The sequence below is a fragment of the Periplaneta americana genome, chromosome 15 (assembly GCF_040183065.1).
Source record: "Periplaneta americana isolate PAMFEO1 chromosome 15, P.americana_PAMFEO1_priV1, whole genome shotgun sequence".
In the NCBI taxonomy this organism is placed as follows: Eukaryota; Metazoa; Arthropoda; class Insecta; order Blattodea; family Blattidae; genus Periplaneta; species Periplaneta americana.
The window spans coordinates 137,543,999-137,814,559 of NC_091131.1; the positions used below are offsets into that span (position 1 = coordinate 137,543,999).

Genomic DNA, 270,561 nt, shown 5'->3' on the forward strand with positions numbered 1-270,561 from the left:
TATGGTCAGCCTCATTTCGCCAAATACCATCTCACTATCATCAATCTCGACACTGAATAACCTCGCAGATGATACAGCGTCGTTAAATAACCCACAAAAAATAATATTGTCAATTCTAATAATAGCCAAGAAATTAAGAAAAAGAAAAATCATTTGTGTATTACAGATTCAAATTTTGTGTGAGAATTAGCATTTTTTGGACAAAAAGAAATGTACCCATTACACAAATGAGTTTGAAATTTTAAACGAAATTTAAAAAAATGGCCACCAAAACATGCAATTGATCGGGCATAAGTGCATGGACACTACTCCAGAGGTTCCTTAAATCATGAACAATTTTTAATGTCGAAAAGTAATCTTTTTACCAGAAATACACATATTCACCTAGTTGTATGACTCATTGAATTTCTTGTAAATAAATTTAGTATTATAAAACAAGAAAATAGGAAATATGTTAACCAATATTTTTAATACATTTTTGCAAGAATCGTCCCTTTTGCGAATTGTAATTGCTATTTTTGGGGGTGGAGGAGGAGGAGGTCCATGGATTTCCTGAAAAATACCTCCCAAAGAATAATTTTATATTTTAAAATAAAACAAAAAATATGAGGAGGATATAATTCTAAATGTATTAACATGCCATTTAGGACTCAAAATTCTGAGTGCATAACAAACTGTGAAGTTAGTTTTTGAATGATAGACTGTCTGGACAATCTTTATGCAAGGCAAGAAATTATACAACTGGTATAAGATTTCTGCTGCTTAGTTATTTTTAATGGTTGCTGTTATAGCCCTTTGGTTAAACTAGAGAAAACTAACGATGTCTGTGTACCCAGAGATTATCACAGGAGACTAAAATGGAATAATAAATGGATTTTTTTAACCTTATTATCCAGTGGCCACATTTTGAGGCTCTATCACAACACCCTGACATACTTTTTAAAGTAAAGATATAAGCCCATATAGATCATGGAAAATGACTAGAAAATGTATTGTACGTATGCGACATTTCTTTAACATTTAAAAGAAATCAAATCTAACTTAAACACTGATAAGGATAGACAGCACCTCTATGATTGAGCTATACCTAATATGTTTCTATCAAAACAGAGTGCTTTTAATAATTTGAGATCGACATGAAAGCCTTTATGTAGAATATGAACTTGTAGTTGTATCGATAAGTATTCCGAGTTTAGTATTAATTCATTCTGAATCTTGCGTACACTACTTTTGACAATTCAATATAAGTAATTGATTAACTAGCGGACTTACTCGTGTTAATTATGTAAGCCGCACAGACTTACATATTAATACGAGTAAGTCCGCTAATTAATCAATTACTTAATATTAATTGCTGAAACCCCCTGCTGGTAAGATGGAATTATTATTTTTGAAACATGACATTTTATTGTACCTTAATAAATCTAAATTCAGGATGGTAATGGCAGGTAATTTTAAAATAAATCTGTTGAATGTAAATTATTTCTCAGTTTATTAGATTCATCTGAATAATAATATTTTGAATACATTTGAAGGCATAAAAAGGATGTCTTAACTTCCTTAGATATAAATATTAATGATTTGTTATTACAAAAGTGAAGTCATCATTCTGGCTATCTCTGATCACTGTGCACTGTCATTAATTTTTTTTTAACAATACATTTAATAGTATAGATAGTTCCTCTGTATATGTACTATCTGTACCTGAATGTATTGTTAAAAGTGATTGAATCATTTTTATCTAATGATATTATGTAGGATGATTATTTCGGGAAATTTTATGGTTTCAATTCTGAGGATATTTTAATATTATTTAATTGCTCTTATATAAATTTTGAATACAGTATGTTTTTCAGCCAATTTTAAAAAGGATAATTTAGCACATTTGGCACATGCCAGAATTACTAAATAAGAGTTCTTGCACTAGCATACTGTTTATGAAGTAACCAGATCTGAAGAAATACATCTATTCTATATAGAGGCGTAGGAATGAATATAGGCCTAAATCTGTTTTAAGAAACTCCAATTTAATATTCCCGCTATAGAAACACCACAAAAGATGTATAACGCAGCATGGAAGCTAAATTAATCTGAACTCTAAACACAAAATCTTAATGTATCCATGTATAAATTAAATGCATAAAAAGAACGAATATTAATAAACTAATTCCACTAGATGTAGTATCGAAATTGAAAGAAGTAACTAGGCTATGAATGGGGTCTTAACAAGTAGCTACAGTATAAATAAAATATACTCTTGATAATAGACACATTGACTTCAGTAATAACTAGGGCTATAAAGATTTTATGGTGGTTTGCGTATCAGGCAAACGTCTGAATAGTCGGCATTGTCTAACTACAGAAATGTAATCAAAAAGCATTCCCCCCTCCCTCCCACCCCATCACAGAGAATTGTTTTTGTTTCCCCCCCCCCCCCAAGTCCTGGTAATATTATCATTAAATTATCCCACATATTTGGAGATGCCTTTCTTTGTTTCTGACATTATTTCTGAGTTTTTCTTTTACACTTCAATAGAGAACTACATATTAATAATCCGTGGCGCCACAGCCCGTGAAGGGCCTAGACCGACCAGCCGACTGCTGGCCTCATGCCCACATGCCGAAGCAGAGGTGGACAATCATCCAACCAGAATGGAGGTATTGTGTGGTTAGCACAATGATCCCCCCCATCCGTTATAGTAGCCTGGCATTCGCAACCGGATTTCGCTACCTATCGTAGCTCCCCAAGTGCATCACGATGCTGGGTGAGCACCGGTCCCATACACTGGTCGAAATTCATGAGAAAATGTATTCCCACATGAGGATTCGAACCAGCGTGCATTCTGTAACGCAAGTCCTAGGCAGATGCCTTAGACCACGATAGAACTACATATTTCGGGGGACAATAAACGTGTCACTTAGTGGAACTCAGTCTTAATGTGTTGGGTATTTTTTCTTTCCTTTCTTTCATACCTTTTGTTTTTTTATTGCAGGTAACGTCATGCTATTGGACATGGATGTTCAACAACTTCGCAACAGATTCTTGTGTGATGTACATTTTGATGAGAGTTCCTTCATGAATGAAACTAAACATCGTCTGATTCACACAGCAGTGCCTGTACATCATAGAACTGTAGACTCCATTCCTTCTGCATCAACATCCACAGTATCCAGAGCAACTACCGAAATTGATGAAAGTCCAAGTCCACCGTCGTCTCCTCCATTGAAGGTTAAAACACCCCAAAAAACCTACAGTACAACTTCAACTCATCCCATGGTAAGAGAAAGGGAACTACCAGTAACATCATATGATTACGATAAGTCCACATCCTCCCCTATCAATATAAATGAGATCATAGAAATGCCTGATAAACAAGTAAAGAGAAATTTAGTCATGTCACCAAATAGTGATACACCTAGAAAGAAAAAATTAAAAATCTCCATAGCAAAGAAGTCACGACTTCTACGATCAAAAACATCATATGTATCAAAATTCAGGCGTACATTGAGAGATTACCAAAACACAAACCACTTGACACACATTTTCAACAGTTTCAGCTTCAATTCAACATACTCCGAAACATTAGCTAGAATGCAATTCAAAACCAAAAGTCGCCAATGGACAACACTTGAAAGAAACTTTTCCTTGATGCTCTTCTACAAGTCTCCAGCAACCTACAAGTTTCTAAGGAAAATAGGCATTGTGTTGCCTGGAGTTTCTACAATTAGAAAGTGGATAGGTTCATCGAAATTCCAGCCAGGTTTTGATCACAATCTTTTCGAAAATCTACAAAAGAAGTTCACCACACAAACCTACCAAGAAAGGGCATGTATTATATCATTTGATGAAATGTCAATAATGAGACGTTTGGAATATTCCAAACACTTGGATCTAGTAGAAGGTTTAGAGGATCAGGGCCATTTGGGAAGAAAACCTATAGCTGCAAATTATGTCCTAGTATTTATGATTCGAGGAATTTATTGCAACTGGAAGTTTCCTGTTTCGTATTTCTCATCACATTCAGGCGTGAAACATGAAAATTTGTATATCCTTATACAAGAACTAATAGCATTATTGGAACAAGGAAATCTGGAACCAAAAATGATTGTCTGTGACCAAGGGTCTAGCAATAGAAGTACTCTAAAAGACTTAAATGTTACATCAGAGAAACCATTTTTATGGTAAATGGGAAAAAAATTTATGCAATTTATGATGCTCCCCATTTATTTAAAAGTTTCCGAAATAATTTGCTAAGTGGGAACTTTAATCTAAATGGCAAAATCATAACATTTCAGGACATAAGAAAAACATATCAGATTGATAAAAAAAATGAAAAGAGTCGAATGTTACTGAAATTGACAGACAGTCATTTGCAACCAGATACTTTCCAGAAAATGAATGTAAAATTGGCAATACAAATTTTTAGTCATTCAGTTGCTTCAGCAGAAAACACAGCCTATTTCATAGAATTAATGAACAATTTGTTTGATACACTCAACAGTAGAATACAATTTTCACCCAATCCCTACAAATGTGCTCTTTCAAAAGAAAATTCTATAGTAAAAGAAACTTTAGAAGAGGCTAGCAACGTGCTCACAATGTTGCAGAAAATAGATTTAAAGACTGGAAAAACTAGCACTCCTCCATGCTTTACTGGGTTAATACACACAATTAATGCAATTTTACAGTTCTCTGAAGAGCAGGAAAATGAGTGTAAATATTTGTTGACAAATAGATTAAATCAAGATGCACTAGAAAACTTGTTTTCCATTTATCGTTAGAAGGGTGGTTATAATCGAAATCCAACAGCAAGACTATTGAGATGTCTTTTCAGAATAAATGTTATAAATTCTTTGATGAAATCAGAAGCATCAAATTGTGAAGCTGATGAGGATAACAATTTAACAATAAGTAATAGTGCTGAATCTACTGGGAACGCCAAAATAAAAAAAAAATAACTGTCCAAAAACTGATAGTGCACCATGTGCTGAAAATACTGAACTATTGGCGCAATCTACAGCCGATTCCCTTAATTCAAGTAGGCCTACATGTGATGACTCTAATTTACCAAGAGGTCAAATGACAACTACATATGAAGAAACATATGTACCTGAAGAAACTATTACATCAGAAGCGTGTTCTGCTGCATATTTTGCTGGATACTTAGCAAATAAATGTACAAAACAATATGAATACCTGTGAGGACTTATTAATTGAACAGACTAAACTGACTGAGAAGAGATATCTGTTAATATTAAATAAAACTTATGGTAACGTTTGTGATGTCAGCACTGGACTCCATGCACCTACTGCTGACTTTCTGCACATTGTTGACAAGTGTTTGAACGTTTTTGAAAAATTCTTTCCAGAAATTTATCATGAAAAGCAACTGAAATCAAAGTTCCTGAAAGAGTTCATGAATGATCTTGAGGTTTCATTATGGCTGCAAGGTGAAACATGCAGGGATCATAGAGTATTTATTCTAGAACAACTGGTTACAAGCAAATTATTTTATAAATGTAAGATGATGTTGAAAGGAAAGTCACTGAACAAACATTCCAAAGTTTCCAAAATAAGAATACTTAAAAACAACTGATTTAAGTTGTAAATATTATTGTAAACAGTAGTCGAAGTGGTAAAAAAGTAGTAAACCCAATTTGAACTTAATTTTTGAGCCAGACATGCAGATGCATATAGCTGTGCTAATATAATAATATGCAGTAGACTATCAATTATCCGCAGTCACTGGGGAGAGGGGGGTGGGTAGATAAACCATGCATAGTTCGCAACTGAGTTGACTGGATGTTTAAGAAGAAATTTGAATTATTTAGTCACTTAACTTACAAATATACTAGGAACTTAAATTGTTTTCATGAATGCTACACTACTTATACTCTTGGTTTCACAAGTAAAGAACCTTCGTTGCAAGGTTGGGTCCAGGAAGCCATAAATCTGACTGACACGCTCCCCCAATTAGTGAAACTGTGGACAAAGATACCACCAGAAGACCGCCGAGAATGCTGTGTTGTGAAATTTCCATTTTTGAAAGACTCCAACCAGTTGCAAAAGAAAATACATTTAAAGAGTCAAGCCAAGAGCAAACGTGGCAACAGCTGAAAGGTTTAGCAAGTTTACTTCCCCTAACTGGCCTGTCAATCACTGTCATCTGTGTAGAAGTGGTGTGAGGCCAGGGTTCTTTACTTGTGGAGCCGAGAGTATGGAGACCAACCCACTTTTATGTCAAGATTTGGGTCGAGAAAATTTCGGGTGAAAGTATGGCCAAATCCATAAGACACATGTCACGGTTTTTTTTTTTTCCACATGGACCTGGGTTGAGAAATACATTGAAAAATTATGAGTCAAATGACTGTAGTATAACTGTTCATTGCTGCAACAAGAAATCGTGTGGTGGCATGACTCTGATGGTAGCAAATTGGACGTAGGTGTAGACAGCGCATAAAGTTCGGGTTCGAATTCCTTTTCGTCATTTTTTTACGTTTTATTTTAGTACACATTCGTAGCTTGCTAAGGTTATAATTATTTTGCAATGCGTTTGAAAATGAATGGTTTGAAGAATAAATTTCCATCTTATTGAGTTCAATTACATTGCATTGATACAAAGTATTTCTTCCAGATGATTCACATTACTACATATTTGTGATTAATTGTAAAAATAGTGTATTGGCACTCTATCTGGTGCGCTATGTTTACAATTAATCAGTGATGTGTAGTAATGTGAATCATCTGAAGAAATACTTTGTGTCAATGCAATATAAAATGGAAATTTATTCTTCAAACCAGTCATTTTCGTACACATTGCAAAATGATGTAACCTTAGGATGCTATGAGTAGCCTATGTGTATTGAAATAAAAACATTACAAAACAAATGACGAAAAGGGATACGAACCCGAACTTCATGCACTGTCTACACTTGAGTCCAACATACTACCACGTGAGCCACGCTGGCACATCATTTTTTGTTGTAGTAATGAATAGTTACACTACAGTTGTTTGACTCTTAACATTCCAATTTTTTTTTCCCTCTTGAACCCAGGCCTATATGGGGAAAAAGCCGTATCTCATATGGATTTGGCCATACTTTCACCCAAAATTTTCCCAACCTGAATCTTGAGATCAAAGTCGGTGGATTTCCTTGATAGTACAGTAAGTGTCAAAATGAACACTTTACTCACAAGTTTATCTTCATCCAATCATGCAACATTCTGATTGAACTGATTTCGGCCTCAGTGGTGCAACTTGTTTTTACATATCGTACAAGTTTTCGCTTTTCAGACATTGTTCGGCACTAACAAAAACCAATCGACAACATGTACCTGTACTATGTAATCATTCACAACCAAATCTCAATTACAATACAAATCTACCTGTTCAAAATCATTATTCTGTAAGGTGCTGTACAGTCAAGATTAAAAATTTGTAGAGTATACAAAAAGGCTGTGGTTAATCCACAAAGCAGATAATTGAGAGTTTAATATTTAAAGCCTTGTTCACATACATTTCCCTCGCTATGACCATCAATTTAAAAGAAATGCATTTATAAATATACAATAAATTAAGAAAATATAGGGTCTTTCATTAGAAAAGCGATTGGATCCTCCAGCTATGCACAGCCTTTGCCTGTTATAATGCAGGCTCTTTCACGGGAACTGGAGTCCAGTCATGTTCCTAACGGAAGACTCTGTATGTTTCATTTCAAATGCACTTGTAGTTAATGAAATGTTATAGTGTCTTGAAATTTAAAATAAGATGAAAGATCTTAAAATATTAATTGAAAATTGTCTTTTGCAGTTCAATGAAGTTATAGATTAGACTTTTTTCACTTAATTTTTTAAAGATTTCACAACATTTCGAGTTCCATGAGTTCTAACTTTGTCTTTAGGTGAAAAAAGGGGGATAAGAAGGGTAACTTACTCGTTGGGGTCATTACAAACAGTTTGACTTTAGCTTACTCGTTGGGGTCATTACAATTTCATTTGTGTATGGGACATTCCACAGTAACTTATGTTACATTCACACATGTTTGTGAACATACTAGGAATATTAAAACACAAAATTAACTTTTTCATACATTCTTTTGACTTATTTATTGCGGTTAGGAATATTCTTCATGGCAGTAATCATTTTGGGTATACAGGAATGTGTTATGACCTATAATAGATTGTCTATATTATCTTTAGATCCTTCTTTTATGGATAAGTTTTACTACTGCTTCCTTTAGTTTAGAGGGAAAGGTAACCTTTTGCATTTAGGATTAATCGACATGAGGGAAGTATAATTAAAATTTGCCTTAAAACCTAATCATTTTTGTACCTAGGAGAGTTAAACCATATTACATTTATACATGGAATTAAAGATGCAACAAGCCATGTTAAATTTGAACATGGAATTAAAGATGCAACGTATAAGAAATTCATTAGGCTACTTCAGCTTTGATTTATTAGTTTAATGGTTAGTAACTTAATATTTCAGTAATTTGTATAACTAACTCAGATTTTCTGGATGTATATTTCCTTTTATCAATGTTATAATCCATAATTTTTCATTTTCTCTTCTCTCAATATATTTTTGCTGAATCACTCCCTAAGACGAGATAACTTAGCTCTTCAAAGGGTGTGATAGAATCTGTAGTCTATATTTTGTGATTTGAATGTTACATTTGTGAAATACGTAAGAAAAAATTGTATAATATAACATATTTAGTAATAAATGTATTTTCTTCATTTTCTATATACATTTTTAACACATATCACTGATTAAGTTTCCAACTTTTTTATCGTGTTAATATTTAGGATTTACCTTGCTAGTAATAAATGTATATTATTATTATTATTATTATTATTATTATTATTATTATTATTGTTGTTGTTGTTGTAATTTCTTAGCACTTTATGTTCTAATCATATGTAACATATTGTACACAGCAATGTGATGTAGCTTAGTCTGTAGTCTATATATTTTATGTTTTGAATGTTATATTTGTAAAATACTTTAAAACAAACCATTGTACACTTTCACATTTTTTAACAATAAATGTATTATATTATTGTTTTTATTAATAAAAGTATTGCAATTTCTTAGCCCTTCCTGTTCCAGTCATTTGTAACAATGGTGTAGCTTGTAGGCATACAATTACTTTCCTGAGAAGTAAATCCAGTCTCTCCCATCTACCTATTCCGTTTCTCTTACCATTAAATATCACTCTTCTCTATAAGAAATCAAAATTCAGGTCGTCCATGCTCTTACTTTAAGGGGGGGGGGGGGTAATAGATACCCATGTTCACCCAATAATGGAATATGAAGTGTTAGGGTGGGATCCTTACAAACCCAAATTGATTCAATAGAAAAGGTCTTAACACAGGGCAGCAAAATATGTCAAAATGGTGAAGATATAGTAAGACTTAGTGTGGGAATTGCTCGACTGAAGGTGACGAAAAACCCAGACTTGGTGCATTGTTCAAGTCACATATGAGACACAAAGCCTGGACCGACATCAATACTAGACTAGTGAAACCTCATACTTAGGGCTGATCATAATATGAAGTTTGAATTCAGAAGATCAAGAAGATACGTGGCAAAATTTCCATTTGTAAACAGCACAGTAGTAAATTGAAACAGCTTGTTTTGCTATTAGATCTATGCAAAAGATAGTAAATATCAATACCTTAAAAACAATATACTTTGCATACTTCCACTCGGTAATGAGTTTTGGAATAATATTCTGGGGAAATTCCACAGATAGTAACAATATATTTCTATTACAAAAAAGAGTAATTAGAATAGTAGGTGCGAAATCTAGGGAGTCGTGTAGGACTATTTAAAAAAAACTACAAATAATGCCCATGGCTTGTCAGTATATATTTTCATTAATAGTCTTCCTCGTATGTAATCGTGAAAACTTTGTAACTAATTCAACAGTTCATAGCATAAATACACGTCAAAAAATGACTTTCATACTCCATCGGCAAGTCTATCGTGCTATCAAAAAGGAGTACGTTATATGGCAGTAAAAATTTTTAATAGCCTCCCTATCGATATAAAAAATGAAACTCAAAACATAAAATTATTTAGGGCCAAATTAAAGAAGTACCTAATTTCTCACATCTTCTATTCTGTAAGTGAATTCATGACATTCAATAACACTTCATGAAATTGATACTAAAACTATGTGTTGTACTAGTAGACTATATTGTAAATCTCGTCTGTATATATTTCATCTAGACTGTGACTATAAATTAAGATTTTATAATAGTATTAAGGTTTTTGACTTGTTCCATATTCTAGCTGTAAGCATGTATGAATACCATGGAATGTTAATAAATACAATACAATACAATACGAACCGACCGGAATGGAACGAACCGGAAATATTCTGTGAGAGACTTATGCTTGTTTTTTAAACGGCAAATGCTCACTTGTCCGAACGGAAGCAACCGGCTGCCAGTCCTGACGGACAGGGTTCTCGCGACACGACCCTAGCGGAAATTTCCGGGACGGCTGATGGCGATCGTCACCTTTCGTATGTCTTCGTTGAAAATTGTGTTGGCTGTTCTCAGTACTTTCCCACTCAACATTGTGCTGGTGCGTTGTTCAGTCAGATTATTCTTAAAATGGATGATGAAAAGTTAATTTTAACAGTGCTAATAACTCTTCTGTGCTGATTGATCTTCGAAATGTGATGTCTTCCTTCATCATTTCAGATGTTAATAACAGATGAAGTTCTAAAATTTTTTCTTCGCTCATACAAAAGTACTGAAAAAAAACATTACTGGATCTTAATACAAAAATGGGAAAAGATGGTGAAATTCATCAAAAACACTTTTTTTTATAATGTTATGACTAGAGCCAGGATTTTATGTAATTACATAATACATAGCTATTTATGTAGCTATAAGGAAAGCTAAAATGTCCGCTAATCATATTAAAGAGATTATTATTCCGAAGTTTTAAATGTTTTTACATATTTGGTACATAATAAATATTTTTGTCATATATTACATATTTTTATATATTTTGAAGGATATTGCATGTTTTGAAAGAATACACATTTTTTCAGCAATTTTCCCTCTACTTAATTTTTAAGTTATGTTTTAAAATTGTTTATAAAGCTTATCCCTTCGTCTTTGGTGTATAAATATAATTTAATAACTAAAAATAATAGGCTAACGTATTGTGTCAAAAAGTGGACATCTGTTTGCAATGTTAATAGTTTTATATCCCTTAAGAAGTAATGGGTCCACACCTGTGAAGTAACGGTTAGCGCGTCTGGCCATGAAACCAGGTGGCCCGGGTTCGATTCCCGGTCGAGCAAATACTGAGTAACTTTCAGTGCTGGAGCCCGAACTCATTTCACCGGCATTATCACCTTCATCTCATTCAGACGCTAAATAACCTAAGATCTTGATAAAGCGTCGTAAAATAACCTATTAGAATAAAGAAAAGAAGTAAAGTGAAAATAGGAACAAATACCAATGCGAAGGGTGGGTCATTGTACTGCTAACGCGGTGAAGGAAAGAGTGAAATTTACCCTGTGGGTATGACTGTTTGATACAAACACCCCCAATCAATTGCTCTAAAAGAAAACAATAGTTTTTTTTTCTGTTTTCTTGAGAAGCTTATTTTGACATCAGGTGATACACGTAGCTAGTCTTGCCTTTCGCACCCAAGTTAAAAGACTGAATTTCAATTGACGATTCCTTTACTACTGTGGTAAAATTGTGCTGTGTAAAGTGGGTGACAAATGCATTGGGTGCTTCATGAAGTCACAATAGAATAGCATTTAAAAATTGGACTTCATGTGAGAAATAAAAAACGTGCTCCATCGAAATGAAACAAGTTCTTCTTACACAAGTGGTGCTGAAACATTCTTCGCCTTCTATCAGTGAATTTAATAAAAAAAATTGTGCATGGCAATGGTTGTTGCAAAGATACCATGGTATGAACGTGAAGTTACAAAGTTCCAAGCATTCCTAAGCAAATACTGCAACTTCAATATTTCGCATGAATCAACACTCCGGAAAAATTATTTGAACACCAGCTACACTGACACAATGGAAACGATTAGAGCTGGACTTGATAGTTCCTACGTATTGGTTGCCATTGACGAGACGATCAATGACGGCAGAAAATATGGAAAAATATTTAATTATATTAATTTCGCCTCCAAACAATAATTAAATAAGGTTGAATCACATGTGCACTTGTAATCTGTTATTAGTGTGCAGAAATACATCTAATAAAGCTTAGATTTTAAATTACATGTTTTTATTTATTACATATTTCTAGACTGGGATGGCAGAACATGATATGTCACTGTTTGGCCATTTTCTATTTTTCAGCTCAGTTGGTAGGTTTCATGAAGATCTATATAGCCTCCTGGCAAAGCATGATATGTCTAGGGTGAATAATTACAGTAATATTAAGTCCAGTCACTTCATGATCTGTGAAATCTTTCAATTTTGTGAGGTGGCAGAATTTCATAAGTGTACATATCAAGTTTGGTCTTAGAATTTTCTAAAGTGGCAAACATTGATATGTTCACATAACATGTTTTGCCATCTGCTATTCCGGAAACTTCCAGTTAAAACGTGTGTATTGGTACTCTCATCAGTGCAAGATAATGATTAACAACGTTTGAAATTTTAATTTGTTATACAGTTCAAATGATGACACTAGTTTATGGCGAAAATCAATAGTCTTATGTGGGTAAAATGTTTGATGTGATATGCATGGTTTGAAATTTCAAAGAAGAGGCTCGTTAATGATACACAAAGCCCTGAACAAGTGTGAAGTAATATAACTAGAGCAGGAATCTTATAGTTGTGTGCTTCCTTCTCATCCTTATGTAGTAGAATTTTAATAATGGATATGAATTAGATGACATAGAGATCACAACAGATATAAAAAAACAAACTATTACGGACTTAAGAGGAAAAATTATGGAAACACAGTCAATGCGGTCAACTGCGATGGAGATTACTTTAAGTAAGCAAGAATATAATTTTATGGATTTGGAAGAAAATACGAAGGAAATCACAGTTCGCAATTAATTACTAATGCATTTGCAGGTAAAGAATTTTACCTATTTGAAGTGTCTTTCATAAATGATGAAAGTGACGAATGTGATTCAATTGCTGATAGTGACTGAAGCCCTGGAAATTCTATATCTAAAAATGGAAGAGAATTTTAATTTACTATCAACATAATGATACACGTGAAAGCTATAATGAGCAAGACATTTCCGATGTAAATCCTCAACCATTGCAGATAATGGATAGTGAGAAATCAGAGACAGATAATAACAACAATAGTACATCCAATAAATTCAACAGGGATTGAATACACTAAGAAACAGAGTATAATATTGACAAGGGAAGATTAAATCAATTTTAGAGGAAATGAAGAAACTCAAAAACAGGTGATAATAACAAAAGAAGATTCAATCAATTCTACAGTAAATGAAGAAACTCAAGGGCAGGATAATGACAAAAGAAGATCCAATAAATTCTATAAGAAAGTAAGAGAATAAAACAAATAAAACATTCAAAGACAGAAGAAGAGAAAATTAAGAAGGAATGTGGGACGGAGTATATTACGAGAAAAGGTGAAATAGTTCCTGCTAAAACTTTTAGACCTCTGGGCGGCCTGGTTGACTCAGTTGGTATAGTGCTGGCCTTCTATGTCCGAGGTTGCGGGTTTGATCCCGGGCCAGGTCGATGGCATTTAAGTGTGTTTAAATGCGACAGGCTCATGTCAGTAGATTTACTGGCATGTAAAAGAACTGCTGCGGGACAAAATTCCAGCACACCGGCGATGCTGATATAACCTCGGTAGTTGCAAGCGTCATTAAATAAAACATAACATTCTCAAGAAAAACAAACTCATCTTCAGAATTATAAAGAAATCTAAAAAATAATTTCAAAACGTAATATTATCCAAAACAAAAGTTAAAGGAAAAATAGAGGACAAAATATTATGCAGCATACATGAAAAATTATTGTAAATTATTCATTGACAAATTCCAGGGGACGAAACAATTCAATTGTTAAAAAAAAAAATGTTTTCACATATTCATGGCCTATAATCTAGAGGTCAGATTAATAATCTTATACACAAGAAGAAGGTTTCTCCATGTGGATTTATTATGTCTGACAGTAGAGGAAAGTATGATCCGAAAACTAAAAACAGAGAAACTACAGTATTACCTTCATAAAATAATTTACTAACATATATCCAAAACACGACAGCCATTATACGCGAAAACGTAGTCAGAAACTATAAAGGGACTTACTGAGCCTCTCTGACCCCTACTCGTATTGGTGAGGATTGCTATGATCCCTACAGATAATTGAAAACTTCACATACTGCAGCTGTACTTGATGGTAAAATATCAGAGGACAGTGACCAGTGAAAACAAACCAGAAATAGTTAAAAACGGTAGGTGATTGTAATTCAACTCCTGCCTTATTCTCTAAACAAAACCATTTTTCTTTAAATTAATAATTAATATAGTTCTGAGTTAATTTCTTGTGCACTCAAAAGAAAACATTTTATTTAATATTACAATTACAGTTGTTTCAATTAATAATAATAATAATAATAATAATAATAATAATAATAATAATAATAATAATAATCTACAAACATCGTGCCTTTCCGCAGAGTTGATGAAGGAAATAGGCCTATACTACATATTTTATGTAAAATTTAAAGTTTTGCCACCTTCTCATTTGTCTCTTTTATTTACATTAAAATAATTGGGCAAAAGATGATATGTTGGAAAATTTCAAATTTCAAAGTGCCTATTGAAAAAAAATATCAAATCCAAATATAAATTCAACATCTCAAGGAAATTATCCATTAAAATACTACTGTCTTAGTTTCCAATATTAATTCCAAATATTTTTAAATTAAACTCAAAAGTTTAAAATTGCTCTCCTGTAAAATTATGAAAAGTGGACATATCGTGTTCTGCCATCCCAGTCTAGATTTATCTATATATTTTGTCATTTTTAGCTACATATTTATGTACATATTTCTCATTTTAATATTACATAAAATCCGGGCTCTAGTTATGCCTCCATAATTTTTTTCTTTTTTTCCTCCTCATCAGCTAAAGACTCAGTAAAATAAAATAATCTTCGGAACTACTATCCCACTCCATGTTTAAACCAGACTGCCTGTCGACTGTACCGGAATATTCCGAGCAGTGAGCGTAAGAGCTTCCGCGGAAGACGGACTGCTGTAGATTTCCGTTCCGGTCAGTTCGTGCCAGTGAGCGTCAACCTTAAGGCGCTTGCCTGTCGATCCAGAGTTGCGCTGGTGTGCGGGTTCGATTCCCGCTTGGGCTGATTATCTGGTTGGGGTTTTCCGAGGTTTTCCCCAATTGTGAGGCAAATGTCATGTAATCTATGGCGAATCCTCGACCTCATCTCGCCAAATATCATTTCACTATCACCAATCCCATCGATGCTAAATAACCTAGTAGTTGATACAACATCATTAAATAATCAATTTTAAAAAAGACTTCAAATAAGCAGAGGAAGTTACGAAAGCTTGTGGTGGCGAAGAATTTAAAGCATCTGTGTTGTTAAAAAAAGGGAAGTACTACAAATGGCAGAAAAAGTGGATAGCTTATATTGATGTATTTGTTACGTGACATTACACAGGAGATATCGCCACATATAGTTGTAAACAACCGTGGATATTTTAAATCTGAAAGTGTACTTCAGTGTAATAAAGTGTTGCTTTGTATAATAAGAACTGTAGGCACAGTGTATACGGTAAATCTCTATATGCATTTGAAAAGATTAGTAAATCAACTTGACAGAAATGTTCGTGTGTCACAATATAATTTGTAATATTTTATTTGTTAATGGCACTGTTATTTTTATTAAAGTATGCGATTTAGCAGTTATATGTACTACACAAATGTCTTAATTGTTTGGAAAACAACTAAATGCATTTATGACATTTGGCACAATAATATGAATATTTTCCATTTTGGTAATAAATTAAGTGGCAAGAAAATGTTCATGTGTCACACCATATAATATTTAATATTTTTTACATTATTAACTATTCCTTTCCATTATGATTTTCTGTTTATATTTTGGAATGCTTACGTTAAAAAACAGTGATGTGTCTCATGAACTCCTAAGTATTTGATTAAATATCCTGTGAAGATCATAGTTATTTCGAAAATGTTACGTGTGTGACTATGGAATGACCCATCAGTATTGTTAGTATTGTTACAAATTACAAAACCTGAAACTGTTAGAATGGGATCAGGAGTAGTGACAAAAAAATGTAATGTTGTAGGCCTACATCAACATGACTATTTTAATCCAGTTTCTAATAGTTTTTAAGGTTTGAAGGCCTTTTGAGGTAGCCTAAACAGTATTGAACATGTGAGGGAAGGGCTATTTCTTGGTAATGGATTAGGCCTGTATATTTTATAATATTATTAACTATATATTGTTAAAGTATCTAGTAAATATCGTAATATGTATATTATATAATACTGTAAACGAGACAATATCACAAGCTGCAAACTAGATTATTCTTGTTTTTGTATAATTATACGAACATGTATGAAATAAACAAGACTACCATTGGTTAGGTTAGGATAGGATTACTTATATATTGTAATCAGGCTATATGCACAAATTTTCCAATATACTACTATCATAACTAAATAGGTAATGTTAACATTAATTTTCATACGTTTTTGTGGTGCAAGTTAAAATGATCCAAAGTAAAGTATAACAAAACTCCGACAACATTATAATTATGAACGTCAAATTCTCTTATTTTATTTATTTTTCAGTGTTTAGTCCCTTATTTCCCATTGTTCTTTGGATTTATCATTAGTGAAATATCAATTAACGGATAAATTATGTTATACACTCAGTTGATAATATAAATAATATTCACGACAAATATATAAAAACAGAAGAGATAACAAATCATATTATTGCCGCCCGATACGGTACCATTACAACATGGTCTACATATTGCTTTGCCTGGCAGAGATTCTGAATTATATTCAATACAAAGGCGTACTTTATCTTATCACTTCGCTTCGCCCACGTGACAACTATAAATAGCTGCCTCGTTCCGAACTTGTCTATGTTCCCAAGTTGCCAAGGTCATATAGGCCAATAATATTTATCCATGGTCATCAGTTGTCGACAGTACATACCGAGATTATCTCGTAAGCAAGAAATAATCGATTTAGAGTTCGTGTCTCGTGATGGTGTTGGTCATTGTGCCATCTGTTGACGATTATTGAACTACATCAAGCCGGCCTCGACTGCAAACCCTAAAGCCTATATAAAAGAGCTATCTGTTAGTATATATGATCTAGGGTATAACTCACACTAATTATTGAGCTCTAACTCGTAGTTTTGTAAGCCACCTCAGTAGGTGACTCCAGTAGCATGTGAGATGACTCAGTATATGATGCTGATGTATGAAATAAGAAGAAAAGAGTATAAAATGTGTAGAGGAAGTAGCGATGAAGATTATAAAACTTTGTATAGGTTCAGTAGGCAAAATGTAGCATGGTTGACGAATAATTTTCTTGGGGAACATTGGGAGAAAATAGGTGGCGCATTGTCGCATGATAAGAAGAGAGTTGGTAAAGACCAAGTTCATTTTAACACATGGGTGAACATGGCAGTCGCCAGATCCTCAGGTTATAAGGGGCCTCAAAATAATAATAATAATAATAATAATAATAATAATAATAATAATAATTATAAGGTCAAATCAAGGATTAATTTTTGTAGCAAAACTTTATCCACTGAACAATAATGGATGATATTGTTTGTTGCTGCCTCTGTCCTCCCTGCTTCGACAATACTGTACTAGTATCTCTGTCACTAGGCATATGACTCAGCTAGACTGCCTCTATGTAGGTTCTACAGAATATAAACCAGGAACTCTAGGCTTAGCAGGTCTGCGACCATTCAGTTCTCTCACATTTTCTTTTTCTCTCATCTTAACAACCATTGCAATTGACGTAACAATGGACCACTCAAATAATTTACATTTCATTAACAGTTTTTATATGGTATATTAAAGCCTGTTATACCAAAGGCTCCAGAGTCATTAATTTATTGTATAAATCGGAGTATTGTTATACAAAATGTTTAATAAAATTTTATTTAAAACTATTAAAACAATAGAATTTCACCCTCAAAAGATTATTGCTACACAACACCGACAGTATTCTTCAGACTTTTGAATGTAAGCGATCATGTCAGTGTGTCTACTAAGTTATTAAATTTTATTTTCTATTTTAACGCTATTTCCTGTTAATTAATCATTAGTAATGAAGTGTTTTGAAAGTGGCTGTGCTAAGCGAAAGAAAGTTAACGAACGAGAAGAAAGTATTAAGAAACTCCGAAGTAAAGTTTGCGTAGATGTTTTTCAGAGATTTGATTTTTCTGAAAATCTGCGTGTGTTGGACAGCTAAGAGATGTGCTGTGAAAATCTTGCAAGTTTTTATAGCAGAAATAATAGAAATATTATTTCTGCAGAGCTGATATCTGAATGTCACCACTTTTCTGCATATCTGAAACTGAATATGAAATCTTTGCAAGAATATGCTGGAGACAATCAGGTTTATAAAGATCATAATATACAATTACTGGTACATGAAAATGAGAATATTTTGTTCAGCATTCATCAATATGCAAATTGCTATGAGAATTTTTCTGGGATTGTGTGTGACCAATGTATCTCGAGACATTCATTTTCCAAGCTAAAATGAATAATGAATTAAGAAATTGCATGGCACAATCATGCTTAAGTAATTTAAGTCTGATGAGTAGTGAGTAAGAAATTTTAGCGGAGAATGATTATGAAGACACAGTTCACGTTTTTACTCCCTCAAAGTGTCGAAAATTTACACTACAGAGACTAATATTTAAGGGAAGAGTGAGTCACCAGTGTAGTTCAGGCGGTAGTGTGTTTGCCTACTGATCTGGAGTGGTGCATGGGCGTGGGTTCGATTCCCGCTTATTGAGTTTTTTCCGAGGTTTTCCCCAACCCTTAGTCTCATCTCATCACCAATTTCATTGATGCTAAATAGCCCAGTAGTTGATACAGCGTCGTCAAATAACAAAGAAAAAAAGGAAAGAGTGTTATATGTCTGAGTGAAGTTCGTTTCTGTATTCAAAATCAAAGAGTCGAGATTTTATTGTTATTATTATTATTCATATTATTATTATTGTTGTTAATATTATAATTTTTTATCGTTTACTCAGGGCCCATACCATTCTTAATTCATCTCTGTATGTACAGTAATAGTGCAGGCTATAATAGCTGAGCCAATTACCGGTAATTCAGGACTAAACATTATAAGAGGAAGCCCTTTACAAGCAATGTAGTAACGTGGATGCTTTGTATAATGTGAGTACACTCATAAAAGTCCCACATATATTCGATGCTTTAAGCTAGGTCATTAGTTTAAAATAACTATCAGTTATATTATGTCATCTGTAAATGCTACACACATATTGATGCAAGCCTCATTTTCCGGTATGAACATATTGACCAATCAGTGGTTGGGGCACAGAAGAATTTTGTGCTATGTCTTTTTGACACACGGAATGTTCTTGTATGGTATAAAGCTTAGTTCAGTTCACTGAAGACTGAAATGTCCTTTCTTGCCATTTTCACATAAAGGTATGTGGCAGCGAACACTTTAGTTATGAACCGTGCCATGGCACATACTCGACTGTTACAAAACTATAAAATGGGTATTTGCCAAGTTACACATTACATTCATGAATCATGAAAGAGATGAGACACGGATCTACATCACTCTCCCCATGGAAGTTTTGACATTTTCCCAAATTAAAGGCCTCGAAATAGGAGCCTTGGATTTCACATATTGCCTTCGGTACATAGGTGAGTTTACTCAGTACCAGCATTTTACATCTTCCAGCATTCTTTGTTCTGTCATGCTTCCCTCCCTCTCTCTCTTTATGTGGTAGTTACTAGGTTACGTCCATTTTCGGCTTTCCCCTTCAAAATTCTGTACAGTTCTTTCAGTGGAACAGCGAAACTCTGAGTGAAACAATGATGAGCAGGCTTGGAGCTCACATATTAGTTTTTCTCAGCACCAGACTCCCTTGCAAGGACGCATTTTCGCGGATCTTTTAATGTTTCTCCTTCCATTTCCTCTCTTAAATTCATTCATTCGTTCGTTACATGCTTTATACCTGGCTTCAAGCATGTGGCATGTGTAGGATTTTAAATCCCTATGTTTATACAAGGCAAGGTCAGTGCAAGGTGTGACCGAGTCTCAATCTTTCACTCAACAAAAGTTTTAATCACATGGAACTTCAGCAGAAGGTTGGGAACAATGCTGTACTCAATCCATTCACTACTATACCTCCGACTCCTGAGTTTACTCACGCTTTTATTCACATCACTCATTTCTGCAAACAGGAATGAACACTTTATTTCACTTCCGGCATTATATCACCAATCACTTCACTTACGTACTGATACTGCATGAAGTCTGAATGAATCAAGCTAACATCTCTGACTGAAGAATATTAAAGTCGAATGCATTGAATCAGCTATCACTTCATAGATAAAGGATTCCCCTTCGAGAGTGCTAGAGAGGACATACAGTCAAGCCCACGACACAATACATTTAAGAAAGAAATTCATTCACATTGTGTTTTCATTAATATGTAGTATGTACCGAGTTTTTGGATTGAATTTAAAAATTAGAACAAAGAAAAAATAACAATTTATGTATTTATAGCTAGATTATTTAAAATATGTATTTACATAAAAATTTTACAATAATATGTATTTTTATGTGAAATAAAATTCATATACAAATTACAGTGTTCCGGTTCGGAATTTTTATCTTAGTTACAGTCTTTTATCCATAAGCAAAAAAATATTTATTTACATAAAAATCCATTCCATACTTATCACAATATGAGGACATGCTTTATTCATTAGGAGCAAGCAATCTAAAATAACTGACATTTTTTTTAAATGCTGGTATGCTAGTGCTTCAGCCACAGATGTGGCATATGTTTTTTTCACTTAAGTGCTTTTTCTTCAGACCCCATAAAACGTATAAATGAAGTTTTACTGTATAAAATATATAGTGTTATTTAAAAATATTCTAAATGAGTGTTATATTATCTAAGTTTTTTGCCTTCTCCTAAGCTTTTTGTATTGCAGATTAAGCAGGAAATTTCATCTCCTTTCACAGAAACTGGGCACATCGAACTTTCTTATGCTTGTCCTTTGTTATCTTATTATCTCAGGCTTTGATTATACCCAACATAATACAGTGCAAGGTACATAATAACTCACAAGGAAACTGTTAATGAACTCATGTCGACATTTTTCCTCAGACTGTACATATATTTAGATCTCTACAACATACAGCCAAATGCAAAAATGAACTGCTCACATTAGCTGTTAAGATTGCGAAATTAAAGCTTGAATGAAAGATTATTAGAAAACTGAGTAGTACCCCAGTTGCTGCATTGTGTTAATTGCACGACCTAAACTCACTTGTCAAGTCACAAGGTAGCAAATCATTGATGGCAATTGAACTACTCTCTCCAAGTATGTGCTGTTGTTTTTTTAGTACTCAGGGTTATCATACGTCCTGATAAAGATGGATTGTCCTGGATTTTTGTATACAAAATGTTGAGTGATTAAAAAAAAATATATGTGAAAAAGTCCTGAATTTAATTTCATAAAACAAATTCACTATTAATTCATTATCAATGTGCTATATTTAGTTCTCCCAGATGGTTTCACATTTCCTGCTATATTAAGTTCTCCCAGATGGTTTCACATGTCCATCATTTAACCGAGAAAGACAAGCACAAAAGATTGTGTGAAATGTGAAAGTAATTATCCTTAAGAAAAAAAATTACCTCTGTTAATATAATAGTTATCCTCTGATTGAGGTGCTGGCTGATATGTATATCTATTATCAGGCAGTACATCTCACTTGATATGTGTCAGAGGAGGAAAGGAACTGGTCACCCTACCCCATTATCTCCTGACCTAGTAGCCTCATAAGTGGTGCCTTCTTGGTATTACTTGTGAGGTTCAGACCTGTCTTTGGACAGTTGACTAAACAACAATGTGTACATAGGGGGAAAGGAATTGGTCACCCTATCCCATTATCTCCTGGCCTAGTTGCCTCATAAGTGGTGTCATGTTGGTATAGTAGGTTCGTTCTATGCATCCCCAGTTAAAGACAAAGGCTACCGCATGCTGAGCAGTTGCCTTTTGAAGTAAGACGTTCCCCCAACCTTTTCTGTCCACTCGGGGGATGGGTATAGTTGACAACCATCGATTTTGGCAGATGACCTCAATGACATTTCCAGTAGGCGAGCCAGTGTTTTGTGAGAACTGCAAGAATGAATTGCGATAAGGCTGTCTGTTTATATGTTCACACTCGCCTCTCGTATCGTCATTATTAATTAATAAACACACCACAGTACAGTCGGATTCATGGGAGTGCCGTATGACTTTCGTTCGCCTCTTGCATTTTCTAAATTGAGAGGAAAAAAGCATTGCATAACCAGAACCAAGAAATTATTGCAAATGTTCATTACTTCATGAAGCGACAGGTGAAAAATAGATATGAGTTGTGTGGAATTGTCTTCATTAATAACAAACATTCATGAAGTACGACAATAAGTTGCGGAAGCGACAGGAATCGACACGTTGGAAAAATAACCGAAGGAATAGGTATGCTTAAATAAGAAAATATGTAATTCGATAATCTACAAGATTCGATCCGATACTGTGGATTGAGTCTCGGCGTAGCTCAGTGGTTAGAGATCCTAGTGCATGTAACTGGGAATCAAAAGTTCGATACCTAGCCCTGGAGCAAATTTTTCTCAATTAATAACTTGTGGCAATTCGATAAACCAAGCAAGAAACCTCATGTTCCAAAAGTCTTAATGGAAGCAGATGGATATGAGAGCTTAATTTAATGATTTAAATCACGCGTAGCATGTGTTTACAAGGAATGACAATAGGTCACGAGAAAAGCCATCGATTCATTTCTTGTGTTTTTTAATCTGAGCCTGATAGTTGTCGAGCTTGATGGATGAATTTTTTATACAGTAATAATTCGTACACCTGTCGCATCTGCCGTTAACCGATTTAAATCTTTATTTATTAAGATGCTCCCATTATCAACTACGTAATGCAAAAAATGTTTAATTTTTTCACTATTTTCTTAGTATGTGTCAGCAATTTCGCTTCTTCTCCAATAACAAACAGGGTCCTTTTTCTTTGTGGCGGTCGCTCTGTCTTTGGCATTGTTTTACCATTTTAAGCTGTTTTTAATTAATATTTTTTACATAAAGCAATAAAGTTTGCAATTACTCCTGGCAAAAGAAAAATATTTCTTGTTTATATATTTATCTGGTAAGAGCAGAATTTCTTAACACACATTGTGAAGAAAACAGAGAAGAAAGCATTTAAAAATATTCAAAATCGAAAAAAATATCGGAGAAACCAATTTTCCCTGCAGAGATAGCAACAATTGAAAAATAGAATTACCATTCACAATACAGACTTAATGGATTCCAAAAAAAAAAAAAAAAAAAATCTAGAAGTATTGCCTGACGACTATACTAAATTCCAGCACAAAATTCATTGAAGATATGTAGAAATTATATTTTTGGATTTTGCTAAATTCATACTATGGAAATGTGTTACATTTACATACCTTTTTAAATGCATATGTTGTGTTTTGTCTGTGTTACTCGATACTTTCTTTTTTTTTTTTAATACAATTCAGAGTACTGAATCTGCCATAGCCTATTGAATTCGCACAAATTTTATTATCAGTAATTTTCGTTTTGAGAACACTTCTGATATCAAATTTAATTTCTCACCCATTTTTGTCCGACTCTACCATTTGGAGGATAAATTCGGACAAAATAATATCATATTCGTATTCTGTGATCCCAAAGATCTCCAGATATCAACTTTCGTCGAGATCGGACGACTTGAGATTTTCATTCCCTTCTGCCTTTTCATTATTCCTTAGATGGTATTTAAAAAATCGGAAAATGTTTAATCAAAATTGTTGAGAGTAACCTTCATTTTAAATGTTACGTCTCTACATCGGCTAGTTCAAAATACTTGAGTGAAATGTTTAAACTGTCATCTCCTTTCTCTCTCCTCTCTGCTCTTTGGGGGATAAAAAATCCTCAAAAGTTATTTGAATGCAGTACATGAAGTTGAATTTTTTTACATTCCTTATACATTTTAGAAACAATTCTGAGAGATGAGATGAACAGTCTAACTCAATTTTATAAAGGAGCCTTTGTTTTAAATTTAAGGACTGAATGGCTGCTGGTTCAAAAAATAAACCAATATATTTTGATCATCATTACCTTCTATTTTACATCCCTTAATGTTCGTATTTCGTAAAACTCCGTCTTATGTTTTGACTAAGGATTAACAAAAACCTACACACAGGGTTTAAGGAGATTTAAAATGATTAGTCAGACCGTTGATTATAGAATAGTTTTTTCTATACACAGTGTGTGTATACAGGGTGTTTAAAAAATACGGGGCATAATTTCAGGTATGTATTTCCCACATGTAGACAATCAATATATATATATATATATATATATATATATATATATATTGTCTTTATACTTTATAGTAACGAGGAAAAGATTATGCAGCGGCAACTGGAATTATCTCGAAAACAGTGTGCCGGGGACTTCTCTTTTTATACGCATGCACACATACTGTATAGATTACTGCAGTTGTATAAAAGTGGTTATATCTGCGTTGTTTTTGGAGATGACTGTCCATCCGAGTCCACTAGGATAATCAGGAATGTATGTTTACTCTTATGTCTCACCCATTCCAGCTGTGACAAAGATAACAACCGATTTTGCAGCCAAGAGAAACTCGCTCTGGAATTCTGATTAATAAAATCCATCTGCCAAAATCGATGGCATTACTATAATCTCTGTTTTTGCTTTCTGAGGCAAACATAAATGTTGCCAATTCTTCCTGAATGCTAATAACTGCAGTCTTTCTTAACATGTTCAAACAATTCACAAGTGTTTTTGTTCACTGTTTGAAAGTCTTCTACAATTTTATTATTATTATTACAATTGTTTTGTGGAGTTTATTGTAAATTACTTCGTTTTTTTTTTACAAGTCCAAGATAGCAATGATAGATGAGCAGCAATGTTAAAGACATAATTAACTTTATGAGGCACAATATATTACCATGCCCAACCCCATACCCATCAAGGCAGTTATGGTGTGGGAAATGCAGTGGAGGAGCTCGCAGCCTCACAGCCTCATGAGTTCCTCTGTACCACTGTGTTCTAAATCCTTTGGAAATGATCTGGCACCAACTAAGGTCTTATGTTAGGAAAAACAATATTACCCTGATTTAAGTATAGTGTGTTAACTTCTGTGTGACGAAGCTGCAACAATCGGATTCAACATGCAGTTAAAACGGAAGAGAATTATATGAAGCACGACAGGGACAGTAACCAAGAGAGATTTCTAATTCATTTAGGAGAGAGTGACGTCGAATAGAGGTAAAAGAAGCAAAATGCTGTCATATTTTATTACATACCGCTTTAGATTTCGCTGCGGATTTAGACACGAAATAGAAATTGACATTATCTTCTTTCGGTGTTACTTTTTATTATTATTATATTATTATTATTATTATTATTGTTATTATTATTATTGATATAAGTATGAAAATATATCAATTTGAAGAAGTTTACAGTACAATGGTTCTATAACGGATCTTTATACACACAGTAACTGAAAATTAACCATTCATTAATTCGTGATTGATTGAATGAAAGTACAATTTGTTGTATAGAAGATTGTGTCATACCCACGTGGCGAAGTCAATGTAAAATGTGACAACTGCACACCTAGAAATTTCCACACGCATCCCTTAATGACTGGGGTGGACCATGCAGCTAAGTTCTTCTAGCAACAAGAGAGACCGACTGGGGATCCTTTGAAAAATCCTATCATATCACTTGTGAAGTTCAGACCTGTCTTCAGACAGTTGACTAAACAATATAATAATAGTATTATTAGTATTAAAAGTAATGTATCCTTAGTTCTAAATTACAAATTTTATTTTGTGAACATCAAAGGGGTGTTCTCAGTAAATAAATAAGAAAAAATATATTCTCGTCTATTTTATCTCTGAACTTCATAAGTGACTGTGTCCCATGGAGGTAAAGATGATGTGTCTAAACATTTAACAACTGCAAAGCATAAACGTGTGGCTGCTGCTCAAGATATTATTGAATACACTAGTGAAGCCAAGGATGTAGCAGCAGCTCAAGGTGTCTTTGTCTATCACATGTATCACATGTCCTACAACTAAGCCATGTGCAGCTTTAAAATGTATTCCAAATTACTTACAGATTGAAATATTGTAGGAATGTTCAAATGCAAAAACAAAAATTCAAGCAATTGTGAACAATATTCTTGCTCCCCATACTTTTGACTGTGTTCTGCTAAGGATGTAGACTCAGCAGATCCATTGATGCTAGCTACAAAAGATACGTACCATAAGATAGTCCCAATTGTTGTTCAGTATTTTGATATGACTGAAGGTACACAAACTAAGTAAACTGAATTTGATGAACTACAAAATGGAACTTCCCTTGCTATTTCCAATTATTTGCTTAAAGCAGTGAAGATTTTTTATGTTAATACCAACTATGATTTTCGTGGTTTCAACAAAGAAGAAGAAAAAATATGTGTTCAATCATTTGAGAACGATTTGGAATGTGATCATTTGATTGGAGTTGGCTGCTAGCTCATATTCTTCTTCTTAAGTCATAATACTCATAACACACTGCATGCTGGGTCTGATAAATTAAATACTGATGTAGAGAGTCCTATACTTAAAGAGTTTCAATCATTTTCCTATTTATTTTGTTAGGGTCAATACACTTAAAGAATTCTCTGATTTTGTGTCAGTTATCAAGATATGCCACACCATTCAAAGAATAAATGAGCTGTGGAAAAAGTCCTATCGCTATTTGAGGCACTGATATCTTATTTTCTGGCAGTTGATAGCAGCCCAAAACTTTTGAAACCATTTTTTTTTAAATCCACTTGCTGTAACCTCTCTATTTTTTTCTGCTGTAGAAGAAGTCGTGCTGCTATTTGAGACACTGATATCTTGTTTTCTGGCAGTTGATAGCAGCACAAAACTTATGAAACATTTTTTCTTTGTTGAAAATCCACTTGCCAAAGCCTCTATAAAAATACAAAACACCACAATTTGAATTTTATTTCAATAAATTTAGATAAAAATAAAACCAATTTAAAATACCACTAAATATCACCTATTCAATTGCTACGGGAATTATATGCAAATTTCTTCACTGCTGGTATCTCCCCTTCCATGCTTCCAACATCATGCAGATCCATTGCGGTAGACATACTGGATATCTAAATGCGTATATTTGTACATAGTGTGTCTGGAAAGAAAAATTTCTTTTAAAAATACTAAATCATAAACATGTAATAATTTGGATGATATCCTCTAGTCGAGAAAAGAGAATAGAATTCCAATGTATACTATGTGTGACAAAATTCACTTTACACCTTCTACTTTAAATAAAAGCAACGAACTACAATAAAAGATGCTTTGAAGATTATACAGATTCTATAAGGGCAATGCAGCAACAATTTTCCATGATCAGTTTAATGTGCAAAATCCTTAACAACTAATAATGGTTCAGTCTTGAACGGAAAACATACTGGTAGACATACAGCTGTGAAAATTTCAGAAAATCAAAGGTAAATATGATGGGAAATTCTGAAGAGTCGAAAACAACCATTACTTGTATGCCAGTGTGCAGCATCTTTGAGGTTATGAGAATAGATGCCTCAGCATTTTACTTAAAAAAAAAAAAAAATAACAAAAGACAACCCATCCTGAGTAAAAAATACGAAAAAAATCCATAACAATGAAGGAAAACGGAATAAAAGGACAGAAAGGATGTAACAGCTGATCTTTCCCAGGTGTAAAAGGGACCGAATGTGTGGTATTGATTATATTAAACTCCTTTCAGTGCATAAGCCAATAAAGTATGACAGCTTCATTTCCTTGCCTCCTGTTTCCTTCAATAGCAATAGTTTAGATGAAATACAGGAATTGTTTACTTACTTTTTCAAACTACAGACGCTACTCAGAGATGTAAGATGAAGAAGCAGTCATAATAGAAATGGAGGAATGAAAATGGCAGAGAAAACCAAAATGCTCATAGAAAACTTGTCCATATTCATAAAAATCACAGAACCTGTCTGGAACTAATCTCTGGTAAGAAGCTGTCAGTTAAAAGATTAAGTGACTACTGTATCATTAAAATAATAAAATAAAATGTAAAGAAATACAAATATAGGCCCTAAACAATATCCACTGATGACTTAGATTGTAAAATAGTGAAACTGTACTGTAGTATACTATACAATGAAAAGAATGCAAGAAAACACAACCTATACAAAAGTATGGTCAGATGATATGATTCAAAGTTATATGGGGTATGGAGATGCCATCAATCGCAAATATTGAAACAGGCTTTCATCATGAACTCTGATATAGTAAGGGGATGATTAGGTCTTGTTCTTGAAAAGAATAAATTTGAGGATCATGATAGATATGCAGATGGGGTACTGTACTCTTAAGACGCGATTCTATAACAAAAACTGCAAGTGTAAGAAGTATGTGAAGAAAAGACTCCTGACATTAAAACTCAGAATATATCATTGTTACAAATCTGGGACAGAGAATACCTTCACTGAGAAATGACTCATAGAAGTTAAGTGTTTAGAGTTAGGCCAAATTGTCTATAGATATTTTTAGCCAAAGTTCTAAGATAAATTAATCAATATTTGCCAAGAACTAAGCATTAGTTAACAACAACATACCATATACATACGAATACTCTGCACCATCGAATAATCTTAACATAATATTTTTTTATTTGGGTGCAGTGTGTTACAATGTTGAATGATAGCATTGATTTCCGGTCATAAAGCTATCACTCACTGATCAACATATAATTCTTATATATACATAGGTAGACCTTCTTAAATTATATGCACAATCAAATAATCTGCGCACTCTAATTTTAGCAGAGAGAAAAAAAATGGCTGTAATTTGTGTTTCAAATAATGCATGCATTCCAGTTTTTCTTTGCTAAATTCCAGAAAAAAATATGCACAGAGTATTCGCATATGAGTCATTCCACGTCAAATCGCACAGCAATAAAACACAACCTTCTCGGAAATGGTCGAATTTTTTTTCATGAATTCCAGACATCAAATAAGGAGACCCGTATTGTTTTATTTTCACAATTATTAATTACACTAGGAAACAACTGTTCTGCGGTAAAAAAGAAAGTTGTTAATTTGTATGGAAACCAATGCCCTGAGTCCGAAAATGATTTCATTTTTTATGTAACACGTCTAGTTTTGTCGCAATTTCAATTTTTCGGTACTTATTGCCACGCAGTATTCATTATACATTAAGCCGAGGTGCCCCCTAGCTGATGGTACTAAATATTTTTGTTCTAATATTTATCTCAGAATGATGTTTCATCATCTCATGCCCTATCACCCCATCCCCTTTCCCACTTTGCCAGGAAATTGTTCTTTACAGAAAACCTTAATATACAGTTCTTAAATCTTGTCAGTTGAGCAGCTGGCTTACTTCTGTGAACACGTGTGAATTTTGTTACAGTGGAGTCCCTAGAATCGTAGTGCAAAAGCGTGATTTTAAAAACTGAATATGACGAGTTCATCAGAATTGCGTAGGAGACAGTGTATACAAAATCCTTAGAAGTTTTTCTATATTTGTGAGTATTATATGTTCGATGGAAAAGTTCGTAAAATAGATTCGTTTGTAAAGAAGCTATATTTTGCTTACTTCAAAGTAAAAGTTGGTGGCATGGATAAATCATGTGCACCTCTAAGTGCCTGTAACAATTGTGTAGGAGGATTGCGTTACTGGTATGCAGGAAAACGGAAAGCAATGCCAATTTCTATACCAATGGTATGGGGTGAGCAGAGGAATCACTATGATGACTGTTATTTTTGTATGTGTAATGTTACTGGTTACAACAAGGAAAACAAGAAATCAATTAAGTATCCAAATCTTCAATCAGCTTTGAGGCCTGTTTGTCATGGGCTTACCTGTACCTACATCACCAGAAAACTTGGATGACAGTGAATCTGAAAGCAGTTCCCCGAATGCAGATACTGAGATGTCTTCTGATCCAGACGAATTTGACAATTCACCAAAAAAATTTACCCAACCCGAGCTGAATGATTTGGTAAGGGAATTAGGACTCACCGAAAAGAAAAGTGAATTACTAGGCTCTAGACTGCATGAGAAGAACATGTTGGCACCTGGAGTTACTTTTTGTGGTACAGGAATCGTGAAAAACTTTTCCGGATATACTGTACACAGGAAGATAGATGGTATATTGTACAGTTGTGAGGAATCTACTAAAACAGTTGGGAGAGGAGGTATATGAGCCCAAAAGTAGCCTTAAGGCAGTATTGCTTCTTAACGGCTATAAATTAGCATCCATACCATTTCCACATTCTACAGTCCTAGTGGAATCATATGAAATATTAAGGTTGGTTCTCGAAAAAATTAAATATCATGAACATGAGTGGTAAATATGCAGTGACCTGAAGGTTGTTGGTTTACTATTGGGACAACAGGGAGGATACACAAAATTTCCATGCTTCCTGTGCAAGTGGATAGCAGGGCCAGGAACAAACATTGGAACATTGTATACTGACCTGAAAGAAAGCAACTAATGCCAGCAGACAAAAATATTAACAATGTAAGTCTCGTTGCTCGTAAGAAAATAAATACTCCCCCTGTTAAATTACATATAAAACTGGGAGTTATGAAGCAGTTTGTCAAGGCACTAAAAAAAATCTTTCTTACTTCCAGTAGTTATGTACTAACTCTTCTTCATTGACACACGCTGAAATCAGGGAGTGAATATTTGATGATCCACAAATTCGAAAGCTGATGATGGACCACAATTTCACCAGTACTTACAATGAAAGAAACAGAAGAAAGTGCATGGAACGCATTCAAAGAAGTTGTGAAGAAATTTCTTGGTAATGTGAACCTAAAGCTTCACTTTCTAATGGACCATGTAGATTACTTTCCTGCAAATTTAGGAGCCCTCAGCGAAGAGCAAGGTGAAAGGTTCCACAAGATCTAAAAGAGGTAGAGCGATGCTATCAGGGAAGTTGAGAAGTAAATATGATTGCTGATTACTGTTGGAGTGTTGAAGAGAATTCTCGAGGACTTCACACACACTAAGATTCAATGGAAAGAGAAAAAGCGAAACCGAGGAAGTCTAACATGGACTACATTCTGAAGGTGAGCTTTCTGCTCTTATAATTTAGTTTAGTAAAATGTTTTGCTTGTATAGTATATAGGCTTAATGTCTCTGTGAATTCTTAACTGTTTATTTTATTGTTATACATCGTAGAAAAAAAAAGATGGACGTGTTAACAAAATAACTATATGATTTCTACGAACATGCTGTAACTTATAATTTTATTTTGTTGCAAAATAACGTTTTGCTGCATTGCCAAAAAATCTGACGTGGTATGGCAAAACAAAATGCATTTTTGAATTCAGCACACCGAAATTAGTAAAAGTTCTATATTTATATTTATACCGCAGAAAAAAAGTTCTCATTTGTTCCCTAGTGTTATTTGTGTAGTTATGACTATTTGAAATTACGCAAATTATGCGCGCACTGTTACATGAACTCACTTGGAACTCTGTGTCTACATATAATTGAGATTTGCAGATTGGCGCATTTAAAAGACTAAATAGAACACTTTTTATTACTTTAGGCCTATCACAAATAAATTAAAAATTTGGCCTATTTTTTTAATCATTTCTTTTTCAAAGCAAAATTACTATATTAAATAGCCAAATTAAAAATCTGAAAAAAAAAAAAAAAAAGACTTGTTCGCTGATGTATTATGTGTAAACTACTGCATTTATAAATGTGGGATTGGCATCCATACATTTGTAACAATTTATTTTCCGGAGGCATGCACGCGCTCGCGATGCCCAGCTAATGAACTGCTTGCAGCCATAGGCTAGAAGTCTGCCCGCAGAATGTTTTACGAAATCCTCCATTGCATCTGATGTCACCATACTAATCATCAAATGATTAATACCTTAAGGAACAGTAAATATCTTATCTAAAGTTATTTTATTATTGTCAGCTCAGCTAAGAGGGGAAGCCCTTCACAGTGCTCTATGTTTATACTGTAATATAGCCAAGTGTTTGATGATAGCAAGGCTGGGTAAGGCAGTAAACTTTATGACAGTAAACAGATGGCAAGAGACAAAATATAGAAGAGAAAAATAATCAGTTAGGGTTTGAATTTCACGGAGTGAAGTGACTTCTATACAACATGAGTGACGGTAAAGATCGCGTAATATATAACAAGTATTTAAATCCATTTACCTTCCTAATCACTCTTGTAAAAAGAAAAGTAGACTAAGACGCGTAAGTCGCGACTTATTGATAAAGCTGAATTTAAAGGAGTCTTTGAATGTGCAAATATGTGATTCGTTCCGTAAAAATCAATCAATTTCCGGATAGGTCATGTGAAATTATATGTGAAGCCAGTAGTTCTTGTGATATTAATAAACATAAATCAAATGAAAGTGCGGAGAGAGAGAAAGTGATTATCCCAGTTCTTTTTCTAGCAGTTCTATGGATACAGTGCTAGAAATCACTAATATTGAGGAATTAAACAAGAGTTTGATGCCAATAGAATCCCCTATCAAGAAAAGAAAGCTACAACAAAAACGATACCCCTGTGAAAAGTTTAAAAAAGTAAAAGGCTCCCTAGCATGTAAAGTTTTTCATGGAGAAGATGCATCGTCATCCCTTCAAAAGTCGGCATATTTTATTTTTGACGGAATGCAAAGAAATGTACAACCTGAAAATTACATAGTTATTGCAGAGTTTTCTGAAAATTATTCATTTGTAATACAAGATTCAATACAAGGTGTGCATTGGAAATATGCCAAGCCACAATACATCCTTTCATAGTATATTTCAAAGGAAATACAGAAATTCGGTACAAAGGTATTGTCATCTCAGAAACTATGAAACATGACACCGATCCCTTTCACTTTTTTCAATCCCAAGGAATCAATTTCTTAAAGCAAGAATCCAACGATATGAAAAAAATCATCTACTTTTCCAATGTATGAAGTTCACAATTAAAAAAAAAAAACTGTAAAAATAATTGCTTACATGAAGACGATTATGGAATTAGTGCTGAATGACACTTCTTTGCAATGTCGCATGGTAAAGGTCCATGTGATGACATTGGAGAAAATGTTAAAAGACTTGCCACGAGAGCCAGCCTATACAAGATCCTATAACAACACCAAAAAAAAAAAAAAAAAAAAAAAAAAAAAAAAAAAAAAAAAAACTGTTTGATTGGTCACAAAAAACATTTCTAACGTGTCATTTATATTTTGTTCATTGAATAAGCACAAAAACCATACTGAAAATTTGCAGGCCAGATACCACATTCTAAAACCAATAACTGGTACATTAAAATTACATTGTTTCATTCTGTTGTCAAAAACTGAAGATTTAGTAAAACAATTTTCTTTCAAGAAAGAAGGTAGGCAAATGAAAATTTAAAGTGTGAATGAAAAGAAACGTTTAAAAAGCATAATGTACAAATATTTGAAGATATCATAATAAATAAATTAGCAGCGTTTCCTCGAGTGACTTGATCCGTACTGGGTGTAATGTTGCAACATTCAGTCAATCATCCAGCGCCGATAAATCTCCCAGCGCACTTCAATGCGTCCCCTCCACTGCTGCTGCACCGACCACTACACATTGTGTCGTAAGTAATTAAATTTCCATTAAACTATTGGAGATCCCATTCTGATTTTTTCTGGAATTATTAAGAATACTTCAGTGCACCTAGTAGGCATTTTTTAAGATTTTTAATAGGGCTATTTCACATTGATATATAACTTTTAAAAATTGAATTAAAAAAAAATATTTGTAATAATTATATAAAATTAGTTAGTCAATATTTAATAAAAGACAGTACTTTAAGCTTTTAAATGTATTTTTCAAAAAATTTTTAACATCAATATCGTCAGAAATATGACGCTTTAAATGTTGCATTGTGCGACATTTTTAACAAATTTTAACATGTAATATTTTAAAAACATGTGGACTTAGGAGGAAATAAAAATACACTTGTTGGTTTATTAGACCCATAGTGTTGGTAAAAAAAATATAAATGCAATCAGAAATATGAAGGTCAAAATTTGTATAATTTTGTGCAATTTGACGTGGAATGACTCATATATAGGTATTTGGATCCAATACAAAAGAACTAAATAACTGATTATAGTAAAATTAACATTACTTCAGACTTCTGACAGCTTGTTACATGCATGGTTTATGGTCGCTAACCATGTGGGTTATGGGTTGTTGTCATGGAAACCAAGGTTAACCTTGTAAGTAACCACTGTGTGATACTCCATGCTCTCTTCACCCTAGCTTGCGAGCAATGCTGCAAATTATCGAACATATCACACTTGACTGACTGACTTCTAGCTGTAGCAGCAAGTTGGTAATGTTGCCATAACAGCAGACTGGTAAGCCACATGGCTAGTGAGCTGTCACAAGTCAAAAGTAACATTAATTCTACTATATAAGGCATTTTTGTGAGGAAACTTGTGGTATTTATTATAAAAAAATTAATCTTAGAAGTTAAAGACAAATTAAACGATTTTTCTACTCCTAAAAGACAAGTGGCTGAGTGATTAGACCTTCGGCCTGTCATGCAGGCAACCCAAGTTCCAGTCTCGGTCAGGTCTGGGATTTTTGTAGTAAGGCCACAGTTGGGGTTTTTCTCGGGGTTCTCCCGTTTTTCCCCAATTAGGCATCTACATCATTCCATCACCATTTCTCCATTTCATCATCATTTCATAGCATTACCCGATCATTGGCTGGTGAAGCACAGAGGGGGTTGGCCTAGGGACGAGGGGGGTTGCCTGCTTGACACCTGGGTACACCGCGAACCTTAGTGTAGTCAGCCGGTGTGGGTTTGGGAATCCACCTAGCTTGAGGGTTAGCGCAACAGGTCGCAGTGCTGGGCCATAATGCCCCCCGCCCTCCCGTAAATTCCATTCCATTCCTAGGAGACTACAGACGTAGCAAAGTTTCTTCGTCTTCTTCTTCTTATTCTTATTATCATTATTATTCTACTTTCTCAATGTATGAAGTTACAGAGAAAGTGATATAATGCTATAAAATATCAATTTCGAGATTTTCACGGAAATACAAGTTTAGAGCATTCCTGAAACTGGAAAAGTTGTTTTCAGCATGCCTGTATACATTATTTTCTCCCTAACTAATAGACAATTTTTTTTACCAGATTTTAATCTTCAATTTATCTAGAAAGTATGTGTATGAAATATAATAATTTTAACCCAACAATAATACGAGGGAAAGGAACTGGCTACCCTACTCCATTATCTCCTGACTTAGTTTTCTCAAGAGTCATGCCTTGTTGGTGTCACTTATGACGTTCAAACCTATCTTCAGACAGTTAACTAAACAATAATAATAATAATAATAATAATAATAATAATAATAATAATAATAATGATAATACTAATAATAATAAAAAAAGATTATTTGAGGCCCCAGTGCCAAAACTGCACAAAATGATTTAATATAAAATGCTCTTAATAGCTTAATGAGAAGAGACTAGAAGCATTTGAAATGTGGATATGGAGAAGGATAAAACATGTGAAATGGACAGACAGAATAAGAAACGAAGCTGTGTTGGAATGAGTGGGTGAAGAAAGAAAGATGTTGAAACTGATCATTAAGAGGAAAAGGAATTGCCTGAGTCACTGGTTGAGAAGAAACTGCCTTCTGAATGATGAACTGGAAGAAACAGTGAAGTGGGAGAAGAGTTTGGGGGCAGAAGCAGATATCAGGTGATAGACGACATTAAGATATATGGATTATATGAAGAGTCCACTGCAAGAATGATGGATGTCACTTTCTTCTCGAAAATGAACCAAGACTGTCAATGCATAGCTTAAGACATATAGAATGTACATACAGAGTTATATGGCATTAACACTGATAGTCATTGTCCAGTAATGATCGGAAAATCAGAGTTAAGCTTTGAGCGCTAAGCATTTCAAACTTTCAATTGCTTCTCCTGCAAAATGTATTCCAAATGACATCCATCATTCTTGCAGCGGACTCTTTATATGCTGAGACTAAGAGGAAAGCAGAAAATAGAAAAGACTGGAGAATGCTGGGTTTGCAGTGAAAGACCTGCCCTTGGGCAGAACACTATGAATGAATGAATGACTGAGTTTTTTATTATTATTACTATTATGATCATCATAATAAAAAATACAATGCTAAAAAAACAGAATATTGTACCTCAGAAAAAATAGATTTACTGTAAATGAACAAATATAATTTACGGATATAATGTACTCTTAAAATATTAAACATTTACAATAAATAATACTAACAGTATATTCTTATAAATAAGAAAAATAGTCTCGCAAATGAGTTTAGAAATAGAAGAGAGGAAAATACATGCATCAATTACTTTACGCTGATGACCACATAGCTGCAAGAGAAGATGGACAGAATGCAAATTACATATGCAACCAATTAGCGACTGAGTATATAGGGATTCAAAATAAAGTCGCAAAAACTGATCACTTGACAAATGATCTTGATGAATTGTGCATAGATGGAAAAAAAATCAACAAGTTTATCTAGGGTTAATATAAGACACAGATGGAACTTCAAATAAGGAAATTGTTAAGAGGATAAGCAATGGCAGGAAAACAATAGGCATGTTGAACTCAAGTTATATGGAACAAAAATATAACAGAACAAAACATCTGATACATTCAATTCTCCAAAACATAATGCCATATAGAACTGAGATATGAATGATGAATAAACTATATGTGGATAGATTATTAGCAATCAAAATTGATCACTGGGACAAGGACAGCCAGAAATATCGACGAAAAATTAGAAATGCTGAATCCAAAGAATGAGATAAGCAGAAAAAAAAAAACTATAACAGATGAAATTAAAAGATGGTACAGCCACGTGAAAAGAATGAAAGACAGCAGATTACCAAAGGTGATGCAGAAATGTAAGATTGAAGGAAGAAACAGGAGAGGAAGACCTGTAAATACAGTGTGTGTGTGTGTGTGTGTGTGTGTGTGTATCCAATGCCCACCCACTTCACTTCCGTGATTCGGGTTCCGCATGCTGCTGATAGATGGCAGAACTGTGACCCATTTTCTAGTTGTACACCACTTTGGCGGGTCACACTGTACATGATGTGTATATTGGAGAGTTATGTCGTGTACTAGGGTGAGTGTATGTATAAGTGTTCATGTAAGTGTAGCGTCTGGAATGAGTGATGATGATGATGAGGAAGGGAGAAGGGGAAACCCGGTGCCTGCAAGTAGCCTACTCCTGTTGAATAGCACCAAGGGGGGCCGCCAGGCTTAACATCCCCATCCGATGGACGAATCACTATCAACAGTGACATACAGTGAAACCTCTATTTTACACTTCCATGTGGACCACTGAAAAAAAAAATATGTAAAATTGAGGAAAGTGTAAAATCAAGGAAAAGTTATAGGATAGTAAGCCTGTACAGACAAAATCGGAAAGAATGCAACAATATCTGTTATATCACTGTAATTACAGACCCTCTTACTTTTTCAACCATCTTAACAGGGATGTTTGTTTAATACGAGGGTGGACCCAAAAGTAACCGGAACCGAACTGTTGCATGCGCATGCTTTGTAGTTACGAGTTGTGCTGTTAAGTGGTGTTAGTTTGGGGTCTCCCGCGACCGTTAGTGAGCTGGCATCAGTCTGAATTAAGTGGTTTGTTTGTGGTGCTGTGTTGTTTACGTTCCTGTTTCAACCGTTTCACGATTAGTGAGATGGCCGACCACAAGGAACAAAGAGTGTGTGTGAAATTTTGTTTTCTGTTAGGGAAAGCTGCAGCTGAGACCGTTGGAATGCTTTGGCAAGCCTTTGACGATGATATTTGGGGAAATCACAGGTCTACGAGTGGTTTTTCCGTTTCAAATCTGGCAACATGTCAACTGAATACATGCCATGCCCCAGGCATCCTTCGACAGGAAGAAATGACGAAAACATTGCCAAAATCAAATGTGCCATTGATGAAGATCGTCGAAAGACCATTGACGAAGTTTCTGAGCAAACGAACCTGTCATGGAGCACGGTCAAGTGAATTTTAACTGAAGATTTGCACATGAGACGGGTGTCTGCAAAATTAGTTCCTCGCTTGCTCACAGATGACCAAAGAGAAAACCGCATGAGAGTTTTCCATGACTTGAAGAGTGAAGTGCAGAAAAATCCAAATTTTCTTAAAAGAATTGTGACTGGGGATGAGTCTTGGTGCTATGGGTACGATCCAGAATCAAAGCAAGCATCGAGCCAGTGTAAAACTCCAAATAATTCATCACGACCCAAGAAAGCACGTCAAGTGCGATCCAATGTGAAAACAATGTTTATTTGTTTTTTTGATGTGAATGACATTATCCACAAAGAGTTCATTCCGCCAGGACAAACAGTGAACCAACATTTCTATTTGAATGTGTTACAAAGATTATGAGAGAGTGTGCGATGAAAACAGCCCGAAATGTGGAGAAATGGGAACTGGTTGCTTCATCACGACAATGCTCCAGCCCACACAGCTCTGACAGTCCGACAGTTTTTGACAAACAACAACATAGTGCTTGTGCCTCCCACCCTACTCACCCGATTTGGCTCCATCGGACTTTTTTTTTTTGTTCCCACAGATGAAGAAATGTCTGAAAGGAAAGCGATTCAGTGATGTGGATGACGTCAAAGAAAACACGTTAACAGCTTTGAACAGTATCCTGCCTCAAGAGTTCCAGCACTGTTTTCAGCAGTGGTAAAAAGTGTTGGGACAAGTGCATTAATGCACATGGACAATACTGTGAAGGGGACTAAAGTACTGTAAAAAAAAAAAAAAAAAAAAACGGTAATTTTTTGGTCCCCCTCATATGTTCCTAATCCTTCAGTCTGTACAGTTCATTTTCCACTTTTTTTGACACATTACAAACATTTCATCACTGACATTACATTTCTGAAAGTATGTTCTTGTTTTTTGCAACACTTGTACAGCATCTAAGAAGTTCATGTTTTCTACATGTACCTCTTCCACACCCATATCTAGGGCACCTTCTTCTTCATCACTGACCGAAGCATCCAGCACCTGGTCAACATCACAAACATTAATACTGTCCCCACAAGCAACATAGTCTTCAAATTACACTCCCATAAGTTGAATGGTCTCCCATTCACGCTTCTCCTTATCATTAAGTGTGAAGCCATTGACATCATCATTGCAGCTATCTTGAACAGCAAAACCACAGTTCCTAAAGCAGTTCTAGACGGTTGAAGTAGTTATGCAAGTCCCTGCAATGTAATGCATTGCTGTAAGGGTGCTTAAACTCAGCTTTGACGCATCTTCAAGCAGTCCCCTATTTATTGCTGGAATGGCCTTCCTTACCACCTCTTCCTGTAATGGCACTTGAATGCTTTGATTACTCCTAGATCCAAATGTTGTAGTGGGCTGGTATATTTGGTGGGAACAATATTACCATAACATTTCTAAGGACAGTGGTTTGTCTTGGGTGTGCAGCACACTGGTCAATGAAGAGAATAATTTTTCTATTCTTAGCACTCATTTGATGATCCAGCTGATGCAGATATTCTTTAAATATTGTATGTATGTATTTTTGTTGAGTTAACAGTGAAGTTATTCTCTTTCTTGCTTCCCAATATTTGAAGGTGATATCTTGAAAATTCTGGAGTGCTGGGCAATGCTTCAGATGTTCCATGTCCATTTCTTCATGTTTAGGTCATAGAGAGCAATGTGGTGTTTGAAATATGCCAATTCTATGGAGATGTTTGTTTGCTTAGACAATCATGTCCAGTAAAGAGCCGAAACATGGCAACAGCAGTTTTACGAGGCAATTCAGGAATTAGGGTTCTCCAAAACTTATTTAAGTTTACAATTTTCAGTCATCAACTTATGATAATTTTCATTAATTTTCCTCTTCATTATTCGTTTTAGTGATTGATAAGAGAACGCAATTGTTGTATTTTGTTTAATTTTTTTTAGCCTTGTTTAGCTAACATATCGGCTTTTTCATTTCCTTGTAGTGTGCTGGAATCCATTGCATAACTATTTTTTTTCCCAAGCTTTTAAATTTGCTCAATCATAGTGTTGTGCCCCGACAGGACAATGACCAACAATCTTTTTAACACTGATTTGATCATGGGATATGGTTAGGAATTATTTATTATATTAATTTATTGAATCAAATATTTGTACTTGCTGGCTATGAACATTACTTATAATCTTTTGTAACCACAATGACAGACCTGATGCACGTCATTGGATTTGCATAGATAGTGCTAGCTGCCTGTATTCTCATAGTGCTAGCCTTGAATTTTCCTATGTCAGTATTTTTGCATGTGAACAGTGTACGGAAAAGTAGGCTACTTGTTCCTCCACGTGAATCTACATTAGCAAACGACTACAGTGTGTGCTTCGAACCCCTGCAAAGGAGGCTTAATAATCATTTTCTTATAAGGAACTCCCAAAAGAAGTAACTGTATGAAATTACACTGGCCAACAAAAAAATTTTTTTTGAATGTTTCCTGCACTTCATGAGTCAATTCTTACTAATTTTGGGTTGAGAAAAACGAATATGACAATGAAAATTTTTTCTTAGCTCTAGTTTCTGTGATACACAATAGGTGGAAGTATTTCAGTTTAACAGATTAAGAGAAAACAATACATTTTAATTGCATGTGCCAACAACATTGAAAGTGCATTTAAATTTTTTAAAATGGTAGTTACATTCTAAGAGTATTTCTGTGAATCTCTTCTTAAAATTGCAAAAAGCACATTCCACGAGGCAAACCAAAAAAATACACCCCATTCTGGGCAGAAAAACCTGAATTTATTGAAACAAGATAGAGATAAAGCAAGAACCAAAGCAGAACATAGCAAAACACAAGAAGATACTCAAGATTGGAGGAAGAAGACTGCCATTCTTAAAAAGGTAATAATAACAGCAAAAAAGAACAGTTTCAATAAATTTATTGAAAATATTAATTACAGAACCGATAGCACTAAACCATATAACTCTCTAAAGAATATTTCCAATACACAGGAAAATACTAGCCAACCTATTATTCATAATAACAAAACACTAACACATAGTAGAGATATAGTAAACGCATTTAATAAACACTACTCAAACTATCACAGATTACATCCCAATACCAAAAAAACTGACAAATTTATCAAAAGAGAATTACATAAAAATAATAAAAACAATATTACTAGTACAAAACCTGAAATATTTCATCAAAATTTTACTTCCAGAGAATTAACTCTAGCTATACAAAATTTAAAAACCAAGAAATCTCCTGGCCCCGACAACATTCATTCCGAATTTTTTAAACATCTGGGGGAAAAAGCCAAGTCTGTACTTTTATCCATTTTCAATTTATCATGGAACACCTCAATTCCTGCAGCTTGGAACAAAGCAATCATTCTACCAATTCACAAAAAAGGGAAACCTGCTCATGATGTTAATAGTTATCGACCAATAGCACTATTAAGCATGATAGCAAAACCATGGAGTTCATGATCTCCAACAGATTAACTTGGTATTTAGAATCCCAAAATCTTTCATCACCAAGACAAGCTGGCTTTCGACAACTACACTCTACCAGTGAACAAGTCATATGCCTCAGCCAAGAAATAAAAGACAGTTTTAACAAGAAAGAAGATACCTTGGCAATATTTATTGACTTGCAGTTAGCATATGACTCTGTTTGGAGAAATAAATTATTACTAAAACTCCAGAAATTAGGTATCTCCAGCAATATGTTCAGATGGATATCAGAATTCCTTAGTCAACGATTCATTGCCACTAAATTCAATAACTCACTTTCTAGTTACAAACATATCGAGGTCTACCTCAGGGCTCTGTCCTCAGCACAACTTTATTCAATATTTATATAAATGACTTACCCTCCCTATTAGAGGAATCAAACATGAAAACAGCATTATTTGCAGATGATATAGTTTTGTGGACTTCCAGATCTTACAGACATAGAGACAAAATTCAAAATTCTGCTCTTAAAGCTCTAAATCAACTACATGAATGGAATACATCAAATCTGATGACACTCAATTTAAGCAAAAGTAACTACCAAATATTTTCACTCGGTAAAAAAGAAAGAGAATTCAATATCCAATACAATGGCCAACACCTTCCTACAACTTATGAATCCAAATATCTTGGAGTTATTTTCGATAGTAAGTTAACATGGAGCAACCATTTGAAATACATTTCTGAAAAAGCTCGTAAAAGATTCTCCCTTCTAAAAAGACTAGCACGAAAGAAATGGGGATGCTCTAGGAATACTTCTCCCTTCTAAAAAGACTAGCAGGAAAGAAATGGGGATGCTCTAGGAATACTTTGAACACTACATACAAAATGTTTATACAGCCAGTGCTGACATACTGCGGAGAAATTTTAATTACTTCACCTTTCATAAACGACATAGAATATGTTCAAAACCAAGCTCTCAGACTCATTACTGGTGGAATCAAAACAACTCCAATAGATTCTATGAGATTCCTCACTCATATTAACAACATCAAAATGACAATAGAAGAAAAAGCACTGATTCAATATGAAAAACTTATCAGATTACCAGGAAACAACTGGCATTCATACAGTCCTCTCTATAGATTGAAAACTCAAAAAAGTTTCATATCCATTGTTCAAGAATTAAAACAGAAAATCAATATCCCGAATTTAAAAGAAAACTTACAAATTAAACCAAGCCCTTTAACTCTATTAAATATAGAATATAATCTAAATTTAACAGAAGAAATACTAAAATCAGAAGTAAACACTGAAATACTGAAACAATTGTCTTTAGAGACAATTAATATTAGGTACCCTCCACAAAACTGGCTTCATTTATACACCGACGGATCCTTGATCTCCAGAGAAAAAGGTGCCAATGCAGGTGTTACGTGCTGTCTCTTCTCACTTTAAAGATCTCTTGGATATGGAACAAGTTTTGATGGAGAAATCATTGCAATAAGGGAAAGTCTCAGGAATCTTCTATGCCACATCAATAAATTTAGGAATGCAGTTATATTGTCAGACTCCAAAGCAGCTATTCTATCAATAGTCTCTAAACACACACCTTCATCTCAAACAGCAGAAATAACTAAAATGCTCTCTCAATTAATATCACTCAATAAAAGAATTGTATTCCAATGGATACCATCCCATTGTGGAATCCTGGGAAACGAGAATGCGGATGCTTTAGCAAAGAAGGGCAGCACTACTACTTACAGACCTGTTACTAAATCTACTTATTACTCTGTGAAAAGATTTATTAAATCTACATACTTAGACTTCAACAAACAAAATTTGATAACACAATCCCAAGGGAAAAAATGGAACTCTCTGCATCAAAATCCACAGTTAATTCCCGATTTACCACGAAAATCATCTGTAGCTGCATTTAGATTGGCAACAGGCCATGATTGTTTGGCCAAACACCTGCATAGAATTGGAATATATCAGTCCCCTAACTGTCCATTGTGCAACTCAAACCAAGAAATGGATTCGGAACACCTCAAAATCTGTGCTTCAGTGGCTGGTCATGATATTATCTTTGAAAAATATTGGAGTGCAAGAGGTCAAATGACTTTATTGTCAAACGCCTGACATTAGAAAACAACAACAACAACAACATTCTAAGAGTTCTAAATTTATGGAAAAATATCTGTTAGATGGTTGGGTCTGAAGAGAATCATGTGTGGCTTCATAAGATCGTCGTCTTTTAGCTTGCCTCTTGTGAGGTCCGGAGCATCCCTACGCAAAGACCAGCAGTAATCTGTAAGCATTCTTTCATTCCAACGGCTCTGGTGTCTTTGTTCCATAACAGAAATATCCTGATGGAATCTTTCTCCGTGTTCATCACTCAAAGCTACACATCTAGGAGGGAAAAAGTCTAGGTGGGAGTGGAGAAAATGGATTTTAAGGGACATGTTGCATCTGAGTTGATGGTACCAACTGAGTGTAGTATCACCTCTTTTGTTGCCTAAAAATCCATGAAAAACTCCCTTGAAGGCTTCCCAAGCTTCCTTTTCTTTCCCCTCCAAAACTTGGTCAAATGCAGGATCCTTTACAAGTTCTCGGATTTGTGGCCCGACAAAAATACCTTCCTTGACTTTGGCATCAATTTAGGAAATTTCTCTCTTACGTACTTAAAGGCCTGTCCTTCTTGGTTCATACCTGTGACAAATTTTTTTTATCAAATCCAGCTTAATATGCAGGGGTGGAAGAAGAACATCTTTTGGGTTCATGAGAGACTCGGCAACGACATTTTTCTCGCTAGGGTTAAGATTTCTTGCAGGCCAGTCTGCTTGAATATAATGTGATTTCCTATCCCTGCTGTCCCCTTTACATAAAAAGCAGCAAATATTTGTGTACCCCAGTTGCATTCCTAAGAGTACAGCAGTGACTTTTAGATCACCACAGATTTTCCACTTGTGTTCATGATATTTGATTGAGTCAAAGAGGGCTGTCATGTTTGCCTAAGTCTCCTTCATGTGAACTCCATGACCAACAGGACTAGAAGGAAGACGGTTTGACTGTTTGTTATTCTTTTCGTTTATTTTATTATACGTTATGTGGTGATTTTAATATATTAAGTATATATAATATAGGTGAATATAGATTTAATATAATTAAAGGGATATTAGGTTTATTAATTATAGCTGTCATAGGTGGTAGTTTTCTTAGTTGAATTATTTTTCCTATTTTATTTATTTTGTGAAGTAATACAGCTTTCAAACTAAGCTTGGAGGAGTCTATGAATAGCCTCCATTCAGTTGGATCATGGTTCAAATTCAAACATTTCGTCAAGCCATTAATGTCGCAGCAAACAAGATTGTTTTTCTTCTCAAAAAAGGGAAGCAGATCCCTGTGAAGTTATCTGTACTGTGAGAACCTGACATCACGTTCGAGAAGATTCCATTGCTGTAGTCTAGACCCTAGAATTTCTGCCTTCTCCTTTGACAGGTCAAGGTCTCTAATGAGATCACTCAATTCCGCTTGACTCAGTCCGTGCGGTTTATCATCTTTTTCCTCAAAATCAGGGTCATGGGATGTGGAAGGCTTGTTGGGTTCTTCTTCTTGTTCCACAATGTCTTCATTTTCTACTTCAAACACACAATTTTCGTGGCATTTTTACAAATTTTACACTTTCAAAACATTTTGAAACCAGAAATTCTGCATTAATTACAGCAGAAACAATATGAAATTCACAGTCATAGCAACAATATCTATGTTTGTAACTTACAAACAGCTGAAGAACATTTGTGTTTTGTTATTTGACAGGTGTGCCAACTCCAAAAACAAAATTTCCCCCAAACTGAAAATGTCTCTAAAAAATGAAATGTCACTTTATCTCCAAAGCAAGAGCTAATATGTCATTTTTATGGCGATTTTTGAATTCAGCAGGTGGAAATACATAAGAATTAGCTATTTTTGAGCCCGAAACATTTTCATTGTTGGGCAGTGTTATTGGTCTAATTAATATTTACGTCACTGACCACGTGACTGTAACTCGTTTAGGACCCTTAAGACGTTCTTTCCATTATAAATTATAATTTATATATCATTGATAGAGATATGATACTTTGTCATACAGTGCAGAAGCTTCGTGTGGAAGAAACAATGTATACAATATTGTTTGGAGGAAAGCTTTCAAACAATATATGTTTTTCTATAAAGAAATTTTCTGTGATAACAGAGGTTTCCTCAACCAACAGATATCTCCTTTCACCAGTTCTCTCGATCTAGCCAGTCTTCATCTGTTTTTTTTTTTTTTTTTTTTTGTATAATCTTCATTTCCTGTGATCATGTGGGTTATGGTTTACCTCTTCTGGTTTCCAAATTTGGGCTTCTCTATTTAACCTATTTTCTCTTCTCATAACATGAATTTGTTCAATCATTTCAACAATTATCATTTGTAACATCCATTTTCTCTCTTATCGTAGTATTTTTTAAATTTTTTTCCTTCTTGCAATTTTTGCCGAAAGCCCTAGATCAGCGGTTCCCAAACTTTTTCAGCCACGGAGCCCTTTTTTGAAGCAAAAGTTTCTCGTGGAGCCCCAAGAAATGTTTACTTTTTAGTTTTATCTGTCTACGTTCTATGAAGCATATTTCACACAATACATAAACGGAAGTATGAATATGAATATACAGGGACATATTTTATTTTTACTGACATTACTGGCTATACCCTTGAATTAAAGGTCTAGAACCGGAAACACCGCTTTCTCCCCTTTCCAAGACTGGAGTTCGATGATACTGGCGTAAAATACAAATCAATTTACTAGGTATAGGAGGGAAGAAAAGTAGTTCATCCATTTATGTAAACTAGGAAATATCGCAATTTTGAGTTTGATAATTTTCATTAGGTTTTTGTTTAATCAAAATGCAGTACAGTACTTAGTATTTTTACTCACGAATTGAGCTATCCATTCGGACGTATTAACAATACAGTGTATATTTTACTGTTACAGCACATTAGTGTACAATATATAGAATGAAGTTAAATTGAAAAATAACCATAATACGGATATTTAAACACATTTTTGAAAATGGTGGCTGTTCATTTTGATACAGGCTTCAGTTCTTTTGTGCATATTATCGCACTATAGACTATTGTACCTAATTTCAATTACAAGTTTCGTCCTTCGTACGAGTAACTCATGTTGAAATAATTCTATACCTACTCTATAAAAGAGTACCTTACGTACTGTCAATTTAATCTTCACTTCTGCCCGATCCGAAAAGATAAAATTACTTAGACATGCTATCTACTCTCTGTTCAAGTGGTTTTGTCGCAGGGTCATAGAAAGCGGGGAAATCACGTGACATTTAATTACTTAACGAGGCCCTTTCATTTAAGTTATTTTAAACAGTTGTATAATATTACGTAGACGTCCAATTTCTAACAGAAATTAATGTTTTCAGAAAAGAACTAAGACAACCCAGCTACTTGACTTTACAGAGGGGCGGACAGAAGCAGGTGGGGGAAACTGGGATGCGACGTAGGCAAATGGACGACAGTACCTGTGTGAAAATATGATTCAATATTGAAAGCTCTTTCGTCACTGGAAAACGCGAACATATTTCTGGAATGTACTATACTCGCTAACTCAGTACTGCATACGCGGTCTTGGTTCTGTGTGAAGAACGGTTGGAAGTTCACTAGTAGAAGGGGTGGAAGTGAAGTACATTAAAAAACTCAGGTACAATAAACACTGAAGTAAAAATAAAATTATGTCCCTGTATATATAGTAAAAATGTACTGGATATAATTTATTTAAATCTACAAAATGATATTAACAAGTAGTTAAGATATTTTAAAAATGTTACAATGTTACATATACACCCAAAGTTAATGTGAAGAATGTGCCTGTTTCTTGCGACAGAGTTTGTCAATGTCCGGTGTCATAGAAGTCAGTTGAAGACGTATATCATCTTCTGTGTCCAAAGAAGTTTGATATTTTGTTTTTGTAGCCGTCTACCTCGAAAAGGTCGTTTCACTGAGGTACATAGTCCCAAAAGGCAGTGAGAAAAATTTAGCTTTTGAACTTAATATCAAAAGATCCTCTCCTAACTTAGCCCAAAATTTGGGAAATGGTTTGCTTTCAAATTATGCCTAACAGTGGCTGTTCGAAACCATGTCTATAAGGACCTCTTGTCTGAAGCAGTGAGGGCTGCTGGTTTTGACATCACTGGAAATGGATCTACAATCTACTCATATTTCTTTAGAATCAATTCCTGAGTGTCCCTTGGAAAGTATGATTTCATATTTTGAAGCAAATTGTCAAGGTGTTCTTTCATTATTGCTATGAATGAGACATTCATTGTTATGTTATTTTCTTCTATAAAGTTTGAAGTCAATGAGAAACGCAAGATCCTTATTGTCGACGCTTTCTATGTAGAACACTATCTTTTATTCAGTGCGACAATCTCGTCATCAGCATCGAATATAGTCTTCTGTTTACCTTGTATGTATGTGCTGAATTCATTTTTTTTAAATGTCTGCCAAGTAACATAATTTGTACAACCATTCCTGATAATTCAAATAATCTGCTAGCAAACTGTTCTGGTAATTCAAAAGTGAAGGAAATTCCGTTCGAAGTTCATGTAATTGGGACAACGCTTTACCGCACGACAACCATCGCACTTCTGTCTGTAATATTACTAACAATGACTTGTATATACTACCCATATCTTTACACAGGATTTTAAGTAGCCTACACTGCGAAGGTCGTGCCTTAACAAAGTTGGACGGCGTTGTCTAGTACCTGCTTTAATAACGCTGGCATTTTTTTCGTTGTGAGGACGTGTTGGTGTAGTACACAGTGTCTACTTGTGCAGTTTTTAAAACTTTCTTGATCCTTGCAATAGCACCAGCAACAGGACCTACCATGGCCTCTGTGCCATCTGTGCACACGTCAATGCAATTGTCCCACGGTATCGAGTTTTCAATGAAGAAGGAAAAAATTCAGTATCGCTTGTAGAGGATGGCAATGGCTGCAGAACAAAATATTTCATGAAAAAAAAAAAAAAAAAAAAAAAAACTGAAAATTCATATCGCACAAACATCATCAACATAGTTAATCGGGCAAAGACCGTGGATTTGTCGAGTTGTAACGAAAATTTCGTTTAACTGATACAAGAAATCATGATATTTTTTACGTCTTTTCATATATTCTGGAATCGATTATGCACAGTATTATTTGATAAGGGCACATTGGAAATCAAGTTTTGCAGTTTCTCGTCCACCATGCACTTCACTACCTTCACTCATAGTGGTTTCATAAGAGTTTCAGCAAGGGTGCGGTTTACCAGCAAGAGCCTGGTCATGACTAACCAAGTACAACGTTTTCAGTGCTTTCTCGTTATTTGTTTTTACACGAGGTGAAATTTTGTCTGAACTGCATGGAGTTCGTCACTTTTTCTTTCGAAGTAGTCTGCAGTTTTATTTGTGAAATTTTGAATTGAGAAATGCCGTCTAAGTTTGGCAGGAAGCATAGAACTATTGGGAAAAACTTTGTTACATATCACACACTGTGGACGTTCATCAGCAAACTCAGTAAATCCCATGTCCAAATATAAATCACAATATTTTCGTTTGTTACTTTCAATACCTCTACACTAGGCATCGTAGACTCTGAGACAGGATCATGTTCAACATATTCCGAACTCAATTCCCAGGAATTCGCACTATCTTCTTTGAAAGTAAGGTTATAGCTGTTGTTATCTCCCTTTGACTGAGCACTGGTTGATGGCTAATGACTCTTAGGTCTTAGGGAGCCTGTCTTAAGCCACAGTTCCGGTTCAACGAAAGTTTAGCTAACACGTCTGCTATCAAATTAACATGCAGATATACAGTAATATATATTTTTGAGGTAACGTAACAATCAATAGATTGTAGATTCCACGTACCAAGAATAACAAATGCTGCCTACCCAGTATATATAAAAAAAAATAAATAAATTTCGAGAATCATTGAGTACTTGGCAAGCAGATCGAGATAGTTCCAGTGATGAGTAGATCTAATATTAATGCTTCCATGTAGCAAGAAGAACGCAAACTACTTTCTCAGAAAGTATTTTTCGCTTGATGGAAGTAGTTTCTCTTTTCCCGCTAGAGACTAGACGGAAGCAGCAATTTTTGTCACCTTCATAATTTCCGCGGACGGAGCCCCTGAGAATCATTCGCGGAGCCTTAAGGGCTCCGTGGAGCACACTTTGGGAACCGCTGCCCTAGATAATCCATCTCTGTAACCATCAAACTGTTTATATGTTTTTGTTAAAGTGTCCAAGCTTCGGCTACATATAATAAAATGCTTTTGACTACTGTGTTATATATTAATATTTAGCTTCTTTTTTTTAAATATTTATACTCCTTAGGATTGGATTAAGTATACTAATTACTTTCTTTGTTTAATAAATGTTATGTTTTATTTAACGACGCTCGCAACTGCAGAGGTTATATCAGTGTCGCTAGATGTACCGGACTTTTTTCCCACAGGAGTTTTTACATGCCAGTAAATCTACTGACATTAGCCTGTCGCATTTAAGCACACTTAAATGCCATCGACCTGGCCAGGATCGAACCCGCAACCTTGGGCATAGGAGGCCAGCACTATACCAACTCGCCAACCAGGTCGACTTTGTTTAATGATGTTCCCTTGTATATCCAAATCAGATGATCAATTTTTTTTAATGCCTGATCCCAGATATTTAAAACTTTACACTGTTCTAATTCTTTTACCATTTATTTCCAGATCATAAGAGGGATTCATGCTTAGATACTCTGTTTTTCCATAATTAACTTTCAGTCGCCATTTTGAATATTTATTCTCTATTATTTATCCAAGTAATTAGTGTCTCCTACATCCGAGGTAACAACTTGAACATCAGCAAATAGTAGATCCTCTTTTAATTTCAATCCCACTGGTTTACAATTTTTGACCATTCATTTAATATTACATCAATATAATACATTGTGGCACCCGTCTGGTGTCAGAAGTGGGATATTGTGGACATAATGGAGAACCTACAGTAGATCCTGCAAGACATCACGGAAATGAAAGCAGACATGAACAAGCACATTAGTGAAGTGAAAGACGACATGAACAAGCACATTAGTGAGGTGAAAAACGACATAAGTGGAGTGAAAAACGACATTAGTGAAGTAAAAGCAGACATGAAAAACGACATCAGTGAAGTAAAAAATGGCGTCACTACACAAATTGGTAGCGTTCTGACGCACATGGATGAAATTGTTACCATCGTGAAAGATGAACTTAGAAGCCGATTTCAACAAACTAAACGAGAATTTCGTAAATGTAAATAAAGCAGTGACCAAACTAAGACAGGACGTAGACCATTTCGACAACAAAATTCGCGCTCTCGAGCGTCGTCAAGAGCATACGAGTTGCTGGACAAGACGAGTGAGGTGCTGGATAAACATGCTGAAGAAAATCGGCACATACTAGCGTTAGTGGATTGCCGGGCTAGAGAACAGAAACAGATAATTGCCGAAGTAGTTCAACAGGCCGTGGAGAAATCGGCAACAGAATTAAGGACCCCATATAGTGGCCCTGTGGAACCATCGCCTTCACCCAGACATTCGAATGTCAAGACACCGAAGTTCGACGGTACAATGTCTTGAGCGATATTCCACCGCCAGTTCGAGGCTATCACAGTACATAATGGGTGGACGCCAGCAGAGAAGACTACCCACACTTCAGGGACAGGCGTCAGAGATACTTCACAGCATTCCAGAAGATAGAACAGCCACAGAAATAATGGAGGCCTTGGAGGGACGTTATGGTGACCAACTTGCGGCAGCATTTAGGACCCAACTGAAAACGAGGGTCCAACAGTCAGGCGAGTCCCTACAGGAATTTGCAATGGCGGTAGAACAGCTGGCTCATAAGGCCCTCAGGGGCCTATCTCCTAGCTTCGTCGCTGGAGAGGCGGCCTACACCTTCGGCAGCGGAGTTCGAGACTCTGAGATCGGACAACAACTACTCCTGGCTGAGCATCGCACCATCAATGAAGCTCTGGCAGTGGCTCTCAGGTTGGAGACGGCCAAGTTGACAGTGAACATCGGATTAGGAGCGTCGTGGCAACCGACATCAAGGAATGCCAACCGAAGTCACCCGAGCGACAGAGATGAGGAGCGCCCACCTACTGGTCCTGTGGCAGACCGGAACACTTGAGGGGCTGCGACCGATCTGGCCACAGGCTGGAGAGAGAGGTGGCCAACGTCGAGGGGAGCCAACAAGTCACCTGAGCGACGGAAACGACGGGTGCCCACTTGCTGGTCCTGCGGCAGACCTGGACACTTGAGGAGGGACTGCGACTGATCTAGCGACAGACGGGAGAGAGAGGTGGCCAACGTTGAGGGACGTCAACTGAAGCCGCCCAAGAGACGGAGACGAGTGCCCACCTGCTGGTCCTGCAGCGAACCTGGACACTTAAGGAGGGATTGCGATCTATCTGGCTAGTGAGGAGAGAGAGAGGGGGCCGATGCTAGGAGGGGCACGTCGGCGCCGTCATCATTGTCCCCTCGGCTAATTCTGAAGCCAGTTAACAGAAGATGTGACGATGGGCTGATTGCTGAAGGATGGATAAGAGCCCATCCATGAAGTATACTGGTGTACACAGAGCGACTCTCACTATCGCCAGGCCAGACGTCGTGTGTGGCCTATCAGGGAGGACGCCGCTGCGCCAATACGAGCTACGTACTGCTTCAGGTGAGAGCTTGCCCATCCAGAGAGAGGTCTTCCTGGATCTGACCTTGGGGAAGAGGAGACTGATGATGTGGGTGTTCGTTGCCAACATCACTGAAGACGTCATTCTGGGTCTCGACGCCATGCAGTTACTCGATGCAATGGTGGATGTCCAGCGCCGTATACTCCATTTTAGTCAGGATGAAGTGTTCCTGATGGATGCCAAAGACCAACCCATGGCCAACGGGCTCTCCTTGGAGGATTAAGTAGAAGACCGAGATGGCGCCCATGCAGTACGAGCAATCGCCACCCAGCTAAGCCCAGGATGGGATGATGCCACCATAAGGAGGGAGCAGTTGGAGGACCCAAACATTGGACCGTCTAGTGGCTTACCAAGGAACTGTCTGGGACGCGTATTTCACATGTGTAATGCGAAATCACAACTATGGGTGGAGTCAAAGTGCATTGTCCAATAGGAGACACGCTGCACATCTAGGCAGTGGCAGCGCTACTCAGCTATGTGAATCTAGTACAGAATATGGCGAGTAAATGTTGTTTACATTCTACTGAAAGTACACATTTTAATGATTCAGCGATTGATAAATTCTTGGCGCAGGAAGAATTAGATTCGTATTTACCATCTGGTATATATAAATACAAAAAATTAGGTCCAGATGTTATTGGTGAAGGTGAATTTAAGTGCTCGTTATGGGTAAATTTGTGTGATGAAAATAGTGTTAACAAATGGTTGGACGAGTTCTCTAATCTAACGAAGACAAACTTAAAAAAAAACTAGAGTTTGTAAAAGCCAAAGTAAATGCCACTGTCATTATCTGGTGATAAAACATATTTTTTGCCAACACAGCTCTCGTCGTAAGATAAGTGTGAATTAAATTGCTGAAAATGATACCAAACCTTTTTTGTCATAATATGTGAGCCATTCTCCATTTAAGCAATTATTTCTATCCAGTCATTTTTTAGAAGAAATTAGACTGCACATTAATTATATTACACTATCAATCAATACAGGAGTATTTCTAATCAAATTGTTCATGTTGTTGGTATATGAACTAGGCCTACATCATTAACTTTCCTGACAACTGTCTTGGTCAATTTATGAAAAATAAAAAATACTGACATAATACAAATATACCATTATTTTCGGTGTTTTACAGCATACGTACACTGTATATTAATCTTATTACACAATGCACTATTTCTAATCAAACTGTTCATGTTGTTGGTATGAACTAGGCCTACATCATTTACTTTCCTGACAAATGTCTTGGTCAGTTTATGAAAAATAAAAAATGCTGACTTAATACAAATTAATACCCATAATTTTCGGTGTTTTACAGCATATGTAGACTGTATATTAATCTTATTACACAATGCACTATTTCTAATCAAACTGTTCATGTTTTGGTATGAACTAGGCCATTATCATTTATTTTCTTGACAACTGTATTGGTCAATTTATGAAAAATAAAAAAATACTGACTTAATACAAATTAATACTGTACTTATAATTCTCGGTGTTTTACAGCATATTTAGACTGTAGGCCTATATTAATCTTATTACACTATGAGTTAATGCAGTATTTCTAATCAAACTGCTCATATTGGTATGAACTAGGCCTATATTATTTATTTTTCTGACAGCTGTCTTGGTTAATTTCTGAAAAAATATTTATTGACCCAATACAAAAGAATGCCCATTATTTTCATATTGTTTGAAATGTAAAGTGTGATTAGTTATTTCATAGTTTATACATGTCAGGACTATCGTTCTTATTTTACTGTTATCAGTACATTATGAGAAGTATCTTATGAATTATGATATAGACAGTTATTTCACTTAATTTCAATTTTGTTGCTGGTATAGATTACAAACTACAGCAACTTTCACACAGGCCTAACTTAATGCAATTAATTTCTGTTCCAAAATGTAGACAATGCATTAAGTAACAACTCATATTACTCGTACAACTCAAATTAAAATGGGCCATTCCATGTCAAATCATCCAGAAATTTACAAAAATGACACCCATCCCCACCGATTTTCTTGAAATCTTGTGAATTGAAGTATTACCTAGATATGTGAACATTCCCAAAATTAAAATGAATTTGGCTGAATAATTCCAGAGCTGGAATTCAAAGAAGTCATGGATGCACATGCTCAGTTTTACAGTATTAAGTGACCTTCTACCAGACATATGGCCGGTTTCACCAAGCTTCTTTAAATCAGCACAAACGACTTGTCAGCAAATGGATCGTTTAATTTTAACGGAATCTTTAAAAGTTGACTGTTTCACCAAGCCTCGTATCTTTAAAATTAACAGGCGTTTACTAACGAGGGGATTTTGTACTTGTATCTTGCATGTTTTGTTTTTCATACTACCATGGCTTCGAAATCGCGAATTTCATTGGTTACATATGATCATGGCTGACTTTGTTTGGCATGAGAAAACAATCATAGGCAAACGGGTAAGAGGCAGTAATTTTAAGAACATCTTCCTAAATACAGTATGTTGTCATACCGCAATTAAAAAAAAAAAAAAAAGACAGCTGCTTCCAAATGTAAATAATAGGAATGTAGAGCAGTTAAATTGTAGCTTCTAAAGGAAATCTGAGAAAATTTAGCGGACTACAAGGTCGACAGTTTAAAAATTGATGCCACAATTAATTCTATACAAAGCATTCTAAGCAGTTATATTAGGCCTAAATTTAGGATGGGAAATCGCCTCTTCCATAAATTGCGTACTACTTTTCCACTGTATTTCATGCAGATTTATTAGTACCCTGTAACAATTTTGCCATGCTTGTGTGGCAGGATTCAGGAGAGGTGTCATTAAATTGGATTTTAAGGGGTATCCATTGTCTCCTAAAAGAAAATCTCTTTACGCCCTTTTCATTTAAAAGGCATCCTCCTTTGGAATGTTGTGCTATCCGTGTAGACCTTAACATTATCTTAAACCGAGAAGAATCTGTTGGAGAGGCGTTAAGTGGGCGATTCCTATCTGTCGTATTCTAACCTATTACAATTTCAATAAACTAGCGCTGAGGTAGTTCTGAGGTAGAAGTGAAAATCGTTGAACTTATAAGGGATTTTTTTGTGGTAATGCAGTTGATCGTATATGCAAGGCATAACAAAAACCTAAACTAATCAAACGTAACCTGTCACAGATTTGTATGTGCAAGGTGTATAAGCAGAGTACGAAGGAAACTACCTCAGCGCTAGTTTAGCCACAATTTTTCTATGCGGAGCGTTACATAGGCCTATAAAATTGTTTGAATATTGAAGGTAAAATAGGATCTTCTATTGCAGAATCTTTTGGCTATATTACTGCCAGGATATACGATTGGATCATGTACACAATCTATGTTGTCTATGACAACATAAAATTTAGCTATAAGCTTATTAGGCCAATAGAAATAATTACTATTGTAATGTTGATAGTACGTCTGATAATTTATTCACATATCTAGACAATACAGCTTTTGATACCCCGTTCATATCATCAATTACTATTTCAAAACTTCCCGCAACGTTATTTTAAAACGAGAAGAATCTGTTGAAGAGGCGTTAAGTGGGTGATTTCTTTCTGTCGTATTCTAACCTATACAGTATACCGGTATTCAGTTTCTTCTAGAATCATTCTTACTACTTATTTCCTTAATGTGTAGCTTTCGTGGAATTCTTTATCACTTAAATCTTCAAAATGATTATTCCGAGTGTTATTACAACATATAAGTTCGTCGTTATGTTGAAGTTCTAAATAAAGAACTTCATCATCGAATAATTACGTCCGCCATGTTGTTGACTTCTTAACGCATCGTTACTGTTTTAACGCGACGAATAGGTCCTAATAAATTAACGATGAATTTAAAGATGCGTTAGCAATAATGATACTTGGTGAAACACAAAAACTGACTAACGTGTCATTAAATTATTTAACGAGACGTTATACTGATAACGAAGGTTGGTGAAACCGGCCGATAAAATGCCATATCTCCCATAGTTTTTGCAATAAAACTTCGATCCTTTTTTGCATACGAAGCAGAAAAGTATGCATTTTTAAATCTATGTGTTATATATTAAATACATTTAATTCCCTGCTCAGGAAATCATTAACTATAATACTTCCAAACAAATTAAATGAATATATATGGATTAACTTGAAACTTTAACAGTATCATTACTAACCTGTGTTTATGTCACATGAAAAAAAATAGGTTGGAGAAATCCTGGAGAGTGTAAATAAATCTCAGTTTTAAAGAAAACATAAATATAGACACTTACCAGTATACCAAGCTTAATGACTATATAAGGTATATTTTATTTGAGACACTGTGGTCAGATGTAAGCAGGAGCCCTTGTAATGCAAAAAGGAAACACTCTACCACAGGAAACAATTGACAAAGTACACAATTTTTATTTAGATGATGAAAACTAAGAATAATGCCTGGGCAAAAAGACAAAATTAGCATCAGCAAAAATATATACGGACGGAAACGTCTGCTTTTAAGCAACTTAGCAGAACTTCACTCTCTTTATAACATTAAATTTCCTCAAAACAAGATAGGCTTTTCTAAATTTGCTACTCTGGCCGAAATAATGTGTACTTGCAGGAACATCAGGGACACATTGTGTGTGTGTGTGTGTGTGTGTGTGCACTATTCATCAAAATGTGAAATTGCTCTTAAATACCATTCCTATTAAAGAAACATCACGATTTAATGAAAGTTATACCTGCAACACAAATAACAGAACCTGTATGCTCCGACTTTGTGACAAATACCCCACAAGTTCTTTGTTTCAAAATCATCTGGAAAGGGAAATTGAAGATTTTGATCCTGATGAGACATTCAATACAGTCAATGGGTGTCAATTGATAGAACAAATCTCATTGTTCAAGAAGAAGTACCCTATAAGAACTTTGTGAATCCCTAATTCAAAAAATTGAGAAGCTTATACCTCTTTCATTTATTTCTCAATCCCAGTCTGATTAATTAAAAATGAGAAAAGAAACCCTTGATGAGGGATCAGTATTAATATTAATGGACTTCAGTGAAAACTACAGTTTTGTTGTTGAGGATGAAGTACAGGGATTCATTGGAACAATGGTAGCTGCACCCTTCACACTGTAGTTGTCTACTGCAAAATTAATCAAGATTTGCAATCAAGAAGTCTGTGCATTATTTCTGACGATCTAGATCATGATGTGGCTCTAGTATATCAAACTCACAAGATTGTACTAGACTTTTTTAAGTCAGAATTTCCTGAAGCTCCTCTAAATCATACTGAATATTTCACAGGCGGATGTGCTGCACAATACAAGAATTGTAAGAATTTTAGAAATATCTGCTACCATGAACAAGATTTCAACATGAAGTGCAATTGGTCTTTCTTCGCAACCAGCCATGATAAATCTCACTGTATAATTTCTCTCTGCTTGCACCAGTGATGCCAGAATGCTATGTGCATCCCAACTGCTATGTTGCATGCATGTGTGATTCCCATTGATATGTGGGTATTGTTAATAGAGTCAACAATGAAGAGAAAGATGCTACAATTAGGTTCATGCATCCTCATGGCCCATCTCCATCCTTCTATTGTCCTAATGAATTTGTGATGTTTCGTTTCCTCACATTTTGTGTGAAGTGGATGTTACTACAGTGACAGGACCAACTTATTCTTTAAGCAAAGAGTTTGTAAATTGGTGGAAGAAAAATGCTGCTTGTATAAGAAAAGAATGAATCATTAAAATATAAGGTTGATGTATTTCGCTGTATAGACAGTTCCTGACAGCACAATTATGGGTATTTGAATATTAAAACAAATTTTAAAAAATTGTTATGGAAAACATTCAACTGTAACTCATAATTTTATTAATTCAACTTACATATGTGGCATAATCACTATTTATATGTTAATTTCTCCTATCTGAAAGAGTGTTTTGTAAGTTGCTTATATGTTTAATTAATTATTACTTGATATTCCAGTCGTCTGAGATAATTTTCTTATGTTTTAGTTCTAAATAAATAAAGGATGTATAGAAATTAAATATTTGCTCTAAAAGTTTATTCCTCTTCTGTATATCAAGATCAGAGGAAATCACAATTCGGAAGGAGAGGGGGGGGGGGGATGAAAGGAAAGGGGTGTCCTATTCATTTCTCCAATTTGGTTTTCTTCCCTGCTGAAATAATACTATTTGTAGATTATGCAATAATTTTTTCATACATATTCAAAGGGAGGCATGTATTCAAAATTGAGATTGAATTTTAGTAAAAAATTGCACAATAAATTTAAAAAACACCTACAATTAATTTTTTTACTTGGTTTGTGCCTTCTTAAACTATTGATATGAAAGAATAATCAGAAAAAAATTATAAGCCTACTATTATTTCTCTAGCAATTATTTTTGTGAATTTGACAATTGGCACCCAAAAAACGCATTCAATCATATTTTCTAAAATTACTTCTAACAGAATAAACAGAAAGTAATAAAAGTTGGCCAGAAATCATGAAATGAACCAACGAATAAGTGCACAAAGTATCAGCTAAAAACTGGATAGGTGGATGTCATGACCTGGATGATTTGACATGGAATGATCCAAATCTGAGTTTAGTAGATCTATTACATGGTAATTATTGTTTTTCCAAATTGAAAATCTAGCAATTTATTTTATTATTTTTTGTGGAATAATTTAGGCCCTACTTGTTTCTTTTACATATGCCGTATCGTTGAAGTTGTTATGGTACCCTTTCAGTAGATATAGGTAAGCCTAGTTGTAGACGACAGAAAGTGCCAGTTGAATTGCTGTCAAACTTAATCATTAAAACAAAAGACAACAGCTTAGTTGCATGTTGCATTTGAACATAAAATATCTGCATTTCATTGTAATGTAAACAACATGTATGGAAAAAATCAATTTTCACTCAAATTTCCCTTCCCCTATTGCTACAAAGCTGAAGAGTGATGATTATATTTATGTAAGACTATGAAATATAAACCTTAAATAATGGTTTTTTTTCTAGGTTGATGGCAGTAAAAAAGATAAGGAATGTGAAGCATCCATATCTATTAGGACAAAAAAACAAAACAAGTTCACAAGACACAGGGATCCACATATTAAAGATGGACTAGCCACAGAAATTCAAATCAACTTCACTCATAGCCATGCACTAAAAAATGCAGAAGCATGGTGTTGGCTTAAACGAACTTCAGAAACAAAGGAGGATTTTCTTCAATACTTTTCAGATGGTAGAAAACATAATATAATTTTATTTATTTATTTTCATATCTGTTACTAAGTTTGTGTTATTCAATTAGCAATTTCATTTTATTATTTAATATTATTTCAGATATGTGTCATGCTGATGCGATGCGCTACCATAAGTCATTAATAATGGCAGATGGTACAGAGACATTAGCTGACAGTAGTAAAAGTCCTCCATCCCACTGGGTGTATGTCCTTCACAACGTTTGGAAAAAGAACCACTTTGGTGAGCTCACTCCAGGACCAGATTTTTTAGGTATTATCTACGATTTTTTTTTTGTATTTTATTTATATGTAGTTAACAAATTTTACACATATACGTGGTGTGTCTAAAAAGTTCAGTGAATGGTGTCATATCTGAATGGCAACTTGGCGCATGTGCTTGCGCATGCGCATGGTTCTTCAGAGACTTGGGGAGAATCAATACACAGCATGCAATGCATGTGACTGGCAGTGTAAATAGACTGCGACCAGTTGAACGTATTCAGTGTGAGAGGAAGTGTCACAGCGCAATGGAGCAATGTGTAAACATCAAGTTCTGCTACAAATTGGGGAAGACTGCAACGGAGACACATGGAATGTTGGTGCAGGTGTACGGGAGGGAAGCCGTGAGCAGAAAATGTGTTTACGAATGGTTTAAACGTTTCCGTGAAGGGAAGGAAACAATTGAGGATGAGCCACGGTCAGGTCGGCCATCGACAAGCAGAACCCCAGAAATGATCGAGAAAGTGCGACAAATGCTGGCACAAGATCGGAGACTGACTCTAAGATTGATTGTGGAGGAATTGGACATTAGCAAGGACACGGTGCACACCATCGTCTGCGATGATTTGGGTAAGCGGAAGATCTGCTCCTGATTTGTGCCGCACAAGCTCACAGACAAGCAGAAAGCAAAATGGATGGAAACTTCTGGTGATTTCATTTCCATGTGTGACCAGGATCCATTGATTCTGAAAACCATCGTCATGGGAGATCATGTGACAGCCGTTCTGCGATCGATTCCACAGGAGGCCTTTGCTGATAGTTTCCAGAAGCTGTATGAACGTTGTCAAAAGTGTGGCGACTATTTTGAAGGGCAATAAAGAAAATTTGTTTGTATCTTTGGTTTGTTTGTTTTCTGATAGCATTCACCGAACTTTTTAGACTAAAAAGTTCGCGACTAAAAAGTTCGGTGAATGCTATCAGAAAACAAACAAAACAAAGATACAAACAAATTTTCTTTATTGCCCTTCAAAATAGTCGCCACCCGCTACAACACACTTTTGACAACGTTCGTACAGCTTCTGGAAACTATCAGCAAAGGCCTCCTGTAGAATCGATCGCAGAATGGCTGTCACACGATCTTTGATGGCATTCACGTCCGCAAAATGTTCACCTTTCATGGCCGCTTTCAAGTGGGGAAACAGGAAGAAGTCCGCAGGAGCCAGATCAGGGGAGTACGGAGGGTGTTCAAGAACAGTTACCATCTTCTGAGCCAGGAATTGGCGTACACGGATTGCACAGCGTGCAGGGGCATTGTCATGGAGCAGCATCCATTTTCCAGTCCTGTGCAACTCTGGCCGAACCCGCCAGATAAGCTGTAGCAATCGGTTCAAAACGGGCTGGTAAAATGCAGCATTAATGGTTTGACCTGCAGGAACAAATTCCTTGTGGATGATGCCGTTGTTGTCGAAGAAGGCGATCAACAGTGTTTTCACCTTGGATTTTTGCAGACGGCTTTTTTTTTTGGCTGCGGGGAAGTCGGTGAACACCATGAAATCGATTGCCGTTTTGATTCTGGATCGAACTGGTGGCACCAGGTCTCATCTCCCATGACGATGGTTTTCAGAATCAATGGATCCTGATCACACATGGAAATGAAATCACCAGACGTTTCCATCCGTTTTGCTTTCAGCTCGTCTGTGAGCTTGTGCGGCACAAATCGGGAGTAGATCTTCTGCTTACCCAAATCATCGCAGACGGTGGTGTGCACCATGTCCTTGCTAATGTCCAATTCCTCCACAATCAATCTTAGATTCAGTCGCCGATCTTGTGCCAGCATTTGTCGCACTTTCTCGATCATTTCTGGGGTTCTGCTTGTCGATGGCCGACCTGACCGTGGCTCATCCTCAATTGTTTCCTTCCCTTCACGGAAACGTTTAAACCATTCGTAAACACATTTTCTGCTCACGGCTTCCCTTCCGTACACCTGCACCAACATTCCATGTGTCTCCGTTGCAGTCTTCCCCAATTTGCAGCAGAACTTGATGTTTACATGTTGCTCCATTGCGCTGTGACACTTCCTCTCACACTGAATACGTTCAACTGGTCGCAGTCTGTTTACACTACCAGTCACATGCATTGCATGCTGTGTATTGATTCTCCCCAAGTCTCTGAAGAACCATGCGCATGCGCAAGCACATGCACCAAGTTGCCTTTCAGATATGACACCATTCACTGAACTTTTTAGACACACCACGTATTTCCAAAACTGTTAAAAGGTACGCTTCTTTTATTACAACTTACTTACAAATGGCTTTTAAGAAACCCGAAGGTTCATTGCCGCCCTCACATAAGCCCGCCAGCGGTCCCTATCCTGTGCAAGATTAATCCAGTCTCTATCATCATACCCCACCTCCCTCAAATCCATTTTAATATTATCCTCCCATCTACGTCTCGGCCTCCCTAAAGGTCTTTTTCCCTCCGGTCTCCCAACTAACACTCTATATGCATTTCTGGATTCGCCCATATGTGCTACATGCCCTGCCCATCTCAAACGTCTGGATTTAATGTTCCTAATTATGTCAGGTGAAGAATACAATGCGTGCAGTTCTGTGTTGTGTAACTTTCTCCATTCTCCTGTAACTTCATCCCGCTTAGCCCCAAATATTTTCCTTAGCACCTTATTCTCAAACACCCTGAACCTATGTTCCTCTCTCAGAGTGAGAGTCCAAGTTTCACAACCATACAGAAGAACCGGTAATATAACTGTTTTATAAATTCTAACTTTCAGATTTTTGGACAGCAGACTGGATGATAAGAGCTTCTCAACCGAATAATAACACGCATTTCCCATATTTATTCTGCGTTTAATTTCCTCCCGAGTGTCATTTATATTTGTTACTGTTGCTCCAAGATATTTGAATTTTTCCACCTCTTCGAAGGATAAATCTCCAATTTTTATATTTCCATTTCGTACAATATTCTGGTCACGAGACATAATCATATACTTTGTCTTTTCGGGATTTACTTCCAAACCGATCGCTCTACTTGCTTCAAGTAAAATTTCCGTGTTTTCCCTAATCGTTTGTGTATTTTCTCCTAACATATTCACGTCATCCGCATAGACAAGAAGCTGATGTAACCCGTTCAATTCCAAACCCTGCCTGTTATCCTGAACTTTCCTAATGGCATATTCTAGAGCGAAGTTAAAAAGTAAAGGTGATAGTGCATCTCCCTGCTTTAGCCCGCAGTGAATTGGAAAAGCATCAGATAGAAACTGACCTATACGGACTCTGCTGTATGTTTCACTGAGACACATTTTAATTAATCGAACTAGTTTCTTGGGAATACCAAATTCAATAAGAATATCATATAATACTTCCCTCTTAACCGAGTCATAAGCCTTTTTGAAATCTATGAATAACTGATGTACTGTACCCTTATACTCCCATTTTTTCTCCATTATCTGTCGAATACAAAAAATCTGATCAATAGTCGATCTATTACGCCGAAAACCGCACTGATGATCCCCAATAATTTCATCTACGTACGGAGTTAATCTTCTCAAAAGAATATTGGACAAAATTTTGTACGACGTCAACAAAAGTGATATTCCTCGAAAGTTACCACAGTTGGTTTTGTCCCCCTTTTTAAAAATAGGTACAATTATGGACTCCTTCCATTGTTCTGGTACAATTTCCTTTTCCCAAATAGCAAGTACAAGTTTATAAATTTCGCTATATAATGCACTCCCACCCTCTTGTATTAATTCTGCTGGAATTTGATCGATACCTGGAGACTTGTACTTTTTCAGATTTTCTATCGCAATTTCGACTTCTGAAGGCGTGGGTTCGGGTATAAATGGCTCAGCAGTTTGTATTTCAATTTCGTCCCGATCATTTCTATTTGGCCTATGTACATTTAGTAGTTGCGCAAAATAGTTTTTCCATCTGTTTAGGATTGATGGAGAGTCTGCAAGCAAGTCACCATTCTCATCCTTGATCACGTTTACCCTTGGCTGATATCCGTTCTTAAATTCCTTTATACCATTATATAAATCTCGAATGTTTTTATTCTTACTATTTGTTTCTACCTCATTCAGTTTTTCCTTCAAGTAACCTCTCTTTTTATTCCTAAGTGTACGACTTGCTTCCCGTCTTTCATTGAAATAATTATCTCTCTTCTCCTCAACTGGATCCTGTAAGAATTTCAATTTTGCCTGTTTCCTTCTTTCTACTACCATGCAACAATCTTCATCAAACCACGGTTTCTTTTTCTTAGTTTCATAATAACCTATGCTCTGCTCAGCTGCAATTTTGATACTATCTCTGATATTTTCCCACACGCTATTAACATCTCATTCTTTCTCAACTTCGTTGGAACTTTCTAAAGTGGCAAACCTATTCGAAATTTCGACCTGATAATTTTGCTTAGCTTCCTCGTCCTTTAATTTCAAAATATTGAATTTAGTAATATTAACTTGTTGCTCTACTCGCTTGGCTACTGACAATCTTTCTCTTAATTCTCCAATCACCAAATAATGGTCAGAATTACAGTCTGCACCCCTGAAAGTTCGAATATCTACTATACTAGTATGTCTCCGTTTATCTATCAAGATGTGATCTATTTGGTTGTGTGTCAATCCATCTGGAGAAGTCCAAGTATATTTATGTATATCCTTATGGGGGAATGTTGTACTTTTGACAATTAAATTTTTCGATGTGGCAAAGTTGACTAATCTAACTCCATTGTCACTACTAATTGCGTGTAGGCTCTCTTTTCCAATAGTTGGTCTAAAAATATCCTCCCGTCCTACTTTAGCATTGAAATCCCCCAATAAAATGTTCATGTGATATCTAGGGAACTGATCAAAATTATGTTCCAATTCCTCATAGAAGCTATTCTTTATATGGTCGTCTTTCTCTTCTGTAGGGGCGTGAGCATTTATAACTATGATGTCGCACCATCTACCCTTAAGTACTAAATATGATAACCTGTCACTGATAAATTCGACCTTTTTTACTGCTGATTTTATTCTTTTATGAACAAAGAATCCTGTTCCGAATTGGTGATTATTGTTTCCTTCCCCATAATACAAGTAATCTCCTATTTGTGATATGCCATTCCTATCTAACCTAACCTCTTGTACTCCTACGAAGTCTATTCTATATCTAGCTAGTTCTTTTGCTACTAATGTTACCCCTCCTGTTCTATAAAGACTAGTTACGTTCCAAGTGCCAAATCTCAAATCCTTATTCCTTTGCTGTGGTCGTGCCAGAGAATCAGTCCTATTCCGAGGCTTATTATAGGGATACGTAACAAGCTGTTTTTTACGGTGATGGGTTGTTAGCCCTTCGCCCAACCCCCAAGCTGGAGGACCACCCCTTATCGGCTGTCCACGACTGCTTATTCAATATATTCGCAGCTACCCTCCATATCTGGAGGCCGTCTCCTCTATCCGCAACCTGAGGACGCGCCATGCCGTGGTGATAGGGACCCACAATACATGGACGCTTCTTTTATAGCTAAGGTAATTTATTTACTTTCAGATTAGCTGAAGAGAAGAAAATTAAACTCCTGAACGAAGGCCACATGATATCAATTGATGTAGATCCATTGTGTTATGCATTGTAACACCAATAATGCAAAGGAATCTAAAATCACTGAACATAAAAGAATCTTTCTTTTTGGATACAAGTGGTTCATGTGATCAGTCAAACAGTGCTTTAACTATTGTGTCTGTGGCCACAAAAGCTGGTGCTGTTCCTGTGGGAGTTTTCATTCATGAAAGTCAATATGAAAATAATTATAAAGTCGGTCTGCAGCACTTGAAAACTTTATGGGATGAAATTACAACTCCATTAATTGAGAACTTTATGACAGATGATAGTTCATCTTTAAAAAACGCTCTCCATTCTGTCTGGCCAGAGGTGACGCAACTGCTCTGTCAATTCCATGTGATGCAAGCTTTGTGGCGGTAGTTGTGGGATAGCAGACACATGATAAAAAAAGATGATAGGAAACCATTAATGTCCCTATTTCGAAAGATAATGTATACCACTGATGAAGCAGAAGCAGAAATTGCTTTTCAGACACTGGTGACTGAAACCAGTAAAAATTACAGTAATTTTGCACAACATGTATCTACTTTTTTTCAAAGGTGCTTTGAGTGGTGTACCTGCTCATCGAATTGGTGTGCATACACGAAATAATGACACCAACAACTATGCAGAAGCTACATTCAGCATTGTTAAAGATATTATGCTAACAATATTGAAAGCATATAATCCTATAGCTCTTCTGGATTATGTTACGGTAGTGTTAGAGAAATATTACAGCTTAAGACTCTTAGATGCTGCATTTGGAAGATTAAAAAAGCCCTATCTGATTTTCCAGAAACATCAAGACAAGGGAAACTCTATTGTTCAGTCTGATCCTGAGACTGTGCAGCAAGTGACACTACATAGTTTTTGTGTAAAATCACTTGAGGATGCAACAAAAACATATTATGTTGAAAGTGACATTGGCACATGTAGTTGTATAGCTGAAAGCAGAGGTGCATTTTGCAAGCACCAAGCAGCAGTGCATATCAAATTTGGTCAGTGTTTCCCAAATTCCCCAGAATTAACTGCGAGTGATAAGTTTTTGCTATACAAGATGGCACTTGGTGCTGCAGGGGAAACAAAGCAGAGCTTCTTCGCTTCAGTGATGGAAGTTGTTGAAGAACCACACACTAGTAGTATCGGTACTGAAAATACTACACCAGATAAAACACAGACCTCCTCTGAAGTTCAGGAAGAAGTTATTTCAATGCAATGTGTCACATCTGTCTATTACACTTCTGAATTCAGTGCTGAGCTTGACCGGATGAAAGAACTACTTAGCAGCAATGCGAGTGATTGAGGGTTGATGAAGGCTAAAAGTAAGTTCTTTCACAGATTTAAGAAAGTTCGAACATAACTTCATGAGCATAGGTATGGCTGTTGATAAGAGGAGAAAAATAAAAGTACAGCCTATCTCAATCTGCAGAAGAAAGGAAGAAGCAACTCGTGGCTGTGGTCATCAAAGATCAGGGCGACCACCTAAGGAGATAAAAATTCGAAGGCAAAAGAGAACCCATTCTCTGGGAATTAATGTAGGTGCCAATCAACCAAATGCAAAAGATCATGGAACAGGGCACTGAGTGTATGGCAATGTTTGTTTATTCCTTTATTGTGTTTTTTGTAAATGTAGTATGATATTTTATTCAATTTGTATTTTATTGTTCCATGTTTGAATTTGTATTTTCCATTTAAATTGCCATGTCTGTTGAAGAAATGCATTTCTCCCCCACTTTATTCTTAATTTTTCTTTAATACGGTATCTAATTCTGAACCTTTATACATTGATATTACTGCTGTTACTGCAGATGATGATGTTAGGCCTAATTCTCAAATATAAGACAAACAATATGATGGAAATAAGTTTGCAATAAATCAACAAGTGTGAGCAGTAGGTCTATTAGATATGTAATAGAAGTATAACATTTTTATTATAACATGTTCTGACAACTTCGCATGCAAAAAAAATCATGGCATTTTATGGCTATTTTAATGTCTTAAGTTTTCATATTTTTTACTGTAGTACAAACTCAAACTGATTATATCACTTATACAACGGAAAGATCGAAAACGTGCAGCTAAACAATTTTTATAAGAAGTTAGTGATAGGACTTGCATTTATAATGTATATACCTATATAAAAAGCATCAAATTTCTCCACCAACGCGGTAAATAATTTGGTGGCTGTTACGGAGCCTTCGGCTGTCAAGCACAGTCCAGCAATCATGGTGACAAAATTTGTTAGGCCTAATCTTGTTTGCGAGGTTTACTTTGTAATTCAAGGTGGTAAAAGGCGATATAATATTTATATATTTAGGCCTATGTTCAGTTTGAGCAGCAGTGAAGGCCAGACGTGTTTTTGTAACGCTCCTAGAGTGTCATAAAAGTGAAAATGGTTAGGAAGCAAACAGGGAACAACAAAAGTGACGCATCGACATCTGAGGAAAAAAAAGTGGCGGACAACCAATTGAAAAATGTTCCTTAAATGCAGGATTTTCCTTGAAGCGAATCCCCTTAAAATTGGAAATTAATTACATTATTCTTATGCGAATGTGGCTGGTACTTAACAGATTATTCCTTAAAAACTGGAACGTTAAAAATGGGGTTTTACTGTATAACACGTAATTCTATTCACACTCAACAAAAGCTTCACAAAATAACACTAATACCAATAATACTAATCCTTGTACACAGGGTATGCTAACATGAATAGAAATCGGGTGTAACTTTGTACACACCTGATACATATATAGTAGTAGTAGTAGTAGTAGTAGTAGTAGTAGTAGTAGTAGTAGTAGTAGTAGTAGTAGTAGTAGTAGTAGTAGTAGTAGTAGTAGTAGTAGTAGTAATAATAATAATAATAATAATAATAATAATAATAATAATAATAATAATACACTATAAAATGAAATGATATAGATTTATTTGCAGCACTTCCATACTCTTTAACAGAAAAGGTATGTCAAGTCTACAATTTGCTGATGGCTCATGATTAGGGGATGGAAGTAATGGAAGTGTATGGTTGTCGAGAATAGCATTCTTGTTGTTACTGTGTGTTGTATACCCCTAATGTAAGAGATAGACCAGGTAGGGAACTCTGGTATTTCCAACTTGCAAAAGGACAGAATATGTAATTTAATGATAGCAATTTTGTAACTCTTACCTTTTCCTGTTTATTTGCACAAATTCTTTGTCTTTCTCCTTCTTCTTCCGAAATATGGTTTTGTAGAAGACAATTATTACTTATTGAATGTCCATTGCAGTTATTATCAGTAATAGTAGATGATACAAAATTGTCATTTTCAGTTGAAATATTCTGACCCTCAATTTTACAAAATCTATCAGTACGTTTAAGCTGACCTCCTTCCTTTTCTTGTTTAGAACACAGTGAATTGTCTCTTTTTTTCTCACTGTCCTCAAGATTGTTTCTTTTTGATACCCATTTTCTTGAAGCAACAATGACTAAACGATGTGAGCTTTCATCCAACCTGTTGGTTTCTTCTTGCTTTGGTCTTTGTATGTCTGATTCATCTTTTATTTCTGTATGGATCACTTCACACATATTCGCTACTGCAAACGAATATTCACTTTTCTTCATTGTAACTTCACCTTCATTTGCCACATCTGACACTAATGAATAATCGCCATTCGCACATTCCTCTTTCTTATCATTTCTCTTCATTTTCCATTCACTATTTATTCGTTTATATTTCTTCTTCTTTTTATGTCCTCTAGTTGCTGTAGCAAAGACAGAGGAATATTCACAATAGTTCTGCTTTTCTTTTTCCTTCTTCTTGTGCTTTTTGGTGACCACATCTGATATTGATGCACAATTGTCATCTACCTTCTTTCTTTTCTTCTCTTTATGATGTTTGGACATGTCACACAAAGAAGGAACATTTTTACTATCACTTTTCAACTTCAACTCCTTTACTTTGTGCCTTGTTAGTCTTTTAATAAGATTTGAAACAGGGTCATCTGTTATTTTCGAGTTCTCCTTTATCAATTTATTAGGTTCAACTGAAGTAGCATCCTGAAACATTTACCAAGAAATATAGTTTGCTTTATGATAAATAGTAATTCTTTTAACAGCCCTTACAAATTAAAAAGTTTAGTATAAAAGAACAATACACACACATTAAAATTAGGAAATGTAAAGTAAAATGGAGAAAAACAGGCATGTGCACCCCTCTCCCTTTTCTACCTATTCCGAAATGAAGATGTAAATTCAGGTTTGAATTCTAGGATTTCTGGTGGACAAAGACTGCAGCTTTTTTCGATGTACTCCTTGATCACAATTTCTCTATAATTTACAATCAGCCTGTAACTGTACTGGGCAATGAATAGATCTGGTAAAAGAAGAATAGAAGATGCAGAAATGCACTTTCTAAGACGAATATCAGGATACAGTTGAAGATATCACAAAATAGTAAGAGAAGGATTGCAAATATTTCATCTAGTTGACAAAATAAACACAAAATTATAACGTTTCAGCATATAGACTGTATGAACTCAGGAAGATTGGCAGATATTAGGATACAGTTTAAGAGATAAGATCTGTAACACTGTAGTAAGAGAGGAATTGAAAATATTCCATTTAGTTGACAAAATAAACACAAAATTACAATAGTCAAAATTACAATAGTGTCAGCATATAAACTAGATGGACTGGCCAAACAAATATTACAATATAAACCTAGATGTACCATTGGTTGTCCTATGGCCAGATGGAAGGGTACACTTTGAGTTGGAACAGGGTTTTTAGCTTAACCTGGTAGAAGAAGTAGTAGTTTACTAGAAAAGTAACCACACAATTCCTACCACCCATGCCAATTTCTGTATCAAGTATAGCACTTGTCATTTCCACAGTGAAAGACGAAATATAATGTAAAAGAAACAAACCCAAATATATTATACAAACATAATGAACAAATAAGCAGCACAGCAAATATAAAATTTTATCATTGAAATTGCTAAAATTAACATCAAATACACTCACTTCTGCAGAGAATCTTCTATCATGGTTACTTTTTTCATTTTCAACAGCATCTCCTGTGTGTCCATATTTTAAATGGTAACTCAGGCCCCAACTCGTATAATATTGCCTAAAAGAGATTAAATAATATATTAAATAAAAGCAAGTACAGAAATATTCACGAGTTTAAAATTTCAGTATATACTCGTAATTGAACACACTGTAGATGAATATACTGCACTTTCAGACAATGCATATTTGTCTAAACAAAATCATATAGCAAATATTCTGTACGTAGAACTTCTAATTAAAATATATGGTTGTAACAAATCCACAACACAGACTGCAAATAAGAATCTCAAGTTGCTGTTTTATACTCCAATAGAACCATCACAACTAACAAAACAATAAATTACAATCACTGATGTATTATTCAAGAAACTCTCAATAGCGCAAAAGTTATCAAAATCAGTAAATTTACAAATATAACAACAGAAATAAAAAATATATGGAAATTGAAAGAAAACTGTATCATTAATAATAATAATTTCTGTTAAAAAGTTATCATAACAAAAAATTTCACAAATAATAGAACTGGATGTATGGGATCAGGTGGCGAAAGCCCATCCACACTTAGGCCACTAACAAACGAGCCCACTGTCCTATCTGCAGTTTTAGATGTGGGGGAAAAAAGTTGCTGGTAAATTTTACTTGGACACTCTAATTCAAAGACAAGGTTCTTTTATTTATCATGTTTGTAACCCATTGAGGTTATTAAGTTGTATTGCACGCGCCAAGTTGTTGCAGTGCTTAATTCTTTAAACAATGATAATCCCTATGTGCACATTGTTGTTTGATCAATCGTCTGAAGACATGTCTGAACCTCACAAGTGATACCAACAAGGCACCACTTATGAGGTAACTAGGCCAGAAGATAATGGGGTAGGGTAGGTAGGGGTATATACACGTTGTTTAGTCAACTGTCCAAAGACAAGTCTGAACTTCACAAGTAATACCAAGAAGGCACCACTTATGAGACAACTAGGCCAGGAGATAATGGGGTAGGGTGACCAGTTCCTTTCCTCCTCCATTGCAAACATCACCGACTAGCTACATATTACAATAGTCAGACTTCAGATGCATACAAACAATATTGTTCTTCCTCTGACACATATCGTCAAGTGAGATGTACTGCCTAACAATAGATGTACATATCAGCCAGAACCTCAATCAGAGGATATGTACACATTAAGATATAGTATTTACTAGAGTTGAGTAGTAACACATTACAAGTTACTTTTTCAAAGTAATGCTTAGTCCACCGCTGAGGAGTAATAGTTAGCATGCCTGACCATGAACAGGCAGATCTGGGTTCAAATCCTGTTTGGGTCAAGTTACCTGGATGAGGTAACTTGTTCGAGGTTTTCTTCCTTAACCACTTGAAATAGAATTGCTGGGTAACTTTAGGCATAGGATCTCAGGCTCATTTCACCTTCACTAACTTCAAATTCATCTATAAGCTTCAATAGTTTCAGGTCGACCAGGAGATCTGGCAGCTGTAGTCCCATGATTCGCCAACAAATGTCATCTCTCTCGGGAAGCATAGGGCTTTCACAAGGACTATAGCAGACCAGAGAGAATAGCTTCCTTGGACAAATGACGTTATGGAGAATCGCAGTATGGGTCCCAGGCGAGATATTAATTTATCCAAAAACTTCTCAAGGCTTGACCTTGAGTGAGTACCGGATGTGTTGGCAGATGGTGGATAGCTGAGGACATGTACTGGGGAAACGTATGATGATGCTCGATTTGGCCAGGCTCACCTCTGAATATCAAATAAAAGACAGCAAACTAACTACCCAACTCCAAAAGCCCACAGTGTTATTATTTCCTTGCTGATGGAATGCATGACATATGGGAGATGTCGTTAATAGAGGCTTCGAGAAATAGAGCATTTAGCCTTGGACTGGTAAAGGGGGGACTCTGCTAATATAGCGTATTTAAATCCTCCATAGCCGTGAGACCAAAAACACACACAAGTTTAAATAAATCACCAGATACAACTAAAACTACTCAAGGAACCCACTTCAGTCGACTTGGCAGAACAGATTTCCATTGAGCAGACTGTTGAATCTTTGGCTGCAAACATTGAGGAGACAAAGACTGCAATCCAAGAGACTTTCAGGAGTACAAAGGAAAAATAAGAGAGGGAACTTGGACGATTGAAAAATCGTACAAAAAGACCTCTCCAGCAGAAACAGCAATAGCCGTCTCACGGAACTCTTCTCAGTTTCAGCATGAATTTTTAATATCGTATTTACTGTGGGGAGCTGACGAGAAAGTCTCTAAGTCTCTGCGAGGTGTATTTTAATTAGGTGCGGTGCGGGGAAGTATTGATGAATGAAACATCACTCTTCCTAGAACTGACGAGAGATAAGATATTATGAATTATGAACCTTATGACGCTAAACAGATGACATCACTTCTGGACATGGCATTTAATTATGCTGTGGCTGAAAATATCAGGTAGTTTGAGACTAGCTATGTGTCAGTGTTGTATAAGTTGAAACTATTAAGTTTATATTTTAAAAGTTGATGGAATGTTTCACGTTGGTTAGTTAATGTAATGTAGTTAGTAGTGTAATTATGTCGTTTTCTCCGAGCAAGAGTGGCGTTACGCTAGCTGTTGCCTGCATGTAGGATTGGCATTACTCCACATTTCTACCAGGACTGATCTCGTGAGCTTGTGTACCAATGTGGGCATAAACTGTGCAAGGTACCGGTACTGAAAAGGATGTTTGCAGTGGTGCAAAAGCTAACAAGTCATGGACTTCCTTTATGTGGGCATGTTGAAAAATTCCATTCATTACATAATAGTTTATGTTACTAGTCAGCGATGTATACAATGAAGGGGGAAAGGAACTGACCACCCTACCCCATTATCTCCTGACTTATCTTAGGAAAGTTAACTAACCAACATAATGGTCAGTTTATGTCTCTTGAACTTATAGCTGAGTTTGGTTCTTTTCTCACAGAGCACATTCAAAGATCTGGAAATATGGGACACAGACACATAAGCTATCTTCAACAATTTGTGATGAAATAATATAACTTTTCTGAGCAACTGAAAAGAATTATCATTAGTGATATCAAACAGGCGAAATATTTCTCTACAGTAGTAGATTCCACTACAGACATTTCACATATACATCTTTTTATCTTTCATAATAAGGTATGTGGACGAAAATGAGGAGCTTGTTGAACATTTCCTTCTGTTTTTGCCAAACCCAGGACACAAGTCTGAAAATCTGAAGCTGTATTGAAAGTCTTGGCTATACATTCCATTTACCTTATTGACTGTAGAGGCCAGTCTTATGACACTGTAAGCAACATGTCGGGAGCCTACACAGGTTTACAGGCACGCATTACAGAACAAAATCTGAAAATGTATTATGTGCCTTGTGCAGCACATTCTTTGAATTTAGTTGACACTAGTGCTGCAAGTTGTTGTTCATTCTTCAATCTAGTGCAAAACATTTATAATTTTTTCTATGATTCTACACAATGCTGGGAAGTACATTTTTCTTTCATGGAACCAGTAAGCAAAACAGTAAAAAGTTTATCAAAAACACATTAGTCAGCAAGAGAGAAAGCATGTGTAAGTCTAGAAAATTGGGAGAGTGTTATCAAGGCTCTCACACATATTATAATCAATAATACCTGTGAGAAACCACTGCACAGTGTGTAATTTAGAGAGTCTAGACAGACAAAAATCATTTCTCGAAAACTAATCGCTCAATTTTCATAAAATTTGGTATGTAACTTCAATTATTGAAGTGGATAAGTTTTCAATAATGAAAATGAAAATAACTATTTTTACTGAAAATAAAATGAGTAATATTGTAAAAAAAAATCTATTCGAGTGAAAAAATAAATTAATGTTCATAATGTGGAATGCGCTTAAAATTGAAAGCGTAAGACGAAGGAATATTGCTACATATCTTATTCGTTCAGACGTCAGATGCATCCCCATCAGAATCTGTATCCTCGCTGCTAGTCTCTCCTTTGACAGCACCGAGTAATAGAGGTGCGGAGAGAATAGCAGCACTACTATTACAATCGACAGCAATTTTCTCTTTTTAATTTCTTTAAGCTGATGATGTAAGGGTCCAAAGAAATAAGTAGCCTCAGTAAAAGATCGATATTTGTGTCTTTCTTGATGTTTTTCTTGCGAAGACTTCTCTGAAAAGTCTAATATAGTATTTGTTCCTAGTTTCCTGGGCTTCCTCAGATAGTTTGCCAGTAGGTATAATAGTGTCATGTGACCTTCTGTCCATGAGCCAAGAGTTTGTAAAGGGTTGTAGGCATATAATACTATTTGTGCAAGCATAAATATAATTCCCTTGTCTCCCTTGCATACATGTCAAGTGCCCGTTCATCAGTATTGCAAAACTTCAAGAAAAAAGTTTCTGATAGTGTGTAAACGACTTATTAAATTTCCATTATTCCCATAATATATGCGAAAGTGGAAACCTCCCTGAAAAATCTTCTTGCGGTATTTGCATCATTTTTATTGGGACTGCTTTGTTTTATCACGCCAACAAGTAGTTCCCTTTCCTGCCTAAACCTATCCTATCTTCAATGTTTCGCAATAAATAAAACGATAGATCTAAATTAACTGTTACAAGATTTTGCATTTCCCTTAATTCTTTATATTGATTAGAGGTCAACTGTAAATCAGTAATCAAAGCAAGATCCTTATTAGGTGACAATTGTTGGTCGTTCCTGCAAAATCAATTTTCACGTTTTTTTTTTCTCGATTTTGTCGCACTTTGAAGTGAAGCAAGTAAAAGCTCTCCTACAATATTGGCCGCATCTCTTTTCCTAGAAGTTCTGAAACTCATATGGGCAGCAGAAAGCTTTTCTTCTGGTGATCTTTCTTTAAAAAGTGGACTAAATTTTTTCCGTTTTGGTCTTTTGCTCAGTTCTCCGAAAAGGTTACATGGACGTCCCTGAATGCTTGTACGGGCAGACTCAAATTGGAATTGTTTTGTAGTAGATTTCAAAGTATTATATATTTTATTCTCAGACTTTGCATCTTGGTTCAAACATAGCACATTATATTTTAAGAAAATTTTCTCATTCATGCTGTATTTTTCCCACCGTAAACGAATTTTCGAGCATAGAAATTTAATGAATTTTTTTTATTGACTGTAAAATGTCTTCAGAGTAATCTTTGAGACTAAAATGTTCAATTATATTTGAGAATTTCACTTTTTTCTCGCTCTTGTTCCGTACCTGGAAAACAGCTCTCCGGATTACGGAGCGCATGGTGTCTGAAAATAATTAATAGTTTTTCTGTCTGCATCTGGTTGCAGAAAAAAATCACGATGTCTTGCTCAGAAAAGCATAATGAATATCTCCACAAAATTTTAGCGAGGTGATAGAGGGCTACACCTTTTAAAATTCAACTCAAAGTAATGTAATAAGATAGAACTTTGACTCTCTGCACTTGATCTAGACAATAAGATAATAATTTTTAGCAAAAAATTAGTTTATTTGTATATATACCTTCTTATAATTATATCCACACTGTATATCAAGAAAAATATCATATAGACTTTTCTTTTTAATTTTTCCCCTAGAAACATAATCTTTTTTTTTTTAAATGAAGTATACGCTGTTCCCACTTTATAAAAGTCAATATTGCAAGAAAAGCTAAAAATTAAATTGAATTGCTAAATGCAGGAACATGGCTGACATGTTCGTATATTTTAAACAGTATGTGTCACATTTATGCATTTAGCTATTCAATTATTTAACAGAACTTCTTGCATGTGATTTTTGGCATTCCCCACTTTTATAGCCACAAAAAATCCCTGCCTACAACAAATGCACAAGTAAGATTGTGCTAAATAATATACCTATGTTTAGTAAATAATTTAAACTACATAATCAGTCGGTAATAACTTTATTGAATATGGAATACTATCACTTACTTTTAATGATCTTCTTTGTGAGAATATGCTTAGTAAATAATTCAAACAAGAAAATTATTACAAGTACTAATTCTATAGAAACCACGACATAATGACTACGACTATGACATTTTGATTAATTCAAGCTAATGCAAATTGTTCGTTCTTTCTGTGTCGTTTTGTCTAAAATACAGTCAACTGATGGAGTCTGTTTCTACACAAATGTAGGAGAGTTAACCCATTAATCTTGTTTTAGAGGTTGTGTTTCTTAAATAATTTTTTAGCCTATGCAATGTAGAAAAACTCCTTTAATTTTCAGCAATGGAGATAGGTAGTATCACTAATATATGCAACAATATTTTAATCTTTGGTAATATGTTTCTGTCACAGTACTCCAGAGGAGTTAATGCGAACTTTGACCATTCCTCTTTCTTCAGCCTAGCAATGATTCTATACCAACACTTCAGTTCTATTTGTAGTTCCTCAATATTTCCATTTAAGTCATTTTTGTAGAATAATGCCAAAGATTAAAACTCATTCAAGATTTCCGCTGAAAGTTTACTGGGATCTACTGGCAGCAAAGTTTGAAGTCCAGTCAAAATATACTTGTTTTGAAAAACCTTTCTTTTAAGTTCTTTAAAAAGGCATCCAAAAATGGAATGTATATTGTGACTCGATAATAATCCTCTGAAGTAGCAATGTCCACATGCATCTCAATGTTTGTTTGCTGGCAGTCCTTGGCTTGTTCATCGGGAAATCAAAAGTATCTGCTTTTGTTTTAGCACTCACAAATAATTGAGTGAACTCAGTGGTAGCATTTTCCCTAATTTTTCTTATCTCCAACACCGTTTTTTCAGTGATGTCACGTGCCTTTTCAGGTCAATACTTATTTTTTTGCAGTACCTTGCATAAAATGGTACTGCAGGAAAATATCTGATTTATAACATGTAGAGCAATAACAAAATCGGCCTTCTTTCATGTGCAATTTAACTGGTGTGCAGCATTAGCAGAATCTTTGTCTGGCCACTATGAAATATTGTCTAAAACCAAAACAAAAGCATCATACAATTCAAGAAAAACAACAACAAAATTATATCTTTCAATCCACCTCATGACACACACTCGCTTTATTTTTTCGTGCCCAGAATGAATTTCTGCGTCTTCTAAACATTGCTTGCAGTACAACCTGCCGCTTCAGAATATGAAAAAAGTCATACAGTTTTCCAATTGTATCCAAACAATTCCTAATTGCGGGAACTTCGCAAGAATTGGATGCAGTTAAGTTCAAGGAATGTGAGACACAATGAACATATACTGCTTGCGGAAAAAGGAACTGAACATGGGCTTGCTTACTGTTAAATTTGCTGCTCACTGTAGCTGCTTTCCATCATATCCTTGACCTCGCAACTTGCTCAAATTAGATTCCAAAAAGCCTTGAGTTTATCAATAATCGCAACTGTAATTCCTTGGCCAGAAACATCTTCAAGTGGTATAAACTGTAAAAAAAGTTCCTCCACTTGTAATATTGTAGGATCACTACAACGAATACAAAGTGACATTTGTTGTACACAGCAATGTCAGTCATTTCATCAAGGACAGAAAAATAAAATGATGAATTTATCTTTGCACTAGTCTATAAAGAATAATGCTATTATTTATTTCAACAATTTCATTTTGTATTTTCCAACTAGTATATAACGCATTATTTTTATTATTACATAGTGAATTTTGAAGGTCACTATCATACTTCGCCCAATATCTTAAGAGCTCTCGGAAATTTCCCTTATTTCCTTCTGCATCTTTCCCAACATTTCCACTATCCCTACGACTCTCAAACTTAAAACCTGCCTCCTGCAAAAGAGCACAGTCTCAATTATAGGCAATAACTTATTTCTGTTTTCCAAAATTTCCTTTTTCTTTCTTGATTGAGTTGCAAATCAATTGGATCTTGTTGTTGTCTCTCAATTTTCATTATAATGCTGGCAGTCTCGACGTTTTCCAGATGATAAGAACTCTGCTGGTGCACACTAAAACATTCTTTAGTTTTATTCCAGTTGCTACATTTTTCAGCACAAAGCTGTCCCATTTTTGATGACTTCCTTTACTAACACTACGTTTATTGAACAAAACGCAAAACCTGCAAAATGCTCCATCAACTCTCTTCGAGTAACTTAATCACTTCCAATCAATAAGCCATTTCTGTTGAAATTTTAAATTTCGTTTACCTGATGCTGGATACGTAAAAGTTTCTGGTGACATCTACAGTTTCGTCAGGACTTTGTTTTTCTTAAAATTTGTTAGCTCATTGTCAACAAAATTAGCAATGTCATATCGATCGCACTGAGAACCACTGATGTTGACTTCTTCATCTATGAGTTTTGTATGGTTTCGTTCATTCTCCTTGGCAATCCTTTTTTCTTGATGAGAATCTATAATAATAATAATAATAATAATAATAATAATAATAATAATAATAATAATAATAATAATAATAATAAATAATAATAATAATGATAATAATAATGTTTGCCAGTAAAAATTATAGACAAAGTCAAGCGATATTGTTAAGTTGAGAGGATTTGTGACAGACTTAAATGTTTTTTTTTCTGCAAATAATAAATTATTGTAGCCTACTATAAGTAATGTGAAAAAATTGTGGGATTTTTGCAATTGCTCATTAACCATTACTCTATAAATGATAGAGAAATTACTGATGTTTGATTTAAATTTTTATCGACATTAATAAATCTATATTGGTCATTTTTAATACGAAATGATAGGTTATGTCTTTAAATTAATTTAAGCTGAGTATAAACAGATTTACGTCAGTATACACCGAAATTGGTAGTTCCACTGCTTCTTTATATATGGTATTACATGAGAAACTTCTAGAAAACTCACGAAACATCGAGCAAGTAATCGATTATCGAGTGATATGAAGACACTGAGAAAGTTAAAGAAGGCATCCCAGCACCACAGTTTGAACTGTGGAGGGATCTGGTGGGAAGAATGCAAATTACTTTTGCGAAATGACATGAAAATGTTTTGACGTGTGGTTGCTAGATTTCAGAATTATCGTAATCACAGTCAACAATAGTAACAAATTATTTACTCGTATTTTTATTGGTATATTGTAATATATTTTTGGGAGAGGTTTTAACCCCCCCCCCTCCCCCCCAAAGGTATGAGATAACTGATATGAACTAGAAGTGCACCTATAAAAGATCAAGGAACAGGAAACTTTATGCTGATGAAGAAACACATTGAAGTTCTTCTGACTGGTAGGGAGAAATTTAGAGTTGAAACGTTTTTCCCAGTACTCTACAAGTTGCACACTGAATTAGCGAGGAGAAAGGAAAGTTATAAAATACTGTCAGTCTCCTTCATAGTTTTCAGTAAACTTAAGGATAGTTCACCAGACGTTATTTCTGAACACACAGCAAAACTCCAAGTATCATACAGAACTAATTTTGAATCAACCTTCCCAAGTGAATGTGTATACTCCACGGCACTTCTGAAGTCTTATAAAATTAGTGATGTACCAGTCGAAATGAGTACATTTCTACGAAAAGATCAGTTACAGTGCAGGTTTCCAAATGTTGATACTGCTCTTAGAACATTTTTGTGCACGACACTTACAAATTATTTAGAACACAAGTTTTCGACTCTTAAAAGTCTGAAATCATATCTGCAGTCTATTTTGTCTGAGAAGAGACTGAATGTCTTGTCCACTCTTCAAATCAAAGCCGATCTCCTGACTGATGACCATCTCAACTATGAAGATAAGATCAACAAATTTGCTACCATCAAAGCTAGGCAAAAATTTCTGTGAGTGGTAAGTTTTTTCTTTCTTCATCTTCGTTTTAAAGTTTCCTGATGAAATATGCATCCTTGTTGTCATTTTATTAACAATTTATAGCATATTCCTGGTTATTTTTAAACTATATACGTAGACATTAAAACATGTTTGGAGAGGGGGGGGGGTGCATATTATGATACATTATGCCTAGGAGTGCCACTGTTCACATGTGTTGGGTTGATGCAGAAGTTCGTAGCAATTTTTCGCTGTGACAAAAGTTTTTGTGAAGAATAGAAGACAGAAATTAAGCAGTAATAGATTCTAAATTATCTATGACTCTCTGCCAATGCTGGGGTAGTTTTTCGATTCCACATCTGAAGAAATCTGCTGGTTTGGAGTTAAAGAAGTCATCAAGTCAAGTTTGTGAACATCATCTTTATCAAAGGAGTTCCCTTGAAGAATGCTGGATAGAGAATGGCAAAGGTGTAATTCTTAGAGAACAAAATTGGGCGAAAGTGGAGGATATGAAATCACCTCCCAACCAAACTCCTGTATCATGTTAGAGGAATTACAGGCATGTACAGTATTATCGTGTTGAAGTACAGAAACAAATATTCCACAACCACTTATGTAGGTTTCTTGGTTAGTGTCTATCAATCAAAGAGGCAAATTTACACAAAACATACAAGTGTTAATAATGTATACTATTGTTTGTTTTGTGGCATATAGAAAATTTCCCTGCAAAGTCATGCTGTGATAACTCTGACTCTAGTCTAGGACGAGATGTATGTCACAGTATTCTGCTACAATGTTATTATGACATAGGATAGTTGCACTAGTGAATGACCAATTAAGCACCTTGATAAGAATATTATGAATATAACCACTTATAAAACTAGGCATTCGACATAAGTAATATGCTTCGCTGATTCCTGAAGATTCGCACTACTCATTTAATGAGTGAATTTTAATTTTTCTCTCATATTGGTTAAAGTTATGGCATGATATTTTTACAATTTAAAAATCACTAGTGAATGACCATATTGTTCTAGTAGTTGACCAGATGAGCACTAGTGAATGACCGCAAATGACAAATGATGAATAATTGAAACAGACTGTGTTTTGGGGCTCTATGCAATGATATATCATTGTGTAGTATATATTATGTGGTTACTATTATAGTTTTCGGTCCAATAATATTAAATTTAGGAACTGGAATAAAAATATAAATTTCTTGAGGAATTGTTTAATATTCAAGAACATTTTATATAAATATATAACTAGGCCTTTTTACCGGTTTGATTTTCCATTACCGGTACAAATTTGTTTTATAATTACTCGCAAGAGGCTACATTGTAAGAATAATGTAGTAAAATGTATCCAAATAATTGCTTTTGATAGGCTGCCTATATCAAAATTAAACTGTTCAATTAGGTCTACTTTTAATTTAGAAATTTATGTCAAGCACTGAATAAATAATATATATTTTATGCTAATGTAAGCGTAGTAATTTTTGCGACAATGTTACGATGTTTCTACTATATTTGGTCAATTTCATTTGGCCACTTCCAAGTATTCAGTCCCCATCTTTCCACAACTTTCATTTCTGATTCTGTTTTATCAGTTTTCATCACTACCCCTGAAAATGTTTTATAATTACTTGCAAGAGGCTACATTGTAAGAATAATGTAGTAAAATGTATCCAAATAATTGCTTTTGATAGGCTGCCTATATCAAAATTAAACTGTTCAATTAGGTCTACTTTTAATTTAGAAATTTATGTCAAGCACTGAATAAATAATATATATTTTATGCTAATGTAAGCGTAGTAATTTTTGCGACAATGTTACGATATTTCTACTATATTTGGTCAATTTCATTTGGCCACTTCCAAGTATTCAGTCCACAACTTTCCACAACTTTCACTTCTGATTCTGTTTTATCAGTTTTCATCACTACCCCTGAAAAATATGTTTCTTTATATTTCACAATAACGTACTAGTTTTTGCGATAGATAACTTCTTCTAATGTAGTGATAGCACTAGGTTAAGAACTAGGCTTATACATTACTTTCAAAAAGTCGTTTCCTGAATCAGTGTCAGACACAAGTGATATTACACCTGTGTCAATTTCTGTTTCTCTGTCAGTTTTTTCTTTTTTGTTTGTCTCAGAGTTCTTTTCTTTGTAGTTTCTTTCTCTTTTTTTCTTTGCATATATATCTTCTGTACGTTGTTTCTTCACGTTTTACTTCTCTTCTTTTATTTTTCTTTTATCATGATATTCTTTCCACTCCTTAAAAGTTACAGCAAATGGAACATCAGGAGGAGTTCTTTTTATATTATTTCATTATTATTATTTTCTTCTATTTTTGGCCAATGCAAATTACTTTTTTCAGACAGTTTCTGGGTCACATTATTTGATGATCCTGTAGCATTTAGTTCGTTAATACAACTTCCATCAACATCATTGCTTGGACTGATATTTTGGATCCCATTTCCAATCTCCATATTACTTTCAACACTTCCAATCTCAGATGGTTCTGAAACATTCATATCATTAATAATACTTCTTTGTCGAGTTCATCACTTGGAATAATACTCTGGATTCCATTTCCAGTAATCCTATTAGTTTCAACACATCCATTCTCCACATTATTTCCAGCACAACTTTCTTCAAAATTAATTGCAGCATTTCTATGAGAATCTACAGATTCACTATTATTAGGAACCAAAAAATTGGCATGAGTATCTTCTACTATTGCAACATTTCTCTGAATATTTACAAATCTATTATTATTTGGAACCAGAGGATTGCTCTGGATGATATCCAAAGCTCTGAATAAAACTTCTGTATTCTTTATTGTCAAAAAAGGATGTCTTTTTAGAAAAAATTCCAGCTATTTTTGCCCTGGGCGACCACCATTAAATGGATTATTTCGTTTAATGTCTTTCATAGCCTTCCAAACTGAGTCTTTAACTTCGTTGGGATGCATGGGAACCCCACTTTGGCTTCAGCAGTAATCCAATTTTCGAACAGGCCTTCGTCTTCTTTCATTAATGTAGCTGTGGGGCCCATTTTTCGCTCCAATGGTACTTTTCTATGTAATTTATTTATTAAAGTAGCTTTTGGAATTGTTATATTCTTTGCTAGCCGTATTGGTACTGATTTGACTTCTACATATTGCTTCTACAGCTGCATAGAGATCTCCTTCTCTATATTGAAAACATCCGTATGTTTACTTCTTTTTATGTCCTTCATGCGCCATTTTGGGCTGATTTGCAGAAAAATAAATTTAAAGGATTTCAATTGTTAATTTAAATTCATCTGAATATGAACTAGTAAATGTCTCTAGCCTCCAATGAATGACCACTCAACTTTGGACCATGGTCATTTACTGGTACAAGTTCGTTTTTCGGTTATTCACTACCACATACATATGAAACAACAGTCACCGATGTCACCGATTTTGAATTTCCTGCTCAGAAATAAAAATAACGCATATGACGATATCACCAGTAAATGACCAAAATAGTCATTCATTGGGGAAGACCCATTATTCAGATCCAGTGAATGACCACCCACGTTATTTATGCAGCTTTGTTGTTAGAATTAACTTTTTTGCTGAAATTATTATTTAAATACCTATATAATTAATTCCTTGCTTAATATGTACGAAAAATAACAAATAATTGTATTAAAAGGCTGCTATATGAATCGTTGTCATTAGTCTTGCCTTATTAGGAGTGCAGCAGGATTGCACATTTGATGTACACCTGAAGAAAAGTGTCATATTTTATACACAGTTACGTGATTCTGAGTGACCACTGAGAAAAAATATTTCAAAACATAGTTGATCTTCTGTAATTAGGAGTTTCAGATTGGTTTTTGCAGCCCTGACTCCTATTTTAAACAGATTTTTTACAAAATGGTCATTTACTGGAACCGGTCATTCACTGGTGCAACCACCCTATATTTGATTAGATAATTTATATTGAATATTATGTACAACTGTAAAATACATATGCATTTTATTATTTTTAACCTATAACTATGAATGTCTCTTAGTTTCACATATTCATGTGAATTATATTAGCCTACCTTATCAAATGTTTTTAGCATGTTTTATTTTGTTGTTAATCACTTTTGTAAACCAAATATTTTGACATGCACAAATATTTAGATATTGTATAGTTCATTGGCTGATGATGCCAATAAGGTGATAACGTTCACAAATGAAATTTAAAAGAAAAACAAATTATTATATATTTTAATATTTGTTTTTTTATCAATTAGATACGTCATTAGATGGAAAAACATAAATTAATTGAATTGTTATGTACAATTATGGTAAGGCTGTCATTGAGAAACTGAACATTAATCCCCAAGAAATAACGATCCATACATGTTGTTAACATCAACTTTAAGAGATTCCGTTTTTTCAATTATCTCCTTACATAATATATTATGCCGAATCTCTATTGCTCTTACAGCAATACAGTCGTGAATTTCGTGCGAGCTGATGATGTTCCTTGACTGAGATTCCAGAGGAATCAAACCAATAATATTATGGAAGGCTAGGTCATCTATGTGTGCTAATGGTATACCGTGAACCAAATTTACACATTCCTTTACCAACATCTTTGCTTTACTTATTTTTGTTTTCACATGTCTACTCTTATCTTCAGATGTCCTTTTACAACATCTCTTTTAAAGTTGGATTTTGGTAAACTCATCAGGATGGGTACTGCTTAAATGTGCCTCCAAATACTACAATGATTACCCTACAAATAAGAACAAATCTTAGTTTAACAGGTCACAATACTGTTATAGCATTACAGCAGGTATGCTCATTCTGTCTCGCACACCGGTATGTAATCACGACAAGGAAACATAAAGCATACACTCTCTTGCTTCTTCTCCTGCTCGATTGCAAAAGACTATTCAACTACCTACTGTCTTATTACTCATACTACAGTAATAGTGTTTGACCAGGGGCAGCTTTCGAAGGGGGGCTGCGGAGCTGCAGCACCCCCAGACATTTGTGGCTCTTGTCTCGTTTTATGTTGTGAAATATATTTATTATACAGTCTCTATTCAGTGGCTCGAATTTTTTTTTTTTTTTTTTTAAATTTCACTCTCATTGACAAGCACGCAGTCATTTGTGAAGTTACTTCTTCCCCTGGTGCCGCCAGAGCGAAATGACAGACAAGGACGGATTGGTGAAGCCACTTCCTCCCCTGGAGCTGCCAGTCTCGTCTCGTATTCTTTGCGCGTTAGTTTCACCCCTCCCCCTGCTGCCCCTCACCATGAATCCCGAGTTTCCAGGCGCTGCAAAATTTGCAGCAGTTTGTCAGTAGCGCGCAGTTTTAAATACCTTTTCTTTAATGTTGTGAGTATAACAAGTGCAATAATGTTTAATTCTGTACAATATTTACAGTCTATTCAGTTCAGTACCTTAACAATTCAGGAGAAATGTGAAATTAAGTGCCCTTCAGTTGAATCTCATAATGGAAAGAGCCGCTAAACAAAATAGCCTACAAAGCTCACATATTTTTTGCTAATTTATCCAGTATCCCTGCTTTCTTCTCTCGATCTCCACACTGCCTCTATTAGATTAATGTTTTTCAAAGACAATTCCCTCAGCTGGGGCAACAAGATGGAGTTTTAAAATAATGTTGTTCATGAGAAGAAGGAGCCATTGCTAGAATGCTTTCAAACCATAATGGAATCTGAAACATTTAACAACATCACAATAAATGAGGCAAGCGCCCTGGTGCGTACTCTTGAAGATCCTGAATTCAATTTCTGGCTCAGTTTTTTTTTCATTTATTAATGTATCATGTAGATATATTATACAACCAACTACAACATCGCCAGTTAGATATTTTTAAGGTTCAAATCTGCATATAAAAAAATTAAGTTATGGTTTATTTCACGACACTCGCAACTGCAGGGGTTATATCAGCGTCGCCGGTGTGCCGGAATTTTGTCCCGCAGGATTCTTTTAAATGCCAGACAATACAGAACAGTGCACAGTTGAGCAGCGAGATCTGTGAAAATGAAAACCCTAAAAAGCTTCGTAAGGTCGAAGGGATTCAGACAAGGGTTGCGGCACACAAGGAAGTGTGTGACCTCATTATCACACAAGCTAACACCCAATTCCAGTTCAGAGATCATCTGATATTATCTTCTCATCTGTGTCAAGAAAAATTTGAATATTACAAAAGCTCATTTCCTGAAAATGACCTAAATGTATGTGTGAAGCTTTTTCCAATGTCCAATAAAGACAAACTAAAAACGGAACTCACTGTGTTGTATCAGAGACAAGAATTCAGAAATATCAGTGATCCAGTCAAGCTCTTGTAGTTTTTTCTATCTGAGAACTTGCAGGCCTCATTTTCAGAAGTTGTGGAACTACTACGCATAGCTATCGCCGTACCAATGACAACTTCCGAACCAGAACGTTGCTGTTCGTGTTTGAAGAGAGTAAAATCCTATCTTAGAAATATGATAAGAGAAGAGAGACTGACCGCATTAGCTATGTTTTCCACTGTAAAGACTATGTTAAACAACATATCGGATTTCAATAAGAAGATGATTCAAAAGTTTGCAACCTACAAGACAAGGCGCATGGAACTAATCTTTAAATAAGATAAGTTGCATGGTTTATTTTTGTATGCAGCCCCCCCTGAATTCAGTACCCATGAGCCGCCACTGTGTTTGACACTGGCACAATGAAACCCATTGTCTTCACAAAACGATCTTACCTGACAGTGTGGGAGGAGGAACATTTTTGTTGTGAGTTTAGCGAAAACATTAAATATTTGCTATGTTTAAATGTATACGAGTATTACAGAATAATACGAAAAGACATTACATAAATGCCATGCAGCACAACATGCCCAAGTGAAGGAATGACATGTAATTATGTAATTCATATATATATATATATATATATATATAGATAATTATTATTATTGTTACTACCGATACTACTTTTGTTGTGCTGATTCTATTGTAAAGAAATACGTGTTAAAATAAAATGATTATTTCAGGAATATAACGAGCAACAAAGTTGCATAATTGCAGTCAGACATAGAAGTCAAAACTAAATATGGAGATTTTGACTCTGCTAGCAATGACATATTAAAATTAATAATAATGCACACAGTTTCACCTCAAGACATCATGCACAACTTGTTTCGCCACTGCATTATACTAAAAATAATAATATAAAAGAAAAATATACGAATGCTCATGGTAGGCAAGAAATTGTTATCAAGCACTTGGATAAATCACATGATGACTCATATTCAAAATATCTATATAAGGGAATTGTCTTCTTTCTTCCCATTTTAACGAGTATACAACAAAATTGACCAAAGCAGCCAGACTGAAAGTTGATGTATGCACATAACAAGACAAAAGAATGCCAAGTCAGGCTATATCAGTGCAGTTCAACCTGCTGCAGGACTAAATGAACACAGCTATGAAGCGCCACCTTAGCCATTAGAAGTAATTACTAAAGTACTGATAAACAAAGTTCCTAAATTAAATTCAAATAGTCATGCTGTAGTACATTAAGATTTTTAATTCATGTAGGCTACTATGCCTATATTGGTAGGAAGTTCTATAGTGTCATATCAGTAATAAGGATACAAGCAATTTACCATAAAGGAAATGTTAAGTACTAAACAAATAGGTCTACTTATTTTAGTCAGTATGTTCAGTTTTCATTCCAACTCTATTTATTTCAATCATCTGTGTTTTACCGGTATTTCATTAATGCACGTCAATACCAGTAAAAACGTCCTAAACTGACATCATACCAGTTATTAACATGGCTAACAAGAAAGGCAGGCTATGGCACGACGTCACAATCTTAGTCATAACATGGCCAGCATGGAACAAGTTTATATATAAATGCACATTTAACATGAGTTTAATATAGCAATTCTTTTGCTTTTTAGAACTTTGAACGTGTACTTATATCAGGCCATTGTCACGATGGTCATGACTAGACCAAGCTAATCATGTGACTGTAGCCTGTCTTTCGCACTGTAGCCTGTCTTTCTCGTTAGCCACGGGCATTAAGAATTTGTGATATTCTTCATAGTACTGAAAAATATAGAAAAAATATGGTATTTACCACTATACTCAATAGAGATACGGTCTCTTGAATTAACAACACCAAACATTGAAAAAATACATTCTACATTAGCGGATGATATTATAGCTGTTAAGAGTTGCATAACTTTGTCTATTACCACCTTGCCAGTATTTGATTTAAATCAGACTTTCTTTTTTAAAATATAATTTTACTTAGAAATCATTTGAAATTATTCTCAGATTAGTGCATGCTTCATTGTTTATGAAGTACTAGGATGAATAATGGACAATAAATCTAAATACTGTATCAACAATATTTTGAATTGGTGTATGATACATTACAACATATTTTTGAACCAGTTTCCGTCTTAAAGGTGAATGCAACAGAAGGAATTGTTTGTAGCATAACAGAATTTTTCAGCTTGTTTAAGTCCTCTTCCTGTTTTTCACTTGTTCAGACGACAAAGGGACTAAGTTAACATAGCTTAATTTTCAGAGATGGTCTCTCAATGGATAGTTGATCTGTAACTAATGATCTCTCTTGTTTTGATACTGAAGGTGAAACTACTCAACCTATCTCCGAATTTTTATCTCCATCAGTCAGATGTTGCCAGTATTCTAATTTTTTTTCTTGATTACCTTTTATGCCGTTACATTTCTGAATATGTAACATCACTGTAGCAACTAATCCCCGTATTTCTAAACAGCATGATCTGTATTTAGCTTTCATGCCTTTTTCCACTTAAGTGGGAAGTTTTTTTAAATTCTCCCCACATTGGATCAAGTTTTCGACCTGGATTACTCATTTTAAGGTAATAGCAACCTTCTTGCTACACTTATACAAGTAGAACAAACTGAACACACTCAATAAAATGACTCTTATGTTGATAAGTTACTACTAGGTGTTAACTCAACAATGCTATAAAACAAACTAAAAAGAAGAAACAATTTGAACAAAAATGGACAAGCAATAAGTTAATAAGAAAGCAAATTATTATTTACCCAATGGATATGTCAATAGTGTTAACACATAGGATGTATTTGTAGATTATTATTTAAAAAGTTAATAATAAACACAATTAAAAAAAATAATTCAGTGATAATAAAAATAATTTGATTCAAATCAGTGATTTATATTATAAAATCATGTTTAAATCATTACACTCTGATAATAAGAATGGCAAAATACCGCTTTTTTTGCCTTAAAATTGCAATTTTCTAGTGAATGCATAATTATTATCATTTGTAATGAAAATAATTCAAAAGAAACATTACTTGATAATTCTTATCATGGATGGAGATGTGGATATCCTGGGCGGGGCAATGATCAACTTAATTTTTAGATTTATTTTATAACAGAATCCTGTTTCATATCTGTATCTGAGAATTTCATACACGATTAAGTAAGATATTGCATAGCAAACTAAGAGGTAATGCTCTAATTAGCGTCAATGTTACTGGTAAAGTCACAGTCCAGTACTGTCCCTGCAAGCTTGATCAAAACAAGAAGAATGTATTCAAATAAAAGGCTACTATATTGCATATAGCATTTCTTGCCATTTATGTCACTTTCTCTCCATATTCTAAAAAGATGGGGCTACATTAATTTTTCTAAGTGCAGTAATTTATATAAATCTCTTTGACATTTATAATGAACTGAAGAAGTTCAACTGCAACTATAATTCTGTAGATACTAATTTATTTATTTTAATCATTTGTGGAGACATACAATCTACATGGTTTCAAAAAACTCTTTCAGTTCTAAAATCCTTATTCAATCAAGTTTCGAATGGGTACAAAATGATGAAGCTCTATTTCAGTGATACAAACATATTTGGGGACAGACGCCTGTACTATTTCATTTGTCATTTAATACTAAGTAAGGAAGGGGAATGATTGGAGAATGAGGAAGAAAACTGTCATTTTGTGTTTTTTTAAATAAAAATCTACTTTCATGTGCATAATTCTTGAAAACACAGAGTTGTAGATACTGAATATGATAAAAATTCGTCCAATAGTTCAGGAAAAATTACTATACATTACCAAACAGACTGTAGAAAGAGTTGAATATACAGTGAGACCTTGATATATCGTTCCTGTTATCGTCATTTTCCCGGGTTTTTCATCTGCTTTTTTTGGTCCCGGAAATAGTTCCATATAAATAAAGTCATTTTTTTCTGGTTCCATCATTCCTCGAACTATCGTTTTATCGCATCAATCACTGACAAATCATAGTCCCGATGCCATATTTTCCTGCAAGGATAGTTTTCTTTTACTTGGAAAGGGCGAACGCTTTGCTCTCCATTATTATCTTTGAAGCAAGAGGATATAGAAGATTGTGATCTGGAGACTGTGTCAAACCGCAGAGAAACATAAAATGTATTATGCCACCATGATACTATGATACGTGATGCGATTCATTATTTTAGTGCAGTGCGCAAACTCTCCACATGTGTTTAGTATAGTCTGCCACTGAGAAAATTAGTTACTACATGTGTGGCATGTGCTATGAAGACAGGTATTAGATTCTGAAAGGAAATGCAATTTTATAGTAACTTACTGATTAATCATATTTTTCCACACAAGAACAATGTGAGGTGTATAAACATTTGATACAGTATTATTATGGAATATATTATTCAGTTGTCTTACCTAACGAGATTTGTTGTCTTAATGCTGCGATTTGTTTAGAGTCGCTGTGTTACAACAGAGACGCCGATCTCCACAGTGGCAAGTGTTTCTGTACATTGATTATGTTCAGTGGATGTTTATATGCTTAGACATGTACAGGAGAAGTATCTTTGTAGGGTTACTAAAGAGCTAGACAAGTTTTGGCAATATTTTCGTGTGATATGATATAGGCCTAATTTGTGACGCAGGTTCTAGCTGAATGTAATGTAACAGTATGGGCTAATGGAAGCCTGCCTACTTTAAACAGTAGTATTAATTTTATGTGAATGGATTTGTGGTAACACATATCTGCATTCTGGACATATGAATCTAGGTTTATGATTTTCACATACTTCATTTCTGTCTAAATTATCAGTAATGACCAACATCTTGGAAGGAATAGCGAACTAATTTTTTGTGCGTACATCATTCTCATCACAAGCATGACTTGGTATGATGGTGTGGGAGGTGGTAAAACTCCACCTTTCGTTCTGTTTACTTCACTATCGTTCTTTCACTATAGAATTCAGGCACAAAATGTGCAAATATTTTCTGCAAGAAATAGTGTACATAATGTTCTAACAAAGCTGCATTCAATGCAATCACTAGGGCCCAGAAGTTCATGCATTTGCATGTTTTTTCTTAGGGGTTAAAAATGTATACTTATACATTATGTGCACGAATTACGGAATTTTCAGTTATTTGAACATGATTTTATGGTGCATATAACTGCAAGTTTTCGTGATTTTGATAAATCCATCATATTTCAATATTTTAGTGCCTATATAACATATTTTAATGAGTTTTATGTTTTTTTTTTTCATATGGATCATATTGGCAGTAAAGTTGCACGTGATGATGCAACTCGTCATGTGACGAGAAGTAATGCTGATGTGATGATGTCATGCAGTGAATTCCCTATTTCATCATCCTTCCATGTATGTGTGTAGCTGTCGCCTGGCTGGCCATTGGCAGTTGTGTTGTACTCTTGTAATGTAACGGTGTTGTGAATTGGTTGCCACCAAATTAAGTTACGTGTATAAAGTGTCTGTTAAAAGTTCATTAAATGCCAAAAATAAGACCAACTTCGAGTGCTAGATTAACTAATTTACAGAAGGAGTTTCCAGGTGACTTAATATCTACAGATAATAGGGTACTGTTTTGTGGAGCGTGTGAGAAAAATGTAGGAAGTGAGAAAAGATTTTAAATAGTCCAGCACATAAACACAGCAAAACATAAGCTGAATTTAACCGAAAACTCGCAAGCCTGTTCAAAAACAACTAGTAGAGTGTTTAGGAAGTAGGGTTACTGAATTTTCTTACGACTTGTGCCAAGCATTTTTAGCTGCTGATATTCCCTTGTGGAAAATTAATAATCCCACATTAAAACATTTTCTTGCCAAATACACTCGACAACATGTAGCTGAAGAAAGTACATTGCATAAGACTTATGTACGACATTGTTACAATAACGTATTGTCAAATTCACAAATTGTAATGCAACAGTTTGTATGGTTGTCTGCTGATGAAACCACAGATTCCGAAGGCCATTTTATTGCTAATATGATTGTTGGTGCCTTAAATAAGGAACAAAAGATGATACCTTATCTTCTTAATGTGTGTGAATTGCCAGCCACTAACAATGTAACTGTGACTCAGTGGTGATGGACTCCTTGAAATTATTATGGCCATCTGGAATCAAATACAACCAGCTACTTTCATTTGTTGCTGATGCAGGTACTTAATTCATATAACTTGTGTGGTACATGCTCTTCAACCCATTGCTCAGACAATACGTAATTCTTTCCAATTGGTAGATAGATTTGTGGCCTCTACAAAGAGAATTTTTGTTAAATCTCCTTCAAGAGTCAAGTTGTTTAGATCAACAGCACCTAATATCCCACTTCCTCCTGCGCCAGTGTTAACTCGATGGGGAACATGGCTGGATGCAGCTTTGTATTATGCTCAGTATATAGAAATAGTCAAAGAGGTTGTTAATTCATTGGACTCAAATGATGCTACATCAATAGAAACAGTGCAAAATATTCTTGTCAGGTAATGGGTTAGAAGACAATCTTGATTTCATATCTGCGCATTTTTCTTTCTTAACAACAGCCATAACGTCACTGGAAGCTGTAGGATTTCCCTTAAATGAATCACTTACTGTTTTCGAAAAAACAATATGCAATCTAAGTTCTGTTCCCAGTAGTATAGGACAAAAAGTGAAAGAGAAAGTGAATTATGTAATTTCAAAAAATCCTGGTTATAAACAGATCTGAAATATTCGAGACATCCTTGAAGAAAAACCATCTGTCACACCAAGAGACTTGCCTCTCTCTGTGGAGCAGTTAACATCATTTAAATATGCCCCAATAACATCTTGGGCCATATTCATAGACATTCTTAGCATGGGCTTCCGGTGGATGATCAGCGAACTAACGTTTTTCATATTCATAAACCAGTGTTAGCGATATGGTATGATATGAATCCCATACAAGGAACCAGTCAATAGCCGGGGCTAGTTTAGCACACCTGTAGTGCGGACTAGCGAAGTGGAGAGAAGTTTTTCACGTTACAAAAGTGTTTTGCGAGACAACAAACTAAGTTTTTCAGTTCAAAATTTATGCACAGTGATGGTTGTGAACTGCAATTCATGTCAACATTGGCAGTGGGTTCACTTCTGCTTCAACCTCTAAGGAATAATGTAAGTTTATTATTATTAATACTAACTCGTCTTGTCTACTGCCAAGGGACATTAATTCTTTTAATTTAATAGTGCATATTTATTGGCACATTTTCAAGTTCTTAAGAGCATATTTGCATGCATATTTCATAGTTTTTAGGCATGAACTTCCGGGCCCTAGTAATCACTAATCAATCAGTTATTAATTTTATACCTTATTTAACCCTCCTAGTACCACTGGGGTCAATATGACCCCAGTAGCTTTTTTGAAAGAAAAATCTCCGCCATTTTTAAAACTATAATTTTGAAAATTTATGACTTTATCCCTTTGAGTCAACTATATCCAATGATGTTTCATTAATTTTTATATTTTCAACACATTAAAAAATATTCATTGTTTCTTCACTGAGTACCATTGGGGTCTATATGACCCCATTAAAAATTGGCTTTTTTCTTTGAATGTAACATTATGAAAGTAGAAATGCTGACCGTTACTTTGAACATCTGTTATACGGAACACATGCAACAATTAAATAATATTTCCCGCTTATTTCTTACCCATTTTTAAGGTTTGTTGCCTAAGTTTTTATTAGTGTTTTGCCTCAGTGTGATGTAGAATTACGGCGTAATTGTGAATGAAGAAGATAATGAGGAAGAGGAATATAATGAGGAAGATGAATATGATGAAGAAAAATCTGATGACGATGGAGAGATTGATGCTATTATAACCGAAGACTGTCAATCAGCTGATAATTCTGATGATAATGGAGATTTAGAAACTACTGTTCCTGAAATTTCTAACATCTCAAATTTGAATGTTTTCAAGTAAGTATATTTCACCTACCAATTATTTATTACAACAGAAACAACAGCAATAATAACAAATGTTCCGCGCCGTAGCGTCGTGGTCTATGGGATTCTGCCTAGGACTCGCATTATGGAATGCGCGCTGGTTTCAATCCTCATGAGGAAAGAAATTTTCTCATGAAATTTCGTCCAGTGTATGGGACCAGTGCCCACCCAGCATCGTGATGCACTTGGGGAGCTACGATAGGTAGCGAAAATGCGGTTTCGCAAACCAGCTCTAACAGCTGGAGGGATCATCGTGCTAACCACACGATACCTCCATTCTGGTTGGATGATCGTCCACCTCTGCTTCGGAATGTGAATGTGAGGCCAGCAGCCGGCTAGTAGGTCTTGGCCCTTCATGGGCTGTAGCGCCACGGATTTACATTACTTTTTATAATAATAGATAATCAGTAAGTAAATATCTGAAATAGTAATACAGATGTTTTCAGGTCCAGAAATGGAAATGAAGTATGGAATAAAAGTCCTGCTAGATTGCATCAAGGGAGGCAGCCAGCACGAAACGCAATGAAGACGGCTCCAGGTCCAACGCAGCATAGTTGAGGAAATGTAAACACTGTGCAGTCAGCTTTTGAATTATTTATGAAGTCCAGCATTTTGCAGAATATTTTGAAGTGGACCAACAAAGAAGGTAACATTACCTACGGTAACAAATGGATAGATCTTGATAGAGAAGAATTTGAGTACTTTCTTGACCTGCTTATATTTGCAGGAGTGTACAAAGGTCACAATGTGGGCATAGTGAATTTATGGAACACAGAGCATGGCCGACCTATTTTCAATAGCTCTATGGTTAGGAACCGTTTTACTGAAATATCACACTGTCTTCTGTTCGATGACGCTCAACAGCGGTGACAGAATCGTAGCCCTGATAAATTGCCTCCTATAAGGGACGTATTTGAGCAGTGGGTAAAGCACATTACATGATGTGTATGAACCACATGAGAATATTACAGTTGATGAACAACTGGTAACTTTCAGGGGCAGGTGTCCTTTTTGGCAGTATATCTTCTCATAACCCGGAAAATACGGCATCAAAGTATGGGCTGCTTGTGTCACAAACCTGCAAGTGTACACAGGAAGGGGCGAAGACCAGCCTAGAGAATCGAATCAGGGAAAAGAGAAGTATTGGACTTAACTCAAAATTTATCCCTGAGTGGTGGAAACATCACAACAGATAATTTCTTCACAAGCTTGGACCTGGCAAAGGAATTAGAAAGAAAACAGATGCCTCTGCTAGGAACAATAAGAAAGAATCGCTGTGAACTACCCGCAGAATTTGTCATAGCAAAGGGAAGGAAAGCAGCTTCTTCGGATTCAAGGAATCCGCTACGATAGTTTCCTATTACCCAAAAAAGGGTAAGGTAGTGATTCTGCTGAGCACTATGCATTTCAAAGAGGAAATAGCTGAAGATGAAAAAGAAAAACCTATTATGGTACTAGAATATAACGCAACAAAGTCAGGTGTAGACATAATGGACAAATTAGTCAGGACATACACTACAATACGTATGACAAGGAGGTGGCCCATGGTTATTTTTTATAAATTTTTGGATATTAGTGCGCTCAATGTGTTGAAAACATGGCTGGAGTTAAATCCTGACTCGAAGAAAAAACCAATTACAGAAGAAGAGAATTTCTTCTTGACCTGGGAACATTTTTAGTACAGAAGAACAGAAGTAGGCACACCAAAGTTCCTCCTGCTCGTATTTCAGCACAAGTACAAAGTGGGGCAAAACGTGGACGATGCCACTTATGTGAAAGTTCTGTGGACAGAAAGCATCCAGAAAAGTGCATAAGTTCATCTTTCGTCTGCAGACAACATTCCAAGTTGTTTTGTTTCAAATGTAAAGACGTATAAGATGAAGGCAGAAGGAAGGCAAAGTGTAAAATGTAAAAGTGTAGAAAGGTTTATATACATAGCTATTCTGTTTTGAAGGTAAATTTGTGTGTTTTTATGCCAGTTCATTAAAACAATTAGATTACTACCGATATATCTCGTGTAAATTACTTGGGGTCTATATGACCCCAGCGGTACTCAGTGTAAAAAAAGAAACCTGGTAGTAAGCAAACAATATTGCAAGTTTACAAGCAAGAATAAAATATTATGAGACACGTTCATTATGATTTTACATTACTGTTACAAATTAAATGCATCGATTATGTAGGTATTTCCCTTTAAATAATCTAGGGACCAGTGGGATACGTTCATAACTCTGTTGTGTCTATTATATGCCTAAATACGGTAATTCTTTTATGGTTTCCCAGTGTTATTGTTTTCCCATATTTATCATTTTTATTCCCTGTCCCCCCCCCCCACCCCAAAAAAACGATGGATCGAGGTTTCACTGGATTTAAAATTCAAATCTTCTGAGACATTATGTAGTTATTCAATAATAATCTATTAAATTATAAAATTCTGAATATACTTACTTTGAACAATTATTTTCTGTACAAGGATATACTCTTCTTAATGAAGTTTTCATATGAACAGACATATGTCTCACAAGCTTTGACTTTTCTTTAAAATCTCTCTTGCATAAGTCACATGTAAATACAGCATCTTGAGTTTTCTTCTTGTAATCATTCTTAAATTTTTGTACTTTGGAAATTGCAGCAGCTTCCTTTCTTTCAGTCGGTATTTGATGTTGTAACATATGTTTTTGAAATTGTGTCATTCCCATTATATGTTTAAAGCATATATTGCAAGTACAGTTTATTTTTTCAGGGCAATCCTCGTGATCTTTGATATGTTTCAACAAGTAAAACTTCATCTTGAATTGGGCATTACATAAGTTACAATGAAGACTGTCATCATCTTCAGTTAATTTTTCATGATATGCTACATGCTTCTTTAATTTTGATGCTCTCTTGAAGCGTCTATTGCATTTATCACAATAGTATGTTTCAGACATTTTATGGACAGCCATCATATGCCTTTGTAGGTTTTCTTCATTCTTTAAAGTTTTCTTGCATACATTACAGATTACATCTGAAACAAATAATACTTATAAGTTAACGCATAGTTAAATGAACACAATCATACTGAAGTACACTTTATTTGAAAATAAGCAGTGAGGTGGTAACTTTTGTTGCTGTGTGCCTTATATCCCTATGGTGAAGTATTGCTGCAGGTATAGTCCGGATCAGCTTACTTAATACTGTAAGGGTAAAACCTAACCATTTTCCCTCCATTACTACATATGCTAATGAATTATGGTGATTTTCTAGTTTGCAGGTTGAATTTTCTTTTACCAACTTATTTTAGAATTTCGGTACTGAGAAATACTACAACTGATTGTGATATTCTGTTATGTTGCCAGCAGCAACAGTTGTCATTGGTAGTACAAATTCTGAAAATTCAAATTCTTCTAGATTTCTGAGCAGATTACTGGAAGCTAGTGAAATCTCAACATACTAATAATTAATTAATATCAGTATTAATATTAATACATAGTAGTTATTGTACATGTTGTGTTGCGTTGTGGTTACAATTCCAGATTATAGTCAGGTAAATATATATATAAATATAGCGTACGGAGTGATACATGCACCGGTAATCGATATAAATACCATTTCACATTTTAATTAATTTCTCTTGTGTAGATTTTTATTACAATAATGTCAAAGAGAGGAAATAGCATGGAAGAAAGAAAGAGAGTGCCATTCAGCGTAGGCTACGCTTCAGGAATCTATAGTTCATATGTATAATGAACTGAAGGAAGAAGATAATTGAGGAATTATGCATACGGAGATAGCAATTATAACTAGAGTAGCAAAATTATTAGGAGTAAATATGTTGTTGTTGTTTTCTAATGCCAGGCATTTGACAATAAAGTCATTTGACCTCTTGCACTCCAATATTTTTCAAAGATATTGTCATGGTCAGCCACTGAAGCACAGATTTTGAGGTGTTCCGAATCCATTTCTTGATTTGAATTGCATAATGGGCAGTTAGGGGAGTCATATACTCCAACTCTATGCAGGTGCTTGGCCAAACATCATGGCCTATTGCCAAACTAAATGCAGCTACAGACAATTTGCGTGGTAAATCGGGAATTAACTGTGGATTAAGATGCAGAGAGTTCCATTTTTTCCCTTGAGATTGTGTTATCAAATTTTGTTTGTTGAAGCCTAAGTAATACGTAGATTTAGTAACAGGTCTGTAAGTAGCAGTGCTGCCCTTCTATGCTAAAGCATCCGCATTCTCATTTCCCAGGATTCCACAATGGGATGGTATCCATTGGAATACAAGTCTTTTATTGAGTGTTATTAATTGAGAGACCATTTTAGTTATTTCTGCTGTTTGAGATGGTGTGTGGCTAGAGACTATTGATAGAATAGCTGCTTTGGAATCGGACAATATAACTGCATTGAGGTGGCATAGAAGATTCCTGAGACTTTCACTTATTGCAATGATTTCTCCATCAAAACTTGTTGTTCCATATCCAAGAGATCTACTGTATAAAGTGAGAAGAGACAGCACGTAACACCTGCACCTGCACCTTTTCCCTGCAGATCAAGGATCCGTCGGTGTATAAATGAAGCCAGTTTTGTGGAGGGTACCTAATATTAATTGTCTCTAAAGACAAACGTTTCAATGTTTCTGTTAAATTTAGATTACACTCTATATTTAATAGAGTTAAAGGGTTTGGTTTAATTTGTAACTTTTCTTTTAAATTCGGGATGTTGATTTTCTGTTTTAAATATTCTTAAGCATATATTTCAAAGTGGCATTCAGTTTTCGGAGTTTGTACTAATCATTTCACGTGATCAAATAAAATACATTTTTAGGTTAGGTCTCGTGAATCGTAACCTGTTTAGTCAAAGCAATGAATTTCATGTTGTCAAACAAAATACATTTTAATATTACAACATATTAATCTACTAATTACAAACATAATGTGTGAGAGGTCCAGGAGAAAAATATACTCTTTCACAAATTATTGAACCATTTAGAAAATACCTCAAAACATAAAGATGAGATGTGGTACATAAGTAAATAAGCAAGAGATCGTTATTGTTAACCCAATGGACTTATATTTAAATTACTGAAATTCCCAGCACTTGGATTTAATGTCCAATTTGCGGATGAATTTGCAGTGCTGAAAAAAATGATAAACAATCGAACTGGTCAAGATTTCTTATGCAGAATTTACCACCACCACCACCACCACCCCCCCGCCCCCGCCGCTGCCGCCGCCGCCGCCGCCACCGCCACCACCACCACCACCACCACATTCTGTGTGACTTAGATTGTGGCTTCCTGTTAACGTACCTCCAGTAACGAATATATTATGCAAATCTGGCTTTCAGGTAGTAGCTCCCTGTAAAGCAGGTTTGAATAATTTCAAGGAAAAATTGTTCCAGGGCTGGGTATCGATCCTGGGACCTTTCACTTAGCACACGAATGCTCTCCCGACTGATGTACCCCAGAAACTATATACGACACCATCAGGAGAGCATTCGTGCACTAAGCAAAGGGTCCCGGGATTGATACCTGGCCCAGGAACAATTTTTCCTTGAAATTATTCAAACCTGCTTTACAGGAAGCTACTACCTGAAAGCCAGATTTGCATATTCGTTATTGGAGGTACATAAACAGGAAGCCACAATTTAAGTCACATAGAATTTGTGTGCACTCAAAGTTGGGTTCTGGCATCTTGTCAGTCCATTTGAATTGTATGGATATAAAAGGAAAATTGTGACAGGGTCGTGTATAGTTCCTGGGGTAGCTCAGTCAGGAGAGCATTCATGCGCTAAGCGAAGGGTCCTGGGATCGATACTCTGCCCTGGAACAATTTTTTCTTAAAATTATTATTATTACTATTATTATTATGATACATGGCACTGTGATTTTACCCCCTTTGACAATATCTGGTATTAGTTGGCAACAATGAAGACACAGCCAAATTAGCCTTTTAGGAACTGTTCTTACGTGGTCCTCATTATAGGTGGATAGGAATCCATAAGAATGTCACTGTGGACACTGGCAAATCTATACTCAGTTTCAGAGTAATGAGAAAGTATGCATCATTTAATGGCATCCATTATATTTACTTAAGTATGAAAACAGAATTAAATTATGTGCAAAAAATCAGATTACAAAATATAAAAGAAGTTCGAAAATTCACCTTTCACAATGCTGAAATGCAGCCCAATCAATAAACATTTTATATTACACATTGTACTTACTGCCACTGACGGTTTTCTTTTCATGGATTTTCAAGTGGTACTCCAAGTTGCACTAAAAGAAAGACAGAAGGAAATATAAGCACAATGAAATATTGAAAAGATTTTGCAGTACACTGAATATTGGAGATAGAATTTCTGGTGGAAAATATATAGTACTTGGAAGAGTTTTTCATAACATTCTCACTTCTCGTGGCAGTGTCCCATAACTTAGTCTATACATTAATAATAATCAATAATCTCTATGATGCAACAGGTCCACATCCATACAGTGTACTGTGAGCAAATCTAAAACCATAAAGTGACTTGCAGTTTTGGTGCATTACTCATGGAGAGGGATGCTTGGATCAACATAAACAAGTACTCATTATAGTGTAAAAATGTATAAAAATCTCACACTTGCGTAACGATATGGAGAAAAATATTATTTTATGAACTTTATTATTATACTAATTACAGAAGATGTCAAGTTTTTTTTTTCTACTATAAAACCATTCGAAGATGATACAATAACAGTTACAACAGGGCAAGAATGGTATAAGAATTGCAGATGGTACTGAAAAAATCTGCCTGAGAGCCATTTTATTCAGCACAAATTTCAAAGAACTTATTTGGAATGCATCCTAGTCCCTTTTAGTTCGAAGCTGTCAGCTGAGTTAAGACAGACCTAAGACTGATAAATTTACCATCATGGTTTAGCTTAGTTTTGTGTTACAAGAAAGAACTGAGTTGTGAAAGTCAATTTTATTATTTGCACAGGATACTTGCTTAAGCTTACTGCGTCCTAATAAAGGTTATCAGATTGGGTATTCTTTGCTTTCCTGGATCAAATTTGTGTGTTGTAGGTGGTGATATCTTTCATAACTGCCTTATTATTGCAGATGGTTCATATGTTTGCTGTCACTATATCTGTCCTAATGAAGAGTTTGTTTTGCTATTATAGCCAGTTATAAAGTCTAAGAGTGATAGCTGTTTTTCTTAGATTTAAATTATTTTTGCATACTGGTGAATGTCCTTCATATATTTTTTTTTATTTCCAATTAATATTACCTTTTTTTGTATCTGTCTTTTGCCTATTACTGGTTGTTTCGGTTTCATATAGTTTCTTTCTGACATATATCTGCCACTTCATCCTCCTGTGATGGAGACTCAGTGTAAAGTTATGTGTTTCTTCCTTGTGTTTTTCTGTGATTTCAGAAGTGGTTATCTCATGTAGGCTATAGTGTCTTTTCTAATTTGAAGTTTTCTGTTGTTGTTTTTTGGTAGATGTAATGCATGTTTCATTGCTGTTGTTATAGCCAGGGATTCTCTATAAAAAATTTGTAGCCATGTTTAAATACAGAGTACTATCCCTGATCACATGCACGCACGCACGCACACACCCACCCACCCACCCACCCACGCACGCATGCACACACCCACCCACCCACGCACACACACATATATATATATATATATATATATATATATATCAGTACCGGTATATTATATCAGATTGGCCATTCCCATGTTATGAAATAACATATAAGAGAAAACAACCATCAGGATCTCCACTGTCCAAAATGAAGTTATTGGTAAAAAATTGCTAGATGGAAGTATGGCTGCAAGCTATTTCTCCATGCAATTCCATCAGGGTTATAATGTGGTAGTGGCTAGATGGCAGCATAATGAAATTAATAAAAGTTGTCTTGAAAGTGTATTAGGCTGATCAATCTATTATGTGTCATCAGGAGTATTATGCAAAGTGTTCACAATATATGCCTAACTCTGCACCTTCTTCTATTTTGATGCTTCTTCACTTAATGAATTTAAGAGGAATTCATTGTAATCTAAAGATATTGTGGATGATATTTGTGTTCTCTTAGGTAGTTAAACAAAAAGTAATTATTCTACAGCTGGACTCTTAAGTTGAGCATGAGCTTAACCTTAATTGGAGGATGTTATGAATTAACCAGCTAACCACAAATTAAAAAAAAAAACTGCGATTTTGATGCCACCTGTGGTACTGGAGCATAAACTAAGTGTACACACACTTTCGGCACCTTTACTTTAAATATAACATTATTGTTAAAGAAAAATGTAAGCCCCATTGCTCGAATCCGAGATTTCAAGTTTTGCAATAAACAACTATGAGTTTAAATCTTTATAAGTGGTAATCATAATTCTGCATCATGCAGGTGAGTCATTTCACGTCAAATTGCAGAGCAATAAAACACGACCTCCTCGTAAATGGTCGAATTTTTTTTTCATGAATTCCAGACATCAAATAAGGAGACCCATATTGTTTTATTTATTAATTATTTGTGTAGTTATGACTATTTGAAATTATGCAAATTCTGCGCGCACTGTTACATAAACTCACTTGGAACTCTGTGTCTACATATAATTGAGATTTGTGGTTTGACACATTTCAAAGACTAAATGCAACACTTTTTATTACTTTAGGCCTGTCACTAATAAATTTAAAATTTGGCCTAATTTTTTAATAATTTCTTTTACAAAGCAAAATTACTATATTAAATCAATCTTCTTAATGCATCCAGCTGTTTGCTGACAACATAAAGTCCATTATAGTCCACTGTAGTCTATTCAGTTGTTGTTTTTCACGAGAAATGAGGGGTATTTTGATTGGTGTTCATTATAGATGCCTGTTGCTAGTAGCCAGAGTTGGGGTGTAGTCAATATATACTGCAGGGCTGTGTCTTCTGCAACTGGTACTGATAATTTTGTTATGCCCAGGGATTATGATAAGCAATATATTTTTACTTTAATTTAAAGTAATGAAATCGTATTATTAATACATGCATACATGCTTTACATGCAAAAGAGCTCGCTTCCTGTTTCGACAGATTACAGAGCACAGTTTAGTTAATGTCAGCAACTCAGCACAGTCCAGTCCTTGAACATGCAGAAATGTGTACATTTGCATTTTGCATTTTTATCGCGAACTTAACTTAGCAACAGCTGACTTATAGCGAAGATATAGCGTCTCTCGCGAGACATTTTAATCGGCAATGATTCCGAAATTCTGAATTTCCATTGGTCAAGTCAAAAACAGATTCAGTCGTGAAAGTTCCTTGAATCCATATTGTTTTAAGTAACGACCGGAAACGCCGATTTGAAAGGATGGTTAAGAATCAGAAGCGTGGTGTTTAGTGAATGCAATACCGTCTTTTCAGAAGATTCGCGGATAAAATAGCGTCACTCTGTTACGTCACAAAGGACGCAGTTCGAGAGTTTATAAAAGGACATGAAACGCCCAAAACGCAGTCATTAGTTATTGGTCAAGACAGTGGTCATGGAGTAGCGCTCCCGACGTCCAGGAAGAAACTCACGAATATGGCATCGAAAATGGGATCAACTAGGACCAGCATTAGGGTTTGCCCTACTATTTATTGTAAGTAAAATCATCAGATCATTCTTTAAACTTTTCATTTAACTAGTTATCTTGGTACTTCAGAATAAACAGAAATTTTCATACTTTCCAAATCGTTCAATACTCAATATTTTATTTGTAGTAAATTGATATTTTTATTAATAAACTTAATAATAGTGAATTTCTACACTTGTGATTATTTCGAAAACCTGAGATCACATTCATAGTAGGAATCCCTCCTATCCATAAGAAAGAACAGTTTATAAAGTATAATGCAGTGTCTGATTCGTTTGTGTTATCTTGATAGAGATTATAACTCGCGATTATCTCGAAGATAAGCCATCTGCCCTCGTCGCGGCAAGCGCCACGACAAATTACTGATGTCAGATATGATAGAGCTTAACAATAAATTATGGTGTCAGAAATGGTATAATAAATATTGGTGTCAGAATTAATATAGTATAATAAAAAGTTGGTGTCAGAAATGGGCACAACAATTTTAATTTACTTCTTTTGTGGTTTATGGATGGATAGTATATAAGAATGTGTTCCAGATCTTCATCATGATTATTACACCACAGACAAGTAGTATTATCATCATCATCATCATCATCATCATCATCATCTGTGGTCATACAGCCCTTTTAGTTTAGCCTTGACCTCCTTAAGAATTGCCGCCCAATCTTCCCTCTCTAGGGCTCTCCATCTCCATCTCTTAATTCCTGCTTTAACTAGATCATCCTGAACATCATCCAACCATCGTAGTTTAGGTCTTCCTGCTCTTCTTTTACCACTTAGCGTGGCATCTAGTAATCTTTTAGGAATATTATTATTGTCCATTCTGATAATGTGGCCCAGCCACTCCAGCCGTCTAATTTTTATATCAGTGACAATACTTGAATCTTTATATAGTTTTTGTAGTTCAGAATTGGTCCTAATTCTCCACTCTCCCTTATCATAAATAGGGCCATAAATTTTTCTTAAAATTTTCCTTTCCCACGTATTTAAGATGGTAGTAGTATTATCAGAAATGTGAAATCTGTGTAGGTACAATTGAGTGACAATGTGACCTGTTCTGGCTCTTGTTAAAAATGTCTGAACATGCCTGGGCAAGTTTTTGTACATTTCCAGGTCATTTGGTTTCTTTTGTACAGACTGTAAAATTTTTCCTTTGTCAGAAGAGAGACAATTGTTGACCCATAGGTTTGTAAAATGAGACTTTACTGAAGCAAAAGCACTGGATAGAGATATCACTTGAAGAGGTCTTGGTTGCAAATATGTTGCCTGTTTTGCAATATTATCGACTTTCTCGTTTCCAGGTATACCACAATGACTAGGTATCCATTGAAATGTTATTTCCTTTTGGAGTTCTTTTAGTTTACTTAGTTGTTTCTGAAGTAGAATAATTCTATGCGCATATAGGTTTGGTACATATTTAATATAGCCCCCTTGGAATCGGTAAGTATGCAAATAGATTTTTCAGAAATTTGAGTAACACACTGAAGAGCAGCATCAATAGCTAGCAATTCAGTGTCAAGACTGGAGGAGGATGAACATGGTATGAAATAACTTTCTTCGTATTTTGGAATATAATACCCTGCTCCTGATGTCCCATTATTAGGATTTAGAGATCCATCTGTATAAATTTGAAAGTGATCCTTATATGTGCTGCAGAGTAGTTCCATGGCATCTAACTTAAGAATGTATGGAGGATCATTTTTGGAATGATTTCCTGGAATTTGTATGCTATGTTCAGGAATCACCCATTTCCTTGGAGGAATTTCGTTCACAACTGGAGTTTTAGCAATGAGTGTGTCTGTGATATAGATTGGCATTTCTTCTTTTTTTATTTTATAAAAATTACACAGGATATCATCTGACAGTTTGAAGAACATTGAGATCTGGATGAGGCTTGCAATTTAGATCTATTTTTAGATCCTTTTGTAATATACAGTGTCTGATTGGTTGAATATTACATTCAATTTCTAGGGCAACAGTTGATGTGGTTTTTGGTACTCTAGACATAATCTTAAGGCTGAGTTTTGAAGAACAGAAATTTTTTGTAGATGAGTTGCTGATGCTCCTCCCCATATTTCACATCCATAGGTCAATTTTGATCATATATAAGCATCATAAAACAGACACATTGTCGTGATATCTGATCCCCATTTCCTATTAGCTATGATCTCCAAGAGATTTAATTGTGGTAGACACTGCGAAGCAACATTGGTTAAATGTGTTTTCCATCAAAAATTAATCCTAGGATCTTAGGAGTTGGATTGTACTGAATTTCTTGATTATTCAAATAAATGTGAGGTTTATAGTTTTTTAAGCTATATCTTCTTGTGAAGACAGTATATTCAGTTTTTGATTGTGAGATAGATAGATTCCATTTGGATGTCCAATTACTGATATTATTTACAGCTGTTTGTATAACTCTTAATGATTCGTTTGGATCTTTGTTCGTAGCCCATACTGTAACATCATCTGCATAAATACTTACTTTTACCTCAGGTGGAACAACATCAGATAAGTCATGTAACATTATATTAAATAAATTTGGGCTTAAAACAAAACCATGAGTTATACCACCTGTAATTTTTTTGGATAAAGATAAATGATTATTTACTGAGGTTTGAATTATTCGTTCATTAAGAAAAGAATGTAGAAATCTTAGCATCTGCCTTTGATACCAAGTTTCATAGATTGTAATAAAATGGATCTGTGTGGAGTATTATCAAAAGCGGCTTCAAAGTCTATCATTACAGCTAATGTGGTCCTCTTTTCTGTGAAACCTTTATAAATTTCTTGAGCAAAATATAATAGAGCTTCAGTTGTGCCACATGATGGTCTAAAGCCAAACTGATATGGGTTTAAAAGATCGAAAGTTTCAAGTCTCCAGGTTAGTCTTCTGTAAATAATGCATTCCAGTAATCTAAAAATGCAGGATGTTAAAGATATCGGTCTATATGATTTAGGGTCCAATTTGTCTTTACCTGGTTTGAGAATAGGAATTACAATTGCATTTTTCCAAGTTTTAGGATAAAAGTCTGTTTTCCAAATATTATTGAAGAGATGGAGAATTTCTTGCCTAATTTTATTAGAGGAATTTAATAATATGCTGTTATGGATTTCATCCTCTCCCGTAGCAGAATTGTGTAGCTCTGATATTGCCAAGTTTATTTCTTCAGTGGTAAAAGCATTGTCTCTTATATCATCATGATGAAAAATGAGTTGAAAATTACTTGTAAGATATTGTTCTTCTTTATTCATATATTTAGGCCATGATGAATTAGTCGGCCTTTGGGCATAGTGTGAATTTAAGAGTTCTGCCTTTTTAGCATTTTCTGTTATTATTTTTTTATTATTATCTTTAAGGTGAGTGATGTGTTCGTAACTCTTGCTTTCTATGGCTTTAAATCTTTTCCATACAGTTGTAGGCAGAGTATTTGGGTTTAAAGACCCAACAAATCGCTGCCAGCTTGTTCTTTTGGCTTCAAGAATACTTCTTCTGAGATTTGCCCTTGCTTTATTATATTTTATTTTGTCATCAACTGTCCTCGTTTTCATCCATTGTTGCGGAGTAGATTGCTGTTGTTTTCTCCTGTAAGTTAAATCATTATTCCACCAGGTGTTCATAGGTCTACATAGAATCCCCTATCAAGAATAGGTCAATCCGAAGCAATCAATTTCTTAAAGCAAGAATTCAGCAATATGAAAGAAATCATCTACTTTTCCGATGGATCAAGTTCACAAATCAAAAACAAAAAGAATTTTAAAAATAATTGCTTACATGAAGACAATTATGGAATTAGCATTATATTAAATAGCCAAGTTAAAAATCTGAAAAAAAAAAAAAATATAGACATGTTCCCTGATGTATTATCTGTAAACTACTGCATTTAGAAATGTGGGATCTGCACACATACATTTCTAACGATTTATTTTCCAGAGGCATGCAAGCATTCGCGATTCCCAGCTAATGAACTGCTTGCGGCTGTTGGCTAGAAGGCTATCCGCGGAAAGTTTTACGAAATCCCCCGTTGCATATAATAACTGATGTTGCCACACTACAAAACAAATGCATTCATTCATCAAATCATTAATACCTTAAAGAACAGTAAATATCTTATCTAAAGTTATTTTATCATTGTCAACTCAGCTAAGAGGAGGAGCCCTTCACAATACTATATGTTTATATTGTAATATAGCCAAGTGTTTAATGATAGCAAGGCTGGGTAAGGCAGTAAGTCTTTGAATATGCGAATATGTGATTCGTTCCATAAAAAATCTATCAACTTCTGGATAGGTCAGGTGAAATTATATGTGAAGCCGGTGGTTCTTGTGATATTAATAAACATGAATCAAATGGAAGTGTGGGCAGAGAAAGTGATTATCCCAGTTCTCCTTCTAGCAGTTCTAAGGATACAGTGCTAGAAATCAATAATATTGAGGAATTAAACAAGAGTTTGATGCCAATAGAATCCCCTATCAAGAAAAGAAAACTACAACAAAAACAATACCCCCATGAAAAGTTTCAAAAAGTAAAAAGCTCCCTAGCAAGTAAAGTTTTTCATGTAGAAGATGCATAGTCATCCCTTCAAAAGTCAGCCATATTTTATTTTTGACGGAATGCAAAGAAAATGTACAACCTGAAAATTACATAGTTATTGCAGACTTTTCTGAATATTATTCATATGTAATACAAGATTCAGTATAAGATGTGCATTGGAACAAATGCAAAGTCACAATACATCCTTTTGTAGTATATTTCAAAGGAGATACAGAAATTCGTTACAAAAGTATTGTTGTCATCTCGGAAAACATGAAACATGACACCAATTCCTTTCACTTTTTTCAACCCCAAGCAATCAATTTCTTAAAGCAAGAATTCAACAATATGAAAAAAATCATCTACTTTTCCAATGGATCAAGTTCACAAATCAAAAACAAAAAGAATTTAAAAATAATTGCTTACATGAAGACAATTATGGAATTAGCACTGAATAAATCTTCTTTGCAACGTCGCATCGTAAAGGTCCATGTGATGGCATTGGAGGAATTGTTAAAAAACTTGCCATGAGAGCCAGCCTATACAAGATCCCATAACAACTGTTTGATTGGTCACAAAAAACATTTCTAACATGTCATTTATATTTTGTCCATTGAATAAGCACAAAAACCACACTGAAAATTTGCAGGCCAGATACCACAATCTAAAACCAATAACTGGTACATTAAAATTACATTCTTTCATTCCGTTGTCAAAAACTGAAGATTTAGTAAAACAATTTTCTTTCAAGAAAGAAGGTAGGCAAATGAAAATTTAAAGTGTGAATGAAAAGAAACGTTTAAAAAGCATAATGTACAAATATTTGAAGATATCATAATAAGTAAATTAGCAGCGTTTCCTCGAGTGACTTGATCCGTACTGGGTGTAATGTTGCAACGTTCAGTCAATCATCCAGCGCACTTCAATGCTTCCCCTCCACTGCTGCTGCACCAACCGCTACACATTGTGTCGTAAGTAATTGAATTTCCATTAAACTATTGGAGATCCCATTCTGATTTTTTCTGGAATTATTAAGAATACTTCAGTGCACCTAGTAGGCATTTTTTTAGATTTTTAATAGGGCTATTTCACATTGATATAAAACTTTTAAAAATTGAATTAAAAAAAAATATTTGTAATAATTATATTAAAATTAGTTAGTAAATATTTAATAAAAGACAGTACTTTAAGCTTTTATATGCATTTTTCAAAAAATTTTAACATCAATATCGTCAGAAATATGACGCTTTAAAAGTTGCATTGTGCGACATTTTTAACGAATTTTAACATGTAATATTTTAAAAACATGTGGACTTAGGAGGAAATAAAAATACACTTGTTGGTTTATTAGACCCACAGTGTTGGTAAAAAAAAATATAAACCTTTATACTCCTATTTTTTTCTCCAATATCTGTCGCATACAAAAAATCTGATCAATAGTCGATCTATTATGCCTAAAACCGCACTGATGATCCCCAATAACTTCATCTATGTGCGGAGTTAATCTTCTCAAAAGAATATTGGACAAAATTTTGTATGACGTCAACAAAAGTGATATCCCACGAAAGTTACTACAGTTAGTCATATCCCCCTTCTTAAAAAAATTATGGACTCTTTCCATTGTTCTGGTACAATTTCCTTTTCCCAAATAGCAAGTACAAGTTTATAAATTTTGCTAGATAATGCGCTTCCACCCTCTTGTATTAATTCTGCTAGAATTTGATCGATACCTGGAGACTTGTACTTTTTCAGATTTTCTATCGCAAATTTCACTCTGAAAGTGTGGGTTTGGATATAAATGGCTCAGCAGTTTGTATTTGAAAGGTGTAAAGGTGAAATTATTTGGGCTCCCATTCTCATACAGCACTTGGTTTCCATGGTAATGTGATGTCACGCACTAAAGAAAGATTGTATGAGTGAAGTGTGTTTCTGAGTCTTTCAGTTATGGAGAACTGTCAGACTTGTTGTAGGCGGAGTAGCCAGTTTGTAGATTTAACGGTACTAAGAATAGAGAAGGGTTGAAGCCAGTCTCCAAGGCTGGGGGCTATTGTTTAAGGGCTGTGAAATTTTACAGTATGTACTACCCGACTCGAGAATAGTATCCTCATTTCTTGTTTCCAAGCATCCACTCCTGCAGTGGTAAATTAGTTGGCTCTATGTTATTTTATCAGGAATACACCCCATACACATTCACAAAGTTTAAAAGTTGTTTTCCACCGCATGTATTATTTTTTCTTATGAGCTCATGATCTTGCCAGTTTTGTTCCAACTTTTGTATTCGAAAGTTTAATGCGCGTGTAAATGTACGCATGTAGTTTAATATTGTGTATGTATATGTATATATATATATATATATATATATATATATATATATAAACTTATTATTTAATGTATTTAGAATATATTAGTGATACGTGTACATAGTGTATTAATACTACATCATAGTGTATATTATATATTTAATCACTATAGTGCTATTATACAAATACTTAGGTACCAGTACATAGAAAATGTTGATTAATGAGTGCAAAATATGTATCCCGAAAATGACACGGTTTGTAATTTATTAGAAATGTCATTTTGTAGACTTAAATATGAGGATAAAAAAGATGTTTTAAATTCTGGACGCCCTACAGTTCCATTTGTTATTTGTTTTAAGAAGTGCTAAGAAAATACAGAAGTTGTATAAAATAACTTTAAAAAATTCTTCCGATGAAAGAAGTTTTTCTGTTTGAAAAGATTGAAAATTTCACTCGGAATGCTACATCACAGGAGAGACTTTCATTATTAGCCCCATAGCTTTGCATAGAGATTTACTGTCCACCCTCAGTTAAACTCAGACATTTTATGAAGACATCGACAGGTTTGCTGCTTTAAAATATGCAAGAATTGAGCGAGTCCTGAAATAAATTAATTTTCTTGTTTGCATGTGTTCTAGAACTATTAAAATTGTACATAGTTTACGAATAGTAGGCCTACTCATTATATGGGTAAAACTGTTCATGCATTTGTGTATGTGAACAGCACTTCACCTATTTTTTTACAGCGAGCCACTACTGACCCTTACATAAATCTCGAATGTTTTTATTGTTGCTATTTGTTTCTACCTCATTCAGTTTTTCCTTCAAGTAATTTCTCTTTTTATTCCTAAATGTACGACTTACTTCCTGTCTTTCATTGAAATAATTATCTCTATTCACCTCAACTGGATCCTGTAAGAATTTCAATATTGCCTGTTTCCTTCATCAAACCATGGCTTCTTTTTCTTAATTTCATAATAACCTATGCTCTGCTCAGCTGCAATTTTGATACTATCTCTGATATTTTCCCACATGCTTTTAACATCTAACTCTTTCTCAACTTTGTCGGAGCATTCTAAAGTGGCAAACCTATTTGAAATTTCGACCTGATAATGTTGCTTAGTTTCCTTGTCCTTTAATTTCAGGATACTGAATCTATCAGTATTAATTTGCTCTACCTGCTTGGCTACTGATAGTCTTTCTCTTAATTCTCCAATTACCAAATAATGGTCAGAATTAGTCTGCCCCTCTGAAAGTTCGAATGTCTGCTATTAATATGTCTCCGTTTATCTATCAAGATGTGATCTATTTGGTTGTGTGTCAATCCATCTGGAGAAGTCCAAGTATATTTATGTTATCCTTATGGGAAATGTTGTACTTTTGACAATTAAATTTTTTTGATGTCGCATAGTTGACTAACCTAACTCCATTGTCATTACTAGTTACGTGTAGGCTCTCTTTTCCAATAATCGGTTTAAAAATATCCTCCCGTCCTACTTTAGCATTGAAATCCCCCAGTCAAATTTTCATGTGATATCTAGATAACTGATCAAAAGTGTGTTTCAATTCTTCATAGAAGCTATCATTTACATGGTCGACTTTCTCATCTGTAGGGGTGTGACTATTTATAACTACGATATCACACCATTTACCATTAAGTACTAAATATGATAACCTGTCACTAATAAATTTGACCTTTTTTACTGCTGATTTTATTCTTTTATGAACAAAGAATCCAGTTCCTAATTGGTGATTATTGTTTCCTTCCCCATATTACAACAAGTAATCTCCTATTTCTGATATATTATTCCCATCTAACCTAACCTCTCGTACTCCCACAAAGTCTATTCTATATCTAGCTAGTTCTTTTGCTACTAATGTTATCCCTTCTATTCTATAAAGACTAGTTACATTCCAAGTACCAAATCTCATAACCTTATTCCTTTCCTGTGGTCATGCCCGAGAATCAGTTCCATTCCGGGGCTTATTGTAAGGTTTCGTAAAGTACTCTAATACAATAAAATATTGACTTACTGAAATTCTATTTCACTAATGGAGCTTCACCAAATTGTTTGAATGGAGCCGCGATTTTCAGTTGAGTGTCTATGCTGTAAACAAATGACGATCGCAAAGCATGTTTTATAGTACTATAAAGAATTTGCAGTTTGAAATGCTGGCAAACAAAGAAACAAATGGTAGAGAGGTGATAAAAATAGAAGAAAGCATATAAAGACCAGAAGAAATAAAGTACTCTAATACAATAAAATAGCTATTCATTAACTTAATAAAATTCTATTTCACTAATGTTACCTTCATTAAAACATTTGAACTGAGCTGACATTTTCAATCGACTATCTATGCAAAAAACAAACGACGATCGCAAAGCATGTTTTATAGTACTGTAAAGAATTTGCAGTTTGAAATGTTGATAAACAAAGAAACAAATGCTAGGATAGTGATAAAAACAAACAAATGCTAGGGAAGTGATAAAATTGTGTGATAAGCAACCATGATTGGTTGAAAGACGTCCTTTCGTACCGTTTTATTGGTCAAAAGTAGTATGACGTAGTAAAAGTACTAATAGTTACAGAAATATTAAAAGACTGAGAGGAATGTGGCATACTTACATCGCTTTTAGAGCAAAGTGAAATACTGTATTTGTTACACATAATATCTCATCTGGTGCTTCACTGTAGATATCAGTGATGTTGGAGATTGTGTTATTAAAACTGAGTGATAGTTATCACCATTATGAAAACTGCCATCAACACATCATCATAATCACCAAAATCATTAGGCCTTTTGTGGTTTTCTGTAATGAACAGTAATGTGTATTACAGAATATCTGGCTTTCAGGTATAGTTCCCAGTGAAGATCACTTAATAATTTCAAGGGAAAAGGAAAAAATTGTTTCGGGGCTGTGCATCAAACCCAGGACCTTTGGCTGAGCTAATGCTTTACAGACTGAGCTACCCACCCTGGCCCTGAAACAATTTTTCCCTTGAAATTATTCAATCAGCTTTACAGGGAGCTATATCTGAAAGCTAAATATTGTATAATACACGTTACTGTTCATTAAGAGAAAACCACAAATTTAAGTCACACAGAAAGTGTGCACTCAATATTAGCCAGCCATACACGCACATTCTTTCCTCTGTAAAATCGTGGCATGTTGGAATGGCACGGTTGGCGTGCAAGAAAAAAATGGCACATGGAAAAAACTGCCTTTGTCCCTACACACAGTAAATAAGTCACCAGGCAATTTTTCACATTATAGCACGGCGCATTCCGTTTCCAAGGGAAAGACCGTGAGTGTATGGTCAAAAACTGTCATTTGGCATGTCATCTAGAATGGCACGTTGTCATGTACAAATTTTCAACGTGATTCTTACCTTCGGCGACTCCAGTATGTTCCACGTGCTTGTAGAGGTGAAGCAAGTGTGCTGAAATTTAATGATATGGATGAGAGAAAAGAAAAAATATGTGTAATTGTCTGTGTTATTATAGGAACTTCATTTAACAGAAACAGAAAAAAAAAAAAACGATGTTTCTAGCAGAAGACCTGGCTAGCTGTCACATGTCTCTATTGAGAGAACTAACATGAGAGAGAGTAATCCAGAGGATTTTAAGAATTACTTAGGGATGAGTGGAAAAATCTTCGACAAATTTCTGAATTTAATGCTACCTCATATTGTGAAACAAGACACTCCAATGAGACAAGTATATCTGCAGAAGAATGGCTTATTGCTACTCTCATTTTGATATTATCCTCCCATCTACGTCTCCGCCTCCCCAAAGGTATTTTTCCCTCTGGTCTGCCAACTAACACTCTATATATATTTCTGGATTCGCCCATACGTGCTACATGCCCTGCCCATCTCAAACATCTGGATTTAATGTTCCTAATTATGTCAAGTGAAGAATACAATGCATGCAGTTCTGTGTAACTTTCTCCATTCTCCTGTAACTTCATCTCTCTTAGCTCCAAATACTTTCCTAAGAACCTTATTCTCAAAAACCCTTAATCTCTGTTCCTCTCTCAAAGTCAGAGTCCAAGTTTCAAAACCATACAGAACAACCAGTAATATAATTGTTTTATAAATTCTAACTTTCAGATTTTTTGACAGCAGACTAAATGACAAAAACTTCTCAACCGAATAATAACACGCATTTCCCATATTTATTCTGCCTTTAATTTTCTCCTGAGTGTAATTTATTTTTGTTACTGTTGCTCCAAGACATTTGAATTTTTCCACCTCTTCAAAGAATAAATCTCAAATTTTTATGTTTCCATATTGTACAATATGCTGGTCATGAGACATAATCATATACTTCGTCTTTTTGGGATTTACTTCCAAACCTATCACTTTACTTGCTTCAAGTAAAATTTCTGTGTTGTCCCTATTCGTTTGTGGATTTTCTCCTAACATATTCACGTCATATGCAGAGACAAGAAGCTGATGTAACCCTTCAATTCCAAACCTTGTCTGTTATCCTGAACTTTCCTAATGGAATATTCTAGAGCGAAGTTAAAAGATAAAGGTGATAGTGCATCTCCTTGCTTTAGCACGCAGTGAATTGGAAAAGCATCAGATAGAAACTGGCCTATATGGACTCTGTTGTAAGTTTCACTGAGACACATTTTAATTAATCGAACTAGTTTCTTGGGAATACCAAATTCTATAAGAATACTATATAAAACTTCTCTCTTAACCGAGTCATATGCATTTTTTAAATCTATGAATAACTGATGTACTGTACCTTTATACTCCTATTTTTTCTCCAATATCAGTCGCATATAAAAAATCTGATCAATAGTCGATCTATTATGCCTAAAACCGCACTGATGATCCCCAATAACTTCATCTATGTGCGGAATTAATTTTCTCAAAAGAATATTGGACAAAATTTTGTATGACGTCAACAAAAGTGATATCCCACGAAAGTTACTACAGTTAGTCTTGTCCCCCTTCTTAAAAAATTATGGACTCTTTCCATTGTTCTGGTACAATTTCCTTTTCCCAAATAGCAAGTACAAGTTTATAAATTTTGCTAGATAATGCGCTTCCACCCTCTTGTATTAATTCTGCTGGAATTTGATCGATACCTGGAGACTTGTACTTTTTCAGATTTTCTATCGCAAATTTCACTCTGAAAGTGTGGGTTCGGATATAAATGACTCAGCAGTTTGTATTTGAATTTCGTCCCGATCATTTCTATTTGGCCTAATAGACCAAAATACCACAGGCTTGGTACATTATTGATCATCACTCGAAGCACCACTTTACTTGAACTTCTTGCATTTTTTAAGCTCTTTCCTGAAAGAGTCTCTCATAAACTGAATTTTCTATGCAATAAACTCACAATCAACTTTAGTGTCCACCTTACGACAAAACTCCACCAAAGCATCACTTCTGCATTATTCATATTTATGTTCATCTTTCACAAAGCTGGATCTATAAATGTCAATAAAATCCGTTAAAAAAAACTCTATTAGCATGACGAATGTCAGCCATCACTCCTTTAGTGGCATACAAAAGATTTTGTTACGGGGGGTTATTAGTAAAATTATTTACAATTTACATTATCGGTATTTTAAATTTTATGTATTGATATTATTATTATGTTACGGTATATTTATTAATATTATATTCATGAACATTCTTATAAAATGTTTGAAACGTAATATTTTCACAGCCATCCAATTTTTAACAAATTTTAACTTCTGTTTAATTTTGTATTATAAAAAATGCTTGTGTTATTATTGCACTTGCACAATAATCATTTATATACAGAGTGATTCACGAGGAAAGGTAAAAAATTTAGGATACGATATCTTAGGCATTTTGAGTGAAAAAGTTCATATGAGCATAGGTCCATTTTCGAACGATGGCGGAGCTAGATGCATTGTTTTGGTAAAACGTCTTGCCCCAATGTGAATCAGATGTTACCATATGCTGCTAACGTTAGATGTGAGACAAGATGACCGACCGCAATGAATGACGTAACATTGGAATCTGCATTGTGAGCGATGTAGATAAGAGAAAGAAACTGGGTGGTGGGGCATTACAAATGTCCAATCGCCTGCCCTTGTCTGATCTAATGACACAGAACCAACAGATAACACAAATAGCCTACACTATCACTTATCAATTCACAGCAGTTCAGTCAGCTACCTACAGTATAGTAGTTATACAGGTACAGTTATCGGAAGTGTTAAGTTGTGTTTTTCAAGATGCCTTATAAATTTTTGACTATAGAATACGCCGATATTGTGTATGTTTATGGTTTGTGCGATGGAAGTTCTTTGCGTGCCATCACTGAATATGAACGACACTTTCCAAACAGAAGGGTACCATATCAAAGAGTACTTACTGTCTATGGGGTTGGATGAAAGACTTGGTATAGCAAAGGAAGGGGGAAATGAGAGAGGTGCTAATCGACCGTATTTTGGATGTGGCATAAAGAACAGCCACGAGAACTCTCCCGAGCGATGAGCGCGATTCACGCCCGAGCGCAACAGTGCATTGAAGCTGGAGGTACCTTTGAAAATGTGCGAAAACATCGACCCCGACGTCTAGAATATTAGGTATGTATGCATACGTGAATATAAACTTTAAATTTGTCCGTTATCTGTCTAAATGCGAGTTAGTACAGTGGAATCGCATAAGTTTTTGTGAAATCAAAGAGCCATATCTCTGTAACTGTTCAAAAACGGATCCATATTTATATGAACTTTTTGACTCAGAATGACTTCAGAATTCACATCCTAAATTTTTTACCTTTCCTCGTGAATCATCCTGTATATTTAGTCAACAGTTATTTGTATAGGATAGGTAAGAAACTTTACAGGAAAATGCATGGAAACAATCAAATATATTGAAATACATTTAATTAAACACAATAATGGAACATGGAACTCACCAAAGATGATAAATAAATTGGAATGATGAATATACTGAAGAGGAGTAGGAGGAGTATGCCTCATGTTGATGTAGAAAACGATTATAGATTTAAAAAACTCAAATCTAAATATGTCATTTTTTTAAGTTCAAGAGGGGGTTCTAACTCCGTAACCCACTTTTGCGTATATCCCTGACTCCTTTATCTTTAACACACGTAAATATAAACGACACTTAGGGCTATACTACACGAACGTTAAAAACATTGCATTGACAACATTCTTTTATAGGGACTTGGTTTTTGGTAGTATAATCACTTGTATACAGTAATTGCATGACTATACTACACAAGCGTTAAAAATGCTGCGTTTGGTTGCATTGCTTCGACGTTGGGAAGTTTTAACGCAGAGGTCTGCGTTGGCAACGCCATCTTTTGCAAACGTATTCATACTACACGTGCGTCACCAACGCAACGTCAAGAACAGACTGAATATTGTCAAACAAATGCAGTTTTTACTACCTACTCTTGGTGAGAATGAAACCATTTCGAATATACCTCCACCTAAACAAGAAGACATACCGGATGGTATTATTTCTCAGGCTACTTCGGGTCATGAGAGTAATGTAAATGATAACCAAAAAAAAAATCGGGACCATCTCTTCGCTCGACAGGGACAAGAAGAAAAGAAAAATCTGAAATTATTCTGGTAAATGCAACAAGGGATATTACAAATATATTATCAGAGAGCGTGGCCATACAAAGACAAGATAGAGAGAATTACAAGTATGGAAACAAAGCTTTCCTATCATTTGTCAAAATCATGGACAATTTACCTCCAGAGCTTGCAATTGAAGCCCATTTCAATGTTTCTGAAGTGTTCAGAAACCTGCTTGTCAAGCAACGAGTAATATCAAGAATGTCCCAATTGTCAGATATGTCGCCGTTGAGTATTATTGCCGATGGTTCAAATGATTCTGAATTAATTGTTAATTTCAGTCAGTACTGATTTATGCAGCTTGTAATGTTCTTAATTTTCAACATATTATGCACAAAATAAAAATATAATCACTACAAATTAAGGCAAATTTTATTACATACCTTAATGTTACAACCAGCTTTTCGACAGGATGAATTGATTTCCTCATTACAGTATCAGTTTTCCTAATTTTATGAGAAATTAAATTCAAAAGATCATCAAAACTTTTTACTGACATTCTGTAATAGAGAAAAAACTTGTCGGGATATTGTCGGTGATTTTTCAAATGCAGTACTGTATAAAACTTTCCTGTCGAAAGTCTCTTAATGTTTGCGGGATGAATTTTATTTTGAGACAGACTTATAAATTGAACACATAGCAGAGCTACATATGCAACTTGTATAACATCCATTGCAGTTCTGAAACCAAACAAAGCATCTCTAACGTCTGTCAACGCAACATTTTTAACGTTTGTGTAGTATACCCTTTAGCACATGGTTTGGCATGGTGTGTGCTACTTAGCGTTAAATGATGTGCACATGCCACTCCAGAGGATAGAACGTCAAGATATCCCTCCACATTCTATCATGGAGCGTGGTGATACACACTAAACAGACACTTTTTTCCACATGATTCGAGGCACACCACGATTTTACAGAGAAAAGAATGTGTGTACGGCCGGCTATTAGATCTGTGATATCTTGTCAACCCACTTGAGGTATGTGGACATAGAGGGAAAAATTGAGCCAAAATGTGGTACAGTTCCTGTGTAGTTCAATTGGTACAGCATTGGCGTCCTCATCCAAAAGTCCTGGGTTCGATGCCTGGTCCCTGAACAATTTTGCCTTGAAATTATTCAAGTCAGCTTTACAAGGAGCTATACTTGAAAGCCAGACATTGTATAGGACATTCACCCTTATTTGCAGTTTTGCTGTGGGATAGGAACAAGATGGTCGCTGTCGCATTCGCATTGACAGACCTTCGAAACATAAGACGCAGTTATATTTTAGATTTTTTTTTTTTTTTTTTTTTAAAGAAAAAGTGCGTGTTATGGTCCAAAATACATGGTATATATTTTTACTCCATCGTTTCAGTTAAGCAAAGTTTGGTTAAAGAGGATTTTGATGTACTTGTACATTAAATATTTATACTTACTTTAGCTGAAAACAACTTGTTACAGTCTGGATAGGTACAACTAAATTTCTTTCCTTCATGAAATGCTCTTATATGAGGAGTCAGGTTCCGTTCATGTAAAAATGATCTAGAAATAAATAAACATTTCTTTATAAATGTAAAATAACGTACCATTTGCAACTCTAACAAACATGAGAATGAGACTTTAATCTTCAGATTGATCTATAAATTTCAAGTACAGTATTAAATTGTAGAGCTTTTGTATAGGAGTGTTGATACAAAAGAAAAGAAATGCCAACTTTTGATACGTAATGGCAAAATTATAAACCAATATTTAATGAATTGAATATATATTATCTGTTTCTAAATATTTAATACGAGAAGAACTCCTAACTTTCTCTTCTCCTGATATCTTTTTATTGCCATTTACAGGCAACTGTATTGGTCTGGTCACAGAATGGAATTATATCATTCTTTTATGGACATGAATGTATAGGCCTAAAACATCCGTGAAGAAGAGCAAGTGATATATAATTTCTATACAATTCAAATGGACATTTATTAGTTCTAAATAAAAAAAAAAAAAAAGAGGAAGGTAGCAATGGAGAATGCAAAGGAAAGGAAAAAGAACAAAAAGGAGAAGAAAGAGGAATTGAAGGAACAAGAAAAAGTGAAGATGGGAACAAATAATAAGAAAGGGAGCACAAAGTAAAAGATTTGCATCATTAGAGGGAACAATTCTCTGGTAGAGCAAACAGACTGATAGGTAACTATTCTCTGGTTCGAAGGTAAGAGGATGATATGTCAATTTTTGGCAAAAATGAGGTTTTGCGATATGTTTTGCATCCTGATGTTATCTTTTTGTGGTCAAAGATGATATGCATATCTCTATTATTTTTCTCTCCAACTCATAGTTATGAAATATAATTATTATGATTTTATGTAGTTGTACAAACTTTAAATACTTGCTCGTGAAAAAATGCAAGAGATGACATATATCAAATTTTGTATTGAAGCCACAGTATAGTCAATTTCCTCAAAGAATATTCAGATTTAAAAACTTGCTAGTCCAAGTAAGATTTGTAATGGAGAAAAATTGTGTGTTTGTAGTAGGTTTTCATCTTGGGGCATTCCCATTTCACCTATCATTTCGTCATTTCCCTATTAAAACACAATGTATTTTCACTTCTATATAGTGTACCACAGACAGTATTTAATTTGGAGGCCACCAGCGTAGCTCTGCTGGCTAAGGCGCTTGCCTACCGATCCGGAGTTGCGCCTGCGCGGATTACTTGGTTGGGTTTTTTCCGAGGTTTTCCCCAACCATAAGGCAAATGCCAGGTAATCTATGGCGAATCCTCGGCCTCATCTCGCCAAACATCATCTCACCATCACCAATCTCATCGATGCTAAATAACCTCGTAGTTGATACAGTGTCGTTAAATAACAAAGTAAAAAAAATTAAATGGCAAAGAAATATCCAACACTGGAAAGGAGGAGAGGAGAGACATAAAACTGATTGAAATTCAGCATAGTACTCACTTTGTACAACCATCATAAGGACAAGGATACACTATCTTTTCAGATACAGCTTTGTGAACCATTAAATGTCTCCTCAACTTGGTTTTCTCAATGAAACCTCTGCTACATACATAACAGAAGTACTCTGTAACAGTAAACAAGAAATAAAAACAGTTTCATAACAAAACCATTAACAAATTAAGATTATAAAACAAAGGACCATATGTAGTAGTAGTAGTAATCTACTGCCCAGGAACTTAGATTGTCTCCATTCTCCTCCTTGCTTCCCAATATAATTTTGAAAGGAACAAATGCTATTTATTATTTACTTCATTGTCCCAAAAAAATTAGTATTCAAATACTAAGTTATCTGAATTTCAACATTTATAACATTAAACCATAAAAAAATATAATATACTACATTTCAACATAAATTTTCAGTTCCAACAATTATAAACTGCATTTCAAAACCAAAATTAATTATAGAAATGCTACAGGGCTTTAAATATTCTACAGCCACTGAAAATTAATGACATTGAATTTCTAAACGAGTATTCTTCTTATTCCCGCCCATTCTTGGCGTTTCTTTCATTCAGTGCCGAGCTGCCCAGAATATGGATGTGATATCAGGTGTACCTGTCATCCTTCTGGCTTCTGTAAGTCTAAAAGAATACTGGCTTGTCCATTGTTATTTTTAATTATGAATATTTTATGCAGTACATAGCCTATTTGATTTTAAATTCGTATACTGACTCGCAATAATACCAGGAAATAACGAAATTAATCTTTGGTTCCCCTCAATGGCAATGTTGAGAGTATATTTTCTCTTATGCAGATCCAGTGGTTTAAAGGAAAAAATAGGTTGATCCCAGATTCCGTTAAGAATATTTTAATTCTTCAGTACAGTTTTAAAGACATGTCTTGTGAACAATTCTATTCATATGTCAAAGGAAAGCCAAAGCTGTTAAATAATAAAATTGGTTCATCTGCTAAATATGATTGGGCTGTCCAATTCTGGTGAAAACCAAAAACCGAGAGATTAGATGCTGCCTTAAATTGTTAGCAGAATTGTACAGATAATCGATTTCAAAGTTGTAGTAAAGCATAAATAAACATGATTATGTAGAAACGTAATATATTTGTTCATTCACTAAACTGGGAAATTTATCACATCACAAAATATGGTAATCCTGCACTTTTAGTCTAATTTTCGAGGCTGGAAAACACATAGTAGTGGACAATGCTTATACAAAGGCAAGTTCGCCAGATTAACTCTATTCTGTATTCTGTGATGTTTGACTGGCGACGAAAACATTGCAGTCAGGTGGTGAGAGGAGGGTAATAGCTATTCAACCAATGGCAAGTCACACTCCAGGGTTATCTTGAAGGCGAAGGCATTCTACTCCATACTACCCAGTCCCAATCCATTACATTACACTGTTTGTAGAGATGGTGTACACACAGTAATGACTTGATTGAGCAATTTGAGTTACTATAATAATGCCATTATCTTTCATTAGTTGTTAGCATTATTACAACAATTATGTAGTCATATTTTTAGTTTAGTGCTTAGAACAGTAGTGTTAGTATAGTGATTTGGAGATTAAAATTTACTCTAGTACTAACAGTGAAAACAAAAAATTATGGCAGACGTTGCAGAAATTTAGACACAAAGGAAAGAGAAATCTTTACAGAGTGGCCAGAAACTTTGTATTTTGAACGTGTTTAATACCAGTAAGCTTTGTGTAGAAAATCGTGGGAAGGTGTTAGAAAACATAACAAAACTGATTCACAAGCTACTGGAGTATCCGAATCAAGCATATAAGAATAAGTAAGGAAAAAATAAACAAAGTGGTCAGTCCACTCGTATTGTTAAACAGCTATCGTCAAAGTCTGATGAGTTAATGAAATGTGCCATAAGAAGGAAAGTGAATAGATTTTATTTAAAAACTGAGATTTCTATGTTAAATAAGTAGTGATGTAGACCTTCCTAGCTTTTCCCAGACTACACTGAACTGTCTACCACATTCTTCGAAATTCAAATACCGTAAAACCCCGATAAGATGCTGTTTAAGGGACCGCGTGTAAATCGCGTATTAACAGGGCCCGCATATTAGGCGGGTATACTAATTTTGACTTATATGCAGTATCTATTAGCATTTGTCTTTATTGAAATACATGATTCATGAAAGGTAATACAGTATTACTCCATTATAAAATTACTGTACTGTATGTTAAAGACATTTACGATACTCTATGTATGTATGTATGTATGTATGTATGTACTGTACTTAATTCTTTCGAAAAGAGTCATTTATAGTTGTTTGCCATGTGCATGTTCTCCAAGTCCTCATGTTTACCACATTTCACTCTCTAGCACTTACATCCTCCTGACGTCGCAGCTGCAGTAATTGAGTCGCGATTTTTTATTATTATTCTTAATGTCAATGGTGGGATTCCTAATGAATCAGACAGTTGTTTCTGATTAAGAGTACTGTTTCCAACGTACTTTCGTAAGATTTCCAATTTTTCCGACACAGAAAGCGCTTGTAATCACACTCACAAACACTTCACCGCACTAAAAGATAACGAACTGACTAGCAAACATTTCCAGAATTTTGTTACGGTCGAGTGAGGAATGCTGTTTGAGAGAGAGAGGATTAGCAAGAGGGTGGATTATTGTAACTGTATGTAAACTTTAGGCGCGCAGGTAAAGGGTCGAATAAGAGAGCGTAACAAGAGAGTGGGGTATTGTATAGTATGACGGTTTAAATGTGCAGGTAAAGGGTCGAATACCAATACCATGGATAAATATATAATAGGATGCGAAACTGCGGTCAGCACCATCCGGTGGCAGGGGGCTCAAATAAGATGATCAGTGCCCAACATCGTAGGTGGTGAACATTAGAACTACGTGTTGGGTACATTACCCAGAGTTCTCTATTTATCCGTTCGAGATGTTGCTCGAGAAGACAAGATGGCAGACAGAAACTTGCTAATAAGTGAACATAAAGTGATACTACGTGTGTGTATAAGCAGTGTATGTTAAACAGTGATGCTTATGGACATTGTAAAAATAGTGTTGTTGAATGTATTGTAAAGTAATAGTAATATAATAAATTGAACTAAGTAGTTTTTGCAGACTTTTCCATTGCGCTGTACAATAAATAACCAAAGAATACAATCCCAATTATCTAACCTTTTGCTTTATTTTTTGTCTCTGTTTGGTTATATTTTAAATGGGTAATGTACAATACATCGTCTCTTTTATCTTCCTGTTGGTTCTGGTAAGAATTTTCAGTAGAAGATACTGTGAGGAATAAAAATGTAAATGTTTTATTTTAAATTGGGTTAGTTTTTAATATCGATGAGGGTGGGAGGGAATACTTTCTGCACAGTTTAACATTTTCGTCACCAGGTGCACTGCTAAATGCATGGAGTAATTAGTTTTTATTTTTGCTACTTGGTGCGCTGCTAGATGTAATAAGTTCGCCTACTCCCAACAGGTGGCAGAAAGATCAATTTCTACATTAGCGCCTCTAGCATGTGTTACGGGAAACTCAGTAAGTTTCGCATCCTTGTATATATTTATCCATGCCAATACTTTTCAGGTTAATGACACCAGTAAGTTCAATGGCCAAAATGTTTCATTGCTGTTACAGTACATTGCTGAAAATTACATCGAAAATATTCCACAAAAATAGCATATTATGCAGGACTTGAGCAGAACAAATGGGGTATTTTATAAAGGCGTTATATATGAACGTTCACGGACTGGACAAAAAAAGCATATTACACGGCATAGCGTAATAAGCGGGCGCATTTTATTGAGGTTTTACTGTACACTTAGCAGCAAAAAGAATGGGCCGGCCGACAATTTCTAAGTTCCAGAGACATACATTGCGCATACTCGTCTCGTCAACGCTGTAGTTCACTAGGTAACACATAATTAAACCATTTAAATTTGCTGTATTTTGTTTAAGAGGCTAAAATATGTAATAAAATCGAATGGCGGGTTGATTCTAGATACATCAGGGCCCTTGAAGAGTGAAATAGCAATAAAATTGATAAATACAAAATCAACCGGAGCGAATATGAACAGGAAAACCATGTATTATGCTGAACTCATATAAACAGTTGCAGTAGCGTAAGTTGTTACGGCAATGGTATATTGAACAAGTTAGTAGTAGTAGCTCAAGGTTCGAATCTCCCCCCCCCCCCCATCTTCTTTTTTTTTATTACAAATTTGCCATCATATGTGTCTCGCAAAGCTATAATTATGTGGCGATATATCTTAGAATATGCCCAAACTCTAATAATAATAAACCTCCCTCTTTCTTTCAAGCAATACTGCTATCTGTTAATATAACGTTCTGTCTCGTCATTACGCTTGAAGATGTCACAGAAACAATAACTCATTGCCCTGGTTCGCATAGGTTATTCTGCGTATGCTACTCTCCGACAGGACTTCGAATGGAGAAATGTCATTTTTTCTCCGACCAGGTAATTGTCTCCAGTAACATTCTGTGTATGCTACTCTCCGACAGGACTTTGATAGGAGAAATGTCATTTTCTCCGACGAGGTAATTGTCTCCAATAGCAATGATAGTACTGCCCTAGTTTACTGTATGAATGACCACTGATATGCTTCGCGTGAGGGTCGCGTGCTGGAGGTGGATGTCATACGATGGTCTGTTTACGGCAGAAGTCTACGAACACATTTTGGCAAATATAATGATCCCTTCCGCCCGAAAACGATATCCAGAAGGAACACTTTTCTTCCAGCAGGATAATCATCCGATACACACCGCCAACCGGATTCAAAGATGGTTTACGAGGAGGCGTGATGTCGACCCAGTCGACTGGCCTCCAAATTCACCAGATATGAATCCGTTTCAAAATTTGTGGGCTGCAGTCAAAAGGATCCTACGCTCTAATTGGGCAGAACAACCACCCGTTCGGACACCTGAGGAATTGTGGGACAGAGTTCTAGATGCAAGGGAGAAGCTGGCCAAGAATTTAGACCTGTTCCATAATCTTGTGGACTCCATGCCACGCAGAATGAGGGCAGATGTTGACACAGGTGGTTTGTGGACGAGATTCTAGTCCCCACCACAGCCTTGTTTTGTTAATATATTAACAAATTGTTTGTTTTTGTTAATTTAATTATTTATTTGTGTTTGATATGCATCCGTTTTTTTAGGATGTGAGACAAGTATTTTTGTTTATACAGACCAGGTCTCACCTATTAATAGCCCACAGGTGATGGGCAATAATATTTTTACAAGGCAGGCATAACGAAGTTTGTTAACAAATGCCATTTCACATTTAAACTAATAAATTAAGTAACAGTTAAAATTAAAAAAAAAAATAATTTTACCATACCAGGAGGCGAACTCACAACCTCTGGCATGGATGTCAGACTTCTTACCACTGGGCCACACAGTGCTCGTAAGGTTTATTACATTATAGACGGATGACTTTCAATGAAGAGACACCACAGCAATGCCTTGCACTGGGTTACGTTTACACGAGTGACCCGCGCGATAGAACTTAGCATTTCTATCGACCAAGAGTCGCCCATTCTTTTTGCCGCTAAGTGTACATCAGAAGAAACAGGGTGTCTGCTAATCAACAGAGTTGACATCATCCTTTACGAAAAAATACTTATGCAGATAAAAGAGTTCAGGGCACAAAGAAGGATAACACAATACCTCGACAAGACTTGGTTAATGTTGGGTACACCATCACAAAAGTGTTAACAGACACCAGGGTAAAGTTTAGGAAACAAGTTTTTCTAAGGGTCTAAACACAGGTCATTACATGTCTCAAACATCCGTTATAAGGAGAAAAGACTAATCACTGTTCACATTAGCAGTGAGATGGGATTTGTAGAAGATGTTCTTCTTATCTCTGAATCAAAATCCACTGCTAATTATCACTGGAGATGGATGGGAAGTGTTTTCAGCAATGGTTTCAGGGCATTCTGCCCCAGCTTGAACCCAATGTGATTGTCACGGATAATGCACTTTAGCATAGTCCAAAGAAGTCATGAAAGAAGCAGACAATGAGACATGCTTGTCGTCAAAAGGAATTAGATGTGCAGAAAAACCACTGGATTAATATGGAGTCAGGTGAAAGACCACACATTATGAGAAACAACAAAACCTTCCATCTGAACAAAGTTCGGGAGGTAATGGTGGAAGGAATGCAAATGGTGACACCTGAGAAGTGAAAAGATTGTGTCCAGTACATCATTAAAGAAGAAGAAACAATGCTTGGAAATTTAAGGGCCGATTTCACCACTTATTTAACTTCAATTGTCACTTAATTCTTTTTAATTGATACTTAAGGGGACAATGCATTTCACCAACACAAATTGGGTTTTAAGCTGTCATTAAACTACAGTTAAGTTAATTGGTCAATATTTGGTCATTTAAATAATTAATTCTACATTAATGACAAAAGCTTCTCAACAGAATAACATGCATTTCCCATATTTATTCTGCGTTTAATTTTCTCCAGAGTGTCATTTATATTTGTTAATGTTGCTCCAAGATATTTGAATTTTTCCACCTCTTCGAAGGATAAATCTCCAATTTTTATATTTCCATTTCGTACAATATTCTGGTCACGAGACATAATCATATACTTCGTCTTTTCAGGATTTACTTGAAAACCGATTTGTATAAACGTTAATAAAATCTATAAATTCCAACCGATTGTGCTAATTCTTTCAGAAAGTGTTTAATGCGCATGTCTACACCGTTATCTATCATTGGTTTCAAATTTCGACCCAAATAAAAGGTTTGTAAAAATTTAGTTTTTGTGGGATTTTCAAGCATATAAACAAGAATAAAAATTACAAATACCAAAAAAATCATTAAATTCATGTGTCTGCACATATATCTGTCACAAGTTTCATGGTCGTATGCAGAAAAATACAAGTTTGTTAGTGTATGACTTCCAATTGGGAAAATTTTTCGTTTCACGAGCTAAAAACGCGATTTGTATAAACATTAATAAAACCATAAATTCCAACCGATTGTGTTAATTCTTTCAGAAAGTGTTTAATATGCGTGTCTACACCATTATCTTTCATTGGTTTCAATTTTTGACCCAAACAAAAAGTTTGTAAAATTTAAGTGTTCGCGTAGGCTTCCGCAGCTGGTGTACATGGTCTGTGGATAAGCTTCAGGGCTTCTACCACGTTGTCTTGGTGTTGGTGGCTGACGTTTCGACCGCTGTGTTGTGGTCATCTTCAGAGCAGTTGGATAAGGAAATAGTCTGCGAGCTCGTGTGTATATATATATATATATATATATATATAGTAGTCTCAATGGGGGAGTACTTTCGGTGATAGGTCGTAGGTTCTCCTTCTGGCATCTGATAGGTCCTTCATTGTCCAATCCGGTTGAGGTCTGTATGGAGGGGAGTATTCATATTAAATACTGGCCCTCATAAGGTCCGAAAGAGTGACCTTGATACCGTGCCTGATGTCCGGATGAAGGGGGAGGTGCCGCGTACATGTGGAGACCTGGTTTCTCGTTCCTAAGTTCCAAGATCATACGTAGGAAGTTTAAGAACTATTAACCTCCGCAGTGACCTATACTTTGCAAAAAAATATCAGTCGTCTTCAAACCTGATCAGTTGTCAGTGTTGCATGGTGCAGACAATATCAAATATTGCATGTTGCATGTATGTGTAAATCATGAAAACATTGCCTAAAAAGTCACCGCAGAAACTTATAAATTCACAAAGCAGGAAAGTAATTTTAAATATATTACATTTCTGCCTTTAGCTGTGCATAACATTTTGACACACATTGTACCTACTGCTTCTTTCCTTCCTTCTCTCCCTGTTAGAACTTATACATGGACATAAACACGACAACAGCAGCATTCTTGTATATCCTGGATAATAGAGCTATTTACAACTGCAACTGAAAATGATGAGAATTTTGTTTATGGAATGTAAGTATAAAGCACAGAAAATTCGTTACAATTTGTATATTGATATCATAACTTCATATAAACATTAATATACTATACACGCAAAATTCTTAATATTTTCATATTAAGTAATAATCTGATAATAAATGACTTAACGAATGTGAATAATGTTATTAATTTTAATTACCCTAGATCTGTAGTTTCATATCGACCTAAATCTAAGGATCAGAATATTTTAAACACAAAATCTAAATACCTATTAACCTTTAGTTTTCAATGGAAAAAGGATTATTTTCTGCAGACTTCTGGAAAGTGAACCAAGGAAGAGACCAACGAAGTGCTCTGTGTGGAATGTGGCATTGTATCGGACAGAAACATGGACATTAATGATGAAGTGAAGAGAAGTGAAAAGAAGAATTTGAAATATGGATATGGAGAAGAACGGAGAATGTAAAATGGACAGACATAATAAGAAATGAAGCTGTGTTGGAAAGAGTTGACAAAGAAAGAATGATGCTGAAACTGATTAAGAGAAAAAGGAATTCATTGATTGGGTTACTAGCTGAGAAGAAACTGCCTATTGAAGGATGTACTGGAAGGAATGGTGAACAAGAGAAGATTTGGGGCAGAAGATAGCATTTGATATACGACATTAAGATATATGGATCAAATGCAGAGGCAAAGAGAAAGACAGAAAATAGAAAAGATTAGAGAATGTTGGGTTTGCAGTGAAAGACCTGTCCTTGGGCAAGAAGCTATGAATTAATGAAAGAATGAATGAACCAATACTTGAAGTGCAGTACATACCAATGGGCTCTGAACAATGGACTCTTTTCTCATGATGTAATAGACCACTTTTAGAATTGTATGTCTTCTTACATCCTGGCTCTTTACACTTGAATGTAGGCTGTGTAAAAAAGAACAATAAAAATATAAATATAACACAGATTAATTTAACTGAAGAAGTAGGTAAAATGCTTACTTTAAACCATTTAAACTACACAAGTTGTAAAAATTTGACGTAATAAGATGACACTTTAAGAAACGCGAAATGAGACTAACATTGAAAAACTACAGTATATTATTTGAACAAGTTCTATAGTAGGAGCCAACGATTTTGACAGACGGATTTTGTTAATCTGAACTCCAGAGTGAGTTACTCACCAATGCAAGGTCGGCTGATATCTCTGCAGCAAGCAAACTGAAGCTGGAATGGGTAGGACATAAGGGTAAACAAACAGAACCGAGATCCGAGTGGACTTAGATGGACAGTCACTTAGAAAACTATGCACATATAGCTAAACTATAGAACTACAGTAGTCTATAATGTGTGCATGTACGTATATGAAAAGGGACCAGTTCCCAGCACACATATTTCGACTTGCCACTGCATAGCCTAGTCTTTTCCTCGTTACTATGAAGTATAAAGACAATCTATGTATATAATAAAAAACTATTCTATAATCAAGAGACTGACTGATTTGTCAACTTAAATATCCTTAAACCCTATACGTAGGTTTCTGTTAATTAGTTAATAGATAAGACTGAGTTTTACGAAATACGAACATTAAGAGTTGGAAAATGAGAGGCAGTAATGATCAAAATAATTATACCAATTTATTTTTTTAACCAGCAGACATGCAGTCTTTAAATTAAAAAAAAAAAAGACTCACTCATAAAATTGGGTTAGAACATTCATCACATATCTCAGAAATGTTTCTAAAATGTACAAGGAATGTAAAAAAAATTCAATTTCATGTACTCCCTTCAAATAACTTTTCAGTTTTTTTTTTTTTTTTTTTTTACTTCCTAACAGAGCAGAGAGGAGAGAAAAAGGAGTTGACTGTTTTAAAAATTCACAAATTGCCAAATTATTCTGTTTAATTATTGAAAAATAACTTTATTCTACACTTTGGCAGCTAGGCTTAAATTAAGAGTATTTCAAGACAGATTTTGTCTCGCGTAATAGCTGAAGTCGACTGGAGTTTGCAGCTTTGATTTGATTAGATGTGTCATGCTCTTGTTTTGAACATCTGTCCAATTACCGGTATTGTTCATAAGATAAAACATCCTCTTTGTATGAGCATTATTAATTTTAAACGGGTGAACACTAAAACCTATTTCTGGCAAGCATTACCTCCTATAAAGACTGCACATTTTAATGCATTTCATGAACAACAAAATTCATCATATAAACAAACATCATTCACGACAAAATCAAATATTTAGAATAATAATTTTTACATTATGCAAAAATAAGGGAGAAAAATGCTCAAAGAGAAGAAAAATATGGGAGCCGAGAGACTGTAAAAAATTAGGGGCAAATACGAGAGATCCCAGAAAATACGGGAGGCTTGAAAACCCTAATAACAATACTACAAAAGGGGCAATTACTATTTCTGAAGTCATATCACTCAACCAATATATTTATTTTACCTAAAATTATGCTTTGATTAGTTTCGTTTATGTGATAGAAGGACTTCAAAAACGTAACTACCTAAATTTCACTTACCTTTTGCCTAGTATTATCATCGGATGTGGTACATTCCTTTTTGATTTCAGGTATTAATGTTTTTCCATTCTCCAATTCTGTTTCACTATCCATGTTTTGACAGGTTTCAAATTTAGCATCAAATCCCATAATTATTAGGCATGAACTGTTAATTTTAAATCTGTAATTATCACATATATAAGTTAATATACTTCAGCTGTAAACATATTAAAAGTCAAGCAATAGATTTTTTTGGCCCAGCCAAAAGTGTGGTTGTTTTGGTATTGCCGGTTATTAAGGTACCGATTACGAGGGATTTTACTATATTACAGTATAACATGAAAAACTTCAGTTGTAATGAAATGTTATGACTGTATTTTAAGGAATAAGAACCTGCGACGAAGTCAGAAAAATATGACTGGTATGTATAAAAAAGGTAAAGGTAAAGGTATCCCCGTAACATGCCATGAAGGCACTTGGGGGGCATGGAGGTAGAGTCCCATGCTTTCCATGACCTCGGCACTAGAATGAGGTGGTGTGGTCAGCACCACGCTCTGACCGCCTTTTACCCCCGGGAAAGACCCGGTACTCAATTTTATAGGAGGCTGAGTGAACCTCGGGGCCGTTCTGAAAGTTTGGCAACGAGAAAAAATCCTGTCACCACCTGGGATCGAACCCCGGACCTTAATCATGTAAAAAATGAACTAGGCCTAGTTTCTTTAAATTTTAGGCCTAGGCTATTATTTACTATTATTCATTCCTTCCAACTGTATCCAACACAAATCCCGAAAAGTTATCTCGATCTTACTTGTAGCCTATTATATGGCAACTCTTGTTACACACTAACACAATAAGAAGAAATGTATTTTCTGCATAAGTTAAGTACTGTACGCAACAAAGACTAAGGAATAATGTATTTTGATAATTAGGCAGCTAAGCGGTCTGTCATAGTGTGCAAATGAACACAGGCCAAATGTTTTTCATATTCGTGTGACACTTTTCTCCACCTAGTGTGTAACCAGCCTTATTCATAACAGGGAAACATATAGAGAAATGAGTGTTTTAAAATTAATTTCTATGTTTAAATTCGATCTTATTCTTCACTATTTACAAGTTTAAATACCGACTTTTTTATGATTTATATAATGACTTTTCTCACAACTTACAGTAGCTATCCAGTCATCCCTCATGGAGAGAGGTTAGACTTTTATGAACAAACTTATATATGATGCCATATGGTTGATCCATGCTTTAAGGAAAAAATGAGATGAAAATGAAATAGAAGTTGCATTTCTTCATCCATCGGGATCTTCTCATTCTTCTAATTACCCCTCACCATTTGATGTGCTCTGAATACCTTACAATGATGTAATTTGCAAAGTGAATCTTTACATGCCAGCTTACTGGGCTTATGTTCTATTTGAAGATGAACAGAAGAAGACTGCTAAGATCATGAAGCACTTCATATACTAAAAACTTAATGTGCTCTGAATACCTTACAGTGATGCAATTTGCAAAGTGAATCTCTATATGCCAGCTTACTGGGCTTATGTTCTATTTGAAGATGAACAGAAGAAGACTGCTAAGATCATGAAGCACTTCATATACTAAAAACTTAATGTGCTCTGAATACCTTACAGTGATATAGGCTAATTTAGAAAATGAATTCTTACACGCCAACTTATTGGGCGTATGTTCTACTTCAAGTTGAAAAAAAATGTTACTAAGGTCATGAAGCACTTCCTGCACTAAACAGAAGACAAATAGATTTGAGTTAGCAGCAGCCACTACTCCCAGCATATCAAATACTAAACTAATGTTCTGGAGTAAGCTGATAAAAGAAATGTTTTCTTGTAATTTTCTTTTATGTAGTAAAAGCAGAATTTATAAACAAATATCACACTGTTTAAAACTGCTGGCAATAAGTAGCTAGAGATTTGTCTAATGTTGGACTTTTATCAAAGGCAAGATCAAATGCTGGCTATCTCTCCTTACAAGTGAAACTTATATTCCTTGAATCACCTGATTCCATTGTGATCCCAAAATAAAACTTTGCGAGGTATAACATGACAGAATGAAGCAGGCTACAGTTTTATGATTTTCTGGTTTATACCCTATTTTTTCTGGAATGGCTAGGATAAGCTTATAGTCTCAATTACAACAGAAATATGTGTCGGATTGACATATAGGCCCATGTATATTGTTCAATCAATGGAACTGTATAAATGTAGTGTATTAAGAGTGATTTACTTAATTAGTGCTTCATGTATGAAGTTATTCCACCTCTCAGTTTGAGTTAAAAAAGGAACAAAAAATCAGAAATATGTTGTGCTGATTCAGTCTATTGTAATTAGGTCTAGTTTGTAAGTTACGCTCTTTCCCAAATAGAATCAATACTTACTACGCGAATTCATGTGGAATAAAAAAATGTTTCTTCAATAGTACTAATAGACTCTCTTCCATAGCTGAATTTACACGTAAAGCTTGTGCTTCACAACTTCTGGAAAATTTTACACCAACTTCTCGTGTTGCAATAGTACCTTGCAAGAAACTAAAAGTAGAAGTTGCAATTCACCTATCTACTATGTAAAACACAACACTATAGCCATAATTTCTTTACTCCATCCCATTCCGTTTTTCAAATTCTTTAAGATACACTCCCGCCTCATTCCACGTTCAATGCTTGAAGAAACAAAACAAAACCACGGCCGACTTGATGTGCTCGCTTCGCTTCTCTTTTACCGGCCTTGACAATTCATTTTGATCCATGTGTTAAAGCTGTAATCGAGAAAATATGAAATTCCCGCCAGATGGCACTAACTCCCAATGTTCACTGAGGAATGTGTGCATGGTTTCTTGTACGATTATAATTAGTAATATTGCGCTTTTTCTACTGGTATGTGAGTTTATTGTGATATGAGTCAAAATGACGTATTGTTGTGTACTATTGTGTACTTCGAATAAAAAGAAAAGAGTGAATGAGCAATATCATTCCACGAATTTCCGAGTGACAGGGAAAGATGATTATATTTCGTGACCATAATATTGTACGAAATGGAAATATAAAAATTGGAGTTGTATCCTTCGAAGAGGTGGAAAAATTCAAATATTTTATTTTACTTTAGTAAGTTATTTTACGACGCTTTATCAACATCTTAGGCTATTTAGCGTCTGAATGAGATGAAGGTGATAATGCCGGTGAAGTGAGTCCAAGGTCCAACACCGAAAGTTACCCAGCATTTGCTCATATTGGGTTTAGGGAAAACCCCGGAAAAAACCTCAACCAGGTAACTTGCCCCGACCGGGAATCGAACCTGGGCCACCTCGTTTCGCGGATAGACGCGCTAACCGTTACTCCACAGGTGTGGACAAAAATTCAAATATCTTGGAGCAACAGTGACAAATATTAATGACACTCGGGAGAAAATTAAACGCAGAATAAATATGGGAATGCCTCTTATTATTCGGTTCAGAAGCTTTTGTCATCTAGTCTGCTGTCAAAAAATCGGAAAGATAGAATCTATAAAAACAGTTATATTACCGGTTGTTCTGTATGGTTGTGAAACTTGGACTCTCACTTTGAGAGAGGAACAGACATTACGGGTGTTTCAGAATAAGGTTCTTAGAAAAATATTTGGGGCTAAGAGCGATGGAATTAGAGGAGAATGGAGGAAGTTACATAACGCAGAACTGCACGCATTGTATTCTTCACCTGACGTAATTAGGAACATTAAATCCATACGTTTGAGATGGACAGGGCATGTAGTATGTATGGGCGAATTCAGATATGCTGTTAGTTGGGAGGCCAGAGGAAATAAGACCTTTGGGGAGGCCGAGACATAGATGGGAGGATAATATTAAAATGGATTTGAGGGCGGTGCGATATGATGATAGGGACTGGATTAATCTTGCACAGGATAGGGACCAATAGCGGGCTTATGTGAGGGCGGCAATGAACCTCCGTGTTCCTTAAAAGCCATAAGTAAGTAAGTAAGGGAAAGATGCGAAAATGGCTTAAAGTGATTTCACGCCGAGACGTTGTTTCTAAAGAAACTCTCCATCTTCAGTCGTTTGTAGTTACATTTCAGGGAAGAAGATTATTCTAATAATGGGAAATTTAGACTAGTAAAACCAAATGCTGTGCCAACAATATTCCCTCCTTATCCTAGGTATAAGTGACAGATAACAGAAGACCATGACGGACAGTTACTAAAACTGATCTCCCTCCACCCAAGAAACGCAAATATTTTAGTAATATTGGTTTTTCACTGTTCGAACAAGATGTTCCGAGTGGCTCAGCATCAGTTAATGACATTCCCTTCTTGCCAGTTTAAAATGACCATAAAGCGACGCAAACAGACGTTGTCAACTTTGTGGAGCTAAAAAGAAATAATTAACAGATTGCATGTGAAAATTACACAACTTAATCAGGTGTTACAAGAGGAGCAAGATGGGATAACGAAAACAACAGAAAAACTCCAATTGAAAGAGATCCGTTACATAAAGAATAAGAAAATGTATGGAAAGAGGCCGATGAAGGCAATATTCATGCAAAATTGATTCTAGATCAGCTGCTTAATCATCGAAAAAGAATACTAAACAAGAATATATTAGAAAATTTGTGTTCAGAAATTGAGCAGTTACTGTGTAGATGCCCTCTCTTGCAATGCCAATTTGTGATGAAGACGGCCAAAACGGACTTGCTAATATCATTACTGTGAAATTTGTTAGGCCGCTTCTAGATAACATTGCAGCAGCTTTAACTGACAAGCTTGTTCCTTCGAAGAATGCGGCTTATAATCCACTGAGTCGCAAAATCTTGAAACTATGATTCTTGAATCTGCAATATCAAGTGGAATGTATCAGTGCAGTGAGTGAAATTATAAAACTCAGTACACGTTATGGTAAATAATTACCCAAGTGATTACTTTGAAACATCGCAGTTTAGCCTAGGGGTGCTACTCAGCGAATGAACTACAAAATTACGCCTCTGTCATCATGTTACTTAAACTGAACAGGTTACTATGTGGTACCTTCCCTGCTTTTAAACTCACGCTTTTACCATAATTAACAGAACTAAACATAATAATACTTATTATTTTCTTATTTATTATTTATAAGTGTTATTATTACTCTTTAATCATTTATTTTCATTCATATTGAATATTTCTTCTGTGGACACCAGAGCTTGGCAGACAGCGCCAAGTGGTGGAATTGAGAAATTATCCAATTTCAAGAAAATATTACTATTGCCAAGGCCATATACAAAAAAGCGAAGGGAACATCAAGTCGGCCGTGACAAAACTTATTAATTTCACCATTTTACCGCTGGTGGCAGTGACAGCAACAGCCAGTACAGTGATGGTATGAATACCGTGCGTTTTTTTAAAGCAAGACGTAAAGCGCTGCAGCAAGACCGTTCTTTTATTACATTTGCTTCACCGTCGCTGCAGCAGCGCTGTAGCAAGCGTGCAGCAAATCAAAACTTCGCTTTACGAGTTTGCTGCATGATCCATCATGGCGGAATGTGTGTTTTAGTCTTTGCAACGTTTATTATTGTCAAAATCGTCTAGTAATAATTCCATGTCATTATCATGGAAGTCGAAACTATTTAACATGTTCGGTTCTTTAAGGGTTAAATTGATTACGGCAGAAATAGAAGCCAATATTAATTGTCCACCATTTTGCATCATTTGACCTACCTACGTTTTTTTCGACACTCATTTTGCTGCAGCAAAGGCATGAAGCGCTTTACTGAAGCGCTTAAAAAAGAAACGCACGGTAACAGTGTGGCCATTGGACGTATCGTTTCTGATTGGATGTTGCAGTCACGTAGTACAATGCCACCATTAAGATTCCAAACAAATAGTTGGAACCCGTGTTATTCGTCTTCAAGACGTGAAAAAATAAAGAATTACGTCTGATTTTCAGCTGATTTTATAGATATACCTTCAAGGTAAGATAATAATTACATTTCTTTAACATATATATATATATATATATATATATATATATATATATATATAGGCCTAAGTATTCTTACCGTAATCCACGTAATATTTGTGCTTCAATGCAAAAGATGAAAACTAACATCAGTTGTTAGCATGATAACGGATTTTATTATTTCCTTTAAGTAATTAAACATGTAAGCAGTCGTCCGGATAAAAATCAGAAATTATATTAGGCTGACGTATACTCCATTATTTACAGTGTTTATTTCCATTTTCATCCATAGTTAACAAGATATGAAACAGAAAATCGTGAAAGAAATATAAGTTGGCTACTATTCAGTACATTTAAGCTTTATTAAATACATGAGAAATTTTTTAAAGCTTTAAGCATAACGAACTTTATACAATTCCTAGAATGAAAACTCTCTATTACTATTAAATTATAAGTACATGTCACAATTTATTTAATCTGTATCAATAAATATTTATTTAAGATGTTCCTCAGTAAAGCACAATAGACGAGCAATATTTCACTAATCAAATAATATTTTAGCTTATATTGAACGCATTTTCTGTCTGTTGTGGAACTATGATATTCTATACCTGCTCCAAAATTTGTATAAAAATGTATTAATTATTTCACATGCGGTTTTTATTATAGATATGGTTGGATGTGCGCCTATGGATGTACAAATCGACCCGAGAAGGGCTTTGTAATGAAAAAGTTCACTAAGGATCCTGGAAGTAGGAAGACCTGGACTTCTAAAGCCACAATGAGGGATAGATTCCTACAGAGAGCTCTGTCCTTTGTGAGGTAGCTACATTTTGAAGAATCCCTATGGGGAAAAACCCGAGAGGATGGAGGATACTGACATCAAGTTTCACACAAGAGTGGAAAATTTGTTTAGTGTGCCGGTAGTGAGATCAAAACAAGTTACTCCTAATGCGTCTCAGTTTGAGAATACTTTAATAAGATTGATATGTGTTATCACAGATTCTTAATGATGTGTCAAAGGGTAGTTATGATGAGGATGACAGGATTTTTAAGTGGTTTCCGAGATGTTTTACAAGAGAAGGGTAATACTGTGCGTGGTGAGCAATTGAGTTATTGAAACAGACTGCGGGCCACCAAAATGAGTTAGAGTGAATGAGTTCATTATGTAGGCTAATATTTATTGATATATAATCTCTGGTATTATGAAGACTATAAAAACTTGTGAAGTGTGTTTAGACATTGTTGTCTCAAATATAATTAATTACAGTACTGATAATGTTGAATTTACAAGTACCGGTATTAAGTGCTTCAAAGAGAACTACTTGTTTTTTTTTTATTTATTGTAATCATTTAACTCAAATTTTTCTGTAAATCAGAGCAAACTTTTAGTAAATATTGAGCTATTGTAAAATATCTTAACATTGACTTGAAAACATTTTTCCGACATAAGAAGCAGAATGTTAAAACAATTCATTTTCTCCCTGTCATAATAATATGACAATAAATTGTCCCTAGGTTTTCAGTCTTAGGCTTAAAATAGCTGCTATGCGTAGGCCCAAGCAGAAAAGAGAGAAGTAATTTGTTGCTATGCACAGCATTTGGAACATTATTGTTCAATTCCTACAAATTTTTGTTTAGACCCACATAACCATTCTGCTGACCTAGTTGTTCATTTGTGTTTAACAGACCATAGTGATTTATGGCTTAAAAATTTGGGCTATAGTGAAGGACGTGTCATCCAATTACTCGCGACTTTTGGTATGACTTCCACGTACAAATATGTGACAGGTTAGATCAGGGGCGAATTTAGTCCTAGGCAGACTAGACAACTGCCTAGGACGGCAGATTTGAGGGGGCGGTTTTTAACCTATCACTTAATTTTTTAAATATATTTTTTAAATTTTATTCATAACTCTTTAAAAGAGTACATAAACTTAAACGCACAATGAAAAGGATATGAATAACATTGGCAACAATTAGTTCAAATTTAATCAACGGTCTGCCAACAGAAAAAGGACAGTTTTTCAATAATAATTAGTGTCACAATGCGATCATAGCACTTTTTTCAGTGTTATGCCCTCTCACTGTGAGATTCTCACGTGATAACATTAAAGAATTTACTGGTAGACAATTATATTACGATAAAATAAAAATTAAATGCTTAAGTAGAAAAGAGAGTACTGGTAATACGTCTGTTGCTATGTAGATACATAGCATTTAGAGTATTATTGTTTAGTTTCTGCAAATTTATGAGTTTGTATTTAGGCCTACCTAGCCATTCTGTTGACCTGGTTATTCACTTGTATTTAATAGCGATTTGTGACTTTAAAATGTTATGTAGGATTTTTTTTACTGTGATTATATGGTATTATTGTTCAACAATGATCTTAGCGTGGGGAAATATATAATCCTACAAGATGTAGTTTTGATGCAATAAACATAATAAAGCATCTGATATCCCATAGCAGTTAACCTAACCTTACTTTGCAGTTTAGACCTATATTATTCCACGACAACATACAGGAAGCAGGTAAAACAGGTAGTATTTTTGTTTTTATATACCTCAGATCTTATTTAAAGACGTTGAGTGTCACTAATTGTGAATACATGAGTATTAGGTTACGATTTTCTTATTAGCTCCATAAGAGCCTTCAGTGTGTTTGGAATCTTAATGGCGGCGGGTGGGCGTGTCCAACTCCAATGGCCACACTGTATCACTGTCGTTGCTTAGAGATTACACAAGCTGGCGCATAGAGCTTGAAAAACGAGTCTGAAGTGGTTCCCTCGTAATGCCAATTCCGCCGCTCGGAGCGCTGTTCTGCCCTATATATTCATAGCAGAACACTTAAAAGACATTGACATTTGGGACATTTAAAGGACTCACCATTGCTTATTAAATGCTTCGTACAATATTTTATGGACAATAGACGTAATTTGCAAACTTCTACTCCTCAATTATATTACAATAAAAGGCTGTCATTCTTGATATTAAAACATATTACATATAAACTGAGGGACTGTCTGCTCTGTACTTCAGTTCATACACCAAACATTTCCGGAAATAAATTAACTTGACATCTTACATATACGCACTATAGCCTACCCTTTTCACCTAATATTATTAATATTGTTATTAAATAAGATATTGCAACTAATTAAGGTACTGCATTATCTTTAATTTCCTTGAATTCATAATTAAGCATTTGCAAGAAGGCGTAACTTTTCCCTCTCTTTTAAAAATAATACGAACGTCACAATAATTGAGAAGTATAATTATTACGCGATTTTTTCTTACAGTGGTGAAAACATTTCTATAGGCCTACTGATTAATCTATCGAGCATAGTAATAGTAAAAGCTGTAGTATTCTTTTCTGAAGCCAAGATTTTCGCAAGAACTGAAGTGCGACACATGTAAAGATGAGGAAATGTCCCTCTTTCTTTTGGGAAAACTTGTGAAGCACTACTGGACAATATTGCCAAAGATATTTCCAGTAAATACGAAGTGATTAGGAAACTTAATCAGAAGCCCCTAAATAGAAAAGTGCTGAGTGCAATAAACTGGGCCATTTCTTAATTACATATAGAACACTGGAACTGACTATCTACAAGGACCCTCGTGTTATAAATATTATGATTATTTCAGATTGTGATACAGTTATAAGCGTACATTCCTAAAACTTAAAAGTAACAATGAGGATGCCCTATGTTATAGGAAAGTTTTAAACGTGTCATTTAACTTTTTTATGAATGATTTTCTGATCAAGATTTTCATTAACTATGTGCCAAACTTTTGAAGTGAAGAGTGCAGTAAGAAACTGTTGGACATCTGATCAGTATTTTAATCATGTGCTGGTTACAGTACATCAGATGTCTTCTTGAATATACCTGATGAGGTATGTATATGAAGTTTGTATTGTCAGTATTCAAGTAGTCTACTTATGTATGTAATTTTTAATATCTGTACAGAAAAAATTTAGCTTATGTGATAGTATGAAGTAATCTCTCACGAAATAACAAGGAAGAGAAAGGTGCTTAAATTTAAATATTGAAAACAGGATGATAAGAAGAAAATAATTGTTACTTCCTTTCAATTATTAATAAAACCTGGCCACTCATCATTCGCAGTTGATTTCTATGGTTACAGGTCTATTCTTCATATTCTGTAGCTTTCAAATAATTTCTAAAATAAATATTACGCCTACTTAGCTCTTGTAAAACGAAATTTTCACTTTCACTTTCAACGGAACACTCACTTATATTCAGTTCTTGTATCTTGCAGTAAATTATCCATTTGTGATCATCTTTCCAATATAACCTCCCATTGAAACGACCACTTAAAATCATGAGCTAGAATTTATTATTTTAAAAACATTTCCACGTACATACTGTTATAATCGTTATGAACCACAATACAAAAGACAACACTGTGAAATTGGATTAATTTACCAAGATCAACATCAATACCGGTAGTATAAAATCACATATAGGCCTAGGCTATATTATTTCATTACTTTATGGTCTGAATTAGAAGAATTAATTTTGAAGAATTTACAAATATGCTGAAATAATTTATGACACCTCTTATAGAAATGTAAAAATATGTATGTACATTTTGAAACAATGGGTATAGCACCACTTGAAAATGTTGAGCACTTTAACAGTAACTTATAAATTGTTCTATAGTGTTCATTTAATGTAGCACTTTTAGAATGAACGTGGTTCACATACATAAGAAGAAATGACGATGGAATGAGTCGAAGACATACAGTTTTCTTTAATTTTTAGCAAATGATGAAGTTGAATATATACTGTTACTTCATATCATAACATAAGTAGAGTTGCCACCATAGATGTAACACCTCCGTAACACCTGAAATGAATATAAAATAAATTAATGCATTGGTAATAATACAAGAATAAAAAGAAATTAGGCTAGATATAACCTCACAAAATTACAAACACATGCTAGAACAAAAAAAAAAAAAAAAACTTTACGTATCCGTATATAATAAAACTAGATATTCTAGATATAATTTGATTCACACGATAACCACCTCAGCCTATTTCGCAGCAGCCATTAGTTACCAGTTTGAGGTGCATTACCTAATATCATACTAACCTTGTTAAGTTCTCTTACCTAATTCACTGATAATTACGTAACAATACACAGGTCTAAAATACAGACAAATACACATTAATTACCTAATAAGTACAGCATGAAGATAATTCATTACTTTCGTCGGTATTTTCTAAAAGAGAAAGGGAAAACAGTAACAACATTATCTTCAATGTTTACATCACGTCGTTCACATTTTCATTAGGCCTATATCAGTAATGCTTGGTAAGTGAAACAATGCATGAAATTATTTTACATTTCGGGTCACATCATTCGAGAGTCGGAAAATGCAATTCGCCACTTTTGACATAGCATTGCTTGTTATATGAGAGAACTTTGACATTTACCTTAACCTATAAAGATACGACGTGTTGGTACAGAGTTCTTCACATAGCAAAACACAGACAATTTTCTTATATAACATAGCTGAACAAACTTCAAATAACACTGTAATATGCTTGGCATATTTGTAATATTCGTACTCAATGAGTAATGCACAATTAATCGAACTATTTTCACGATGCACAATGCTTTGTGCTTTCATCATTTCATAGGGCAGAGAGGCGAACCTAGCGGCAGAAATTGTCATGACTCACAGAGACCTACTCTCGATCGTGCTATGCGCCAGCTTGTGTAATCACGTAAGCAACGATCACTGTAAAGCCAGCAATGGCTGCGTTCAGCCGGGACAGCGTTAATTCAGCTATTCATTTTTGCTGAGTTCTCTTTCTTAGGCCCGTAACACACTTGAAGAGTTTTCGCTAGCGAGAAATATGTTGCGAGAAAGAGACGAAGAGCCTTCTTCCACACACTTGGCGATTTCTCGCTATCACAGATCACACCTCGCTATGATCATCTATGCACTGTCTTCATGCAGAAAGCATTTATCGATTTATCTGATTATAATAATCACTCGTTGGGGGAAATATTATAGGTTATGTATTTACGTATATTGTCGTACTTAAATATATAACCTGTAAGTATATTGTCGTACTTTACAAATTGCGTACGAACGCTATGTTGAATCTGAGTATTCAGATGATGACGAAATGGAGTTACATGAACATATTTTGTTCATGAAAAGAAGAAGTAGGCCTAAAATTAAAGCCAGAAATATCTGAAAATCACATTGTATCTTACGAAAATAAAGGCGAATTTTGGACACTGGTTTCGATTTGAATGATGATACGTTTAGGCGTTATTTCACATGTTTCTCGCGTCAGGATCATCAAGTACTCTGAGATTACCAAGAGCAGGTTGTGAGATTGTTAACTGCGCATCCTACGCATGCGCGGCCATTTCATGCACTGCCAGTGATATCCTTACCGGTATTTACTTCATGCGAGTAAACGGAAGCTTGTTATTCGAATATTTACATGTGAATATACAAATGTGCAACGTAAATATTGCGTACCTACCTCTAAAGACAATTAAACGGAAGCTTGTTATTCGAATATTTACGTGCGAATATACAAATGTGCCACGTAAATATTGCGGGTCCTTACTGGGATTCACTTTGTGCGAGAAAACGGAATTTTGCCATTCGAATTCTGTTTATGTACTTTTTGTATAATTACATGTGAATATACAAAATAATGGGCCACGTAAATGTTGCGTACCTGCCTGTAAAGGCAATTATTTCACTGGTTCGAAAGTGAGTCTATTTTTATTCCCTGAGGATGAAGATTTACGCCGGAAATACATCAGGGTGATGCATCGGGATAATTTTGTTAGTCAATGTATTTTTATTCCCTAAGGATGAAGATTTACGCTGGAAATATATCAGGGAGATGCATCGGGATAATTTTAGTCTCAAATGTGAGGTAAGTATTTAGTAGAATTTGAATGAGAGGTTATGTAACATCAACTGATATGTAGCCTATGTTGTAAAACTTAAATTGAGAAACAAAAACTAATGAGTATTAATTTGTTTCGCAGGTATGCGAGTTACATTTTGAAACCCAGAATATTGAAAGAGAAGCATCAGTGTGTGATTCGACGACTGGGAGATTATGAACAACAAATGTAACGTCCTCGTCTTAAGAAAGGTAAGTTGCAATTTGTAAAGGAATATTAATTAGGCTACATAAGCTGTAATAGCTTCCTATACACTAGTGTAATTTGTTAATACAGTACTGCGACTTGTTCACATCCTGAAAGACTCAGAATTATTATTTTGCTCCAGGTTTGAGGTTATGACCTCAACACCAATAAGACACATCGTTTTGTTTTATTGATTATTTTGCTTCCATTCTATAAAATAAGTATAATTAAATAAGAATTGCATAAAATTTTCACCATAATCTGAAATAGTTTTCATATGTAAAATTTATTTCAGATACGTGCCTTCAAAACGTCCTGACTGTCCTTCATATCTTTTTGAAGCATCATCATCCAGGGAGAATCCTATTGATCGTAGGGAACGTCTACAATACAATCGCCTTAAAGGTTCAATGGAGGAGAGTTTATCTGTGTATAATAAACAAATGGAAATTATATTTAATTCTTTAGATGAACTTACTTCTAAATCGAAATTGGACAGTGATTGGGTACTAATGACGAAAGTTACCTCTGTGTGTTTGTTGTTAATTTGTGAAGTCCCTTACCCAGAATACTGTAGCCTATTATGTAGTTATTAATAGTATAGTGCATGCGAAAGATATACAAGAAGGATAGACAACGCAACTCTTCCAGTCATGGTAAGTGACATGTAAGTTAAACACTATAGTGAATGAAATTAGTGTTAGATTTAGAAACTGAGAATATGCACTTACAGACAAACTGGAATTGATTGAACACTTGCTAAACAGTTTGTGTATCGATCTGTCAGGAGAAGAGCCAATTAGTTTGCTATTTTTATAGTTCAACAAGTTTCTCTGTTAAATTGTAAGAGAGACACCACGTAATCCGGTTTTTAATGTTAATAAAAGAACACGTCATAGTCAGGCTCATGTCTTGCCTTGGGTCTCAGTAAAATTTGGAGAGGTTATTATACCCGCTATCTTGGACACGGGTGCTGCTGCATCCATAATTAGAGCGGACTATGTTCCATTTTTGCAGCAAATGAAGAAGATACGGAGTAAGCAGTCGATCAAGGAATCATGCCAGTTAGCTGATGGCAGTGATGTCCCTGTTAGTACCTTGGTGCGGTGCCATTTTCGTATTAACGAGTATTCTCGGACTCATCCTTTTAGAATTATCGAACATTTACAGGTCCCTATAATCTTAGGAAACGATTATATCGTGAGGTCTGGCATGGAGATTTTCCCTTGGGATAGGGCGTATGGATTTCACTTCAGGCCAGGAGAGAGTTGGAAGTGGGATGAGAAACCCATAAGTAAGAATCTTCCGGTTAACCTTGTGTACTCGGAGGATGCCGACCCAGAACCCATTTGCGCTGGTTTGCCACGTGTTGGGGACTTAGGTCAATACGGTCATCTTGTTGAAGAATTCTCTGAGTTGTCTCTAGAGTGACTGGGTTGCACGTTAGAGTAAGATTATTCCCGCACAGCTCCGCTCCGAATCAAGTATCGGCGAAGTTGATGTTTAGATGGTCCCAACCCTTGACCATTTCCAGATTTCTTTCCCCTGTCACAGTCGAATTAAGTTGCCCAGATACAGGCTGTTCTATTCGTAAAGCCCATGTCTCGCACTTAAAATTAGTGGAGAGAGAGGAGAGAATAGCTTACCCTGTTGACATCGTACCGAGTTCCTGAGTCCGGGGGCACAGCTATGTGTCCTCGTTATTTGTTAATTTTAATGTGTTGGTTATTTTTGATTTATTTGTGATCATTGTATATTGTTATTATGCTCTGTACTATATGTATGCTATATCTTTGCAGATTTTGTAACCCGGCGCGGTCTTTCCTATATTCCCTTTCAACTTCCGTAAAATTTCCTAATTTACCATACCATAATATAGTGCTATCTATCAGAGCGAAACCATCGTGGGATCAGCATGCACCGAGGACTTGACGAGCGGGCACTCGTCCGACATTGGCCGGGCCGCCGAACGAATTCTGGGGACGCCTGGGTTCTATTCTGCGATACTCGAGCCTTTTCACTTCTCGACTTGCGAATCTTCCAGGATGCTTTCCCGGAACTCGCATATTGGCATCGACACGAAGTTTTGGAATTTTTACGTATCTGTTAGGCTTCATGTTGTTGGCCGTAAACAGTAACCGCTGGTTTATGTGGACCAGTTGGCATCTGTTTTATCCTCCAAGTGACTTTTGGAGTTACTACTTATTCTTCATCTACTAGTTGCAGTTCTACGAGCGACGACTGGTTTGTGGGAACCAGTTTGGACTTAGGATCCAGTATCATCGGTTCCAGCAACTAACGGGATGCCGCTCCGGACATCCATTCTAAAGTAGAGGGCATCGGTCTCTGGAGTGACAGAGTTCCTCCAGTTGAGGCTGCCGGAGTGCAGTCAGGAAGTACCGGGGAGTGACCCGGGGCCATTTAAGTTGCTGAGAATCGTCGGGGTGGGCCGAGGTGCCCGAATTGGGGATGTGGATTTCCCAATACCTGGAGCCGCATTGATGCCGCGCAAGGATACCGTGGGATTTAGAGTTCCAGCGAATTGATACTATACCCAAATTCCAAGGATAATTTCAACCGTTGCTGGTTCACCGGTTCAAATTCAGCGCAGTGGGGGAAAGTGAGCCGTGCCTACTACCACGGCCGTTTACCTAGTACGTCACTTCATCCGTCAGAGCGCTCTCAGACGTCACGGAATAGATAGCGCTATCAATCCCTTCATTTGTTCTTTCCAAATAACCCTATTGGCCGGGTCATTACGTCTCACGAGGATAGAGGGGGAGAGAGTTTACTTGTTTTAACGGAGATACACGGAACGTCACTTGGGTTCCGGTACGCGGCAGATACACTTAACAAGACTTAGGCTCTCGTATGCGGGAGATTTTCGGAAACAATTGGCTCAGATTCAAGCTCTCGTACGCGACAGAAATATTTAATAAGACTTAGCATTTTAGTACGCGGCATATATAGACAACGTGACTCGGGCTTTGTACGTGGTGGAGATAGATCAGTGGAGTAGTTAAATTGCGTCGTGTGTGTTTGGGGTTTTAGTGGATCGTAGTTTGAAATATCGCTTGCTAGTGATACGTCTTGGGGACAAGTTTTAGTATTTGCATCGAGTAACATATTTGTGAGATATATGTGTTTGAGGTAAATTGTATTGGGAATTATGTAAGCAGATATGATTTGAAATGTGAGTTCATGTTCCGAGACGGTTAGAGTGATAAGGCAGCGATTACGGTCTCACGTATGGTTTTAGTGTTTTCCCTGCTCCATTTTGATTGTTGCTTTCCTTCGCCGCTATTTTCTTATCATGTGCGTCGAGTTTAGTTGCTATTTAAATGATCCTTGAAATTGGAATTATAGTCCGTTACTTATTACGTGCATCTGTCTCCATCCCTCCCTCTCTCCGTTGGGTATTCGTTTTGTAAAGTGCAGAGATTTGTGTTAGTGCTATTTGCACAGTTTATGTGAGCAATATGTGCAATGGGTAATGTATAGTGATCTGTCATGTAATGCCTTATGCTGGGTAGAGATTGTCTCTTATTGAGTGTACATGTATTTTTAGTTTGGTTAGTCAGACTGAGTGGTATCTATGGTCGAATGGATCATGTATTAAGTTAATGTGCTGGCTGGGTGTTGTGTTCAGATTCATACTCAGATAGTTAATATATATATATATATATATATATATATATATATATATATATATATATATATTTAAAGAGTGGTTCATGAACACATGGTTAAGTTAGTCACTGATGGTCGAGAGACGGCCATATTAGATGGTTTAATTACTTATAAATGTGTTGGCCTCAGCCAGGTGATACTTACATAATTTATATATCCTGGGGATATCATTTCAGATTAGTTAGTCCTATTTTCACTCATCTATTTCATATTTATTGTTATTTCATTTTTCATTTATGTACATTGTTACTTATTATTGTTAATTATATTTGTTTTACAAATTCACACTATTCATTCTAAAAGTCTTCCACTGCTCACACCCAATCCTTTCAATGTGCCGTCCACCTGGCGAAAGCAACCAATATAAGAAAGATAAAGAGGAGGAGTGGACGATCGTACCACTTCCCCCCTCACAAATGGTAGCAGAGTGTGAGGGGGGAGGTGGCACGACCATTAGCATTAAGTTTACGATAATCAACAACCATTCTAAATTTCCCATGTGGCTTTGGGACCAAAAATGCAGGACTAGCGTAGTTTGAGTTACTTTTCCTTATTACCCCATGCCATAGAAGATCAGCAACTTGTTCCCTTAAGACCTGCAATTTGGGAGGGGAGCAAGAATATGGCGGGGACCTAACGGGGGTACTATCTAGCAGTTCTATCTCACATGACCTTTCCCGCATACAACCCAATCGCTCAACAAACAGCTCAGGGAATTCTTCAACAAGATGACCGTATTGACCTAAGTCCCCAACACGTGGCAAACCAGCGCCAATGGGTTCTGGGTCGGCATCCTCCGAGTACACAATGTTAACCGGAAGATTCTTACTTATGGGTTTCTCATCCCACTTCCAACTCTCTCCTGGCCTGAAGTGAAATCCATACGCCCTATCCCGAGGGAAAATCTCCATGCCAGACCTCACGATATAATCGTTTCTTGAGATTATAGGGACCTGTAAATGTTCGATAATTCTAAAAGGATGAGTCCAAGAATACTCGTTAATACGAAAATGGCACCGCACCAAGGTACTAACAGGGACATCACTGCCATCAGCTAACTGGCATGATTCCTTGATCGACTGCTTACTCCGTATCTTCTTCATTTGCTGCAAAAATGGAACATAGTCCGCTCTAATTATGGATGCAGCAGCACCCGTGTCCAAGATGGCGGGTATAATAACCTCTCCAAATTTTACTGAGACCCAAGGCAAGACATGAGCCTGACTATGACGTGTTCTTTTATTAACATTAAAAACCGGATTACGTGGTGTTTCTTTACGTTCGGGTTTGCTAGAATTTTGAAAATCCTTATTAGGCAGGACCTGACACTGAGCTTGAATGTGACCCAACTTGCCACATCGAAAACACGTAAGAGGCCTCTTTTGCATAAAATTTTTAGGCTGACCCACAGGATTCAACGGACGCGTACCTGCAAACTGTTCACGCGAGCGAAGATGATGTGGCAAAGATCTATCCCGTTGCCTTTCCGCTATCAAGGAATTATCTACACTTCGCCCCAACTCACGTAACTCTTCGATCGTGCGTGGCCTAGATTGAAACACGAAGTGTGATCTAATACACGGACTCATATTTTGCAAAATCAATTCTATCAGTTGGGACTCAGTAGAATAATGGTTTAATATAACATTGGCCCTATATACAGAGTCGAGGAATTCCAAAAAATTATCTTTCGGAAACTGAAATCGGCGCGATAAATAATCTGTAACTAAGTCCTCTCGCAAACGTGAAGGAAGAAGTTCCAAAACAATTCGTTCAAGTAGGATGGGCCAAGTCCATTGAAATCGGATTCCCCGTCCAATAATCTCCAATAATAAACCACTGGTCCGCGGGATCAAACCCAATATGAACTCTCGATCCTCAACTAATCCCAAGGCATGGATTCCTATACTTTCCATTAAAATTCTCATCAATAACCTCGGGTTCTTGCCATCGGTCAACCCCAAATTTCTCACAAAATCCAAGTATACTTTCATATGGCACTGGTTTACATCGGAAGAAAATATTCTTCTCTCACCACCCAATTTTCCTTTGTCTATATCCAATTGTGTCATGTTAACGGTATCAATTTGTTTTTCCCCACCTAATAATAGAGTAGACGGACCCTCATCTTTCACCTGAACGGAAGTTCGTTTCTTTGGTTCCAAAACCGCAGAAGGTTGTGAGCCTACCCCCTGCATAGCATATTTGTCTCTAAGTTCATCCTCGACTCGCAGGCGAATATTACTCACAGTCTCCGGGTCCAACGTCTCCAAGTATTGGGAAAATCGGAACTGCAATTCGCGCTTCCTACCATCCGTAGATATGCCAGCACGCTCCTGCTCCAAAATCAAGGTGGCCTTCGAGAGGTCCCAACACCAACCAATTTGAACAAAATAATCCTTCATACTTGAACAAAGAAATGTCAAATAAATCTCAAGTCAAAAAGAAATTATCAAATTTCAACAAATCCACACTATTATCAACAATCAATCCAATACAACTCAAAAGTGTGTTGCAAAAGATGCAAACAGTTGATCGAAAACAGCCACAAGAAATTTACAAGTACCACTATATCAAATCCTAAGCACCAAAAAAAAAAAAGAATCATATATTACCATTATCACTCAAAACCATCTATAACCCCAGTAAACCATTTATAACCATGCTAAACCATTCATAACCACGCTCTGCAGTGGAAGACTTTTAGAATGAATAGTGTGAATTTGTAAAACAAATATAATTAACAATAATAAGTAACAATGTACATAAATGAAAAATGAAATAACAATAAACATGAAATAGATGAGTGAAAATAGGACTAACTAATCTGAAATGATATCTCCAGGATATGTAAATCATGTAAGTATTACAAGGCTGAGGCCAACACATTTATCAGTAATTAAACCATCTAATATGGCCGTCTCTCGACCATCAGTGACTAGCTTATTAACCATATGTACATGAACCACTCTTTAAATAAATATATTAACTATCTGAGTATGAATCTGAACACAACACCCAGCCAGCACATTAACTTAATACATGATCCATTCGACCATAGATACCACTCAATCTGACTAACCAAACTAAAAATACATGTACACTCAATAAGAGACAATCTCTACTCAGCATAAGGAATTACATGATAGATCTCTATACATTACCCATTGCTCATATTGCTCACATAAACTGTGCAAATAGCACTAACACAAATCTCTGCACTTTACAAAATGAATACTCAACGGAGAGAGAGAGGGATGGATACAGATGCACGTAATAAGTAACGGACTATAATTCCAATTTCAAGGATCATTTAAATAGCAACTAAACTCGACGCATATGATAAGAAAATAGCGGCGAAAGAAAGCAACAATCAAAATGGAGCAGGGAAAACACTAAAACCATACGTGAGACCGTAATCGCTGCCTTATCACTCTAACCGTCTCGGAACATGAACTCACATTTCAAATCATATCTGCTTACATAATTCCCAATACAATTTACCTCAAACACATATATCTCACAAATATGTTACTCGATGCAAATACTAAAACTTGCCCCAAGACGTATCACTAGCAAGCGATATTTCAAACTACGATCTACTAAAATCCCAAACACACACAACGCAATATAAGTACTCCACTGATCTATCTCCAGCACGTACAAAGCCCGAGTCACGTTGTCTATATCTGCCGCGTACTAAAATGCTGAGTCTTATTAAAGTTTCTGTCGCGTACGAGAGCTTGAATCTGAGCCAATTGTTTCCGAAAATCTCCCGCATACGAGAGCCTAAGTCTTGTTAAGTGTATCTGCCGCGTACCGGAACCCAAGTGACGTTCCGTGTATCTCCATTAAAACAAGTAAACTCTCTCCCCCTCTATCCTCGTGAGACGTAATGACCCGGCCAATAGGGTTATTTGGAAAGAACAAATGAAGGGATTGATAGCGCTATCTATTCTGTGACGTCTGAGAGCGCTCTGACGGATGAAGTGACGTACTAGGTAAACGGCCGTGGTAGTAGGCACGGCTCACAAACTGGAATTGATTGAACACTTGCTAAGCAGTTTGTGTATCGATCTGTCAGGAGAAGAGCCAATTAGTTTGCTATTTTTATAGTTCAACAAGTTTCTCTGTTAAATTGTAAGAAGTCAGCATAAGATATTCATGGAAGTTAATGGTTTTCTGGTCACTGGTACAATCTGTATCCATAGGCTACATTGTTACAGATACATAAGAAGCAAATCAGGTTTATTGTTGCCTTTTGAAATTACATTAAGTAGGGTTTGCAATAATTTTTCCACATATACAATAATGGATCATCAGTCTTCAAATTTCTTAAATTATTTGCCCAAGAAAGTATAATTTCTAAAAGACTAAGATAAAATTGTCTTAATGATCGTGGATGAAATCCATTTAAAAGCCCAGTTTGAATACAAGAGTGGGAATATAACAGTTGGTCAGGCAGAAGGAAATTCACAGTTTTTATGGCACAAAGTTTGGACACAAGTTATTTAGATGTAGCATATATCTTGCGTGTTGCAACCATAAAAGCCGAACGTTTGTATATGTTCGGAAGCGGTATTATTTTAATGCTGGAGGAGATAGATTTCCATGTTTTTGACATTGTCTCAGTTAACAATGCTATAAACAGAAATACTGTTTCATTATTTAGTAATGCCCCAATAGCAATCTCACAGAGCGACCCCTGTACTTTATTTTTGGCAGTGTAGGCCTACTTATTTTAAAGTGAGTTATGTCAGAATAACTGGCTGAACCAAACAGATCAGGTTATTAGATTTAAATGTTTCTGTGATGATATAGCTGCAGGGAAGGAGAGGCTTCTTTTGCTTGTCTTAAAGTCCTTCATGCCCTAGAAGACAATTTATTGAAATATGGTAAAACTCTGATGTGTTAAATTGTTAGTCGTTATTCAGCAGTGTTTTCCATTAAATCATTAAAATGTGCATAATACTAAATTGTTATAGGTGGCTATTAAAACACTTAAAAAGTTAAAAGTTTCAGGGCTTTAAGTACTGTCCTATCCTCAGTAGCTATTGAGTCAGCCAGCTAGAAACACGTACCAGGAACCAATACACTAAATTCTCAGAAAAGTACAGAATTTAAGACTCGCTTTTCTGTGTGGTTGAGCAAAGGAATGATAGGTTTCAGTATGCAGGCAGTCGTCATTCTATCACACAACAGTTGTCTTGCTTGACTTATTTTCATTGGATCAACATAATGCATAGGAACTATTTTTTAACTTGTTGGGTGTAAACAGATGACCTGGAAGACAGATGTGGTAACTACTATCAAATGAGTGCTGGGAATTACCACATATCTGTCAGACAGGTTTATGAAACAGAAGTAAAATTAAGAGTACAAATTTATTTGCAGTTAATTATGAGATCGAACAAAGTAGGAAATATCTTAATTTCACAAAATAAAATCTATGTAAATGATTCAATGTGAAAGGTGGTAAATGATGTACATCATGAATTTAATGGTACTGTAATGGAGGATGACATAAATGATTTAGATGAGAGTACTTTTCCTGTATTGAGTCATTCCATGCCAAATCACTCAGCCCACAACCTTACATCCTCTGATCTTCATCAAATTTGACATATTTGCAGATCTTGTTAAAGTAAATATTCATGTAAAATTTTAGGTTCATATCTTATATACTTTAAGGAATACAGGACTTCAAAGAATTTAAAAAGTAAATGATTTTCTAGCATATGACTCTATTTATTGGTATAACTCAAATAATAGGCCAAATTAATTTACAGACATGGGAAAGGCCTTAATCGAAAACTAATGAAAAAACATTTCAAATGATATATATTTATATATAACACAGCTATTTTTGTAATCATTTAGTTTGCAAGGTCATGTAATTTGACCTTTGAACTTGAGTATCGCAAAATATGTAATCTCAAAAAATTCTGAAAAAAATTACACAGAAATTAGCAATATTAACTTCATAATTACCCAGAATATCAAACTGGGACGCTAACATATGATCATGAAATAAAATTTCTTACAGTGAAATATACATCATAAAGCAATGTAAAAGTGAATTGGTCAGAGCTAAAAGGCATTAACTTATGTCAGTTTTTACAAGTTTTCAGGAGAAGGAACAAATGTTGTATCTTCAAAAGATTTTTTGTACACATTTTTCACTCATTCAGTATTGTAGAGTACTGACAGACACGACGTTTTCAATAATGGATAAATATTTGGAGTTGTTTAATCATTTAAAAATAATTGTTATATAAAACTGACATAATGCCTTTTAGCACGGAAATTGATTTCCAGTAATGGAATCAGTTTGAAATTTTATGAATCTTTATTTTTATTCACCGAAATATGGTTATAGAATATTAAACAGTGTTAAGAAGTAGTCTGCTGTGTTTATCCAGTAGTAATAGAAAACATAATAGTTCAATTTTTAAACTATAGGTATTCAAAATTAATAACAAATACCCGCTAGATGATAGTAATAGGTTTACTTGTATAAAAAGTCGTCAAGTAGTTATTAATATATAAATATATATATATATATATATATATATATATATATATATATATATATATATATATATTTAAAAAATTAGCAAAAAAACTGTTCAAATACATTATGTTATATTCTCTATCCATTACTGATTTGTTATCATCTCCTCCTCTGGCGGTAGTATCTCCTTCAGGCTATTTCAGAATTTTATTTTTTTAAAACTCACAGCCTTAGGTTTCACATATTATTATGAAAGAATATATTATGAAAGAAGAACATACAGTGAAGATGAAACTCACAGAACTTTATATAAAAAATAAGGAGTTTGATCTTGAGATGAAAAGAAGAATTCTTGAACTTGATGTTAGGAATAGGGAATTGGACCTTAAAACAAACAGCTAACTGAAATCACAAGATTTTGATGTAGTTATGGTGTTTATTTTGTTCAAGTCTATATGTTCTTTTTTATTTAAATTAAAAAATTTAATCTAACTTATTAAATCACTTTAGGTACCGGTAACTTATATATTTAAAGACAGTACTGATAACTTTAGTTTTGTAGTGGTTTTTAGTGGTCCTAATATGTTATGATGCCATTTTGATATTTTCATAAAGTCATTCGGTTTATATCATTCACTGTATTAATAATACCATAACATATCACATCAGGTTATAATGCATCTTAAAACAGAAGATATTTAAATTTATGTACCTTCTTAAGTAATTGAATAACAAGTTAATCAGTAGGTAGTTTAACTTAATTCCAATTGAAAAACAAAATTTATTGCATGTTATCACCTATCACATAATTTATATATGGCTTATTTGTAATATAGTAATAATACATAAGAAAAAAACAGTAGGCCTAGGCCTAATTATAACATGACATCAAAATGTTCATAAATCAATTGTTAGTTTCATTTTTAATTATTTTAATAGACATGAACATAATATGAAATATACAGTATATTCCCTCCAGCTAATTTCTTATATGTTAGTAAATAAACACACTGCATATTTCAAGTAATTAGTTACGTTCTGGCATTGAAATCCGACATTGATATAATTTTTATTCAAATGCAGATATATATCAACTTGTAACATCACTGCGTAATTAAAATAAAGTGAGATTTTTACATAAATTGTGACTACACTATAATGTGTTAAAATGTTTGTGTCTCAGTAGTAATATTTTATACAACACAGTTACAGTTAAGTCAGGTCATCATTAGATTCTATATTATGGAGGTTGTGTTGCATCTAAAGCTACACCACACAAGATAATAAGTCAGGTTTAAAAAAAATAACAATTTTACGCTTAATAATTATGGTGTAAGTTACTGGTACTGCTTAATTTTCAGTGAAGTAAAGTTATAATATATACTTTTGAAAATATCCAAGATTAACATGAATAATAAACAATGTTACATGTACTACAGTGAATGAAACTTACTTTATGTTAATTTCATCCCTTTGTTTCACTGATTCACAAACAAATTTTAGTCATGAACGTACTGATGGATGAAGTGCTGGTAATGCTTAATTTCCAGTGAAGTAAAGTTATAATATACTTCTGAAAATATGCAAGTTTAACATGAATAATAAACAATGTTACATGTACTGCAGTGAATGAAACTTATTTTATGTTAATTTAATCTCTTCCTTCACTGGTTCACCAACAAATCATGGAAGTACTGATGGATAAGGTGGTTTCGCCTGACATTATTTTCTGCTACATTTGGGTGGTTGTTAGCTGCTTCACGGAAGTTATGCCCAGCATTAATGGCATCCAACTGGTCATCAGTAACAGGAGGTATATTTTCATTCTCATTGCAAGCTATATTGTGTAAAATAGCTGTTGCCGCAATTACACTTTGAATTCTGTCCAATTTTAGTCTGATTCTAGTAGCTAAAACAGGAAATCTTCTTTTCTATACCCCATAGCTCTCTCTACTGGACTTCTAGTCCTTATGATGGCCTCCTGAAAAAGTTGTTGCTCTGGCGTGTGTGTAATTGTCAGTGGTGTAATGAGATAATTTTGTACAGCATATCCACTATCTCCAGCTAGAATGGCTGCACCAAATTATTCATCTTTAAATCGCCTCTTAATTATTGAAGAATTAAAAATATGTGAGTCATGAGATGAGCCTGGTCACCTAGCCACAATGTCTCGAATCAACAAGAAAGAATCAGACACAGTTTGCACATTAATTGAAAAAAAAAAAAAATCCTTTCGATTTCTGCATCTCCTCCACCTGGTGATTGTATTTTCACATGTGTTCAGTCAATTGCACTTATATAGGCTAGTTAGGAAAACGCGAAATCGTATAAAATCCGTGCTTGACCAGTGCCGTTCCTTTAGGTGTTGTTGGCATGTTGATATAACGCTGTGACAAATGTCCTATAGCTGTAGAAACTTTTGCAAGGACTGAGAGAAAAAAGACTGGAATTAGAGTACAGAGAGTGGATTGAGAGGACAGAGAATGATCTGAGAGTACAGAGAGTGAACTGAGAGAAGATAGTGGACTGAGAGGACAGAGAGGAGCCTGGGAGGATAGATAGAGCACTGTGAGATTAGGAGTATGCTAAGAGAACAGAGACTGAACTGAGTGACAAGAAGGTGGAGAGCGAGGATGGTGAGTAGACTGAGAGATCAGAGAGTTGCCTGAGAGGACAGAGAGTAGATGGAGGGGACAGAGAGTAGACTGAGAGGAAAGGAAGTGGACTGTGAGGACAGAAAGTGGACAGAGATTACAGAGAGTGAATTGAGAGTACAGAGAGTAGACTGAGGGGCAGAGAATGGAATGAAGGGACAGAGTGGACGGAGACGACAGGGAGAGGACTCAGACAACAGTGTGTAGCCTGAGAGGATAGGGAATGAACAAGAGGAATGGGAATGAGCTAAGAGAACAGAGAGTGAACTGAGAGAAAAGAGAGTGGACACAGAGAATGTTGAGCAAATTGAGAGAACAGAGAGTGGACTGAGAGGACAGAGATGGGGCAGAGATTACAGAGAGTGAATTGAGAATACATTGTGTGGATTGAAAGGAAGGAAAGTGATACAAAGAAAACTGAGAGGATGGAGTGGGCTGAGGAGAAAAAAGAGTGAACTGAGAAGACACAGATTGGACCGAGAGGAGAGAGAGAGAGAGAGGACTGAAGTAGTAGAAAAGGGAAAGGAAACAGAGTGGACCAATATCAAAGAGAGAGTACCGATACTGAAATTACAGTGAGTGAGCACAGAGAGGACTCAGAGGAAAAAATTCTGACTCGCAGTTCCCCAGTTCACTCTCAGTCTTCTCTCTATCCTCTCTGTCCTCTCAGTTCACTCACTGTACACTCAATCCACTCTCAGTTTTTCACCCCACTCTGCTCTCTCAGTCCACTCTCTGTCACCTCAGTCTACTCTCTGTCCCTTCCCTGTTCTCTCAGATCACTCTCTGTTCACTCTATGTCCTATCAGTCCACTCTTTGTCTTCTCAGTCCACTCTCTGTCTTCACTCTGTCCTCTGAGTCCACACTCTGTGCTCTCAGTACACTCTCTGTTCTCTCAGTCAACTCTATCCTCTCTGTCCACTCTCTCTTCTCTCAGTTCACTCTCTGGTCCCTCTCTTTTCTTTCAGTTCCCTCGCTACCCCCACAGTGCTCCATCTATCCTCTTAGTCTACTCTCTTTCCTCTCAGACCACTTTCTGTTCTCTCAGTCCACTGCCTGTCCTTTCATTCCACTCTCTGTAGGCCTACTCACAGTCCACTTTCTGTACTCTCAGTCCACTCTCTGTATTTTAGTCCACTCTCTGTACACTCAGTTCACTCTGTCATTTTTGTGCCTTCTCTGCCCTCTGCCTTCCCTCTGTCCACTCTGTCTCGTCTCAAAGTTCAGTTCATTAAGGAAAGAGAAGAGTGAGAATAAAACAATGACTGAGAAGACAGTGACGACTGAAATTTAGCGGAAGGGGTTCAATATGTAAGGTTTTTTTTAGATTTAGATTTTCCAGCAAATCCTTCATACCCACATTAATGAATTTTAATTTTGAGGGGCTCGAACTAAGGAGATAACACGCTCACTAGGTTCAAATTACAGTCCGATTTTAATCGGAGGGGGTTCATTATGTATACAAGTTTAGATTTTTCCTGCAATTCTTTATTCCTGCAATAAGCAATTATACATTTTCAGGACTCGAACTCAGGAAGTAATTCCGTCATTGGGTTAAAACTACAGACTGTAATGTGGCGGAAGATTTGCATTGTGTATACAAGTTTTTAGTTTTTCCTGAAATGTTTTATTCCTTTAATAAAAAATTATAAATTTTCGGGGCTCAAACCCAGGAAATAATGCCGTCACTGCATCCAAACTACAGACTGTAATTTGGCGGAGGTCGAGCAGTGTGTATACAAGTTTTTAGATTTTTCCTGCAAATTTTTATGTCTCTAATAAACAATTATAGCCTACACTTTCGGTATTCGAACTCAGGAAATATTGCCGTCACTTTGTCCAAGCAAGAGACTGTAATTTGGCGGAAGATGTGCATTGTCTATGCAAGTGTTCAGATTTTTCCTGCAATTTTTTATGTCTCTAATAAAGAATTATCAATTTTCGGAGCTCAAACCCAGGATATAATGCCGTCACTGAATCCAAGCTACAGACTGTGATTTCGCGGAAGTGTAGCATTGCGTGTACATGTTTTTGGACTTTTCCTGTAATCTTTAATACCTATAATGATGAATTATATATTTTCGGGGCTCGAATTCGGCCTTAATTGGTTCCTATGTTGGCGGTTCCATAGATGAACCGTTCCTACCTACTACAAACATAATCTTTATAATAAGACAGCAGTATTTTACACTCTTTGCGCGTCTTGTACTCTCTGCTCGACCTGCATTAGGTTTTATCGAGAGGAAGATTGACATAAGTAACAATTTTCGTTACAGTGGAGGCAGATGAGTTAAGGTTGGTAGCGCAAAAAGCGCTAGAAATATGTTAGCATTCCTTCAGATGTTACAGCATAGCGGGACAAATACTGCAGTAGAGCCGAACAAAATATTTAACTTCCAGATTGCTAAACTGGCGTACACGAATCTGGAGCTTTAACAGGCGATCGTAGTACAGGCCCGTCCACTCTGTCCCTTCATTCCATTCTCTGCCCCTCAGTCTACTCTCTGTACTCTCAATTCACTCTCTGTAATCTCTGTCCACTTTCTGTCCTCACAGTCCACTTCCTTTCCTCTCAGTCTACTCTCTGTCCCCTCCATCTACTCTCTGTCCTCTCAGGCAACTCTCTGATCTCTCAGTCTACTCACCATCCTCGCTCTCCACCTTCTTGTCACTCAGTTCAGTCTCTGTTCTCTTAGCATACTCCTAATCTCACAGTGCTCTATCTATCCTCCCAGGCTCCTCTCTGTCCTCTCAGTCCACTATCTTCTCTCAGTTCACTCTCTGTACTCTCAGATCATTCTCTGTCCTCTCAATCCACTCTCTGTACTCTAATTCCAGTCTTTTTTCTCTCAGTCCTTGCAAAAGTTTCTACAGCTATAGGACATTTGTCACAGCGTTATATCAACATGCCAACAACACCTAAAGGAACGGCACTGGTCAAGCACGGATTTTATACGATTTCGCGTTTTCCTAACTAGCCTATATAAGTGCAATTGACTGAACACATGTGAAAATACAATCACCAGGTGGAGGAGATGCAGAAATCGAAAGGATTTTTTTTTTTTTTTCAATTAATGTGCAAACTGTGTCTGATTCTTTCTTGTTGATTCGAGACATTGTGGCTAGGTGACCAGGCTCATCTCATGACTCACATATTTTTAATTCTTCAATAATTAAGAGGCGATTTAAAGATGAATAATTTGGTGCAGCCATTCTAGCTGGAGATAGTGGATATGCTGTACAAAATTATCTCATTACACCACTGACAATTACACACACGCCAGAGCAACAACTTTTTCAGGAGGCCATCATAAGGACTAGAAGTCCAGTAGAGAGAGCTATGGGGTATAGAAAAGAAGATTTCCTGTTTTAGCTACTAGAATCAGACTAAAATTGGACAGAATTCAAAGTGTAATTGCGGCAACAGCTATTTTACACAATATAGCTTGCAATGAGAATGAAAATATACCTCCTGTTACTGATGACCAGTTGGATGCCATTAATGCTGGGCATAACTTCCGTGAAGCAGCTAACAACCACCCAAATGTAGCAGAAAATAATGTCAGGCGAAACCACCTTATCCATCAGTACTTCCATGATTTGTTGGTGAACCAGTGAAGGAAGAGATTAAATTAACATAAAATAAGTTTCATTCACTGCAGTACATGTAACATTGTTTATTATTCATGTTAAACTTGCATATTTTCAGAAGTATATTATAACTTTACTTCACTGGAAATTAAGCATTACCAGCACTTCATCCATCAGTACGTTCATGACTAAAATTTGTTTGTGAATCAGTGAAACAAAGGGATGAAATTAACATAAAGTAAGTTTCATTCACTGTAGTACATGTAACATTGTTTATTATTCATGTTAATCTTGGATATTTTCAAAAGTATATATTATAACTTTACTTCACTGAAAATTAAGCAGTACCAGTAACTTACACCATAATTATTAAGCGTAAAATTGTTATTTTTTTTAAACCTGACTTATTATCTTGTGTGGTGTAGCTTTAGATGCAACACAACCTCCATAATATAGAATCTAATGATGACCTAACTTAACTGTAACTGTGTTGTATAAAATATTACTACTGAGACACAAACATTTTAACACATTATAGTGTAGTCACAATTTATGTAAAAATCTCACTTTATTTTAATTACGCAGTGATGTTACAAGTTGATATATATCTGCATTTGAATAAAAATTATATCAATGTCGGATTTCAATGCCAGAACGTAACTAATTACTTGAAATATGCAGTGTGTTTATTTACTAACATATAAGAAATTAGCTGGAGGGAATATACTGTATATTTCATATTATGTTCATGTCTATTAAAATAATTAAAAATGAAACTAACAATTGATTTATGAACATTTTGATGTCATGTTATAATTAGGCCTAGGCCTACTGTTTTTTTCTTATGTATTATTACTATATTACAAATAAGCCATATATAAATTATGTGATAGGTGATAACATGCAATAAATTTTGTTTTTCAATTGGAATTAAGTTAAACTACCTACTGATTAACTTGTTATTCAATTACTTAAGAAGGTACATAAATTTAAATATCTTCTGTTTTAAGATGCATTATAACCTGATGTGATATGTTATGGTATTATTAATACAGTGAATGATATAAACCGAATGACTTTATGAAAATATCAAAATGGCATCATAACATATTAGGACCACTAAAAACCACTACAAAACTAAAGTTATCAGTACTGTCTTTAAATATATAAGTTACCGGTACCTAAAGTGATTTAATAAGTTAGATTAAATTTTTTAATTTAAATAAAAAAGAACATATAGACTTGAACAAAATAAACACCATAACTACATCAAAATCTTGTGATTTCAGTTAGCTGTTTGTTTTAAGGTCCAATTCCCTATTCCTAACATCAAGTTCAAGAATTCTTCTTTTCATCTCAAGATCAAACTCCTTATTTTTTATATAAAGTTCTGTGAGTTTCATCTTCACTGTATGTTCTTCTTTCATAATATATGTTACCGGTACTTTAAATTCATGCTCCATCCTTTGGAATTGAATTTGATCCTCTATTGCTTGTTTTTGTAACTGCAGAACTTGCTTTTCTTGCCATAATGCCATAAGTTTCTTTCCTGCCAATGAACTGTCTTGTGATGGTCTTTTCTTCTTTACTAGGAGTGGAGTGGAAGTAGGTTTCCTTAGGTCCCTAATACTGAATTGACTGCTACATGGAATGGCTTCTACTTCATTAATTTGTATATTATCCTGAGATACTATTATATTGGTATATCTTCAGTTACCTGATCAGTGGGATTTGAATCGTCACCTGCGACAAATGCTTGGGATTCAGAAGCTACAGACTTGTATAGATTCACAGATGAAAAGGGAATTACACTGAATTTTGAATTGATTGGATTTGAGGAGGAATTGTGCTTTTCCAATGTTTGCAGATGGGTGCTCCACAGATGCGAGTAGACTGGCCAGTACAATCTGAGTCACATACAGATGGTAGCCCCTCAAGTTGTATTGTGCCAATAATCTCTTTTATTTTCATGTAAGTTATTAAGTTCTGTTGATTTGGGTCTCCACCTGCACCTATGTGTATTTTTTATCTTCGGAAAATCTCCTTTTACAGGTGTTTTTGAGGTTTTCATACTTCCTCTTTAATATCTTCCAATCTCTTACCTTACTACAGTTCCACTAATTTCATTGAAACTTTCCTGCTAGCTCTTGCCAAGCTTTTGTCTTTTAAAGATATACTATCGGTTTTCTTACATTCTAATATATCTTTCTTTGTACTAACTAAAGAGAGCAGTAAATCAATTTCTACTGGATTAAAATTCTTACTTTTTTCCCCTGAATTCTTCATTTCTGAACACAGGACCTTACAGTGTACATTAATCAGCTTATGATAATCTGATCAAAATTCATAATGAACGATGAACCAATCATACAGTGCAACCAACCGTTTATTGAAATGAAAATAATACAAGAGGATGACACCTATTATGAATATTTAGGCCCTGGGTTTAGGTCACTGGAAAACTGGACAGAGCAAATGTTGGCACCCTAATCTCTTTCTTTAACTTCATCCATTCTATTACCAAACAAAAATGTGAAACAATAATTGTGCCAATTCACCAAACAAAAGGCTGTTTTTATTACATTATTTATAAATATTCATTTTTATTGAGCATGTAATTTAACAATTATTTCAACATCCTACCTTAAAATACTTTCTCTTGCTCTGGGTATTTGCCCATTCTAGCCAATTATAAACTAGGGCCTGTGAATATTACATGAATAGATTAGATCACATACTACAATGTTAAAAATAAAAGCAGTTTCCCTTAGTATTATCAAGATCCTGGGTACATCAGGTAGGCCTAATTTAGTGGGTTATCGAACACATTAAAAAGCTGGAAGTTGTCTTCTTGAAATTAATTAAGATTGATTTTCGGAGGGAAAGGAATAAACTAACGGAAATTAATTTTTATATTAAAATGGATCCACATATGCCATCAGATAATGCACATTAACACAAGACACAAGTTATTGTAAGATCTTGCCTATCATAGAAAAATGGAATCGAGAATGCTTTCCAATAAATTCAAGAAAACTACAGATTATATGATAGACAACACTTCACATGGATATAAATGATTTATTTATTTGTGAAACTAGTAGATGCATTCCTTCTTTATTTGCGTTGATTTGATTATAGGATTAATTCTCTGTAAACAGCTGACATCGTGATCTGTGGCTGACATGTTGACGCGCCATCAGTCAAGGTAACTGGAATATAATAGCTGGGCCATTCCCGCACTTTTCACTCTCATTGGCTGCCCGCCTCTGGCGTCACTTGGAAGGTAAAGCATAGCGCGTCTTTCGAATTACAATTGAAAGTTACGTGTAAACTTCGTTTTAAACTATATACTACCTCCTATATCAATGCATGAGTCATAGGCTACAATTCAAAGAATTAGACTACTTACGTACATAGCGTAGTTTAAACTGACCTTAACAAGAAACACAATGTCATTAAATTAACAATTAATAGGATATAACTCACATGCAAGTAGTATACACTATGAATTGATATTTTTTATTATGTAAATGCATAAGGAACAATCTTCATAAATATGCTAACCTCGTTATAATACTACTACAACATAATATTTAGAACAAAAGAAATGTCATGTTTTTTTATTTTATAAATAGACTTACATTTAGAAGCGTGATGTGTTATGTTGGTTTGGAAGATCTAGATGCCATCCACAACCGTCTCTTCCTGGCTGCCTGGTTTTCCATGGCTTCTATTTTCATTTTCTTGTTAAGATGGCGTATTCTAATAATTGTACGAGTCCTAACATATAGGGAAACGATTTTTTCGTCGATTTCATTGTATTTTGACTTAATTATAGAAGTTAAAGTTTTCTTTACAGAAGAAGACTTTGATAAAGTGGACCCATGAAAAGCAGCAAATATAATTTCAAATCCCACTACTTTTTTGCACCATTCTTCAGTTGGCCGAATAAGACCTCCTTTTGAAACGATAGAAATCCAATCCTGAGGCACTTCCTGTGGCAGTTCACATGTCTCATCAGTAATTCCTAAAGTACTGTCAATAGTACGACACTTAAAGGCAATGTATCCGACGAGATATTTTACTGCGTCCTGATTGACATCCTCATTTTCTAGAATTGTAGTGGAATATTCCTCTTCTAATAATGTTGTCTCCTCACTTTCAATGGCTGTTGGAGATCCTTCAACAATATCTATGCACAATTCAGTTGTAATAAATTGTAATAAGTCGTCGTTATTAACATTCTGGGGCTCGTCACTTGTAGAAGGAGTACATTCAGCTTCAACAGATGCACCAGTAGAAAGAGGGATTTCCTTGGTGCCTGTAAGTAACAGAAGTCGAATTCTATTGCGCACTTCGAAAGGGGAAGGATTGTTATGAAACATTCCTAAGCCTCGAATACGAGAGAAAAAGTTTTCTAAGCAATCCTGGTTTAACTTGGAGATTAATATGTAAGTCATATTTAATTCTTTCATATCCTCATATAATCCTAACAGGGACTTTATTGATATAATAAAGCCTTTCTGAAAGGGAACTAAACTTTTGTGTTTGCCTACTCTCACATGAACAATCACTTCCAGAAATAGCTTCAAAGTGTTTTCTTGGCTTCTCAATTTCATTCCATATCCACTTCTGAGTGGTGTCTTCTCGTCTTTCGGCACCCTGGAGTTCATTACATCAAAAACGTCATTAATTAATTCAATAAAATTACTCTCATTATTCTTATTTAAGACATATTTTACTGCCTTAGCTGTTCGTCTTGAGAACAATTGAGCAGCCATTTTTACATTTTGTCTAGACCTCCCAGTTAATGTAAGGTGAGTTGTATTGATGTGGTGAGTTATTGAGAGGTCTTTTGTTTGGATATCCAAAACATCTTCAATATTTTTCTTCTTTAACTCAGTGCCATCGCCTAATATTAAGCCATCATCTAAAAAATGCTTTCTGAGTAACTTTAACAGATGGGGTACATCACAGAAAACCCACACCTTTCTTGTATTGTCCCTGGAATTCATGAAGAAGTTTTTTTTTTTCCATACTTTTCCATTTTTACCTCCCATATCACAAGTTACTGCAACTATACGGATTCCACAATCTTCAATTTCGTTAATAATGTTTTTCAACAACACTGCAGTCATAGTTATGTCAAAATCATAATATATGGGCTGTTTCCATGGTGCAAAAATCCCACGGATCATTGCCACTTGGACATTGCTGTGGGGTCCTAATATCCGGTCATCTTTCGAATCATAGCAAATGCGACCGTCTACATTAATTTCATCAAACATTAAAATAGCACATTTCTCATGATCTTGGAAATTTAATGCCCTAGCCTTCAGCAGAGAATGTACCTCTTTCAAAATTCCGGGTCTGCAACTATACTGTCGGATCCATTTCTGAAGTGTTGAACGACTAGGTAAGGGTATGTTGCGACCCCTTAAATAATCGTAAGCTTTTCTAGAAAGCGATCGCAATGCTAGGGCATTTGCTATATCCTCTGAGGACCACTTAACGCGTTTGTTACCGCGTAAAGACACCGAATCTGCCCTGGTGTAAAACATTTCGAGAGAATCTGTTTTAATTGTTTTGTAACTAATCCCTTATTTACTTTGGTGGTAGATGGTCCCCCTTTGATTGAGACAACATACTTAGGTCCACTGAACTTTCTGAGGTTCGCATATCTTTGTCCTAAAATTGCGTTGTCTTTTTTTAAAGTTTCTATTTGTTTCCGGAGATTACTGATTTCTTCATCATTAGAGGAATTATTACGAATTTCTTCAACATTAGGGAAATCATGGATTTCTTCAACATTAGGGATATTATAATGCAATTCCGCGGTAGTCGATTGGTCAAGTTTTCTTTTCTTTGGAGACAACGTTTCCAACGTTAATATTGCCCTTTCCCTAACTTCCCTAGAATCTTTTCGCCGTTCTCTCTCACTGGGTACTTGTAGGTCACGTAAGAAACCCCATCTTAGTAAATTTATCCGAATTTAATTACGCCTATTGCAAAATGAAAATTAATGTGTAATAATATACCCATGCATGATTAAAACCTAATTGCATTATGTATTGTAAACTCAATTATATTTTTCCGACATTAATTTGTAATAATACTAAATTGTCAGATAAATACATACCTTTTGGTTAATTTTACTGGTACTGGAGCTGGTGTCTGCGCTAGATCCCGAAAATGAATCACCATGCCAGTTTGGAATTGACAGACACAGAACTGCATTTGCACACAACATTTTTCTTGGTGGTAAACCTAACAATTCGTTTTTCAATGCCCACGTGCATCAACGTCGATTAGTGTAACCATCGGTTAAAATTGTGACCTAATCCCCGATTAAGCATTTTTACGGTGGATCGACCTCGGTTACGACTTAAATAGGAAGTTAACCACAGTAATGTCTAACCGGCCAAATATGAGCGGTTAAAGGAGATAACCAGCGATTAGTAGAGCAAGTAAAGCAAAATGGCGGCCATAACCACAGGTGATTATTTCGAAGACGATTATTATTGTGCAGTACTTGAATTACTTGGATAGAGCGTGAGCGTGAAGGTTCTTTAGTGGAAAGAGTGAATTCTTGCGAGCAATTAGGTGACAGAAAATTTCAGGAGGGATTTCGTTTATCAAAATCTACAAATGGAGCAATTGAAATAACACAAGAACAATCATATTTCTCCAACGGATCGGCTGCTTATATTACGATTCTATGTAACTATTATTTTCTGTATTTTAAGAGGGAATACTCGAATACCAGTATCTCTTTCTCTATGTCACTGGCTGAACAAAGAGAGGTTATGGATGGATCTTAGGATAATGCACAATTCCCTGGTGTAGTCCAAGATCGTACACACATTCCTACCAATTTTCTGCATCCTTTTCCTTTATGGATATTCCATCTTTTTTATATAATAGGCCTACATTTAAATCTAGTAATTAAGTCTATCGATACTTCAACCTAACATTGAGATATAATCATTTTTGGATTCAATTTTCCATTTTGTACGATTTTAACCTAAAAGTACTGGGAAACAAAGAAATGGAACTCACAAATATAACAGCGCCCAAAGGCAAACAAATGCAACGCGAAAATGTAGGATACGTTCATTTCGATGTAGAACATAGTGAGCGCAGTCGTTTTTAGACGTTGACTATTATCTTTGCAGCGGTATGGATGCTTTCCTTTAGTCATTTTGTAGAAACAATGTACCATCATAGACTTTACTCTGGTTAAATGAGGTGTCAGCTAGCCAAGTTTTAGTAATCGGTGATTATGAATGGTGCACATAAATTACATTTTAACCACGGCTACTGTTTAACCATCGTTTCGTAATCTATGATTACTGCGTTTTTAATCAATGTTGATGCACTTCGCCACGTCTCGTTCATAATCCTCTGTGCGAAAATGAACTGAGCACACTCGAGCATTATCGGGATTAAATTTAGCTCTCCGTTTAAACCGTGATATCCACACACGCCTAAGTTCTTCACGTTTAGGGAATCTGTGATACATAATTCCAGTAGTTTTTGTTCCTAAATTGGAACATTGTGCCACAGCACAATTAACTTTATATTTGGAACTTTTGTTCATGTTGAAGACACTAATTTTCCATGTTTAAAAACCTTACCGAAGTCCAGTAGAAGTACTGTAGTAATAACAAAAATATTAACAAGATATATAAAGACACACAACCTTTACATTAGCCGATTTGTTACTAATATAACAATAAAACAAAATAAATAAGCTTCTTCAGCACATTACCAGTGTATTACTGCCAAGCCACGCTACCACAGATCACACCACAATGGAATTGTCCGAATGAAATAATCCCACACAGCACTTCGTAACGCCATCGCACTAATCACAATAACACAACGACGCCACGACGCACTAGAATATGAAATATAAACTGAACCTCTAAACTCACACTCTCACTAGCTACTGAATTCTGGAGTCGTGCACATGCAGCAAATAGTATTTTGTTACTTATTAAGTTATTAGGCTACGTAAAATTATTTTGAGTTGCAGTTCCATGCTATTGGTTAGTTTAGGCCATAAAATTAGTCCTTCTTAAAAAAAGGAATATGATTGGCCAAAATTCTTGCAGAGGAATGGGAGTATAATTATTGTCATACTGTTGGTTCTGAAAATTCGAATCTTGAAAATTAATGCAAAAGCATTTTCGACAAAGTGGTACTTCGAGAATAATTCGGCACGTTTTATGGCACCTGTGCGCGATTGTTTACGGCAACAGGGACTCAGAAAATCCCCAGCGAAAATTTTAAGAAGGCAGGTCGGCGACCTGTAACACAAGACGGCGTTCGGGATCTAATTGTATTCGTGATTGTGTGAGACATTCCCCCCTAACAAGACGCGGTTAATGCTATTGTTGACTGCGGTGTGAATAGAGAAAATGTGTAGCGCACTTACGAGTAATTCGTATTTCGTGGCCTAAAGAATATTATTTTGAGAGGTTTATTATTTTATAAATAAAGACAGTGTTCCTTCCAGTTGACTTGAGATACTACCTACATTGGTAACACGACTATACAGATAATTGCGCAATAACACATTTTCAGGTATTAACAACAGTATTTTGAGACATGTATGTTAGAATTAATACACTTTTTTTCAGTGGAATACATACATTCGCATACTGCATTAGCAACATTGCAAAAGTAGCCTATCACTGAATTGCTTTTCGATATGCGTACAATTCTTTGTTTTCCTCTGTATTACATAATTAAAATAGCAACTTCTACAGTCTATTGTTGTTTATTTCTTTTATATTCAACATCGAATTTCATGGGACCGCGGATATCAAAGGAATATGTGGAATAAAAACATCTCCTTTCGTTTTGCCAGTTAATACTGTATGTTCGTTTATGTTAGGTTTTGCATGATTTTCTTTCACCCAAACTCTTGTTCCATTGCATAATTTTGGTGGGTCAATTCTTCCAAATAATATTATTGATGGCATTAAATCCAGACGTTTGAGATGGGCAGGACATGTAGCATGTGTGGGCGAATCCAGAAACGCATATAGAGTGTTAATTGGGAGGCCGGAGGGAAAAAGACCTTTGGGGAGGCCGAGACGTAGATGAGAGGATAATATTAAAATGGATTTGATGTAGGTGGGATATGATGATAGAGACTGGATTAACCTTGCATAGGATAGGGACCATTAGCGGGTTTATGTAGGGCAGCAATGAACCTGCAGGTTCCTTAAAAGCTATTTGTAAGTATTATTGATGATCCAATATTAAGTATTAAGTTATGTGGTTATATTCCTTGTGGTTTCAAAGAATTCAGGAATTCAGTTGGATAAAAGAAAGTCTGCTCACTATCCACAATTGTATCGAGAAATTCATAATATGGTCTTGGACTGTGTAATAGCTACTTATTGCATGAATTTTCTAGGTTTTTCGTTTCATAAGATACCTACCAACAATGTTATTTAATTTCATGTTATTTTTTCGACGGCCCCGTGAAAGTCGATGTTGAATATAACAGAAATAACCACGTTTGACTCTAGAAGATGCAATTTTAATATTACGCATGCATGTTTGATAGTATTTATTTTCATTATTTTTTAAAATAATTTAACGTCCATTTGTCTAATGTTAATTTTGCCTATGTTTTTCTCCTGGTTGTGAAGGCTTAATGTGCAAACTTGGACGAAAATAGGTCAAAGCGTGTGAATCTGTATACTTATGAGCAAATACATACCGTACATACATTAATTATAAACTTATTTATCGGTTAATGATCGTCACATTTATTCTGTACTAGTAGATTAAACTGAGGGTGGCAATGAACCTCCGGGTTCCTTAAAAGCCATTAACTAAGTAGATTAAACTGATGTCTGCATTTGGAATCTGATAGCTACTTGCAAATGACGTGACAATGATAGGTATATTTTTAAAGTAGACGTGATTACTAATAAAAGTTCCTACTTAGGCCACAGTATGTTCTCTATACTGTGCTTAAGCTCGAAACATCAAGTACTGTACCGCAAGTTTGTCATGTGTCGTATCTTGTGTACAGTGTTTCGAATCAGCGCATCTGACAGCAAACGAAGCAGCGATACAGTGCCAGCCGGCACATTGCCTCTCAGTAGGTGTGTCGTGATTCGACACACTGTTTCGAATCATTTCACTGTGTCGTTCCGAATGTTTCGAAGCAGCTGGATGTGTCGCTTTTCCCATGTCTACACACCACGCTACCCTCCACGTGACGTCAGCAGCAGACGACGATGTTTGAGAAGGAAAGCGCGGGAGCTGCGAAGAGACCCCCCCCCCCGACCGGCAGTAATCAAGACGAGACGATAAAAGTCACCCTCGGCTCCCTTTATTGCGCATGCGCTATCGGTGAAGAAATTCCGCTTCCGGTGTGACGCTGAGCCCCGTTGTAAGCATAAAAATGTTTTATTTACCGCAGTAATTGTGAACTGGATTTCTTTTACTTTCATTCGAGATTGATGGATTAGTTTTCAAACTTCTGTAATAATGCCTGTGGTATGCAAACATTGCAGTACCGTATTTAGTAAACAGTCGAATTTAAACAGACATTTAAGACATGTACATAAAATAGAGCACGTGAACATGATATCGTATCAGTAATATTATATCTTTCTCTTGTAAAATTTCCAGTTTTGGAATTACAAGGTTTTGATCGCCACCCGACGATGAGCCATTAGTTTCACTATCATTAATATAACCCAATTTATCATTGTATTCCCGTTCACTACACTTTCAGTGGGGACAATTTTCTTTATTAAGCATTTATCCATTATCAGTAGTTATATAGCCGTTGCTAATCAATTAACGAGCACACACCTACGACGACGATCATAACAAAAAAAAAGCAACCTAGAAACGAGTGTTGATAATGGTTAGTTTTAAATTTTGGGTAATTAAGTAGTAATCATCAGCCAGGCCATCTTCCCGTAATAGAGATCCAAGATAGATACATTACCAAGTATATACATATATTTGAATAATTGTGTAGAAACAAACCATCGACAGGTCATATCGGCCAGGCCATCATCTTACTACAACAGAGATCCAGGGTGTAAAGTGGATACTGGATGACAAGTTAATCATATACAAACGAAATTTAATAAAAGAAAATACATATGATAACGAAGGTGCCCTGGACCTCTATTGCGGGAATATGGAGGCCTGGCCGATTATTACTACATAATTACCATACACTGTTAATTAACTGTTAGCTCTGTGTTATTTCCGCTTGGTAAGACTTAGGACCATTACTGTTCGATCCCAATAGTTCATAGATTTGAACTGAACTACAAAAATGTGGATCATGGATAGAGAAGTGGAGTCACTCTGTTGCATGTGTGAAGATTCACCGATCTCAAATTCAGGAAAGCTAGCGGCACTGTGAATTGCTTTACTAACATGTTCGACAGCTGACCTCCTCTATCAGTGATTTAGATGGATAAAAACATTTAGGGCCTACAGGAACTCATAAAGTTAGTAGTATGTTTTCTAATTTACCATGATATTTAAAATGCTATTGTTCTAAGGGTGTCCCGATTTGTTCTTTTGGATGGTTCCTTGTCCATTTTGTTACTCAACTGTGGAATAATAAATAATAATGAATATAGGTCTATACCGGTAATAATAAAAAAAAATATATATCTTCTTTTTTCCGAGATGTTCCAGTCGAACCAAACCACTATTCTCTATAGAGTTCAAATAATAATCTTTGGCCTATACCCTACTTCATCTTTCAAACAAATTAATTCAATTTTTGGCTAAACTAGTGCTGAAGTAGTTCCCCGCTTATATACATGTTGCATATACGAATCTGTGACAGGTTAGATTTGGTTAGTTTAGGGTTTTGTTACGCCATGCATATATTTGTCTATGATGCATATACGATCAACAGTATTTACATAAAAAGAAACCCTTATAAATTCAACAATTTTCACTTCCGAAATCACCAGAACTACTTCAGCGCTAGTTTCGCCGCTTTATTTACATAGGAATATCTCTTCGAATTGTTAACAAGGCTGAGATCACTCTTAATTTTACTGGATGTGATGCCCCTGGTTTTATAAATTTGGACACAAAGTGTCTTGCAGCCCCTCTGAAGTTGGCACCTACGTTTGGTGATATTTATTTGCATATCACGAGATTCGTAAGTTGGTTTACAGTTGAAATATCCAGAACTACCTCAGCGCTAGTTCTTGCCGCCCCTCTGAAGTTGTAGATGGAATATTGTGTTAGCCAAGTTTAATATCAATACTACCACCAGAAATTAACTCTTAATACATATAGCCTATCAAGACTTATGAGGAAATATTCTGGAATACAATTATACGAAAATAACGTTTGACTTGGATAACAGGATCTGGAGTAATAATTGTGAAATCTATCAATGCACTATTATTATAATTACGTAACTTGTATCACCGAAATGTAAATAATATATGATCCTGACGAAGGTGAATCTAGAATGCGGTGAATAAAACAATTTTTATGCTTACAACGAGGCCCAGCATCACACCGGAAGCGGAAATACTACACCGATGGCGCATGCGCAAAAAGAGAGCCGAGGGTGACTTTTATCGTCTCGTGTAATCAAGTTATTGTTCAGTATAGCCAACACTTGAGAAGCCATGAGCATCTAGTGCCAACATTAGTTTAAACGGGTGGGCTGCCAGATATTTATGGAGAAAATGGAAGCATGTTTAAACTGAATAGTAAAGTTCAACGGGTTTAATTTACCCCAAGTTTAACTAACTCTGGAGAAAACGGCCCTAAACGATGCAATATAACTGCCGCCATTTGTTATGTTGAGTCTCAGCTATTGTGAAATGTACCTGCTAAAACGGTTTAAGCACAGTCTAAGACATACAGTCATGCAACTCATACGTATAAAATATGCCAACATTTGACAGCTGGCGCGACAGTAGCCCTCTAGCGGCAGGCAAGTTACAAGTGTGCACACGATATATGATAACACATCAGAAAACGGGTTTTGCGTAATTTATTTTATATTTGTATGCTATAGGCTACAGTAAGTGTATATGGTTCTTATTAATTCTACTTTAGAATCCTAGAAGAATTTCACACGCAGTTAATCTACAAGTTTCAGAAGCTGAGAATAAACGTAATTCTTTCTGCTCCTTACAACTGAATCATGGAACTGTTCACGTATCATGGTTTGAAATAATATAATTGTTCGTACGTGGATGGTTAATTAAATTCATTCCTGAATATATTTATGAATCATTAGAACTCTATATTTCCTGTGAGAAGAGTCAAAATTAGTAGCTTCAAAATTGTAGGTTACATTGCGTGGTGAATTCCTCTCCCTATTTCCTGAGAAATTAACTATTTTCCATACCGCAAATTGGGGTAAACTCGGCCGCTGAGGTAAACTTGAAAATAAAAAAGGGGAAGATTTAAACCTTAATATGACAGACATTGATTTATGAAGTTTATTATTTTTCATTTCTTAAGAACCGGTATTTTCTTTATTATTTTGAGTGACAAATAGTGCTGATATTATGGTTTAAATATTTATGGCAAGTTTACCGCATTTTACATTACATTTCCAGTTTTCACACATAATGCCTAATTTTAACTTATCCTACCTATATAATACGTAATTTACATGCCCTTACTTTTATTATGACGTAGGTGAAAACAAATAAATGAACACACAATTTTGTTGAAAAAATTGTGACTTCAATTAACTCAGAAAATGTAGGCCTAATTTTATTTTCAGAGCAGAAGTAGTGTAAATGGGTAATGAGGGTCAAAGTAAACATTCTTTAAAATACAGCGCAAAGTAGCAGTTAATATTGAATTTATTTAAACTATTAGTAGTCAGTGAATAGCACGAAGGATATATTAACTGCTACTTTGCGCTGTATTTTACAGAATATTTACTTTAAATCTCATTACCTAATTTTGACTTACACCACTTCTGCTCTGAACAGCTCAAATAATCACTGGGAATGTAAAATCAACACCAATAGCAGTCATACAAATTATTACAGAAAAGATTGCTTTTTATATTAAATTTAAAAAGGCTCTTGAGAACTTAATACGTCTGCCACATGAATCTACACCAACACATCAGAAATCTACCGACACAGTCTGGATTTATTCAAGAAGTGAATATTTTGCAAAAGGATTACAATACTCCATGAATTCTTGAAAAATTAACACCATGATCCCTACTTGAATGCAATATAACGTTCAACTTTTGAAAAATATATTAAAAAAAAACACGAATACAAAAAGTATGGAATTACTTGCATTAAAAGCTGTAGATACATTATCCAAAATCGGAATGGTTACACATTTACACATATGATTTCTACAAAAAAATAATATACTGTAACAGGTATTTACTTTGTTTTTATTTAAACTCTCCTTCCTGACATACAAATAGGTAACTGATAAGTAATAATAATGTTTTATAGAACACAATACGTAGGCTACCTACAACGTGGATTATTGGTTATTCCTGAGTTATGATTTTCTCATGGTCTTTAGGGAATCTGAAGAACGACAAATTCGGAGATTTAAACTTGTTGTTACTGCAATTTTCGTCATTGCACACATTGCCTTTATTCCGATGCATGATTAAAACGTTATTATAACATCTCGCAACCCTTTAAAGCACGTGCTGGCTGAACGAGACTATGGCCAGTGCCTTGCCTGCCGCTTGGGCGCTAGTGTCGCGAATGTTGGCAGAAAAAGTGTTGAAGTTTCGTGACTGTATGTCTTAGACTGTGGTTTAAGTACATGTTACTATTAGAGCACTAGCTTTATCTATGGTATGGTAGCTCCTTTACTTGTCTGTGTCTTGCGCATGCGCAGTGTCCCATCATTGGACTTTGAAAAATTTCTTGCGGGTCACTAAGTGCAGTTTCTCTGTACTACCAGCGGATTTTAACTGCAAGATTGTTATCCGGAAGATATAGTAACATTTTTATTACGTTGGCAATGAAGTTACTGAAAATTTAGTGAAATTTATTGCGTTGGTATACCTTTCCACGCGTATTTCATGTTTATGTTCCGTGTTTATATGGTACTATTTATTTTGAAGTTTTATTGTAAGCATTATTGTTATTATTTATTATAATACTGAAGCTCCAGCCAAAAAAATAACAGAGTGCAGAACAGAAATAGTAATAATTCCTACCATATGATAGTATTTTGGTTTTCATTACTAGGCCTAAACAGGACGGGTGCGGGTTCCAGCAAAAGTACGTTTCTCTCCATAATCATTGGTTTATTCATGTGTAACTGCACAAGAAGTGTAGGTCGCAATTATTTTTGAATTGTAATTAATATTAAGTGTGCTTTCAGTTTGTTGTATAGCCTACATTATTAGTGAGTAGGGCCTATTTCGGTAATTTTTTTAGAAATAGTGTACTTCACGCCTTCAAATCATGGGTCGAAGGCACAATAACTCGTTTAAAAAAGAAAAGTGCACTGATACTGATAATAATGAATGATGTCTTTCGCCTGGGATTTCTAACCAACATTAGTACAGCAAGGTACACTGTTCCTAGCAAATTACCAATATTTCAGTATGTTAGGCCTACGTATTTTACTGTTAATAAATGGGCGGATATTTTGTATTAGGCCCATAATACCATTCGATCACAGATAGGGCCTAACATTATTTTTTAAAAGGACAGCATGAGGTGAAGAGACGTTTCCACTAAAATACAATAGGCCTATCTGTTTGTAATGCACATTCAACACCTCGTAAAATAACACAGAAACAGCAGATATTAAGTTTTTTTCCAAAGTTTCTATGTACAGTATAGTCATATGTTTGATATTGTACTGACAATCGTCCATTAAAAGCTTTTGCTTATTTAGGTATAGAAACTCAGATAAGGGAAAAAGAGAAATACAGTATATTTCCTAATGTTGTAGGTTGCATATGGAATGAACCTAGTTTTACTACCTTTTTAGTAATATAGAATGAAGCATGGGAAGAATATAGTACAAATACAAGGACCTGAAAACAGCTGAGAAGCAAATTTGAATTCTTGGAAAAGAACACAAAGAAAATTGCTGTTGCAGAGAGACAATGCAGGCTACAAACAATTGGAGCCCCTCCAACTGAAGCAAAACCAAATCCAAACTTAGCCAAGGTAAGTGATTTAATTCTCCTATCACTTGAGTGATTTCTCAGTGATTTTGATTCATATTCAATGCATAAGTTCATTTATATGTTAAGTTATACAATTATTAAATAATAAGCTGAGGAAATTGTATAACACAAGTTTGAATTCTTTTTATTTATTTATTTATTTACTTACTTTTGTTACAGCCATAGTAGTAACTAAACCAAGTTCCACTGATACCAGTGCAGCTAATAACACGAATGAGGTTAGTGTGTAAGGAATTAAGAGTCAGAAGAAGGAGATGATGAGCTTTAGAGATAAAAAAAATATATTAGATTCTTGAAAATTGTTATACAAATTTAATTTAATGTCGGTATTACATTATAATACTATTATTTCTTTTTTATTTACAGTACCATTCAGGTTCACAGTGCAATTCTTTAGTGTTTGAAGTGAAACTGGACATCCCAACAATATCTCCAGGTAATTTGATTTATACTACAAAACGTTCTTTCACATTCTATGTATGATGCTTACTTTTCCAATCTGAAATAGCTGTAACATGTAAACGCATTTTCAGCCAACATGTTGAAAATAAAACTAACACACATACTATATGAAATCTGCAGCAAGCAGTAGATAGATTAGATGCAAAAGTTAAAAAAAAAAAATGTTAAAATATAAATTGTACATAATGATGAAATGGGCACAATAAATGGATGTCATAAAAAGTAAACATCATTGTATTATAATATTATGTGGGATTTGAGTGGGAATTTGAAATTTATAAATGTAGACCTAAAAATGGAAAGTTTACTAAACTGAAGAATTTATTTTGAGATTTCTCTGTGATGGGTTTGTAATCAGATTAGGCCACATTATGTTAAGTTGTATTTCAATTTTACTGTGAGGATTCTCACTTTGAAACTTGTGAATGATTTCTTGTGTACAGAAAAACTGAAAAATATCTTTTCATAAGGTAAAACAGAAACTGACTACACTCTATTTACAATATAACTATTTGCTTAGTTTTTTCTCTCTCTTTTTTATTGCAGCTTTACTTTCTTATTGTTAAAAATGAGTTTGGATTAATAGCACGTTAGAAAATACAATAGTGTTACAGCTGCTGACTTTGAAGTGTCCACACATTTATGATAAAACATCATCTTTCTCCAGAATTAAATATCTTAAGAATTAATTCCACTCTTAAAATATTACAGAGTCAGCTGGTGCAGCAGATGAAGGTCTTCCACTGTACGGGTGTCTACACAGTGTAATGAAAGTAAGTTTTAAGTGAAATTACTGGTTTATTCAGTGTAGGTAGTGTAGGCTAAACCCAGAAAGGTCTGAATATAAGCATATATCCGTCTCTTAAACATTTCAGCTGATAATGGGATAATAGCTGATCGAGTTATACCCCAAGGATGCTTAATAAAAAAGAAAAAAGAAAAAAAAAAGAAAGAAAAAGCAAGCCTCTGAGGAATGCATTAGCGACATTGAAAAATCTTTCTCCATCTATGAACTGTAAGTTTAATGTTGACTTAATTATAATTGAAATGTTAGAAATGCATGAACTTCAGTACTATTACAGTGATTTCTTTAAAAAATACATTAGTTGAAAGTTGGATGCTAACATTATAACAAAGAATGATTTGAAATAAAAGTAAGTCATGTCCTCATGTTTGGAAAGAGATGGGGTTTGGAATATCAAAAGTAACATTTGGAGTTTTTACATTACTTTTTCCTCCTCTTTAATGGGTGGTCCATCTACAAGGACATCTTCAATTAGTGGCAGAAAGTAAATGCTACAATAATCACCCATTCTTTATGTTTTAACAAAAAATATGTTTAATTTTGTTGACCAGATTTGTTTGACCTGGATGACTGGGAGATTACTTCTTGTCATCCTTCTAATGGAGTGATAATCTCTTGGAGCTGTTCTTGATCCCTATGGTCTCTGCTTTATCTGCTAGTCTTCTGGATTAGGTTCGAGTCAAGTGATAATTATAAGCTAATCTAAGGTGTCTGGTTCAGATCAGGCCGAGATGGGCCGGTCCTAAGAATTATGGCCCGTGCAGATCTCTAACAAATGGGGCTTATAGCTGAAGTTGGCTCTGCCACAGTTTTCCCAAGTTTTGTGTATTTGCATATGTATTTGTGTTGTAGAATAACTCTTCTCGGGTTCTCAGCCAGGTGAGTTGGAGATTAGCTTCCAAGCTTTCGACGGCTAGCTCTGCCATCTTCTTCAGGGACGAAGTGATGTGGGACCACGTCTAGCCGGTATATAAGCAAAAGTAGGGCTTCCCGCTGCGGGCCAAGCAGGAGCTAGTTCCTAGTCCCGACCGCCAGGCGGATTCTGGTTGGTGGACACGTCAGCCAATCAGGAGCCACTTGCTGTTCCTGACTGTCTGCCGTGTGCTGGTGGTCTAAGCGTATTGATGGCAGGTTTCCATGCTGTACTCAGCTGTAGACCCCCGTCTCTGTTGAAATTATTGCCATCTAGCTGGATTTCGATGGCTTCCTTGATAACTAAGTCCCAGTAACCTGATGTCTTGTGCAAGATGGTGGTGGCGCTGAAATCTATCTTGTGGCCAGTTTCTAGGCTGTGTTGGGCTACTGCAGACTTATCAGGATAATATAGTCACCAGCTCACTTCTACTGCTATGTAGATGACACTTTGGTCGTCTGGCCTCATGGAGAAGAAAAACTTCAGGTGTTCCAAGAATACCTGAACAATATCCACCCGAACATCCAGTTCACGAAAGAGGTGGAAAAAGATGGATGTCTCCCCTTCTTAGACATTCTCATCTCCAGGAAGTCAGATGGCACACTGGGTCACAGAGTATACAGGAAACCGACTCATACCGATCTATATCTCAATGGACACAGCCACCACCATCCGGCACAGAAACGAACGGTCCTGTCGACTCTTCTACACAGGGTGAGAGGGATTTCGGACAAAGAGAGTCTCCCTTCTGAGATCTGTCACCTACGTAAGACGTTCCTACAGAACAACTTCGGCAACAGGGAAATCGGCTTGGCCCTCAGAAGGGCCTTTTCGGACAAACCACCTGCCGAGGAACAAGAGGAGACAAAGGGCATGGCATATATCCCGTTCTACGGTCCCATCTCGGGCAAAATTAGCAGAATGCTAAGAAAACACGGGATTAAAACCATCCATAAGCCGCCCACAAAGATCCAGAACTTGCTGAGACCAGTTAAGGACGACCTTGGTCTCAGGACACCTGGTGTCTACAGAATACCTTGTGAGTGTGGGAAATGCTATATCGGGCAGACGGGACGAACTATTATGGAACGCTGCAAGGAACACCAACGCAGCATAAGACTATATTATCCTGATAAGTCTGCAGTAGCCCAACACAGCCTAGAAACTGGCCACAAGATAGATTTCAGCGCCACCACCATCTTGGACAAGACATCAGGTTACTGGGACTTAGTTATCAAGGAAGCCATCGAAATCCAGCTAGATGGCAATAATTTCAACAGAGACGGGGGTCTACAGCTGAGTACAGCATGGAAACCTGCCATCAATACGCTTAGACCACCAGCACACGGCAGACAGTCGGGACCAGCAAGTGGCTCCTGATTGGCTGACGTGTCCACCAACCAGAATGCGCCTGGCGGTTGGGACTAGGAACTAGCTCCTGATTGGCCCGCAGCGGGAAGCCCTACTTTTGCTTATATACCGGCTAGACGTGGTCCCACATCTAGTATATATCCATCGAGTCATAGAGTCATTCAACCTAAGAGCCAACTGGCTAGTCTCTGATATTGAGACAACTCATCCTGCCTAAGGTTTTTCCGTGGTTTTCCTAAGGCGCTAAGACATGTCGGGATGAGCCCTAAAAGAAATGGGCCACGGACCTGCACTCATATCCCCATTAATCTCCCTATTACTTAAAATAATTAACTAATTACATCTCTCTCCCCTCTTCGTAATTGAGCCATCATATAGCCAAATGGCTTGTCTCAAAATTGAGACGATTCAACAAGGCTCAGGACAACAATCACCTCCTACTTAATAGCCAAATTGGCTAGTCTCTTATATGAGACAACTCATCCTGCCTAAGGTATTCCGTGGTTTTCCTCAGGCGTAAGACAAATGTCGGGATGAGCCCTATAAGAAATGGGCCACGGACCTATATGCCCTTCCCCATATATATTCCACCTTTTTTATAAATGATGTATGCCCTAGTTCAGATAATATTAATAGTCTATTAAATATACGAGGTCACTCAATAAGTCACAAATTGAAAGGACAGGGACCTCTCAAATTGCAGATTAGATTTCACGGCGCTTCTTCCGACGGCCTTCACATGCTTTGTCATCGCACAACAGATGACGGCGTCTTGCCATCCTAACGGCAAACACCAGCCAACTCCTCCTCGCCCCGTTCCGTGATCAATTGATCAATCTCAGCCCCCCTCGCATATGTGGTACCTAAGAGGTTACGTCCAATTTCGGCTTCCCCTTCAAAATTTTCTAGAGCTCCTTCAGGGGAGCAGCGTAACCCGGAGTGAGACTAGTGGCCAACAGGCTTGGAGCTCACATATTTAGTTTTGTACAGCCCCCAACCCCTTGCAAGGACGCGTTTTGCGTACCTTTTAAATTTTCCTCCCAATTCTCCTTCGATTTTTCGATTTTTTCGATTTCGTCCCACATCACTTCGTCCCTGAAGAAGATGGCAGAGCTAGCCGTCGAAAGCTTGGAAGCTAATCTCCAACTCACCTGGCTGAGATCCCCGAGAAGAGTTATTCTACATCAAACGCCCGGAAAGCCTCAAGTCATACATTATTTGTGTTGTGTTTAATTACAGTTACTATGTACTCTTATGTATTAGCCTGCATATTATTAATTTGTAAATATGACATGTACCATAGCATATATAATGAGACAGTGGATGTAATAAATGATTATGCTTATTGTGTCTCCTGAAAAATGTCGTGTTTTGTTTACACAAAATAAATAAGTAAATTTTAAATTTAATTGCATCTCTCTTGTTTCAAGTACACATTCACAGAGTACCTGAATACAATTGAAACAATGTTGTAAGTTACAAAAATTTTCATTCGGTGTGTTTCCGTGTAATAATGTTGTATGCCATGTTACCTTGCTATACTCCTTGGCTTGCAACTGTCCATCAATGCAGTACGTGAAATTTGTCCACTCAAAAGTTTGCTACCCTCATAAGAACAAAGTTGTACGCATACACATTTTTGCAGCTCCTGTAAATTTTACCAAAAGTAACTTATAACGTTGTTCCAGCTGACGCTTCAATTAATGTGCCTCTTGAAAAATGTCGTTTTACCATATTTTGCTTATGTAAAATAAATTTGAATTGCAGATACAGTGCATTAGCCTGTTAAGAGATCACTGTGAGGGATCCAAGCAATAAAATATATTTAAAAAGTAACGATATGAATATGTTTGTATACATGAATCATTAGGCCTAGCGTGAATGAAACAGCTCCCTTGCAAAATATAAATGCCAATTCCAAAACTTTTAGGAAATGAAGAAAAACTGTCACGTCTAAAATTCAATAAACTGTTACAGTTTGTTAAATAATATATAGCAAGCAAATCTTAAGTCTGATTAGTGAAATATGTTAGGCCTACTCCTACTGGTGAGCGATATATGCAAGGAAGGAGAAGGGAACTTGCCACCCTACCACATTATCTCCTGACAGTTGTCTCATGAGTGATGCCTTATTGGTATTCCAATCTAACTTCGGAGAGTTGACTAAACAACTAGCAAACACAAAATGAAACAGCAGTTCTAGGAAAACTTTAATCAAGACCTATAATATGTACATAAAACCTGTATCAAAGTACTATTCAGAAGTATTTGTAACAGCATCAAGAAGAGAGACAGAATTCCTCGGGGAAAAAAACAAGCCTTGCACTTAATTACTGGAGAAAATAAAACTACTCCCAATGAAGCATTAAAAGTCATCACTTCAATTAAATCAAGCAGCAAGTGCAGCACTAGCTCGATTGACAACAGTTCCTGCTGTAACTTTGTGGACCCCACAGATATCTCCTAGTGTTGTTAATGTTCTCCCAGTGGCATAGAATCTCAATACCAGTAGTAGTAGTTGGTCCATTGGAGGTAAGTCATTATTTCTGAAAAAATGTACAAACAATGAGATTTGGTTGCACCTTTATCGGTAAATCTTTACAATAGCGTTACCAAAAGAAGAGAGAGGTTTGGATGTAGTTTTGACATTTTTTTTAGACAATTGTAAATATATGCAAACCATACTAACCTAACCTGTCATTAACTCGATCTTACGAAACTTGTCTTTTCCCTTTAATTAGTAAGGAAACACAGTAATGAAATGAATGTGCTGCCCTTTCCTGCCGCCTACCCCTTCTATCTCGATAGAGCGATCCCACCTACCCGTACCTCTCCACTGAACTCCACTTTCACAGCGTGGTGGGAATATAATGGTGAAGCAGTGCGCAGCCTCGCCCGTTCTCCTACTACGTGATGACGTCACGCGGGAAGCATTGCAGAGTCTCTCGCAGCTTGCTAGCTTAGCTCAGCTCAGCTCCGTAAGGTTTTGGAAGTGGGGTAGGTTAATTGATTATGAATATCAAGAAGCTGTATTAACTAATCCCTTCCCTACTAACGTCTTGTGATGCGCTCCCAAAGCATAGCCGTCTAGACATGACGTCTTTGTGACCCTGCGACTTTTATTGACAGTTTTCATTCAAGCTGTCAAATGCAGTTTTTTTCAAGTTGTCTATTTAGAGGGTTGTTATATGTTGTAAAACGATCTTTCGTGAAGAAGAGGAGTTATTTTCCTATAAATATACGTGAAAGGTTTTCCAGAAGTCCACACCTGTGGTGTAACGGTCAGCGCGTCTGGCTGCGAAACCAGGTGGCCCGGGTTCGAATCCCGGTCGGGGCAAGTTACCTGGTTGAGGTTTTTTCCGGGGTTTTCCCTCAACCCAATACGAGCAAATGCTGGGTAACTTTCGGTGCTGGACCCCGGACTCATTTCACCGGCATTATCACCTTCATATCATTCAGACGCTAAATAACCTAGATGTTGATACAGCGTCGTAAAATAACCCAATAAAAAAGTTTTCCAGAATTCTAACTGTTTGAATAAAAGTGCATTGAAGTTCTGTCCTGCATTCCAAGTGGAATGAACAAAGTTTAAGAAAGGGAATCAGAATCGAGGTCTTGTAAGAGTTATTGGCAGTAAAGTGACATGACAGAAAAGGTCTGTCTACGAAGCACAACATTCACATGGTGAGCATAAAGGAAAAAAGGGTAACAATGAAGGGGAATAAACAGTGGTGAAACTGAAGGGCGTAATAGAGTACAATAACGTTATGTTGTGGGTTGACTGTCAGGTCAGCGTCAGAATTAAGTCTTATATCCCTTCTCCATTATGGGAAAATACGTAAAAAAAGCTACAGAAACGTTTCTTCAATATAATGTTTATGGTACTTTTCAGCTTTTCAATGTCTACGTAATTGCATGTAAGACCGTGAAGGGAAGCAAACCCAGGAAGGAAAGGATCTATACAAATCTTCAACTTGACCTGGAAGCACGCATTTTATAGAGGGTTACGACGACAATATTACAAGCAAACTGTTGGGCTTATTCCCCCCCTCCCGACATATACCTACCACCCACAGAAAAAGAAGCCAGCGAGAACCTGCAAAGTTTGTAAATCTCACAAGAAATGTTTTGTACTGGAGTCTTTCGAAACTTAACATACTGTTCAAACTGTTACCAAATTATGAGTATAATATCACAATTTGTAGTAAAAGACCCATGTTTATTGCAAACGACTTCCACCTGCCTTTAAATGCCACTTACCGCACACCACCAATTCACTGTCTGCGCGTGGAGATTTAAATAGAGATTCCAGACAAGAAGCCCGTCCTTTTAAATCTTACTGCATGAACTTAAAGATAGCAACAAGCAAACTTTAGAAAAGAGTCAATAATGAACATTTGTTAAAGGCAGTTGTCGAATTAATTACGTTCATTCTGGTGTACTGCTTTCGTTAGAAGATAACTTAAGTTCATGGACTCAACTCGGTTTGATCCATTCAGGGTGATGGGCAGAATACGTCCTGAATCAGACCTTCGATTTCAGGCTGGCTTTAAAGAGGCTGAAAATGTGAATTGCAACAAATGTCAAGTGTAGCATGATGAAGTGTCCCTAAAAGAAGGCAAATTCGAAAGAAAAAACGCATTTTCGATAAAATGTGGACTTAACGCGTTTTGATTCCGAGCTCCTCAAATACGTTCAATAAAGTTTCATCGTCAACATTTTTACATTACTTAAAAAAAAAACACATCAGTTTTTCATTCCAGTGATTCTGCATATTTCTTTTAGTAAAATGCTCCTGCACACAATTTTAATATCTGAATATTTTTTACACAAATTAAGTCCACAATTTCCACATCTGACATTAATTTTCGTAATGTGAACGGCTTTCTTGTTAGCAGCTAGTACTTGAAATAGACCTTGATTCACCCTCACTAACCACTTCTGTATTATCTTCCTCACTACCACTTTCTTTCTTCAACTCCGCCGGTAAATCAATTTCCAATGGCACTATAATATCACTTTTACCCAAAACATTAAGGCTGCTATTATCCACAAAACAACTCATGTCTATGTTCTGTATCCCTGAATACAACTAGATTTGAATAAACACCAATAAAGAAAGAACAAATTTACCAACTCAAGTTTCTACACTGCAAGTAAATGGTAAAGTGGAGAATTGAAACAGTAAACGACTTTAACGGCATTACAAACAGTTACAACAATGGACAAAAATCACAGAATTCAAACTAGAGAATGTTTAAAAGTGTAGGTCATATGAAATGCCAAGGGTGGGTAAAATCTGTCCACTAACAAATACTTCAAATTATTAGTCTGCTATATTTGAAATCTGAAACAGAACACATGTGTGCATACTTTATCATGTTAGAGACAAATAGAGTAAAGGTAAAAGCTGCCAGATTTCATTAATTAAAAAAAAATTTAGAAAATAAAAAGGGTGGGCAATTTTTTCCCAACCATGATAATGCTAGGGTTAAGCGAGAAAATAATTATTTTATGCCCATTGATTGACGCCTTTTTTGCTCCTCTATTGACATTCGAGACAATTTAATCCTTCCGTTTACTGAAGCCTTTTCTGTCTGGAAGTTGTTAAAAGATAACACAGCTTTAACATTTTATGAGACATGTAATTAAGTCCTTTTAGCTTAGAAAGTTTTGAAGAACTATGAGAAAATTATTCCCTTCTGCGGAGCGACTCATATGTGAAACATTTTAACAATATGATACACAGGAACATACTAGTTAATACTTATTATAATGCTGTAATTACTCACGTTTCGTTATTTAGGTCTAATGCACTATCCTCTGATACATGTTCGTCTGAATTGGTTTTGGAAGTGGCCTGAAGAGGACATGAACTATTAGCAATGATGTCATGAATTTCTTTTCTCCTTCTCCGTTTTTCACATCTGTCCAATCTCAGATTATCTGTTGATTTTCGTTTCAAGCAAGACTGCGCCAGAGCTTTTGTGGGTACAGCGTCTACTTTCAGATTACGACTGCTTTTGGTTCATAATTTAGGAGTTTCTGCTTTAAAGGTACTTCGTAACTTGACTCCTCAAAATGAAGTTAACATATTCGAGCTGAAACAACATTAAATCTTAAGATTTTTACGCCCTTTTCTTTTCGCTCAAAGCAATCTATGGAATAAGTCAAACAATAAGTTTAACATGAAAATATATTTTGCAAATGAGTTGCGAAGCAAATAAAATTTAGTAACATGCGAGAAAACTCATCGTGCTGTAAATTGACTTCATCCTCCCTTCTACAAGCCTGCAACCATTGTTTTGCCAAGTCTTCATTCTTCGGAAACCTATAATATTTTACGTCAGTTCCTTTTGTTTTTCGATTGTAAATCAAAAAACCAGATACTGCATATCCAGGCATACTAATAACATGTGTCACATTAATAGCATTACTGATACAAGAATAACATTCAATATTATATATATATATATATATATATATATATATATATATATATATATAAACAAAGAATTAACACCGTGCACGTACACACAACAGCTGTTTGTTTTGTTCCTCGAGCACTGCGGTGCAAATTAGCGCGCCGCTGCTGCTTCCCAAGTGACGACATGCGCAGTAGAAAACGAGTTTGAGTCAACCGTCTGCTACACCATTATATTCCCACCACGTTTCACAGCAACTTTCCACCTTTATTTGGGAAATTGGTGTCGGCACTCAATTTTTCTTTCGTTTACGGTACATATGACTTGAATACATTTGTATCTCAAAGTGGTAACGCAATTGTGAAGAAATGATAGTTTACCATATAAAGGATTTTGATATATTATATACGGTTATTATTACTATTTTTTTATATAAAAGTATTTTGAAACTTATTGTAGGTTGCCCTATATTATTATATCATATCAATCACCTTAATACCTTGTAAGGGCAACAGAACACCTGCATGAAACAACATTCTAACCTCACTTCTACTGTACACCTATTACAGGTTACTGTACTTCAAAATAATTATTATAGTGCTATTATATACAAAATATTGATGTAATACCTACCGAAATAGTGTAGCTTATTATTAACTGTGTACTTACGATCTGTGTCTTGTTTCAGTTGATCATTGATTTCATGTAGTAGGTTTCGTTATTCGAAACCGTCTCAAAACTTTCTCGTCATCCCACTCTTCAAAATTATTTGGACGCAGCCTAATTCGTTTTGCTGTTCTGATATAACGAAGCATGTACTCCAGAACTTATCATCAGAATCAGTATCAAAATTAAATTGATCCTTCAAATCACCAGCTGTACGACGTGCAGCCATCTTGATTTCAACACCGAGTTCCAACCTCCGGATAAAGCGTTGCTTACGAGATTATACAAGCTGGCGCATACCACGATCGAGAGTAGGTCTCTGTGAGTCATGACAATTTCTGCCGCTAGGTTCGCCTCTCTGCCCTATGAAATGGTGAATAGTACCATTACAAAGCATTGTGCATCGTGAAAAATAGTTCGATTAATTGTGCATTACTAATTGAGTACGAATATTACAAATATGCCAAGCATATTACAGTGTTATTTGAAGTTTGTTCAGCTAAGTTATATTCGAAAATTGTCTGTGTTTTGCTATGTGAAGAACTCTGTACCAACAGGTCGTATCTTTATAGGTTAAGGTAAATGTCAAAGTTCTCTCATATAACAAGCAATGCTATGTTAAAAGTGGCGAATTGCATTTTCCGACTCTCGAATGATGTGACCCGAAATGTAAAATAATTTCATGCATTGCTTCACTTACCAAGCATTACTGATATAGGCCTAATGAAAATGTGAACGACGTGATGTAAACATTTGAGATAATGTTACTGTTTTCCCTTTCTCTTTTAGAAAATACCGACAAAAGTAATGAATTATCTTCATGCTGTACTTATTAGGTAATTAATGTGTATTTGTCTGTATTTTAGACCTGTGTATTGTTACGTAATTATCAGTGAATTAGGTTAGAGAACTTAACAAGGTTAGTATGAGATTAGGTAATGCACCTCAAACTGGTAACTAATAATGGCTGCTGCGAAATAGGCTGAGGTGGTTATCGTGTGAATCAAATTATATCTAGAATATCTAGTTTTGTTATATACGGATGCGTAAAGTTTTTTTTTGTTTGTTTTAGCATGTGTTTGTAATTTTGTGAGGTTATGTCTAGCCTAATTTATTTTTATTCTTGTATCATTACCAATACATTAATTTATTTTATATTCATTTCAGGTGTTACGGAGGTGTTACATCTATGGTGGCAACTCTACTTATGTTAGGATATGAAGTAACAGTATATATTCAACTTCATCATTTGCTAAAAATTAAAGAAAACTGTATGTCTTCGACTCATTCCATCGTCATTTCTTCTTATGTATGTGAACCACGTTCATTCTAAAAGTGCTACATTAAATGAACACTATAGACAACGTGATGGAACAATTTAGAAGTTACTGTTAAAGTGCTCAACATTTTCAAGTGGTGCTATACCCATTGTTTCAAAATGTACATACATATTTTTATATTGCTATAAGAGGTGTCATAAATTATTTCAGCATATTTGTAAATTCTTCTAATTAATACCATAAAGTAATGAAATAATATAGGCCTAGCCTAGGCCTAAGTTATATGTGATTTTATACTACCGGTATTGATGTTGATCTTGGTAAATTAATCCAATTTCACAGTGTTGTCTTTTGTATTGTGGTTCATAACAATTATAACAGTATGTACCTGGAAATGTTTTTAAAATAATAAATTCTAGCTCATGATTTTAAGTGGTCGTTTCAATGGGGGTTATATTGGAAAGATGATCACAAATGGATAATTTACTGCAAGATACAAGAACTAAATATAAGTGAGTGTTCCGTTGAAAGTGAAAGTGAAAATTTCGTTTTACAAGAGCTAAGTAGGCGTATTTTAGAAATTATTTGAAAGCTACAGAATATGAAGAATAGACCTGTAACCATAGAAATCAACTGCGAATGGTGAGTGGCCAGGTTTCATTAATAATTGGAAGGAAGTAAAAATTATTTTCTTCTTATCATCCTGTTTTCAATATTTAAATTTAAGCACCTTTCTCTTCCTTGTTATTTCGTGAGAGATTACTTCATACTATCACATAAGCTAAATTTTTTCTGTACAGATAATGAAAATTACATACATAAGTAGGCTACTTGAATATTGACGATACAAACTTCATATACATACCTCACCAGGTATATTCAAGAAGACATCTAATGTACTGTAACCAGCACATGATTAAAATACTGATCAGATGTCCAACAGTTTCTTATTGCACTCTTCACTTCAAAAGTTTGGCACATAGTTAATGAAAATCTTGATCAGGAAATCATTCATAAAAAAGTTAAATGTACACGTTTAAAACTTTCCTATAACATAGGGCATCCTCATTGTTACTTTTAAGTTTTAGGAATGTACGCTTATAACTGTATCACAATCTGAAATAATCATAATATTTATAACACGATAGTAGATAGTCAGTGGCTTCACAAGTTTTCCCAAAAGAAAGAGGGACATTTCCTCATATTTACATGAGTCGCACTTCAGTTCTTGCGAAAATCTTGGCTTCAGAAAAGAATACTACAGCGTTTACTATTACTGTGCTCAATAGATTAATCAGTAGGCCTATAGAAATGTTTACACCACTGCAAGAAAAAATCGCGTAATAATTATACTTCTCAATTATTGTGCCGTTCGTATTTTTTTTAAAAGAGAGGGAAAAGTTACGCCTTCTTGCAAATGCTTAATTATGAATTCAAGGAAATTAAAGATAATGCAGTACCTTAATTAGTTGCAATATCTTATTTAATAACAATATTAATAATATTAGGTGAAAAGGGTAGGCTATAGTGCGTATATGTAAGATGTCTAGTTAATTTATTTCCGGAAATGTTTGGTGTATGAACTGAAGTACAGAGCAGACAGTCCCTCAGTTTATATGTAATATGTTTTAATATAAAAAATGACAGCCTTTTATTGTAATATAATAGAGGAGTAGAAGTTTGCAAATTACGTCTATTGTCCATAAAATATTGTACGAAGCATTTAATAAGCAATGGTGAGTCCTTTAAATGCCCCAAATGTCAATGTCTTTTAAGTGTTCTGCTATGAATATATAGGGCAGAACAGCGCTCCGAGCGGCGGAATTGGCATTACGAGGGAACCACTTCAGACTCGTTTTTCAAGCTCTATGCGCCAGCTTGTATAATCTCGTAAGCAACGGGATAAAGCCTATCTGCCACTCTGCCTTCCGGATTGCTAAACTGAAAGTTTAGCCTCCAGATTGCACATAACCAAAAGTCGTAGTACGCAATTACAACCCAACTTCCGGATAAATATGCCATCTGCCGGATAAGTTTAAACTATAACTTTATCCGAAAGTCGTAGTACAGGCCCTTAGTTGCCACTGTGTTTCTGGATATTGCCCAAGCATTTGATACTGTTTGGCATGATGGTCTAATGCTAAAATTATATAGAATTGGTTTTCCTGACTATCTCACACGCATCGTGAAAAGTTTTTTATCTGAGCGTCAGTTCTCAGTACGTATAGATGGCATTAAATCAACGCTTCGTCCAGTTTTAGCCGGAGTACCACAAGGATCTATATTGTCACCACTTCTCTTCAATATCTTCACATATGACATTCCATGTTTACAGTCGTCACACATAGCTATGTATGCTGACGATACAGTTCTCTTTTATTCTCATAGTAACCTAAATACTGCAAACAGCACTCTTCAGACATCCTTACAGGAACTGTCTAAATGGTTCTCTGACTGGAGATTACTACTCAACTTTACCAAGACAGAAGCTAAAATCTTCTCTTTAAGGCCTATTCATAATCCACCTCCTTTGGTTCTTATAAATGAACAAGTTACATGGCTCTCCAGTCAAGAGGCTGTCAAATATTTAGGAATATTATTGGACACGAAACTTACATGGAATGCCCATATAACTCGCATTGTTACAATAACCTCTTCTAGAATTCGAAAATTATACCCTTTGGTTAATAGACGTTCACAAATTGGATTGGACTGTTCAATGCTACTCTACACCTCGTTTGTACGACCTCTTTTAACTTATGCAGCGCCAGTGTGGAGGACAGCAAATAAGACAGACATGCATCGCCTACAAGTTCTCCAGAACAAGTTCCTGCGTACTGCAACAAATGCCCCCTGGTATGTAAGAAATCTAAAACTGCATAAAGAATTGGGAATTCTTCCACTAGAACAGTACATCCATTCAATGCCAAAGTCTTTCTTCAACAAACTTCCTGGTGTTCCTGGAGCTGTGACATATGAAGGGTACACGGGAAAAACGAACAATGTCACATTTCCATTAAGGTTGAGATATTGATCTATTTCGGTATATTACTGCTAAATTTATTGGTGTTTCTACTTGAAATGAAGAAAATGATGAAGGTATCCGTGGTTTTAATTCTCCTTTACCACTCTTGGTAAAAATAACACTAAAGTTTGTAGTAATACAGAGAATTAGATAATGACATCACCCTTATCAGCATTGTGACATTGTTCGTTTTTCCCGTGTACCCTTCATATAACATTGGAGCAAGATCTTGTCAGCCATCTCGACCTAAAAGGAAACTCCCTCAAGACATCCTTCTTAGTGATACTGACGACTCTTCATAATTTAACACAGAAAATCATTATATTTTTGTTCACATAATTCACAACAATGATCAATTAATTAATTTAAATTAATTAGAGGAGCCTTTAGAGCCAACCTCAGCGTGATATTCTGCATGTGATATTCCATAATTTAACAGTGGTCTGTATAGCAAGTTTGCTGGTCGACCAATATTAAACATAAAAAAAAAGACTTAGCTGAATCCGGAGACATCACATCGGAACTGACCTTACTAAAATCTACAAATCCGAAAGTGTATACATCCGCTGAAAGACTGCGATATATCATCAAGCCAATTATTAAACACGCATCAGATGACAATCCGAAGAAGAAAGAAATCGCCAAGGGGAATCTATCAGATGATCCTAGCTTTCGAAACCCAAAACGAACCATCGCTGCTAAACAACAGCAACACTTCACCATCACAACGTCGAATAAATTTGCAGCATTAGACACCACCAATACGTCAACAGCAACAGGCACAGTAACATCATCACAACCTCACCATAGTACCAACGCCTCAGAAGCCGGCTCATCAACGGTAAATATCCAGAACAACTGCTACCAGGTCAGTAAGATAATACCACCTATAACTATTATTACCAAATTGCAACCATTGGACCTCAAAAATCTGCTAGGAGTCAACAAGCAAAACTTAGAATTACAATTCACAAAGCAAGGAATCAAAATATTTCCTAAATCCATAGAGTGTCATAACAATTTAATTGACATTTTCAAAGTAAATGAAATTCAGTACTATACGTATGGTCAACGAGATAAATCCATCCGCAAGGTCATGCTAAGGGTGTTACCACCTACAACAACTGCAGACGAGTTAAAAGAAGAACTTATTGCATTGAACTATACAGTAATAGCAGTCCGCCAACTAACAAAAACTGTTCTTAACGAAAATAACATAAAGTCACTAGAACTTCTGCCGCTGTGGGCTATTACTTATAAATATATCGAAAATACCCCAAACATTAAACACCTTAGAGGTATACAGCATTACAGAGTTCACATAGAAGATTATATAGGAAAATCAGGACCAGTTCAGTGTTACAGATGCCAAAACTTTGGCCATCAGGCACAATATTGCACACTAAACCCTCGTTGTATGAAATGTGCTGGCAATCATTTTTCATACACTTGCACCAAGCCTCCAACTTCACTAGCCACATGTGTAAAATGTAAACATCACCCAGCTAACTTCACAGGTTGCCCAATTAGAATCGACTATCAAGAAAAAAACTCCTACGTCTCTCAACAAGCTACGCAATCACCTCTCAAATTAGTTGACTTTCCGGATACACTTAAAACAAAATCCACAATCTCTTGGGCCAAAAGAAGAACTGCAGCTTCACAAGAAAATATATCTGACATATCAGCTGGAGGACTTCTCAAAGACATAATCTGTTTCTTCAAAAACTTCCAGCCACAGTCTAATAGATACAGTCACGCAACTCATACGTATAAAATATGCCAAAATTTCACTGCTGGCGCGACAGTAGCCCTCTAGCGGCAGGCAAGTTAAAAGTGTGCACACGATATATGATAACACATCAGAAAACGGGTTTTGCGTAATTTATTTTATATTTTTATGCTATAGGCGACAGTAAGTGTATATGGTTCTTATTAATTCTACTTTAGAATCCTGGAAGAATTTCACACGCAGTTAATCTACAAGTTTGAGAAGCTGAGTATAAACGTAATTCTTTCTGCTCCTTACACCTGAATCATTGCCCTGATCACGTATCATGGTTTGAAATAATATAAGTTCTTACGTGGACGGTTAATTCAATTCATTCCTAAATATATTTATGAATCATTGGAACTCTATATTTCCTGTGAGAAGAGTCAAAATTAGTAGCTTCAAAATTGTAGGGCATATCTCGTAGGGTACATCGCGTGGTGATCTCCTCTCCCTATTTCCCAAGAAATTAACTATTTTCCATATCGCAAATTGGGGTAAACTCGGCCACTGAGGTTAACTTGAGTATAAAAAAAGGGGAGGATTTAAACCTTAATATGACAGACATTGATTTATGAAGTTCATTAGTTTTCCATTTCTTAAGAACCAGTATTTCCTTTATTATTTTGAGTGGCAAATAGTGCTGATATTATGGTTTAAATGTTTATGGCAAGTTTACCGCATTTTACATTACATTTCCAGTTTTCACACATAAACTTAATTTTAACTTATCCTACCTATATAATACATAATTTACATGCACTTATTGTTAATATGACGTAGGTGAGAATAAATAAATGAACACACAATTTTGTTGAACATTTTGTAACTTCAATTAACTCAGAAAATGTAGGCCTAATTTTATTTTCAGGGCAGAAGTGGTGTAAGTCAAAAATGGGTAATGAGGGTCAAAGTAAACATTCTGTAAAATACAGCGCAAAGTAGCAGTTAATATTGAATTTATTCAAACTATTAGTAGTCAGTGAATAGCACGAAGGATATATTAATTGCTACTTTGCGCTGTATTTTACAGAATTTTTACTTTAAACCGCATTACCTAATTTTGACTTACACCACTTCTGCTCTGAACGGCTCAAATAATCACTGGGAATACAAAAATCAACACCAATAACAGTCATGCAAATTATTACAGAAAAGATTGCTTTTTATATTAAATTTAAAAAGGCTCTTTTATTTCTTGAGAACTTAATACGTCTGCCACATGAACCTACAGCAACACATCAGAAATTTATCGACACAGTGGATTTATTCTGGAAGTGAATATTTTGCAAAAGGATTAAAATACTCCATGAATTCTTGATAAATAAACACCATTATACCTACTTGAATGCAATATAACATTCAACTTTTGAAAAATAGAAGGAAAAAAAAAACACGAATACAAAATTTATGGAATTAGTTGCATTAAAAACTATAGGACTAGGTATATTATCCAAAATCGGAATGGTTACACATATACACACATGATCTCTGCAAAAAAAAAATAATATACTGTAACAGGTATTTACTTTGTTTTTATTTAAACTGTTCTTCCTGACATACAAATAGGTAACTGATAACTAATAAATGTTTTATAGAACACAATACGTAGGCTACCTACAACTTGGATTATTGGTTATGACTGAGTTATGATTTTCTCTTGGTCTTTAGGGAATCTGAAGAACGACAAATTCGGAGATTTAAGCTTGTTGTTACTGCAATTTTCGTCATTGCACACATTGCCTTTATTCCGACGCATGACTAAAACGTTATTATAACATCTCGCATCCCTTTAAAGCACGTGCTGGCTCAACGAGACTGTATCAACCCTATGACCAGTGTCTTGCCTGCCGCTTGGGCGCTAGTGTCGCGAATATTGGCAAAAATGTGTTGAAGTTGCGCGACTGTATCTATCAGACTGTGCTTCCAGACACGAAATATTTTACAAAAAATAAAACAAATCATAAACATTACAAAATCTCCTAAATCAAACATTGATAAATTCACGGCTGTATTTGAAGTTATTATTGCTTTCTTCTCTTCCTCGGAAGAAATAATTCAAACACATTTCAACACTCTTCCAATACCATCTACAAGCTACGAATAGAACACAAGAGTCCAGATCACATCCTCTTCGCTTTGTAACTTGGAACGCTAACGGCATTCAAAGGGATAAATATCTCTTACACTACTTCCTTCAACAATATGATGTAGACATATTTCTTATAACAGAGACACACCTTCAACAAAACGATCTGCTTTCAATACCGAAATATTCCATCTACAGACAAGACGGACCAAATGGCCGACAGGGTGGTGTTGCCATAGCAATTAAATCATATATTATGCACAACGAAATTCCCTATCAACAACCGCAACATCTTCAAATAGTGGCAGTTCAAATCCCGGTACACAAAGAACACAAAGGTTCAGTTTATGCTCCTCCCAGTCGCCCTTTAACAAATAAAGACTTGGATACAATAACTACAATTTCTCCTAATTTCTTATTAGGTGGAGATTTTAATAGCAAACATTCAAACTGGAACTGTCGGATTACTAACTTAAGGGGAAAAATTTTAATGGAACACTCTGATAAATTTAATTACAATGTATTCGGACCACAGACGCCAACACATTTTCCCTCTGTCCTAAATCGTCAACCAGATGTATTAGATATATTCCTACTGAAAACAGCTAAAAACTTAATGTACATAGAAACCTTAAATTATTTAAGTTCAGACCATAATCCCGTTATTGGAATACTCGACATCATAACCATCTATATCTCCGACACACAAACTGGCAACTCTTTCGCAACTCTCTAAAAGAAAATGTACCAGGCAATATAACCATTACTTCAACTCAAGACATTGAAACCTCTTGTCACATTATCACTAATACAATAAAGCAAGCGTATATCTCTTCACAAATTCGACAAAAACAAATTAAAACTCCAGAAGACTTTCCAGAATTACAAGATCTCTTGCGCAGAAAGAGAAAAGCAAAAAGATTGAAGAACAAATTTCATAGACAAGTCGATATACAGCAATATAATTTTTAAAACATTACATTCACAAACGCCTTCAAGATATTAAAATCAAACATTCTGAAGAAGCTGTGTCACAGGCTAAACAAGAAAATAAAATATAGACTATCTCCAAGCAATTAGCTCCAAAAAACTCAATACGAAATACTCCGATCATCACTTCCACTGGACCAGTCTACAATTCTGAAGAAAAAGCAGAGGCAATAGCAAAAGTATATGGAGCTCAATTTACACCGAATCCAGAAGTCAGAGAATTAAGACAACACTATGAGAACATACAACGAGAAATGCAACACATTCTTGAGTACAGATCAGTACAAGAATTTCCATTCGTTACCCCTACGGAAATTTACAAAATTCTAAAACAATCCCCATGCAATAGAGCTCCTGGACCTGATGGAATTCCTTACGCTGCATTAAAAAATGTACCTCGAAATGTCATCACATTTATAACTAAATTATTTAATTCTATCATAAAATTCGACTATTTCCCCAAATGTTGGACCAAAGCAAATATAATCTCGTTTGCCAAACCAGGAAAAGACTCTAGATATCCTCACAATCGCCGCTCCATCACTTTGTTACATACAATGAGCAAATTATTCGAGAAAATAATACTATGTCGCATGAAGCAAATAATTCTAAATGTTATTCCTGACACCCAATTCGGATTTATCCCAGAAAGAAACAGCACTCTACAGTTAATGCGCGTTACAGAGGAAATAACGAAGGCATTTCAACACAGATATTACACTACAATGCTGCTATTGGACGTGGAAAAAGTTTATGATACAGTATGGCATCCTGGTCTCATCTATAAGCTCTATCAAGTAGGAATTGATCCCAGTTTAGTTCGTCTTATAACCTCCTTTCTAACAAACAGAAGCTTTCAAGTAAAATATCAAAACTCATTATCTTCCATTAAAGAAAGCAAAGCAGGTGTTCCCCAAGGATCAATATTATCACCATTTTTATATAACCTTTACATTGCAGATATTCCAACCTCAGCTAATATTAAAATATATCAATATGCAGATAATACAGCCTTCACATCAATTTCGCAAACTCCAGACTTTTCTATAAACAAATTACAGCAATTCCTCCCAACACTTGAACTCTGGCTTCAGAAATGGAAATTCAAACTCAACGTCGCAAAAAGTCAAGCAACAATCTTCACGAAATGTTATTCTAGACCACACACAAATATCACTCTGCTTCAGATACCAATCCCGTGGACATCAACAGTTAAATACCTAGGAGTTACATTGGATTGTCGACTTACATGGCTACCACATATCAATACTAAAATAAAGAAAGATTATAGAAGGCTTCATTTATTATACCCGCTCATAAAATCATCTGCTCTCAATTACAAAGTCAAAGTAAACATATACAGAACTCTCATTCTATCTGCTATAGTATACGCAGCTCCAGCATGGGCATTCATACCCAAAACTACAATGAAAAAACTCCAAATCTTTCAAAATAAAATACTACGTATTATTCATGGCAGTGGCTGGGATACACGAACAGTTCAATTACATGACGACCTGGAACTAAACACCGTTTCTACAACCATCAGAAATATGACAACGAAACTATATCACAAGACTTCACAAAACACCAACCCGCTAATACACAACCTTGGCACATATTCAACTGCAACAGATAAACACCGAATACCCAAAATCATTCTCACCACCATCTTTTAATAATAACCAAGATGTAACTACAAGTCAGAATAACTCAACCCCTTAGAGGTCTGGATCCTTCATGCTCAAGAGACAGCTCACCATGTTACACAACATATAAGAGGAAGGGTCGACAGACCGATACTCTATCAACATCACAACAGAAGAAGATCGTTTTGATGGTTGGGCTCTAGACGCAAGTTGTACTGTCGACAACTGATGACCATGGATAAATATTATTGGCCTATATGACCTTGGCAATTTCCGAACGAGCAGTCTATGCGAACGAGGCAGCTAATTATAGTTGTGACGTGGGCGAAGCGAAGAGATAAGATAAAGTACGCCTTTGTATTGAATAGAATACAATACAGTCTCGGCGCAAAGCCAATCTACCTAGAATATGTTGACCATGTTATAAAGTTATCGGTTGGCTAAATTATGATTCGTTATCTCTTCTGTTTTTATATATTTGTCGTGAATATTATTTATATTATCAACTTAGCGTATAACATAATTTATCCGTTAATTGATATTTGACTAATGATAAATCCAAAGAACAATGGGAAATAAGGGACTAAACACTGAAAAAGAAATAAAATAAGAGAATTTGACGTTCATAATTATAATGTTGTCGGAGTTTTGTTATACTTTACTTTGAATTATTTTAACTTGCACCACAAAAACGTATGAAAATTAATGTTAACATTACCTATTTAGTTATGATAGTAGTATATTGGAAAATTTGTGCATGTAGCCTGATTACAATATATAAGTAATACTATCCTAACCTAAGCAATAGTAGTCTTGTTTATTTCATTCATGTTCGTATAATTATATAAAAACAAGAATAATCTAGTTTGCAGCCTGTGATGTCTCGTTTACAGAATTATATAATATACATATTACGATATTTACTAGGTACTTTAACGATATATAGTTAATAATATTATAAAATATACAGGCCTAATCTACTACCAAGAAATACCTCTTCCCTCACATTGCAATACTGTTTACGTCAAAAGGCCTTCAAACGTTAAAATCTATTAGACACTGGATTAAAATAGTCATGTTGATGTAGGCCTACGACATTACATTTTTTGTCACTATTCCTGATCCCATTCTAACAGTTTCAGGTTTTGTAATTTGTAACAATACTAACAATACTGATTGGTCATTCCATAGTGACACACATAACATTTTCGAAGTAACTATGATATTCACAGGATATTTAATTAAATACTTAAGAGTTTATGAAAGAGACATCACTATCCTTTAACGTAAGGAATCGAAAATATAAACAGAAAATCTTAATGAAAAGGAATAATTAATAACGTAAAAAATATGAAATATTATATGGTGTGACACATGAACATTTTCTTGCCACTTATTTTATTACCAAACTGGAAAATGTTCATATTGTTGTGCCAAAGGACATAAATAGTTGTTTTTCCAAAGAATTAAGACACTTGTGTAGTACATGTAACTGCTGACATACTTTAATAAAAATAACAGTGCCATCAACAAATAAAATATTACGAATTATATTGTGACACACGAACATTTCTGCCAAATTGATTACTATTTTTTTTTCAGATGTATATCGAGATTTATACACAGTGCCTAACAGTTCTTATTATACAAAGCAACACTTGATTACACTGAAATACACATTCAGATTTAAAATGTCCTTGGTTATTTAATAATAATAATAATAATAATAATAATAATAATAATAATAATAATAATAATAATAATAATTTATTTATTTAATCTGGCAGAGCTAAGGCCAGTAGGCCTTCTCTTCCGCCCAGCCAGACTCTAATTCTAATTAAATACATTTGCTTACATAGTTATTACATTAATATCTAGATCATAAAACAACATGAAAGTAAATAATGAAAATTGGATAACTAATGTTAGTGTGACAATAATAAACATTGGTAAGAAATAGTTATAATAATAATAATAATAATAATAATAATAATAATAATAATAATAATAATAATGAGGTAATTTAGATATTTATCTGTGATATAGATAACAATTAAACATTGAGAAACTTGAAACAGCAATTATTGTTAACAAGAATTGTTAGAAAAATATCTCGTTAGACTATTCTTAAATTGGTTTGATGTCTGACAGTCCCTGACATTACTCGGTAGGGAATTCCAAAGTCGAGGAACAGCTGCAGTGAAAGAAGATGAATATGAGGATGTTCCGTGGGAGGGAATGGATAATATTGAGGAGTGTTGTGATCGTGTGTCTAGATTATGATGGGTGGATAAATTTTGAAAACGAGACGCAAGATAGACAGGGGTGGAGAAATGCAATATGTGAAAGAGAAGGGAAAGACAGTGGATTTTCCTACGATCTTCTAGACGGAGCCGGGACAACATTTCGAGGGATGGTGTTACGTGATCAGCCCGGCGAATATTGCAGACGAAACGGACGCACATATTATGAACACGTTGTAGTCTCTGCGCTGAAGTAACGCTTAGGTGGTGATATCTCCTGTGTAATATCATGTGATGAATACACCAGTATAGGCTATCTACTTTTCCTCCCATTTGGAGTACTTTCCTTTCTTGAACATCACTGAAACTTTAAATTCTTCGCCACCACAAGCTTTTGTAACTTCCCCTGCTTAACTGACGTCTTTTTTTAAATTGATTATTTAACGATGTAGTATCAACTACTAGGTTATTTAGCCTCGATGGGATTGGTGATAGTTAAATTATATTTGGCGAGATGAGGTTGAGGATTCGCCATAGATTATATGACATTCGCCTTACAATTAGGGAAAACCTCGGAAAAAACCTCAACCAGGTATCTTGCCCCAATCAGGATTTGAACCCGGGCCCACTCATTTCACGGTCAGATGTGCCTATCATTACTCCACAGCAGTGGACTGAACATGGGTTATGTACATTAATTCTTTTGACTTTCGGTTAGCTTTCTTAAGAATACGCATAAAGAAATGTAGTGCTTTCCAGGCTATCCTTGTAATATTAGTGACTTACTTCAACCAGTTTGTTACTAAAATACTGTATACAGGGTGTTTCAAAAATACGGAACATAATTTCAGGTATGTATTTCCCACATGTAGACAGTCAAAATAGTTCATTACAACATGTGTCCGGAAATTCTTTATTTCCGAGTTATGGCCTTCACAACATTGAAATTCACCGGAACGTTTTACTTTCCGCAGGTCGTTGCCGTCAAAGGAGACATTAAGAGGGCACTCTGACAGTTCTTTCCGAGGCGAAGGTTACATTCAGTGTTGTGTGGGCATTAGACAGTGCGACATGTATTCAAATCAAGAGCTGGCAGAGATACACTTCATGTACGGTAAGGCGGACGGCAATGCTGCGGTGGCTCGTCGTTTGTACCAGGAGAGATACCCACAGCGACAATGTCCAGATCGGAAGACATTTGTAAGTCTCCATTACCGTCTGTGCGAGTATGGAAAATTTAACTCTCCTGGTTTGGGAAGGGGACGACCAAGATCTACAACTCCAGAAGTAAAGGAGGAGATTCTGGAGGCTGTGAACATGACTCCTTCTATCAGCACACGAAGGGTAGCGTTGCAAATCGATGTTCATCATACGACTGTCTGGAGACTGTTGAAAGAATATCAATTGTATCCTTATCATTTGCAATGTGTACAGGCCCTGTCACCAGCAGATTACCCTGCACGAGTTAGGTTCTGTCAATGGTTCTTGCAGCAGTGTGGTGTAAATCCGAACTTTCCAGCCGTAGTATTATTTACAGATGAAGCACAGTTCACACTAGATGGCATAACAAATTTCCACAATCAGCATGTATGGGCGTATGAAAATCCACGTGCAACTGTTCCATCTCATCACCAGGTGCGGTTCTTCCTCAACATGTGGGCCGGTATCATTGGTGATCGATTAGTTGGACCCCATGTACTTGTAAACAGACTTACGGGGCAGGCGTACACAAACTTCCTGGAAAACACCATACCTCATGTTTTAGAAGACACTCCACTGATCAATCGTCAACACATTCACTTCTTGCATGATGGCGCTCCTGCACACTTCAGTCGTACGGCTCGCCGGTACTTGGATCGAAGGTTTCCTGATCGATGGATAGGTAGAGGTGGCCCAAGTGCTTGGCCTCCACGCTCACCTGATCTGAACCATCTCGATTTCTACTTGTGGGGCCATTTAAAATAATTGGTTTATTCGTCTCCGGTGCCTGATTTGGAATCCCTTCGGAATCGAATTGTAGCATGTTCTGAGGACATACGCAATACTCCTGGAGTTTGGGATCGTGTTCGCAGGTAAATGAGACATCGATGTGAGATCTGTATTCAAGCAGGAGGTGGACATTTTGAACATCTTCTGTAATGACAACGACCTGCGGAAAGAAAAAACATTCCGGTGAATTTCAATGTTGTGAAGGCCATAACTCGGAAATGAAGCATTTCCGGACACATGTTGTAATGAATTATTTTGATTGTTTAGATGTGGAAAATACATACCTGAAATTATGTTTACTTGTGGCCGTGGTGATCCATTTAATTGGTATATGAGACGAATTTATTTTTGTGTTTTACAGAAGGACACATATTGATTTACTTTTGCTCACATTGATTTTAATTTTATTTGTTGTAGTCCAGTATTAAATAACGTCACGCTAGGTTTGCAAGGCGGTGATGTAAGATTTATCACTAATTTTTTTCTATATATTATACAGTCATCCACAAATAACCTTGCCTGAGAAGTGGCATTTCTATTCAAATCCTACAATAATTTCCAGTAAATATTTTGCACCGAGAAGTTATTATACATTTAATTTTACTTCTGAGACCAGTGAAATATATGCCAATTTTATTAGAAGTGTGCACGTATAATTATGCAACAGCATGATGTTATCTGCAACAAAAACTAAATGGCATGAAAGAAAAGAAGATAACAGTAACGCTGTGGTTCTTAGACTTCCATTAGAGTTACACGTTCATTGTCCACTGAAAGTTGTATTTCTCTATTGAAGTGTAAAAGAGAAACTCTCATAAATTATGTCAGAAACAAAGAAAGGCACCACCCAAATATGTGGGATAATTAATTTAATAATGTTATTACCGGGCTTGAAAAAATCAATCATATGTAATGGGTGGGGGAAAAAATACTTTTTAATCGTGCTTCTATAGTTCGACAATGCTGACTATTCAGAGTTTTGCCTGACAGGTGAGCTACCATAAATTCCTTGAAGTACTAGTTATTACTAAAGCCAAATGTGTGTCTATTGTCAAGAGTCCATTTTATTTATACTTGTTAAGACATCATTCATAGACTAGTTACCGCTTTCAGTTTTGATACTACATACATTGAAATTAATCTATTATTATTCGTCCTATGTATACATTTATATTGAATGATTCGGTCTACCTTCATAACATATCTCATCAGCAGTACTCGATAAAGAGTTGAATTAGCTTCCATGCTGCTTTGTATTTATTTTGTCATGTTCCTATAGCAGGAATATTAAATAGGAATTCCTTAAAACAGATTTATATTCACTCCTATGCCTTTATACAATACCAGTACATATACTGTATTTATTAAGATTTGGTTACTCTATAAACAGTATGTTAGTACAAGAACTCTTTTTTTCATATTTAATAATTCTGGCATGTGTCAATAAATATGCTTGAGACCTCTGTCTCTCTGAATTACTCTTTACTAACTGGAAACATATTCCAAATTTATATTTTAAAAAAGCATTAAAACATCCTTACAATTTAGAGAATAACAATTTTCCGAAATAATCATCCTACATTAAATTATTACGATAAAAATGATTCAATCTATCGCTTGTAAAAATACCTTTATGGTCCTAATAAATTAAGAAATAATTTACATCCAACAGATTTATTTTAAAATGGCCTGCAGTTATTATTTTGAATTTTATTGTACCTTAATAAATTGAGTTAAGGTACAATACAATTTCATCAAGTTTCAAACAAAGTAATTCCATCTTTCCAACAGGGGGGCAATAAATACTTAAAGTAATGCTAAACTCGAAAAACTTATTTATGCAACTTAATTTCATATTCTATAACACTGGCACCAAAAAAAATGTGTCCTATTGTTCATACTGATTCAAAATGAATAGTTTCTTAGTGCTTGTCCATTCCACTTTTTTATATTTTCCTTCACATTTCTATTCTCTCATTTTTAGTACATAGGTACTTCACATGTAGTATATGTTTTACTTTAATATATATAATGATCATGAAGATATTTGGATATGTCTTACAAAATTCTTGCTGAAGACCATTATGGCAACATTCTGCCGCATCTGTAGTTTGTACATTTCGAAATTTTCGTGCTTCAGCCCAGAATTCAGGCGGGGGGAGGGGAGGTTGATGTGCCAATGTAGTTTTCCAGAATATAATAATATTCAAAACATTCTCTAATAGGAGGGGCCTCTGATATTAGCTCCGCAAAAAATCTGATACTGATACTTCTGTTACTGGTAAATGAGAGAGAACGAAATATAAAAATTTTTAACCACTTTCGAATTTCAGGTGCTTTGTGTCTCAGCTGCTGGTTTGATATACTGTTTGTTTCCTTTAATTCTCCACAGCAAAAACTGTCCTAAGCGAAATTTACACTCTGTAATCTTAACACTGGGGACATTTATTTTGGCAGCATTGTGTGATGCTATTTCATAATATAACAAGAGCTTTGAAATGATTAACTGCTAACTACATACCTGGGTGAAGGTAGCACTGAAGCGGTTCCTGTGATTTCTGAAGTGAAAACCGTTCAATTTATAAGGAATTTTTTTGTGGAGATGCAGTTGATTGTATATGCAAGGTGTAAAAGTGCCTAAACTAACTGACCCCAGTGCTATCGTGGAGGCCACACGAGGCCATATATCGTATGGAACATACAATTTTTTTTAAATTAATCGTATGGGAAAATGAAAATTTTGTCTGTAAGTAGCCATACTGCATATGGGTGCCTAAGCTTTGTACGTGGAGATCTATACAGATGTTAGATCATCTCTTCCTATTACTACTGTACCTACCGGTATTTTGTTTGATGTTCATAAACAAAAATTATCCACCTGTTCAGAACTGGAATCCAGAATTATATAAAATAATGGTTGTAAAACAAGAAGTGCTGCAAATATACACTCCAAGATTCATCGAGACAAGTGTGCATCTATGGAGGTGCTACAAGGTGTAGGTATTCTTTAAATCAAACTTGTACAAATAAATTGTCAAGCAAAACAATTTCTTTACTTCTTCTTTAATGTAAAAAAAATAATTAAATGACAATTGGAGAGATAGAGAGAGGAGAGTAAAATATATTTCAAGGGAGAAAACAAGGAGTGGGGTGTATGGCCAAGAAAAAAATTACCATGAGAGCACTGACCAAACCTAACTTGTTACAGACTCTTATATGCTGAGTATGAAGGAAACTACCTCAGCGCTAGTTTCACTCTTATAGATGAACTAGGCTATATAAAGAATTTCAAGTGTCAACATTGTCTCAAAGGTTTCTGTGTAACAAACTTCATTTAGAAATGTCCATCTGCGATTATATTAACTGCAGAAGAAGGAAGAAATATTGTCGTAATATGAAGTTACTCAAATTTCCAATTAAGGACAAGGAAAGGCTACAAAAATTATTTTTGATTTCACCTTTATAAATTGAACGATTTTCACTTCAGAAATCACCATAACTACCTCAGCACTAGTTTCAGTAATTTAAGGACCAGTATAAAGTAAATTTGTTTAAAGTGAGAAAGAAATTCGTAAGGGAGGCGGTCAGGAAGGATTGAGCTTGTCTTCTAATTCGTTACAAACAACTATTATAGGCTATTTCATTTGACTAACGATGATTTGTAGATAGCAAAATACCTACAGTAGGGTAAAGAATCTAAATCAGTACGTTTATGAGTACGGATATAAAAGTATCAGGAAAATAACAGAATTACCGTATATTGCAATTAACTCTGCATTGGCAGAGAAACCGCACAGGGTATCGTAAATCTGCTGAAAATGAGAAAATTGTGTAAAAAAATGCATTCAGAGTGAATTTTCCAGCCTGATAATATCTCGCCCACATAATGGACATAATTCAATACCGTAAGACTGATATGAAACGAATACTAGAACAATTTGTTAACCAAAGACGATGTTCAGTAGTTATTTAACAACATACAGAGCAAATAAAAACACAAACGCATATTCTAGCAATAGTTCAGATGAAAAGAAAATGATTAGTACGACCGCTTATTCGTAAAAAGAACACTGCCAGCTGTGTAGCCTACATGAAGCAATATATCAGGTCTACGTTATGAACACGTTCAATTTAATGTGGACGAGAAACGTACAGTTATTATTTATCTGCTTCCATATCGCATCATATAATATACCTGTAAAATGAAAACATGTAGGCCTAGAAAAGAGGAAACATGTTTGGAGGGAGGGAGTTGTAATTCTTCCCCTTTCGGATAAATTTCAGAAGAGGGATACCTGTTTTTCCATCATATAAAAAAATTGTAATTTTGTGCACACAAAATAAATTAGTGCCTTTTCGTGAGCATCATGTTGTGCATTCAACAAACGCAGACAAATTTGCTCTTTTTAGTATTTTGTGATAATTGTTGCTAGTGAGGTATTGTATACTGAAAATTAAAAACAATTTGATATCGTACGTCAAATGATGACAGATTATATATTGAACGCAAACAACATTATATCGGCCATGTACCAAAATGTCATCTATGTGGCTTGATGAATTTGGGTAAAACAAGCTTCTGTATGCTACAATTTAGGGACACATCAAAGTCTTATTGTAACATAACCTCGCCATGGATAAATATATAATAGGATGCGAAACTTACTGAGTTTCTCGTAACACATACTAGAGGCGCTGTTATAGAAATTGATCTTCCCGCCATCTGTTTGTGGGAGGGGCTTTATTACATCTAGCAGCGCAACAAGTAGCGAAAAGAGTAATTACTCCATGCATTTAGCAGCGCACCTGGTGACGAAAATGTTAAACTGTGCAGAAAGTATTCCTTCCCATCCTCAACGATATTCAAAACTAACCCAATTTAAAATAAAACATTTACAGTTTTATTCCTCACAGCATATTCTACTGAAAATTCTTACCGGAGCAAACAGGAAGATAAAAGAGACGATCTATTTTACACTACCCAATTAAAATATAACCAGACAGAGACAAAAAATAAAGCAAAAGGTTAGATAATTGGGATTATTTTCTTTGGGTATTTATTGTACAGCACAATGGAAAAGTTTGCAAGAACTACTTAGATAGTTCAATTTATTATATTACTATTACTTTACTATACATTCAACAACAGTATTTTTACAACGTCATTAACATCACTGTTTAACATACGCTGCTTATACACACACGTATCACTTTATGTTCACTTATTAGCAAGTTTCAGTCCGCCATCTCGGGTTCTCGTCTCCTCGACTCTCCCGTACAGCAATATCTCGAACGGATAAATAGAGAACTCTGGGTAATGCACCCAACACGTAGTTCTAATGTTCAAAACCTACGACGTTGGGCGCTGATCACCTTATTTCAGACCTCCAAATCCAGATGGTGCTGACCTCATTTTCGCATCCTATTATATATTTATCCATGACCTCACATTACAATGAGAAAGAAATTTGGAGGTGGCATGACGTAAAAAAGTCATCCCACAGTCGTATTACTCTATGTACGTTTCAGGTACTCTGCCATCTAGTGTTGGTTATCGCAAGCTCATTTCTAGACACTAGCGACGTATAGCGTCCGTTATTTTCCAGTTGCGTCCAAATTAAATATAAGCTTGGCTGATCTGTTTTATATATGATCTAGGATGAACTAGAAACGAAAATGAATGGTTAGAAAATGAATTTGGCTACTATTAGACGTAGTGGAGAAATTTAATGCAGATGTGAGAAAAGTAAAAAGAAATATAATAATAGTTTGGGATTGCGCACACTGTGCATAGATACGGTTATACTATCTCCTGTATTGTTTCCCTGATAGATTTCACACGCTTTCTACACTCGAGAATGTGATATCCAAAGACGTTATAATAGTATATATCTCCCGCATTGGACCCCGCACAGTTCACAGATACACATTTCGCTTGCGGAGTGGTATCTCTTGGTTGCACACACTCTGTGATGAAATCCGTGCGTCGCTAGCCCTGTGGTCAGCCATCTTGTGGCGTAACCGGCATTCGTCCAATCTCGCTGTATCATTGCATTCGTTGTGTAGAAATCCTCTGTGATCTCCTTCCGTTTCTGTCTTCTTTCTTCCACTACTTCCTTGTAGCTCTCCGTGGCTGGTAGTAGCATCCTCAGTCTTAAGTCGTCCAGAAAGAAAGTTTCCCGTGCTAACTCGTATGCGTACCTTGACAATGAGTATTTGGAGAGACCGAGTGCCCTCTTCAAATACCTTGATTTTATACTTTCCAGATCTCTCATTTGTTTTTCGCTTAGATATTCCCATATCATTTCCAGACCGTATGTGCAGGTAGGCCAGATTTTAGCTTCAAAAAGTTTCATCGCTGAGCTCATAGACATATCTGAGAGATTTCCAATACTGTTGATGCTTCTTATTGCGGCTATTTGTTTCTCTTTTAAGTGCACAGCGAATGTCGTCCCTGTTGTTTATATTGTTACTCCCAAATATTTGAAGGTACTCTTTCGGTTGACTATTTTCCCATTACACACTATTCTCTCTCTCTCCGTAACTATTCCTCCCCTTCTAAATACTAAAAGATCGGTCTTATCTTCATTTATCTTCATTTCATTTTCTGCCGCCCACTTCCCTAGTATGTCCGTGGCTTTCTGGAGGTCCTCAACATTCTCTGACGCTAGTGCCATGGCATCAGCGTATATGTAAATACTCGATTTGGTGTTTGCTTTTATTGCCATTCCCACGTCGTGCGTTAGTATATTGAACAGTATTGGACTCAGAGGATCGCCCGGTAATACGCCGTTTCTTTGACTGATCCAGTTTGTTTCGCCCACACTATCGTTTATCTGGATGTAATTATCTGCCATTATATTTCCAATGAGTCTTGTTAGGGTTGATCGTCCAAGCATATCCTCTAGTTTTGTCACAAGTAGTTGCCGATTCACTGAGTCGAACGCCTTCTGATAATCGATAAACAGAACATATAACCACAGTCTAATACTTACAGTCACGCAACTCATACGTATAAAATATGCCAACATTTGACAGCTGGCGCGACAGTAGCCCTCTAGCGGCAGGCAAGTTAAAAGTGTGCACACGACACATGATAACATATCAGAAAACGGGTTTTGCATAATTTGTTTTATATTTTTATGCTATACAGTATAAGTGTATATGATTATTATTAATTTTACTTTAGAATCCTAGAAGAATTTCACACGCAGTTAATGTACAAGTTTCAGAAGCTGGGAATAAACGTAATTCTTTCTGCTCCTTACAACTGAATCATGATCCTGTTCACGTATCATGGTTTGAAATAATATAATTGATCGTACGTGGATGGTTAATTAAATTCATTCCTAAATATATTTGTGAATCATTGGAACTCTATATTTCCTGTGAGAAGAGTCAAAATTAATAGCTTCAAAATTGTAGGGCATATCTCGTAGGGTACATTGCGTGGTGAACTCCTCTCCCTATTTCCTGAGAAATTAACTATTTTCCATACCGCAAATTGGGGCAAACTCGGCCGCTGAGGTAAACTTGAAAATAAAAAGGGGAAGATTTAAACCTTAATATGACAGACATTGATTTATGAAGTTCATTATTTTTCATTTCTTAAGAACCGGTATTTCCTTTATTATTTTGAGTGGCAAATAGTGCTGATATTATGGTTTAAATGTTTATGGCAAGTTTACCGCATTTTACATTACATTTCCAGTTTTCACACATAAGCTTAATTTTAACTTATCATACTTATATAATAAGTAATTTACATGCCCTTACTGTTAATATGACGTAGGTGAGAACAAATAAATGAACACAGAATTTTGTTGAAAAAATTGTGACTTCAATTAACTCAGAAAATCTAGGCCTAATTTTATTTTCATTGTAGAAGTGGTGTAAGTCAAAATGAGTAATGAGGGTTAAAGTAAACATTCTTTAAAATATAACGCAAAGTAGCAGTTAATATTGAATTTATTTAAACTATTAGTAGTCAGTGAATAGCACGAAGGATATATTAATTACTACTTTGCGCTGTATTTTACAGAATAGCCTATTTACTTTAAACCTCATTACCTAATTTTGACTTACACCACTTCTGCTCTGAACGGCTCAAATAATCACTGGGAATACAAAAATCAACACCAATAACAGTCATGCAAATTATTACAGAAAAGATTGATTTTTATATTAAATTTAAAAAGGCTCTTGAGAACTTAATACGTCTGCCACATGAATCTACACCAACACATCAGAAATTTATCGACACAGTCTGGATTTATTCAAGAAGTGAATATTTTGCAAAAGGATTACAATAATCCATGAATTCTTGAAAAATTAACATCATGATCCCTGCTTGAATGCAATATATCGTTCAACTTTTGAAAAATATAAAGAAAAAAACATAAATACAAAAATTATGGAATTACTTGCATTAAAAACTTTAGATACATTATCCATAATCGGAATGGTTACACATTTACACATGATTTCTGCAAAAAAATAATATACTGTAACAGGTATTTACTTTGTTTTTATTTAAACTCTCCTTCCTGACATACAAATAGGTAACATAACTAATAAATGTTTTCTAGAATACAATACGTAGACTACCTACAACGTGGATTATTGGTCATGACTGAGTTATGATTTTCTCTTGGTCTTTAGGGAATTTGAAGAACGACAAATTCGGAGATTTAAACTTGTTACTGCAATTTTCGTCATTGCACACATTGCCTTTATTCCGATGCATGATTAAGACGTTATTATAACATCTCTCAACCCTTTAAAGCATATGCTGGCTGAACGAGACTTTAATCAGTGCCTTGCCTGCCGCTTGGGCGCTAGTGTCGCGAATGTAAGCGGAAAAAGTGTTGAAGTTTCGTGACTGTGATAAAACTTCATCTGCTTTTCTGTAATTGCATTCTGTATTTCCTGCAGAAGATTGCTCACAGCCATCAGGGTAAAATATGTTGACAAATGACAGACGAATTATTCATATTATATCTATGTGTATATATATATATATATATATATATATATATATAAAGAGAGAGAGAGAGAGAGAGCAATAGAAGGCTGCTGAAAGATGATTCATTTCAACAAATAATGGATTGCAAACTGGAACTGGTTTCTTTTTCAAATTTCCAATTTCAGTCTCCATTAAGACGCTATCGTTGAGGTTAAGGTTGATTTTAAAAATGTTTTATTACAAAATAATATAAATTTTTGGTATAATATAAATTATATAGGTTATAAAATATCTTTTCAAACTAATATAAATAGTAATTATATAAAATGTATCAGTTCACATTGTCAAGCATATAACAATTGTAACATAATATAAATTCCCATATCAAGCTGCAAGAAACAACAAAAATAAAGCAAAAAAAAAAAAACAATGAACAAACATCAAAAGGAAGTAAAAACGTTAGGTGTTATCCAGGAGGGAAATAAACATATACGAATGTAGATAGAGAAAATTCTTTCCTCTATGGTAATTCAGCTGTTGACCAGACGGGATGATTTCTTTATGGTTAATATTGGTCGACCAGCAAACTTGCTATACAGACCACTGTTAAATGATGAAATATCACATGCAGAATATCATGTTGAGGTTGGCTCTAAAGGCTCCTCTAATTAATTTAAATTAATTAATTAAACATTTATGTGAATAAAAATATTATGATTTTCTTTGTTAAATTTATGAAGAGTCGTCAGTATCACTAAGAAGGATGTCTTGAGGGAGTTTCCTTTTAAGTCTAGATGGCTGACAAGATCTTGCTCCAATGTTGTATGTCACAGCTCCAGGAACACCAGGAAGTTTGTTGAAAAAGATTATGACATTGAATGGATGTACGGTTCTAGTGGAAGAATTCCCAATTCTTGAGGCAGTTGTTGGAATCCTACAAACCAGGGGGCATTTGTTGCAGTACGCAGGAACTTGTTCTGGAGAAATTGTAGGCGATGCATGTGTGTATTATTTGCAGTCCCCCACACTGGCGCTGCATAAGTTAAAAGAAGTTGTGCAAGCGAGGTGTTGAGTAGCATTGAACAGTCCAATCCAATTTGTGAACCTCTATTATCCAAAGGGTATAATTTTCGAATTATTTTTTTTTTTGTATAATATTGGTCGATCAGCAAACTTGCTATACAGACCACTGCTAAATGATGGAATATCACATGCAGAATATCATGTTGAGGTTGGCTCTAAAGGCTCCTCTAATTAATTTAAATTAATTAATAAAAGACATTTATGTGAATAAAAATATGATGAATTTCTGTGTTAAATTTATGAAGAGTCGTCAGTATAACTAAGAAGGTTGTCTTGAGGGAGTTTCCTTTTAAGTCTGGATGGCTGACAAGATCTTGCTCCAATGTTGTATGTCACAGCTCCAGGAACACCAGGAAGTTTGTTGAAGTAAGATTATGACATTGGATGGATGTACGGTTCTAGTGGAAGAATTCCCAATTCTTGATGCAGTTGTTGATTTCTTACAAACCAGGGGGCATTTGTTGCAGTACGCAGGAACTTGTTCTGGACAACTTGTAGGCGATGCATGTGTGTCTTATTTGCAGTCCCCCACACTGGCGCTGCATAAGTTAAAAGAAGTTGTACAAGCGAGGTGTAGAGTAGCATTGAATAGTCCAATCCAATTTGTGAACGTCTATTAACCAAAGGGTATAATTTTCGAATTCTAGAAGAGGTTAGTGTGACAATGCGAGTTATATGGGCATTCCATGTAAGTTTCGTGTCTAATCATATTCCCAAATATTTGATAGCTTCATGACTGGAGAGCCATGTAACTTGTTCATTTAGAAGAACCAAAGGAGTGGATTATGAATAGGCCTTAAAGAGAAGATTTTAGCTTCTGCCTTGGTAATGTTGAGTAGTAATCTCCAGTCAGAGAACCATTTAGACAGTTCCTGTAAGGATGTCTGAAGAGTGCTGATTGCAGTATTTAGGTCACTATGAGAATAAAAGAGAACTGTATCGTCAGCATACATAGATATGTGTGACGGTTGTAAACATGGAATGTCATATGTGAAGATATTGAAGAGAAGTGGTGACAGTATAGATCCTTGTGGTACTCCGGCTAAAACTGGACGAAGCGTTGATTTAATGCCATCTATACGTACTGAGAACTGACGCTCAGATAAAAAACTTTACACGATGCGTGTGAGAGAGTCAGGAAAACCAATTCTATACAATTTTAGCATTAGACCATCATGCCAAATAGTATCAAATGCTTGGGCAATATCCAGAAACACAGTGGCAGTATACTGTTTTTTTTCAAAGTCTTTTATAATGGATTCAGTGACTCTTTGCAGTTGGTGTGTTGTAGAATGTTTTGGACGAAAGCCAAACTGAACATCTGTTATCTTGTTTTGGAACGTAAATTTACAAATGCGATGATGAATAACCTTCTCAAACAATTTCGATAGCGTGGGCAGTAAGCTAATAGGTCGATAACTTGATGGCAAGTGCTTAGGTTTGTTAGGCTTATGAAAAGCAATGATTTCAGCAAGCTTCCAGGCTCGAGGAAAGTACCCAATTAAAAGGGCTGCATTGAGAATTATCTTCAAGTAAGTAAGAGCTTTGTTGGTGAGCTTCTTTAGTACAATGTTGGGTATAAGATCATGGCCTCAAGATTTTTTATTTGGAAGCCTTTGAATGATGTGAGACAATTCTTGTGGAGTAGTGTAGGAAATTTCCTCTGGCACAGTCGGTTTATTCATATTTTCTATAAGTTATTTTTCTAATTCAGAGGTAGTCTGTTCATTTTTATTCTCGTTTGGGGTGAATACATGTTGATAATGAGATGCAAGCAAGTTACATTTCGACTCTGTGTCTGTGGCTATTTGAGAGTCTAACTGAAGTGTTGGGATGACTGTTTGCTCCCGTAGAATACGCTTTGTAGCGTACCAAAGAGTATTATCAGCTTCAGATAGAGATGAGAAGTAAGACTGATATGACTGCAGGCGATGTTGTTCAAGATTTGTCTTGACTAATCGTATGAGATAATTCAGCTTCTTCCTCTGCCATGGTTGTCTCTCTCGTTGCCATTGTCTACGAATACGAGGTTTTTCCTTAATTAATTGGAGTATGGAAGATGGTAAGTAGTAGCGTGTTAATGGCCGCTTGGAGCACATTGTAGAATAATTTACACATGAGCATATTGTGTCCGTAAAATGTTGAACATCATTGTCAATATCTGTTGCTGTTAGTGGATGATATTCTGTGACTAACATTGAGTCTAGAGTCAACTGAAATTTTCGAATTCTAGAAGAGGTTAGTGTAGCACAGCGAGTTATATGGGCATCCCATGTAAGTTTCGTGTCCAGTAATATTCCCAAATATTTGACAGCTACTTGACTAGAGAGCCATGTAAATTGTTCATTTAGAAGAACCAAGGGAGGTGGATTATGAATAGGCCTTAAAGAGAAGATTTTAGCTTCTGTCTTGGTAATGTTGAGTAGTAATCTCCAGTCAGATAACCATTTAGACAGCTTCTGTAAGGATGTCTGAAGAGTGCTGATTGCAGTATTTAGGTTACTATGAGAATAAAAGAGATCTGAATCGTCAGCATACATAGCTATGTGTGACGGTTGTAAACATGGAATGTCATATGTGAAGATATTGAAGAGAAGTGGTGACAGTATAGATCCTTGTGATACTCCGGCTAAAACTGGACGAAGCGTTGACTTAATGCCAATTATACGTACTGAGAACTGACGCTCAGATAAAAAAACTTTTCATGATGCGTGTGATATAGTCAGGAAACCAATTCTATATAATTTTAGCATTAGACTATCATGCCAAATAGTATCAAATGCTTGGGCAATATTCAGAAACACAGTGGCAGTATACTGTTTTTTTTTCAAAGCCTTTTATAATGGATTCAGTGACTCTTTGCAGTTGGTGTGTTGTAGAATGTTTTGGACGAAAGTAAAACTGAAAATCTGGTATTATCTTGTTTTGGAACGTAAATTTACAAATGCGATTATGAATAACCTTCTCAAACAATTTCGATAGCGTGGGCAGTAAGCTAATAGGTCGATAACTTGATGGCAAGTGCTTAGGTTTGTTAGATTAAATAGAGGAGCCTTTAGAGCCAACCTCAGCATGATATTCTGCATGTGATATTCCATAATTTAACAGTGGTCTGTATAGCAAGTTTGCTGGTCGACCAATATTAAACATTAAAAAAAAAGGTTTGTTAGGCTTATGAAAAACAATGATTTCAGCAAGCTTCCAGGCTTGAGGAAAGTACTCAATTAAAAGGGCAGCATTGAAAATTATCTGCAAGTAAGTAAGAGCTTTTTTGGTGAGCTTCTTTAGTACAATGTTGGGTATAAGATCATGGCCTGGAGATTTTTTATTTGGAAGCCTTTGAATGATGTGAGACAATTCTTGTGGAGTAGTATAGGAAATTATCTCTGGCACAGTGTGTTTATTAATATTTTCTATAAGTTCTTTTTCTAATTCAGAGGTAGTCTGTTCATTTTTATTCTTGTTTGGGATGAATACATGTTGATAATGAGATGCAAGCAAGTTACATTTTGACTCTGTGTCTGTGGCTATTTGAGAGTCTAACCGAAGTGTCGGGATGACTGTTGGCTCGCGTAGAATACGCTTTGTAGCGTACCAAAGAGTATTATCAGCTTCAGATAGAGATGATAAGTAAGACTGATATGACTGCTGGCGATGTTGTTCAAGATTTTAGACGGGATATAGTGTGTCACCCAAAGATGTTTTATAATTTAACAGGTGTCACCACATTTTCGGTAATCGCGATCGAGCCTGATCGCGATAAGTGCTAATCGCTATTACTACTGTAGTCTGTGACCTAACTCGTTGTTCCTGAACGACCAACGAGTAAAGCTACGGTTTGGCTACGTCGATCTTCGCCAACGATCATCGCTGGCGATCTTCGCTGGGATTCTGTCACGTTGATTTGAATGTGCATGGTTTCTTTGCGGCGATTAACGTCAACGAACGTCGCTGGGCTCGACGAACATTGTCGGCGTTTGTCTTGGAGGCAAAAACCTGGCGATCATCGCCGAGAAACCAATTGTAAATTTACAGTAGGTTATGAATTAAATCATTTAATAACATGTGATTTATACATCATACATACCATAATGGCGGTAAAACAGAAATCTTACTGCAATTTCTTCACTAATGAGGACGATAAATTAATTGATTAAACACAAATCCCTGTTCGACATGAGCCAAAAAAAAAAGAATCAACGTAAACAATTACAAATCTATATTTTGCAATAACCAGAACTGTTAATAGAATTGAGTAAAGTGAGTTATAATTGAAGGACACACACGAAGAGGCAGATTTATGTACTGAAGCAACGTTTGAGTGTGAAATAGTAAAGGAAGTGAAATTCCGAGCAAAGGAGAGAAGTGCAACAACCTCCTTCTCACAGTATTGTTTTTTATTTGTAACATTATTTCCTAAATGAGCAGCTCCGAAACAAAACCCGTTAAGTCCACCTCCGATCAAAATTGAGTTTGAAACGAATTCTTACTCTACGAAATGTCCTGCATCGAACTACAGTCTCTATTCAGTTCTAACTCTGTTGCATCCCTGTTAAAAATGCGGTCGAAATCGAGTGTTTGTTTTATAATCCATTCAGTCCACCGCTCCAGTCGGAACAAACCCCGTTAAGTCAACAGACTCAGACTTCTGTTTATTCTGCAGCCACATAATACTAATAATTTTATTAGTTCATTGTTGCAGCTGCATCTGCTGCTGCAGGTATATCATTGTTACTGTAATGGCATCATTGTTGGTGTATAAAATGACACATTTTTAATAATTTAAGCAGGAGAATAAAATTGTATTCGTAGAAAATAAGTCAGTCTCGCAGTAGTGCTCTAGTAGTATGTGGCATGGAGGGAAGTGTGTCTATCTTAGAGTGATCTCTAGGGTCCGGAAAGAGGAAATTAATGACAGAGACAATGTGAAAAACAGAATATGAAGCCAGGTACAATATTTAATATTAAATCTCCATCGTAAATTAAATGAAAATAATGTAGTCCTGAGTTAAATTGTTCGTAAAAATGTCATGGATATACGACTCCACAATTTTATTCTAGATATTATAATGATAAGGATCACGGTCTCATGGAATTTGAACCTCCCAGTAGTCACAAGGAAGGGCATTTCAAATTCTGTTCGATCCCCGTACATAGTTTTATAAAGCCAGGAAAAAAGGTTTATGCACATTGCAACAAAGTGGAATAAGACAGGCTTCTTGGTTCATTGATGTCTGTTTAATCCACGAAGAGGCGACGTCAACGAAAACACGATTTCGGAAAATTGAACAGTCTTGTAAAATATATAGTAAGAATGTTTTTGAATGTAGTCATCATGTTCATGATAGCGTACATAATAATTTATGCATTTGTAAGCGTCTCAAAAGTATTATTTCCTACCTGGGTAGCACATTGGTAGCGTACTCGCCAATGAACTCAAAGGTTGCGTGGTCAAACCCGGCCCAGGTGGTGGATTTTAAGTTTCTTAAATCCACAGCAGATCAAATATATTACCCTAAAGATACTCAATTCTATGTTACACTTGGTTATGTCGCGATATAACCAAGTTGTTAGAGCGACTATAATCAGATTAAAACATTTTATTATTATTATTATTATTATTATTATTATTAATATTATTATTATTATTATTATTGTAGGTAAGAGGTGCCAATAATGAGGAGATTCCAATCTGTTCATTCTTTCGGTGTCTCGTCGGTATTGGTCAATGTCGACTGAAAATAATGGCATCCAACACACTGGCTGGAAAGCCCACTAAGGAAAGATTGGGTGAGGATCGTAGGTCAAAACGGTCTCAAAAAAGAGACGATCTGTTATTACATTTATATCAAACTTGAAAGCATGCGAAAGCAACTACTTTCTCGGAAAAAGTATGAGATTGTACTTTCTTTCAAATCTCAGTATAAGCAAACTACACAAAATTTATATTTCCAGTGTCAGACTCTTTGAAAGTAAAATGGTGGTTCTTTTACAACACCTTTTCCACTGAATTCAACTTGGGGTTTGGTACACCTGCTACAGACATGTAGATATTGTGCAAGAATGCATCATGAAGTGTAATCCTCTGTCAGCGGTAAGAAAAAGGAAGAAACTCGTGCTGCACTCATCGTCCACAAAATCAGAGCAAAGAAATTCTACAAAATGTTGACACACTTTGTTTCGATTTCCAACAGGTTCAGCCGTGGCCGAAACTACCAATAAGTGAGGCTTTTATGTTAGGTTAGATTAGATTCTACGTATTCTGTATTACAGACGTTGAGAACAAATCCCCTAACTTTTATTGCTGAACTGAAATTCAGGCAAGCCAAGGAGTAAAAGAAGGAGCTTCAGTTACAAATTTTCTTAGCAGACAGAATTTTGATGAAGCTGTCTTCATTAAAAGGCTAGTTCCAGACAGGTGTGGAGGTCAAAATCGAAATTCTATTCTTGTACATGCTCCCTAGTGGTGGCTTCTGCAAAAATCACCGCAATCTGTGAAAGACATATGTATGATTTTTCCTGGTCGAGGCCATTCATATCCTCCCAACAGGTAAGGCGTTTGACATAATAGAAAAAGCATTGCGAAGACACTCTGAAATATTTATGCCTAAAGACTACCACAATTTCTGTCCTAATGTGGACAAAGTTTCCTTTCTGGGGATAGATTAGAAAGTTCAAGATTTCAGTGCATTTACCTCCAAAGTTCATAAGCAGGAAGGGATCAGTACTATGAAAACGATACGTTTGATGAAGAAAATAAAGGCAGGTAAAACGAATGTAAATGTAGCAATGAATGTGTCATATAGACTTGATCATCATAGACGTTCGAAATCGCTGTTAAAGAGAGGTTGTCATGTGGAAGATATAACTCAACCCTTGAACATGCCAGTTTGCCCAGATAATGTCAAAACTGCAAAGAAGGTTGGTGTGGACTGTTTGTTGAAACAATGATCTGGAGATGAGTGGAGGAACATGCCAAAACTACAGTTTTAAGCAAACATTGTTGATTATAAGAAAAATGACACGGAATGAAGAAGAAAATGAAAGATGTGATTGTCTTGATAAGGGAGAAGGTTTTGGAATGATATAGCACTTTCTTTTGTGTTTTGATTTGCTTGTGAACATGACTAAAGCATAATGGTCATAAATTTTAGACCATTAATTCATTAACAATCACTGTCACATGTACTGGTACGAGTTAATTTTGATTTAGTAAACTTGATTTCACAAAGTACATACTTGTATTTCGTTAGCATCCGTTTCTAAAACGGTTTTGTCCACCTGTATGGAACAAAACAAGTTAAGTCCAGCCGAAATTTTTTTTAAGTTGCCATTATTCCTAATTTAGATGCAAGTGATTTTCAGCGCTAGTCATTTTGTTATCAAGAAAGAGTCCTTTTTACAGTAGTGGTTTCTTTTAATTTTTTATGCAATAGTTTAAGCTGTAGAAGTTTTTCGCCTTTCCTGAAAATTTATGATTTGTGGACTTAACGGGTTTTGTTTCGGAGCTCCTCAAATAAATGCGCCTAAATGAAAAATATAACATTGTAAAAAGTAAAAATAAAGTTTTTATATAATTAGTTTTTACCTTAAAGTTATGCTTATCTTTCAGCTGGGCTCATTGGTTTGTGAATAAATTTTGTGGGTAATTTTACAACATCATTTTCAATTGAACTTAAAACTAAATGAAATTGTCCGGGAGGAAGTCTGAAATATTCCTTAAAATTGGTGGGTTCATTTTCAAGATGTCTTAATATCAATTAATTAAAAGACCCCTCTCTATATATATTTATAAACATGACATTAACTACTTAAAAGATCCGTACTTGTTTTTCAAGGCAAAACTTATATTATAACATTATCATATTGTCGTCCACATATCAGCTCATCAGACATGGTCAACTGTATAAAACAATAAACTATCCACCTACGAAGTTCGCCGGTAAAGAAATCACTCTCTGACGATGACCGCTGGCGATATCAATCGTCAGCGAAGTTCGTTCGACGAAGATCGTCGTAGCGAAACCGTACCTTAAGGGTACGTACACGTTGGAGCGACGATAAACGATACAAGAAGCAGCGATGCTATATCCGGGAGAATTGAAGCATTAATTGTCATTGAGGTGTGCATATTGGAGAAACGATAAAAACGAAGATGCACGATAAAAGCGACGAAAAAGAAAAGTACTATTTTCTTCGCTCTTGTCGTTTATGTGATCTCTGATTAAGATAATATTACTCTGTATAATTACCGATTGTTGTCAATATATCCGAATATTAATCGATTCATTATTATTTCGGCATATTATATTAATTATTGTAGATATTGGCAAATTTTTTTAATGTTTAATATTGGTCGACCAGCAAACTTGCTATACAGACCACTGTTAAATTATGGAATATCACATGCAGAATATCATGCTGAGGTTGGCTCTAAAGGCTCCTCTAATTAATTTAAATTAATTAATTAAACATTTTTGTGAATTATGTGAACTAAAATATGATGATTTTCTGTGTTAAATTATGAACAGTCGTCAGTATCACTAAGAATGATGTCTTGAGGGAGTTTCCTTTTAAGTCGAGATAGCTGACATGATCTTGCCCCAATGTTATATGTCACAGCTCCAGGAACACCAGGAAGTTTGTTGAAGAAAGATTTTGACATTGAATGGATGTACTGTTCTAGTGGAAGAATTCCCAAATCTTGATGCAGTTGTTGATTTCTTACAAACCAGGGGGCATTTGTTGCAGTACGCAGGAACTTGTTCTGGAGAACTTGTAGGCGATGCATGTGTGTCTTATTTGCAGTCCTCCACACTGGTGCTGCATAAGTTGAAAGAAGTTGTACAAGCGAGGTGTAGAGTAGCATTGAACAGTCCAATCCAATTTGTAAACCGCTATTAACCAAAGGGTATAATTTTCCAATTCTAGAAGAGGTTAGTGTAACAATGCGAGTTATATGGGCATTCCATGTAAGTTTCGTGTCTAATAATATTCCCAAATATTTGATAGCTTCTTGACTAGAGAGCCATGTAACTTGTTCATTTAGAAGAACCAAAGGAGGTGGATTATGAATAGGCCTTAAAGAGAAAATTTTAGCTTCTGTCTTGGTAATGTTGAGTAGTGATCTCCAGTCACAGAACCATTTAGACAGCTCCTGTAAGGATGTCTGAAGAGTGCTGAGTGCAGTATTTAGGTTACTATGAGAATAAAAGAGAACTGTATCATCAGCATACATAGCTATGTGTGACAGTTGTAAACATGGAATGTCATATGTGAAGATATTGAAGAGAAGTGGTGACAGTATAGATCCTTGTGGTACTCCGGCTAAAACTGGACGAAGCGTTGATTTAATGCCATCTATACGTACTGAGAACTGATGCTCAGATAAAAAACTTTTCACGATGCGTGTGAGATAGTCACGAAAACCAATTCTATATAATTTTAGCATTAGACCATCATGCCAAACAGTATCAAATGCTTGGGCAATATCCAGAAACACTGTGGCAATATACTGTTTTTTTTTTCAAAGCCTTTTATAATGGATTCAGTGACTCTTTGCAGTTGGTGTGTTGTAGAATGTTTTGGACGAAAGCCAAACTGAAAATCTGGTATTATCTTGTTTTGGAACGTAAATTTACAAATGCGATGATGAATAACCTTCTCAAACAATTTCGATAGCGTGGGCAGTAAGCTAATAGGTCGATAACTTGATGGCAAGTGCTTAGGTTTGTTAGGCTTATGAAAAGCAATGATTTCAGCAAGCTTCCAGGCTCGAGGAAAGTACCCAATTAAAAGGGCAGCATTGAAAATTATCTTCAAGTAAGTAAGAGCTTTGTTGGTGAGCTTCTTTAGTACAATGTTGGGTATAAGATCATGGCCTCAAGATTTTTTATTTGGAAGCCTTTGAATGATGTGAGACAATTTTTATGGAGTAGTATAGGAAATTTTCTCTGGCACAGTCGGTTTATTAATGTTTTCTATAAGTTATTTTTCTAATTCAGAGGTAGTCTGTTCATTTTTATTCTCGTTTGGGGTGAATACATGTTGATAATGAGATGCAAGCAAGTTAGATTTCGACTCTGTGTCTGTGGCTATTTGAGAGTCTAACCGAAGTGTCGGGATGACTGTTGGCTCGCGTAGAATACGCTTTGTAGCGTACCAAAGAGTATTATCAGCTTCAGATAGAGATGATAAGTAAGACTGATATGACTGCAGGCGATGTTGTTCAAGATTTGTCTTGACTAATCGTATGAGATAATTCATTTTCTTCCGCTGCCATGGTTGCCTCTCTCGTTGCCATTGTCTACGAATACGAGGTTTTTCCTTAATTAATTGGAGTATGGAAGATGGTAAGTAGTAGCGCGTTAATGGCCGCTTGGAGCACATTGTAGAGTAATTTACACATGAGCATATTGTGTCCGTAAAATGTTGAACATCTTTGTCAATATCTGTTGCTGTTAGTGGATGATATTCTGTGACTAACATTGAGTCTAGAGTCAACTGAAATTTATCCCAATCAACAAAACCATTAATAAGGCGTTGCACAGATATTGGCAAATTGATCAGTTGTGTATTTATTGGTCATATGTTATGTGATTACAAGAACCAATCATAACACAACGAATTTATACTAACTTTGGAATGAGAAACTGGTTTAGTCTTGTACGTATTTAAGTTATATCTTCTTCTATTAAGTGAATGCATAGAATATCATCTACTTTTTTTGAGGTCGTACAAGCGAGGTGTAGAGTAGCATTGAACAGTCCAATCCAATTTATGAACGTCTATTAACCAAAGGGTATTATTTTCCAATTCTAGAAGAGGTTAGTGTAACAATGCGAGTAATATGGGCATTGCATGTAAGTTTCGTGTCTAATAATATTCCCAAATATTTGACAGCTTCTTGACTAGAGAGCCATGTAACTTGTTCATTTAGAAGAACCAAAGGAGGTGGATTATGAATTGGCCTTAAAGAGAAGATTTTAGCTTCTGTCTTGGTAATGTTGAATACTAATATCCAGTCAGAGAACCATTTAGACAGCTCCTGTAAGGATGTCTGAAGAGTGCTGAGTGCAGTATATAGGTTACTATGAGAATAAAAGAGAACTGTATCGTCAGCATACATAGCTATGTGTGACGTTTGTAAACATGGAATGTAATATGGAATATCATCTACTGATAAATCAAAATTTTCGCTTCCTGCGTCCTCGTTGCTCCGATATGAACACTTGATTCTTTGATAAAACCAAAGCGTCGCTAGATTCGTTTCTTTTATCGTTTATCGTTGCTCCAACGTGTACGTACGCTTAGGGCAACGATAAACGATAAGAGAAATGATCTAGCGACGATTTGGTATTATCAAAGAATCAAGTGTTCATATCGGAGCAACGAGGTCGCGGGGAGCAAACATTTTGTTTTATCTGTAGAAGATATTCTATGCATCCACATAATGAAAGAAGATATATAGGAAGTATAAGCTGCTAAGTTCAAGGTTAATGTAACTTAAATACGTACAAAATTCAACCCGTTTCTCATCCCGAAGATAGTATAAATTCAGTGTGTTTTGATTGGTTCTTGTGATCACACAACATATGACGAATAAATACACAACTAATCAATTTGTCAATATCTACAATAATTAATTTAATAAGCCGAAATAATAATAAGTCGATTAATATTCGGATATATTGATGACCACCGGTATTTATACAGATTAATATTATCTTAATCAGAGATCATATGAACAGCTTCTACCAAGTCCCCACACTGCCGGCTGCGCAGAAGATAGGACTGGACCCAAATTGAAGCGATCGCTCGCCGCCATCTTGGGGCCGTGATGATAGCGGACGGAAAGCAATGCTAATAGAACGCAATCGTAAAACAAACTAAGATAAGATAATTTGTAGAAACAAAAGCCGCCCTAAATAAGGGTTCGATAGATCGGCCTACTAATCAATTCATAAAGAATAATAAGTAAACAAAACAATTTTGTGACACTTGGAAAGAAAAAGAAAAAAACATTAAGATAAGAAAACGTAGGAAATTATTTACAATAAAAATTTTGTTGAGTACAAATGATTACTAATTATAGCTAAGGATGATTTTAACACGTGAGATCCTATGGCATCAATCGTTGCATTAGAAAATTTATATTGTTTAAGTTGATTTAAAGTTGCACGTGGGATCGTGCCACGGGCACCGAACATGAGCCCAAAAACTGTTCAATGTGTAATGTGGTATTGTGCTCCAAGATGCTGACAACAAGGCTCATATATGACTTGTTTTTCACGACACACCTCTTGTGGCTGTTGCTCTTGCATCTCAAAACGGATTGTGGGATCACGGATTGTGCTTGCTCCACACCAAGATAATAATTGGACATTACTCCTCTCGGTGACGTTCCCAGTATTTTTGCTCTTTACTTCATTTACAACTAATAAATGTTTGTATGCTGCTTTGAACTGCAGAGCTGTAGGGTTGTTGTTGTGTCCAAGTCTGCTTGGGATTTTATTAAAGAAGAGTTCTAAATGATCTTGACTGAACTTGTAGGTGGCTAAATAGCTCATCTGAACTGTCTCAATCAAGTCATTGTAAATGTTTCCAACTCCTCGACACAATGACAAAAAACCTATGATTGCAGTTTTTTTTGCTGTCTTATATAAAGGGATGTCATACTGATCTTTTCAGCCCTAGCAAGTAAGATTCAGCATAATCCAAAAACTGAAAAGAAATCACTTTATTTCTTTTACACAGAACAGACTTGTATCCCTTGGCAAATTTACTCTTTGAATTAAAAAAATCAAATAGTTTATCAAAGAATAAACAGAACTCTGCTCTTGCCTCTGAACCCTGGAATTCATTAAGACCTAGGTCATTGCAAAGAAATAATAGGGCATTACCAACAGAGGCACTAAGCACTTGGACAGCAAGCTTAACCTTCATTTTTTGTTGGACATAATTAATGTGACGCATTGATACTTTGTTTGCCGAAGTCAATCCTTCAATATCCTGAATATTCTGTAATAGTTCAATAAATTTCCAGCTTATTATTTTGCCATTTTGATTTTTAATAGTTTTTAGTTCACCAAATAAATTTCTAACTAATTTTATCACGTGGTAAGCATCCAACATGACCTGAATTTTATGTTCACCTATTTCGAAAGATGGATCTAGATATTCTGCCAAAAAACTTCAGCCTAACTTAGTTCCGGCAGAAATATTTGAAGTTAAACCATCATACGTGATGGAAATAACATTCAAATTTTATGTTTTGCAATCTTTTTACAGCTTCTTCGAATATAGTCTTCGTTATTTCAGCTGATAATCCATTTATCAGGTAGTAACCGATTGGCATTTTCCAGGAAGCGTTCAGAGCTACCACCATTAGTACAAGAACTTCCTTTGCTTCCTCTGTTTCGGTTAAACATACACCATCTCCCAAATCAACATATCCAACAAATTCCTTACCATTCCACTCAATGCACTTTTTAATTGACATCTCATCAAACATGAGAACAACCCATATTTGATTAGAAGAAAGCTTAGCACGGTCCCCTAATGCAAGGAAACATTCCTGAGTAAAACCAGGATCCCCTCTTACTATATTGTACCATATGCTTAAGGTGTTGACATGTGGTAAAGAATTATTTAGATCCTGCCTGAGATATTCATATGCAGCTGGTGAATAAAAGTGCATTGTTATGGCAAACTTCTTAAGTATATCAGAATATTCACCCTTCTGTTCACCAGCTGCTCTAGAAATGATATCTAACATCACACCCGAAAAATTATCCTGCATGACTGATAGTATGTGCTCAGTGGCAAGATTTTTTTCTTTCAATTCTTTTACTGCTACTTTCAATTTGTTGATTGAACCCTCTTGTTTGTGAGTTTTCTTTCTGTATGTGGAATTTAGACATCTTAAATTTTCAATTTGTTCATTATTTCTTTCCAGCTCTTTTTCCATTACTTTACATTTTCTTCTGGGACTAGGAGCATAGTTGTGCTCTGTTACGACCTGATCAGTATTTATTAAAATAGTACCACTGTTACTTTCTTCACTTGTTTCATGTTTGTCTGATTCTAATGATCTCTTTAATACTCTACGGGGTGGTTGTTCAATCTGAAATAAATTTTAGAAGTGGTAAGAATTCTGAATGTGGACATATGGGTTCTAACACATAAAAAACATTAACTTATGAGCATTTTAATTATGATTTGCAAAATATAGACATGGATCTATGTTATAAGTAACTTTCAGTATCTTACTTCAATATAAGTTACAAATAAATGAACATTAAAAAAAAACATTATTTTAAAGGTCAAAAATCTAACTAGGCTATGGCCTTTTAAACTTATTTTGTGATTACCTTTGTGAGATGGACTGGAAAATTAAAAACTGATGGAACTGCGCCAGGTTTCAGTAATTTATTACCATTAGTCTTCCAGAAACAAGATTCTATGAAATGAACTGAACAAAGCCTGTGGTGAATTGATGGTATACATTTATCGCGTTTAACAGCAGATAACCATTTACTGAGAAGCTGAGGCTTTTGCAATGGAAACCTAAAAAGAAAGTTTGCGCTTACTCCTATAAAACATTATCTTCTATTAACACAATAAATATGTACTAATGTTCTCAGTAATTTTACAATATCCTAATACAATATATGTAAATAACTTACTTGTGAAAAGAAATTTCCGAATCCTTCTTACGTTGATTCGTACAGTTGTATGCAGCACAACTATACACCATGATTCCACTTGCGGAATTTATATAGGAGTACGATGAAAATAAATGATAAAAGAACACTCTTTGTACAGTTGTATGCAGCACAAGAGCACACGATGGTTTCACTCATAACATGATTAAAATACTATATAAACACTATATGTATGGGCCTCATATGTAGCAAAATAGTAGGCCTACGCTGTGATTTCACGTATATCACAGGAGAACGATTCATTTAAACTATATAAACACTATATACACACACACTATTGATTAAATTAATACGCACTTACTCCTAACACATTCAATAATACTGAATAACCTTCTAAGTTATTTCAAATTAAGTGGAATTATGATGTAAACATATCGTAATCACATGGCTCTCTGCCCCAAGTTGGTTATGCGCGAAAGTGTTCAATTTTTGGTCGAAGAATAGCGCTCGTAGTGAGTCTAGGTTAAACTATAAAACGTCTTTGGCTTCTACCACCCAGCAGATGTCGAAAGGGAAGGAACGAAATCCGTGCTGCGCATGCGCCCGCGCTATAAAGCTACGGTTCCGCTACGGCGCTCATCGACGAGTTAACAACGCCGCTCGATTAGCTCTACGTGTTTTTTTTATGTTTAATATTGGTCGACCAGCAAACTTGCTATACAGACCACAGTTAAATGATGGAATATCACATGCAGAATATCATGTTGAGGTTGGCTCTAAAGGCTCCTCTAATTAATTTATATTAATTAATTAAACATTTTTGTGAATTATGTGAACAAAAATATGATGATTTCTGTGTCAAATTTATGAAGAGTCGTCAGTATTACTAAGAAGGATGTCTTGAGGGCGTTTCCTTTTCAGTCGAGATGGCTGACAAGACCTTGCTCCAATGTTATATGTCACAGCTCCAGGAACACCAGGAAGTTTGTTGAAGAAAGATTTTGACATTGAATGGATGTACTCTTCTAGTGGAAGAATTCCCAATTCTTGATGTTGTTGATTTCTCACAAACCAGGGGGCATTTGTTGCAGTACGCAGGAACTTGTTCTGGAGAACTTGTAGGCGATGCATGTGTGTCTTATTTGCTGTCCCCCACACTGGCGCTGCATAAGTTAAAAGAGGTCGTACAAACGAGGTGTAGAGTAGCATTGAACAGTCCAATCCAATTTGTGAACGTCTATTAACCGAAGGGTATAATTTTCGAATTCTAGAAGAGGTTAGTGTGACGATGCGAGTTATATGGGCATTCCATGTAAGTTTCGTGTCTAATAATATTCCCAAATATTTGACAGCTTCTTGACTAGAGAGCCATGTAACTTGTTCATTTATAAGAACCAAAGGAGGTGGATTATGAATAGGCCTTAAAGAGAAAATTTTAGCTTCTGTCTTGGTAATGTTGAGTAGTAATCTCCAGTCAGAGAACCATTTAGACAGCTCCTGTAAGGATGTCTGAAGAGTGCTGATTGCAGTATTTAGGTCACTATGAGAATAAAAGAGAACTGTATCGTCAGCATACATAGCTATGTGTGACGGTTGTAAACATGGAATGTCATATGTGAAGATACTGAAGAGAAGTGGTGACAGTATAGATCCTTGTGGTACTCCGGCTAAAACTGGACGAAGCGTTGATTTAATGCCATCTATACGTACTGAGAACTGACGCTCAGATAAAAAACTTTTCACGATGCGTGTGAGATAGTCACGAAAACCAATTCTATATAATTTTAGCATTAGACCATCATGCCAAACAGTAACAAATGCTTGGGCAATATCCAGAAACACAGTGGCAGTATACTGTTTTTTTTTCAAAGCCTTTTATAATGGATTCAGTGACTCTTTGCAGTTGGTGTGTTGTAGAATGTTTTGGACGAAAGCCGAACTGAAAATCTTGTATTATCTTGTTTAGGAACGTAAATTTACAAATGCGATGATGAATAACCTTCTCAAACAATTTCGATAGCGTGGGCAGGAAGCTAATAGGTCGATAACTTGATGGCAAGTGCTTAGGTTTGTTAGGCTTATGAAAAGCAATGATTTCAGCAAGCTTCCAGGCTCGAGGAAAGTACCCAATTAAAAGGGCAGCATTGAAAATTATCTTCAAGTAAGTGAGAGCTTTGTTGGTGAGCTTCTTTAGTACAATGTTGGGTATAAGATCATGGCCTGGAGATTATTTATTTGGAAGCCTTTGAATGAAGTGAGACAATTCTTGTGGAGTAGTATAAGAAATTTTCTCTGGCACGGTCGGTTTATTAATATTTTCTATAAGATCTTTTTCTAATTCAGAGGTAGTCTGTTCATTTTTATTCTCGTTTGGGGTGAATACATGTTGATAATGAGATGCAAGCAAGTTACATTTCGACTGTGTGTCTGTGGCTATTTGAGAGTCTAACGGAAGTGTCGGGATGACTGTTGGCTCGCGTAGAATACGCTTTGCAGCGTACCAAAAAGTATTATCAGCTTCAGATAGAGATGATAAGTAAGACTGATATGACTGCAGGCGATGTTGTTCAAGATTTGTCTTGACTAATCGTATGAGATGATTCAGCTTCTTCCGCTGCCATGGTTGCCTCTCTCGTTGCCATTGTCTACGAATACGATGTTTTTCCTTAATTAATTGGAGTATGGAAGATGGTAAGTAGAAGCGCGTTAATGGCCGCTTGGAGCACATTGTAGAATAATTTACACATGAGTATATTGTGTCCGTAAAATGTTGAACATCATTGTCAATATCTGTTGCTGTTAGTGGATGATATTCTGTGACTAACATTGAGTCTTACATTACATTATAGTAGGAGACAAGTGGAAAGTAATCAGTAATGGACAATGATCAGAATGAAGTGCTGTTAATGATGCAATATAAGTTGGTAAATGCATATTCTTTTGAATTCCGATGTCAAGAATATCGGGAAGATTGGCGGGATTATATGGATAGTGTGTTGGTTCAGTTGGTGCGAGAATATGGAGACCAAGGTTGTTAATGCAGTTGTAAAGACGATGTCCATTTGGGTTCGTTACTCTGCATCCCCATGATGTGTGTTTACAGTTTAGATCGCCCACAAGAAGTGTTGAACCGACTGAGGGAAGTAAAAGAGCAAGGTATGCAGTATTTAGCAGATATTTTGGGGGCTTGTAAGCACAAAATAAAACAAAATCATGGTTATTTTGACACTTAATTTTGTTTCCGACTCTTTCTATATTAGACGTATAAGGAAGGACTTGATGCGTAATATTTCGCTTAATTAAAATGGCAACACCACCAGATGCAGTTGAAGCATTCTTATCATATCTATATATTTTATATCCTGGAAGAAGGTGAGTTTCTGTGATGCAGGCTATCATAATGTTATGTGTTGGCAAAAAGGCAATCAGAGAAGATCGTTTCATTCGAATACCATCAGCATTCCAATTGATAATAGTGAGTTGATGAATATGTATGTATGTATTTATTTACACTGCAAGTGGGCAAGCACCCGGTGGCAGTGGTATATACAATATTAACAATACACAATAAAATGATAACCAATACACAATAAAATTTACAATACACAATACAATTTTACAACACATACAATTTTACACACAATACAATAATAATTCATAATACAATTTAACACAATAATAATAAAACATAAAATAAAATACCTCATTTTACAATAGAACCTACATAATTATCTATAGGCCCTACATAATTTTCAATAGTCTTTCACTTTACTCTCATCTCATTCCCTGTAGTGGCACTATGACGCATTTCACTGACACTTTAGCACACATTTCACTGACACTCTGTAACACATTTCACTGACACTATAGAACACATTTCATGACGCTATAAATTATCACTGATCGGAACTGTTTACTGCACTGTAAAACCATAATTTCACTGACTCACCTCGCTTCACTGATACAACAGTTCAAATAAGTCAAATAATTACACCCTTATGCATACTTATAAACAGAACTACATTTAAACTAAACATTTCTAGTCTAAGGCCCTCTTACACGCTAGTTTTAAATAATTTACAATTCAAAACTAGGAAGTAAACTCGTCAGCCTAGATAAATACATGTCACCTTAAAAAAATAAATGTTGAATGTCACATTAATTTTAATTTTCACTTTATATACAACTTTTTAAATTATTCTTGAATCTCCTTAAGGAAGGACAGCCCTCAAAGACCGCTGCAGGTAGGTCATTCCAATCATTTATAATTCTATTTAAAAATGAGAATTTACCTGCATCCGTTTTCTGTTTCCTACATTTGATTTTAAAATCATGATCGTTCCTACCATAGTACGTTGGCTTTTCTAACCGAGCCGTTATGTCTACCCATGCTTTCTGACCTAGATGTGCTCTATACAATGATGTTATTCTAGTTTTACTACGTCTGTTTTCCAAAGTTTCCCATTTAAGTTCTTTTATCGTATAGTTTCCATCTTCTCTTTTACCTTTAACAAATTTAGCTGCCCTATACTGGATTCTTTCTAAGGAATAGTAATAATAATAATAATAATAATAATAATAATAATAATAATATTTATTAATACTATACACTTGAGCTACATTAGGCATTGCAGCCCGAAAGAGCAGAAGCTCGTGCTCGGGCGCAGTTCAGATCAGTTATACAAAATATATCACAAAATTACGAGAGTTCATTGAGCACAATCACATTAATAAATGGTAAAATACATACAGCATGTAATAACAGGGTCTATATACAAATAGAAAATACAGAAGTACATGAATATTAGAGTAACAATTTTAACTCAATTGGCTTAAACAATTAAATAATTAATCTGATTTGTTTCTTAAATCTATGTGTGTTAAGTGTACTTAGCTCAGGGTAAGCTCTAATTAATGTATTATATATTTTGGGTCCAAAATTTCTGCTGTGTTTTAATCCAGCAGTTGTGTGGCATTTGGGAGTATTTAGAAAGAAACTGTAGTTTTGTCTCGTCTGATATTCATGAGGATCATATTTAAATTTATTGTGGTTTTTATGGAAGTAAATCAGCAATTTTTGTTTATAAATTTGTTCTAGATTTGATACGCCAAATTCCTGAAAAATTAATTTTGTTGGGTAATCAAAAGGTTTATATAGACAAATTTTGATAATTCTTTTTTGGAGCAGATTTAAAGGACGGAGAGTCGATTTTGCCATTCCTCCCCAACCTAAAATACCATACTGAATTATTGATTGAAACAGAGCTGAGTACACAGTACGCAGAACATAAACAGGTAAACAAGATAGTAGAATGGAAAATTTGTGGATTGTTTTACGCAATCTGTTACACAGAAAGGAGATATGCTTGTCCCATTTTAAATGTTGGTCAATAATAATGCCTAAATATTTAACTTGTGAGGATATACTCAAAGCGTTACATGAGCAAGTAGGTAGGTTACAATCATGTATAGTTATACTTATATTATTATTTATTTCTAGTTGCTCAAGGCCATGTGATGTTAATGAAAATGGTATTAATTTTGTTTTAGAAACGTTCAAAGAAAGTAAGTGAGCATCCAGCCATTCTTTAATAATATTAATACCACTGTTAGAATTTTGATAAGTTTCATTCCAACTCGAACCGCTAAATATAACCACAGTATCATCAGCATAAGAATACAGAGTACCAGAATATTTCTCAATGTCAATTTTAAGTAAATCGTTGATATATATTAAAAACAAAACAGGACCTAAAATCGTCCCCTGAGGTACACCTATATCAATGTTACGTGATTTACTAAGGTGATCATTTATTTTAGTTGCTTGAGTTCTGTTACTTAAGTAAGATTTAAATAATTTTAAAGCAATTCCATTAATTCCTAATCTATCCATTTTATTCAAAAGTATACTGTGATTGACCGTATCGAAAGCTTTTTGTAAGTCTAGAAAAATTCCTAGACATTTATTTCCTACATCTAATTCTTGAATTATTTTTGAGGTAACTGCCATAATAGCATCATCAGTGCACAAATTTTTTCTGAAACCAAATTGATTATCATTTAGTAGTTTATTTTTTTCTAAAAATGTTATTAACCGTGTTTTTATACATTTTTCAAATACCTTAGAGAGACTGGGTAATAGTGAAATGGGTCTGTAATTATTAAGATTACTTTTGTCACCAGACTTGTGAATTGGTATCACCACAGCATGTTTTAGGGCTGAGGGAAATACACCTTGAGATATGCACAAATTAAATATAAAGGCAAGTGGTTTAGAAATAGCTTCGATAATAAGTTTCAGGGTATTTGTTGTAATACCATCAATACCAGGAGCCACATTATTTTTTAAACTGTTTACAATATTAATGATTTCACATTCGTTTACAGGAAGCATAAACATAGATGATATACTTTTATCATAAAGCTTATAGTGATGAGTACCAAATACTTTCTTTTTTATATTAGATACGATGTCATGACTTACATTAGTAAAATGATTGTTAAATTCATTTGCGATAGTTTCCTTATTTTCAATTGTTATTCCATTTCGACTTATAATTGTCTTTAATATACTATTTTTATTACATTGGGTGTCAGTAGCCTCGTTTATGGTCTTCCAAAATTGCTTTGGATTATTTTTATTTTTGTTAAATTTTTCAGAATAATATTTGATTCTCTGATTTCTTATTACATTAGTGAGAATATTTCTATATTTTCTGTAATAATTTAATAAAACATTGTTTTGTGGGTCTCGTTTAACTTGCTTAGCTAACTTATCCCTAGATCGTATTGATTTAACAATACCTGTGGTAATCCAAGGTTTAATTTTTTTGTACTTACTTGAGAATTTGAGAGGGACATGATTAGAATATTTACAAATTAGGTTACAGAGTATTTTATAAAAATTATCGAAACATGTATCTGCGTCTTCATTGTAGAATATAGATTCCCAATTAATATTATTAATATTTGATATTAGGCTTTTATGGTTTATAATTAGCTTATAATTGTCCGAAGGTTCAGTGGCTTCTCTGCTAATACTTTTATTACTGATTGACAACAATGCAAAAGTCATATAATGATCTGTTATTGCGCTTGCATATACTCCAGGTATAAAATTTAAGTTATTTCCCGTTTTTAGGAAAATATGGTCAAGACACGAATTGCATGATGGACGAGTAATGGAATTTAAGTATTTCACGTATCCATATTCATGCATGATATTTAAATACGTGTTGCCAAAATTATCTAATCTATTTTCTAAAATTTGAATGTTTATGTCACCAAGAATAACATGGTTGATTAAATCTTTGTATATTGACAAGAAGCTTTCAAAATTTTTCAGAAATTCATTTTTGCATAGTTTTGGAGATCTGTAAATTGCAGTTAGGTTAACAAGAGTATCATTAATAAGTGTTAATTGAAAATGTATAGCGTTGCAATGGGAAATGTCAATATCACTTAAAGACACTACGATGTTTTCCTTGAAATATACAACTATACCATCACATTTATTATACTTATTACTTTTAACAAATTTTTTATAACCATTAATATCATAGCCAGAGTCATGATCAAGCCAGGTATCAGTTAGAACTATAATATCAAAGTAAAAGGAAAAATTATTAAGTAAAACACAGAGTTCGGAAAAATTTTTGTTGATGCTACGAATGTTTAAGTGAAATATTTTAAGATCTGATAGAATATTGGTAATATACTCATTGCAGTGAAGTAAATCGTTAAAAACCATTGTGTTATTATTGTTATTAAATTTGCACTGATGGATTTCATTTAATATAATATTACTAGCCATTTTTAAGTCAATTATATTGTATAATTAAACGTGGTTACCGACACAATAATATTTACAAATTATTTACATCGTCAACATTAGTGATTTTACTCACGGGGCTGGCTTCATCTTTTCTTGCAAATATCTTACCGTCTCTTGTCCATACAAATTTATAATTCTTCAGTCGTGCTGCATCCCTTGTCTTATCTGGTATATACTATAGGGATCCCAACATGTAGTTGCGTATTCCATTAACGGTCGCACTAACGTTAGATATGCTATTTCCCTCGATTTGGGGCTAGCCTTTCACAAGATTCTCATAATAAAGTGAAGTGCCCTCCATGCTTTACCCGTAACATTATCAACATGCTCTCCCCAAGAAAGTTTGGAGTTTAAATACACTCCTAGGTATTTACAACATTGTTCTTGCGGAATTACAACACCACTGAATTCGTAATTAAGACTAGTTTCCTCTCGGGTTTTACAAAATGTTATAGATTTACTTTTAGAACCATTTATTTTCATCCTATGCTTTAACGCCCAGTTATAAATTTTATTGAAGTCTGTTTGAATAGCATCCACATCTGAATTATTTCTAATCTTTCTATAGATAATGCAGTCGTCTGCAAATAGCCTCATATTTGATGTAATATTCTGGCATAGGTCATTTACGTATATTATAAAGAGTAATGGACCCAGAACGCTGCCCTGTGGCACCCCTGAACTTATATTTCCAATTTCCGATATTTCATGACCTACTCTAACTCTCTGGGTTCTACCGTTTAAGAATTCTTGGATCCATAGCACCACTCTTTTATCTATTCCTAGCCTACTTAACTTATCTATTAATATGTCATGTGGCACCAAATCAAATGCTTTTGAAAAATCAATCACAACTGCATCAATTCTTCCGCCTCTATCTACCTCTTCAGCTAGATCCTGAACCAGCGACGTAATTTGACTATCACATGAGAAGCCTTCCCTAAAACCATGCTGGCGGTTGTAAAACCAGTCTTTCGCATTTAGAACATGACGAATATAATCCGATATCAAATGCTCCATGACTTTACATACGACAGATGTAAGGCTAATCGGGCTGTAGTTTCCGACATCTAATTTATTTCCACCTTTATGTATGGGTACCACTATAGCTGATTTCCAGTCACATGAAATAGCTGCATTGTTTATGGAAACATGAAATATACGCATTAAGTATGGAATTATGGCCTCGGAACCTAATTTAAGAATCTCTGTAGCAATACTATCTGGTCCTCGAGACTTCCGAATTTTTAATTTCGTTATTCTCTCTCTAACCCCTTTGGAAGTTATTTTGAAAGTCGAATTTGGTTCACATTCATGGTCTGTGACACAACCACTCCTATCAGCGGGATTATTATTATTATTATTATTATTATTATTATTATTATTATTATTATTATTATTATTATTATTATTATTATTATTATTATTATTATTATTATTATTATTATTGAAAACCGAAATGAAATAGGAATTTAATAAGTCGGCCTTTTCTTTGTCATCAGTTATACTTTCTCCGTTCTGATTTCGTAAAAGCACTACTCCTTCGTTTTTTCCTTTTCTCCTGCGTACATAATTATAAAACTGTCTCCAATTGTTACTTTCATCTTCTTTTAAAATAGATTTTAGAAAATTTTCCTGAGCTAACCTTTTTTCACATTCAAGTTTCTTAATTAATTCGACATATTTTTCCCAATGCTCATGGCTTCGTTTACGTTAGCTAAATGCGCGCCTTGTCTTTTTCTTTAAGTAGCTAATATAATTAGTGTAATATTCTGGGTCCGGATTTTTCTTAATTATTTTAGAAGGTACACATTTTACTAATGCCTCGAAAATTATACTCTTAAATTTATGCCACACATTTTCCATATTTCCTTCAGTCCTTAGAAAGTCATCATGCTTTTGTCGTAGAAACGTTTGTAATTCATGGACATCGGTTTTGTTAAAATTCCAGACAGACTGTGGACTTGACCTCGGATTTACTGTGTTTTCCCAGAAGATTTCTAATAAGACGCTATTGTGATCACTTATTTTATGAAGACTTTCAGAGTTGACAAAGAGAGAGACAGGTCTTAGTAGGTAAACATCTAAGAGGGCATTGTCACGCGTCGGACCATTTACTACCTGCGTGAAATCTTTACGCCAGATCAATTCATTAACAAGGGTCTGTGCATCTGAATTTGTACCTGAAATCCCGTTCCAGTTAATTTTCGGGAGGTTTAGATGCCCAGCAATTACTACGTTTCGGTCTTCTGATACTGTATTAAGATATTCATTTAGTTTGTGCAAAGTTAAATTGATTAATTCACTGGGTGGTCTGTAACATGCTATTACATCTAAGGTTTCCCGCCCATTTCTTATCTGAACATTCAATATTTCAACTTCCTCATGTATCCACAGAAGATTGCTACTTATTTCTATCTTAGTACAAACGAACACTCCCCATCCCTTTTCACTTCTATCCTTTCTGAAGACTCTATAATCCGACCTAAAAATTTCCGAGTCATTTATGTCTTCCCTAAGCCATGATTCCGTCCCAATTATTACATCTGGATTATAAACATCGACCAAGTTCCAAAACGGAATAATTTTATTTCTAATACTTCGGCAATTAACCTGCAGTAGTCTTAGTAGGCCTGTCCTTACTTGTACATTCTGAATCCCCGTGGCACATCGCCGTCACTGCAGGTCTACGCCGCCCGCGGATAGGTCTTCGACCGCACCGCCCGCTGGTAGTCCCTCGACCCCTCCTCCCGCAGATAGACTCTTACCCCCGCTGACCGCTGGTAGTCCCACGCCCCCGCCGTCCACTGATGGTCCTTCGGTGCCGCTGCCCGCTGTTGGATCCTCGATCCCGCCCCGCCATGTTGTAGTAACTACCCGCGCGAAAAGGGATCCCATGTCTGCAGCCCCCCTCCGATTTAGGTGGATTCCGTCTCTTCCGAAGCATCTGTCATCTATCCAGGAATTTGGATCGACGAAACGCGCACCAAGACACTCCGCTACCCACTGGAAAGCTTTATTCACACGACCCACTTTTCTCCAGTTCACATCCCTCCGTCTGACGATTCCACTGATGACAATCCCAGCTGCCGGATATTTCTTCTTCGTTTCCATCACCAAGTCATATACATCTGCCATGATATAATCAACACCTCTTCGCAAATCGTTTGTTCCTACGTGAAGGACGATGTTTTTCGGGTCCCCTCGTTCCTGATTCTCGATCACGCTTTTCATTTCTTTCACTCTAATCCCAGGGTAGAAATTTTATTATTTGCTGCCATTCTGGAAGTAAGATGACAGAGAAGAAGTAAAGTAATATTTAATTTCTGACAAGAATGGAGTCAATAAAGTGATAATGTGCGGAATAACCTTAGAGAGTAGATCGGTTAAGAGAGATAAAGTGGAAGATTCTGGAGCAGGTTGACGTATAGGGCGACGGTGACTCTGATCAAAGGAACCTTTCACTGCATTTAGTTCGAGAATTTGCTTGAAATTTTGACGTAGATAGTTGAGACATTTAAGGATTTACTTGATGTTGAGAATCTTCTGTGCGTTGAAGTAATGGTTGCGAAGATTCTGGAACATGAATACGTATTTCTTATCTTAACTGAACACCACGTGAGAGTTTTTCCTTCAATTGTAAATAGTGTTCACAGCCTCTGTAGTTAGCTGGATGTTGTTGTTGACAGTTGACGCACGTAGGCGGTATTGTTTTGGGATTTGGGCATTGAGAGAAATGATGAGCCTCTAGACATCGTACGCAGCGTGGTTCGAGTTGGCAGTAGTTCTTAGTATGACCAAAATTTTGGCACCTTGTACACTGAGGAATCTCTTTGGTTTGACGTCTGATTTCGACTTTAACTACACTGTAAAATAGGCGACTGAGATTTAGTATTGATTTACCTTGGTCATTTTTATCTAGTTCTATTGCACAAAGTGGAGTGGGCTGTTTGTTCTTTCCTAGGAGTCTCGTTACTTTATGGACTGGCGACTTTTATCTCTTCATCACTGAGAGAGTAGGGTACATTTCGAATAACAGCAGAAAATTTCTGTTCAGAGGGATTTTTTATAAGTATAATATTGCTGACGAATTGAGTCAAAGTAAGTAGTAAGTGATCGAAAATCATGGGATGTTGATGCGTATACTTTTATGATTGAACCTTTCAACTCTGTATGAAATTCTGATTGTACATAATTCTGTATGCTTTGTATTAAGAGCTGATAGTTCTCAATGTTCTTTAAGCAGATAGGTGGAATTTTTTCCTTTTGAAGTGTAGAAGCAGCAGAAGGTTCCTCCATGCTGTCTTCCGTAGCTAAAGGCTGGAATCTGTTTTGAGTTGGAATGTTGGTGTAACATGTCATATTCTGTGCTATTTCTGTATTTGAACTTGTGCACGGCCGCTTATTAATTTGCATATTAGAAGGGGTTGCATTCAGATTAGGTACTGAAGAGGCATTCTTGTTCGCAGTATTTAAGATAGTAACATTTTTACTTCCAAGAGGAGTCAACTTAACATGCTTAGCAGAAAGAGGTTTCAGTGATTTTTTAGGTAGCTGCATAAATATTGTTTTTTTGATCTTCTTTTGTTTGTAACTAGGCACCAAGGAAATGTTTACAGAATCTGTGTCATTTCCACAATTATTAATATTTATATCGCTACTCAGTTTCCATTTGATCAACCATAGTATCAAAATCATGTTCAAATGTGCTAGGATCTAAACCAGAAGAACAGGATTCATTTCCAGAAGAACCACTAATTTGAACTGTGTCCATGCTTGAAGAAAGTTTTTCACGCACTCGCACCAATGAATAATAATGTTAATTTGAAAACTAATTAAACCATTATTTTAAGTAATTAATCAACACTATTACAAAATAAACAACAATTAACACTAATATTGACTCTTCAGGTTGAAATAATCACAGTTAAATCACTCGAAAAATCAATACTGTATCAAAACACAAGGCACATACACCCGATCACCTCGACGGTTCGCGTGCGAATAAAATACTGCCAGCTCTACGTGTAAATATACGCAGCTGGTTTCATTCGAGCCCCTACCACGCCGTAGCGGAGAAGTGAGAAATATGTTCCCAAATTGAAGTAGCAGAAATCCGCCATTTGTTTGGTAGAAAACGTGCGAGATTTCGAAACCGCTGTTTAATACGTGTATTGCGTATCCTAAAGCTAAATGTTTTTGTGTAAAAGAACAATACTTCCTTTGCGAGATACCTTTAATACCATGTTTCTGCTGTCAGCAGAGTTGCTAGGTTTTCTGCGAGGGAAATCGGAATATCAGAAGCTAACTTAAGACATTAGTCTTATCAACATTTTACCATAAAATTTATAGCAGTTTTCTGCAAAGTAGTGTTTGCGTGCTTTTTAATGTAATAGGCCTATTCGCCTCCGTGATAAACACTAAAGTACAAAGGACACACAGTACAATGAACATTATAATTTTTTATTTTATTAACCACGAATATGTTTGAACCATTTGCTACTAAATTAACTTTGTAACCGTTACTGCAACAGTTTCACTATCTGACGATGAATCCATGTTTAAACATAGTTTACTAAATTTTAAAACACAGCAATTGTTTACACGATATCAAAACGCTATCTTTTTTGCCACTCAACGCAGTCAAAGTACACAATATTTAATAATTGTGAGAGCAGCGACCAGGGACCGAAACGGATTAATCAACAATGCGGTAGAACTAGGCACGGCCGACTTGATGTCCCTTCGCTTTTTTGTATACGGCCTTGACAATAGTAATGTTTTCTTGAAAATGGATAATTTCTCAATTCCACCACGAGGCGCTGTCTGCCAAGCTCTGGTGTCCACAGATGAAATACTCAATATGAATTAAAATAAATGAATAAAGAGTAATAATAACACTTATAAATAAGAAAATAATAAGTGTTATTATGTTTAGTTCTGTTAATTATGGTAAAAGCGTGAGTTTAAAAGCAGGGAAGATAACACATAGTAACCTTTTCAGTTTAAGTAACATGATGGCAGAAGTGTAATTTTGTAGTTCATTCGCTGAGTAGCATCCCTAGCCTAAACTGCGATGTTTCTGAATAATCACTTAGGGTAAATATTTACCATAACTTGTACTAAGTTTTATAATTTCACTCACTGCACTGGTACATTCCACTTGATATTGCAGATTCAAGAATCATAGTTTCAAGATTTTGCGACTCAGTGGATTATAAGCCACATTCTTGGAAGGAACAAGCTTTTCAGTTAAAGTTGCTGCAATGTTATCTAGAAGTGGCCTAACAAATTTCACAGTAATGATATTAGCAAGTCGTTTTTGGCCGTCTTCGTCACAAATTGGGCATTGCAAGAGAGGGCATCTACACAGTAACGGCTCAATTTCCGAACACAAATTTTCTAATATATTCTTGTTTGATATGAATGGTACTGCCCGTTCAACAAAACGATGAATGACTGATAACACTGAAACAAAGGTAGGTTTCGGATATCACAGAGCTCCTAAATCTTGATTTGCAATAAGACTCATCAATGGAGAGCTATTAGTGTTTTCAGCTATACAATCTAAGCATCCCATGCAGGAGACCCTTTCTTCCACTATTCTACTATATAGCCACCAATGTATGTCAAACTTGCTGTTTTCATTGTTGATAATGGTATGTCTGTAAAAAAATCCATTCCTGGTTTACAAAAAAATTGCAATAATAAATAATAAAAACCACAGAAAATTTTAATGAAACACTGTAACAATTACTAGTAAATTAAATGACTAATTGTCATTGAATATGCCTATAGCTTACCTGATTGGTCTAGTAGCTGTTGCAGGATGTCTAAAACTGACTCAGGAATACTATATGGTGCAGCAGCGGTATCTGGCATATCTAGTTCTTGAATAGGTCGTCCATCTGTGATGTCAGATGAATGGTTCTCTACACTGCTAAAGTTTGACATGCACAAAATATCCGTTTTCAATATCTCTTGTAAACTGAAGTTCACTGCTCTTGCATCCAACACAGCAAAGCGCGACTCAACAGGATCACTTGAAAATACACTAGTAAGAACATAATCGTACCCATTTTCTAAAAGATATTTAATGCAGAGAACAATTGATTTTGTTGTCAACGTGATAGCTTCATATGTCTCGTTAGTTAGGAAATCTTTTTGGCGTGTGCTACTTGCACACTTCGTTGTATGGAGATAAGAAAGGAAATAATTTTCTAGCCAGTCTAGACGATAATCATCCAAAGAGAAGAACTGTTGCTTATCATGATTTCTACTTTCCACATGATAATGTGTATTTCTAATATCATGCATTGCGAACCACTTGTTGATATTTTCCATAAAAGTCAATGTCGCATCAGAATCTTAGAATTTGTGGGCTTCAGGGTGTGAGCATGCATTTTCTTTCAATGTTCTGATAGCAGCAATTACACATGGACGTCTTGTTCAAATAGTGAAAAAACAATATTACTAAAAGATTTGCGTTCCTTTGGTGGAGGGAGAACAGTTTTAGTAATCGTTGGTCTTGGTCATTTGATATTTGTCACTTTATACCTAGGATAATGATGGAATACTGTTGGCACAGCATTTGGTTTTAATCGTCTAAATTTTCCATTATTAGAATAATCTTCTTCCTTGAAATGTAAATTACAAACGACTGAAGATGGGGAGTTGCTTTTGGAACGAAGTCTTGGCGTGAAATCGCGTTAAGCCATTTTTCGCATCTTTCTCTATCACTCGGAAATTCGTGGAATGATATTGTTCCTCCACCCTTTTTTCTATTCGAGGTAAACAATGTTACACAATAATTCGTCATTTTGAATCACATCACAATAAACTCACTTACCAGTAGAAAGAAGCATAATCGCACAAGAAACCATACACACATTCCTCAGCGAACCTTGGCAGCTATTGCCATCTGGCGGAAATTTCAGCTTTAACACAGGGATCAACATGAATTGTCAAGGCCGGTAAGGAAGAAGCAAAGCGAGCCTCAAGTCGGCCGTGAAGTAGGAGAAGTAGGTATTATCATGGATAAATATATAATAGGATGCGAAACTGCGGACAGCACGATCTAGAAGCGGTATTCTGAAATAAGGTGATCAGCGCCCGACGTCGTAGGTGGTAAATCATAGAACTACGTGAGGACCAGCGTTCTCCACTCTCCGATACGAAGTAGTCAGAACGTTGGCCGATGACCAGCCAACAGCGTTATGAAGGCAAGATGGATTCCAGAAAAATGCAAAAGATTCGAGGAAGATGCTCAGCGCCTGGATGCAAGACTGTTAATACTGTGGGAGGGAAGCATTTTTTCCTCAGGAACCTATGAGGTAAGCTTTAGTATTATTATTGTGTCCTGTGTAGCCTAAACCTTACACTTGAAAACAATGTACTTTTTGGTGAAGTAGGTTAGACGAGCTGTGCATTGCTTTCTGCTAGTTTATTTAGGATTATAGTAGGAGTATAAATTTAGATGGTTCCGAAATTCAGTCAAACTGTAACGAAATGTGAAATATTGACGAAAAAGAGCAAGAAGGCTGAAAATGAAACCTCGTAAACCTGAATTGTAGCATTAGGCCACATGGCTGCAAACTAAAACCACGTGGTTTTTAGTATAAACATCTCACAGTTATGGAAAATAAAATTATGCCTTCTTTGATGTAGTTAGCCATTCTGGAGAAATTCTCAATCATGTGTAGTAATAATAATAATAATAATAATAATAATAATAATAAGCTTAGGCCTAATATTTAATTTAGTTTTACCCAATATCTGTTGCTGCTACCAGTTTTCCTATGGTCACTCACCACCTAGTGATGCGCATTAGACATCTCTTAAAATAACACAAATGCAGCAGATAACTTATTATTTTTTTCCCCAAGTTTTGCATGATTTCTATTCAATATTTCTTCTACTTTATCTCATTAGTAATTGTAATCCATTGCTTTAGGTGTTGGAAGTGGCTCCGATTTTGTGGGCTAGAGGACCGGTATCGAGTTGCCGCACATGCCACACACACAGGTTGAGAATCTGCATGGACCACTTCATTGAGTCTGACTATTATAGCTCTTCACAAAAAGTGATACTTAAGCAAACTGCAGTGCCCACTGTTCATGCTAATGGATTAGTGGTGCCATCAAACCCTAAAATCCGGAGCCCACCATCTAGCCCAGTTATGCCTCGAGCGACCTTATCACCGGGGTCTACCCCAACTTTCAGGCATCACAAGACTTTGCGGACGTATGGTAGGAGGGCGAAGATTGATTCTGCAGCTGCTGAAGGTAGTTAGTACACTAGCAATGTTTTTATGTCATTCATGTTTAAAATTTCCGATTTCATTACTCTTTTCTTTATTTTCAGGTACGCGTAGTCTCATAGGTTTACAAGCTGCAACTGAGTAGGCTGCAGGCTTGGCAGCTATGCCTCAAACAATTCCTGCTCCTATGAGTACTCCAGCTTCAAAGATTACTGCTTCGACGGCATATGCCGGGATGAATAAAGATGCATGCCAACAAGGTAATTATTCCACTTAGTCAAGTTTATGGATTTCAAGGAATGCCTTAGTTTCTCATCAGCTGTTCTTACATTACATGTTTCAAAATACATAATTAATTATGTTTCGTTTTTTTTTGTGATTATTACAGGGAACAGTATGATTGGTGAACAGCTGAGGGGCTATCAGCAACCATCGCTCCTATTCAATGTGGTTCCCACAGCTGAAAGTAAGCGATACTGTCTTGTGAGCCTGGTAACATGCTAGTAATCATTTAAGTTAATTGCCCCCTGCCATATGTCTGCAGTTTTCATACTTCATTCTTTTACAGTAGCGAATAATAACAAATCCTCTTAACTACAGGGCAGGGTGTTTATCTTGTTATATATCGATCGTCCAGTTCAAAAGTGCGACAACTCAAAAATTGCCATTTTTTAGTTATTTATACTACTGAAAGCCCCTTTCGGAGCTCTTTCCGATTCAATATTGAGATAAGTCATATTTACAACCAAAAAGAATAAAAACGAAATAAACTGCTTTAGAAGTAATTATAACTATGGACTTTATTAATTCATTATTACTACATTTCGAAATCTATTAATAATGAACTGGAAGATCGTGATATACTCGTCCTGAATACTGACTCAGTTCTAATTGTCGTGGTTATGAACCACAAATCTGTCCCTTTTTAGGGGATTTATTTGAAACTTTCAACTGAAGATATCTCAAAACTTGTTTTTTTGAGTTGTCGCACTTTTGAACCAGACGATCGATATTGCAACTGATATCCTGACAAGTCTCCCTGGCACACGAAGTACACTATCATTCCCTCTTACTGACTTCTCTTTAATATCCCAACACCTCTGCTGATTATCCCTTTCTGTTAGTGTCAGTTGTCCTCTATGGCCCAGCCTATCAGCAAAAAAATATTTTATATTACATTACAACGAACAATTCAGATTAACACAATCAAATTTGTTGCAGCATTAAACTTTTGGATTGTTACTATTACTTAACATTTATATGAGTTATAATTTATACAGTTAAGAGCAGTTTGAAATGAATGGAGCACAAAGTCTGTTCAATTCTTGCTTCAATTTAATTTATCATTTATTTCCTTAGATACTGACATGAATACATCCAAGATGGAACAGTTTCCTTCAGCTTCAGCTACACCTCCTTCCAAACTTGGTAAATATTGATCACATTTTGATGTATTGTCAATTTTGTAGTATGTTATATAGCCTATCCATAGCCTGCATGCCTTTTGTTAGGCCTACATTAACTTAACAAGGCTAAAGGTGTTGTCACGTTTCATTTTTTATTTAAAATAGTTCCCAGCAATTAGATTAATCTGAAGTTAATTTCGTAATCTTTAGGTCCTGGTGTTGCAAAACGAAAACTTTTCTCGAGTCCTCACTTCTCATCTTCACCCAGGAGCAACAAACTAAAAATGGCAGCTCTGAAAGCAAAGGTGAAGAGACTGCAGAAAAAATTGCAGTGTCTTTAAAGTAGTGTAAATAGCTCATATTGTGTGTAACAAAAAGGTATAATATCATATTGGTAGAAAGTTCATAGCTTTTTTTATTATTTTTTTTTATTTTTATTTATTTTTTTTTTTTGCCCCAGAAAAAAATGTTTTTAGCAAATGTTAAATATATTGTGTAATTGTAGGGAGCAAAGTTACAGTATGTGGTACATGTGTGTGTATGTAAGAGAGATATTTGACTTTGGAAGTTGGGGGTTAACATACCTTCAGTTCACCTAGTAAACTTTTTTGCCCAACATAATGCAAGTAAGTGATGCAGCTCATGTATTTCACTCTGACCCTCAGTACATACAACATTTTGGTATACGTTACCGTTATGTGTATGCCAAACAACAATGTCTAAGAACCTTAGATGTGATCCTAGAAAAGTATTCTAAAATGTGTTGCAAAATAGTAGATAGTAATATGACAGTTTCAATTATCAAACATTTTTTTGTAGTATCTGAAATCCGATTAATGTAATATGTATCTAGTCAGCGATGTATGCAACGGAGGGGAGAAAGGAATTGGCCACTCTTACTCATTACCTCCTGCTCTGATTGTCCCATGAGTGTTACTTGTAGGGTCCAAACCTGTTTTTGGACAGTTGACTAACCAATAGTTGATGGGTCCAGGCAGACAAGGGGACAAACCATAAATTTCGATACGTAGGATATCTCATTGGAATGTGAAGAAATATGTTCTGACTAAACTATATGACAACACATTATTCAAATGGTATCATTTACATCTGTAAACGAGCACAGATGGCAGAGCATTCCAAAATATAAATATATAGATGTGGCTTTTTCTCTTATCCGACTGGGCCCCAAAATTTCAATTATTCAATTTGTTGTATAGACTTTACCAATGTACTGCACACTAAATATGTAAGTGTATCTGTGTGTATAGGATTACCAGATGTTCTGGATTTCGCTTGACATGGACTGCATCCTGCCAGGGTTCGTAAAAATCAGAAATTGTCCTGCTTTTCTTTCTTGCCAATTCCCAATGGACAAAAGAGAGTAACTATTGAGTTGGGGTCCATTAGAGGAATTATGTGTGTAAAATCCTTGCTCAAACAAGTCGAGTCACCAGAGAAGTATTAACAATCCGAAAATTAAATAAGGTAAAAGCTAATTTAGAATCCGTATACTTCAATTCTATTCATGATAATAGTTTTGTATCAGTTTTATTGTACAAAGACAAACAAATTACCTAATTATATAACAGAATGTAAAAAGACGTCACGTCAAGTATCAAGTTAGTCTATTATGCCCTGCTTTTATATGGAAAATTCTTTTTCATTTAAAATGACCTGCTTTTAAATTGTTACAATCTGGTAACCCTACTGCACATGTAGTGTATGTTAAACAGTGATATGATGGACCTTGTCAAAATTGTGTTGTTGAATGTATTGTAAAATAGTATACAATAATATAGTAATTTCAATTATGTAACTAGTTTTATGCAGACTTAAAGTGCACTATACACTATTACCTAAAGAATAAAATCCCAATTATCTAACCTTGTTTTCTTTTATTTTCTGTCCCTGTTTGGCTGTATTTTAATTAGTTACATTATAAGGTAGTGTAAAATAGACCGTCTTTTCCAACTATTGGCTCCAATAACAATTTTCAGTGAAAGATGATGTGAGGAATAAAAATTTTAAAGTTTTACTTTAAATTTAGGGTTTGGGGCGGGGGGGGAGGAGGAATATTTACTGCATATAGTTCAACTTTTCGCCGCCAGGCGCGCTGCTAGATACGCGGAGTAATTAGTTATTATTTTCGCTACTTGGGTGCGCTGCTGGATGCACGGAGTAGTTACTTTTTTCGCTACTTGGTGCGCTGCTAGATGTAATAACGCCTCTAACCGCATATAGATGGCAGCACGATCAATTCTACAACAGCGCCTCTAGTATGTGTTACGGGAAACTCAGTGAGTTTCGCATCCTATTATATATTTATCCATGGTATTATTTTGCGAGTTTAGTTGCCTTACGGCAATCAGCTGGGCTACCTCACAGACTTACTAAATATCCGTGGTAACTTCTATGTTTACAATGTTACCATTTGAATCAATATATAGGCCTAAATAAAAATATCGGATAATAGGAAATACCGACATAATTTGTTTAAATAATAATCTGTAAAATCGGGTTTTTTGTCAATCCCGACTCGCTTTAATCGTGACTCAACCAGGAAATTGAGAGAATCCCGCCTAAATTGGGATACCCGGAAAGCCTGGCTGTCAGACTTGTATATTTTCGTAGGAACTCTGAATGTGAATACCACGGTTAATAAAAGAATTAATGTCAACTTTTAAATTCAATCTATAGGTTAAACTGCTGCATGAAGTCAAAAAGCATTATTATTATTATTATTATTATTATTATTATTATTATTAGTAGTAGTAGTAGTAGTAGTAGTAGTAGTAGTAGTAGTAGTAGTAGCAACAGCAGCAGCAGTAGTATCATAAGAACATTTTTAATTAATTCGTAACTAAGATAAGAATTACTTTCAATCAGTTATATTTAAAAAATGTTATAACTTATGCAGTTTCTGTATCTTTAAATTCGGTGAATAATTATTCATGTATGCACTGAAAAAAGAACTGTTTGAAGAAAATGAATGATATGGAGTAGATGAAGGACAATAGCAATGTATAAGGTAATAGCATAGTTTGAAAGGTAAAAACTATCTTCGAAATGAGTTGAACACACTGAATGATTCATTGTAGGGTAGAAAATCTCTCTGCGGATTGCACTTATCCACTTTAGGTTAAGAGAATCTTTACTCAGAGGAAACTTGAGGCATAAAGAGTCACATGACAAGTACAATAATTTGTCTTCTATAACATAATATGGAGAAAAAATCGTCTTAGAAATGAAGGATTAACTAATCAGTGAAATATAACATTCCTTCCTACTTTATCTTTACATCCGTGTGCATTACTGCAATTAAAAGCAGCGCACGAAAGAACTGTGCTTATTCAGCGCTAACAAACAAATGGCCGCCTGCCGGCTGTTCAATTTGGGAGCATAACACTAGCGCCAGTGAGCGGTTTAGTGGTTATTTAGTAAAGCCTGGTTCAGACGATACGTGTTTCTGTGATGGATTCCAAGGTGGCTAGCAATATTAATAAACCGACTGTGCCAAAGAAAATTTCCTATACTACTCCACAAGAATTGTCTCACTTCATGCAAAGGCTTCCAAATAAAAAATCTCCAGGCCATGATCTTATACCCAACATTGTACTAAAGAAGCTCACCAACAAAGCTCTTACTTACTTGACGATAATTTTCAATGCTGCCCTTTTAATTGGGTACTTTCCTCGAGCCTGGAAGCTTGCTGAAATCATTGTTTTTCATAAGCCTAACAAACCTAAGCACTTGCCATCAAGTTATCGACCTATTAGCTTACTGCCCACGCTATCGAAATTGTTTGAGAAGGTTATTCATCATCGCATTGTAAATTTACGTTCCAAAACAAGATAATACCAGATTTTCAGTTTGGCTTTCGTCCAAAACATTCTACAACACACCAACTGCAAAGAGTCACTGAATCCATTATAAAAGGCTTTGAAAAAAAAAACAGTATACTGCCACTGTGTTTCTGGATATTGCCCAAGCATTTGATACTGTTTGGCATGATGGTCTAATGCTAAAATTATATAGAATTGGTTTTCCTGACTCTCTCACACGCATTGTGAAAAGTTTTTTTTTTATCTGAGCGTCAGTTCTCAGTACGTATCGATGGCATTAAATCAACGCTTCGTCCAGTTTTAGCCGGAGTACCACAAGGATCTATACTGTCACCACTTCTCTTCAATATCTTCACATATGACATTCCATGTTTACAACCGTTACACATAGCTATGTATGCTGATGATACAGTTCTCTTTTATTCTCATAGTAACCTAAATACTGCACTCAGCACTCTTCAGACATCCTTACAGGAGCTGTCTAAATGGTTCTCTGACTGGAGATTACTACTCAACATTACCAAGACAGAAGCTGAAATTTTCTCTTTAAGGCCTATTCATAATCCACCTCCTTTGGTTCTTATAAATGAACAAGTTACATGGCTCTCTAGTCAAGAAGCTGTGAAATATTTGGGAATACTATTAGACACGAAACTTACATGGAATGCCCATATAACTCGCATTGTTACACTAACCTCTTCTAGAATTCGAAAATTATACCCTTTGGTTAATAGCGGTTCACAAATTGGATTGGACTGTTCAATGCTACTCTACACCTCGCTTGTACGACCTCTTTTAACTTATGCAGCGCCAGTGTGGGGGACAGCAAATAAGACGCACATGCATCGCCTACAAGTTCTCCAGAACAAGTTCCTGCGTACTGCAACAAATGCCCCCTGGTATGTAAGAAATCAGTAACTGCATCAAGAATTGGGAATTCTTCCACTAGAACAGTGCATCCATTCAATGTCAAAATCTTTCTTCAACAAACTTCCTGGTGTACCTGGAGCTGTGACATATAACATTGGAGCAAGATCTTGTCAGCCATCTCGACTTAAAAGGAAACACCCTCAAGACATCCTTCTTAGTGATACTGACGACTCTTCATAAATTTAACACAGAAAATCATCATATTTTTGTTCACATAATTCACAAAAATGATTAATTAATTAACTAAAATTAATTAGAGGAGCCTTTAGAGCCAACCTCAGCATGATATTCTGCATGTGATATTCCATAATTTAAGAGTGGTCTGTATAGGAAGTTTGCTGGTCGACCAATATTAAACATAAAAAAAAATGTGGCTAGGAGGCTGGGTGCCGTGGTGGCTACGATGCTGGGTTCCGTGGTGGCTGCGGTGATGGTTTTCGTTCACACGGAGCGAGCTGCCTTGAATGCTGGATCCAAAGAGTTTGAATTATTACAAACTCTTTGGCGGGATGCTGGAGCGGTACGATTTGTAAACATCAAATATGGAAGCTGTATGTGAAGCTGTACGAAGAAGACGTTTAGTAGCCTTTGCTGTTTTGCTAGCTTTGAAGTCTGAGGAGACGGATCAAATTAAAAAGAGTAGAATGAGGAGCCGAAAATGGTTACTGCGTAGAAATACGGGCCAAGATGTCTTAACAATGCTGTTTGTATAGCATATAAACATGTTTCTTCTCTGTACGCCTCAATTAAAGTTCTGACTTGATCTTTGGTCCAACCGTAGGAATTCATAATCAAAATTTTCGACTTGCTCTCTTAAGGGGAGAGGATGGTATTTTTCAAAACTTTTTTCCTATTTGGTGTAAAGTATTAATTTTTTGTATGTAGAGAGCTCATAGCTGTAGCAACTCAATCAAATAAAAAATTTTGAAAAAAAAAAAAAATTATTAGGGGGCCCAAATTTGAAAAAAAGAAATACACCCAATTCAGGATTGTACTAAAACCGATATATCTAAACCGTTTTTAAAGATAGATTCAAACAGTTTTTGCAATGTATTTGCAAAAGTATGTTCTACAAACTGTCTGTAACAGAATTTTGATATTAGTCCCTACGTTGGTAAAATAAACAATTAAAATGTAATAACAATTTTCTGATTTTCTTTCTTGCAAAGAAACGCACGTATTTTTTAAATGAAATCAATTAACAAAATTCTGTTTCAGAGAAAAGTTTCCTAATAGTCTAAAAAATGTGTGTTCTAAATATCATGCATGTATCTTTAATAGTTCAGAAATTATATTCATTTTGTCTGGCAATGTAGCAAAAAAAATGAAGTTACTGGAAACCAATAAAAGCGGGTGTGTGATTTAAAAATCCATAGCGCAGGAAGTTTAAAAATGACATCTCAACATCCGATAAGGGCACAAATACCCACAAAATGTTATGCAATGTATTCCACACATATCAAAGGGTATTTTAAAGAAAAAAAAATTTGAAAATTTAATTTACCGGAAAGAACAATAAAAGTGGGCGAGTGCTTTAAAAATCTATAATGCAGGAAGTTTAAAAATGGCGATCCACACATATCACAGAGTATTTTAAATATATATATATATATATATATATATATATATATATATATATATATATATATATTTTAAAATTTAGTAATTTTTCATCAAAAATACCATCTTCTCCCCTTAAAATAGTTGCTTCTTCAACCTTCCCGAGGTTGATCCATTGTTGTTTTCTCGCTCCCAAGGTCCCAGAACAGTCTAGATAACACTCATGATAAATAAGAAATTAACCATAAGTGGAAAACAACTAAAATTCTACATTAACAATAGTAAATGTTGCAACAAAGCAATTAAACAAGAAGTTTAAAACAACTAAAGTTCTAAATTTGATTATTCTATGCTTAGAAACTAAGAAATACATAAAAAAAATATTTAGTAGGAGAACAACTATTTTGGTGACACTGAACCAGCACAGAAGCACGCAGGAAAAATAGCAAGGAACTTACCCTCGAAATCCTGCAAGCTAGCCATCCACGGAGCCACCAGAGCGCATTAGTTCCAAAGACAATATATAGTATACCCAACGAGTTAGAAAGAGAAGACTACCTTCTTCTTCTGTTGTGGTGTTGATAGAGTATCGGTCTGTCGACCCTTCCTCTTATATGTTGTGTAACATGGTGAGCTGTCTCTTGAACATGAAGGATCCAGACCTCTAAGGGGTTGAGGTATCCTGTCTTGTAGTTACATTTTGGTTGTTATTAAAAGATGGTGGTGAGAATGCTTTTGGGTTTTCGGTGTTCATCTGTTGCAGTTGAATATGTGCCAAGGTTGTGTATTAGCGGGTTGGTGTTTTGTGAAGTCTTGTGATATAGTTTCGTTCTCATATTTATGATGGTTGTAGAAACGGTGTTTAGTTCCAGGTCGTCATGTAGTTGAACTGTTCGTGTATCCCAGCCACTGCCATGAATAATACGTAGTATTTTATTTTGAAAGACTTGGGGTTTTTTCATTGCAGTTTTGGGTATGAATGCCCATGCTGGAGCTGCGTATACTATAGCAGATAGAATGAGAGTTCTGTATATGTTTACTTTGACTTTGTAATTGAGAGCAGATGATTTTATGAGCGGGTATAATAAATGAAGCCTTCTATAACCTTTCTTTATTTTAGTATTGATATGTGGTAGCCATGTAAGTCGACAATCCAATGTAACTCCTAGGTATTTAACTGTTGATGTCCACGGGATTGGTGTCTGAAGAAGAGTGATATTTGTGTGTGGTCTAGAATAACATTTCGTGAAGATTGTTGCTTGACATTTTGCGACGTTGAGTTTGATTTTCCATTTCTGAAGCCAGAGTTCTAGTGTTGGGAGGTAGTGCTGTAATTTGTTTATAGAAAAGTCTGGAGTTTGCGAAGTTGATGTGAAGGCTGTATCATCTGCATATTGATATATTTTAATATTAGCTGAGGTTGGAATATCTGCGATGTAAAGATTATATAAAAATGGTGATAATATTGATCGTTGGGGAAAACCTGCTTTGCTTTCTTTAATGGAAGATAATGAGTTTTGATATTTTACTTGAAAGCTTCTGTTTGTTAGGAAGGAGGCTATAAGACGAACTAAACTGGGATCAATTCCTGCTTGATAGCGTTTATAGATGAGACCAGGATGCCATACTGTATCATAAACTTTTTCTACGTCCAATAGCAGCATTGTAGTGTAATATCTGTGTTGAAATGCCTTCGTTATTTCCTCTGTAACGCGCAATAACTGTAGAGTGCTGTTTCTTTCTGGGATAAATCCGAATTGGGTGTCAGGAATAACATTTAGAATTATTTGCTTGATGCGACATAGTATTATTTTCTCGAATAATTTGCTCAATGTATTTAACAAACTGATGGAGCGGCGATTGTAAGGATATCTAGAGTCTTTTCCTGGTTTGGCAAACGAGATTATATTTGCTTTGGTCAAACATTTGGGGAAATATTCGAATTTTATGATAGAATTAAATAATTTAGTTATAAATGTGATGACATTTCGAGGTACATTTTTTAATGCAGCGTAAGGAATTCCATCAGGTCCAGGAGCTCTATTGCATGAGGATTGTTTTAGAATTTTGTAAATTTCCATAGGAGTAACGAATGGAACTGCTTGTACTGATCTGTACTGAAGAATGTGTTGTAACAAGAATACTTACATCATTTTGTTTTCGTGTGGTACTGCGGTCTTCTCCTTTAGTTTACTGTGCATTTCATAATCTGAAAATATATGTTCACCAATGTGAGGTTACAGTAGGTCTACTATATTAAATATTTTGACCTAGTGAATGAAGAGTTGTAACAAGAATACTTACATCATTTTGTTTTCGTGTAGTACTGCGGTCTTCTCCTTTAGTTTACTGTGCGTTTCATAATCTGAAAATATATGTTCACCAATGTGAGGTTACAGTAGGTCTACTATATTAAATATTTTGACCTAGTGAATGAAGAGTTGTAACAAGAATACTTACATCATTTTGTTTTCGTGTGGTACTGCGGTTTTCTCCTTTATTTGACTGTGCATTTCATAATTTGAAAATAATTGTTCACCAATGTGAGGTTACAGTAGGTCTACTATATTAAATATTTTGACCTAGTGAATGAAGAGTTGTAACAAGAATACTTACATCATTTTGTTTTCGTGTAGTACTGCGGTCTTCTCCTTTAGTTTACTGTGCATTTCATAATCTGAAAATATATGTTCACCAATGTGAGGTTACAGTAGGTCTACTATATTAAATATTTTGACCTAGTGAATGAAGAGTTGTAACAAGAATACTTACATCATTTTGTTTTCGTGTGGTACTGCGGTCTTCTCCTTTAGTTTACTGTGCATTTCATAATCTGAAAATATATGTTCACCAATGTGAGGTTACAGTAGGTCTACTATATTAAATATTTTGACCTAGTGAATGAAGAGTTGTAACAAGAATACTTACATCATTTTGTTTTCGTGTAGTACTGCGGTCTTCTCCTTTAGTTTACTGTGCATTTCATAATCTGAAAATATATGTTCACCAATGTGAGGTTACAGTAGGTCTACTATATTAAATATTTTGACCTAGTGAATGAAGAGTTGTAACAAGAATACTTACATCATTTTGTTTTCGTGTGGTACTGCGGTCTTCTCCTTTAGTTTACTGTGCATTTCATAATTTGAAAATAATTGTTCACCAATGTGAGGTTACAGTAGGTCTACTATATTAAATATTTTGACCTAGTGAATGAAGAGTTGTAACAAGAATACTTACATCATTTTGTTTTCGTGTGGTACTGCGGTCTTCTCCTTTAGTTTACTGTGCATTTCATAATCTGAAAATATATGTTCACCAATGTGAGGTTAAAGTAGGTCTACCATATTAAATATTTTGACCTAGTGAATGAAGAGTTGTAACAAGAATACTTACATCATTTTGTTTTCGTGTGGTACTGCGGTCTTCTCCTTTAGTTTACTGTGCATTTCATAATCTGGAAATATATGTTCACCAATGTGAGGTTACAGTAGGTCTACTATATTAAATATTTTGACCTAGTGAATGAAGAGTTGTAACAAGAATACTTACATCATTTTGTTTTCGTGTGGTACTGTGGTCTTATTTAGTTTACTGTGCATTTTATAATCTGAAAATATATGTTCACCAATGTGAGGTTACAGTAGGTCTACTATATTAAATATTTTGACCCAGTGAATGAAGAGTTGTAACAAGAATACTTACATCATTTTGTTTTCGTGTGGTACTGCGGTCTTCTCCTTTAGTTTACTGTGCATTTCATAATCTGAAAATATATGTTCACCAATGTGAGGTTACAGTAGGTCTACTTTATTAAATATTTTGACCTAGTGAATGAAGAGTTGTAACAGGAATACTTACATCATTTTGTTTTCGTGTGGTACTGCGGTCTTCTCCTTTAGTTTACTGTGCATTTCATAATCTGAAAATATATGTTCACCAATGTGAGGTTACAGTACTATATTAAATATTTAATTAATAAAGAGTTGTAACCAGAGTACATTGTGGTCTACTACCTTAGTGTGATGTGCATTTCGTAACCTAAAAAGCATGAATATAAGATTTTATACAAATAAAGGTATGAATGCCAAGTTCAAGTATTAAATGTTTATGTGCAGTGAATGAAAAGTGGGAGAGTACTTACATCCCTTCTTGTGTGGACTACTGCTTCAGTTTTTTTTTTGTATTTTTTGGTCAGTTCTGAATCTTTATCTCCTGATCGTTTAGTCTGTTTCCTGGATATATTTAAATATTTGATTCTAATGAAGAGTCTAGTTCTTAAACAAGTGTGAACAACATCAAAGGGAACGTCAATAATATATCTTCGTACATATTCAGTAGTCCTTTTTAGAACATTTTCTCCTCTCTGGACATCATTTCCATGAAATTCAATAAAATGTTTTTCAATTTTGTGGAAATTATTCATCCATTTATCTGATGGTTTGACTAGACCACCAAAAGACAAATGCTGTACCCATGATGGAATGCAGTAGTCATGTGTTGCTTGGAGTTTGTGGGTATAGTCACCAAGGTCAGGATATTTGTCTTTAAATTTTGCAGCTACATAACCTGCAATGTATTGCAGGCCATCTTCTTTACACTGTGGTACAATCTGGAATGAAGATCCACTGGGGCTGCTATCAACATTTGTGACAGTCTGACACTCTGAGGGAATGGAATAATTAGAAACAGACACCATTTCAGAATTAGAAGAGATGTTGGTATCAGAAACATCAATTGTTCCAGAAATGTCAAAATCTGAATCTAATAAAGTTATGTCAGCTCGTTTAATGACTCTTGCTACAATATATTCATCAGAATCATCAGTTTGGGTGTTGGCATGGTTTCGAACAACTCCAGGATTTTTTCCTAAAATAATAATCCTGATTCTGTGTATGGAGTTGAGTGGTGAGGGGTGGTCATGTAGGCCGCCTAGGGTGCGAGTTTGAGAAAAAAAATTTTCCAAGACATCTTGGTTCAGCCTATGAGTCAGTATATATTTAATGTCATATTTATTCTTCATATCTTGAAATAGGAGTTTAAGAGATGCAATTGAAATTTTGATAGCTTTCTGAAAGGTTTGAATGGAATGTTTACCAACACAGCGCAGTGTACAAATGAGTTGTTCCATTTCATCCAAAACCTGATTTTGTTTCTCCAAATGTGCACCATAGGGCATTTTTGTAGGAAGTGAAGAATTAATCGAGTAGGAATTCATGATATCAAACCATTGATTCACTAACTCTATAAATTCACCAGTGTTCTCTGCTAGTTTTTTGTTAGGACCAGGTTTCTAATGCTTTAATGCACTTGCTGTGGTATGTGAAAGGAGTTGTGTTGCCAAGGGAACATTTTGCCTTCTAGGTCTTTCACATTCTATGTGTTCCAGGCTTAATTTATGGCATAAACTTATCTCTCTGTTTGTTTCCTTTATTAGTACAATCAGAGGAGCACTGTTTACAGACCGTCCATTTTCTAAAACAAACCCAGTGTCCAATAGCCAGTTTCTTAATAATTTTAGAAGATGTGGTGCATCTGCAAAAAAGTAAACTGGTTCATTTGACAATGGATGTTTGTAATATGTGCACTCCATGGAAATTGATAGTTCTTTCCATAAACCTAAGTTCCCTCCACCACAGTCACTTACACAGGCAACTACGTTATAGTTAATTTCATGGAGTTCACTAAGTACACTGTCAAGAAGAGATTTAGTCATTTTACTGTCAAAACCTATGTATATGGGCTGTTTCCATCTTGAAAAAAGTCCCCTTGCCATTATAATTTGAATGTATGAATGAGGCCCTAGAACTTCATCATGCTTCTGATCATACTCATACAGTGAATCGACTTTCATCTCATCATAACATAATACAGTGGCCTTTTCAAAATCAGTCATTGTTTGTCCCATCATTTTCATTAACTTCAGTACATCAGGCAATATTCCCTGCCTCATTATGAGGGTAGCAGCCCACCTCTGAAGAGAAGATATTCTGGGAAGTGGGTAGTGCAATTTTTCTCTTAGAAAAATATAACACCGCTTACTAAAGTACCGGATTGTAAAGGCATTAGAAATATCTTCAGGACTCCACACAACATTTTTCTTTTTGTTTAATATAATGTCTAATTGGTTTTTACTTAACACGTCCGAAAAAATATCTATAATTTTCTGGTTCAAATGGATCATGTGCTCTTTATTCATGTTAACTGAAAAGCCTGTGATTTTTTTTCTCTACCTGATCTAGCTTTTTCTGTAATGACTGGATTTCCATCCTGCTATTAATCAGCTGTTCCTTCAGAGTGCTATTTTCTGCCAAAAGTTTATTATATTTTTCCTGTAAAATATCAAAATCTATTTTTTTCACCATCGTTTCTGGAACATTTGACTCCATCACATTAATAGCGTCTGTGTTATTTCAATCTTCTTCCAAAAGGTTGTTAACAGTTTCTTTCTGTGCCCTTTTATGCATTCTTTTGTTGCGACTTGATGGGACCTCGTCACAAGTGTCAGCTGTCAAATGCAGTGTTGGCACAGCTACAACAACCCAATAATAATTGTAGTTATTAATTAATTAATTTTGTACCTTGTTAATAAATTGAAACTTAAACTTTTTCAAATTAATGTTAGATCTATATACAGTAGAGCACGTGATAGGCCTATTTGTGAATAGGCAATTTGTAAACAAAAATAGCACTTACCTGTTGGTTTTAGAATCCTTGGTCTCTTTACTGGAATATCCAATAATTGTGCTCTGAAATCTAATTCGAAATCGTCACTTTCGGAATGCCGCGGACAAATTCTGCTTGTATTGGGGTTAAATTTATCAGCTCTTCTACACGCGACAATCCATTGGTTCCGAATTGTATTTTCTTTCGGAAAAGAAAAAAAAGAAAGATTTCCAGAACCGGAACTATTATAAAAATCATTATTACAGGTTGCCACAGCACACCTCTGTCCTGGCATTATTAAATAACATTAAACAGCGTCAGCTGAAACCATATGAATTGTATTCGCGCGGCAAACCAAAGCCACGTGTAGAAACTTGTGACGTCAGTTTCGTTCCCCTCACTCCTCTCCCTTCTCGTCTGAAAGGTCGATAATAAAGCAACCTGTCCTGTATACCAGCCTTGGTTATTTTTTCCTTATTTCAAGCCATTTTAACAACCAAAGAGTTTGTAATACTTACTAGAGACACATACCCGTGAGTGGCAGGCAAGAAAAATGTCACAAATTGAATCGGCTAATATCCGCCATTAAAGGGAGTGTTTGCGGCGCGAAATTCGAAAACAGTACCACAATACATTAATGTAGCCTGGTGATAGACACTGTTTTAAACATCTTTTACAAAGGATGAGTCGTGATGAAATAAACATGAATGGCAGAGGAGCGCTATATTTATTAAAGTATTATAATGATTAATCTTTGTCGATATTCTGAAAAATAAGTTAAATCACCATATACACTCGGAATAAGTATGTGAAATATTGAACAATGTCAACATTAATTTTCAGTATGACTAGTATTGTTTTAAGGACATAATAATAGACATTTACTGTAATATTTAAAATGATCTATATTTCAGTCCTTTCATGCAAAAGAAGAGGAAGGTATATGGTGCTTAGAAAATATTTAGTGGTAAAATATGAGATCATAAAAATTCTGGAAACAGATTTGAAATATAATGAGAATAAATTTTATCATAAAACAATGTATTCATCGTGTAGTTGATGACCATCAAGTTAGAGGTCAGTACAGACATTTTAATACAATTAGTAGTGGTCGAATCGTCTGGAACCATATGTCATGTCGGGTCGTGGAAAGGGAAGCAAGGTGAAGGGAAAGTCTATTATTGACGATAACAATATTAATTGCTGTGCAATTGATAGTGAAGTGACAGTGGATTTTAATACTGAAGGTGAGTTCTACGATGCCTTAAAGGAAATGGCGGATGATCAAAACAAAATTGATGTTCGCATAATTAAGTATCTTATTGAACAAAAGGACTGCGTAATTAAAGAATTGCGTGAAAAAGTTAAAATTCCAACAGATCAGTTAGCTTTGACAGCGTCTGTGATACAGTTTACTTGTTCAAGGCCATTAATAAATGAGACTAAACAGTGTAGTCAAGTAATATGCGATATCAGTGATAGTGATATTCTAACCTCGAATTTGCGTGTGGACAACAAAAGTACCAATTGTTCTACGAATTCGAAAAATCCCAAAACAACAGTTAGTAGTCCTGTTAGTTCGGACCCCATATTAATGCATGATATCGACATGGAACCTGGTAAACACGACATAAGGGGCAGCGAACCGAGTGGTAAACAAGAAAAATGGACGACTGTGGTTAAACGAGGTGTTAAACAAGCTGAACCTCTGAAGCGAATAGTCGTAAATGGAAAAAAATATTAATAAAGACAGCAAACTAAAAACAGTACCCAAAAAAGCATTCCTTTTTGTGACTAGGTTAGATCCTACCACGACGAGCAACATGCTTACTGATTTTGTAAAAGACATTTTTCCTGAGGTAATATGTGATTCACTGGAAAGTAAGTAACCTGAATATTACTCATCATTCAAAGTGACTATTAATATGGAAAACTTGGATAAGGCGCTGAATCCTGACGTGTGGCCGGCAGGTGTTCTGGTTACCAGGTATTTTTTAAGAAGGCAGAACTTAGAAAAGGACTCAACTTAGATGGTGTACTTAGTAATGTACAGATTCATGAATCCCAAGAATTACAAAATCAGGATACGTGTAAGTTGACTTCAGCAAATAAACTAGATAATATTGATTATGTAAATACGTATGTTATAGTGCAGGGGAACATGCAAGGTATCCTAGGAAAAATTGAGGAACTTATTTTAATGAATATCAAATTTAATACAGATATTTTACTATTATGTGAACGTTGGCTGAGTTTTGATGAACTAACTAATTTTAAAATCCCTGGATTCTATCTTGCTAGTGCATATTGTAGGGTGTCTGGTAAACGTGGTGGTTCAGCTATATTTATTAAAAATGAAATTCATAGTATTGAACTTAAATATATAGTCAATCTGTAACTTTCCAAAATATCTTAAATATCAGCTGTATATATTAAGGAAATTAATTGTATATGTATATCACTTTATCGAATACCTGATGAGAAAAATTTTTATGATTTTATTGAAATTTTAAATAATATTTTGCAAATGTCATTCCACAGAAATAAATGTAATGCCTCAATAGTTATAGGTGCTGATTTTAATGTTAATCTCTTAGTTGAAAGTCAACAAAAATTAGAATTTGTCAACTTATTAGTTAGTTATGGACTTAATTACACTGTACTAGATATTACAAGACCTGGATATACTAATGTAGGAACTTGTATCGATAATATTGTTACATCAATTGATATTAACAAAATTTAAACAAATAAAATAGATATATTATCATTGCTTGTGGAGTGATGGTACATAATTTTTATGCACATATATTATGTAATATCAATAAGATGCCATTCCTTGCTTTTGTTAATAAAATATATGTCCGGCAAAATGTAAAAGAGTTATTTATAGGTGAACTCTGTATCATAAGTTCACAAAGAAGGCTTAGGTATTATAGCTATTTGCTTATTTATTTATTTATTTATTTATTTATTTATTTATTATCTGTATATTTATTTATCCATATATGGATCTTGAATGAAAGTTTATAATCTTGCAGATACATTCATTTACATAATAAAAACAAAAATTTATCTTTCCACTATTGTTTTAACATATGATGTGTAAGTCTAAATAATTCACTCAGTATGATTTCTCTACAGTCTGATAAGTATTCTTTATTGTCGTAAACTACTGATTGATTTTAATTATATTAATATTGTAACAACAGAGATAATATTATGTCGTACCTTTTGCAAATGGCTTGGAAAATTATACAGGGATGGTATTATCGCCACGCTCTCATGGTTAACATTCGGCAGGTCTTTGAGCGGCCTCATGCACCAACATTCGGCAGGTCTTTCAAATTTAATTGTATTATTGTTTTCAATTTCTTCCATTATTAAATGACACTTACTTGTCTAATCCACGTGGACTAAAACCGAGGTTGCAATGTCTTGTGCTGAGGACGAACATTAAGGTATGTGATGAAAAATTATTATTAAAGAGTTATTATTAAGAGTTAAGAAAGCCAACATAACAAACTAGTGCTTATTCTTATCGTGGAAGTAGACGTGACAACGTGACGCTTAGAGTGAAACCTACAGAGCAACAATCGGGCGGAAAAATTATGTTTTAAAACACACCGCACGTTATTGTATGATCCCGACATGTTAAGCATGAGTCCGCGGCGATAATATATCATCTTTCAAAATTCTATTGCCATTACTTTCACACTGTTCACTAAAAACACCCGAGACAAAACAAAGGACAAGTATGACAATCGTGTTTACCGCTCTATTTCTACCAGTAGCATGGCGGCGTAAACATGCGCAGACTGGTTTCAATTTTGGACAGCACACCAGCGCTCTGTGTGAGTCTAGTATACTATTATAACGTCTTTAACAACAATGGGTAGTATCGTGGATTTACTAGTTTGTTTTGCTTGTGGTGGGTGAGCGAAAGCTCGTATTGTAGCCCTGAACCACCGGACTCAATGGCGGCGGTGATGGCGACTGAGTTCTAGCGAAGGAAGAACAATTCGTAAATACATAGCATCAAACCGCGCGAATAGTCAAACGCAGCACGCCAGAAGCGTTAATGAAGCACCAGCTCAGGGGGGAAATAAGTGGAGACAACAGGAAGGTACGCGATACAACATCGGAGATATAAACAGAACGAAATAGGTTAGGAACGGCAAACACCACGCTGGGAAGAAAGCCACGCGAAATCGGCTGCAACCGGAAGTGACGTAGGACATGTGTAAAGATCAAAGTCGCCATGGATGATCAGTGCGACATTTGTAGGAAGACTGTCAACAACAAAGATAACGCAACACAATGCGAAAACTGCAAGAGATGGCAGTACTTCGAGTGCAGCGGGCTCACGAGAGGCGAGTTCGACATAGTGAAGAGAAGAAATTGCAAACTCACATGGTTATGTTCAGATTGCAAACCGAAAGTACTGAAGACAGCCGAAATAGAAAACAAGCTTATAGGAAAACTAAAAGCCCAAATGGAAGCGTTCATGGACGACATCAAGTCCGGCATAGTAAACATGCTCAGAGAGGAAATAAAAACAAATATTCGCCAAGAACTACAACAGCACCTACAAAGACCATCAGTAATAAAACAAAAAGCCCCCAACCCACCAACTAAACAAGGAAACGAAGGAGTCTCAGAAGACACCTCTCAGAACGAAACAACCGAACCAGTAGATGAGAGGAAAGAAGAAAGAATAGAAGTAGAGGACGAACACTCAAGTTCCGAGATCCAAGCAAATGAGGAATCGCCAGAAGAAGAGCGAGGCACTTGGGTAGAGGTGGCTAAGAGGAAGAAACCCAGGGAAAACACCCGAATCACTGGTACTAGGGATCCAGAAAATATACCCATAAGAGCGGCGGATAAAACAGCATGGCTATACGTGGGACGCCTGCACCAATCCGTCGAGAAAGAAGGCCTAATCAAATATCTAGAAGAAAATGGAATAAGTGGAGCAATAGAATGCGAAGAACTAAGTGTAAAAGGAATAAACAAAGCATTCAGAGTTGGCATCCCTTTCGAACTAAAAGACCTAGCGGAACAACCGGAATTTTGGCCAAGAGGAGTCGTCGTAAGACAATATATTTTTCGGAGGCAGGGCAGACAAGGCAGACGATTATAATGTCACGAGCAACGTCTTAAAGACGGCTACATGGAACACAGAAGGCCTAATAAACGCTTTGGACATGATACCAGAGGATAACCTCGCAAAGTTCGACGTGATAGTACTCACCGAAACGTTTCTGAGAAAGGAATGGAATGCCAAAGGCTTCTATACGATTAACGCGCTTGCCACTCAAGGCCAGAGAGGCAGACCAGTGAGTGGCATCACCTGCCTCATCAAACCAGAATTAGCCCCATTTAAAATTGAACGGAAATCACCTGAAATGCTAATAATTAGAACGAGGCTGTGCACTATTATAGGCGTATACTTACACCCGAACTACAAAGAAGAGGAGATCATAGACATCATAAGTGGCGGACTAGCGCAATCGCAACAGCAGGAGCTAGTGATAATAGCAGGAGATATGAACTGCAGGATTGATGTACGCAACCATAAAGCTGAAACTGTCCTATAATTCCTCGAAGAAGAAGGATTAACCATAATAAATAAAGCGTCCGAGAAAACCTATGTGTGCCATAATGGGAGCAGCACAATTGACCTTGTGCTGACGAACATGAAGGGCGTCAGGAAGGTGGCACAAGAAGTGATCAAAATAGCAGCAAGAAAACACATGCCTGTCGCAACGTCATTTACACTTCAGAAGGAAAGCCCGACCTGCCCCCGGAACCCGAAGATCTCAAGGAAATTAGATACGCAGAGGATAGAACAGTCCCACACCCAAATCAAAGAAGCAGAACAGGAGATACAGACTGGACACATTGACAAAGCAGTAAACAAACTGGAACACATTATTACAAACGCCACAAGAATCACGAAGCCCAATGAAAGGAAGGCAAAACCCTGGTTCAACAGGAACTGCTACCAGGCTAGACAGTCAGCCCTCCACAAGCTCCACAGCGCCTTAACCTCGCGATCAGAAGAGACTCTCAAAGAATACGCAAATGAAAGAAGAAAATACAAAACACTCATAAGAGAATCCAAGAGGGAGTACTATGAAGAAAAAGCCAGAGAGTTTATAGAGGTGTCAGAAAACGACCCATTTAGAGTCCTGAAGCAAAGAAAACCGACGTTCCCGAGGGATATCCCCATGGACACATGGGTACAGCACTTCACCGAAATTCTGCAATCAAAAGACACTAGGCCGCACAAGGAAACGGCAAAGAAAGAACAAGAATCTTTCCTCGAGCCATTCACACAGGATGAAGTCCTGAGACTGGTCATGGGATCAAAAGACAAAAAGGCCAGTGGTCCGGACAATATCTTCAACGAGCATTTAAAGAGCGCAGCCCCAATGCTCATAAAAGCCTGGACGGACCTCTTCAATGAATGCTTGTTGAGAGGGAATATTCCAGAGCGTTGGAGAACATCGAGGATTAAAACGCTATATAAGGGGAAAGGCAACGCTAGTGACCCTCATATATACAGAGGCATCGCTCTGGAATGCACACTCCTGAAAATACTGACGAAACTCGTCGCAGAAAGAATAACAGCACTAGTAGACCATCATATACCAGTAGAACAATTTGGCTTCAGAAAGAACCGCTCCACAATACAAGCCGTGGAATGCCTCCAAGAAAATATAAAAGAAGCGCTCCTCCACCCGAAGGGGAAACTCTACACGGTGTTTGTGGACTACACAAAAGCGTTCGATACAATCAATAGAACAAAACTCATAGCCAAACTAGAGAACCTGATAGGAAGGAGAAACCCCATAGCTAGACTGATAAGGGACATCTTGATGGAGAATAGTATTCGGATCGACGACACAATAACAGTGTCAACACCGATAGACCAGACAACAGGAGTTCTTCAAGGGGATCCGCTCAGTCCCCTGTTGTTTAACATAGCGACGCACGACGTAGTAGAGGCAACGAAAGCAGAAGGACTGACGACTTATCTGTATGCAGATGATATGGTCATGGCATCCACATCACGAAATACGCTGCAAGGAGCACTCGACAGATTGGTAGAATGGGCCAGAGGAAATGACCTCACTTTAAACAGGACAAAAACAGTGGCGATGAAGTTCAAAAGAGGGGGAAAACAATCGGCAGCAGACGTGCTGTACCTGGAGGGCGAGCCACTGACCAACGTAAAGACTTTTAAATACCTGGGAATAACCCTGCAACAAAATGGATCGACATACACAGCCCACATCAAAGACAGAGTGGCAGGGGCAATGATCGCCATGAATGACATTCAGTACCTAACCAGGATCTCGTTGGAAACGGCGATGAAAATCTTCACGGTTAAAATAGTGCCTATCATCACATATGGCCTCGAAATCGTCTGGCAATACCTCACTAAAAGTAACCTGAAGGACCTCGAGGAAGTGAAAGCGACATATCTGAAACGGGTACTTGGCCTGTCCAGATTTGCACCATCCAGAATCGTCTATGAGCTAACCAGAGAACCTATGTTACTAGAAGACCTACGGCTGCAATTCCTACTGCCATCAACATCAGCTTACGAGAGCACCGTCCTCGAACACCAACGTAAGAAAGCAGAAATATGGGAGGAGTTCTACGTCACGGACGCCATGGCCAGAGAGGACTGGAAGGAGGCCAACTACCTACAGAGACACCTGGTGACCAGATTCGCGACCCACGGCTTCCACTTCAAAATATGCCGCAACACCAGCTTTCACGACCCGAACGAAGAGTGCATGTGTTTACTTTGTGACGAACTATGTGGAAGATACCATGTGATGGAGTGTAAAAACCGATTAGTTTCACTGACCAAGTTCTGCAGCAGCGAAAGCTAAAATAATATATTATCCTGCTCATTGTGCGCACTTCCGTTATTATTATAACGTCTTTGAAACCAACGAGCACAGAATGCATAGAGTAGATATAAACAGCTTGGAGGTGAAGCCGCTTTTGTGGACAGTCGCCATTATGATGCTACCAAAACATTGCGCTCCCGGTTAGCACATGGGCAGTTGATTGTGATGTTGCATCGTTGTTTTAATTAATAAATTAACTAATTTCAATATGCCTACATGTTCTGCGTATGGCTGCACAAACAGGTTTTCAAAAAAAAAAATCCTGGAATAACTTTTCACGGGTAAATATGCATGTGTGAAATGTACTTATTACCGGTAGGCTAGATACGGTAATGAATGATTTAGCCTAAGTTAGTCGGTTAGATTCGTATTGTTCACGTATTTGTTTGATTAAGAGAAAGGATTAGTGTATTGATATTATTGTAATTAATTTTTATAATCACTAAATCAGACACGCTTTGTAAACTTAGCATTTACGAGCGAAGCTAACCTAACAACGCAAGTTGGAAGTTTTTGTCGCGTGCTATAGAAAATGGGTGTAACGAGGTTTCTCTTCAACCGAATACACGTATTCGTTTGATGAAAAACAAAGAGTGTATTAATATTATTGTAATTAATTTTTATAATCACGAAATCAGACATGCTTTGCAGACTTAGCATTTACGAGCGAAGCTAACCTAACAACCCATGTTGGAAGTTTGTGTCGAGTGCTATAGAAAACGGGTGTACCGAGGTTTCTCTTAAACCGAATGCACGTATTCGTTTGATGAAGAAAAAGAAATAGTGTATTAATATTATTGTAATTAATTTTTATAATCACGAAATCAGACTTATGCTTTACAGACTTAGTAGCTTCATTAACTCAGTCGTGAACTGACTTGACCCACTTGGTAATAAAACTTCACTTTTGTTCGCCGTTATAATCTAATTATATACTGTAAACGAAGAGCCTATCAAATATTATATGGTTAAGAGCATTCCATTTTTTCTCTAAACAAAATCGGGACATCTATACGAAATACTGGCAAAGGGAAGAGAATGATAATTTGCGTTAAGAAGCAAGTTTCATTATTAAATCGAAGCAAATGGATCAACCTATAAAAGTAATTATTATAGGCTAGCATTTTTATTGGACTAGTAGCAAAATAAGGTCAAACTGTTATATTCCTTTTTTTATCATTATTGTTTGTTTAACCTTCCAGATTATCTATTAAATATCATACTGCAATTTGAAGAGCTGCCAATTTAAATAACCTGTATATATGTGATTTATCGATGACAGTTTCGTAATTTTTGCTAAAAATACGTGCATAGCGATTCTGTATTACGAAACAAACAAGAAAGTGTGAGTCCTACAAGAAATTAGGGACATATGGAATTCTTATTATCATAGGATCTTCTATAACGTAATAGCTGATCATCTAATTGGAATAATAAATTATTGTGTAAAATAAGACCTAAATATTACAATTAGATTTTTGAAAAGGAGCAAATAATTAAGGTTTAAAGTCTTAAGGGTTATCACGATTGGTTTAAACATGCACTAAAACAAGACGTAAGTGCAAGTTTGAACCAATAAATTATTGAGATTTGCGATAGATTAATTAGTTTAGGAAATTGTATATTTATTATGTAGAACTACATTTGTATATAGATATTTTGTTAAATTATTAAGTTTTGTACTTTTGTGAACAATATCAATAAAGCTATCTATCTATAACGTAATAGCTATTTTGCAATGTTTTGGTAGCAACAAGATGGCGTCAGGTCCATCAAACAGGCTTCACTCCGTCCAATGGTATTAAGATGCTAGTGTCTACTCTATTGTATTCTGTGCTCGTTGTTTGAAACAGAAACAGTTGTAGCCAACGAGCTAGATACTATAGAGAGGACAAAGATCTCAGAAAGTTGAAGACAATTGAACATTGGTCCGCCATGTTTCGGTTAGTCAAAACAAAGGGGCGTGGCTCGGATGTTGTAGGAAATGACTTTGATGAAGTTAGTATTATTGTGAATTGAGTTACATATTAAGACTATGTTAATAAGTAAAAAGTAAAATACACACAAAACTTTACGTTTTATAACAGCTGTAGGCCTATGTTTTATTAGTTTCACTAAATATAGCCCAGATATTAAATGACAAGCTATACTCGATGCAACCAAAGCAAAGCACCTAAAGACGGATGAATTTAATCGGCAGAAGAAAAATAAATAATTTTTTGACTTCGTCACAAATTTAATTATCTTACAGCTAGTCTAACCTAATATGAAATCATGTAATTCAGTGCTCACCAGGTGATTTCAAGAGAGACGACGTATGTAACTAATAGGAGTAAAATATAGGAAAGGTAGTGGCGAAAATTAAAAAAAAAATATCCAGTAATTAAGTTATTGAGAAAAATTCATTTGAAATTGGAATTAACACAGAGAACTTTTGAAAACTGAAATCATTAAAACTACCAATAATCTCTTAGCATGCAACATAATAATTAAAGAATGACACTAATAGAAAGTTACTCATGATCATAACTCACCACATTTATTGAAACGATAAGATATTTACGATTAACATTGTTATCAGAAACAACAGGAGCCACAGCTAGGTACACTTCTTTTCGCGTGATGGCGACATCGTGTAATCTAATATAATTTGAAACAAGCATTGATCTCACACGTGTCTCGCAACTAAGCAGAGGCTTTTACAGAATAAAACTGTTCTTACATTATTTTGAACAATAATGACAAATTGTGTGTGATGCAAGTGCTAACTTTCCTCTTTGGTAACAAAAAGAGCCCTAACGCA

At 35.5% G+C, this 270,561-nt stretch overlaps 2 protein-coding genes and 3 long non-coding RNA genes across 19 annotated transcripts; 2 read left to right on the top strand and 3 right to left on the bottom strand.

Annotated features, from left to right (window-relative positions):
- Window positions 1-26,973: 26,973 nt before the first annotated feature.
- On the bottom strand, window positions 26,974-134,893 carry LOC138715388 (zinc finger protein 594-like). Of its 6 annotated transcripts, XM_069848244.1 has the most exons (13): window positions 134,593-134,893; window positions 132,213-132,372; window positions 130,865-130,907; window positions 130,508-130,607; window positions 121,770-121,893; window positions 120,249-120,354; window positions 114,607-114,657; window positions 100,990-101,041; window positions 97,228-97,786; window positions 70,714-70,819; window positions 68,878-69,747; window positions 27,413-27,547; window positions 26,974-27,323 (listed from the first exon to the last, which is right to left on the bottom strand). In XM_069848244.1, exons 2-12 carry the CDS (start codon window positions 132,230-132,232, stop codon window positions 27,449-27,451), a joined length of 2,130 nt encoding a protein of 709 aa, XP_069704345.1. In that variant the 5' UTR covers window positions 132,233-132,372; window positions 134,593-134,893; the 3' UTR covers window positions 26,974-27,323; window positions 27,413-27,448. The 6 variants fall into 6 exon arrangements, with proteins under 6 accessions (XP_069704345.1, XP_069704342.1, XP_069704343.1 ...); XM_069848241.1 differs by lacking the exon at window positions 130,865-130,907; XM_069848242.1 differs by lacking the exon at window positions 130,865-130,907 and having other exon boundaries at window positions 134,732-134,891.
- Window positions 134,894-142,197: 7,304 nt separating this feature from the next.
- On the bottom strand, window positions 142,198-143,964 carry LOC138715389 (uncharacterized). 2 transcript variants are annotated; one of them, XR_011336274.1, is made up of 2 exons: window positions 143,601-143,964; window positions 142,198-143,007 (listed from the first exon to the last, which is right to left on the bottom strand). It is a non-coding gene; the product is annotated as an uncharacterized lncRNA (long non-coding RNA). The 2 variants fall into 2 exon arrangements; XR_011336273.1 differs by having other exon boundaries at window positions 143,340-143,964.
- A 32,716-nt stretch (window positions 143,965-176,680) lies between these two features.
- LOC138715390 (uncharacterized) lies at window positions 176,681-180,169 on the top strand. Of its 5 annotated transcripts, none has more exons than XR_011336276.1 (6): window positions 176,683-177,012; window positions 177,695-177,915; window positions 178,095-178,153; window positions 178,302-178,371; window positions 179,109-179,412; window positions 179,754-180,169. It is a non-coding gene; the product is annotated as an uncharacterized lncRNA (long non-coding RNA). The 5 variants fall into 5 exon arrangements; XR_011336278.1 differs by having other exon boundaries at window positions 176,683-176,859; XR_011336279.1 differs by having other exon boundaries at window positions 176,683-176,859; window positions 177,734-177,915.
- A 3,514-nt stretch (window positions 180,170-183,683) lies between these two features.
- On the bottom strand, window positions 183,684-188,817 carry LOC138715392 (uncharacterized). Its single transcript, XR_011336280.1, has 2 exons — window positions 188,581-188,817; window positions 183,684-184,032 (listed from the first exon to the last, which is right to left on the bottom strand). It is a non-coding gene; the product is annotated as an uncharacterized lncRNA (long non-coding RNA).
- Window positions 188,818-244,192: 55,375 nt separating this feature from the next.
- On the top strand, window positions 244,193-247,188 carry LOC138715393 (uncharacterized). Of its 5 annotated transcripts, none has more exons than XR_011336281.1 (6): window positions 244,193-244,494; window positions 245,115-245,448; window positions 245,525-245,680; window positions 245,809-245,886; window positions 246,780-246,848; window positions 247,037-247,188. XR_011336281.1 is itself a non-coding variant. In XM_069848248.1 (5 exons), the coding sequence occupies exons 2-5, from the start codon at window positions 245,584-245,586 to the stop codon at window positions 247,165-247,167; spliced, it is 375 nt and encodes a 124-aa protein (XP_069704349.1). In that variant the 5' UTR covers window positions 244,193-245,448; window positions 245,525-245,583; the 3' UTR covers window positions 247,168-247,188. The 5 variants fall into 5 exon arrangements, 3 of the variants coding, with proteins under 3 accessions (XP_069704349.1, XP_069704348.1, XP_069704351.1); XR_011336282.1 differs by having other exon boundaries at window positions 245,115-245,445; XM_069848248.1 differs by having other exon boundaries at window positions 244,193-245,448.
- The last annotated feature ends 23,373 nt before the right edge of the window (window positions 247,189-270,561 follow it).

Coding starts and splice junctions, on each gene's coding strand:
- LOC138715388 (XM_069848241.1), bottom strand. CDS start 132,341: ATGGGATTTGATGCTAAATTTGAAACCTGTCAAAACATGGATAGTGAA. Junction 130,608..132,212: donor ATGATAATACTAGGCAAAAG/GTAAGTGAAATT, acceptor TTTTTTACACAG/CCTACATTCAAGTGTAAAGA. Junction 101,042..114,606: donor ACATACTGGAGTCGCCGAAG/GTAAGAATCACG, acceptor TCTTTCTTTTAG/TGCAACTTGGAGTACCACTT.
- LOC138715393 (XM_069848248.1), top strand. CDS start 245,584: ATGCCTCAAACAATTCCTGCTCCTATGAGTACTCCAGCTTCAAAGATT. Junction 245,681..245,808: donor TAAAGATGCATGCCAACAAG/GTAATTATTCCA, acceptor TGATTATTACAG/GGAACAGTATGATTGGTGAA. Junction 245,887..246,779: donor TGTGGTTCCCACAGCTGAAA/GTAAGCGATACT, acceptor TTATTTCCTTAG/ATACTGACATGAATACATCC.